We start from the raw sequence: 288358 nt of genomic DNA, 5'->3' as shown, positions 1-288358 counted from the left end.
AGCTTTCTGCGGCACTTGCGAACTTGCCACCGCCCTAAACACGCGTTTTTATGACATATGGCACTGCAAATGATACTTCCTAACACATTATTCGCAGTTGTTCCTTGTGGGTTCTAAATTTTCTTTCAGTTCCAAGGATCTTGATGATTCCAAAAGTTGTCCCAATGTGTGACTGATACATGGAGGTCGTCGTAGCACTATTTATGTTTCAGAAATATTTAACAAGTGGTATATGCAACGCAGAGGCATTGTGATCCACAAAATTTTTCGTCACTGTGGCATTTGAATGTAATAAGTCCCTTTAGCTTTGTAAATAAAGAACCTATCTCAACATTTCTATACTCGTTTGAGAAATGTGGGCCTCATCCTCCCCTTACAGCCCTCCTTCCCTCTCCGAATGAGCTCTCTGCGGCACTTACGACCTACGCAACCGCCCTAAACACGCCTTTTTATGACATATGCCACTGCAAATGATACTTCCTAACACATAATTCGCAGTTGTTCCTTGTGGGTTCTAAACTTTCTTTCAGTTCCAAGGATCTTGATGATTCCAAATGTTGTCGCAATGTGTGACTGATACATGGAGGTCGTCGTAGCACTATTTATGTTTCAGAAATATTTAACAAGTGGTATATGCAACGCAGAGGCATTGTGAGCCACAAATATTTTCGTCACTGTGGCATTTGAATGTAATAAGTCCCTTTAGCTTTGTAAATAAAGAACCTATCTCAACATTTCTATACTCCTTAGAGAAATGTGGGCCTCCTCCTCCCCTTACAGCCCTCCTTCCCTCACCGAATGAGCTCTCTGCGGCACTTACGACCTACGCAACCGTCCTAAACACGCGTTTTTATGACATATGCCACTGCAAATGATACTTCCTAACACATTATTCGCAGTTGGTCCTTGTGGGTTCTAAATTTTCTTTCAGTTCCAAGGATCTTGATGATTCCAAAAGTTGTCCCAATGTGTGACTGATACATGGAGGTCATCGTAGCACTATATATGTCTCAGAAATATTTAACAAGTGGTATATGCAATGCAGAGGCATTGTGAGCCACAAAATTTTTCGTCACTTTGGCATTTGAATGTAATAAGTCCCTTTAGCATTGTAAATAAAGAACCAATCACAACATTTCTATACTCGTTAGAGAAATGTGGGCCTCCTCCTCCCCTTACAGCCCTCCTTCCCTCTCCGAATGAGCTCTCTGCGGCACTTACGACCTACGCAACCGTCCTAAACACGCCTTTTTATGACATATGCCACTGCAAATGATACTTCCTAACACATTATTCGCAGTTGTTCCTTGTGGGTTCTAAATTTTCTTTCAGTTCCAAGGATCTTGATGATTCCAAAAGTTGTCGCAATGTGTGACTGACACATGGAGGTCGTCGTAGCACTATTTATGTTTCAGAAATATTTAACAAGTGGTATATGCAACGCAGAGGCATTGTGAGACACAAAATTCTTCGTCACTGTGGCATATGAATGTAATAAGTCCCTTTAGTTTCGTAAATAAAGAACCTATCTCATCATTTCTTTACTCGTTAGAGAAATGTGGGCCTCCTCCTCCCCTTACAGCCCTCCTTCCCTCTCCGAATGAGCCTTCTGCGGCACTTGCGAACTTGCCACCGCCCTAAACACGCGTTTTTATGACATATGCCACTGCAAATGATACTTCCTAACACATTATTCGCAGTTGTTCCTTGTGGGTTCTAAATTTTCTTTCAGTTCCAAGGATCTTGATGATTCCAAAAGTTGTCGCAATGTGTGACTGATACATGGAGGTCGTCGTAGCACTATTTATGTTTCAGAAATATTTAACAAGTGCTATATGCAACAAAGAGGCATTGTGAGCCACAAAATTTTTCGTCACTGTGGCATTTGAATGTAATAAGTCCCTTTAGCTTTCTAAATAAAGAACCTATCTCATCATTTCTATACTCGTTAGAGAAATGAAGGCCTCCTCCTCCCCTTACAGCCCTCCTTCACTCTCCGAATGAGCTCTCTGCGGCACCTACGACCTACGCAACCGTCCTAAACACGTCTTTGTATGACATATGCCACTGCAAATGATACTTCCGAACACATTATTCGCAGTTGATCCTTGTGGATTCTAAATTTTCTTTCAGTTCCAAGGATCTTGATGATTCCAAAAGTTATCGCAATGTGTGACTGATACATGGAGGTCGTCGTAACACTATTTATGTTTCAGAAATATTTAACAAGTGGTATATGCAACGCAGAGGCATTGTGTGCCACAAAATTTTTCGTCACTGTGGCATTTGAATGTAATAAGTCCCTGTAGCTTTGTAAATAAAGAACCTATCTCAAAATTTCTATACTCTTTAGAGAAATGTGGGCCTCCTCCTCCCCTTACAGCCCTCCTTCCCTCTCCGAATGAGCTCTCTGCGGCACTTACGACCTGCGCAACCGTGATAAATACGCCTTTTAATGACATATGCCACTGCAAATGATACTTCCTATCACATTATTCGCAAATGTTCCTTGTGGGTTCTAAATTTTCTTTCAGTTCCAAGGATCTTGATGATTCCAACAGTTGTCGCAATGTGTGACTGATACATGGAGGTCGTCGTAGCACTATTTATGTTTCAGAAATATTTAACAAGTGGTATATGCAACGCAGAGGCATTGTGAGCCACAAAATTTTTCGTCACTGTGGCATTTGAATGTAATAAGTCCCTTTAGCTTTGTAAATAAAGAACCTATCTCAACATTTCTATACGCGTTAGATAAATGTGGGCCTCATCCTCCCCTTACAGCCCTCCCTCCCTCTCCGAATGAGCCTTCTGCGGCAATTGCGAACTTGCTACCGTCCTAAACACGCGTTTCTATGACATATGCCACTGCAAATGATACTTCCTAACACATTATTCGCAGTTGTTCCTTGTGGGTTCTAAATTTTCTTTTAATTCCAAGGATCTTGATGATTCCACCAGTTGTCGCAATGTGTGACTGATACATGGAGGTCGTCGTAGCACTATTTATGTTTCTGAAATATTTAACAAGTGGTATATGCAACGCAGAGGCATTGTGAGCAAAAAAATTTTTCGTCACTGTGGCATTTGAATGTATTAAATCCCTTTAGCTTTGTAAATAAAGAACCTATCTCAACATTTCTATACTCGTTAGAGAAATGTGGGCCTCCCCCTACCCTTACAGCCCTCCTTTCCTCTCGGAATGAGCTCTCCGAGGCACTTACGAATTACGCAACCGTCCTAAAAACGCCTTTTTATGACATATGCAACTGCAAATGATCCTTCCTATTACATTATTCGCAATTGTTCCTTGTGGGTTCTAAATTTCCTTTCAGTTCCAAGGATCTTGATGATTCCAAAAGTTGTCGCAATGTGTGACTGATACATGGAGGTCGTCGTAGCACTATTTATGTTTCAGAAATATTTTACAAGTGGTATATGCAACGCAGAGGCATTGTGAGCCACAAAATTTTTCGTCACTGCGCATTTGAATGTAATAAGTGTCTTTGGCTTTGTAAATAAAAAACCTATCTCAACATTTCTATACTCGTTAGAGAAATGTGGGCCTCCTCCTACCCTTACAGCCCTCCTTTCCTCTCGGAATGAGCTCTCCGCGGCACTTACGAATTACGCAACCGTCCTAAACACGCCTTTTTATGACATATGCAACTGCAAATGATCCTTCCTATTACATTATTCGCAATTGTTCCTTGTGGGTTCTAAATTTCCTTTCAGTTCCAAGGATCTTGATGATTCCAAAAGTTGTCGCAATGTGTGACTGATACATGGAATGTCGTCGTAACACTATTTATGTTTCAGAAATATTTAACAAGTGGTATATGCAACGCGGAGGCATTTTGAGCCACAATATTTTTCGTCACTGTGGCATTTGAATGTAATAAGTCCCTTTAGCTTTGTAAATAAAGAACCTATCTCAACATTTCTATACTCGTTAGAGATATGTGGGCCTCCTCCTCCCCTTACAGCCCTCCTTCCCTCTCCGAATGGGGTCTCGGCGGCACTTACTACCTACGCAACCGTCCTAAACACGCCTTTTTATGACATATGCCACTGCAAATGATACTTCCTAACACATTATTCGCAAATGTGCCTTGTGAGATCTAAATTTTTTTTCAGTTCCAAAGATCTTGATGATTACAAAAAGTTGTCGCAATGTGTGACTGATACATGGAGGTCGTCGTAGCACTATTTATGTTCCAGAAATACTTAACAAGTGGTATATGCAACGCAGAGGCATTGTGAGCCACAAAATTTTTCGTCACTGTGGCATTTCAATGTAATAAGTCCCTTTAGCTTTGTAAATAAAGAACCTATCTCAACATTTCTATACTCGTTAGAGAAATGTGGGCCTCCTCCTCCCCTTACAGCCCTCCTTCCCTCTCCGAATGAGCTCTCTGCGGCACTTACGACCTCCGCAGCCGTCCTAAACACGCCTTTTTATGACATATGCCACTGCAAATGATACTTCCTAACACATTATTGGCAGTTGTTCCTTGTGGGTTCTAAATTTTCCTTCAGTTCCGAGAATCTTGATGATTCCAAAAGTTGTCGCAATGTGTGACTGATACATGGAGGTCGTCGTAGCACTATTTATTTTTCAGAAATATTTAACAAGTGGTATATGCAACGCAGAGGCATTGTGAGCCACAAAATTTTTCGTCACTGTGGCATTTGAATGTAATAAGTCCCTTTAGCTTTGTAAATAAAGAACCTATCTCAACATTTCTATACTCGTTAGAGAAATGTGGGCATCATCCTCCCCTCACAGCCCTCCTTCCCTCTCTGAATGAGACTTCTGCGGCAATTGCGAAATTGCCACCGTCCTAAACACGCCTTTTTATGACTTATGCCACTGCAAATGATACTTCCTAACACATTATTCGCAGTTGTTCCTTGTGGGTTCTAAATTTTTTACACTTCCAAGGATCTAGATGATTCGAAAAGTTGTCGCAATGTGTGACTGCTACATGGAGGTCGTCGTAGCACTATTTATGTTTCAGAAAAATTTAACAAGTGGTATATGCAACGCAGAGGCATTGTGGGCCACAAAATTTTTCGTCACTGTGGCAGTTGAATGTAATAAGTCCCTTTAGCTTTGTAAATAAAGAACCTATCTCAACATTTCTATACTCGTTAGAGAAATGTGGGCCTCCTCGTCCCCTTACAGCCCTCCTTCCCTCTCTGAATAAGCCTTCTGCGGCAATTGCGAACTTGCCACCGTCCTAAACACGCGTTCTTATGACATATGCCACTGCAAATGATACTTCCTAACACATTATTCGCCGTTGTTCCTTGTGGGTTCTAAATTTTCTTTCACTTCCAAGGATCTTGATGATTCGAAAAGTTGTCGCAATGTGTGACTGATACATGGAGGTCGTCGTAGCACTATTTATGTTTCTGAAATATTTAACAAGTGGTGTATGCAACGCAGAGGCATTGTGAGCCACAAAATTTTTTGTCACTGTGGCATTTGAAAGTAATAAGTCCCTTTAGCTTTGTAAATAAAGAACCTATCTCAACATTTCTATACTCGTTAGAGAAATGTTTGCTGCCTCCTCCCCTTACAGCCCTCCTTCCCTCTTCGAATGAGCTCTCTGCGGCACTTACGACCTACGCAACCGTCCTAAACACGTCTTTGTATGACATATGCCACTGCAAATGATACTTCCTAACACATTATTCGAAGTTGTTCCTTGTGGGTTCTAAATTTCCTTTCAATTCAAAGAATCTTGATGATTCCAAAAGTTGTCGCAATGTGTGACTGATAGATGGAGGTCGTCGTAGCACTATTTATGTTCCAGAAACATTTAGCAAGTTGTATATGCAACGCAGAGACATTATGAGCCACAAAATTTTTCGCCACTGTGGCATTTGAATGTAATAAGTCCCTTTAGCTTTGTAAATAAAGAACCTATCTCAACATTTCTACACTCGTTAGAGAAATGTGGGCCTCCTCCTTTCCTTACAGCCCTCCTTCCCTCTCCGAATGAGCTCTCGGCGGCACTTACGACCTACGCTACCGTCCTAAACACGCCTTATTATGACATATGCCACTGCAAATGATACTTCCTAACATATTATTCGCAAATGTCCCTTGTGGGATCTAAATTTTCTTTCAGTTCCAAGGATCTTGATGATTCCAACAGTTGTCGCAATGTGTGACTGATACATGGAGGTCGTTGTAGCACTATTTATGTTCCAGAAATATTTAACAAGTGGTATACGCAACGCAGAGGCATTGTGAGCCACAAAATTTTTCGTCACTGTGGCATTTGAATGTAATAAGTCCCTTTAGCTTTGTAAATAAAGAACCTATCTCAACATTTCTATACTCGTTATAGAAATGTGGGCCTCCTCCTCCCCTTACAGCCCTCCTTCCCTCTCCGAATGAGCTCTCTGCGGCACTTACGACCTCCGCAGCCGTCCTAAACACGCCTTTTTAAGACATATGTCACTGCAAATGGTACTTCCTAACACATTATTGGCAGTTGTTCCTTGTGGGTTCTAAATTTTCTTTCAGTTCCAAGGATCTTGATGATTCCAGAAGTAGTCGCAATGTGTGACTGATACATGGAGGTCGTCGTAGCACTATATATTTTTCAGAAATATTTAACAAGTGGTATATGCAACGCAGAGGCATTGTGAGCCACAAAATTTTTCGTCACTGTTGCATTTGAATGTAATAAGTCCCTTTATCTTTGTATATAAAGAACCTATCTCAACATTTCTAAACTCGTTAGAGAAATGTGGGCCTCCTCCTCCCCTTACAGCCCTCCTTCCCTCTTCGAATGAGCTCTCTGCGGCACTTACGACCTACGCAAACGTCCTAGACACGCCTTTTTATGACATATGCCACTGCAAATGATACTTCCTAACACATTATTCGCAGTTGTTCCTTGTGGTTTCTAAATTTTCTTTCAGTTCCAAGGATCTTGATGATTCCAAAAGTTATCGCAATGTGTGACTGATACATGGAGGTCGTCGTAGCACTATTTATGTTTCAGAAATATTTAACAAGTGGTATATGCAACGCAGAGGCATTGTGAGCCACAAAATTTTTCGTCACTGTGGCATTTGAATGTAATAAGTCCCTTTAGCTTTGTAAATAAAGAACGTATCTCAACATTTCTACACTCGTTAGAGAAATGTGGGCCTCCTCCTCCCCTTACAGCCCCCCTTCCTTCTCCGAATGAGCCTTCTGCGGCAATTGCGAACTTGCCACCGTCCTAAACACGCGTTTTTAAGACATATGCCACTGCAAATGATACTTCCTAACACATTATTCGCAGTTGTTCCTTGTGGGTTCTAAATTTTCTTTCAGTTGCAAGGATCTTGATGATTCCTAAAGTTGTCGCAATGTGTGACTGATACACGGAGGTCGTCGTAGCACTATTTATGTTTCAGAAATATTTAACAAGTGGTATATGCAACGCAGAGGCATTGTGAGCCACAAAATTTTTCGTCACTGTGGCATTTGAATGTAATAAGTGCCTTTAGCTTTGTAAATGAAGAACCTATCTCAACATTTCTAAACTCGTTAGAGAAATGTGGGCCTCCTCCTCCCCTTACAGCCCTCCTTCCCTCTTCGAATGAGCTCTCTGCGGCACTTACGACCTACGCAAACGTCCTAGACACGCCTTTTTATGACATATGCCACTGCAAATGATACTTCCTAACACATTATTCGCAGTTGTTCCTTGTGGTTTCTATATTTTCTTTCAGTTCCAAGGATCATGATGATTCCAAAACATGTCGCAATGTGTGACTGATACATGGTGGTCGTCTTACGACTATTTATGTTTCAGAAATATTTAACAAGTGGTATATGCAACGCAGAGGCATTGTGAGCCACAAATTTTTTCGTCACTGTGGCATTTGAATGTAATAAGTCCCTTTAGCTTTGTATATAAAGAACCTATCTCAACATTTCTATACTCGTTAGAGAAATGTGGGCCTCCTCCTCCCCTTACAGCCCTCCTTCCCTCGCCGAATGAGCTCTCTGTGGCACTTACGACCTACGCAACCGTCCTAGACACGCCTTTTTATGACATATGCCACTGCAAATGATACTTCCTAACACATTATTCGCAGTTGTTCCTTGTGGATTCTAAATTTTCTTTCAGTTCCAAGGATCTTGATGATTGCAAAAGTTGTCGCAATTTGTGACTGATACATGGAGGTCGTCGTAGCACTATTTATGTTCCAGAAATACTTAACAAGTGGTATATGCAACGCAGAGGCATTGTGAGCCACAAAATTTTTCGTCACTGTGGCATTTCAATGTAATAAGTCCCTTTAGCTTTGTAAATAAAGAACCTATCTCAACATTTCTATACTCGTTAGAGAAATGTGGGCCTCCTCCTCCCCTTACAGCCCTCCTTCCCTCTCCGAATGAGCTCTCTGCGGCACTTACGACCTCCGCAGCCGTCCTAAACACGCCTTTTTATGACATATGCCACTGCAAATGATACTTCCTAACACATTATTGGCAGTTGTTCCTTGTGGGTTCTAAATTTTCCTTCAGTTCCGAGAATCTTGATGATTCCAAAAGTTGTCGCAATGTGTGACTGATACATGGAGGTCGTCGTAGCACTATTTATTTTTCAGAAATATTTAACAAGTGGTATATGCAACGCAGAGGCATTGTGAGCCACAAAATTTTTCGTCACTGTGGCATTTGAATGTAATAAGTCCCTTTAGCTTTGTAAATAAAGAACCTATCTCAACATTTCTATACTCGTTAGAGAAATGTGGGCATCATCCTCCCCTCACAGCCCTCCTTCCCTCTCTGAATGAGACTTCTGCGGCAATTGCGAAATTGCCACCGTCCTAAACACGCCTTTTTATGACTTATGCCACTGCAAATGATACTTCCTAACACATTATTCGCAGTTGTTCCTTGTGGGTTCTAAATTTTTTACACTTCCAAGGATCTAGATGATTCGAAAAGTTGTCGCAATGTGTGACTGCTACATGGAGGTCGTCGTAGCACTATTTATGTTTCAGAAAAATTTAACAAGTGGTATATGCAACGCAGAGGCATTGTGGGCCACAAAATTTTTCGTCACTGTGGCAGTTGAATGTAATAAGTCCCTTTAGCTTTGTAAATAAAGAACCTATCTCAACATTTCTATACTCGTTAGAGAAATGTGGGCCTCCTCGTCCCCTTACAGCCCTCCTTCCCTCTCTGAATAAGCCTTCTGCGGCAATTGCGAACTTGCCACCGTCCTAAACACGCGTTCTTATGACATATGCCACTGCAAATGATACTTCCTAACACATTATTCGCCGTTGTTCCTTGTGGGTTCTAAATTTTCTTTCACTTCCAAGGATCTTGATGATTCGAAAAGTTGTCGCAATGTGTGACTGATACATGGAGGTCGTCGTAGCACTATTTATGTTTCTGAAATATTTAACAAGTGGTGTATGCAACGCAGAGGCATTGTGAGCCACAAAATTTTTTGTCACTGTGGCATTTGAAAGTAATAAGTCCCTTTAGCTTTGTAAATAAAGAACCTATCTCAACATTTCTATACTCGTTAGAGAAATGTTTGCTGCCTCCTCCCCTTACAGCCCTCCTTCCCTCTTCGAATGAGCTCTCTGCGGCACTTACGACCTACGCAACCGTCCTAAACACGTCTTTGTATGACATATGCCACTGCAAATGATACTTCCTAACACATTATTCGAAGTTGTTCCTTGTGGGTTCTAAATTTCCTTTCAATTCAAAGAATCTTGATGATTCCAAAAGTTGTCGCAATGTGTGACTGATAGATGGAGGTCGTCGTAGCACTATTTATGTTCCAGAAACATTTAGCAAGTTGTATATGCAACGCAGAGACATTGTGAGCCACAAAATTTTTCGCCACTGTGGCATTTGAATGTAATAAGTCCCTTTAGCTTTGTAAATAAAGAACCTATCTCAACATTTCTACACTCGTTAGAGAAATGTGGGCCTCCTCCTTTCCTTACAGCCCTCCTTCCCTCTCCGAATGAGCTCTCGGCGGCACTTACGACCTACGCTACCGTCCTAAACACGCCTTATTATGACATATGCCACTGCAAATGATACTTCCTAACATATTATTCGCAAATGTCCCTTGTGGGATCTAAATTTTCTTTCAGTTCCAAGGATCTTGATGATTCCAACAGTTGTCGCAATGTGTGACTGATACATGGAGGTCGTTGTAGCACTATTTATGTTCCAGAAATATTTAACAAGTGGTATACGCAACGCAGAGGCATTGTGAGCCACAAAATTTTTCGTCACTGTGGCATTTGAATGTAATAAGTCCCTTTAGCTTTGTAAATAAAGAACCTATCTCAACATTTCTATACTCGTTATAGAAATGTGGGCCTCCTCCTCCCCTTACAGCCCTCCTTCCCTCTCCGAATGAGCTCTCTGCGGCACTTACGACCTCCGCAGCCGTCCTAAACACGCCTTTTTAAGACATATGTCACTGCAAATGGTACTTCCTAACACATTATTGGCAGTTGTTCCTTGTGGGTTCTAAATTTTCTTTCAGTTCCAAGGATCTTGATGATTCCAGAAGTAGTCGCAATGTGTGACTGATACATGGAGGTCGTCGTAGCACTATATATTTTTCAGAAATATTTAACAAGTGGTATATGCAACGCAGAGGCATTGTGAGCCACAAAATTTTTCGTCACTGTTGCATTTGAATGTAATAAGTCCCTTTATCTTTGTATATAAAGAACCTATCTCAACATTTCTAAACTCGTTAGAGAAATGTGGGCCTCCTCCTCCCCTTACAGCCCTCCTTCCCTCTTCGAATGAGCTCTCTGCGGCACTTACGACCTACGCAAACGTCCTAGACACGCCTTTTTATGACATATGCCACTGCAAATGATACTTCCTAACACATTATTCGCAGTTGTTCCTTGTGGTTTCTAAATTTTCTTTCAGTTCCAAGGATCTTGATGATTCCAAAAGTTATCGCAATGTGTGACTGATACATGGAGGTCGTCGTAGCACTATTTATGTTTCAGAAATATTTAACAAGTGGTATATGCAACGCAGAGGCATTGTGAGCCACAAAATTTTTCGTCACTGTGGCATTTGAATGTAATAAGTCCCTTTAGCTTTGTAAATAAAGAACGTATCTCAACATTTCTACACTCGTTAGAGAAATGTGGGCCTCCTCCTCCCCTTACAGCCCCCCTTCCTTCTCCGAATGAGCCTTCTGCGGCAATTGCGAACTTGCCACCGTCCTAAACACGCGTTTTTAAGACATATGCCACTGCAAATGATACTTCCTAACACATTATTCGCAGTTGTTCCTTGTGAGTTCTAAATTTTCTTTCAGTTGCAAGGATCTTGATGATTCCTAAAGTTGTCGCAATGTGTGACTGATACACGGAGGTCGTCGTAGCACTATTTATGTTTCAGAAATATTTAACAAGTGGTATATGCAACGCAGAGGCATTGTGAGCCACAAAATTTTTCGACACTGTGGCATTTGAATGTAATAAGTGCCTTTAGCTTTGTAAATGAAGAACCTATCTCAACATTTCTAAACTCGTTAGAGAAATGTGGGCCTCCTCCTCCCCTTACAGCCCTCCTTCCCTCTTCGAATGAGCTCTCTGCGGCACTTACGACCTACGCAAACGTCCTAGACACGCCTTTTTATGACATATGCCACTGCAAATGATACTTCCTAACACATTATTCGCAGTTGTTCCTTGTGGTTTCTATATTTTCTTTCAGTTCCAAGGATCATGATGATTCCAAAACATGTCGCAATGTGTGACTGATACATGGTGGTCGTCTTACGACTATTTATGTTTCAGAAATATTTAACAAGTGGTATATGCAACGCAGAGGCATTGTGAGCCACAAATTTTTTCGTCACTGTGGCATTTGAATGTAATAAGTCCCTTTAGCTTTGTATATAAAGAACCTATCTCAACATTTCTATACTCGTTAGAGAAATGTGGGCCTCCTCCTCCCCTTACAGCCCTCCTTCCCTCGCCGAATGAGCTCTCTGTGGCACTTACGACCTACGCAACCGTCCTAGACACGCCTTTTTATGACATATGCCACTGCAAATGATACTTCCTAACACATTATTCGCAGTTGTTCCTTGTGGATTCTAAATTTTCTTTCAGTTCCAAGGATCTTGATGATTGCAAAAGTTGTCGCAATTTGTGACTGATACATGGAGGTCGTCGTAGCACTATTTATGTTTTAGAAACATTTAACAAGTGGTATATGCAACGCAGAGGCATTGTGAGCCACAAAATTTTTCGTCACTGTGGCATTTGAATGTAATAAGTCCCTTTAGCTTTGTAAATAAAGAACCTATCTCAACATTTCTATACTCGTTAGAGAAATGTGGGCCTCCTCCTCCCCTTACAGCCCTCCTTCCCTCTCCGAATGAGCCTTCTGCGGCAATTGCGTACTTGCCACCGTCCTAAACACGCGTTTTTAAGACATATGCCACTGCAAATGATACTTCCTAACACATTATTCGCAGTTGTTCCCTTGTGGGTTCTAAATTTTCTTTCAGTTCCAAGGATCTTGATGATTCCAAAAGTTGTCGCAATGTGTGACTGATACATGGAGGTCGACGTAGCACTATTTATGTTTCAGAAATATTTAACAAGTGGTATATGCAACGCAGAGGCATTGTGAGCCACAAAATTTTTCGTCACTGTGGCATTTGAACGTAATAAGTGCCTTTAGCTTTGTAAATGAAGAACCTATCTCAACATTTCTATACTCGTTTGAGAAATGTGGTCCTCCTCCTCCCCTTACAGCCCTCCTTCCCTCTCCGAATGACCTCTCTGCGGCACTTACGGCCTACACAACCGTCCTAAACACGCCTCTTTATGACATATGCCACTGCAAATGATACTTCCTAACACATTATTCGCAGTTGTTCCTTGTGGGTTCTTAAATTTGTTTCACTTCCAACGATCTTGATGATTCCAAAGGTTGTCGCAATGTGTGACTGATACATGGAGGTCGTCGTGGCACCATTTATTTTTCACAAATATTTAACAAGTGGTATATGCAACGCAGAGGCATTGTGAGCCACAAAATGTTTCGTCACTGTGGCATTTGAATGTAATAAGTCCCTGTAGCTTTGTAAATAAAGAACCTATCTCAAAATTTCTATACTCTTTAGAGAAATGTGGGCCTCCTCCTCCCCTTACAGCCCTCCTTCCCTCTCCGAATGAGCTCTCTGCGGCACTTACGACCTACGCAACCGTGATAAATACGCCTTTTAATGACATATGCCACTGCAAAAATACTTCCTAACACATTATTCGCAAATGTTCCTTCTGGGTTCTAAATTTTCTTTCAGTTCCAAGGATCTTGATGATTGCAAAAGTTGTCTCAATGTGTGACTGATACATGGAGGTCGTCGTAGCACTAATTATGTTTCAGAAATATTTAACAAGTGGTATATGCAACGCAGAGGCATTGTGAGCCACAAAATTTTTCGTCACTGTGGCATTTGAATGTAATAAGTCCCTTTAGCTTTGTAAATAAAGAACCTATCTCATCATTTCTATACTCGTTAGAGAAATGTGGGCCTCCTCCCCCCCTTACAGCCCTCCTTCCCTCTCCGAATGAGCCTTCTGCGGCAATTGCGAACTTGCCACCGTCCTAAACACGCGTTTTTAAGACATATGCCACTGCAAATGATACTTCCTATTTCATTAGTCGCAGTTGTTCCTTGTGGGTTATAAATTTTCTCTCAGTTCCAAGGATCTTGATGATTCCAAAAGTTGTCGCAATGTGTGACTGATACATGGAGGTCGTCGTAGCACTAATTATGTTTCAGAAATGTTTAACAAGCGGTATATGCAACGCAGAGGCATTGTGAGCCACAAAATATTTCGTCACTGTGGCATTTGAATGTAATAAGTCCCTTTAGCTTTGTATATAAAGAACCTATCTCAACATTTCTATACTCATTAGAGAAATGTGGGCCTCCTCCTCCCCTTACAGCCCTCCTTCCCTCTCCGAATGAGCTCTCTGCGGCACTTACGACCTACGCAACCGTCCTAGACACGCCTTTTTATGGCATATGCCACTGCAAATGATACTTCCTAACACATTATTCGCAGTTGTTCCTTGTGGTTTCTAAGTTTTCTTTCAGTTCCAAGGATCTTGATGATTGCAAAAGTTGTCGCAATGTGTGACTGTTACATGGAGGTCGTCGTAGCACTATTTATGTTTCAGAAATATTTAACAAGTGCTATATGCAACGCGGAGGCATTGTGAGCCACAAAATTTTTCGTCACTGTGGCATTTGAATGTAATAAGTCCCTTTAGCTTTGTAAATAAAGAACGTATCTCAACATTTCTATACTCGTTAGAGAAATGTGGGCCTCCTCCTCCCCTTACAGCCCTCCTTCCCTCTCCGAATGAGCCTTCTGCGGCAATTGCGTACTTGCCACCGTCCTAAACACGCGTTTTTAAGACATATGCCACTGCAAATGACACTTCCTAACACATTATTCGCAGTTGTTCCTTGTGAGTTCTAAATTTTCTTTCCGTTCCAAGGATCTTGATGATTCCAAAAGTTGTCGCAATGTGTGACTGATACATGGAGGTCGACGTAGCACTATTTATGTTTCAGAAATATTTAACAAGTGGTATATGCAACGCAGAGGCATTGTGAGCCACAAAATTTTTCGTCACTGTGGCATTTGAATGTAATAAGTTTTTTTAGCTTTGTAAATGAAGAACCTATCTCAACATTTCTATACTCGTTAGAGAAATGTGGGCCTCCTCCTCCCCTTACAGCCCTCCTTCCCTCTCCGAATGACCTCTCTGCGGCACTTACGGCCTACACAACCGTCCTAAACACGCCTCTTTATGACATATGCCACTGCAAATGATACTTCCTAACACATTATTCGCAGTTATTCCTTGTGGGTTCTAAAATTTCTTTCACTTTCAACGATCTTGATGATTCCAAAGGTTGTCGCAATGTGTGACTGATACATGGAGGTCGTCGTGGCACTATTTATTTTTCAGAAATATTTAACAAGTGGTATATGCAACGCAGAGGCATTGTGAGCCACAAAATGTTTCGTCACTGTGGCATTTGAATGTAATAAGTCCCTTTAGCTTTGTATATAAAGAACCTATCTCAACATTTCTATACTCGTTAGAGAAATGTGGGCCTCCTCCTCCCCTTACAGCCCTCCTTGCCTCGCCGAATGAGCTCTCTGCGGCACTTACGATCTACGCAACCGTCCTAGACACGCCCTTTTATGACATATGCCACTGCAAATGATACTTCCTAACACATTATTCGCAGTTGTTCCTTGTGGTTTCTAAATTTTCTATCAGTTCCAAGGATCTTGATGATTGCAAAAGTTGTCGCAATGTGTGACTGATACATGGAGGTCGTCGTAGCACTAATTATGTTTCAGAAATATTTAACAAGTGGTATATGCAACGCAGAGGCATTGAGAGCCACAAAATTTTTCGTCACTGTGGCATTTGAATGTAATAAGTCCCTTTAGCTTTGTAAATAAAGAACCTATCTCATCATTTCTATACTCGTTAGAGAAATGTGGGCCTCCTCCCCCCCTTACAGCCCTCCTTCCCTCTCCGAATGAGCCTTCTGCGGCAATTGCGAAATTGCCACCGTCCTAAACACGCGTTTTTAAGACATATGCCACTGCAAATGATACTTCCTAAGACATTATTCGCAGTTGTTCCTTGTGGGTTCTAAATTTTCTTTCAGTTCCAAGGATCTTGATGATTCCAAAAGTTGTCGCAATGTGTGACTGATACATGGAGGTCGTCGTAGCACTAATTATGTTTCAGAAATGTTTAACAAGCGGTATATGCAACGCAGAGGCATTGTGAGCCACAAAATATTTCGTCACTGTGGCATTTGAATGTAATAAGTCCCTTCAGCTTTGTAAATAAAGAACCTATCTCAACATTTCTATACTCGTTAGAGAAATGTGGGCCTCCTCCTCCCCTTACAGCCCTCCTTCCCTCGCCGAATGAGCTCTCTGCGGCACTTACGACCTACGCAACCGTCCTAGACACGCCTTTTTATGACATATGCCACTGCAAATGATACTTCCTAACACATTATTCGCAGTTGTTCCTTGTGGGTTCTAAATTTTCTTTCAGTTCCAAGGATCTTGATTATTCCAAAAGTTGTCGCAATGTGTGACTGATACATGGAGGTCGACGTAGCACTATTTATGTTTCAGAAATATTTAACAAGTGGTATATGCAACGCAGAGGCATTGTGAGCCACAAAATTTTTCGTCACTGTGGCATTTGAATGTAATAAGTGCTTTTAGCTTTGTAAATGAAGAACCTATCTCAACATTTCTATACTCGTTAGAGAAATGTGGGCCTCCTCCTCCCCTTACAGCCCTCCTTCCCTCTCCGAATGACCTTTCTGCGGCACTTACGGCCTACACAACCGTCCTAAACACGCCTCTTTGTGACATATGCCACTGCAAATGATACTTCCTAACACATTATTCGCAGTTGTTCCTTGTGGGTTCTAAAATTTCTTTCACTTCCAACGATCTTGATGATTCCAAAGGTTGTCGCAATGTGTGACTGATACATGGAGGTCGTCGTGGCACTATTTATTTTTCAGAAATATTTAACAAGTGGTATATGCAACGCAGAGGCATTGTGAGCCACAAAATGTTTCGTCACTGTGGCATTTGAATGTAATAAGTCCCTTTAGCTTTGTATATAAAGAACCTACCTCAACATTTCTATACTCGTTAGAGAAATGTGGGCCTCCTCCTCCCCTTACAGCCCTCCTTCCCTCGCCGAATGAGCTCTCTGCGGCACTTACGACCTACGCAACCGTCCTAGACAAGCCTTTTTATGACATATGCCACTGCAAATGATACTTCCTAACACATTATTCGCAGTTGTTCCTTGTGGGTTCTAAATTTTCTTTCAGTTCCAAGGATCTTGATGATTCCAAAAGTTGTCGCAATGTGTGACTGATACATGGAGGTTGTCGTAGCACTAATTATGTTTCAGAAATGTTTAACAAGCGGTATATGCAACGCAGAGGCATTGTGAGCCACAAAATATTTCGTCACTGTGGCATTTGAATGTAATAAGTCCCTTCAGCTTTGTAAATAAAGAACCTATCTCAACATTTCTATACTCGTTAGAGAAATGTGGGCCTCCTCCTCCCCTTACAGCCCTCCTTCCCTCTCCGAATGAGCCTTCTGCGGCAATTGCGTACATGCCACCGTCCTAAACACGCGTTTTTAAGACATATGCCACTGCAAATCATACTTCCTAACACATTATTCGCAGTTGTTCCTTGTGGGTTCTAAATTTTCTTTCAGTTCCAAGGATCTTGATGATTCCAAAAGTTGTCGCAATGTGTGACTGATACATGGAGGTCGTCGTAGCACTAATTATGTTTCAGAAATGTTTAACAAGCGGTATATGCAACGCAGAGGCATTGTGAGCCACAAAATATTTCGTCACTGTGGCATTTGAATGTAATAAGTCCCTTCAGCTTTGTAAATAAAGAACCTATCTCAACATTTCTATACTCGTTAGAGAAATGTGGGCCTCCTCCTCCCCTTACAGCCCTCCTTCCCTCTCCGAATGAGCCTTCTGCGGCAATTGCGTACATGCCACCGTCCTAAACACGCGTTTTTAAGACATATGCCACTGCAAATGATACTTCCTAACACATTATTCGCAGTTGTTCCTTGTGGGTTCTAAATTTTCTTTCAGTTCCAAGGATCTTGATGATTCCAAAAGTTGTCGCAATGTGTGACTGATACATGGAGGTCGTCGTAGCACTATTTACGTTTCAGAAATATTTATCAAGTGGTATATGCAACGCAGAGGCATTGTGAGCCACAAAATTTTTCGTCACTGTGGCATTTGAATGTAATAAGTCCCTTTAGCTTTGTAAATGAAGAACCTATCTCAACATTTCTATACTCGTTAGAGAAATGTGGGCCTCCTCCTCCCCTTACAGCCCTCCTTCCCTCTCCGAATGAGCTCTCTGCGGCACTTACGACCTACACAGCCGTCCTAAACACGCCTCTTTATGACATATGCCACTGCAAATGATACTTCCTAACACATTATTCGCAGTTGTTCCTTGTGGGTTCTAAATTTTCTTTTTGTTCCAAGGATCTTGATGATTCCAAAAGTTGTCGCAATGAGTGACTGATACATGGAGGTCGTCTTAGGACTATTTATGTTTCAGAAATATTTAACAAGTGGTATATGCAACGCAGAGGCATTGTGAGCCACAAAATTTTTCGTCACTGTGGCATTTGAATGTAATAAGTGCTTTTAGCTTTGTAAATGAAGAACCTATCTCAACATTTCTATACTCGTCAGAGAAATGTGGGCCTCCTCCTCCCCTTACAGCCCTCCTTCCCTCTCCGAATGACCTTTCTGCGGCACTTACGGCCTACACAACCGTCCTAAACACGCCTCTTTGTGACATATGCCACTGCAAATGATACTTCCTAACACATTATTCGCAGTTGTTCCTTGTGGGTTCTAAAATTTCTTTCACTTCCAACGATCTTGATGATTCCAAAGGTTGTCGCAATGTGTGACTGATACATGGAGGTCGTCGTGGCACTATTTATTTTTCAGAAATATTTAACAAGTGGTATATGCAACGCAGAGGCATTGTGAGCCACAAAATGTTTCGTCACTGTGGCATTTGAATGTAATAAGTCCCTTTAGCTTTGTATATAAAGAACCTACCTCAACATTTCTATACTCGTTAGAGAAATGTGGGCCTCCTCCTCCCCTTACAGCCCTCCTTCCCTCGCCGAATGAGCTCTCTGCGGCACTTACGACCTACGCAACCGTCCTAGACAAGCCTTTTTATGACATATGCCACTGCAAATGATACTTCCTAACACATTATTCGCAGTTGTTCCTTGTGGGTTCTAAATTTTCTTTCAGTTCCAAGGATCTTGATGATTCCAAAAGTTGTCGCAATGTGTGACTGATACATGGAGGTTGTCGTAGCACTAATTATGTTTCAGAAATGTTTAACAAGCGGTATATGCAACGCAGAGGCATTGTGAGCCACAAAATTTTTCGTCACTGTGGCATTTGAATGTAATAAGTCCCTTTAGCTTTGTAAATGAAGAACCTATCTCAACATTTCTATACTCGTTAGAGAAATGTGGGCCTCCTCCTCCCCTTACAGCCCTCCTTCCCTCTCCGAATGAGCCTTCTGCGGCAATTGCGTACATGCCACCGTCCTAAACACGCGTTTTTAAGACATATGCCACTGCAAATCATACTTCCTAACACATTATTCGCAGTTGTTCCTTGTGGGTTCTAAATTTTCTTTCAGTTCCAAGGATCTTGATGATTCCAAAAGTTGTCGCAATGTGTGACTGATACATGGAGGTCGTCGTAGCACTATTTACGTTTCAGAAATATTTATCAAGTGGTATATGCAACGCAGAGGCATTGTGAGCCACAAAATTTTTCGTCACTGTGGCATTTGAATGTAATAAGTCCCTTTAGCTTTGTAAATGAAGAACCTATCTCAACATTTCTATACTCGTTAGAGAAATGTGGGCCTCCTCCTCCCCTTACAGCCCTCCTTCCCTCGCCGAATGAGCTCTCTGCGGCACTTACGACCTACGCAACCGTCCTAGACACGCCTTTTTATGACAAATGCCACTGCAAATGATACTTCCTAACACATTATTCGCAGTTGTTCCTTGTGGGTTCTAAATTTTCTTTCAGTTCCAAGGATCTTGTTGATTCCAAAAGTTGTCGCAATGTGTGACTGATACATGGAGGTCGACGTAGCACTATTTATGTTTCAGAAATATTTATCAAGTGGTATATGCAACGCAGAGGCATTGTGAGCCACAAAATTTTTCGTCACTGTGGCATTTGAATGTAATAAGTCCCTTTAGCTTTGTAAATGAAGAACCTACCTCAACATTTCTATACTCGTTAGAGAAATGTGGGCCTCCTCCTCGCCTTACAGCCCTCCTTCCCTCGCCGAATGAGCTCTCTGCGGCACTTACGACCTACGCAACCGTCCTAGACAAGCCTTTTTATGACATATGCCACTGCAAATGATACTTCCTAACACATTATTCGCAGTTGTTCCTTGTGGTTTCTAAATTTTCTTTCAGTTCCAAGGATCTTGATGATTGCAAAAGTTGTCGCAATGTGTGACTGATACATGGAGGTCGTCGTAGCACTAATTATATTTCAGAAATATTTAACAAGTGGTATATGCAACGCAGAGGCTTTGTGAGCCACAAAATTTTTTGTCACTGTGGCATTTGAATGTAATAAGTCCCTTTAGCTTTGTAAATAAAGAACCTATCTCATCATTTCTATACTCGTTAGAGAAATGTGGGCCTCCTCCCCCCCTTACAGCCCTCCTTCCCTCTCCGAATGAGCCTTCTGCGGCAATTGCGAACTTGCCACCGTCCTAAACACGCGTTTTTAAGACATATGCCACTGCAAATGATACTTCCTAACACATTATTCGCAGTTGTTCCTTGTGCGTTCTAAATTTTCTTTCACTTCCAAGGATCTTGATGATTCCAAAAGTTGTCGCAATGTGTGACTGATACATGGAGGTCGTCGTAGCACTAATTATGTTTCAGAAATGTTTAACAAGCGGTATATGCAACGCAGAGGCATTGTGAGCCACAAAATATTTCGTCACTGTGGCATTTGAATGTAATAAGTCCCTTCAGCTTTGTAAATAAAGAACCTATCTCAACATTTCTATACTCGTTAGAGAAATGTGGGCCTCCTCCTCCCCTTACAGCCCTCCTTCCCTCTCCGAATGAGCCTTCTGCGGCAATTGCGTACATGCCACCGTCCTAAACACGCGTTTTTAAGACATATGCCACTGCAAATGATACTTCCTAACACATTATTCGCAGTTGTTCCTTGTGGGTTCTAAATTTTCTTTCAGTTCCAAGGATCTTGATGATTCCAAAAGATGTCGCAATGTGTGACTGATACATGGAGGTCGTCGTAGCACTATTTACGTTTCAGAAATATTTATCAAGTGGTATATGCAACGCAGAGGCATTGTGAGCCACAAAATTTTTCGTCACTGTGGCATTTGAATGTAATAAGTCCCTTTAGCTTTGTAAAGGAAGAACCTATCTCAACATTTCTATACTCGTTAGAGAAATGTGGGCCTCCTCCTCCCCTTACAGCCCTCCTTCCCTCTCCGAATGAGATCTCTGCGGCACTTACGACCTACACAGCCGTCCTAAACACGCCTCTTTATGACATATGCCACTGCAAATGATACTTCCTAACACATTATTCGCAGTTGTTCCTTGTGGGTTCTAAATTTTCTTTTTGTTCCAAGGATCTTGATGATTCCAAAAGTTGTCGCAATGAGTGACTGATACATGGAGGTCGTCGTAGCACTATTTATTTTTCAGAAATATTTAACAAGTGGTATATGCAACGCAGAGGCATTGTGAGCCACAAAATTTTTTCGTCACTGTGGCATTTGAATGTAATAAGTCCCTTTAGCTTTGTAAATAAAGAACCTATCTCAACATTTCTATACTCGTTAGAGAAATGTATACCTCTTCCTCCCCTTACAGCCCTCCTTCCTCTCCGAATGAGCTCTCTGCGGCACTTACGACCTACGCAACCGTCCTAAACACGCCTTTTTATGACATATGCCAATGCAAATGATACTTCCTAACACATTATTCGCAGTTGTTCCTTGTGGGTTCTAAATTTTCTTTCAGTTAAAAAGATCTTGATGATTGCAAAAGTTGTCGCAATATGTGACTGATACATGGAGGTCGTCGTAGCACTATTTATGTATCAGAAATTTTTAACAAATGGTATATGCAACGCAGAGGCATTGTGAGTCACAAAATTTTTCGTCACTGTGGCATTTTAATGTAATAAGTCCCTTTTCCTTTGTAAATAAAGAACCTATCTCAACATTTCTATACTCGTTAGAGAAATGTGGGCCTCCTCCTCCCCTTACAGCCCTCCTTCCCTCTCCGAATGAGCATTCTGCGGCACTTACGACCTACACAACCGTGCTAAACACGCCTTTTTATGACATATGCCACTGCAAATGATACTTCCTAACACATTATTCGCAGTTGTTCCTTGTGGGTTCTAAATTTTCTTTCAGTTAAAAGGATCTTGATGATTGCAAAAGTTGTCGCAATGTGTGACTGATACATGGAGGTCGTCGTAGCACTATTTATGTATCAGAAATATTTAACAAGTGGTATATGCAACGCAGAGGCATTGTGAGCCACAAAATTTTTCGTCACTGTGGCATTTGAATGTAATAAGTCCCTTTAGCTTTGTAAACAAAGAACCTATCTCAACATTTCTATACTCGTTAGAGAAATGTGGGCCTCCTCCTCCCCTTACAGCCCTCCTTCCCTCTCCGAATGATCTCTCTGCGGCAGTTACGACCTACGCAACCGTCCTAAACACGCCTCTTTATGACAAATGCCACTGCAAATGATACTTCCTAACACATTATTCGCAGTTGTTCCTTGTGGGTTCTAAATTTTCTTTCAGTTAAAAGGATCTTGATGATTGCAAAAGTTGTCGCACCGTGTGACTGATACATGGAGGTCGTCGTAGCACTATTTATTTTTCAGAAATATTTAACAAGTGGTATATGCAACGCAGAGGCATTATGAGCCACAAAATTTTTCGTCACTGTGGCATTTGAATGTAATAAGTCCCTTTAGCTTTGTATATAAAGAACCTATCTCAACATTTCTATACTCGTTAGAGAAATGTGGGCCTCCTCCTCCCCTTACAGCCCTCCTTCCCTCTCCGAATGAGCTTTCTGCGGCACTTACGACCTACGCAACCGTGCTAAACACGCCTTTTTATGACATATGCCACTGCAAATGATACTTCCTAACACATTATTCGCAGTTGTTCCTTGTGGGTTCTAAATTTTCTTTCAGTTAAAAGGATCTTGATGATTACAAAAGTTGTCGCAATGTGTGACTGATACATGGAGGTCGTCGTAGCACTATTTATGTATCAGATATATTTAACAAGTGGTATATGTAACGCAGAGGCATTGTGAGCCACAAATTTTTCAGTCACTGTGGCATTTGAATGTAATAAGTCCCTTTATCTTTGTAAATAAAGAACCTATCTCAACATTTCTATACTCGTTGCAGAAATGTGGGCCTCCTCCTCCCCTTACAGCCCTCCTTCCCTCTCCGAATGAGCCTTCTGCGGCAATTGCGTACATGCCACCGTCCTAAACACGCGTTTTTAAGACATATGCCACTGCAAATGATACTTCCTAACACATTATTCGCAGTTGTTCCTTGTGGGTTCTAAATTTTCTTTCAGTTCCAAGGATCTTGATGATTCCAAAAGTTGTCGCAATGTGTGACTGATACATGGAGGTCGTCGTAGCACTATTTACGTTTCAGAAATATTTATCAAGTGGTATATGCAACGCAGAGGCATTGTGAGCCACAAAATTTTTCGTCACTGTGGCATTTGAATGTAATAGGTCCCTTTAGCTTTGTAAATGAAGAACCTATCTCAACATTTCTATACTCGTTAGAGAAATGTGGGCCTCCTCCTCCCCTTACAGCCCTCCTTCCCTCTCCGAATGAGCTCTCTGCGGCACTTACGACCTACACAGCCGTCCTAAACACGCCTCTTTATGACATATGCCACTGCAAATGATACTTCCTAACACATTATTCGCAGTTGTTCCTTGTGGGTTCTAAATTTTCTTTTTGTTCCAAGGATCTTGATGATTCCAAAAGTTGTCGCAATGAGTGACTGATACATGGAGGTCGTCTTAGGACTATTTATGTTTCAGAAATATTTAACGAGTGGTATATGCAACGCAGAGGCATTGTGAGCCACAAAATTTTTCGTCACTGTGGCATTTGAATGTAATAAGCCCCTTTAGCTTTGTAAATAAAGAACCTATCTCATCATTTCTATACTCGTTAGAGAAATGTGGGCCTCCTCCTCCCCTTACAGCCCTCCTTCCCTCGCCGAATGAGCTCTCTGCGGCACTTACGACCTACGCAACCGTCCTAGACACGCCTTTTTATGACATATGCCACTGCAAATGATACTTCCTAACACATTATTCCCAGTTGTTCCTTGTGGGTTCTAAATTTTCTTTCAGTTCCAAGGATCTTGATGATTCCAAAAGTTGTCGCAATGTGTGACTGATACATGGAGGTCGACGTAGCACTATTTATGTTTCAGAAATATTTAACAAGTGGTATATGCAACGCAGAGGCATTGTGAGCCACAAAATTTTTCGTCACTGTGGCATTTGAATGTAATAAGTGCTTTTAGCTTTGTAAATGAAGAACCTATCTCAACATTTCTATACTCGTTAGAGAAATGTGGGCCTCCTCCTCCCCTTACAGCCCTCCTTCCCTCTCCGAATGACCTTTCTGCGGCACTTACGGCCTACACAACCGTCCTAAACACGCCTCTTTGTGACATAAGCCACTGCAAATGATACTTCCTAACACATTATTCGCAGTTGTTCCTTGTGGGTTCTAAAATTTCTTTCACTTCCAACGATCTTGATGATTCCAAAGGTTGTCGCAATGTGTGACTGATACATGGAGGTCGTCGTGGCACTATTTATTTTTCAGAAATATTTAACAAGTGGTATATGCAACGCAGAGGCATTGTGAGCCACAAAATGTTTCGTCACTGTGGCATTTGAATGTAATAAGTCCCTTTAGCTTTGTATATAAAGAACCTATCTCAACATTTCTATACTCGTTAGAGAAATGTGGGCCTCCTCCTCCCCTTACAGCCCTCCTTCCCTCGCCGAATGAGCTCTCTGCGGCACTTACGACCACCGCAACCGTCCTAGACAAGCCTTTTTATGACATATGCCACTGCAAATGATACTTCCTAACACATTATTCGCAGTTGTTCCTTGTGGTTTCTAAATTTTCTTTCAGTTCCAAGGATCTTGATGATTGCAAAAGTTGTCGCAATGTGTGACTGATACATGGAGGTCGTCGTAGCACTAATCATGTTTCAGAAATATTTAACAAGTGGTATATGCAACGCAGAGAAATTGTGAGCCACAAAATTTTTCGTCACTGTGGCATTTGAATGTAATAAGTCCCTTTAGCTTTGTAAATAAAGAACCTATCTCATCATTTCTATACTCGTTAGAGAAATGTGGGCCTCCTCATCCCCTTACAGCCCTCCTTCCCTCTCCGAATGAGGCTTCTGCGGCAATTGCGAACTTGCGACCGTCCTAAACACGCGTTTTTAAGACATATGCCACTGCAAATGATACTTCCTAACACATTATTCGCAGTTGTTCCTTGTGGGTTCTAAATTTTCTTTCAGTTCCAAGGATCTTGATGGTTCCAAAAGTTGTCGCAATGTGTGACTGATACATGGAGGTCGTCGTAGCACTAATTATGTTTCAGAAATGTTTAACAAGCGGTATATGCAACGCAGAGGCATTGTGAGCCACAAAATATTTCGTCACTGTGGCATTTGAATGTAATAAGTCCCTTCAGCTTTGTAAATAAAGAACCTATCTCAACATTTCTATACTCGTTAGAGAAATGTGGGCCTCCTCCTCCCCTTACAGCCCTCCTTCCCTCTCCGAATGAGCCTTCTGCGGCAATTGCGTACATGCCACCGTCCTAAACACGCGTTTTTAAGACATATGCCACTGCAAATGATACTTCCTAACACATTATTCGCAGTTGTTCCTTGTGGGTTCTAAATTTTCTTTCAGTTCCAAGGATCTTGGTGATTCCAAAAGATGTCGCAATGTGTGACTGATACATGGAGGTCGTCGTAGCTTTATTTACGTTTCAGATATATTTATCAAGTGGTATATGCAACGCAGAGGCATTGTGAGCCACAAAATTTTTCGTCACTGTGGCATTTGAATGTAATAAGTCCCTTTAGCTTTGTAAATGAAGAACCTATCTCAACATTTCTATTCTCGTTAGAGAAATGTGGGCCTCCTCCTCCCCTTACAGCCCTCCTTCCCTCTCCGAATGAGATCTCTGCGGCACTTACGACCTACACAGCCGTCCTAAACACGCCTCTTTATGACATATGCCACTGCAAATGATACTTCCTAACACATTATTCGCAGTTGTTCCTTGTGGGTTCTAAATTTTCTTTTTGTTCCAAGGATCTTGATGATTCCAAAAGTTGTCGCAATGAGTGACTGATACATGGAGGTCGTCGTAGCACTATTTATTTTTCAGAAATATTTAACAAGTGGTATATGCAACGCAGAGGCATTGTGAGCCACAAAATTTTTCGTCACTGTGGCATTTGAATGTAATAAGTCCCCTTAGCTTTGTATATAAGGAACCTATCTCAACATTTCTATACTCGTTAGAGAAATGTGGGCCTCCTCCTCCCCTTACAGCCCTCCTTCCCTCTCCGAATGAGCTTTCTGCGGCACTTACGACCTACGCAACCGTGCTAAACACGCCTTTTTATGACATATGCCACTGCAAATGATACTTCCTAACACATTATTCGCAGTTGTTCCTTGTGGGTTCTAAATTTTCTTTCAGTTAAAAGTATCTTGATGATTACAAAAGTTGTCGCAATGTGTGACTGATACATGGAGGTCGTCGTAGCACTATTTATGTATCAGATATATTTAACAAGTGGTACATGCAACGCAGAGGCATTGTGAGCCACAAAATTTTCGGTCACGGTGGCATTTGAATGTAATAAGTCCCTTTATCTTTGTAAATAAAGAACCTATCTCAACATTTCTATACTCGTTGGAGAAATGTGGGCCTCCTCCTCCCATTACAGCCCTCCTTCCCTCTCCGAATGAGCTCTCTGCGGCACTTACGACCTACGCAACCGTCCTAAACACGCCTTTTTATGACATATGAAAATGCAAATGATACTTCCTAACACATTATTCGCAGTTGTTCCTTGTGGGTTCTAAATTTTCTTTCAGTTAAAAGGATCTTGATGATTGCAAAAGTTGTCGCAATGTGTGACTGATACATGGAGGTCGTCGTAGCACTATTTATGTATCAGAAATATTTAACAAGTGGTACATGCAACGCAGAGGCATTGTGAGCCACAAAATTTTTCGTCACTGTGGCATTTGAAAGTAATAAGTCCCTTTAGCTTTGTAAACAAAGATCCTATCTCAAAATTTCTATACTCGTTAGAGAAATGTGGGCCTCCTCCTCCCCTTACAGCCCTCCTTCCCTCTCCGAATGAGCTCTCTGCGGCAGTTACGACCTACGCAACCGTCCTAAACACGCCTCTTTATGACATATGCCACTGCAAATGATACTTCCTAACACATTATTCGCAGTTGTTCCTTGTGGGTTCTAAATTTTCTTTCAGTTAAAAGGATCTTGATGATTGCAAAAGTTGTCGCAATGTGTGACTGATACATGGAGGTCGTCGTAGCACTATTTATGTATCAGAAATATTTAACAAGTGGTATATGCAACGCAGAGGCATTGTGAGCCACAAAATTTTTCGTCACTGTGGCATTTGAATGTAATAAGTCCCTTTAGCTTTGTAAACAAAGAACCTATCTCAACATTTCTATACTCGTTAGAGAAATGTGAGCCTCCTCCTCCCCTTACAGCCCTCCTTCCCTCTCCGAATGATCTCTCTGCGGCAGTTACGACCTACGCAACCGTCCTAAACACGCCTCTTTATGACAAATGCCACTGCAAATGGTACTTCCTAACACATTATTCGCAGTTGTTCCTTGTGGGTTCTAAATTTTCTTTCAGTTAAAAGGATCTTGATGATTGCAAAAGTTGTCGCAATGTGTGACTGATACATGGAGGTCGTCGTAGCACTATTTATTTTTCAGAAATATTTAACAAGTGGTATATGCAACGCAGAGGCATTATGAGCCACAAAATTTTTCGTCACTGTGGCATTTGAATGTAATAAGTCCCTTTAGCTTTGTATATAAAGAACCTATCTCAACATTTCTATACTCGTTAGAGAAATGTGGGCCTCCTCCTCCCCTTACAGCCCTCCTTCCCTCTCCGAATGAGCTCTCTGCGGCACTTACGACCTACGCAACCGTCCTAGACACGCCTTTTTATGACATATGCCACTGCAAATGATACTTCCTAACACATTATTCGCAGTTGTTCCTTGTGGTTTCTAAGTTTTCTTTCAGTTCCAAGGATCTTGATGATTGCAAAAGTTGTCGCAATGTGTGACTGTTACATGGAGGTCGTCGTAGCACTATTTATGTTTCAGAAATATTTAACAAGTGCTATATGCAACGCAGAGGCATTGTGAGCCACAAAACTATTCGTCACAGTGGCATTTGAATGTAATAAGTCCCTTTAGCTTTGTAAATAAAGAACGTATCTCAACATTTCTATACTCGTTAGAGAAATGTGGGCCTCCTCCTCACCTTACAGCCCTCCTTCCCACTCCGAATGAGCCTTCTGCGGCAATTGCGTACTTGCCACCGTCCTAAACACGCGTTTTTAAGACATATGCCACTGCAAATGACATTTCCTAACACATTATTCGCAGTTGTTCCTTGCGGGTTCTAAATTTTCTTTCCGTTCCAAGGATCTTGATGATTCCAAAAGTTGTCGCAATGTGTGACTGATACATGGAGGTCGTCGTAGCACTATTTATGTTTCAGAAATATTTAACAAGTGGTATATGCAACGCAGAGGCATTGTGAGCCACAAAATTTTTCGTCACTGTGGCATTTGAATGTAATAAGTCCCTTTAGCTTTGTAAATGAAGAACCTATCTCAACATTTCTATACTCGTTAGAGAAATATGGGCCTCCTCCTCCCCTTACAGCCCTCCTTCCCTCTCCGAATGAGCTCTCTGCGGCACTTACGGCCTACACAACCGTCCTAAACACGCCTCTTTATGACATATGCCACTGCAAATGATACTTCCTAACACATTATTCGCAGTTGTTCCTTGTGGGTTCTAAATTTTCTTTCAGTTCCAAGGATCTTGATGATTCCAAAAGTTGTCGCAATGTGTGACTGATACATGGAGGTCGACGTAGCACTGTTTATGTTTCAGAAATATTTAACAAGTGGTATATGCAACGCAGAGGCATTGTGAGCCACAAAATTTTTCGTCACTGTGGCATTTGAATGTAATAAGTGCCTTTAGCTTTGTAAATGAAGAACCTATCTCAACATTTCTATACTCGTTAGAGAAATGTGGGCCTCCTCCTCCCCTTACAGCCCTCCTTCCCTCTCCAAATGACCTCTCTGCGGCACTTACGGCCTACACAACCGTCCTAAACACGCCTCTTTATGACATATGCCACTGCAAATGATACTTCCTAACACACTATTCGCAGTTGTTCCTTGTGGGTTCTAAAATTTCTTTCACTTCCAAGGATCTTGATGATTCCAAAAGTTATCGCAATGTCTGACTGATACATGGAGGTCGTCGTGGCACTATTTATTTTTCAGAAATATTTAACAAGTGGTATATGCAACGCAGAGGCATTGTGAGCCACAATATATTTCGTCACTGTGGCATTTGAATGTAATAAGTCCCTTTAGCTTTGTAAATGAAGAACCTATCTCAACATTTCTATACTCGTTGGAGAAATGTGTTTCTCCTCCTCCCCTTACAGCCCTCCTTCCCTCTCCGAATGAGCTCTCTGCGGCACTTACGACCTACACAGCCGTCCTAAACACGCCTCTTTATGACATATGCCACTGCAAATGATACTTCCTAACACATTATTCGCAGTTGTTCCTTGTGGGTTCTAAATTTTCTTTCAGGTCCAAGGATCTTGATGATTCCAAAAGTTGTCGCAAAGTGTGACTGATACATGGAGGTCGTCGTAGCACTATTTATGTTTCAGAAATATTTAACAAGTGGTATATGCAACGCAGAGGCATTGTGAGCCACAAAATTTTTTCGTCACTGTGGCATTTGAATGTAATAAGTCCCTTTAGCTTTGTAAATAATGAACCTATCTCAACATTGCTATACTCGTTAGAGAAATGTATACCTCTTCCTCCTTTTACAGCCCTCCTTCCCTCTCCGAATGAGCTCTCTGCAGCAGTTACGACCTACGCAACCGTCCTAAACACGCCTTTTTATGACATATGCCAATGCAAATGATACTTCCTAACACATTATTCGCAGTTGTTCCTTGTGGATTCTAAATTTTCTTTCAGTTAAAAGGATCTTGATGATTGCAAAAGTTGTCGCAATGTGTGACTGATACATGGAGGTCGTCGTAGCACTATTGATGTATCAGAAATATTTAACAAGTGGTATATGCAACGCAGAAGCATTGTGAGTCACAAAATTTTTCGTCACTGTGGCATTTGAATGTAATAAGTCCCTTTTGCTTTGTAAATAAAGAACCTATCTCAACATTTCTACACTCGTTAGAGAAATGTGGGCCTCCTCCTCCCCTTACAGCCCTCCTTCCCTCTCCGAATGAGCTCTCTGCGGCACTTACGACCTACGCAACCGTCCTAAACACGCCTTTTTATGACATAAGCCACTGCAAATGATACTTCCTAACACATTATTCGCAGTTGTTCCTTGTGGGTTCTAAATTTTCTTTCAGTTAAAAGGATCTTGATGATTGCAAAAGTTGTCGCAATGTGTGACTGATACATGGAGGTCGTCGTAGCACTATTTATGTATCAGAAATATTTAACAAGTGGTATATGCAACGCAGAGGCATTGTGAGCCACAAAATTTTTCGTCACTGTGGCATTTGAATGTAATAAGTCCCTTTAGCTTTGTAAACAAAGACCCTATCTCAACATTTCTATACTCGTTAGAGAAATGTGGGCCTCCTCCTCCCCTTACAGCCCTCCTTCCCTCTCCGAATGATCTCTCTGCGGCAGTTACGACCTACGCAACCGTCCTAAACACGCCTCTCTATGACATATGCCACTGCAAATGATACTTCCTAACATATTATTCGCAGTTGTTCCTTGTGGGTTCTAAATTTTCTTTCAGTTAAAAGGATCTTGATGATTGCAAAAGTTGTCGCAACGTGTGACTGATACATGGAGGTCGTCGTAGCACTATTTATTTTCCAGAAATATTTAACAAGTGGTATATGCAACGCAGAGGCATTATGAGCCACAAAATTTTTCGTCACTGTGGCATTTGAATGTAATAAGTCCCTTTAGCTTTGTATATAAAGAACCTATCTAAACATTTCTATACTCGTTAGAGAAATGTGGGCCGCCTCCTCCCCTTACAGCCCTCCTTCCCTCTCCGAATGAGCTCTCTGCGGCACTTACGACCTACGCAACCGTCCTAGACACGCCTTTTTATGACATATGCCACTGCAAATGTTACTTCCTAACACATTATTCGCAGTTGTTCCTTGTGGTTTCTAAATTTTCTTTCAGTTCCAAGGATCTTGATGATTGCAAAAGTTGTCGCAATGTGTGACTGATACATGGAGGTCGTCGTAGAACTATTTATGTTTCAGAAATATTTAACAAGTGGTATATGCAACGCAGAGGCATTGTGAGCCACAAAATTTTTCGTCACTGTGGCATTTGAATGTAATAAGTCCCTTTAGCATTGTAAATAAAGAACGTATCTCAACATTTCTATACTCGTTAGAGAAATGTGGGCCTCCTCCTCCCCTTACAGCCCTCGTTCCCTCTCCGAATGAGCCTTCTGCGGCAATTGCGTACTTGCCACCGTCCTAAACACGCGTTTTTAAGACATATGCCACTGCAAATGCTACTTCCTAACACATTATTCGCAGTTGTTCCCTGTGGGTTCTAAATTTTCTTTCAGTTCCAAGGATCTTGATGATTCCAAAAGTTGTCGCAATGTGTGACTGATACATGGAGGTCGTCGTAGTACTATTTTTGGTTCAGAAATATTTAACAAGTGGTTGGTATATGAAACGCAGAGGCATTGTGAGCAAAAAAATTTTTCGTCACTGTGGCATTTGAATGTAATAAATCCCTTTAGCTTTGTAAATGAGGAACCTATCTCAACATTTCTATACTCGTTAGAGATATTTGGGCCTCCTCCTCCCCTTACAGCCCTCCTTCCCTCTCCGAATGAGCTCTCTGTGGCACGACCGACCTACCCAACCGACCTAAACACGCCTTTTTATGACATATGCCACTGCAAATAATACTTCCGAACACATTATTCGCAGTTGTTCCTTGTTGGTTCTAAATTTTCTTTCAGTTCCAAGGATCTTGATGATTCCAAAAGTTGTCGCAATGTGTGACTGATACATGGAGGTCGTCGTAGCACTATTTACGTTTCAGAAATATTTAACAAGTGGTATATTCAACGCAGAGGCATTGTGGGCCACAAAATTTTTCGTCACTGTGGCAGTTGAATGTAATAAGTCCCTTTAGCTTTGTAAATAAAGAACCTATCTCAACATTTCTATACTCGTTAGAGAAATGTGGGCCTCCTCGTCCCCTTACAGCCCTCCTTCCCTCTCTGAATAAGCCTTCTGCGGCAATTGCGAACTTGCCACCGTCCTAAACACGCGTTTTTAAGACATATGCCACTGCAAATGATACTTCCTAACACATTATTCGCAGTTGTTCCTTGTGGGTTCTAAATTTTCTTTCAGTTCCAAGGACATTGATGATTCCAAAAGTTGTCGCAATGTGTGACTGATACATGGAGGTCGTCGTAGCACTATTTATGTTTCAGAAATGTTTAACAAGCGGTATATGCAACGCAGAGGCATTGTGAGCCACAAAATATTTCGTCACTGGTGCATTTGAATGTAATAAGTCCCTTTAGCTTTGTAAATAAAGAACCTACCTCAACATTTCTATACTCGTTAGAGAAATGTTTGCTGCCTCCTCCCCTTACAGCCCTAATTTCCTCTTCGAATGAGCTCTCTGCGGCACTTACGACCTACGCAACCGTCCTAAACACGTCTTTGTATGACATATGCCACTGCAAATGATACTTCCTAACACATTATTCGAAGTTGTTCCTTGTGGGTTCTAAATTTCCTTTCAATTCAAAGGATCTTGATGATTCCAAAAGTTGTCGCAATGTGTGACTGATACATGGAGGTCGTCGTAGCACCATTTTTGGATCAGACATATTTAACAAGTGGTATATGAAACGCAGAGGCATTGTGAGCAAAAAAATTTTCCGCCACTGTGTCATTTGAATGTAATAAATCCCTTTAGCTTTGTAAATAAAGAGCCATTCTCAACATTTCTATACTCGTTAGAGATATGTGGGCCTCCTCCTCCCCTTACAGCCCTCCTTCCCTCTCCGAATGAGCTCTCTGTGGCACGACCGACCTACCCAACCGACCTAAACACGCCTTTTTATGACATATGCCACTGCAAATAATACTTCCTAACACATTATTCGCGGTTGTTCCTTGTTGGTTCTAAATTTTCTTTCAGTTCCAAGGATCTTGATGATTCCAAAAGTTGTCGCAATGTGTGACTGATACATGGAGGTCGTCGTAGCACTATTTATGTTTCAGAAATATTTTACAAGTGGTATATGCAACGCAGAGGCATTGTGAGCCACAAAATTTTTCGTCACTGTGCATTTTAATGTAATAAGTGTCTTTAGCTTTGTAAATAAAAAACCTATCTCAACATTTCTATACTCGTTAGAGAAATGTGGGCCTCCTCCTCCCCTTACGGCCCCCCTTTCCTCTCGGAATGAGCTCTCTGCGGCACTTACGACCTACCCAACCGACCTAAACACGCCTTTTTATGACATATGCCACTGCAAATAATACTTCCTAACACATTATTCGCAGTTGTTCCGTGTTGGTTCTAAATTTTCTTTCAGTTCCAAGGATCTTGATGATTCCAAAAGTTGTCGCAATGTGTGACTGATACATGGAGGTCGTCGTAGCACTATTTATGTTTCAGAAATATTTAACAAGTGGTATATGCAACGCAGAGGCATTGTGAGCCACAAAATTTTTCGTCACTGTGGCATTTGAATGTAATAAGTCCCTTTAGCTTTGTAAATAAAGAACCTATCTCAACATTTCTATACTCGTTAGAGATATGTGGGCCTCCTCCTCCCCTTACAGCCCTCCTTCCCTCTCCGAATGCGCTCTCGGCGGCACTTACGACCTACGCAACCGTCCTAAACACGCCTTTTTATGACATATGCCACTGCAAATGATACTTCCTAACACATTATTCGCAAATGTCCCATGTGGGATCTAAGTTTTTTTTCAGTTCCTAGGATGTTGATGATTCCAAAAGTTGTCGCAATGTGTGACTGATACATGGAGGTCGTCGTAGCACTATTTATGTTCCAGAAACATTTAGCAAGTGGTATATGCAACGTAGAGGCATTGTGAGCCGCAAAATTTTTCGCCACTGTGGCATTTGATTGTAATAAGTCCCTTTAGCTTTGTAAATAAAGAACCTATCTCAATATTTCTATACTCGTTAGAGAAATGTGGGCCTCCTCCTTTCCTTACAGCCCTCCTTCCCTCTCCGAATGGGCTCTCGGCGGCACTTACGACCTACGCTACCGTCCTAAACACGCCTTATTATGACATATGCCACTGCAAATGATACTTCCTAACATATTATTCGCAAATGTCCCTTGTGGGATCTAAATTTTCTTTCAGTTCCAAGGATCTTGATGATTCCAACAGTCGTCGCAAAGTGTGACTGATACATGGAGGTCGTTGTAGCACTATTTATGTTCCAGAAATATTTAACAAGTGGTATATGCAACGCAGAGGCATTGTGAGCCACAAAATTTTTCGTCACTGTGGCATTTGAATGTAATAAGTCCCTTTAGCTTTGTAAATAAAGAACCTATCCCAACATTTCTATACTCGTTAGAGAAATGTGGGCCTCCTCCTCCTCTTACAGCCCTCCTTCCCTCTCCGAATGAGCTCTCTGCGGTACTTACGACCTCCGCAGCCGTCCTAAACACGCCTTTTTATGACATATGCCACTGCAAATGCTACTTCCTAACACATTATTGGCAGTTGTTCCTCGTGGGTTCTAAATTTTCCTTCAGTTCCAAGGATCTTGATGATTCCAAAAGTTGTCGCAATGTGTGACTGATACATGGAGGTCGTCGTAGCACTATTTATTTTTCAGGAATATTTAACAAGTGGTATATGCAACGCAGAGGCGTTGTGAGCCACAAAATTTTTCGTCACTGTGGCATTTGAATGTAATAAGTCCCTTTAGCTTTGTATATAATGAACCTATCTCAACATTTCTAAACTCGTTAGTAAAATGTGGGCCTCCTCCTCCCCTTACAGCCCTCCCTCCCTCGTCGAATGAGCTCTCTGCGGCACTTACGACCTACGCAACCGTCCTAGACACGCCTTTTTATGACATATGCCACTGCAAATGATACTTCCTAACACATTATTCGCAGTTGTTCCTTGTGGTTTCTAAATTTTCTTTCAGTTCCAAGGATCTTGATGATTGCAAAAGTTATCGCAATATGTGACTGATACATGGAGGTCGTCGTAGCACTATTTATGTTTCAGAAATATTTAACAAGTGGTATATGCAACGCAGTGGCATTGTGAGACACAAAATGTTTCGTCACTGTGGCATTTGAATGTAATAAGTCCCTTTAGCTTTGTAAATAAAGAACCTATCTCAACATTTCTATACTCGTTAGAGAAATGTGGGCCTCCTCCTCCCCTTACAGCCCTCCTTCCCTCTCCGAATGAGCCTTCTGCGGCAATTGCGAACTTGCCACCGTCCTAAACACGCGTTATTTAGACATATGCCACTGCAAATGATACTTCCTAACACATTATTCGCAGTTGTTCCTTGTGGGTTCTAAATTTTCTTTCAGTTCCAAGGATCTTGATGATTCCAAAAGTTGTCGCAATGTGTGACTGATACACGGAGGTCGTCGTAGCACTATTTATGTTTCAGAAATATTTAACAAGTGGTATATGCAACGCAGAGGCATTGTGAGCCACAAAATGTTTCGTCACTGTGGCATTTGAATGTAATAAGTCCCTTTAGCTTTGTAAAAAAACAACCTATCTCAACATTTCTATACTCGTTAGAGAAAAGTGGGCCTCCTCCTCCCCTTACAACCCTCCTTCCCTCTCCGAATGAGCTCTCTGCGGCACTTACGACCTACGCAACCGTCCTAAACACGCGTTTTTATGACATATGCCACTGCAAATGATACTTCCTAACACATTATTCGCAGTTGTTCCTTGTGGGTTCTAAATTTTCTTTCAGTTAAAAGGATCTTGATGATTACAAGAGTTGTCGCAATATGTGACTGATACATGGAGGTCGTCGTAGCACTATTTATGTATCAGAAATATTTAACAAGTGGTATATGCAACGCAGAGGCATTGTGAGCCACAAAATTTTCGGTCACTGTGGCATTTGAATGTAGTAAGTCCCTTTATCTTTGTAAATAAAGAACCAATCTCAACATTTCTATACTCGTTAGAGAAATGTGGGCCTCCTCCTCCCATTACAGCCCTCCTTCCCTCTCCCAATGAGCTCTCTGCGGCACTTACGACCTACGCAACCGTCCTAAACACGCCTTTTTATGACATATGCCAATGCAAATGATACTTCCTAACACATTATTCGCAGTTGTTCCTTGTGGGTTCTAAATTTTCTTTCAGTTAAAAGGATCTTGATGATTGCAAAAGTTGTCGCAATGTGTGACTGATACATGGAGGTCGTCGTAGCACTATTTATGTATCAGAAATGTTTAACAAGTGGTATATGCAACGCAGAGGCACTGTGAGCCACAAAATTTTTCGTCACTGTGGCATTTGAATGTAATAAGTCCCTTTAGCTTTGTAAACAGAGAAACTATCTCAACATTTCTATACTCGTTAGAGAAATGTGGGCCTCCTCCTCCCCTTACAGCCCTCCTTCCCCCTCCGAATGAGCCTTCTGCGGCAATTGCGTACTTGCCACCGTCCTAAACACGCGTTTTTAAGACATATGCCACTGCAAATGACACTTCCTAACACATTATTCGCAGTTGTTCCTTGTGGGTAATAAATTTTTTTTCCGTTCCAAGGATCTTGATGATTCCAAAAGTTGTCGCAATGTGTGACTGATACATGGAGGTCGTCGTAGCACTATTTATGTTTCAGAAATAATTAACAAGTGGTATATGCAACGCAGAGGCATTGTGAGCCACAAAATTTTCGGTCACTGTGGCATTTGAATGTAATAAGTCCCTCTATCTTTGTAAATAAAGAACCTATCTCAACATTTCTATACTCGTTAGAGAAATGTGGGCCTCCTCCTCCCCTTACAGCCCTCCTTCCCTCTCCGAATGAGCTTTCTGCGGCAATTGCGAACTTGCCACCGTCCTGAACACGCGTTTTTAAGACATATGCCACTGCAAATGATACTTCCTAACACATTATTCGCAGTAGTTCCTTGTGGGTGCTAAATTTTCTTTCAGTTAAAAGGATCTTGATGAATCCAAGAGTTGTCGCAATGTGTGACTGATACATATAGGTCGTCATAGCACTATTTATGTTTCAGAAATATTTAACAAGTGGTATATGCAACGCAGAGGCATTGTGAGCCATATAATTTTTCGTCACTGTGGCATTTGAATGTAATAAGTCCCTTCAGCTTTGTAAATAAAGAACCTATCTCAACATTTCTATACTCGTTAGAGAAATGTGGGCCTCCTCCTCCCCTTACTCCCCTCCTTCCCTCGCCGAATGAGCTCTCTGCGGCACTTACGACCTACACAACCGTCCTAAACACGCCTCTTTATGGCATATGCCACTGCAAATGATACTTCCTAACACATTATTCGCAGTTGTTCCTTGTGGGTTCTAAATTTTCTTTCAGTTCCAAGGATCTTGATGATTCCAAATGTTGTCGCAGTGTGTGACTGATACATGGAGGTCGTCGTAGCGCTATTTATGTTTCAGAAATATTTAACAAGTGGTATATGCAACGCAGAGGCATTGTGAGCCACAAAATTTTTTCGTCACTCTGGCATTTGAATGTAATAAGTCCCTTTAGCTTTATAAATAAAGAACCTATCTCAACATTTCTATACTCGTTAGAGAAATGTGGGCCTCCTCCTCCCCTTACAGCCCTCCTTCCCTCTCCGAATGAGCTCTCTGCGGCAGTTACAACCTACGCAACCGTCCTAAACACGCCTTTTTATGACATATGCCAATGCAAATGATACTTCCTAACACATTATTCGCTGTTGTTCCTTGTGCGTTCTAAATTTTCTTTCAGTTAAAAGGATCTTGATGATTGCAAAAGTTGTCGCAATGTGTGACTGATACATGGAGGTCGTCGTTGCACTATTTATGTATCAGAAATATTTAACAAGTGGTATATGCAATGCAGAGGCATTGTGAGCCACAAAATTTTTCGTCACTGTGGCATTTGAATGTAATAAGTCCCTTTAGATTTGTAAATAAGGAACCTATCTCAACATTTCTATACTCGTTAGAGAAATGTGGGCCTCCTCCTCCCCTTACAACCCTCCTTCCCTCTCCGAATGAGCTCTCTGCGGCACTTACGACCTACGCGACCGTCCTAAACACGCCTTTTTATGAGATATGCCAATGCAAATGATACTTCCTAACACATTATTCGCAGTTGTTCCTTGTGGGTTCTTAATTTTCTTTCAGTTCAAAGTATCTTGATGATTACAACAGTTGTCGCAATGTGTGACTGGTATATGAAGGTCGTCGTAGCACTATTTATGTAGCAGAAATATATAACAAGTGGTATATGCAACGCAGAGGCATTGTGAGCCACAAAATTTTTCTTCACTGTGGCATTTGAATGTAATAAGTCCCTTTAGCTTTGTAAATAAAGAACGTATCTCAACATTTCTATACTCGTTAGAGAAATGTGGGCCTCCTCCTCCCCTTACAGCCCTCCTTCCCTCTCCGAATGAGCTCTCTGCCGCACTTTCGACCTACACAACCGTCCTAAAGACGCCTCTTTATGACATATGCCACTGCAAATGATACTTCCTTACACATTATTCGCAGTTGTTCCTTGTGGGTTCTAAATTTTCTTTCAGTTCCAAGGATCTTGATGATTCCAAAAGTTGCCGCAATGTGTGACTGATACATGGAGATCGTCGTAGCACTATTTATGTTTCAGAAATATTTAACAAGTGGTATATGCAACGCAGAGGAATTGTGAGCCACAAAATTTTACGTCACTGTGGCATTTGAATGTAATTAGTCCCTTTAGCTTTGTATATAAAGAACCTGTCTCAACATTTCTATACTCGTTAGAGAAATGTGGGCCTCCTCCTCCCCTCACACCCCTCCTTCCCTCTCCGAATGAGCTCTCTGCGGCACTTACGACCTACACAACCGTCCTCAACACGCCTCTTTATGACATATGCCACTGCAAATGATACTTCCTAACACATTATTCGCAGTTGTTCCTTGTGGGTTCTAAATTTTCTTTCAGTTCCAAGGATCTTGATGATTCCAAAAGTTGTCGCAATGTGTGACTGATACATGGAGGTCGTCGTAGCACTATTTATGTTTCAGAAATATTTAACAAGTGGTATATGCAACGCACAGGCATTGTGAGCCACAAAATTTTTTCGTCACTGTGGCATTTGAATGTACTAAGTCCCTTTAGCTTTGTATATAGAGAAGCTATTTCTAAATTTCTATACTCGTTAGAGAAATGTGGGCCTCCTCCTCCCCTTACAGCCCTCCTTCCCTCTCCGAATGAGCCTTCTGCGGCAATTGCGAACTTGCCACCGTCCTAAACACGCGTTTTTACGACATATGCCACTGCAAATGATACTTCCTAACACATTATTCGCAGTTGTTCCTTGTGGGTCCTAAATTTTCTTTCAGTTCCAAGGATCTTGATGATTCCAAAAGTTGTCGCAATGTGTGACTGATACATGGAGGTCGTCGTAGCGCTATTTATGTTTCAGAAATATTTAACAAGTGGTATATGCAACGCAGAGGCATTGTGAGCCACAAAATTTTTCGTCACTGTGGCATTTGAATGTAATAAGTCCCTTTAGCTTTGTAAATAAAGAACCTATCTCAACATTTCTATACTCGTTAGAGAAATGTGGGCCTCCTCCTCCCCTTACAGCCCTCCTTCCCTCTCCGAATGAGCTCTCAGCGGCACTTACGACCTACACAACCGTCCTAAACACGCCTCTTTACGACATATGCCACTACAAATGATACTTCCTAACACATTATTCGCAGTTGTTCCTTCTGGGTTCTAAATTTTCTTTCAGTTCCAAGGATCTTGATGATTCCAAAAGTTGTCCCAATGTGTGACTGATACATGGAGGTCGTCGTAGCACTATTTATGTTTCAGAAATATTTAACGAGTGGTATATACAACGCAGAGGCATTGTGAGCCACAAAATGTTTTCGTCACTGTGGCATTTGAATGTAATAAGTCCCTTTAGCTTTGTATATAAAGAACCTATCTCAACATTTCTATACTCGTTAGAGAAATGAGGGCCTCCTCCTCCCCTTACAGCCCTCCTTCCCTCTCCGAATGAGCCTTCTGCGGCAATTGCGAACTTGCCACCGTCCTAAACACGCGTTTTTATGACATATGCCACAGCAAATGATACTTCCTAACACATTATTGGCAGTTGTTCCTTGTGGGTTCTACATTTTCTTTCAGTTCCAAGCATCTTGATGATTCCAAAAGTTGTCGCAATGTGTGACTGATACATGGAGGTCGTCGTAGCACTATTTATGTTTCAGAAATATTTAACAAGTGGTATATGCCACGCAGAGGCATTGTGAGCCACAAAATTTTTCGCCACAGCGGCATTTGAATGTAATAAGTCCCTTTAGCTATGTAAATAATGAACCTATCTCAACATTTCTAAACTCGTTAGAGAAATGTGGGCCTCCTCCTCCCCTTACAGCCCTCCTTCCCTCTCCGAATGGGCTCTCTGCGGCACTTACGACGTACGCAACCGTCCTAAACACGCCATTTTATGACATAAACCTCTGCAAATTATACTTCCTAACACATTATTCGCAGTTGTTCCTTGTGGGTTCTAAATTTTCTTTCAGTTAAAAGGATCTTGATGATTATAAAAGTTGTCGCAATGTGTGACTGATACATGGAGGTCGTCGTAGCACTATTTATGTATCAGAAATATTTAACAAGTGGTATATGCAACGCAGAGGCATTGTGAGCCACAAAATTTTTCGTCACTGTGGCATTTGAATGTATTAAGTCCCTTTAGCTTTGTATATAAAGAACCTATCTCAACATTTCTATACTCGTTAGAGAAATGTGGGCCTCCTCATCCCCTTACAGCCCTCCTTCCCTCTCCGAATGAACCTTCTGCGGCAATTGGGAACTTGCCACCGTCCTAAACACGCGTTTTTATGACATATGCCACTGCTATTGATACTTCCTAACACATTATTCGCAGTTGTTCCTTGTGGGTTCTAAATTTTCTTTCAGTTCCACGGATCTTGATGATTACAACAGTTGTCGCATTGTGTGACTGATATATGGAGGTCGTCGTAGCACTATTTATGTTTCAGAAATATTTAACAAGTGGTATATGCAACGCTGACTCATTGTGAGCCACAAAATTTTTCGTCACTGTGGCATTTGAATGTAATAAGTCCCTTTAGCTTTGTAAATAAAGAACCTATCTCAACATTTCTATACTCGTTAGAGAAATGTGGGCCTTCTCATCCCCTTACAGCCCTCCTTCCCTCTCCGAATGAGCCTTCTGCGGCAATTGGGAACTTGCCACCGTCCTAAACACGCGTTTTTATGACATATGCCACTGCAACTGATACTTCCTAACACATTATTCGCAGTTGTTCCTTGTGGGTTCTAAATTTTCTTTCCGTTCCAAGGATCTTGATGATTCCAAAAGTTGTCGCAATGTGTGACTGATACATGGAGGTCGTCGTAGCACTATTTATGTTTCAGAAATATTTAACAAGAGGTATATGCAACGCAGAGGCATTGTGAGCCACAAAATTTTTTCGTCACTGTGGCATTTGAATGTAATAAGTCCCTTTAGCTTTGTATATAAAGAACCTATCTCAACATTTCTATACTCGTTAGAGAAATGTGGGCCTCCTCCTCCCCTTACAGCCCTCCTTCCCTCTCCGAATGAGCTCTCTGCGGCACTTACGACCTACGCAACCGTCCTAAACACGCCTTTTTATGACATATGCCACTGCAAATGATACTTCCTAACACTTTATTCGCAGTTGTTCCTTGTGGGTTCTAAATTTTCTTTCAGTTCCAAGGATCTTGATGATTCCAAAAGTTGTCGCAATGTGTGACTGATAAATGGAGGTCGTCGTAGCACTATTTATGTGTCAGAAATATTTAACAAGTGGTATATGCAACGCAGAGGCATTGTGAGCCACAAAGTTTTTCGTCACTGTGGCATTTGAATGTAATAAGTCCCTTTAGCTTTGTAAATAACGAACCTTACTCAACATTTCTATACTCGTTAGAGAAATGTGGGCCTCCTCCTCCCCTTACAGCCCTCCGTCCCTCTCCGAATGAGCCTTCTGCCGCAATTGCGAACTTGCCACCGTCCTAAACACGCGTTTTTATGACATATGCCACTGCAAATGATACTTCCTAGCACATTATTCGCAGTTGTTCCTTGTGGGTTCCAAATTTTCTTTCAGTTCCAAGGATCTTGATGATTCCAAAAGTAGTCGCAATGTGTGACTGATACATGGAGGTCGTCGTAGCACTATTTATGTTTCAGAAATATTTAACATGTGGTATATGCAACGCAGAGGTATTGTGAGCCACAAAATTTTTCGTCACTGTGGAATTTGAATGTAATAAGTCCCTTTAGCTTTGTAAATAAACAACCTATCTCAAAATTTCTATACTCGTTAGAGAAATGTGGGCCTCCTCCTCCCCTTACAGCCCTCCTTCCCACTCCGAATGAGCTGTCTGCGGCACTTACGACCTACACAACCGTCCTAAACACGACTCTTTATGACATATGCCACTGCAAATGATACTTCCTAACACATTATTCGCAGTTGTTCCTTGTGGGTTCTGAATTTTCTTTCAGTTCCAAGGATCTTGATGATTCCAAATGTTGTCGCAATGTGTGACTGATACATGGAGGTCGTCGTAGCACTATTTATGTTTCAGAAATATTTAACAAGTGGTATATGCAACGCAGAGGCATTGTGAGCCACAAATTTTTTCGTCACTGTGGCATTTGAATGTAATAAGTCCCTTTAGCTTTGTAAATAAAGAACCTATCTCAACATTTCTATACTCGTTAGAGAAATGTGGGCCTCCTCCTCCCCTTACAGCCCTCTTTCCCTCCCCGAATGTGCTCTCTGCGGCACTTACGACGTACGCAACCGTCCTAAACACGCCTCTTTATGACATATGCCACTGCAAATGATACTTCCTAACACATTATTCGCAGTTGTTCCTTGTGGGTTCTAAATTTTCTTTTAGTTCCAAGGATCTTGATGATTCTAAAAGTTGTCGCAATGTGTGACTGATACATGGAGGTCGTCGTAGCACTATTTATGCTTCAGAAATACTTAACAAATGGTATATGCAACGCAGAGGCATTGTGAGCCACAAAATTTTTCGTCACTCTGGCATTTGAATGTAATAAGTCCCTTTAGCTTTCTAAATAAAGAACCTATCTCAACATTTCTATACTCGTTAGAGAATTGTGGGCCGCCTCCTCCCCTTAAAGCCCTCCATCCCTCTCCGAATGAGCCTTCTGCCGCAATTGCGAACTTGCCACCGTCCTAAACACGCGTTTTTATGACATATGCCACTGCAAATGATTGTTCCTAACACATTATTCGCAGTTGTTCCTTGTGGGTTCTAAATTTTCTTTCAGTTCCAAGGATCTTGATGATTCCAAAAGTTGTCGCAATGTGTGACTGATACATGGAGGTCGTCGTAGCACTATTTATGTTTCAGAAATATTTAACAAATGGTATATGCAACGCAGAGGCATTGTGAGCCACAAAATTTTTTGCCACTGTGGTATTTGAATGTAATAAGTCCCTTTAGCTTTGTAAATAAAGAACCTATCTCATTATTTCTATACTCGTTAGAGAAATGTGGGCCTCCTCCTCCCCTTACAGCCCCCCATCCCTCTCCGAATGAGCTCTCTGCGGCACTTACGACCTACGCAACCGTCCTAAACACGCCTCTTTATGACTTATGCCACTGCAAATGATACTTCCTAACACATTATTAGCAGTTGTTCCTTGTGGGTTCTAAATTTTCTTTCAGTTCCAAGGATCTTGATGATTCCAAAAGTTGTCGCAATGTGTGACTGATACATGGAGGTCGTCGTAGCACTATTTATGTTTCAGAAATACTTAACAAATGGTATACGCAACGCAGAGGCATTGTGAGCCACAAAATTTTTCGTCACTGTGGCATTTGAATGTAATAAGTCCCTTTAGCTTTCTAAATAAAGGACCTATCTCAACATTTCTATACTCGTTAGAGAATTGTGGCCCGCCTCCTCCCCTTAAAGCCCTGCATCCCTCTCCGAATGAGCCTTCTGCCGCAATTGCGAACTTGCCACCGTCCTAAACACGCGTTTTAATGACATATGCCACTGCAAATGATTGTTCCTAACACATTATTCGCAGTTGTTCCTTGTGGGTTCTAAATATTCTTTCAGTTCCAAGGATCTTGATGATTCCAAAAGTTGTCGCAATGTGTGACTGATACATGGAGGTCGTCGTAGCACTATTTATGTTTCAGAAATATTTAACAAATGGTATATGCAACGCAGAGGCATTGTGAGCCACAAAATTTTTCGTCACTGTGGCATTTGAATGTAATAAGTCCCTTTAGCTTTGTAAATAAAGAACCTATCTCATTATTTTTATACTCGTTAGAGAAATGTGGGCCTCCTCCTCCCCTTACAGCCCTCCTTCCCTCTCCGAATGAGCTCTCTGCGGCACTTACGACCTACACAGCCGTCCTAAACACGCCTCTTTATGACATATGCCACTGCAAATGATACTTCCTAACACATTATTCGCTGTTGTTCCTTGTGGGTTCTAAATTTTCTTTCAGTTCCAAGGATCTTGATGATTCCAAAAGTTGTCGCAATGTGTGACTGATACGTGGAGGTCGTCGTAGCACTATTTATGTTTCAGAAATGTTTAACAATTGGTCTATGCAACGCAAAGGCATTGTGAGCCACAGAATTTTTTCGTCACTGTGGCATTTGAATGTAATAAGTCCCTTTAGCTTTGTAAATAAAGAACCTATCTCATTATTTCTATACTCGTTAGAGAAATGTGGGCCTCCTCCTCCTCCCCTTACAGCCCTCCTTCCCTCTCCGAATGAGCTCTCTGCGTCACTCACGACCTACGCAACCGTCCTAAACACGCCTTTTTATTACATATGCCAATGCAAATGATACTTCCTAACACATTATTCGCAGTTGTTCCTTGTGGGTTCTAAATTTTCTTTCAGTTCCAAGGATCTTGATGATTCCAAAAGTTGTCGCAATGTGTGACTGATACATGGAGGTCGTCGTAGCACTATTTATGTTTCAGAAATATTTAACAAGTGGTATATGCAACGCAGAGGCATTGTGAGCCACAAAATTTTTCGTCACTGTGGCATTTGAATGTAATAAGTCCCTTTAGCTTTGTAAATAAAGAACCTATCTCAACATTTCTATACTCGTTAGAGATATGTGGGCCTCCTCCTCCCCTTACAGCCCTCCTTCCCTCTCCGAATGCGCTCTCGGCGGCACTTACGACCTACGCAACCGTCCTAAACACGAATTTTTATGACATATGCCACTGCCAATGATACTTCCTAACACATTATTCGCAGTTGTTCCTTGTGGGTTCTAAATTTTCTTTCAGTTCCAAGGATCTTGATGATTCCAAAAGTTGTCGCAATGTGTGACTGATACATGGAGGTCGTCGTAGCACTATTTATGTTTCAGAAATACTTAACAAATGGTATACGCAACGCAGAGGCATTGTGAGCCACAAAATTTTTCGTCACTGTGGCATTTGAATGTAATAAGTCCCTTTAGCTTTCTAAATAAAGGACCTATCTCAACATTTCTATACTCGTTAGAGAATTGTGGGCCGCCTCCTCCCCTTAAAGCCCTCCATCCCTCTCCGAATGAGCCTTCTGCCGCAATTGCGAACTTGCCACCGTCATAAACACGCGTTTCTATGACATATGCCACTACAAATGATTGTTCCTAACACATTATTCGCAGTTGTTCCTTGTGGGTTCTAAATTTTCTTTCAGTTCCAAGGATCTTGATGATTCCAAAAGTTGTCGCAATGTGTGACTGATACATGGAGGTCGTCGTAGCACTATTTATGTTTCAGAAATATTTAACAAATGGTATATGCAACGCAGGGGCATTGTGAGCCACAAAATTTTTCGTCACTGTGGCATTTGAATGTAATAAGTCCCTTTAGCTTTGTAAATAAAGAACCTATCTCATTATTTTTATACTCGTTAGAGAAATGTGGGCCTCCTCCTCCCCTTACAGCCCTCCTTCCCTCTCCGAATGAGCTCTCTGCGGCACTTACGACCTACACAGCCGTCCTAAACACGCCTCTTTATGACATATGCCACTGCAAATGATACTTCCTAACACATTATTCGCTGTTGTTCCTTGTGGGTTCTAAATTTTCTTTCAGTTCCAAGGATCTTGATGATTCCAAAAGTTGTCGCAATGTGTGACTGATACATGGAGGTCGTCGTAGCACTATTTATGTTTCAGAAATATTTAACAAGTGGTATATGCAACGCAGAGGCATTGTGAGCCACAAAATTTTTTCGTCACTGTGGCATTTGAATGTAATAAGTCCCTTTAGCTTTGTAAATAAAGAACCTATCTCAACATTTCTATACTCGTTAGAGGAATGTGGGCCTCTTCCTCCCCTTACAGCACTCCTTCCCTCTCCGAATGAGCTCTCTGCGGCACTTACGACCTACGCAACCGTCCTAAACACGCCTTTTCATGACGTATGCCACTGCAAATGATACTTCCTATTACTTTATTCGCAGTTGTTCCTTGTGGGTTCTAAATTTTCTTTTAGTTCCAAGGATCCTGATGATTCCAAAAATTGTCACAATGCGTGACTGATACATGGAGGTCGTCGTATCACTATTTATGTTTCAGAAATGTTTAACAAGTGGTCTATGCAACGCAAAGGCATTGTGAGCCACAGAATTTTTTCGTCACTGTGGCATTTGAATGTAATAAGTCCCTTTAGCTTTGTAAATAAAGAACCTATCTCATTATTTCTATACTCGTTAGAGAAATGTGGGCCTCCTCCTCCTCCCCTTACAGCCCTCCTTCCCTCTCCGAATGAGCTCTCTGCGGCACTCACGACATACGCAACCGTCCTAAACACGCCTTTTTATTACATATGCCAATGCAAATGATACTTCCTAACACATTATTCGCAGTTGTTCCTTGTGGGTTCTAAATTTTCTTTCAGTTCCAAGGATCTTGATGATTCCAAAAGTTGTCGCAATGTGTGACTGATACATGGAGGTCGTCGTAGCACTATTTATGTTTCAGAAATATTTAACAAGTGGTATATGCAACGCAGAGGCATTGTGAGCCACAAAATTTTTCGTCACTGTGGCATTTGAATGTAATAAGTCCCTTTAGCTTTGTAAATAAAGAACCTATCTCAACATTTCTATACTCGTTAGAGATATGTGGGCCTCCTCCTCCCCATACAGCCCTCCTTCCCTCTCCGAATGCGCTCTCGGCGGCACTTACGACCTACGCAACCGTCCTAAACACGAATTTTTATGGCATATGCCACTGCAAATGATACTTCCTAACACATTATTCGCAGTTGTTCCTTGTGGGTTCTAAATTTTCTTTCAGTTCCAAGGATCTTGATGATTCCAAAAGTTGTCGCAATGTGTGACTGATACATGGAGGTCGTCGTAGCACTATTTATGTTTCAGAAATATTTAACAAGTGGTATATGCAACGCAGAAGCATTGTGAGCCACAAAATTTTTCGTCACTGTGGCATTTGAATGTAATAAGTCCCTTTAGCTTTCTAAATAAAGAACCTATCTCAACATTTCTATACTCATAATAGATTTGTGGGCCGCCTCCTCCCCTTAAAGCCCTCCATCCCTCTCCGAATGAGCCTTCTGCCGTAATTGCGAACTTCCCACCGTCCTAAACACGCGTTTTTATGACATATGCCACTGCAAATGATTGTTTCTAACACATTATTCGAAGTTGTTCCTTGTGGCTTCTAAATTTTCTTTCAGTTCCAAGGATCTTGATGATTCCAAAAGTTGTCGCAATGTGTGACTGATACATGGAGGTCGTCGTAGTACTATTTATGTTCAGAAATACTTAACAAATGGTATATGCAGCGCAGAGGCATTGTGAGCCACAAAATTTTTCGTCACTGTGGCATTTGAATGTAATAAGTCCCTTTAGCTTTCTAAATAAAGAACCTATCTCAACATTTCTGTACTCGTTAGAGAAATGTGGGCCTCCTCCTCCCCTTACAGCCCTCCTTCCCTCTCCGAATGCGCTCTCTGCTGCACTTTCGCCCTTCGCAACCGTCCTAAACACGCGTCTTTATGACATATGCCTATGCAAATGATACTTCCTAACACATTATTCGCAGTTGTTCCTTGTGGGTTCTGAATTTTCTTTCAGTTCCAAGGATCTTGATGATTCCAAAAGTTGTCGCAATGTGTGACTGATACATGGAGGTCGTCGTAGTACTATTTATGTTCAGAAATACTTAACAAATGGTATATGCAGCGCAGAGGCATTGTGAGCCACAAAATTTTTCGTCACTGTGGCATTTGAATGTAATAAGTCCCTTTAGCTTTCTAAATAAAGAACCTATCTCAACATTTCTATACTCATAATACATTTGTGGGCCGCCTCCTCCCCTTAAAGCCCTCCATCCCTCTCCGAATGAGCCTTCTGCCGCAATTGCGAACTTGCCACCGTCCTAAACACGCGTTTTTATGACATATGCCACTGCAAATGATTGTTCGTAACACATTATTCTCAGTTGTTCCTTGTGGGTTCTAAATATTCTTTCAGTTCCAAGGATCTTGATGATTCCAAAAGTTGTCGCAATGTGTGACTGATACATGGAGGTCGTCGTAGCACTATTTGTGTTTCAGAAATGTTTAACAAATGGTATATGCAATGCAGAGGCATTTTGAGCCACAAAATTTTTCGTCACTGTGGCATTTGAATGTAATAAGTCCCTTTAGCTTTGTATATAAAGACCTATCTCAACATTCATATACTCGTTAGAGAAATGTGGGCCTCCTCCACCCCTTACAGCCCTCTTTCCCTCTCCGAATGAGCTCTCTGCGGCACTTACGACGTACGCAACCGTCCTAAACACGCCTTTTTATGACATATGCCACTGCAAATGATACTTCCTAACACATTATTCGCAGTTGTTCCTTGTGGGTTCCAAATTTTCTTTCAGTTCCAAGGATCTGATGATTGCAAAAGTTGTCGCATTGTGTGACTGATACATGGAGGTCGTCGTAGCACTATTTATGTTTCAGAAATATTTAACAAGTGGTATATGCAACGCAGAGGCATTGTGAGCCACAAAATTTTTCGTCAATGTGGCACCTGAATGTAATAATTCCCTTTAGCTTTGTAAATAAAGAACCTATCTCAACATTTCTATACTCGTTAGAGAAATGTGGGCCTCCTCCTCCCCTTACAGCCCTCCTTCCCTCTCGGAATGTGCTCTCTGCGGCACTTACGACGTACGCAACCGTCCTAAACACGCCTTTTTATGACATATGCCACTGCAAATGATACTTCCTAACACATTATTCGCAGTTGTTCCTTGTGGGTTCTAAATTTTCTTTCAGTACCAAGGATCTTGATGATTCCAAATTTGTCGCAATGTGTGACTGATACATTTAGGTCGTCGTAGCACTATTTATGTTTCAGAAATATTTAACAAATGGTATATGCAACGCGGAGGCATTGTGAGCCACAAAAATTTTCGACACTGTGGCATTTGAATAGAGTAAGTCCCTTTAGCTTTGTATATAAAGAACCTATCTCAACATTTCTATACTCGTTAGAGAAATGTGGGCCTCCTCCTCCCCTTACAGCCCTCCTTTTCTCTCCGATTGAGCCTTCTGCGGCAATTGCGAACTTGCCGCCGTCCTAAACACGCATTTTATGACATATGCCACTGCAAATGATACTTCCTAACACATTATTCGCAGTTGTTCCTTGTGGGTTCTGAATTTTCTTTCAGTTCCAAGAATCTTGATGATTCCAAAAGTTGTCGCAATGTGTGACTGATACATGGATGTCGTCGTAGCACTATTTATGTTTCAGAAATATTTAACAAGTGGTATATGCAACGCAGAGGCATTGTAAGCCACAAAATTTTTCGTCACTGTGGCATTTGAATGTAATTATTCCCTTTAGCTTTGTAAATAAAGAACCTATCTCAACATTTCTATACTCGTTAGAGAAATGTGGGCCTCCTCCTCCCCTTACAGCCCTCCTTTTCTCTCCGATTGAGCCTTCTGCGGCAATTGCAAACTTGCCGCCGTCCTAAAGACGCGTTTTATGACATATGCCACTGCAAATGATACTTCCTAACACATTATTCGCAGTTGTTCCTTGTGGGTTCTAAATTTTCTTTCAGTTCCAAGGATCTTGATGATTCCAAAAGTTGTCGCAATGTGTGACTGATACATGGAGGTCGTCGTAGCACTATTAATGTTTCAGAAATATTTAACAAGTGGTATATGGAACGAAGAGGCATTGTGAAACACAAAATTTTTCGTCACTGTGGCATCTGAATGTAATAAGTCCCTTTAGCTTTGTAAATAAAGAACCAATCTCAACATTTCTATACTCGTTAGAGAAATGTGGGCCTCCTCCTCCCCTTACAGCCCTCCTTTTCTCTCCGATTGAGCCTTCTGCGGCAATTGCGAACTTGCCGCCGTCCTAAACACGCGTTTTATGACATATGCCACTGCAAATGATACTACCTAACACATTATTCGCAGTTGTTCCTTGTGAGTTTTGAATTTTCTTTCAGTTCCAAGGATCTTGATGATTCCAAAAGTTGTCGCAATGTGTGACTGATACACGGAGCTCGTCGTAGCACTATTTATGTTTCAGAAATATCTAACAAGTGGTATATGCTACGCAGAGGCATTGTGAGCCACAAAATTTTTCGTCACTGTGGCATTTGAATGTAATAAGTCCCTTTAGCTTTGTAAATAAAGAACCTATCTCAACATTATTGTACTCCTTAGAGAAATGTGGGCCTCCTCCTCGCCTTACAGCCCTCCTTCCCTCTCCGATTGAGCCTTCTGCGGCAATTGCGAACTTGCCACCGTCCTAAACACGCGTTTTATGACATATGCCACTGCAAATGATACTTCCTAACACATTATTCGCAGTTGTTCCTTGTGGGTTTTAAATTTACTTTCAGTTCCAAGGATCTTGATGATTCCAAAAGTTGTCGCAATGTGTGACTGATATATGGAGGTCGTCGTAGCACTATTTATGTTTCAGAAATATTTAACAAGTGGTATATGCAACGCAGAGGCATTGTGAGCCACAAAATTTTTCGTCACTGTGGCATTTGAATATAATAAGTCCCTTTAGCTTTGTAAATAAAGAACCTATCTCAACATTTCTATACTCGTTAGAGAAATGTGGGCCTCCTCCTCCCCTTACAGCCCTCCTTTTCTCTCCGATTGAGCCTTCTGCGGCAATTGCAAACTTGCCGCCGTCCTAAACACGCGTTTTATGACATATGCCACTGCAAATGATACTTCCTAACACATTATTCGCAGTTGTTCCTTGTGAGTTTTGAATTTTCTTTCAGTTCCAAGGATCTTGATGATTCCAAAAGTTGTCGCAATGTGTGACTGATACATGGAGGTCGTCGTAGCACTATTAATGTTTCAGAAATATTTAACAAGTGGTATATGCAACGAAGAGGCATTGTGAAACACAAAATTTTTCGTCACTGTGGCATCTGAATGTAATAAGTCCCTTTAGCTTTGTAAATAAAGAACCAATCTCAACATTTCTATACTCGTTAGAGAAATGTGGGCCTCCTCCTCCCCTTACAGCCCTCCTTTTCTCTCCGATTGAGCCTTCTGCGGCAATTGCGAACTTGCCGCCGTCCTAAACACGCGTTTTATGACATATGCCACTGCAAATGATACTACCTAACACATTATTCGCAGTTGTTCCTTGTGAGTTTTGAATTTTCTTTCAGTTCCAAGGATCTTGATGATTCCAAAAGTTGTCGCAATGTGTGACTGATACACGGAGCTCGTCGTAGCACTATTTATGTTTCAGAAATATCTAACAAGTGGTATATGCTACGCAGAGGCATTGTGAGCCACAAAATTTTTCGTCACTGTGGCATTTAATGTAATAAGTCCCTTTAGCTTTGTAAATAAAGAACCTATCTCAAAATTTCTATACTCGTTAGGGAAATGTGGGCCTCCTCCTCCCCTTACAGGCCTCCTTCCCTCTCCGAATGAGCTCTCTGCTACACTTACGACCTACGCAACCGTCCTAAACACGCCTTTTTATGACATATGCCACTGCAAATGATACTTCCTAACAGTTTTTTCGCAGTTGTTCCTTGTGGGTTCTAAATTTTATTTCAGTTCAAAGGATCTTGATGATTCCAACAGTTGTCGCAATGTGTGACTGATACATGGAGGTCGTCGTAGCACTATTTATGTTTCAGAAATATTTAACAAGTGGTATATGCAACGCAGAGGCATTGTGAGCCACAAAATTTTTCGTCACTGTGGCATTTGAATATAATAAGTCCCTTTAGCTTTGTAAATAAAGAACCAAGCTCAACATTTCTATACTCGTTAGAGAAGTGTGGGCCTCCTCCTCCCCTTACGGCCTTCCTTCTATCTCCGAATGAGCTCTCTGCGGCACTTACGACCTACGCAACCGTCCTAAACACGCCTTTTTGTGACATATGCCACTGCAAATTATACTTCCTAGCACATTATTCGCAGTTGTTCCTTGTGGGTTCTAAATTTTCTTTCAGTTCCAAGGATCTTGATGATTCCAACAGTTGTCGCAATGTGTGACTGATACATGGAGGGCGTCGTAGCTCTATTTATGTTTCAGAAATATTTAACAAGTGGTATATGCAACGCAGAGGCATTGTGAGCCTCAAAATTTTTCGTCACTGTGGCATTTGAATGTAATAAGTCCCTTTAGCTTTGTAAATAAGGAACCTATCCCAACATTTCTATACTCGTTAGAGAAATGTGGGCCTCCACTTCCCCTTACAGCCCTCCTTCCCTCTCCGAATGAGCTCTCTGCGGCACTTACGACCTACGCAACCGTCCTAAACACGCGTTTTTATGACATATGCCAATGCAAATGATACTTCCTAACACATTATTCGCAGTTGTTCCTTGTGGGTTCTAAATTTTCTTTCAGTTCCAAGGATCTTGATGATACCAAAACTTGTCGCAATGTGTGACTGATACATGGAGGTCGTCGTAGCACTATTTATGTTTCAGAAATATTTAACAAGTGGTATATGCAACGTAGAGGCATTGTGAGCCACAAAATTTTTTGTCACTGTGGCATTTGAATGTAATAAGTCCCGTTAGCTACGTAAATAACGAACCTATCTCAACATTTCTATACTCGTTAGAGAAAAGTGGGCCTCCTCCTCCCCTTACATCCCTCCTCCCCTCACCGAATGGTCTCTCTGCAGCACTTACGACCTGAGCAACCGTCCTAAACACGCCTTTTTATGACATATGCCGCTGCAAATGATACTTCCTAACACATTATTCGCAGTTGTTCCTTGTGGGTTCTAAATTTTCTTTCAGTTCCAAGGATCTTGATGATTCCAAAAGTTGTCGCAATGTGTGACTGATACATGGAGGTCGTCGTAGCACTATTTATGTTTCAGAAATATTTAACAAGTGGTATATGCAACGCAGAGGCTTTGTGAGCCACAAAATTTTTCGTCACTGTGGCATTTGAATGTAATAAGTCCCTTTAGCTTTGTAAATAAAGAACCTATCTCAACATTTCTATCCTCGTTAGAGAAATGTGGGCCTCCACTTCCCCTTACAGCCCTCCTTCCCTCTCCGAATGAGCTCTCTGCGGCACTTACGACCTACGCAACCGTCCTAAACACGCCTTTTTGTGACATATGCCACTGCAAATGATACTTCCTAGCACATTATTCGCAGTTGTTCCTTGTGGGTTATAATTTTCTTTCGGTTCCAAGAATCTTGATGATTCCAACAGTTGTCGCAATGTGTGACTGATACATGGAGGGCGTCGTAGCTCTATTTATGTTTCAGAAATATTTAACAAGTGGTATATGCAACGCAGAGGCATTGTGAGCCACAAAATTTTTCGTCACTGTGGCATTTGAATGTAATAAGTCCCGTTAGCTATGTAAATAACGAACCTATCTCAACGTTTCTATACTCGTTAGAGAAAAGTGGCCCTCCTGCTGCCCTTACAGCCCTCCTCCCCTCTCCAATGGACTCTCTGCAGCACTTACGACCTGAGCAACCGTCCTAAACACGCCTTTTTATGACATATGCCGCTGCAAATGATACTTCCTAACTCATTATTCGCAGTTGTTCCTTGTGGGTTCTAAATTTTCTTTCAGTTCCAAGTATCTTGATGATTCCAAAAGTTGTCGCAATGTGTGACTGATACATGGAGGTCGTCGTAGCACTATTTATGTTTCAGAAATATTTAACAAGTGGTATATGCAACCAAGAGCCATTGTGAGCCACAAAATTTTTCGTCAATGTGGCATTTGAATGTAATAAGTCCCTTTAGCTTTGTAAATAAAGAACCTATCTCTACATTTCTATACTCGTTAGAGAAATGTGGGCCTCCACATCCCCTTACAGCCCTCCTTCCCTCTCCGAATGAGCTCTCTGCGGCACTTACGACCTACGCAACCGTCATAAACACGCCTTTTTATGACATATGCCACTGCAAATTATACTTCCTAACACATTATTCGCAGTTGTTCCTTGTGGGTTCTAAATTTTCTTTCAGTTCCAAGGATCTTGATGATTGCAAAAGTTGTCGCAATGTGTGACTGATACATGGAGGTCGTCGTAGCTCTATTTATGTTTCAGAAATATTTAACAAGTGGTATATGCAACGCAGAGGCATTGTGAGCCACAAAATATTTCGTCAATGTGGCATTTGAATGTAATAAGTCCCGTTAGCTACGTAAATAACGAACCTATCTCAACATTTCTATACTCGTTAGAGAAAAGTGGGCCTCCTCCTCCCCTTACATCCCTCCTCCCCTCACCGAATGGTCTCTCTGCAGCACTTACGACCTGAGCAACCGTCCTAAACACGCCTTTTTATGACATATGCCGCTGCAAATGATACTTCCTAACACATTATTCGCAGTTGTTCCTTGTGGGTTCTAAATTTTCTTTCAGTTCCAAGGATCTTGATGATTCCAAAAGTTGTCGCAATGTGTGACTGATACATGGAGGTCGTCGTAGCACTATTTATGTTTCAGAAATATTTAACAAGTGGTATATGCAACGCAGAGGCTTTGTGAGCCACAAAATTTTTCGTCACTGTGGCATTTGAATGTAATAAGTCCCTTTAGCTTTGTAAATAAAGAACCTATCTCAACATTTCTATCCTCGTTAGAGAAATGTGGGCCTCCACTTCCCCTTACAGCCCCCCTTCCCTCTCCGAATGAGCTCTCTGCGGCACTTACGACCTACGCAACCGTCCTAAACACGCCTTTTTGTGACATATGCCACTGCAAATGATACTTCCTAGCACATTATTCGCAGTTGTTCCTTGTGGGTTATAATTTTCTTTCGGTTCCAAGAATCTTGATGATTCCAACAGTTGTCGCAATGTGTGACTGATACATGGAGGGCGTCGTAGCTCTATTTATGTTTCAGAAATATTTAACAAGTGGTATATGCAACGCAGAGGCATTGTGAGCCACAAAATTTTTCGTCACTGTGGCATTTGAAAGTAATAAGTCCCGTTAGCTATGTAAATAACGAACCTATCTCAACGTTTCTATACTCGTTAGAGAAAAGTGGCCCTCCTCCTGCCCTTACAGCCCTCCTCCCCTCTCCAATGGACTCTCTGCAGCACTTACGACCTGAGCAACCGTCCTAAACACGCCTTTTTATGACATATGCCGCTGCAAATGATACTTCCTAACTCATTATTCGCAGTTGTTCCTTGTGGGTTCTAAATTTTCTTTCAGTTCCAAGTATCTTGACGATTCCAAAAGTTGTCGCAATGTGTGACTGATACATGGAGGTCGTCGTAGCACTATTTATGTTTCAGAAATATTTAACAAGTGGTATATGCAACCAAGAGCCATTGTGAGCCACAAAATTTTTCGTCAATGTGGCATTTGAATGTAATAAGTCCCTTTAGCTTTGTAAATAAAGAACCTATCTCTACATTTCTATACTCGTTAGAGAAATGTGGGCCTCCACATCCCCTTACAGCCCTCCTTCCCTCTCCGAATGAGCTCTCTGCGGCACTTACGACCTACGCAACCGTCATAAACACGCCTTTTTATGACATATGCCACTGCAAATTATACTTCCTAACACATTATTCGCAGTTGTTCCTTGTGGGTTCTAAATTTTCTTTCAGTTCCAAGGATCTTGATGATTCCAAAACTTGTCGCAATGTGTGACTGATACATGGAGGTCGTCGTAGCACTATTTATGTTTCAGAAATATTTAACAAGTGGTATATGCAACGCAGAGGCATTGTGAGCCACAAAATTTTTCGTCACTGTGGCATTTGAATGTAATAAGTCCCTTTAGCTTTGTAAATAAAGAACCTATCTCAACATTTCTATACTCGTTAGGGATATGTGGGCCTCCTCCTCACCATACAGCCCTCCTTCCCTCTCCGAATGCGCTCTCGGCGGCACTTACGACCTACGCAACCGTCCTAAACACGAATTTTTATGACATATGCCACTGCAAATGATACTTCCTAACACATTTTTCGCAGTTGTTCCTTGTGGGTTCTAAATTTTCTTTCAGTTCCAAGGATCTTGATGATTCCAAAAGTTGTCGCAATGTGTGACTGATACATGGAGGTCGTCGTAGCACTATTTATGTTTCAGAAATATTTAACAAGTGGTATATGCAACGCAGAAGCATTGTGAGCCACAAAATTTTTCGTCACTGTGGCATTTGAATGTAATAAGTCCCTTTAGCTTTCTAAATAAAGAACCTATCTCAACATTTCTATACTCATAATAGATTTGTGGGCCGCCTCCTCCCCTTAAAGCCCTCCATCCCTCTCCGAATGAGCCTTCTGCCGCAATTGCGAACTTCCCACCGTCCTAAACACGCGTTTTTATGACATATGCCACTGCAAATGATTGTTTCTAACACATTATTCGAAGTTGTTCCTTGTGGCTTCTAAATTTTCTTTCAGTTCCAAGGATCTTGATGATTCCAAAAGTTGTCGCAATGTGTGACTGATACATGGAGGTCGTCGTAGTACTATTTATGTTCAGAAATACTTAACAAATGGTATATGCAGCGCTGAGGCATTGTGAGCCACAAAATTTTTCGTCACTGTGGCATTTGAATGTAATAAGTCCCTTTAGCTTTCTAAATAAAGAACCTATCTCAACATTTCTGTACTCGTTAGAGAAATGTGGGCCTCCTCCTCCCCTTACAGCCCTCCTTCCCTCTCCGAATGCGCTCTCTGCTGCACTTTCGCCCTTCGCAACCGTCCTAAACACGCGTCTTTATGACATATGCCTATGCAAATGATACTTCCTAAAACATTATTCGCAGTTGTTCCTTGTGGGTTCTGAATTTTCTTTCAGTTCCAAGGATCTTGATGATTCCAAAAGTTGTCGCAATGTGTGACTGATACATGGAGGTCGTCGTAGTACTATTTATGTTCAGAAATACTTAACAAATGGTATATGCAGCGCAGAGGCATTGTGAGCCACAAAATTTTTCGTCACTGTGGCATTTGAATGTAATAAGTCCCTTTAGCTTTCTAAATAAAGAACCTATCTCAACATTTCTATACTCATAATAGATTTGTGGGCCGCCTCCTCCCCTTAAAGCCCTCCATCCCTCTCCGAATGAGCCTTCTGCCGCAATTGCGAACTTGCCACCGTCCTAAACACGCGTTTTTATGACATATGCCACTGCAAATGATTGTTCCTAACACATTATTCGCAGTTGTTCCTTGTGGGTTCTAAATATTCTTTCAGTTCCAAGGATCTTGATGATTCCAAAAGTTGTCGCAATGTGTGACTGATACATGGAGGTCGTCGTAGCACTATTTGTGTTTCAGAAATGTTTAACAAATGGTATATGCAATGCAGAGGCATTTTGAGCCACAAAATTTTTCGTCACTGTGGCATTTGAATGTAATAAGTCCCTTTAGCTTTGTATATAAAGACCTATCTCAACATTCATATACTCGTTAGAGAAATGTGGGCCTCCTCCACCCCTTACAGCCCTCTTTCCCTCTCCGAATGAGCTCTCTGCGGCACTTACGACGTACGCAACCGTCCTAAACACGCCTTTTTATGACATATGCCACTGCAAATGATACTTCCTAACACATTATTCGCAGTTGTTCCTTGTGGGTTCCAAATTTTCTTTCAGTTCCAAAGATCTGATGATTGCAAAAGTTGTCGCATTGTGTGACTGATACATGGAGGTCGTCGTAGCACTATTTATGTTTCAGAAATATTTAACAAGTGGTATATGCAACGCAGAGGCATTGTGAGCCACAAAATTTTTCGTCAATGTGGCACCTGAATGTAATAATTCCCTTTAGCTTTGTAAATAAAGAACCTATCTCAACATTTCTATACTCGTTAGAGAAATGTGGGCCTCCTCCTCCCCTTACAGCCCTCCTTCCCTCTCCGAATGTGCTCTCTGCGGCACTTACGACGTACGCAACCGTCCTAACCACGCCTTTTTATGACATATGCCACTGCAAATGATACTTCCTAACACATTATTCGCAGTTGTTCCTTGTGGGTTCTAAATTTTCTTTCAGTACCAAGGATCTTGATGATTCCAAATTTGTCGCAATGTGTGACTGATACATTTAGGTCGTCGTAGCACTATTTATGTTTCAGAAATATTTAACAAATGGTATATGCAACGCGGAGGCATTGTGAGCCACAAAAATTTTCGACACTGTGGCATTTGAATAGAGTAAGTCCCTTTAGCTTTGTATATAAAGAACCTATCTCAACATTTCTATACTCGTTAGAGAAATGTGGGCCTCCTCCTCCCCTTACAGCCCTCCTTTTCTCTCCGATTGAGCCTTCTGCGGCAATTGCGAACTTGCCGCCGTCCTAAACACGCATTTTATGACATATGCCACTGCAAATGATACTTCCTAACACATTATTCGCAGTTGTTCCTTGTGGGTTCTGAATTTTCTTTCAGTTCCAAGAGTCTTGATGATTCCAAAAGTTGTCGCAATGTGTGACTGATACATGGATGTCGTCGTAGCACTATTTATGTTTCAGAAATATTTAACAAGTGGTATATGCAACGCAGAGGCATTGTGAGCCACAAAATTTTTCGTCACTGTGGCATTTGAATGTAATTATTCCCTTTAGCTTTGTAAATAAAGAACCTATCTCAACATTTCTATACTCGTTAGAGAAATGTGGGCCTCCTCCTCCCCTTACAGCCCTCCTTTTCTCTCCGATTGAGCCTTCTGCGGCAATTGCGAACTTGCCGCCGTCCTAAACACGCGTTTTATGACATATGCCACTGCAAATGATACTTCCTAACACATTATTCGCAGTTGTTCCTTGTGGGTTCTAAATTTTCTTTCAGTTCCAAGGATCTTGATGATTCCAAAAGTTGTCGCAATGTGTGACTGATACATGGAGGTCGTCGTAGCACTATTAATGTTTCAGAAATATTTAACAAGTGGTATATGCAACGAAGAGGCATTGTGAAACACAAAATTTTTCGTCACTGTGGCATCTGAATGTAATAAGTCCCTTTAGCTTTGTAAATAAAGAACCAATCTCAACATTTCTATACTCGTTAGAGAAATGTGGGCCTCCTCCTCCCCTTACAGCCCTCCTTTTCTCTCCGATTGAGCCTTCTGCGGCAATTGCGAACTTGCCGCCGTCCTAAACACGCGTTTTATGACATATGCCACTGCAAATGATACTACCTAACACATTATTCGCAGTTGTTCCTTGTGAGTTTTGAATTTTCTTTCAGTTCCAAGGATCTTGATGATTCCAAAAGTTGTCGCAATGTGTGACTGATACACGGAGCTCGTCGTAGCACTATTTATGTTTCAGAAATATCTAACAAGTGGTATATGCTACGCAGAGGCATTGTGAGCCACAAAATTTTTCGTCACTGTGGCATTTGAATGTAATAAGTCCCTTTAGCTTTGTAAATAAAGAACCTATCTCAACATTATTGCACTCCTTAGAGAAATGTGGGCCTCCTCCTCGCCTTACAGCCCTCCTTCCCTCTCCGATTGAGCCTTCTGCGGCAATTGCGAACTTGCCACCGTCCTAAACACGCGTTTTATGACATATGCCACTGCAAATGATACTTCCTAACACATTATTCGCAGTTGTTCCTTGTGGGTTCTAAATTTACTTTCAGTTCCAAGGATCTTGATGATTCCAAAAGTTGTCGCAATGTGTGACTGATATATGGAGGTCGTCGTAGCACTATTTATGTTTCAGAAATATTTAGCAAGTAGTAATGCAACGCAGAGGCATTGTGAGCCACAAAATTTTTCGTCACTGTGGCATTTAATGTAATAAGTCCCTTTAGCTTTGTAAATAAAGAACCTATCTCAAAATTTCTATACTCGTTAGGGAAATGTGGGCCTCCTCCTCCCCTTACAGCCCTCCTTCCCTCTCCGAATGAGCTCTCTGCGGCACTTACGACCTACGCAACCGTCCTAAACACGCCTTTTTATGACATATGCCACAGCAAATGATACTTCCTAACACATTATTCGCAGTTGTTCCTTGTGGGTTCTAAATTTTCTTTCAGTTCCAAGGATCTTGATGATTGCAAAAGTTGTCGCAATGTGTGACTGATACATGGAGGTCGTCGTAGCTCTATTTATGTTTCAGAAATATTTAACAAGTGGTATATGCAGCGCTGAGGCATTGTGAGCCACAAAATATTTCGTCAATGTGGCATTTGAATGTAATAAGTCCCTTTAGCTATGTAATTAAAGAACCTTTCTCAACATTTCTATACTCGTTAGAGAAATGTGGGCCTCCTCCTCCCCTTACAGCCCTCCTTCCCTCTCCGAATGAGCCTTCTGCAGCAATTGCGAACTTGCCACCGTCCTAAACACGCCGTTTTATGACATATGCCACTGAAAATGATACTTCCTAACACATTATTCGCAGTTGTTCCTTGTGGGTTCTAAATTTTCTTTCAGTTCCAAGGATCTTGATGATTGCAAAAGTTGTCGCAATGTGTGACTGATACATGGAGGTCGTCGTAGCTCTATTTATGTTTCAGAAATATTTAACAAGTGGTATATGCAACGCAGAGGCATTGTGAGCCACAAATTTTTTCGTCACTGTGGCATTTGAATGTAATAAGTCCCTTTAGCTTTGTAAATAAAGAACCTATCTCAACATTTCTATACTCGTTAGAGGAATGTGAGCCTCTTCCTCCCCTTACAGCCCTCCTTCCCTCTCCGAATGAGCTCTCTGCTACACTTACGACCTACGCAACCGTCCTAAACACGCCTTTTTATGACATATGCCACTGCAAATGATACTTCCTAACAGTTTTTTCGCAGTTGTTCCTTGTGGGTTCTAAATTTTATTTCAGTTCAAAGGATCTTGATGATTCCAACAGTTGTCGCAATGTGTGACTGATACATGGAGGTCGTCGTAGCACTATTTATGTTTCAGAAATATTTAACAAGTGGTATATGCAACGCAGAGGCATTGTGAGCCACAAAATTTTTCGTCACTGTGGCATTTGAATATAATAAGTCCCTTTAGCTTTGTAAATAAAGAACCAAGCTCAACATTTCTATACTCGTTAGAGAAGTGTGGGCCTCCTCCTCCCCTTACGGCCTTCCTTCTCTCTCCGAATGAGCTCTCTGCGGCACTTACGACCTACGCAACCGTCCTAAACACGCCTTTTTGTGACATATGCCACTGCAAATGATACTTCCTAGCACATTATTCGCAGTTGTTCCTTGTGGGTTCTAAATTTTCTTTCAGTTCCAAGGATCTTGATGATTCCAACAGTTGTCGCAATGTGTGACTGATACATGGAGGGCGTCGTAGCTCTATTTATGTTTCAGAAATATTTAACAAGTGGTATATGCAACGCAGAGGCATTGTGAGCCTCAAAATTTTTTGTCACTGTGGCATTTGAATGTAATAAGTCCCTTTAGCTTTGTAAATAAGGAACCTATCCCAACATTTCTATACACGTTAGAGAAATGTGGGCCTCCACTTCCCCTTACAGCCCTCCTTCCCTCTCCGAATGAGCTCTCTGCGGCACTTACGACCTACGCAACCGTCCTAAACACGCGTTTTTATGACATATGCCAATGCAAATGATACTTCCTAACACATTATTCGCAGTTGTTCCTTGTGGGTTCTAAATTTTCTTTCAGTTCCAAGGATCTTGATGATACCAAAACTTGTCGCAATGTGTGACTGATACATGGAGGTCGTCGTAGCACTATTTATGTTTCAGAAATATTTAACAAGTGGTATATGCAACGTAGAGGCATTGTGAGCCACAAAATTTTTTGTCACTGTGGCATTTGAATGTAATAAGTCCCGTTAGCTACGTAAATAACGAACCTATCTCAACATTTCTATACTCGTTAGAGAAAAGTGGGCCTCCTCCTCCCCTTACATCCCTCCTCCCCTCACCGAATGGTCTCTCTGCAGCACTTACGACCTGAGCAACCGTCCTAAACACGCCTTTTTATGACATATGCCGCTGCAAATGATACTTCCTAACACATTATTCGCAGTTGTTCCTTGTGGGTTCTAAATTTTCTTTCAGTTCCAAGGATCTTGATGATTCCAAAAGTTGTAGCAATGTGTGACTGATACATGGAGGTCGTCGTAGCACTATTTATGTTTCAGAAATATTTAACAAGTGGTATATGCAACGCAGAGGCTTTGTGAGCCACAAAATTTTTCGTCACTGTGGCATTTGAATGTAATAAGTCCCTTTAGCTTTGTAAATAAAGAACCTATCTCAACATTTCTATCCTCGTTAGAGAAATGTGGGCCTCCACTTCCCCTTACAGCCCTCCTTCCCTCTCCGAATGAGCTCTCTGCGGCACTTACGACCTACGCAACCGTCCTAAACACGCCTTTTTGTGACATATGCCACTGCAAATGATACTTCCTAGCACATTATTCGCAGTTGTTCCTTGTGGGTTATAATTTTCTTTCGGTTCCAAGAATCTTGATGATTCCAACAGTTGTCGCAATGTGTGACTGATACATGGAGGGCGTCGTAGCTCTATTTATGTTTCAGAAATATTTAACAAGTGGTATATGCAACGCAGAGGCATTGTGAGCCACAAAATTTTTCGTCACTGTGGCATTTGAATGTAATAAGTCCCGTTAGCTATGTAAATAACGAACCTATCTCAACGTTTCTATACTCGTTAGAGAAAAGTGGCCCTCCTCCTGCCCTTACAGCCCTCCTCCCCTCTCCAATGGACTCTCTGCAGCACTTACGACCTGAGCAACCGTCCTAAACACGCCTTTTTATGACATATGCCGCTGCAAATGATACTTCCTAACTCATTATTCGCAGTTGTTCCTTGTGGGTTCTAAATTTTCTTTCAGTTCCAAGTATCTTGATGATTCCAAAAGTTGTCGCAATGTGTGACTGATACATGGAGGTCGTCGTAGCACTATTTATGTTTCAGAAATATTTAACAAGTGGTATATGCAACCAAGAGCCATTGTGAGCCACAACATTTTTCGTCAATGTGGCATTTGAATGTAATAAGTCCCTTTAGCTTTGTAAATAAAGAACCTATCTCTACATTTCTATACTCGTTAGAGAAATGTGGGCCTCCACATCCCCTTACAGCCCTCCTTCCCTCTCCGAATGAGCTCTCTGCGGCACTTACGACCTACGCAACCGTCATAAACACGCCTTTTTATGACATATGCCACTGCAAATTATACTTCCTAACACATTATTCGCAGTTGTTCCTTGTGGGTTCTAAATTTTCTTTCAGTTCCAAGGATCTTGATGATTGCAAAAGTTGTCGCAATGTGTGACTGATACATGGAGGTCGTCGTAGCTCTATTTATGTTTCAGAAATATTTAACAAGTGGTATATGCAATGCAGAGGCATTGTGAGCCACAAAATATTTCGTCAATGTGGCATTTGAATGTAATAAGTCCCTTTAGCTATGTAATTAAAGAACCTATCTCAACATTTCTATACTCGTTAGAGAAATGTGGGCCTCCTCCTCCCCTTACAGCCCTCCTTCCCTCTCCGAATGAGCCTTCTGCAGCAATTGCGAACTTGCCACCGTCCTAAACACGCCTTTTTATGACATATGCCACTGAAAATGATACTTCCTAACACATTATTCGCAGTTGTTCCTTGTGGGATCTAAATTTTCTTTCAGTTCCAAGGATCTTGATGATTGCAAAAGTTGTCGCAATGTGTGACTGATACATGGAGGTCGTCGTAGCTCTATTTATGTTTCAGAAATATTTAACAAGTGGTATATGCAACGCAGAGGCATTGTGAGCCACAAATTTTTTCGTCACTGTGGCATTTGAATGTAATAAGTCCCTTTAGCTTTGTAAATAAAGAACCTATCTCAACATTTCTATACTCGTTAGAGGAATGTGAGCCTCTTCCTCCCCTTACAGCCCTCCTTCCCTCTCCGAATGAGCTCTCTGCTACACTTACGACCTACGCAACCGTCCTAAACACGCCTTTTTATGACATATGCCACTGCAAATGATACTTCCTAACAGTTTTTTCGCAGTTGTTCCTTGTGGGTTCTAAATTTTATTTCAGTTCAAAGGATCTTGATGATTCCAACAGTTGTCGCAATGTGTGACTGATACATGGAGGTCGTCGTAGCACTATTTATGTTTCAGAAATATTTAACAAGTGGTATATGCAACGCAGAGGCATTGTGAGCCACAAAATTTTTCGTCACTGTGGCATTTGAATATAATAAGTCCCTTTAGCTTTGTAAATAAAGAACCAAGCTCAACATTTCTATACTCGTTAGAGAAGTGTGGGCCTCCTCCTCCCCTTACGGCCTTCCTTCTCTCTCCGAATGAGCTCTCTGCGGCACTTACGACCTACGCAACCGTCCTAAACACGCCTTTTTGTGACATATGCCACTGCAAATGATACTTCCTAGCACATTATTCGCAGTTGTTCCTTGTGGGTTCTAAATTTTCTTTCAGTTCCAAGGATCTCGATGATTCCAACAGTTGTCGCAATGTGTGACTGATACATGGAGGGCGTCGTAGCTCTATTTATGTTTCAGAAATATTTAACAAGTGGTATATGCAACGCAGAGGCATTGTGAGCCTCAAAATTTTTCGTCACTGTGGCATTTGAATGTAATAAGTCCCTTTAGCTTTGTAAATAAGGAACCTATCCCAACATTTCTATACTCGTTAGAGAAATGTGGGCCTCCACTTCCCCTTACAGCCCTCCTTCCCTCTCCGAATGAGCTCTCTGCGGCACTTACGACCTACGCAACCGTCCTAAACACGCGTTTTTATGACATATGCCAATGCAAATGATACTTCCTAACACATTATTCGCAGTTGTTCCTTGTGGGTTCTACATTTTCTTTCAGTTCCAAGGATCTTGATGATACCAAAACTTGTCGCAATGTGTGACTGATACATGGAGGTCGTCGTAGCACTATTTATGTTTCAGAAATATTTAACAAGTGGTATATGCAACGTAGAGGCATTGTGAGCCACAAAATTTTTTGTCACTGTGGCATTTGAATGTAATAAGTCCCGTTAGCTACGTAAATAACGAACCTATCTCAACATTTCTATACTCGTTAGAGAAAAGTGGGCCTCCTCCTCCCCTTACATCCCTCCTCCCCTCACCGAATGGTCTCTCTGCAGCACTTACGACCTGAGCAACCGTCCTAAACACGCCTTTTTATGACATATGCCGCTGCAAATGATACTTCCTAACACATTATTCGCAGTTGTTCCTTGTGGGTTCTAAATTTTCTTTCAGTTCCAAGGATCTTGATGATTCCAAAAGTTGTCGCAATGTGTGACTGATACATGGAGGTCGTCGTAGCACTATTTATGTTTCAGAAATATTTAACAAGTGGTATATGCAACGCAGAGGCTTTGTGAGCCACAAAATTTTTCGTCACTGTGGCATTTGAATGTAATAAGTCCCTTTAGCTTTGTAAATAAAGAACCTATCTCAACATTTCAATCCTCGTTAGAGAAATGTGGGCCTCCACTTCCCCTTACAGCCCTCCTTCCCTCTCCGAATGAGCTCTCTGCGGCACTTACGACCTACGCAACCGTCCTAAACACGCCTTTTTGTGACATATGCCACTGCAAATGATACTTCCTAGCACATTATTCGCAGTTGTTCCTTGTGGGTTATAATTTTCTTTCGGTTCCAAGAATCTTGATGATTCCAACAGTTGTCGCAATGTGTGACTGATACATGGAGGTCGTCGTAGCACTATTTATGTTTCAGAAATATTTAACAAGTGGTATATGCAACCAAGAGCCATTGTGAGCCACAAAATTTTTCGTCAATGTGGCATTTGAATGTAATAAGTCCCTTTAGCTTTGTAAATAAAGAACCTATCTCTACATTTCTATACTCGTTAGAGAAATGTGGGCCTCCACATCCCCTTACAGCCCTCCTTCCCTCTCCGAATGAGCTCTCTGCGGCACTTACGACCTACGCAACCGTCATAAACACGCCTTTTTATGACATATGCCACTGCAAATTATACTTCCTAACACATTATTCGCAGTTGTTCCTTGTGGGTTCTAAATTTTCTTTCAGTTCCAAGGATCTTGATGATTCCAAAACTTGTCGCAATGTGTGACTGATACATGGAGGTCGTCGTAGCACTATTTATGTTTCAGAAATATTTAACAAGTGGTATATGCAACGCAGAGGCATTGTGAACCACAAAATTTTTCGTCACTGTGACATTTGAATGTAATAAGTCCCTTTAGCTTTGTAAATAAAGAACCTAACTCAACATTTCTATACTCGTTAGAGGAATGTGGGCCTCCTCCGCCCCTTACAGCCCTCCTTCCCTCTCCGAATGAGCTCTCTGCGGCACTTACGACCTACGCAACCATCCTAAACACGCGTTTTTATGACATATGCCACTGCAAATGATACTTCCTAACACATTATTCGCAGTTGTTCCTTGTGGGTTCTAAATTTTCTTTCAGTTCCAAGGATCTTGATGATTCCAAAACTTGTCGCAATGTGTGACTGATACATGGAGGTCGTCGTAGCACTATTTATGTTTCAGAAATATTTAACAAGTGGTATATGCAACGCAGAGGCGTTGTGAGCCACAAAATTTTTCGTCACTGTGGCATTTGAATGTAATAAGTCCCTTTAGCTTTGTAAATAAAGAACCTATCTCAACATTTCTATACTCGTTAGAGAAATGTGGGCCTCCTCCTCCCCTTACAGCCCTCCTTCCCCCTCCGAATCAGCCTTCTGCGGCAATTGCGAACTTGCCACCGGCCTAAACACGGGTTTTTATGACATATGCCATTGCAAATGTTACTTCCTAACACATTATTCGCAGTGGTTCCTTGTGGGTTCTAAATTTCCTTTCAGTTCCAAGGATCTTGATGATTCCAACAGTTGTCGCAATGTGTGACTGATACATGGAGGTCGTCGAGGCACTATTTATGTTTCAGAAATATTTAACAAGTGGTATATGCAACGCAGAGGCATTGTGAGCCACAAAATTTTTCGTCACTGTGGCATTTGAATGTAATAAGTCCCTTTAGCTTTGTAAATAAAGAACCTATCTCAACATTTCTATACTCGTTAGAGAAAAGTGGGCCTCCTCCTCCCCTTACAGCCCTCCTTCCCTCTCCGAATGGACTCTCTGCGGCACTTACGACCTACGCAACCGTCCTAAACACGCCTTTTTATGACATATGCCACTGCAAATGATACTTCCTAACACATTATTCGCAGTTGTTCCTTGTGGGTTCTAAATTTTCTTTCAGTTCCAAGGATCTTGATGATTCCAAAATTTGTCGCAATGTGTGACTGATACATGGAGGTCGTCGTAGCACAATTTATGTTTCAGTAATATTTAACAAGTGGTATATGCAACGCAGACGCATTGTGAGCCACAAAATTTTTCGTCACCGTAGCATTTGAATGTAATAAGTCCCTTTACCTTTGTAAATAAAGAACCTATCACAACATTTCTATACTCGTTAGAGAAAAGTGGGCCTCCTCCTCCCCTTACAGCCCTCCTTCCCTCCCCGAATGGACTCTCTGCGGCACTTACGACCTACGCAACCGTCCTAAACACGCCTTTTTATGACATATGCCACTGCAAATGATACTTCCTAACACATTATTCGCAGTTGTTCCTTGTGGGTTCTAAATTTTCTTTCAGTTCCAAGGATCTTGATGATTCCAAAACTTGTCGCAATGTGTGACTGATACATGGAGGTCGTCGTAGCACTATTTATGTTTCAGAAATATTTAACAAGTGGTATATGCAACGCAGAGGCATTGTTAGCCACAAAATTTTTCGTCACTGTGGCATTTGAATGTAATAAGTCCCTTTAGCTTTGTAAATAAAGAACCTATCTCAATATTTCTATACTCGTTAGAGAAATGTGGGCCTCCACTTCCCCTTACAGCCCTCCTTCCCTCTCCGAATGAGCTCTCTGCGGCACTTACGACCTACGCAACCGTCCTAAACACGCCTTGCTATGACATATGCCACTGCAAATGATACTTCCTAACACATTATTCGCAGTTGTTCCTTGTGGGTTCTAAATTTTCTTTCAGTTCCAAGGATCTTGATGATTCCAAAACTTGTCGCAATGTGTGACTGATACATGGAGGTCGTCGTAGCACTATTTATGTTTCAGAAATATTTAACAAGTGGTATTTGCAACGTAGAGGCATTGTGAGCCACAAAATTTTTTGTCACTGTGGCATTTGAATGTAATAAGTCCCGTTAGCTACGTAAATAACGAACCTATCTCAACATTTCTATACTCGTTAGAGAAAAGTGGGCCTCCTCCTCCCCTTACATCCCTCCTCCCCTCACCGAATGGTCTCTCTGCAGCACTTACGACCTGAGCAACCGTCCTAAACACGCCTTTTTATGACATATGCCGCTGCAAATGATACTTCATAACACATTATTCGCAGTTGTTCCTTGTGGGTTCTCAATTTTCTTTCAGTTCCAAGGATCTTGATGATTCCAAAAGTTGTCGCAATGTGTGACTGATACATGGAGGTCGTCGTAGCACTATTTATGTTTCAGAAATAGTATAGTGGTATATGCAACGCAGAGGCTTTGTGAGCCACAAAATTTTTCGTCACTGTGGCATTTGAATGTAATAAGTCCCTTTAGCTTTGTAAATAAAGAACCTATCTCAACATTTGTATCCTCGTTAGAGAAATGTGGGCCTCCACTTCCCCTTACAGCCCTCCTTCCCTCTCCGAATGAGCTCTCTGCGGCACTTACGACCTACGCAACCGTCCTAAACACGCCTTTTTGTGACATATGCCACTGCAAATGATACTTCCTAGCACATTATTCGCAGTTGTTCCTTGTGGGTTATAATTTTCTTTCGGTTCCAAGAATCTTGATGATTGCAACAGTTGTCGCAATGTGTGACTGATACATGGAGGGCGTCGTAGCTCTATTTATGTTTCAGAAATATTTAACAAGTGGTATATGCAACGCAGAGGCATTGTGAGCCACAAAATTTTTCGTCACTGTGGCATTTGAATGTAATAAGTCCCGTTAGCTATGTAAATAACGAACCTATCTCAACGTTTCTATACTCGTTAGAGAAAAGTGGCCCTCCTCCTCCCCTTACAGCCCTCCTCCCCTCTCCAATGAACTCTCTGCAGCACTTACGACCTGAGCAACCGTCCTAAACACGCCTTTTTATGACATATGCCGCTGCAAATGATACTTCCTAACACATTATTCGCAGTTGTTCCTTGTGGGTTCTAAATTTTCTTTCAGTTCCAAGGATCTTGATGATTCCAAAAGTTGTCGCAATGTGTGACTGATACATGGAGGTCGTCGTAGCACTATTTATGTTTCAGAAATATATAACAAGTGGTATATGCAACGCAGAGGCATTGTGAGCCACAAAATTTTTCGTCAATGTGGCATTTGAATGTAATAAGTCCCTTTAGCTTTGTAAATAAAGAACCTATCTCTACATTTCTATACTCGTTAGAGAAATGTGGGCCTCCACATCCCCTTACAGCCCTCCTTCCCTCTCCGAATGAGCTCTCTGCGGCACTTACGACCTACGCAACCGTCCTAAACACGCCTTTTTATGACATATGCCACTGCAAATTATACTTCCTAACACATTATTCGCAGTTGTTCCTTGTGGGTTCTAAATTTTCTTTCTGTTCCAAGGATCTTGATGATTCCAAAACTTGTCGCAATGTGTGACTGATACATGGAGGTCGTCGTAGCACTATTTATGTTTCAGAAATATTTAACAAGTGGTATATGCAACGCAGAGGCATTGTGAGCCACAAAATTTTTCGTCACTGTGACATTTGAATGTAATAAGTCCCTTTAGCTTTGTAAATAAAGAACCTAACTCAACATTTCTATACTCGTTAGAGAAATGTGGGCCTCCTCCGCCCCTTACAGCCCTCCTTCCCTCTCCGAATGAGCTCTCTGCGGCACTTACGACCTACGCAACCATCCTAAACACGCGTTTTTATGACATATGCCACTGCAAATGATACTTCCTAACACATTATTCGCAGTTGTTCCTTGTGGGTTCTAAATTTTCTTTCAGTTCCAAGGATCTTGATGATTCCAAAACTTGTCGCAATGTGTGACTGATACATGGAGGTCGTCGTAGCACTATTTATGTTTCAGAAATATTTAACAAGTTGTATATGCAACGCAGAGGCATTGTGAGCCACAAAATTTTTCGTCACTGTGGCATTTGAATGTAATAAGTCCCTTTAGCTTTGTAAATAAAGAACCTATCTCAACATTTCTATACTCGTTAGAGAAATGTGGGCCTCCACCTCCCCTTACAGCCCTCCTTCCCTCTCCGAATGAGCTCTCTGCGGCACTTACGACCTACGAACCCGTCCTAAACACGCCTTTTTATGACATATGCCACTGCAAATGAAACTTCCCAACACATTATTCGCAGTTGTTCCTTTTGGGTTCTAAAGTTTCTTTCAGTTCCAAGGATCTTGATGATTCCAAAACTTGTCGCAATGTGTGACTGATACATGGAGGTCGTCGTAGCACTATTTATGTTTCAGCAATATTTAACAAGTGGTATATGCAACGCAGAGGCATTGTGAGCCACAAAATTTTTCGTCACTGTGGCATTTGAATAGAGTAAGTCCCTTTAGCTTTGTAAATAAAGAACCTATCTCAACATTTCTATACTCGTTAGAGAAATGTGGGCCTCCACTTCCCCTTACAGCCCTCCTTCCCTCTCCGAATGAGCTCTCTGCGGCACTTACGACCTACGCAACAGTCCTAAACACGCCTTTTTATGACATATGCCACTGCAAATGATACTTCCTAACACATTATTCGCAGTTTCCTTGTGGGTTCTAAATTTTCTTTCAGTTCCAAGGATCTTGATGATTCCAAAACTTGTCGCAATGTGTGACTGATACATGGAGGTCGTCGTAGCACTATTTATGTTTCAGAAATATTTAACAAGTGGTATATGCAACGCAGAGGCATTGTGAGCCACAAAATTTTTCGTCACTGTGGCATTTGAATGTAATAAGTCCTTTTAGCTTTGTAAATAAAGAACCTATCTCAAGATTTCTATACTCGTTAGAGAAATGTGGGCCTCCACGTCCACTTACAGCCCTCCTTCCCTCTCCGAATGAGCTCTCTGCGGCACTTACGACCTACGCAACCGTCCTAAACACGCCTTTTTATGACATATGCCACTGCAAATGATACTTCCTAACACATTATTCGCAGTTGTTCCTTGTGGGTTCTACATTTTCTTTCACTTCCAAGGATCTTGATGATTCCAAAACTTGTCGCAATGTGTGACTGATACATGGAGGTCGTCGTAGCACTATTTATGTTTCAGAAATATTTAACAAGTGGTATATGCAACGCAGAGGCATTGTGAGCCACAAAATTTTTCGTCACTGTGGCATTTGAATGTTATAAGTCCCTTTAGCTTTGTAAATAAAGAACCTATCTCAACATTTCTATACTCGTTAGAGAAAAGTGGGCCTCGTCCTCCCCTTACAGCCCTCCTTCCCTCTCCGAATGGACTCTCTGCGGCACTTACGACCTACGCAACCGTCCTAAACACGCCTTTTTATGACATATGCCACTGCAAATGATACTTCCTAACACATTATTCGCAGTTGTTCCTTGTGGGTTCTAAATTTTCTTTCAGTTCCAAGGATCTTGATGATTCCAAAATTTGTCGCAATGTGTGACTGATACATGGAGGTCGTCGTAGCACAATTTATGTTTCAGAAATATTTAACAAGTGGTATATGCAACGCAGACGCATTGTGAGCCACAAAATTTTTCGTCACCGTAGCATTTGAATCCAATAAGTCCCTTTACCTTTGTAAATAAAGAACCTATCACAACATTTCTATACTCGTTAGAGAAAAGTGGGCCTCCTCCTCCCCTTACAGCCCTCCTTCCCTCCCCGAATGGACTCTCTGCGGCACTTACGACCTACGCAACCGTCCTAAACACGCCTTTTTATGACATATGCCACTGCAAATGATACTTCCTAACACATTATTCGCAGTTGTTCCTTGTGGGTTCTAAATTTTCTTTCAGTTCCAAGGATCTTGATGATTCCAAAACTTGTCGCAATGTGTGACTGATACATGGAGGTCGTCGTAGCACTATTTATGTTTCAGAAATATTTAACAAGTGGTATATGCAACGCAGAGGCATTGTTAGCCACAAAATTTTTCGTCACTGTGGCATTTGAATGTAATAAGTCCCTTTAGCTTTGTAAATAAAGAACCTATCTCAACATTTCTATACTCGTTAGAGAAATGTGGGCCTCCACTTCCCCTTACAGCCCTCCTTCCCTCTCCGAATGAGCTCTCTGCGGCACTTACGACCTACGCAACCGTCCTAAACACGCCTTTCTATGACATATGCCACTGCAAATGATACTTCCTAACACATTATTCGCAGTTGTTCCTTGTGGGTTCTAAATTTTCTTTCAGTTCCAAGGATCTTGATGATTCCAAAACTTGTCGCAATGTGTGACTGATACATGGAGGTCGTCGTAGCACTATTTATGTTTCAGAAATATTTAACAAGTGGTATATGCAACGCAGAGGCATTGTGAGCCACAAAATTTTTCGTCACTGTGACATTTGAATGTAATAAGTCCCTTTAGCTTTGTAAATAAAGAACCTAACTCAACATTTCTATACTCGTTAGAGAAATGTGGGCCTCCTCCGCCCCTTACAGCCCTCCTTCCCTCTCCGAATGAGCTCTCTGCGGCACTTACGACCTACGCAACCATCCTAAACACGCGTTTTTATGACATATGCCACTGCAAATGATACTTCCTAACACATTATTCGCAGTTGTTCCTTGTGGGTTCTAAATTTTCTTTCAGTTCCAAGGATCTTGATGATTCCAAAACTTGTCGCAATGTGTGACTGATACATGGAGGTCGTCGTAGCACTATTTATGTTTCAGAAATATTTAACAAGTGGTATATGCAACGCAGAGGCATTGTGAGCCACAAAATTTTTCGTCACTGTGGCATTTGAATGTAATAAGTCCCTTTAGCTTTGTAAAGAAAGAACTTATCTCAACATTTCTATACTCGTTAGAGAAATGTGGGCCTCCACCTCCCCTTACAGCCCTCCTTCCCTCTCCGAATGAGCTCTCTGCGGCACTTACGACCTACGAACCCGTCCTAAACACGCCTTTTTATGACATATGCCACTGCAAATGAAACTTCCTAACACATTATTCGCAGTTGTTCCTTTTGGGTTCTAAAGTTTCTTTCAGTTCCAAGGATCTTGATGATTCCAAAACTTGTCGCAATGTGTGACTGATACATGGAGGTCGCCGTAGCACTATTTATGTTTCAGAAATATTTAACAAGTGGTATATGCAACGCAGAGGCATTGTGAGCCACAAAATTTTTCGTCACTGTGGCATTTGAATGTAATAAGTCCCTTTAGCTTTGTAAATAAAGAACCTATCTCAACATTTCTATACTCGTTAGAGAAAAGTGGGCCTCCTCCTCCCCTTACAGCCCTCCTTCCCTCTCCGAATGGACTCTTTGCGGCACTTACGACCTACGCAACCGTTCTAAACACGCCTTTTTATGACATATGCCACTGCAAATGATACTTCCTAACACATTATTCGCAGTTGTTCCTTGTGGGTTCTAAATTTTCTTTCAGTTCCAAGGATCCTGATGATTCCAAAACTTGTCGCAATGTGTGACTGATACATGGAGGTCGTCGTAGCACTATTTATGTTTCAGCAATATTTAACAAGTGGTATATGCAACGCAGAGGCATTGTGAGCCACAAAATTTTTCGTCACTGTGGCATTTGAATAGAGTAAGTCCCTTTAGCTTTGTAAATAAAGAACCTATCTCAACATTTCTATACTCGTTAGAGAAATGTGGGCCTCCACTTCCCCTTACAGCCCTCCTTCCCTCTCCGAATGAGCTCTCTGCGGCACTTACGACCTACGCAACCGTCCTAAACACGCCTTTTTATGACATATGCCACTGCAAATGATACTTCCTAACACATTATTCGCAGTTGTTCCTTGTGGGTTCTAAATTTTCTTTCAGTTCCAAGGATCTTGATGATTCCAAAACTTGTCGCAATGTGTGACTGATACATGGAGGTCGTCGTAGCACTATTTATGTTTCAGAAATATTTAACAAGTGGTATATGCAACGCAGAGGCATTCTGAGCCACAAAATTTTTCGTCACTGTGGCATTTGAATGTAATAAGTCCTTTTAGCTTTGTAAATAAAGAACCTATCTCAAGATTTCTATACTCGTTAGAGAAATGTGGGCCTCCACTTCCCCTTACAGCCCTTCTTCCCTCTCCGAATGAGCTCTCTGCGGCACTTACGACCTACGCAACCGTCCTAAACACGCCTTTTTATGACATATGCCACTGCAAATGATACTTCCTAACACATTATTCTCAGTTGTTCCTTGTGGGTTCTACATTTTCTTTCACTTCCAAGGATCTTGATGATTCCAAAACTTGTCGCAATGTGTGACTGATACATGGAGGTCGTCGTAGCACAATTTATGTTTCAGAAATATTTAACAAGTGGTATATGCAACGCAGAGGCATTGTGAGCCACAAAATTTTTCGTCACCGTGGCATTTGAATGTAATAAGTCCCTTTACCTTTGTAAATAAAGAACCCATCACAACATTTCTATACTCGTTAGAGAAAAGTGGGCCTCCTCCTCCCCTTACACCCCTCCTTCCCTCCCCGAATGGACTCTCTGCGGCACTTACGACCTACGCAACCGTCCTAAACACGCCTTTCTATGACATATGCCACTGCAAATGATACTTCCTAACACATTATTCGCAGTTGTTCCTTGTGGGTTCTACATTTTCTTCCAGTTCCAAGGATTTTCATGATTCCAAAAGTTGTCGCAATGTGTGACTGATACATGGAGGTCGACGTAGCACTATTTATGTTTCAGAAATATTTAACAAGTGGTATATGCAACGCAGAGGCATTGTGAGCCACAAAATTTTTCCTCACTGTGCCATTTGAATGTAATAAGTCCCTTTAGCTTTGTAAATAAAGAACCTACTCAACATTTCTATACTCGTTAGAGAAAAGTGGGCCTCCTCCTCCCCTTACAGCCCTCCTTCCCTCCCCGAATGCACTCTCTGCGGCACTTACGACCTACGCAACCGTCCTAAACACGCCTTTTTATGACATATGCCACTGCAAATGATACTTCCTAACACATTATTCGCAGTTGTTCCTTGTGGGTTCTAAATTTTCTTCCAGTTCCAAGGATTTTCGTGATTCCAAAAGTTGTCGCAATGTGTGACTGATACATGGAGGTCGACGTAGCACTATTTATGTTTCAGAAATATTTAACAAGTGGTATATGCAACGCAGAGGCATTGTGAGCCACAAAATTTTTCCTCACTGTGCCATTTGAATGTAATAAGTCCCTTTAGCTTTGTAAATAAAGAACCTACTCAACATTTCTATACTCGTTAGAGAAATGTGGGCCTCCTCCTCCCCTTACAGCCCTCCTTCCCTCTCCGAATGAACTCTCTGCGGCACTTACAACCTATGCAACCGTTCTTAACACGCCTTTTTATGACATATGCCGCTGCAAATGATACTTCCCAACACATTATTCGCAGTTGTTCCTTGTGGGTTCTAAATTTTCTTTCAGTTCCAAGGATCTTGATGATTCCAAAGTTGTCGCAATGTGTGACTGATACATGGGGGTCGTCGTAGCACTATTTGTGTTTCAGAAATACTTAACAAGTGGTATATGCAACGCAGAGGCATTGTGAGCCACAAAATTTTTCGTCACTGTGGCATTTCAATGTAATAAGTCCATTTAGCTATGTATATAAAGAACCTATCTCAACATTTCTATACTCGTTAGAGAAATATGGGCCTCCTCCTCACCTTACAGCCCGCCTTTCCTCTCCGAATGAGCTCTATGCGGCACTTACGACCTACGCAACCGTCCTAAACACGCCTTTTTATGACATATGCCACTGCAAATGATACTTCCTAACACATTATTCGCAGTTGTTCCTTGTGGGTTCTAAATTTTCTTTCAGTTCCAAGGATCTTGATGATACCAAAACTTGTCGCAATGTGTGACTGATACATGGAGGTCGTCGTAGCACTATTTATGTTTCAGAAATATTTAACAAGTGGTATATGCAACGCAGAGGCATTGTGAGCCACAAAATTTTTCGTCACTGTGGCATTTGAATGTAATAAGTCCCGTTAGCTATGTAAATAACGAATCTATCTCAACATTTCTATACTCGTTAGAGAAAAGTGGGCCTCCTCCTCCCCTTACAGCCCTCCTCCCCTCTCCAATGGACTCTCTGCAGCACTTACGACCTGAGCAACCGTCCTAAACACGCCTTTTTATGACATATGCCGCTGCAAATGATACTTCCTAACACAATATTCGCAGGTGTTCCTTGTGGGTTCTAAATTTTCTTTCAGTTCCAAGGATCTTGATGATTCCAAAAGTTGTCGCAATGTGTGACTGATACATGGAGGTCGTCGTAGCACTATTTATGTTTCAGTAATATTTAACAAGTGGTATATGCAACGCAGACGCATTGTGAGCCACAAAATTTTTCGTCACCGTAGCATTTGAATGTAATAAGTCCCTTTACCTTTGTAAATAAAGAACCTATCACAACATTTCTATACTCGTTAGAGAAATGTGGGCCTCCACATCCCCTTACAGCCCTCCTTCCCTCTCCGAATGAGCTCTCTGCGGCACTTACGACCTACGCAACCGTCCTAAATACGCCTTTTTATGACATATGCCACTGCAAATGATACTTCCTAACACATTATTCGCAGTTGTTCCTTGTGGGTTCTAAATTTTCTTTCAGTTCCAAGGATCTTGATGATTCCAAAACTTGTCGCAATGTGTGACTGATACATGGAGGTCGTCGTAGCACTATTTATGTTTCAGAAATATTTAACAAGTGGTATATGCAACGCAGAGGCATTGTGAGCCACAAAATTTTTCGTCACTGTGGCATTTGAATGGAATAAGTCCCTTTAGCTTTGTAAATAAAGAACCTAACTCAACATTTCTATACTCGTTAGAGAAATGTGGGCCTCCTCCGCCCCTTACAGCCCTCCTTCCCTCTCCGAATGAGCTCTCTGCGGCACTTACGACCTACGCAACCATCCTAAACACGCGTTTTTATGACATATGCCACTGCAAATGATACTTCCTAACACATTATTCGCAGTTGTTCCTTGTGGGTTCTAAATTTTCTTTCAGTTCCAAGGATCTTGATGATTCCAAAACTTGTCGTAATGTGTGACTGATACATGGAGGTCGTCGTAGCACTATTTATGTTTCAGAAATATTTAACAAGTGGTATATGCAACGCAGAGGCATTGTGAGCCACAAAATTTTTCGTCACTGTGGCATTTGAATGTAATAAGTCCCTTTACCTTTGTAAATAAAGAACCTATCTCAACATTTCTATACTCGTTAGAGAAATGTGGGCCTCCACCTCCCCTTACAGCCCTCCTTCCCTCTCCGAATGAGCTCTCTGCGGCACTTACGACCTACGAACCCGTCCTAAACACGCCTTTTTATGACATATGCCACTGCAAATGATACTTCCTAACACATTATTCGCAGTTGTTCCTCTTGGGTTCTCAAGTTTCTTTCAGTTCCAAGGATCTTGATGATTCCAAAACTTGTCGCAATGTGTGACTGATACATGGAGGTCGACGTAGCACTATTTATGTTTCAGAAATATTTAACAAGTGGTATATGCAACGCAGAGGCATTGTGAGCCACAAAATTTTTCCTCACTGTGCCATTTGAATGTAATAAGTCCCTTTAGCTTTGTAAATAAAGAACCTACTCAACATTTCTATACTCGATAGAGAAATGTGGGCCTCCTCCTCCCCTTACAGCCCTCCTTCCCTCTCCGAATGAACTCTCTGCGGCACTTACAACCTATGCAACCGTCCTTAACACGCCTTTTTATGACATATGCCGCTGCAAATGATACTTCCCAACACATTATTCGCAGTTGTTCCTTGTGGGTTCTAAATTTTCTTTCAGTTCCAAGGATCTTGATGATTCCAAAGTTGTCGCAATGTGTGACTGATACATGGACGTCGTCGTAGCACTATTTGTGTTTCAGAAATATTTAACAAGTGGTATATGCAACGCAGAGGCATTGTGAGCCACAAAATTTTTCGTCACTGTGGCATTTCAGTGTAATAAGTCCATTTAGCTATGTATATAAAGAACCTATCTCAACATTTCTATACTCGTTAGAGAAATATGGGCCTCCTCCTCACCTTACAGCCCGCCTTCCCTCTCCGAATGAGCTCGATGCGGCACTTACGACCTACGCAACCGTCCTAAACACGCCTTTTTATGACATATGCCACTGCAAATGATACTTCCTAACACATTATTCGCAGTTGTTCCTTGTGGGTTCTAAATTTTCTTTCAGTTCCAAGGATCTTGATGATACCAAAACTTGTCGCAATGTGTGACTGATACATGGAGGTCGTCGTAGCACTATTTATGTTCCAGAAATATTTAACAAGTGGTATATGCAACGCAGAGGCATTGTGAGCCACAAAATTTTTCGTCACTGTGGCATTTGAATGTAATAAGTCCCGTTAGCTATGTAAATAACGAATCTATCTCAACATTTCTATACTCGTTAGAGAAAAGTGGGCCTCCTCCTCCGCTTACAGCCCTCCTCCCCTCTCCAATGGACTCTCTGCAGCACTTACGACCTGAGCAACCGTCCTAAACACGCCTTTTTTTGACATATGCCGCTGCAAATGATACTTCCTAACACATTATTCGCAGTTGTTCCTTGTGGGTTCTAAATTTTCTTTCAGTTCCGAGGATCTTGATGATTCCAAAAGTTGTCGCAATGTGTGACTGATACATGGAGGTCGTCGTAGCACTATTTATGTTTCAGAAATATTTAACAAGTGGTATATGCAACGCAGAGGCATTGTGAGCCACAAAATTTTTCGTCAATGTGGCATTTGAATGTAATAAGTCCCTTTAGCTTTGTAAATAAAGAACCTATCTCTACATTTCTATACTCGTTAGAGAAATGTGGGCCTCCACATCCCCTTACAGCCCTCCTTCCCTCTCCGAATGAGCTCTCTGCGGCACTTACGACCTACGCAACCGTCCTAAATACGCCTTTTTATGACATATGCCACTGCAAATGATACTTCCTAACACATTATTCGCAGTTGTTCCTTGTGGGTTCTAAATTTTCTTTCAGTTCCAAGGATCTTGATGATTCCAAAACTTGTCGCAATGTGTGACTGATACATGGAGGTCGTCGTAGCACTATTTATGTTTCAGAAATATTTAACAAGTGGTATATGCAACGCAGAGGCATTGTGAGCCACAAAATTTTTCGTCACTGTGGCATTTGAATGGAATAAGTCCCTTTAGCTTTGTAAATAAAGAACCTAACTCAACATTTCTATACTCGTTAGAGAAATGTGGGCCTCCTCCGCCCCTTACAGCCCTCCTTCCCTCTCCGAATGAGCTCTCTGCGGCACTTACGACCTACGCAACCATCCTAAACACGCGTTTTTATGACATATGCCACTGCAAATGATACTTCCTAACACATTATTCGCAGTTGTTCCTTGTGGGTTCTAAATTTTCTTTCAGTTCCAAGGATCTTGATGATTCCAAAAGTTGTCGCAATGTGTGACTGATACATGGAGGTCGTCGTAGCACTATTTATGTTTCAGAAATATTTAACAAGTGGTATATGCAACGCAGAGGCATTGTGAGCCACAAAATTTTTCGTCACTGTGGCATTTGAATGTAATAAGTCCCTTTACCTTTGTAAATAAAGAACCTATCTCAACATTTCTATACTCGTTAGAGAAATGTGGGCCTCCACCTCCCCTTACAGCCCTCCTTCCCTCTCCGAATGAGCTCTCTGCGGCACTTACGACCTACGAACCCGTCCTAAACACGCCTTTTTATGACATATGCCACTGCAAATGAAACTTCCTAACCCATTATTCGCAGTTGTTGCTTTTGGGTTCTCAAGTTTCTTTCAGTTCCAAGGATCTTGATGATTCCAAAACTTGTCGCAATGTGTGACTGATACATGGAGGTCGCCGTAGCACTATTTATGTTTCAGAAATATTTAACAAGTGGTATATGCAACGCAGAGGCATTGTGAGCCACATAATTTTTCGTCACTGTGGCATTTGAATGTAATAAGTCCCTTTAGCTTTGTAAATAAAGAACCTATCTCAACATTTCTATACTCGTTAGAGAAAAGTGGTCCTCCTCCTCCCCTTACAGCCCTCCTTCCCTCTCCGAATGGACTCTCTGCGGCACTTACGACCTACGCAACCGTCCTAAACACGCCTTTTTATGACATATGCCACTGCAAATGATACTTCCTAACACATTATTCGCAGTTGTTCCTTGTGGGTTCTAAATTTTCTTTCAGTTCCAAGGATCTTGATGATTCCAAAATTTGTCGCAATGTGTGACTGATACATGGAGGTCGTCGTAGCACTATTTATGTTTCAGAAATATTTAACAAGTGGTATATGCAACGCAGAGGCATTGTGAGCCACAAAATTTTTCGTCACTGTGGCATTTGAATGTAATAAGTCCCTTTAGCTTTGTAAATGAAGAACCTATCTCAACATTTCTATACTCGTTAGAGAAAAGTGGGCCTCCTCCTCCCCTTACAGCCCTCCTTCCCTCCCCGAATGGACTCTCTGCGGCACTTACGACCTACGCAACCGTCCTAAACACGCCTTTTTATGACATATGCCACTGCAAATGATACTTCCTAACACATTATTCGCAGTTGTTCCTTGTGGGTTCTAAATTATATAACAGTTCCAAGGATTTTCATGATTCCAAAAGTTGTCGCAATGTGTGACTGATACATGGAGGTCGACGTAGCACTATTTATGTTTCAGAAATATTTAACAAGTGGTATATGCAACGCAGAGGCATTGTGAGCCACAAAATTTTTCCTCACTGTGCCATTTGAATGTAATAAGTCCCTTTAGCTTTGTAAATAAAGAACCTACTCAACATTTCTATACTCGTTAGAGAAATGTGGGCCTCCTCCTCCCCTTACAGCCTTCCTTCCCTCTCCGAATGAACTCTCTGCGGCACTTACAACCTATGCAACCGTCCTTAACACGCCTTTTTATGACATATGCCACTGCAAATGATACTTCCTAACACATTATTCGCAGTTGTTCCTTGTGGGTTCTAAATTTTCTTTCAGTTCCAAGGGTCTTGATGATTCCAAAGTTGTCGCAATGTGTGACTGATACATGGAGGTCGTCGTAGCACTATTTATGTTTCAGAAATATTTAACAAGTGGTATATGCAACGCACAGGCATTGTGAGCCACAAAATTTTTCGTCACTGTGGCATTTCAATGTAATAAGTCCATTTAGCTATGTATATAAAGAACCTACCTCAACATTTCTATACTCGTTAGAGAAATATGGGCCTCCACCTCCCCTTACAGCCCGCCTTCCCTCTCCGAATGAGCTCTCTGCGGCACTTACGACCTACGCAACCGTCCTAAACACGCCTTTTTATGACATATGCCACTGCAAATGATACTTCCTAACACATTATTCGCAGTTGTTCCTTGTGGGATCTATATTTTCTTTCAGTTCCAAGGATCTTGATGATTCCAAAAGTTGTCGCAATGTGTGACTGGTACATGGAGGTCGTCGTAGCACTATTTATGTTTCAGAAATATTTAACAAGTGGTATATGCAACGCAGAGGCATTGTGAGCCACAAAATTTTTCGTCACTGTGGCATTTGAATACTATAAGTCCCTTTAGCTTTGTAAATAAAGAACCTATCTCAACATTTCTATACTCTTTAGAGAAATGTGGGCCTCCTCCTCCCCTTACAGCCCTCCTTCCCTCTCCGAATGAGCTCTCTGCGGCACTTACGACCTACGCAACCATCCTAAACCCGCGTCTTTATTACATATGCCACTGCAAATGATACTTCCTAACACATTATTCGCAGTTGTTCCTTGTGGGTTCTAAATTATCTTTCAGTTCCAAGGATCTTGATGATTCCAACAGTTGTCGCAATGTGTGACTGATACATGGAGATTGTCGTAGCACTATTTATGTTTCAGAAATATTTAACAAGTGGTATATGCAACGCAGAGGCATTGTGACTCACAAAATTTTTCGTCACTGTGGCGTTTGAATGTAATAAGTCCCTTTAGCTTTTAAATAAAGAACCTATCTCAACATTTCTATACTCGTTAGAGAAATGTGGGCCTCCTCCTCCCCTTACAGCCCTCCTTCCCTCACCGAATGAGCTCTCTGCGGCACTTACGACCTACGCAACCATCCTAAACACGCGTCTTTATGACATATGCCACTGCAAATGATACTTCCTAACACATTATTCGCAGTGGTTCCTTGTGGGTTCTAAATTATCTTTCAGTTCCCAGGATCTTGATGATTCCAACAGTTGTCGCAATGTGTGCCTTATACATGGAGGTTGTCGTAGCACTATTTATGTTTCAGAAATATTTAACAAGTGGTATATGCAACGCAGTGGCATTGTGACCCACAAAATTTTTCGTCACTGTGGCATTTGAATGTAATAAGTCCCTTTAGCTTTGTAAATAAAAAACCTATCTCAACATTTCTATACTCGTTAGAGAAATGTGGGCCTCCTCCTCCCCTTACAGCCATCCTTCCCTCTCCGAATGAGCTCTCTGCGGCACTTACGACCTACGCAACCATCCTAAACACGCGTCTTTATGACATATGCCACTGCAAATGATACTTCCTAACACATTATTCGCAGTTGTTCCTTGTGGGTTCTAAATTTTCTTTCAGTTCCAAGGATCTTGATGATTCCAAAGTTGTCGCAATGTGTGACTGATACATGGACGTCGTCGTAGCACTATTTGTGTTTCAGAAATATTTAACAAGTGGTATATGCAACGCAGAGGCATTGTGAGCCACAAAATTTTTCGTCACTGTGGCATTTCAGTGTAATAAGTCCATTTAGCTATGTATATAAAGAACCTATCTCAACATTTCTATACTCGTTAGAGAAATATGGGCCTCCTCCTCACCTTACAGCCCGCCTTCCCTCTCCGAATGAGCTCTATGCGGCACTTACGACCTACGCAACCGTCCTAAACACGCCTTTTTATGACATATGCCACTGCAAATGATACTTCCTAACACATTATTCGCAGTTGTTCCTTGTGGGTTCTAAATTTTCTTTCAGTTCCAAGGATCTTGATGATACCAAAACTTGTCGCAATGTGTGACTGATACATGGAGGTCGTCGTAGCACTATTTATGTTCCAGAAATATTTAACAAGTGGTATATGCAACGCAGAGGCATTGTGAGCCACAAAATTTTTCGTCACTGTGGCATTTGAATGTAATAAGTCCCGTTAGCTATGTAAATAACGAATCTATCTCAACATTTCTATACTCGTTAGAGAAAAGTGGGCCTCCTCCTCCGCTTACAGCCCTCCTCCCCTCTCCAATGGACTCTCTGCAGCACTTACGACCTGAGCAACCGTCCTAAACACGCCTTTTTTTGACATATGCCGCTGCAAATGATACTTCCTAACACATTATTCGCAGTTGTTCCTTGTGGGTTCTAAATTTTCTTTCAGTTCCGAGGATCTTGATGATTCCAAAAGTTGTCGCAATGTGTGACTGATACATGGAGGTCGTCGTAGCACTATTTATGTTTCAGAAATATTTAACAAGTGGTATATGCAACGCAGAGGCATTGTGAGCCACAAAATTTTTCGTCAATGTGGCATTTGAATGTAATAAGTCCCTTTAGCTTTGTAAATAAAGAACCTATCTCTACATTTCTATACTCGTTAGAGAAATGTGGGCCTCCACATCCCCTTACAGCCCTCCTTCCCTCTCCGAATGAGCTCTCTGCGGCACTTACGACCTACGCAACCGTCCTAAATACGCCTTTTTATGACATATGCCACTGCAAATGATACTTCCTAACACATTATTCGCAGTTGTTCCTTGTGGGTTCTAAATTTTCTTTCAGTTCCAAGGATCTTGATGATTCCAAAACTTGTCGCAATGTGTGACTGATACATGGAGGTCGTCGTAGCACTATTTATGTTTCAGAAATATTTAACAAGTGGTATATGCAACGCAGAGGCATTGTGAGCCACAAAATTTTTCGTCACTGTGGCATTTGAATGGAATAAGTCCCTTTAGCTTTGTAAATAAAGAACCTAACTCAACATTTCTATACTCGTTAGAGAAATGTGGGCCTCCTCCGCCCCTTACAGCCCTCCTTCCCTCTCCGAATGAGCTCTCTGCGGCACTTACGACCTACGCAACCATCCTAAACACGCGTTTTTATGACATATGCCACTGCAAATGATACTTCCTAACACATTATTCGCAGTTGTTCCTTGTGGGTTCTAAATTTTCTTTCAGTTCCAAGGATCTTGATGATTCCAAAAGTTGTCGCAATGTGTGACTGATACATGGAGGTCGTCGTAGCACTATTTATGTTTCAGAAATATTTAACAAGTGGTATATGCAACGCAGAGGCATTGTGAGCCACAAAATTTTTCGTCACTGTGGCATTTGAATGTAATAAGTCCCTTTACCTTTGTAAATAAAGAACCTATCTCAACATTTCTATACTCGTTAGAGAAATGTGGGCCTCCACCTCCCCTTACAGCCCTCCTTCCCTCTCCGAATGAGCTCTCTGCGGCACTTACGACCTACGAACCCGTCCTAAACACGCCTTTTTATGACATATGCCACTGCAAATGAAACTTCCTAACCCATTATTCGCAGTTGTTGCTTTTGGGTTCTCAAGTTTCTTTCAGTTCCAAGGATCTTGATGATTCCAAAACTTGTCGCAATGTGTGACTGATACATGGAGGTCGCCGTAGCACTATTTATGTTTCAGAAATATTTAACAAGTGGTATATGCAACGCAGAGGCATTGTGAGCCACAAAATTTTTCGTCACTGTGGCATTTGAATGTAATAAGTCCCTTTAGCTTTGTAAATAAAGAACCTATCTCAACATTTCTATACTCGTTAGAGAAAAGTGGTCCTCCTCCTCCCCTTACAGCCCTCCTTCCCTCTCCGAATGGACTCTCTGCGGCACTTACGACCTACGCAACCGTCCTAAACACGCCTTTTTATGACATATGCCACTGCAAATGATACTTCCTAACACATTATTCGCAGTTGTTCCTTGTGGGTTCTAAATTTTCTTTCAGTTCCAAGGATCTTGATGATTCCAAAATTTGTCGCAATGTGTGACTGATACATGGAGGTCGTCGTAGCACTATTTATGTTTCAGAAATATTTAACAAGTGGTATATGCAACGCAGAGGCATTGTGAGCCACAAAATTTTTCGTCACTGTGGCATTTGAATGTAATAAGTCCCTTTAGCTTTGTAAATGAAGAACCTATCTCAACATTTCTATACTCGTTAGAGAAAAGTGGGCCTCCTCCTCCCCTTACAGCCCTCCTTCCCTCCCCGAATGGACTCTCTGCGGCACTTACGACCTACGCAACCGTCCTAAACACGCCTTTTTATGACATATGCCACTGCAAATGATACTTCCTAACACATTATTCGCAGTTGTTCCTTGTGGGTTCTAAATTATATAACAGTTCCAAGGATTTTCATGATTCCAAAAGTTGTCGCAATGTGTGACTGATACATGGAGGTCGACGTAGCACTATTTATGTTTCAGAAATATTTAACAAGTGGTATATGCAACGCAGAGGCATTGTGAGCCACAAAATTTTTCCTCACTGTGCCATTTGAATGTAATAAGTCCCTTTAGCTTTGTAAATAAAGAACCTACTCAACATTTCTATACTCGTTAGAGAAATGTGGGCCTCCTCCTCCCCTTACAGCCTTCCTTCCCTCTCCGAATGAACTCTCTGCGGCACTTACAACCTATGCAACCGTCCTTAACACGCCTTTTTATGACATATGCCACTGCAAATGATACTTCCTAACACATTATTCGCAGTTGTTCCTTGTGGGTTCTAAATTTTCTTTCAGTTCCAAGGGTCTTGATGATTCCAAAGTTGTCGCAATGTGTGACTGATACATGGAGGTCGTCGTAGCACTATTTATGTTTCAGAAATATTTAACAAGTGGTATATGCAACGCAGAGGCATTGTGAGCCACAAAATTTTTCGTCACTGTGGCATTTCAATGTAATAAGTCCATTTAGCTATGTATATAAAGAACCTACCTCAACATTTCTATACTCGTTAGAGAAATATGGGCCTCCACCTCCCCTTACAGCCCGCCTTCCCTCTCCGAATGAGCTCTCTGCGGCACTTACGACCTACGCAACCGTCCTAAACACGCCTTTTTATGACATATGCCACTGCAAATGATACTTCCTAACACATTATTCGCAGTTGTTCCTTGTGGGATCTATATTTTCTTTCAGTTCCAAGGATCTTGATGATTCCAAAAGTTGTCGCAATGTGTGACTGGTACATGGAGGTCGTCGTAGCACTATTTATGTTTCAGAAATATTTAACAAGTGGTATATGCAACGCAGAGGCATTGTGAGCCACAAAATTTTTCGTCACTGTGGCATTTGAATACTATAAGTCCCTTTAGCTTTGTAAATAAAGAACCTATCTCAACATTTCTATACTCTTTAGAGAAATGTGGGCCTCCTCCTCCCCTTACAGCCCTCCTTCCCTCTCCGAATGAGCTCTCTGCGGCACTTACGACCTACGCAACCATCCTAAACCCGCGTCTTTATTACATATGCCACTGCAAATGATACTTCCTAACACATTATTCGCAGTTGTTCCTTGTGGGTTCTAAATTATCTTTCAGTTCCAAGGATCTTGATGATTCCAACAGTTGTCGCAATGTGTGACTGATACATGGAGATTGTCGTAGCACTATTTATGTTTCAGAAATATTTAACAAGTGGTATATGCAACGCAGAGGCATTGTGACTCACAAAATTTTTCGTCACTGTGGCGTTTGAATGTAATAAGTCCCTTTAGCTTTTAAATAAAGAACCTATCTCAACATTTCTATACTCGTTAGAGAAATGTGGGCCTCCTCCTCCCCTTACAGCCCTCCTTCCCTCACCGAATGAGCTCTCTGCGGCACTTACGACCTACGCAACCATCCTAAACACGCGTCTTTATGACATATGCCACTGCAAATGATACTTCCTAACACATTATTCGCAGTGGTTCCTTGTGGGTTCTAAATTTTCTTTCAGTTACAAGGATCTTGATGATTCCAAAAGTTGTCGCAAAGTGTGACTGGTACATGGAGGTCGTCGTAGCACTATTTATGTATCAGAAATATTTAACAAGTGGTATATGCAACGCAGAGGCATTGTGAGCCACAAAATTTTTCGTCACTGTGGCATTTGAATGTAATAAGTCCCTTTAGATTTGTAAATAAAGTACCTGTCTCAACATTTCTATACTCGTTAGAGAAATGTGGGCCTCCTCCTCCCCTTACAGCCCTCCTTCCCTCTACGAAAGAGCCTTCTGCGGCAATTGCGATCTTGCCACCGTCCTAAACACGCCTTTTTATGACATATGCCATTGCAAATGATACTTCCTAACACATTATTCGCAGTTGTTCCTTGTGGGTTCTAAATTTTCTTTCAGTTCCAAGGATCTTGATGATTCCAACAGTTGTCGCAATGTGTGACTGATACATGGAGGTTGTCGTAGCACTATTTATGTTTCAGAAATATTTAACAAGTGGTATATGCAACGCAGTGGCATTGTGACCCACAAAATTTTTCGTCACTGTGGCATTTGAATGTAATAAGTCCCTTTAGCCTTGTAAATAAAGAACCTATCTCAACATTTCTATACTCGTTAGAGAAATGTGGGCCTCCTCCTCCCCTTACAGCCCTCCTTCCCTCTCCGAATGAACTCTCTGCGGCACTTACGACCTACGCAACCGTCCTAAACACGCGCCTTTATGACATATGCCACTGCAAATGATACTTCCTAACACATTATTCGCAGTTGTTCCTTGTGGGATCTATATTTTCTTTCAGTTCCAAGGATCTTGATGATTCCAAAAGTTGTCGCAATGTGTGACTGGTACATGGAGGTCGTCGTAGCACTATTTATGTTTCAGATATATTTAACAAGTGGTATATGCAACGCAGAGGCATTGTGAGCCACAACATTTCTCGTCACTGTGGCATTTGAATACAATAAGTCCCTTTAGCTTTGTAAATAAAGAACCTATCTCAACACTTCTATACTCGTTAGAGAAATGTGGGCCTCCTCCTCCCCTTACAGCCCTCCTTCCCTCTCCGAATGAGCTCTCTGCGGCACTTACGACCTACGCAACCATCCTAAACCCGCGTCTTTATTACATATGCCACTGCAAATGATACTTTCTAACACATTATTCGCAGTTGTTCCTTGTGGGTTCTAAATTATCTTTTAGTTCCAAGGATCTTGATGATTCCAACAGTTGTCGCAATGTGTGACTGATACATGGAGGTTGTCGTAGCACTATTTATGTTTCAGAAATATTTAACAAGTGGTATATGCAACGCAGTGGCATTGTGACTCACAAAATTTTTCGTCACTGTGGCGTTTGAATGTAATAAGTCCCTTTAGATTCGTAAATAAAGTACCTGTCTCAACATTTCTATACTCGTTAGAGAAATGTGGGCCTCCTCCTCCCCTTACAGCCCTCCTTCCCGCTACGAATGAACCTTCTGCGGCAATTGCGAACTTGCCACCGTCCTAAACACGCCTTTTTATGACATATGCCATTGCAAATGATACTTCCTAACACATTATTCGCAGTTGTTCCTTGTGGGTTCTAAATTCTCTTTCAGTTCCAAGGATCTTGATGATTGCAAAGGTTGTCGCAATGTGTGACTGATACATGGAGGTCGACGTAGCACTATTTATGTTTCAGAAATATTTAACAAGTGGTATATGCAACGCAGAGGCATTGTGAGCCACAACATTTCTCGTCACTTTGGCATTTGAATACAATAAGTCCCTTTAGCTTTGTAAATAAAGAACCTATCTCAACATTTCTATACTCGTTAGAGAAATGTGGGCCTCCTCCTCCCCTTACAGCCCTCCTTCCCTCTCCGAATGAGCTCTCTGCGGCCCTTACGACCTACGCAACCGTCCTAAACACGCCTTTTTATGAAACATGCCACTGCAAATGATACTTCCTAACACATTTTTCGCAGTTGTTCCTTGTGGGTTCTAAATTTTCTTTCAGTTACAAGGATCTTGATGATTCCAAAAGTAGTCGCAATGTGTGACTGATACATGGAGGTCGTCGTAGCACAATTTATGTTTCAGAAATATTTAACAAGTGGTATATGCAACGCAGAGGCATTGTGAGCCACAAAATTTTTCGTCACTGTGGCATTTCAATGTAATAAGTCCCTTTAGCTATGTATATAAAGAACCTATCTCAACATTTCTATACTCGTTAGAGAAATGTGGGCGTCCTCCTCCCCTTACAGCCCGCCTTCCCTCTCCGAATGTGCTCTCTGCGGCACTTACGACCTACGCAACCGTCCTAAACACGCCTCTTTATGACATATGCCAATGCAAATGATACTTCCTAACACATTATTCGCAGTTGTTCCTTGTGGGTTCTAAATTTTCTTTCAGTTCCAAGGATCTTGATGATTCCAACAGTTGTCGCAATGTGTGACTGATGCATGGAGGTTGTCGTAGCACTATTTATGTTTCAGAAATATTTAACAAGTGGTATATGCAACGCAGTGGCATTGTGACCCACAAAATTTTTCGTCACTGTGGCAATTGAATGTAATAAGTCCCTTTAGCTTTGTAAATAAAGAACCTATCTCAACATTTCTATACTCGTTAGAGAAATGTGGGCCTCCTCCTCCCCTTACAGCCATCCTTCCCTCTCCGAATGAGCTCTCCGCGGCACTTACAACCTACGCAACCATCCTAAACACGCGTCTTTATGACATATGCCACTGCAAATGATACTTCCTAACACATTATTCGCAGTTGTTCCTTGTGGGTTCTAAATTATCTTTCAGTTCCAAGGATCTTGATGATTGCAAAAGTTGTCGCAATGTGTGACTGATACATGGAGGTCGACGTAGCACTATTTATGTTTGAGAAATATTTAACAAGTGGTATATGCAACGCAGAGGCATTGTGAGCCACAAAATTTTTCGTCACTGTGGCATTTGAATGTAATAAGTCCCTTTAGATTCGTAAATAAAGTACCTGTCTCAACATTTCTATACTCGTTAGAGAAATGTGGGCCTCCTCCTCCCCTTACAGCCCTCCTTCCCTCTACGAATGAGCCTTCTGCGGCAATTGCGAACTTGCCACCGTCCTAAACACGCCTTTTTATGACATATGCCATTGCAAATGATACTTCCTAACACATTATTCGCAGTTGTTCCTTGTGGGTTCTAAATTTTCTTTCAGTTCCAAGGATCTTGATGATTCCAACAGTTGTCGCAATGTGTGACTGATACATGGAGGTTGTCGTAGCACTATTTATGTTTCAGAAATATTTAACAAGTGGTATATGCAACGCAGTGGCATTGTGACCCACAAAATTTTTCGTCACTGTGGCATTTGAATGTAATAAGTCCCTTTAGCTTTGTAAATAAAGTACCTGTCTCAACATTTCTATACTCGTTAGAGAAATGTGGGCCTCCTCCTAACCTTACAGCCCTCCTTCCCTCTCCGAATGAGCCTTCTGCGGCAATTGCGAACTTGCCACCGTCCTAAACACGCCTTTTTATGACATATGCCATTGCAAATGATACTTCCTAACACATTATTCGCAGTTGTTCCTTGTGGGTTCTAAATTCTCTTTCAGTTCCAAGGATCTTGATGATTGCAAAGGTTGTCGCAATGTGTGACTGATACATGGAGGTCGTCGTAGCACTATTTATGTATCAGAAATATTTAACAAGTGGTATATGCAACGCAGAGGCATTGTGAGCCACAAAATTTTTCGTCATTGTGGCATTTCAATGTAATAAGTCCCATTAGCTATGTATATAAAGAACCTATCTCAACATTTCTATACTCGTTAGATAAGTATGGGCCTCCTCCTCCCCTTACAGCCCGCGTTCCCTCTCCGAATGAGCTCTCTGCGGCACTTACGACCTACGCAACCGTCCTAAACACGCCTTTTTATGACATATGCCACTGCAAAAGATACTTCTTAACACATTATTCGCAGTTGTTCCTTGTGGGTTCTATATTTTCTTTCAGTTCCAAGGATCTTGATGATTCCAAAAGTTGTCGCAATGTGTGACTGGTACATGGAGGTCGTCGTAGCACTATTTATGTTTCAGAAATACACTCCTGGAAATGGAAAAAAGAACACATTGACACCGGTGTGTCAGACCCACCATACTTGCTCCGGACACTGCGAGAGGGCTGTACAAGCAATGATCACACGCACGGCACAGCGGACACACCAGGAACCGCGGTGTTGGCCGTCGAATGGCGCTAGCTGCGCAGCATTTGTGCACCGCCGCCGTCAGTGTCAGCCAGTTTGCCGTGGCATACGGAGCTCCATCGCAGTCTTTAACACTGGTAGCATGCCGCGACAGCGTGGACGTGAACCGTATGTGCAGTTGACGGACTTTGCGCGAGGGCGTATAGTGGGCATGAGGGAGACCGGGTGGACGTACCGCCGAATTGCTCAACACGTGGGGCGTGAGGTCTCCACAGTACATCGATGTTGTCGCTAGTCGTCGGCGGAAGGTGCACGTGCCCGTCGACCTGGGACCGGACCGCAGCGACGCACGGATGCACGCCAAGACCGTAGGATCCTACGCAGTGCCGTAGGGGACCGCACCGCCACTTCCCAGCAAATTAGGGACACTGTTGCTCCTGGGGTATCGGCGAGGACCATTCGCAACCGTCTCCATGAAGCTGGGCTACGGTCCCGCACACCGTTAGGCCGTCTTCCGCTCACGCCCCAACATCGTGCAGCCAGCCTCCAGTGGTGTCGCGACAGGCGTGAATGGAGGGACGAATGGAGACGTGTCGTCTTCAGCGATGAGAGTCGCTTCTGCCTTGGTGCCAATGATGCTCGTATGCGTGTTTGGCGCCGTGCAGGTGAGCGCCACAATCAGGACTGCATACGACCGAGGCACACAGGGCCAACACCCGGCATCATGGTGTGGGGAGCGATCTCCTACACTGGCTGTACACCACTGGTGATCGTCGAGGGGACACTGAATAGTGCACGGTACATCCAAACCGTCATCGAACCCATCGTTCTACCATTCCTAGACCGGCAAGGGAACTTGCTGTTCCAACAGGACAATGCACGTCCGCATGTATCCCGTGCAACCAAACGTGCTCTAGAAGGTGTAAGTCAACTACCCTGGCCAGCAAGATCTCCGGATCTGTCCCCCATTGAGCATGTTTGGGACTGAATGAAGCGTCGTCTCACGCGGTCTGCACGTCCAGCACGAACGCTGGTCCAACTGAGGCGCCAGGTGGAAATGGCATGGCAAGCCGTTCCACAGGACTACATCCAGCATCTCTACGATCGTCTCCATGGGAGAATAGCAGCCTGCATTGCTGCGAAAGGTGGATATACACTGTACTAGTGCCGACATTGTGCATGCTCTGTTGCCTGTGTCTATGAGCCTGTGGTTCTGTCAGTGTGATCATGTGATGTATCTGACCCCAGGAATGTGTCAATAAAGTTTCCCCTTCCTGGGACAATGAATTCACGGTGTTCTTATTTCAATTTCCAGGAGTGTATTTAACAAGTGGTATATGCAACGCAGAGGCATTGTGAGCCACAAAATTTTTCGTCACTGTGGCATTTGAATGTAATAAGTCCCTTTAGCTTTGTAAATAAAGAACCTATCTCAACATTTCTATACTCGTTAGAGAAATGTGGGCCTCCTCCTCCCCTTACAGCCCTCCTTCCCTCTCCTAATGAGCTCTCTGCGGCACGTACGACCTACGCAACCATCCTAAACACGCGTCTTTATTATATATGCCACTGCAAATGATACTTCCTAACACATTATTCGCAGTTGTTCCTTGTGGGTTCTAAATTATCTTTCAGTTCCAAGGATCTTGATGATTGCAAAAGTTGTCGCAATGTGTGACTGATACATGGAGGTCGACGTAGCACTATTTATGTTTCAGAAATATTTAACAAGTGGTATATGCAACGCAGAGGAATTGTGAGCCACAAAATTTTTCGTCACTGTGGCATTTGAATGTAATAAGTCCCTTTAGCTTTGTAAATAAAGTACCTGTCTCAACATTTCTATACTCGTTAGAGAAATGTGGGCCTCCTCCTCCCCTTACAGCCCTCCTTCCCTCTCCGAATGAGCCTTCTGCGGCAATTGAGAACTTGCCACCTTCCTAAACACGCGTTTTTATGACATATGCCACTGTAAATGATACTTCCTAACACATTATTCGCAGTTGTCCCTTGTGGGTTCTAAATTTTCTTTCAGTTCCAAGGGTCTTGATGATTCCAAAGTTGTCGCAATGTGTGACTGATACATGGAGGTCGTCGTAGCACTATTTATGTTTCAGAAATATTTAACAAGTGGTATATGCAACGCACAGGCATTGTGAGCCACAAAATTTTTCGTCACTGTGGCATTTCAATGTAATAAGTCCATTTAGCTATGTATATAAAGAACCTACCTCAACATTTCTATACTCGTTAGAGAAATATGGGCCTCCACCTCCCCTTACAGCCCGCCTTCCCTCTCCGAATGAGCTCTCTGCGGCACTTACGACCTACGCAACCGTCCTAAACACGCCTTTTTATGACATATGCCACTGCAAATGATACTTCCTAACACATTATTCGCAGTTGTTCCTTGTGGGATCTATATTTTCTTTCAGTTCCAAGGATCTTGATGATTCCAAAAGTTGTCGCAATGTGTGACTCGTACATGGAGGTCGTCGTAGCACTATTTATGTTTCAGAAATATTTAACAAGTGGTATATGCAACGCAGAGGCATTGTGAGCCACAAAATTTTTCGTCACTGTGGCATTTGAATACTATAAGTCCCTTTAGCTTTGTAAATAAAGAACCTATCTCAACATTTCTATACTCTTTAGAGAAATGTGGGCCTCCTCCTCCCCTTACAGCCCTCCTTCCCTCTCCGAATGAGCTCTCTGCGGCACTTACGACCTACGCAACCATCCTAAACCCGCGTCTTTATTACATATGCCACTGCAAATGATACTTCCTAACACATTATTCGCAGTTGTTCCTTGTGGGTTCTAAATTATCTTTCAGTTCCAAGGATCTTGATGATTCCAACAGTTGTCGCAATGTGTGACTGATACATGGAGATTGTCGTAGCACTATTTATGTTTCAGAAATATTTAACAAGTGGTATATGCAACGCAGAGGCATTGTGACTCACAAAATTTTTCGTCACTGTGGCGTTTGAATGTAATAAGTCCCTTTAGCTTTTAAATAAAGAACCTATCTCAACATTTCTATACTCGTTAGAGAAATGTGGGCCTCCTCCTCCCCTTACAGCCCTCCTTCCCTCACCGAATGAGCTCTCTGCGGCACTTACGACCTACGCAACCATCCTAAACACGCGTCTTTATGACATATGCCACTGCAAATGATACTTCCTAACACATTATTCGCAGTGGTTCCTTGTGGGTTCTAAATTATCTTTCAGTTCCCAGGATCTTGATGATTCCAACAGTTGTCGCAATGTGTGCCTGATACATGGAGGTTGTCGTAGCACTATTTATGTTTCAGAAATATTTAACAAGTGGTATATGCAACGCAGTGGCATTGTGACCCACAAAATTTTTCGTCACTGTGGCATTTGAATGTAATAAGTCCCTTTAGCTTTGTAAATAAAAAACCTATCTCAACATTTCTATACTCGTTAGAGAAATGTGGGCCTCCTCCTCCCCTTACAGCCCTCCTTCCCTCTCCGAATGAGCTCTCTGCGGCACTTACGACCTACGCAACCATCCTAAACACGCGTCTTTATGACATATGCCACTGCAAATGATACTTCCTAACACATTATTCGCAGTTGTTCCTTGTGGGTTCTAAATTTTCTTTCAGTTCCAAGGATCTTGATGATTCCAACAGTTGTCGCAATGTGTGACTGATACATGGAGGTTGTCGTAGCACTATTTATGTTTCAGAAATACTTAACAAGTGGTATATGCAACGCAGTGGCATTGTGACCCACAAAATTTTTCGTCACTGTGTCATTTGAATGTAATAAGTCCCTCTAGCTTTGTAAATAAAGAACCTATCTCAACATTTCTATACTCGTTAGAGAAATGTGGGCCTCCTCCTCCCCTTACAGCCCTCCTTCCCTCTCCGAATGAGCCTTCTGCGGCAATTGCGAACTTGCCACCGTCCTAAACACGCCTTTTTATGACATATGCCATTGCAAATGATACTTCGTAACACATTATTCGCAGTTGTTCCTTGTGGGTTCTAAATTTTCTTTTAGTTCCAAGGATCTTGATGATTGCAAAGGTTGTCGCAATGTGTGACTGATACATGGAGGTTGTCGTAGCACTATTTATGTTTCAGAAATATTTAACAAGTGGTATATGCAACGCAGTGGCATTGTGACCCACAAAATTTTTCGTCACTGTGGCATTTGAATGTAATAAGTCCCTTTAGCCTTGTAAATAAAGAACCTATCTCAACATTTCTATACTCGTTAGAGAAATGTGGGCCTCCTCCTCCCCTTACAGCCCTCCTTCCCTCTCCGAATGAACTCTCTGCGGCACTTACGACCTACGCAACCGTCCTAAACACGCGCCTTTATGACATATGCCACTGCAAATGATACTTCCTAACACATTATTCGCAGTTGTTCCTTGTGGGATCTATATTTTCTTTCAGTTCCAAGGATCTTGATGATTCCGAAAGTTGTCGCAATGTGTGAGTGGTACATGGAGGTCGTCGTAGCACTATTTATGTTTCAGATATATTTAACAAGTGGTATATGCAACGCAGAGGCATTGTGAGCCACAACATTTCTCGTCACTGTGGCATTTGAATACAATAAGTCCCTTTAGCTTTGTAAATAAAGAACCTATCTCAACATTTCTATACTCGTTAGAGAAATGTGGGCCTCCTCCTCCCCTTACAGCCCTCCTTCCCTCTCCGAATGAGCTCTCTGCGGCACTTACGACCTACGCAACCATCCTAAACCCGCGTCTTTATTACATATGCCACTGCAAATGATACTTTCTAACACATTATTCGCAGTTGTTCCTTGTGGGTTCTAAATTATCTTTTAGTTCCAAGGATCTTGATGATTCCAACAGTTGTCGCAATGTGTGACTGATACATGGAGGTTGTCGTAGCACTATTTATGTTTCAGAAATATTTAACAAGTGGTATATGCAACGCAGTGGCATTGTGACTCACAAAATTTTTCGTCACTGTGGCGTTTGAATGTAATGAGTCCCTTTAGATTCGTAAATAAAGTACCTGTCTCAACATTTCTATACTCGTTAGAGAAATGTGGGCCTCCTCCTCCCCTTACAGCCCTCCTTCCCGCTACGAATGAACCTTCTGCGGCAATTGCGAACTTGCCACCGTCCTAAACACGCCTTTTTATGACATATGCCATTGCAAATGATACTTCCTAACACATTATTCGCAGTTGTTCCTTGTGGGTTCTAAATTCTCTTTCAGTTCCAAGGATCTTGATGATTGCAAAGGTTGTCGCAATGTGTGACTGATACATGGAGGTCGACGTAGCACTATTTATGTTTCAGAAATATTTAACAAGTGGTATATGCAACGCAGAGGCATTGTGAGCCACAACATTTCTCGTCACTTTGGCATTTGAATACAATAAGTCCCTTTAGCTTTGTAAATAAAGAACCTATCTCAACATTTCTATACTCGTTAGAGAAATGTGGGCCTCCTCCTCCCCTTACAGCCCTCCTTCCCTCTCCGAATGAGCTCTCTGCGGCCCTTACGACCTACGCAACCGTCCTAAACACGCCTTTTTATGAAACATGCCACTGCAAATGATACTTCCTAACACATTTTTCGCAGTTGTTCCTTGTGGGTTCTAAATTTTCTTTCAGTTACAAGGATCTTGATGATTCCAAAAGTAGTCGCAATGTGTGACTGATACATGGAGGTCGTCGTAGCACAATTTATGTTTCAGAAATATTTAACAAGTGGTATATGCAACGCAGAGGCATTGTGAGCCACAAAATTTTTCGTCACTGTGGCATTTCAATGTAATAAGTCCCTTTAGCTATGTATATAAAGAACCTATCTCAACATTTCTATACTCGTTAGAGAAATGTGGGCGTCCTCCTCCCCTTACAGCCCGCCTTCCCTCTCCGAATGTGCTCTCTGCGGCACTTACGACCTACGCAACCGTCCTAAACACGCCTCTTTATGACATATGCCAATGCAAATGATACTTCCTAACACATTATTCGCAGTTGTTCCTTGTGGGTTCTAAATTTTCTTTCAGTTCCAAGGATCTTGATGATTCCAACAGTTGTCGCAATGTGTGACTGATGCATGGAGGTTGTCGTAGCACTATTTATGTTTCAGAAATATTTAACAAGTGGTATATGCAACGCAGTGGCATTGTGACCCACAAAATTTTTCGTCACTGTGGCAATTGAATGTAATAAGTCCCTTTAGCTTTGTAAATAAAGAACCTATCTCAACATTTCTATACTCGTTAGAGAAATGTGGGCCTCCTCCTCCCCTTACAGCCATCCTTCCCTCTCCGAATGAGCTCTCCGCGGCACTTACAACCTACGCAACCATCCTAAACACGCGTCTTTGTGACATATGCCACTGCAAATGATACTTCCTAACACATTATTCGCAGTTGTTCCTTGTGGGTTCTAAATTATCTTTCAGTTCCAAGGATCTTGATGATTGCAAAAGTTGTCGCAATGTGTGACTGATACATGGAGGTCGACGTAGCACTATTTATGTTTGAGAAATATTTAACAAGTGGTATATGCAACGCAGAGGCATTGTGAGCCACAAAATTTTTCGTCACTGTGGCATTTGAATGTAATAAGTCCCTTTAGATTCGTAAATAAAGTACCTGTCTCAACATTTCTATACTCGTTAGAGAAATGTGGGCCTCCTCCTCCCCTTACAGCCCTCCTTCCCTCTACGAATGAGCCTTCTGCGGCAATTGCGAACTTGCCACCGTCCTAAACACGCCTTTTTATGACATATGCCATTGCAAATGATACTTCCTAACACATTATTCGCAGTTGTTCCTTGTGGGTTCTAAATTTTCTTTCAGTTCCAAGGATCTTGATGATTCCAACAGTTGTCGCAATGTGTGACTGATACATGGAGGTTGTCGTAGCACTATTTATGTTTCAGAAATATTTAACAAGTGGTATATGCAACGCAGTGGCATTGTGACCCACAAAATTTTTCGTCACTGTGGCATTTGAATGTAATAAGTCCCTTTAGCTTTGTAAATAAAGTACCTGTCTCAACATTTCTATACTCGTTAGAGAAATGTGGGCCTCCTCCTAACCTTACAGCCCTCCTTCCCTCTCCGAATGAGCCTTCTGCGGCAATTGCGAACTTGCCACCGTCCTAAACACGCCTTTTTATGACATATGCCATTGCAAATGATACTTCCTAACACATTATTCGCAGTTGTTCCTTGTGGGTTCTAAATTCTCTTTCAGTTCCAAGGATCTTGATGATTGCAAAGGTTGTCGCAATGTGTGACTGATACATGGAGGTCGTCGTAGCACTATTTATGTATCAGAAATATTTAACAAGTGGTATATGCAACGCAGAGGCATTGTGAGCCACAAAATTTTTCGTCACTGTGGCATTTCAATGTAATAAGTCCCATTAGCTATGTATATAAAGAACCTATCTCAACATTTCTATACTCGTTAGATAAGTATGGGCCTCCTCCTCCCCTTACAGCCCGCGTTCCCTCTCCGAATGAGCTCTCTGCGGCACTTACGACCTACGCAACCGTCCTAAACACGCCTTTTTATGACATATGCCACTGCAAAAGATACTTCTTAACACATTATTCGCAGTTGTTCCTTGTGGGTTCTATATTTTCTTTCAGTTCCAAGGATCTTGATGATTCCAAAAGTTGTCGCAATGTGTGACTGGTACATGGAGGTCGTCGTAGCACTATTTATGTTTCAGAAATACACTCCTGGAAATGGAAAAAAGAACACATTGACACCGGTGTGTCAGACCCACCATACTTGCTCCGGACACTGCGAGAGGGCTGTACAAGCAATGATCACACGCACGGCACAGCGGACACACCAGGAACCGCGGTGTTGGCCGTCGAATGGCGCTAGCTGCGCAGCATTTGTGCACCGCCGCCGTCAGTGTCAGCCAGTTTGCCGTGGCATACGGAGCTCCATCGCAGTCTTTAACACTGGTAGCATGCCGCGACAGCGTGGACGTGAACCGTATGTGCAGTTGACGGACTTTGCGCGAGGGCGTATAGTGGGCATGAGGGAGACCGGGTGGACGTACCGCCGAATTGCTCAACACGTGGGGCGTGAGGTCTCCACAGTACATCGATGTTGTCGCTAGTCGTCGGCGGAAGGTGCACGTGCCCGTCGACCTGGGACCGGACCGCAGCGACGCACGGATGCACGCCAAGACCGTAGGATCCTACGCAGTGCCGTAGGGGACCGCACCGCCACTTCCCAGCAAATTAGGGACACTGTTGCTCCTGGGGTATCGGCGAGGACCATTCGCAACCGTCTCCATGAAGCTGGGCTACGGTCCCGCACACCGTTAGGCCGTCTTCCGCTCACGCCCCAACATCGTGCAGCCAGCCTCCAGTGGTGTCGCGACAGGCGTGAATGGAGGGACGAATGGAGACGTGTCGTCTTCAGCGATGAGAGTCGCTTCTGCCTTGGTGCCAATGATGCTCGTATGCGTGTTTGGCGCCGTGCAGGTGAGCGCCACAATCAGGACTGCATACGACCGAGGCACACAGGGCCAACACCCGGCATCATGGTGTGGGGAGCGATCTCCTACACTGGCTGTACACCACTGGTGATCGTCGAGGGGACACTGAATAGTGCACGGTACATCCAAACCGTCATCGAACCCATCGTTCTACCATTCCTAGACCGGCAAGGGAACTTGCTGTTCCAACAGGACAATGCACGTCCGCATGTATCCCGTGCAACCAAACGTGCTCTAGAAGGTGTAAGTCAACTACCCTGGCCAGCAAGATCTCCGGATCTGTCCCCCATTGAGCATGTTTGGGACTGAATGAAGCGTCGTCTCACGCGGTCTGCACGTCCAGCACGAACGCTGGTCCAACTGAGGCGCCAGGTGGAAATGGCATGGCAAGCCGTTCCACAGGACTACATCCAGCATCTCTACGATCGTCTCCATGGGAGAATAGCAGCCTGCATTGCTGCGAAAGGTGGATATACACTGTACTAGTGCCGACATTGTGCATGCTCTGTTGCCTGTGTCTATGAGCCTGTGGTTCTGTCAGTGTGATCATGTGATGTATCTGACCCCAGGAATGTGTCAATAAAGTTTCCCCTTCCTGGGACAATGAATTCACGGTGTTCTTATTTCAATTTCCAGGAGTGTATTTAACAAGTGGTATATGCAACGCAGAGGCATTGTGAGCCACAAAATTTTTCGTCACTGTGGCATTTGAATGTAATAAGTCCCTTTAGCTTTGTAAATAAAGAACCTATCTCAACATTTCTATACTCGTTAGAGAAATGTGGGCCTCCTCCTCCCCTTACAGCCCTCCTTCCCTCTCCTAATGAGCTCTCTGCGGCACGTACGACCTACGCAACCATCCTAAACACGCGTCTTTATTATATATGCCACTGCAAATGATACTTCCTAACACATTATTCGCAGTTGTTCCTTGTGGGTTCTAAATTATCTTTCAGTTCCAAGGATCTTGATGATTGCAAAAGTTGTCGCAATGTGTGACTGATACATGGAGGTCGACGTAGCACTATTTATGTTTCAGAAATATTTAACAAGTGGTATATGCAACGCAGAGGAATTGTGAGCCACAAAATTTTTCGTCACTGTGGCATTTGAATGTAATAAGTCCCTTTAGCTTTGTAAATAAAGTACCTGTCTCAACATTTCTATACTCGTTAGAGAAATGTGGGCCTCCTCCTCCCCTTACAGCCCTCCTTCCCTCTCCGAATGAGCCTTCTGCGGCAATTGAGAACTTGCCACCTTCCTAAACACGCGTTTTTATGACATATGCCACTGTAAATGATACTTCCTAACACATTATTCGCAGTTGTCCCTTGTGGGTTCTAAATTTTCTTTCAGTTCCAAGGGTCTTGATGATTCCAAAGTTGTCGCAATGTGTGACTGATACATGGAGGTCGTCGTAGCACTATTTATGTTTCAGAAATATTTAACAAGTGGTATATGCAACGCACAGGCATTGTGAGCCACAAAATTTTTCGTCACTGTGGCATTTCAATGTAATAAGTCCATTTAGCTATGTATATAAAGAACCTACCTCAACATTTCTATACTCGTTAGAGAAATATGGGCCTCCACCTCCCCTTACAGCCCGCCTTCCCTCTCCGAATGAGCTCTCTGCGGCACTTACGACCTACGCAACCGTCCTAAACACGCCTTTTTATGACATATGCCACTGCAAATGATACTTCCTAACACATTATTCGCAGTTGTTCCTTGTGGGATCTATATTTTCTTTCAGTTCCAAGGATCTTGATGATTCCAAAAGTTGTCGCAATGTGTGACTGGTACATGGAGGTCGTCGTAGCACTATTTATGTTTCAGAAATATTTAACAAGTGGTATATGCAACGCAGAGGCATTGTGAGCCACAAAATTTTTCGTCACTGTGGCATTTGAATACTATAAGTCCCTTTAGCTTTGTAAATAAAGAACCTATCTCAACATTTCTATACTCTTTAGAGAAATGTGGGCCTCCTCCTCCCCTTACAGCCCTCCTTCCCTCTCCGAATGAGCTCTCTGCGGCACTTACGACCTACGCAACCATCCTAAACCCGCGTCTTTATTACATATGCCACTGCAAATGATACTTCCTAACACATTATTCGCAGTTGTTCCTTGTGGGTTCTAAATTCTCTTTCAGTTCCAACGATCTTGACGATTGCAAAGGTTGTCGCAATGTGTGACTGATACATGGAGATCGTCGTAGCACTATTTATGTATCAGAAATATTTAACAAGTGGTATATGCAACGCAGAGGCATGGTGAGCCACAAAATTTTTCGTCACTGTGGCATTTGAATGTAATAAGTCCCTTTAGCTTTGTCAATAAAGTACCTGTCTCAACATTTCTATACTCGTTAGAGAAATGTGGGCCTCCTCCTCCTTTTACAGCCCTCCTTCCCTCTCCGAATGAGCCTTCTGCGGCAATTGCGAACTTGCCACCGTCCTAAACACGCCTTTTTATAACATATGCCATTGGAAACGATACTTCCTAACACATTATTCGCAGTTGTTCCTTGTGGGTTCTAAATTTTCTTTCAGTTCCAAGGATCTTGATGATTCCAACAGTTGTCGCAATGTGTGACTGATACATGGAGGTTGTCGTAGCACTATTTATGTTTCAGAAATATTTAACAAGTGGTATATGCAACGCAGAATCATGGTGAGCCATAAAATTTTTCGTCACTGTGGCATTTGAATGTAATAAGTCCCTTTAGCCTTGTAAATAAAGAACCTATCTCAACATTTCCATAATCGTTAGAGAAATGTGGGCCTCCTCCTCCCCTTACAGCCCTCCTTCCCTCTCCGAATGACCTCTCTGCGGCACTTACGACCTACGTAACCGTCCTAAACACGCGCCTTTATGACATATGCCACTGCAAATGATACTTCCTAACACATTATTCGCAGTTGTTCCTTGTGGGTTCTAAATTATCTTTCAGTTCCAAGGATCTTGATGATTGCAAAAGTTGTCGCAATGTGTCACTGATACATGGAGGTCGACGTAGCACTATTTATGTTTCATAAATATTTAACAAGTGGTATATGCAACGCAGAGGCATTGTGAGCCACAAAATTTTTCGTCACTGTGGCATTTGAATGTAATAAGTCCCTAGAGCTTTGTAAATAATGGACCTATCTCAACATTTCTATACTCGTTAGACAAATGTGGGCCTCCTCCTCCCCTTACAACTCTCCTTCCCTCTCCGAATGAGCTCCCTGCGGCACTTACGACCTTCGCTACCGTCCTAAACACGCCTTTTTATGACATATGCCACTGCAAATGATACTTCCTAACACATTATTCGCAGTTGTTCCTTGTGGGTTCTACATTTTCTTTCAGTTATAAGCATCTTGATGATTCCAAAAGTTGTCGCAATGTGTGACTGATACATGGAGGTCGTCGTAGTACTATTTACGATTCAGAAATATTTAACAAGTGGTATATGCAACGCAGAGGCATTGTGAGCCACAAAATTTTTCGTCACTGTGGCATTTGAATGTAATCAGTCCCTCTAGCTTTGTAAATAAAGAACCTATCTCATCATTTCTATACTCGTTAGAGAAATGTGGGCCTCCTCCTCCCCTTACAGCCCTCCTTCCCTCTCCGAATGAGCTCTCTGCGGCACTTACGACCTACGCAACCGTCCTAAACACGCGTTTTTATGACATATGCCACTGCAAATGATACTTCCTAACACATTATTCGCAGTTGTTCCTTGTGGGTTCTAAATTTTCTTTCAGTTCCAAGGATCTTGATGATTCCAAAAGTTGTCGCAATGTGTGACTGATACATGGAGGTCGTCGTAGCACTATTTATGTTTCAGAAATATTTACCAAGTGGTATATGCAACGCAGAGGCATTGTGAGCCGCAAAATTTTTCGTCACTGTGGCATTTTAATGTAATAAGTCCCATTAGCTTCGTAAATAAAGAACCTATCTCAACATTTCTATACTCGTTAGAGAAATGTGGGCCTCCTCCTCCCCTTACAGCACTCCTTCCCTCTCCGAATGAGCCTTCTGCGGCAATTGCGAACTTGCCACCGTCCTAAACACGCCTTTTTATGACATATGCCACTGCAAATGATACTTCCTAACACATTATTCGCAGTTGTCCCTTGTGGGTTCTAAGTTTTCTTTCAGTTCCAAGGAACTTGATGATTCCAACAGTTGTCGCAATGTGTGACTGATACATGGAGGTCGTCGTAGCTCTATTTATGTTTCAGAAATATTTAACAAGTGGTATATGCAACGCAGAGGCATTGTGAGCCACTAAATATTTCGTCACTGTGGCATTTGAATGTAATAACTCCCTTTAGCTTTGTAAATAAAGAACCTATCTCAACATTTCTATACTCGTTAGAGAAATGTGGGCGTCCTCCTCCCCTTACAGCCCTCCTTCCCTCAACGAATGAGCCTACTGCGGCAATTGCGAACTTTCCACCGGCCTAAACACGCGTTTTTATGACATATGCCACTGCAAATGATACTTCCTAACACATTATTCCCAGTTGTATCTTGTGGGTTCTAAATTTTCTTTCAGTTCCAAGGATCTTGATGATTCCAACAGTTGCCGCAATGTGTGACTGATACATGGAGGTCGTCGTAGCACTATTTATGTTTCAGAAATATTTAACAAGTGGTATATGCAACGCAGAGGCATTGTGAGCCACAAAATTTGTCGTCACTGTGGCATTTGAATGTAATCAGTCCCTTTAGCTTTGTAAATAAAGAACCTATCTCAACATTTCTATACTCGTTAGAGAAATGTGGGCCTCCTCCTCCCCTTACAGCCCTCCTTCCCTCTCCGAATGAGCCTTCTGCGGCAATTGCGAACTTTCAACCGGCCTAAACACGCGTTTTTATGACACATGCCACTGCAAATGATACTTCCTAACACATTATTCCCAGTTGTATCTTGTGGGTTCTAAATTTTCTTTCAGTTCCAAGGATCTTGATGATTCCAACAGTTGCCGCAATGTGTGACTGATACATGGAGGTCGTCGTAGCACTATTTATGTTTCAGAAATATTTAACAAGTGGTATATGCAACGCAGAGGCATTGTGAGCCACAAAATTTTTCGTCACTGTGGCATTTTAATGTAATAAGTCCCATTAGCTTCGTAAATAAAGAACCTATCTCAACATTTCTATACACGTTAGAGAAATGTGGGCCTCCTCGTCCCCTTACAGCCCTCCTTCCCTCTCCGGATGAGCTCCCTGCGGCACTTACGACCTACGCAACCGTCCTAAACACGGCTTTTTATTACATATGCCACTGCAAATGACACTTCCTAACACATTTTTCGCAGTTGTTCCTTGTGGGTTCTAAGTTTTCTTTCAGTTCCAAGGATCTTGATGATTCCAACAGTTGTCGCAATGTGTGACTGATGCATGGAGGTCGTCGTAGCACTATTTATGTTTCGGAAATATTTAACAAGTGGTATATGCAACGCAGAGGCATGGTGAGCCACAAAATTTTTCGTCACTGTGGCATTTGAATGTAATAAGTCCCTTTAGCTTTGTCAATAAAGTACCTGTCTCAACATTTCTATACTCGTTAGAGAAATGTGGGCCTCCTCCTCCTTTTACAGCCCTCCTTCCCTCTCCGAATGAGCCTTCTGCGGCAATTGCGAACTTGCCACCGTCCTAAACACGCCTTTTTATAACATATGCCATTGGAAACGATACTTCCTAACACATTATTCGCAGTTGTTCCTTGTGGGTTCTAAATTTTCTTTCAGTTCCAAGGATCTTGATGATTCCAACAGTTGTCGCAATGTGTGACTGATACATGGAGGTTGTCGTAGCACTATTTATGTTTCAGAAATATTTAACAAGTGGTATATGCAACGCAGAATCATGGTGAGCCATAAAATTTTTCGTCACTGTGGCATTTGAATGTAATAAGTCCCTTTAGCCTTGTAAATAAAGAACCTATCTCAACATTTCCATAATCGTTAGAGAAATGTGGGCCTCCTCCTCCCCTTACAGCCCTCCTTCCCTCTCCGAATGACCTCTCTGCGGCACTTACGACCTACGTAACCGTCCTAAACACGCGCCTTTATGACATATGCCACTGCAAATGATACTTCCTAACACATTATTCGCAGTTGTTCCTTGTGGGTTCTAAATTATCTTTCAGTTCCAAGGATCTTGATGATTGCAAAAGTTGTCGCAATGTGTCACTGATACATGGAGGTCGACGTAGCACTATTTATGTTTCATAAATATTTAACAAGTGGTATATGCAACGCAGAGGCATTGTGAGCCACAAAATTTTTCGTCACTGTGGCATTTGAATGTAATAAGTCCCTAGAGCTTTGTAAATAATGGACCTATCTCAACATTTCTATACTCGTTAGACAAATGTGGGCCTCCTCCTCCCCTTACAACTCTCCTTCCCTCTCCGAATGAGCTCCCTGCGGCACTTACGACCTTCGCTACCGTCCTAAACACGCCTTTTTATGACATATGCCACTGCAAATGATACTTCCTAACACATTATTCGCAGTTGTTCCTTGTGGGTTCTACATTTTCTTTCAGTTATAAGCATCTTGATGATTCCAAAAGTTGTCGCAATGTGTGACTGATACATGGAGGTCGTCGTAGTACTATTTACGATTCAGAAATATTTAACAAGTGGTATATGCAACGCAGAGGCATTGTGAGCCACAAAATTTTTCGTCACTGTGGCATTTGAATGTAATCAGTCCCTCTAGCTTTGTAAATAAAGAACCTATCTCATCATTTCTATACTCGTTAGAGAAATGTGGGCCTCCTCCTCCCCTTACAGCCCTCCTTCCCTCTCCGAATGAGCTCTCTGCGGCACTTACGACCTACGCAACCGTCCTAAACACGCGTTTTTATGACATATGCCACTGCAAATGATACTTCCTAACACATTATTCGCAGTTGTTCCTTGTGGGTTCTAAATTTTCTTTCAGTTCCAAGGATCTTGATGATTCCAAAAGTTGTCGCAATGTGTGACTGATACATGGAGGTCGTCGTAGCACTATTTATGTTTCAGAAATATTTACCAAGTGGTATATGCAACGCAGAGGCATTGTGAGCCGCAAAATTTTTCGTCACTGTGGCATTTTAATGTAATAAGTCCCATTAGCTTCGTAAATAAAGAACCTATCTCAACATTTCTATACTCGTTAGAGAAATGTGGGCCTCCTCCTCCCCTTACAGCACTCCTTCCCTCTCCGAATGAGCCTTCTGCGGCAATTGCGAACTTGCCACCGTCCTAAACACGCCTTTTTATGACATATGCCACTGCAAATGATACTTCCTAACACATTATTCGCAGTTGTCCCTTGTGGGTTCTAAGTTTTCTTTCAGTTCCAAGGAACTTGATGATTCCAACAGTTGTCGCAATGTGTGACTGATACATGGAGGTCGTCGTAGCTCTATTTATGTTTCAGAAATATTTAACAAGTGGTATATGCAACGCAGAGGCATTGTGAGCCACTAAATATTTCGTCACTGTGGCATTTGAATGTAATAACTCCCTTTAGCTTTGTAAATAAAGAACCTATCTCAACATTTCTATACTCGTTAGAGAAATGTGGGCGTCCTCCTCCCCTTACAGCCCTCCTTCCCTCAACGAATGAGCCTACTGCGGCAATTGCGAACTTTCCACCGGCCTAAACACGCGTTTTTATGACATATGCCACTGCAAATGATACTTCCTAACACATTATTCCCAGTTGTATCTTGTGGGTTCTAAATTTTCTTTCAGTTCCAAGGATCTTGATGATTCCAACAGTTGCCGCAATGTGTGACTGATACATGGAGGTCGTCGTAGCACTATTTATGTTTCAGAAATATTTAACAAGTGGTATATGCAACGCAGAGGCATTGTGAGCCACAAAATTTGTCGTCACTGTGGCATTTGAATGTAATCAGTCCCTTTAGCTTTGTAAATAAAGAACCTATCTCAACATTTCTATACTCGTTAGAGAAATGTGGGCCTCCTCCTCCCCTTACAGCCCTCCTTCCCTCTCCGAATGAGCCTTCTGCGGCAATTGCGAACTTTCAACCGGCCTAAACACGCGTTTTTATGACACATGCCACTGCAAATGATACTTCCTAACACATTATTCCCAGTTGTATCTTGTGGGTTCTAAATTTTCTTTCAGTTCCAAGGATCTTGATGATTCCAACAGTTGCCGCAATGTGTGACTGATACATGGAGGTCGTCGTAGCACTATTTATGTTTCAGAAATATTTAACAAGTGGTATATGCAACGCAGAGGCATTGTGAGCCACAAAATTTTTCGTCACTGTGGCATTTTAATGTAATAAGTCCCATTAGCTTCGTAAATAAAGAACCTATCTCAACATTTCTATACACGTTAGAGAAATGTGGGCCTCCTCGTCCCCTTACAGCCCTCCTTCCCTCTCCGGATGAGCTCCCTGCGGCACTTACGACCTACGCAACCGTCCTAAACACGGCTTTTTATTACATATGCCACTGCAAATGACACTTCCTAACACATTTTTCGCAGTTGTTCCTTGTGGGTTCTAAGTTTTCTTTCAGTTCCAAGGATCTTGATGATTCCAACAGTTGTCGCAATGTGTGACTGATGCATGGAGGTCGTCGTAGCACTATTTATGTTTCGGAAATATTTAACAAGTGGTATATGCAGCGCAGAGGCATTGTGGGCCACAAAATTTTTCGTCACTGTGGCATTTGAATGTAATAAGTCCCTTTAGCTTTGTAAATAAAGAACCTATCGCAACATTTCTATACTCGTTAGAGAAATGTGAGCCTCTTCCTCCCCTTACAGCCCTCCTTCCCTCTTCGAATGAGCCTCCTGCGGCAATTGCGAACTTGCCACCGTCCTAAACACCCGTATTTATGACATATGCCACTGCAAATGATACTTCCTAACACATTATTCGCAGTTGTTCCTTGTGGGTTCTAAATTTTCTTTCAGTTCCAAGGATCTTCGTGATTCCAACAGTTGTCGCAATGTGTGACTGATACATGGAGGTCGTCGTAGCACTATTTATGTTTCAGAAATATTTAACAAGTGGTATATGCAACGCAGAGGCATTGTGAGCCACAAAATTTTTCGTCACTGTGGCATTTCAATGTAATAAGTCCCTTTAGCTATGTATATAAAGAACCTATCTCAACATTTCTATACTCGTTAGAGAAAAGTGGGCCTCCTCCTCCCCTTACAGCCCTCCTTCCCTCTCCGAATGGACTCTCTGCGGCACTTACGACCTACGCAACCGTCCTAAACACGCCTTTTTATGACATATGCCACTGCAAATGATACTTCCTAACACATTATTCGCAGTTGTTCCTTGTGGGTTCTAAATTTTCTTTCAGTTCCAAGGATCTTGATGATTCCAAAATTTGTCGCAATGTGTGACTGATACATGGAGGTCGTCGTAGCACTATTTATGTTTCAGAAATATTTAACAAGTGGTATATGCAACGCAGAGGCATTGTCAGCCACAAAATTTTTCGTCACTGTGGCATTTGAATGTAATAAGTCCCTTTAGCTTCGTAAATAAAGAACCTATCTCAACATTTCTATACTCGTTAGAGAAAAGTGGGCCTCCTCCTCCCCTTACAGCCCTCCTTCCCTCCCCGAATGGACTCTCTGCGGCACTTACGACCTACGCAACCGTCCTAAACACGCCTTTTTATGACATATGCCACTGCAAATGATACTTCCTAACACATTATTCGCAGTTGTCCCTTGCGGGTTCTAAATTTTCTTTCAGTTCCAAGGATCTTGGTGATTCCAACAGTTGTCGCAATGTGTGACTGATACATGGAGGTCGTCGTAGCAGTATTTATGTTTCAGTAATATTTAACAAGTGGTATATGCAACGCAGAGGCATTGTGAGCCACAAAATTTTTCGTCACTGTGGCATTTGAATGTAATAAGTCCCTTTAGCTTTGTAAATAAAGAACCTATCTCAAATATTTCTATACTCGTTAGAGAAATGTGGGCCTCCTCCTCCCCTTACAGCCCTCCTTCCCTCTCCGGATGAGCTCCCTGCGGAACTTACGACCTATGCAACCGTCCTAAACACTCCTTTTTATTACATATGCCACTGCAAATGACACTTCCTAACACATTTTTCGCAGTTGTTCCTTGTGGGTTCTAAGTTTTCTTTCAGTTCCAAGGATCTTGATGATTCCAACAGTTGTCGCAATGTGTGACTGATACATGGAGGTCGTCGTAGCACTATTTATGTTTCAGAAATATTTAACAAGTGGTATATGCAACGCAGAGGAATTGTGAGCCACAAAATTTGTCGTCACTGTGGCATTTGACTGTAATAAGTCCCTTTAGCTTTGTAAATAAAGAACCTATCTCAACATTTCTATACTCGTTAGTGAAATGTGGGCCTCCTCCTCCCCTTACAGCCCTCCTTCCCTCTCCGAATGAGCTCTCTGCGGCACTTACGACCTACGCAACCGACCTAAACACGCCTCTTTATGACATATGCTACTGCAAATGATACTTCCTAACACATTATTCGCAGTTGTTCCTAATGGGTTCAAAATTTTCCTTCAGTTCCAAGGATCTTGATGATTCCAACAGTTGTCGCAATGTGTGACATATACATGGAGGTCGTCGTAGCACTATTTATGTTTCAGAAATATTTAACAAGTGGTATATGCAACGCAGAGGAATTGTGAGCCACAAAATTTTTCGTCACTGTGGCATTTGAATGTAATAAGTCCCTTTGGCTTTGTAAATAAAGAACCTATCTCAACATTTCTATATCCGTTAGAGAAATGTGGGCCTCCTCCTCCCCTTACAGCCCTCCTTCCCTCTCCGAATGAGCTCTCTGCGGTACTTACGACCTACGCAACCGTCCTAAACACGCCTCTTTATTACATATGCTACTGCAAATGATACTTCCTAACACATTATTCGCAGTTGTTCCTTATGGGTTCAAAATTTTCCTTCAGTGCCAAGGATCTTGATTATTCCAACAGTTGTCGCAATGTGTGACTAATACATGGAGGTCGTCGTAGCACTATTTATGTTTCAGATATATTTAACAAGTGGTATATGCAACGCAGAGGAATTGTGAGCCACAAAATTTTCGTCACTGTGGCATTTGAATGTAATAAGTCCCTTTAGCTTTGTAAATAAAGAACCTATCTCAACATTTCTATACTCGTTAGAGAAATGTGGGCCTCCTCCTCCAGTTACAGCCCTCCTTCCCTCTCCGAATGAGCTCTCTGTGGCACTTACGACCTACGCAACCGTCCTAAACACGCCTATTTATGACATATGCTACAGCAAATGATACTTCCTAACACATTATTCGCAGTTGTTCCTTATGGGTTCAAAATTTTCCATCAGTTCCAAGGATCTTGATGATTCCAACAGTTGTCGCAATGTGTGACTGATACATGGAGGTCGTCGTAGCACTATTTATGTTTCAGAAATTTTTAACAAGTGGTATACGCAACGTAGAGGCATTGTGAGCCACAACATTTTTCTTCACTGTGGCATTTGAATGTAATAAGTCCCTTTAGCTTTGTAAATAAAGAACCTATCTCAACATTTCTATACTCGTTAGAGAAATGTGGGCCTCCTCCTCCCCTTACAGCCCTCCTTCCCTCTCCGAATGAGCTCTCTGCGGCACTTACGACCTACGCAACCGCCCTAAACACGCCTCTTTATAACATCAGCCTCTGCAAATGATACTTCCTAACACATTATTCGCAGTTGTTCCTTATGGGTTCTAAATTTTCTTTCAGTTCCAAGGATCTTGATGATTCCAACAGTTGTCGCAATGTGTGACTGATGCATGGAGGTAGTCGTAGCACTATTTATGTTTCAGAAATATTTAACAAGTGGTATAAGCAACGCAGAGGCATTGTGAGCCACAAAATTTTTCGTCACTGTGGCATTTGAATGTAATAAGTCCCTTTAGCTTTGTAAATAAAGAACCTATCTCAACATTTCTATACTCGTTAGAGAAATGTGGCCCTCCTCCTCCCCTCACAGCCCTCCTTCCCTCTCCGAATGAGCTCTCTGCGGCACTTACGACCTACGCAACCATCCTAAACACGCCTCTTTATGACATATGCTACTGCAAATGATACTGCCTAACAGATTATTCGCAGTTGTTCCCTATGGGTTCAAAATCTTCCTTCAGTTCCAAGGATCTTGATGATTCCGACAGTTGTCGCAATGTGTGACTGATACATGGTGGTCGTCGTAGCACTATTTATGTTTCAGAAATATTTAACAAGTGGTATATGCAACGCTGAGGAATTGTGAACCACAAAACTTTTCGTCACTGTGGCATTTGAATGTAATAAATCCCTTTAACTTTGTAAATAAAGAACCTATCTCAACATTTCTATATTCGTTAGACAAATGTGGGCCTCCTCCTCCCTTTACAGCCCTCCTTCCCTCTCCAAATGAGCTCTCTGCGGCACTTACGACCTACGCAACCGTCCTAAACACGCCTCTTTATGACATATGCCACTGCAAATGATACTTCCTAACACATTATTCGCAGTTGTTCCTTATGGGTCCGAAATTTCCTTTCACTTCCAAGGATCTTGATTATTCCAACAGTTGTCGCAATGTGTGACTGATACATGGAGGTCGTCGTAGCACTATTTATGTTTCAGAAATATTTAACAAGTGGTATATGCAACGCAGAGGCATTGTGAGCCACAAAATTTTTCGTCACTGTGGCATTTGAATGTAATAAGTCCCTTTAGCTTTGTAAATAAAGAACCTATCTCAACATTTCTATACTCGTTAGAAAAATGCGGGCCTCCTCCTCCCCTTACAGCCCTCCTTCCCTCTCCGAATGACCTCTCTGCGGCACTTACGACCTACGCAACCGTCCTAAACACGCCTCTTTATGACATATGCCACTGCAAATGATACTTCCTAACACATTATTCGCAGTTGTCCCTTGTGGGTTCTAAATATTCTTTCAGTTCCAAGGATCTTGATGATTCCAACAGTTGTCGCAATGTGTGACTGATGCATGGAGGTCGTCGTAGCACTATTTATGTTTCAGAAATATTTAACAAGTGGTATATGCAACGCAGAGGCATTGTGAGCCACAAAATTTTTCGTCACTGTGGAATTTGAATGTAATAAGTCCCTGTAGCTTTGTAAATAAAGAACCTATCTCAACATTTCTATACTCGTTAGAGAAATGTGGGCCTCCTCCTCCCCTTACAGCCCTCCTTCCCTCTCCGAATGAGCCTTCTGCGGCAATTGCGAACTTGCCACCGTCCTAAACACGCGTTTTTATGACATATGCCACTGCAAACGATACTTCCTAACACATTATTCGCAGTTGTCCCTTGTGGGTTCTAAATTTTCTTTCAGTTCCAAGGATCTTGATGATTCCAACAGTTGCCGCAATGTGTGACTGATACATGGAGGTCGTCGTAGCACTATTTATGTTTCAGAAATATTTAACAAGTGGTATATGCAACGCAGAGGCATTGTGAGCCACAAAATTTTTCGTCACTGTGGCATTTGAATGTAATAAGTCCCTTTAGCTTTGTAAATAAAGAACCTATCTCAACATTTCTATACTCGTTAGAGAAATGTGGGCCTCCTCCTCCCCTTACAGCCCTCCTTCCCTCTCCGAATGAGCCTTCTGCGGCAATTGCGAACTTGCCACCGTCCTAAACACGCGTTTTTATGACATATGCCACTGCAAATGATACTTCCTAACACATTATTCGCAGTTGTCCCTTGTGGGTTCTAAATTTTCTTTCAGTTCCAAGGATCTTGGTGATTCCAACAGTTGTCGCAATGTGTGACTGATACATGGAGGTCGTCGTAGCACTATTTATGTTTCAGTAATATTTAACAAGTGGTATATGCAACGCAGAGGCATTGTGAGCCACAAAATTTTTCGTCACTGTGGCACTTGAATGTAATAAGTCCCTTTAGCTTTGTAAATAAAGAACCTATCTCAACATTTCTATATTCGTTAGACAAATGTGGGCCTCCTCCTCCCTTTACAGCCCTCCTTCCCTCTCCAAATGAGCTCTCTGCGGCACTTACGACCTACGCAACCGTCCTAAACACGCCTCTTTATGACATCAGCCACTGCAAATGATACTTCCTAACACATTATTCGCAGTTGTTCCTTATGGGTTCGAAATTTCCTTTCACTTCCAAGGATCTTGATTATTCCAACAGTTGTCGCAATGTGTGACTGATACATGGAGGTCGTCGTAGCACTATTTATGTTTCAGAAATATTTAACAAGTGGTATATGCAACGCAGAGGCATTGTGAGCCACAAAATTTTTCGTCACTGTGGCATTTGAATGTAATAAGTCCCTTTAGCTTTGTAAATAAAGAACCTATCTCAACATTTCTATACTCGTTAGAGAAATGTGGGCCTCCTCCTCCCCTTACAGCCCTCCTTCCCTCTCCGAATGACCTCTCTGCGGCACTTACGACCTACGCAACCGTCCTAAACACGCCTCTTTATGACATATGCCACTGCAAATGATACTTCCTAACACATTATTCGCAGTTGTCCCTTGTGGGTTCTAAATTTTCTTTCAGTTCCAAGGATCTTGGTGATTCCAACAGTTGTCGCAATGTGTGACTGATACATGGAGGTCGTCGTAGCACTATTTATGTTTCAGAAATATTTAACAAGTGGTATATGCAACGCAGAGGTATTGTGAGCCACAAAATCTTTCGTCACTGTGGAATTTGAATGTAATAAGTCCCTGTAGCTTTGTAAATAAAGAACCTATCTCAACATTTCTATACTCGTTAGAGAAATGTGGGCCTCCTCCTCCCCTTACAGCCCTCCTTCCCTCTCCGAATGAGCCTTCTGCGGCAATTGCGAACTTGCCACCGTCCTAAACACGCGTTTTTATGACATATGCCACTGCAAATGATACTTCCTAACACATTATTCGCAGTTGTCCCTTGTGGGTTCTAAATTTTCTTTCAGTTCCAAGGATCTTGATGATTCCAACAGTTGCCGCAATGTGTGACTGATACATGGAGGTCGTCGTAGCACTATTTATGTTTCAGAAATATTTAACAAGTGGTATATGCAACGCAGAGGCATTGTGAGCCACAAAATTTTTCGTCACTGTGGCATTTGAATGTAATAAGTCCCTTTAGCTTTGTAACTAAAGAACCTATCTCAACATTTCTATACTCGTTAGAGAAATGTGGGCCTCCTCCTCCCCTTACAGCCCTCCTTCCCTCTCCGAATGAGCCTTCTGCGGCAATTGCGAACTTGCCACCGTCCTAAACACGCGTTTTTATGACATATGCCACTGCAAATGATACTTCCTAACACATTATTCGCAGTTGTCCCTTGTGGGTTCTAAATTTTCTTTCAGTTCCAAGGATCTTGGTGATTCCAACAGTTGTCGCAATGTGTGACTGATACATGGAGGTCGTCGTAGCACTATTTATGTTTCAGTAATATTTAACAAGTGGTATATGCAACGCAGAGGCACTGTGAGCCACAAAATTTTTCGTCACTGTGGCATTTGAATGTAATAAGTCCCTTTAGCTTTGTAAATAAAGAACCTATCTCAACATTTCTATACTCGTTAGAGAAATGTGGGCCTCCTCCTCCCCTTACAGCCCTCCTTCCCTCTCCGGATGAGCTCCCTGCGGCACTTACGACCTACGCAACCGTCCTAAACACTCCTCTTCATTACATATGCCACTGCAAATGACACTTCCTAACACATTTTTCGCAGTTGTTCCTTGTGGGTTCTAAATCTTCTTTCAGTTCCAAGGATCTTGATGATTCCAACAGTTGTCGCAATGTGTGACTGATGCATGGAGGTCGTCGTAGCACTATTTATGTTTCAGAAATATTTAACAAGTGGTATATGCAACGCAGAGGCATTGTGAGCCACAAAATTTTTCGTCACTGTGGAATTTGAATGTAATAAGTCCCTGTAGCTTTGTAAATAAAGAACCTATCTCAACATTTCTATACTCGTTAGAGAAATGTGGGCCTCCTCCTCCCCTTACAGCCCTCCTTCCCTCTCCGAATGAGCCTTCTGCGGCAATTGCGAACTTGCCACCGTCCTAAACACGCGTTTTTATGACATATGCCACTGCAAATGATACTTCCTAACACATTATTCGCAGTTGTCCCTTGTGGGTTCTAAATTTTCTTTCAGTTCCAAGGATCTTGATGATTCCAACAGTTGTCGCAATGTGTGACTGATACATGGAGGTCGTCGTAGCACTATTTATGTTTCAGAAATATTTAACAAGTGGTATATGCAACGCAGAGGCATTGTGAGCCACAAAATTTTTCGTCACTGTGGCATTTGAATGTAATAAGTCCCTTTAGCTTTGTAAATAAAGAACCTATCTCAACATTTCTATACTCGTTAGAGAAATGTGGGCCTCCTCCTCCCCTTACAGCCCTCCTTCCCTCTCCGAATGAGCCTTCTGCGGCAATTGCGAACTTGCCACCGTCCTAAACACGCGTTTTTATGACATATGCCACTGCAAATGATACTTCCTAACACATTATTCGCAGTTCTCCCTTGTGGGTTCTAAATTTTCTTTCAGTTCCAAGGATCTTGGTGATTCCAACAGTTGTCGCAATGTGTGACTGATACATGGAGGTCGTCGCAGCACTATTTATGTTTCAGAAATATTTAACAAGTTGTATATGCAACGCAGAGGCATTGTGAGCCACAAAATTTGTCGTCACTGTGGCATTTGAATGTAATAAGTCCCTTTAGCTTTGTAAATAAAGAACCTATCTCATCATTTCTATATTCGTTAGACAAATGTGGGCCTCCTCCTCCCTTTACAGCCCTCCTTCCCTCTCCAAATGAGCTCTCTGCGGCACTTACGACCTACGCAACCGTCCTAAACACGCCTCTTTATGACATATGCCACTGCAAATGATACTTCCTAACACATTATTCGCAGTTGTTCCTTATGGGTTCGAAATTTCCTTTCACTTCCAAGGATCTTGATTATTCCAACAGTTGTCGCAATGTGTGACTGATACATGGAGGTCGTCGTAGCACTATTTATGTTTCAGAAATATTTAACAAGTGGTATATGCAACGCAGAGGCATTGTGAGCCACAAAATTTTTCGTCACTGTGGCATTTGAATGTAATAAGTCCCTTTAGCTTTGTAAATAAAGAACCTATCTCAACATTTCTATACTCGTTAGAGAAATGTGGGCCTCCTCCACCCTTACAGCCCTCCTTCCCTCTCCGAATGACCTCTCTGCGGCACTTACGACCTACGCAACCGTCCTAAACACGCCTCTTTATGACATCAGCCACTGCAAATGATACTTCCTAACACATTATTCGCAGTTGTCCCTTGTGGGTTCTAAATATTCTTTCAGTTCCAAGGATCTTGATGATTCCAACAGTTGTCGCAATGTGTGACTGATGCATGGAGGTCGTCGTAGCACTATTTATGTTTCAGAAATATTTAACAAGTGGTATATGCAACGCAGAGGCATTGTGAGCCACAAAATTTTTCGTCACTGTGGAATTTGAATGTAATAAGTCCCTGTAGCTTTGTAAATAAAGAACCTATCTCAACATTTCTATACTCGTTAGAGAAATGTGGGCCTCCTCCTCCCCTTACAGCCCTCCTTCCCTCTCCGAATGAGCCTTCTGCGGCAATTGCGAACTTGCCACCGTCCTAAACACGCGTTTTTATGACATATGCCACTGCAAATGATACTTCCTAACACATTATTCGCAGTTGTCCCTTGTGGGTTCTAAATTTTCTTTCAGTTCCAAGGATCTTGATGATTCCAACAGTTGTCGCAATGTGTGACTGATACATGGAGGTCGTCGTAGCACTATTTATGTTTCAGAAATATTTAACAAGTGGTATATGCAACGCAGAGGCATTGTGAGCCACAAAATTTTTCGTCACTGTGGCATTTGAATGTAATAAGTCCCTTTAGCTTTGTAAATAAAGAACCTATCTCAACATTTCTATACTCGTTAGAGAAATGTGGGCCTCCTCCTCCCCTTACAGCCCTCCTTCCCTCTCCGAATGAGCCTTCTGCGGCAATTGCGAACTTGCCACCGTCCTAAACACGCGTTTTTATGACATATGCCACTGCAAATGATACTTCCTAACACATTATTCGCAGTTGTCCCTTGTGGGTTCTAAATTTTCTTTCAGTTCCAAGGATCTTGGTGATTCCAACAGTTGTCGCAATGTGTGACTGATACATGGAGGTCGTCGTAGCACTATTTATGTTTCAGTAATATTTAACAAGTGGTATATGCAACGCAGAGGCATTGTGAGCCACAAAATTTTTCGTCACTGTGGCATTTGAATGTAATAAGTCCCTTTAGCTTTGTAAATAAAGAACCTATCTCAACATTTCTATACTCGTTAGAGAAATGTGGGCCTCCTCCTCCCCTTACAGCCCTCCTTCCCTCTCCGGATGAGCTCCCTGCGGAACTTACGACCTACGCAACCGTCCTAAACACTCCTCTTTATTACATATGCCACTGCAAATGACACCTCCTAACACATTTTTCGCAGTTGTTCCTTGTGGGTTCTAAATTTTCTTTCAGTTCCAAGGATCTTGATGATTCCAACAGTTGTCGCAATGTGTGACTGATACATGGAGGTCGTCGTAGCACTATTTATGTTTCAGTAATATTTAACAAGTGGTATATGCAACGCAGAGGCATTGTGAGCCACAAAATTTTTCGTCACTGTGGCATTTGAATGTAATAAGTCCCTTTAGCTTTGTAAATAAAGAACCTATCTCAACATTTCTATACTCGTTAGAGAAATGTGGGCCTCCTCCTCCCCTTACAGCCCTCCTTCCCTCTCCGGATGAGCTCCCTGCGGAACTTACGACCTACGCAACCGTATTAAACAATCCTCTTTATTACATATGCCACTGCAAATGACACTTCCTAACACATTTTTCGCAGTTGTTCCTTGTGGGTTCTAAATTTTCTTTCAGTTCCAAGGATCTTGATGATTCCAACAGTTGTCGCAATGTGTGACTGATACATGGAGGTCGTCGTAGCACTATTTATGTTTCAGAAATATTTAACAAGTTGTATATGCAACGCAGAGGCATTGTGAGCCACAAAATTTGTCGCCACTGTGGCATTTGAATGTAATAAGTCCCTTTAGCTTTGTAAATAAAGAACCTATCTCAACATTTCTATACTCGTTAGAGAAATGTGGGCCTCCTCCTCCCCTTACAGCCCTCCTTCCCTCGCCGAATGAGCTCACTCCGGCAATTGCGAATTTGGCACCGTCCTAAACACGCGTTTTTATGACATATGCCACTGCAAATGATACTTCCTAACACATTATTCGCAGTGGTCCCTTGTGGGTTCTAAATTTTTTTTCAGTTCCAAGGATCTTGATGATTCCAACAGTTGTCGCAATGTGTGACTGATACATGGAGGTCGTCGTAGCACTATTTATGTTTCAGTAATATTTAACAAGTGGTATATGCAACGCAGAGGCATTGTGAGCCACAAAATTTTTCGTCACTGTGGCATTTGAATGTAATAAGTCCCTTTAGCTTTGTAAATAAAGAACCTATCTCAACATTTCTATACTCGTTCGAGAAATGTGGGCCTCCTCCTCCCCTTACAGCCCTCCTTCCCTCTCCGAATGAGCTCTCTGCGGCACTTACGACCTACGCAACCGTCCTAAACACGCCTCTTTATGACATATGCTACTGCAAATGATACTTCCTAACACATTATTCGCAGTTGTTCCTAATGGGTTCAAAATTTTCCTTCAGTTCCAAGGATCTTGATGATTCCAACAGTTGTCGCAATGTGTGACATATACATGGAGGTCATCGTAGCACTATTTATGTTTCAGAAACATTTAACAAGTGGTATATGCAACGCAGAGGAATTGTGAACAACAAAATTTTTCGTCACTGTGGCATTTGAATGTAATAAGTCCCTTTAGCTTTGTAAATAAAGAACCTATCTCAACATTTCTATATCCGTTAGAGAAATGTGGGCCTCCTCCTCCCCTTACAGCCCTCCTTCCCTCTCCGAATGAGCTCTCTGCGGCACTTACGACCTACGCAACCGTCCTAAACACGCCTCTTTATTACATATGCTATGCAAATGGTACTTCCTAACACATTATTCGCCGTTGTTCCTTATGGGTTCAAAATTTTCCTTCAGTGCCAAGGATCTTGATTATTCCAACAGTTGTCGCAATGTGTGACTAATACATGGAGGTCATCGTAGCACTATTCATGTTTCAGAAATATTTAACAAGTGGTATATGCAACGCAGAGGAATTGTGAGCCACAAAATTTTCGTCACTGTGGCATTTGAATGTAATAAGTCCCTTTAGCTTTGTAAATAAAGAACCTATCTCAACATTTCTATACTCGTTAGAGAAATGTGGGCCTCCTCCTCCCCTTACAGCCCTCCTTCCCTCTCCGAATGAGCTCTCTGCGGCACTTACGACCTACGCAACCGTCCTAAACACGCCTCTTTATGACATATGCTACAGCAAATGATACTTCCTAACACATTATTCGCAGTTGTTCCTTATGGGTTCAAAATTTTCCATCAGTTCCAAGGATCTTGATGATTCCAACAGTTGTCGCAATGTGTGACTGATACATGGAGGTCGTCGTAGCACTATTTATGTTTCAGAAATATTTAACAAGTGGTATGCGCAACGTAGAGGCATTGTGAGCCACAACATTTTTCTTCACTGTGGCATTTGAATGTAATAAGTCCCTTTAGCTTTGTAAATAAAGAACCTATCTCAACATTTCTATACTCGTTAGAGAAATGTGGGCCTCCTCCTCCCCTTACAGCCCTTCTTCCCTCTCCGAATGAGCTCTCTGCGGCACTTACGACCTACGCAACCGTCCTAAACACGCCTCTTTATGACATCAGCCACTGCAAATGATACTTCCTAACACATTATTCGCAGTTGTTCCTTATGGGTTCAAAATTTTCTTTCAGTTCCAAGGATCTTGATGATTCCAACAGTTGTCGCAATGTGTGACTGATACATGGAGGTCGTCGTAGCACTATTTATGTTTCAGAAATATTTAACAAGTGGTATATGCAACGCAGAGGAATTGTGAGCCACACAATTTGTCGTCACTGTGGAATTTGAATGTAATAAGTCCCTTTAGCTTTGTAAATAAAGAACCTATCACAAAATTTCTATACTCGTTAGAGAAATGTGGGCCTCCTCCTCCCCTTACAGCCCTCCTTCCCTCTCCGAATGAGCTCTCTGCGGCACTTACGACCTACGCAACAGTCCTAAACACGCCTCTTTATGACACATGCCACTGCAAATGATACTTCCTAACACATTATTCGCAGTTGTCCCTTGTGGGTTCTAAATATTCTTTCAGTTCCAAGGATCTTGATGATTCCAACAGTTGTCGCAATGTGTGACTGATGCATGGAGGTCGTCGTAGCACTATTTATGTTTCAGAAATATTTAACAAGTGGTATATGCAACGCAGAGTCATTGTGAGCCACAAAATTTTTCGTCACTGTGGAATTTGAATGTAATAAGTCCCTTTAGCTTTGTAAATAAAGAACCTATCTCAACATTTCTATACTCGTTAGAGAAATGTGGGCCTCCTCCTCCCCTTACAGCCCTCCTTCCCTCTCCGAATGAGCCTTCTGCGGCAATTGCGAACTTGCCACCGTCCTAAACACGCGTTTTTATGACATATGCCACTGCAAATGATACTTCCTAACACATTATTCGCAGTTGTCCCTTGTGGGTTCTAAATTTTCTTTCAGTTCCAAGGATCTTGGTGATTCCAACAGTTGTCGCAATGTGTGACTGATACATGGAGGTCGTCGTAGCACTATTTATGTTTCAGTAATATTTAACAAGTGGTATATGCAACGCAGAGGCATTGTGAGCCACAAAATTTTTCGTCACTGTGGCATTTGAATGTAATATGTCCCTTTAGCTTTCTAAATAAAGAACCTATCTCAACATTTCTATACTCGTTAGAGAAATGTGGGCCTCCTCCTCCTCTTACAGCCCTCCTTCCCTCTCCGAATGAGCCTTCTGCGGCAATTGCGAACTTGCCACCGTCCTAAACACGCGTTTTTATGACTTATGCCACTGCAAATGATACTTCCTAACACATTATTCGCAGTTGTCCCTTGTGGGTTCTAAATTTTTTTCAGTTCCAAGGATCTTGATGATTCCAACAGTTGTCGCAATGTGTGACTGATACATGGACGTCGTCGTAGCACTATTTATGTTTCAGAAATATTTAACAAGTGGTATATGCAACGCAGAGGAATTGTGAGCCACACAATTTGTCGTCACTGTGGCATTTGAATGTAATAAGTCCCTTTAGCTTTGTAAATAAAGAACCTATCTCAACATTTCTATACTCGTTAGAGAAATGTGGGCCTCCTCCTCCCGTTACAGCCCTCCTTCCCTCTCCGAATGAGCTCTCTGCGGCACTTACGACCTACGCAACCGTCCTAAACACGCCTCTTTATGACATATGCTACTGCAAATGATACTTCCTAACACATTATTCGCAGTTGTTCCCTATGGGTTCAAAATTTTCCTTCAGTTGCACGGATCTTGATGATTCCAACGGTTGTCGCAATGTGTGACTGATACACGGAGGTCGTCGTAGCACTATTTATGTTTCAGAAATATTTAACAAGTGGTATATGCAACGCAGAGGCATTGTGAGCCACAAAATTTTTCGTCACTGTGGCATTTGAATGTAATAAGTCCCTTTAGCTTTGTAAATAAAGATCCTATCTCAACATTTCTATACTCGTTAGACAAATGTGGGCCTCCTCCTCGCTTTACAGCCCTCCTTCCCTCTCCGAATGAGCTCTCTGCGGCACTTACGACCTACGCAACCGTCCTAAACACGCCTCTTTATGACATATGCCACTGCAAATGATACTGCCTAACACATTATTCGCAGTTGTTCCTTATGGGTTCAAAATTTTCCTTCAGTTCCAAGGATCTTGACGATTCCAACAGTTGTCGCAATGTGTGACTGATACATGGAGGTCGTCGTAGCACTATTTATGTTTCAGAAATATTTAAAAAGTGGTATTTGCAACGCAGAGGCATTGTGAGCCACAAAATTTTTCGTCACTGTGGCATTTGAATGTAATAAGTCCCTTTAGCTTTGTAAATAAAGAACCTATCTCAACATTTCTATACTCGTTCGAGAAATGTGGGCCTCCTCCTCCCCTTACAGCCCTCCTTCCCTCTCCGAATGAGCTCTCTGCGGCACTTACGACCTACGCAACCGTCCTAAACACGCCTCTTTATGACATATGCTACTGCAAATGATACTTCCTAACACATTATTCGCAGTTGTTCCTAATGGGTTCAAAATTTTCCTTCAGTTCCAAGGATCTTGATGATTCCAACAGTTGTCGCAATGTGTGACATATACATGGAGGTCATCGTAGCACTATTTATGTTTCAGAAACATTTAACAAGCGGTATATGCAACGCAGAGGAATTGTGAACAACAAAATTTTTCGTCACTGTGGCATTTGAATGTAATAAGTCCCTTTAGCTTTGTAAATAAAGAACCTATCTCAACATTTCTATATCCGTTAGAGAAATGTGGGCCTCCTCCTCCCCTTACAGCCCTCCTTCCCTCTCCGAATGAGCTCTCTGCGGCACTTACGACCTACGCAACCGTCCTAAACACGCCTCTTTATTACATATGCTATGCAAATGGTACTTCCTAACACATTATTCGCCGTTGTTCCTTATGGGTTCAAAATTTTCCTTCAGTGCCAAGGATCTTGATTATTCCAACAGTTGTCGCAATGTGTGACTAATACATGGAGGTCATCGTAGCACTATTCATGTTTCAGAAATATTTAACAAGTGGTATATGCAACGCAGAGGAATTGTGAGCCACAAAATTTTCGTCACTGTGGCATTTGAATGTAATAAGTCCCTTTAGCTTTGTAAATAAAGAACCTATCTCAACATTTCTATACTCGTTAGAGAAATGTGGGCCTCCTCCTCCCCTTACAGCCCTCCTTCCCTCTCCGAATGAGCTCTCTGCGGCACTTACGACCTACGCAACCGTCCTAAACACGCCTCTTTATGACATATGCTACAGCAAATGATACTTCCTAACACATTATTCGCAGTTGTTCCTTATGGGTTCAAAATTTTCCATCAGTTCCAAGGATCTTGATGATTCCAACAGTTGTCGCAATGTGTGACTGATACATGGAGGTCGTCGTAGCACTATTTATGTTTCAGAAATATTTAACAAGTGGTATGCGCAACGTAGAGGCATTGTGAGCCACAACATTTTTCTTCACTGTGGCATTTGAATGTAATAAGTCCCTTTAGCTTTGTAAATAAAGAACCTATCTCAACATTTCTATACTCGTTAGAGAAATGTGGGCCTCCTCCTCCCCTTACAGCCCTTCTTCCCTCTCCGAATGAGCTCTCTGCGGCACTTACGACCTACGCAACCGTCCTAAACACGCCTCTTTATGACATCAGCCACTGCAAATGATACTTCCTAACACATTATTCGCAGTTGTTCCTTATGGGTTCAAAATTTTCTTTCAGTTCCAAGGATCTTGATGATTCCAACAGTTGTCGCAATGTGTGACTGATACATGGAGGTCGTCGTAGCACTATTTATGTTTCAGAAATATTTAACAAGTGGTATATGCAACGCAGAGGAATTGTGAGCCACACAATTTGTCGTCACTGTGGCATTTGAATGTAATAAGTCCCTTTAGCTTTGTAAATAAAGAACCTATCACAAAATTTCTATACTCGTTAGAGAAATGTGGGCCTCCTCCTCCCCTTACAGCCCTCCTTCCCTCTCCGAATGAGCTCTCTGCGGCACTTACGACCTACGCAACAGTCCTAAACACGCCTCTTTATGACACATGCCACTGCAAATGATACTTCCTAACACATTATTCGCAGTTGTCCCTTGTGGGTTCTAAATATTCTTTCAGTTCCAAGGATCTTGATGATTCCAACAGTTGTCGCAATGTGTGACTGATGCATGGAGGTCGTCGTAGCACTATTTATGTTTCAGAAATATTTAACAAGTGGTATATGCAACGCAGAGGCATTGTGAGCCACAAAATTTTTCGTCACTGTGGAATTTGAATGTAATAAGTCCCTTTAGCTTTGTAAATAAAGAACCTATCTCAACATTTCTATACTCGTTAGAGAAATGTGGGCCTCCTCCTCCCCTTACAGCCCTCCTTCCCTCTCCGAATGAGCCTTCTGCGGCAATTGCGAACTTGCCACCGTCCTAAACACGCGTTTTTATGACATATGCCACTGCAAATGATACTTCCTAACACATTATTCGCAGTTGTCCCTTGTGGGTTCTAAATTTTCTTTCAGTTCCAAGGATCTTGGTGATTCCAACAGTTGTCGCAATGTGTGACTGATACATGGAGGTCGTCGTAGCACTATTTATGTTTCAGTAATATTTAACAAGTGGTATATGCAACGCAGAGGCATTGTGAGCCACAAAATTTTTCGTCACTGTGGCATTTGAATGTAATATGTCCCTTTAGCTTTCTAAATAAAGAACCTATCTCAACATTTCTATACTCGTTAGAGAAATGTGGGCCTCCTCCTCCTCTTACAGCCCTCCTTCCCTCTCCGAATGAGCCTTCTGCGGCAATTGCGAACTTGCCACCGTCCTAAACACGCGTTTTTATGACTTATGCCACTGCAAATGATACTTCCTAACACATTATTCGCAGTTGTCCCTTGTGGGTTCTAAATTTTTTTCAGTTCCAAGGATCTTGATGATTCCAACAGTTGTCGCAATGTGTGACTGATACATGGACGTCGTCGTAGCACTATTTATGTTTCAGAAATATTTAACAAGTGGTATATGCAACGCAGAGGAATTGTGAGCCACACAATTTGTCGTCACTGTGGCATTTGAATGTAATAAGTCCCTTTAGCTTTGTAAATAAAGAACCTATCTCAACATTTCTATACTCGTTAGAGAAATGTGGGCCTCCTCCTCCCGTTACAGCCCTCCTTCCCTCTCCGAATGAGCTCTCTGCGGCACTTACGACCTACGCAACCGTCCTAAACACGCCTCTTTATGACATATGCTACTGCAAATGATACTTCCTAACACATTATTCGCAGTTGTTCCCTATGGGTTCAAAATTTTCCTTCAGTTGCACGGATCTTGATGATTCCAACGGTTGTCGCAATGTGTGACTGATACACGGAGGTCGTCGTAGCACTATTTATGTTTCAGAAATATTTAACAAGTGGTATATGCAACGCAGAGGCATTGTGAGCCACAAAATTTTTCGTCACTGTGGCATTTGAATGTAATAAGTCCCTTTAGCTTTGTAAATAAAGATCCTATCTCAACATTTCTATACTCGTTAGACAAATGTGGGCCTCCTCCTCGCTTTACAGCCCTCCTTCCCTCTCCGAATGAGCTCTCTGCGGCACTTACGACCTACGCAACCGTCCTAAACACGCCTCTTTATGACATATGCCACTGCAAATGATACTGCCTAACACATTATTCGCAGTTGTTCCTTATGGGTTCAAAATTTTCCTTCAGTTCCAAGGATCTTGACGATTCCAACAGTTGTCGCAATGTGTGACTGATACATGGAGGTCGTCGTAGCACTATTTATGTTTCAGAAATATTTAAAAAGTGGTATTTGCAACGCAGAGGCATTGTGAGCCACAAAATTTTTCGTCACTGTGGCATTTGAATGTAATAAGTCCCTTTAGCTTTGTAAATAAAGAACCTATCTCAACATTTCTATACTCGTTAGACAAATGTGGGCCTCCTCCTCCCTTTACAGCCCTCCTTCCCTCTCCGAATGAGCTCTCTGCGGCACTTACGACCTACGCAACCGTCCTAAACACGCCTCTTTATGACATATGCCACTGCAAATGATACTGCCTAACACATTATTCGCAGTTGTTCCTTATGGGTTCAAAATTTTCCTTCAGTTCCAAGGATCTTGATGATTCCAACAGTTGTCGCAATGTGTGACTGATACATGGAGGTCGTCGTTGCACTATTTATGTTTCAGAAATATTTAACAAGTGGTATATGCAACGCAGAGGCATTGTGAGCCACAAAATTTGTCGTCACTGTGGCATTTGAATGTAATAAGTCCCTTTAGCTTTGTAAATAAAGAACCTATCTCAACATTTCTATACTCGTTAGACAAATGTGGGCCTCCTCCTCCCTTTACAGCCCTCCTTCCCTCTCCGAATGAGCTCTCTGTGGCACTTACGACCTACGAAACCGTCCTAAAGACGCCTCTTTATGACATATGCCACTGCAAATGATACTGCCTAACACATTATTCGCAGTTGTTCCTTATGGGTTCAAAATTTTCCTTCAGTTCCAAGGATCTTGATGATTCCAACAGTTGTCGCAATGTGTGACTGATACATGGAGGTCGTCGTAGCACTATTTATGTTTCAGAAATATTTAACAAGTGGTATATGCAACGCAGAAACATTGTGAGCCACAAAATTTTTCGTCACTGTGGCATTTGAATGTAATAAGTCCCTTTAGCTTTGTAAATAAAGAACCTATCTCAACATTTCTATACTCGTTAGACAAATGTGGGCCTCCTCCTCCCTTTACAGCCCTCCTTCCCTCTCCGAATGAGCTCTCTGCGGCACTTACGACCTACGCAACCGTTTTAACACGCCTCTTTATGACATATGTCACTGCAAATGATACTTCCTAACACATTATTAGCAGTTGTTCCTTATGGGTTCGAAATTTCCTTTCAGTTCCAAGGATCTTGATGAATCCAACAGTTGTCGCAATGTGTGACTGATACATGGAGGTCGTCGTAGCACTATTTATGTTCCAGAATTATTTAACAAGTGGTATATGCAACGCAGAGGCATTGTGAGCCACAAAATTTTTCGTCACTGTGGCATTTGAATGTAATAAGTCCCTTTAGCTTTGTAAATAAAGAACCTATCTCAATATTTCTATACTCGTTAGACAAATGTGGGCCTCCTCCTCCCTTTACAGCCCTCCTTCCCTCTCCGAATGAGCTCTCTGCGGCACTTACGACCTACGCAACCGTCCTAAACACGCCTCTTTATGACACATGCCACTGCAAATGATACTTCTTAACACATTATTCGCAGTTGTTCCTTATGGGTTCGAAATTTTCCTTCAGTTCCAAGGATCTTGATGATTCCAACAGTTGTCGCAATGTGTGACTGATACATGGAGGTCGTCGTAGCACTATTTTTGTTTCAGAAATATTTAACAAGTGGTATATGCAACGCACAGGCATTGTGAGCCACATAATTTTTCGTCACTGTGGCATTTGAATGTAATAAGTCCCTTTAGCTTTGTAAATAAAGAACCTATCTCAACATTTCTATACTCGTTAGACAAATGTGGGCCTCCTCCTCCCTTTACAGCCCTCCTTCCCTCTCCGAATGAGCTCTCTGCGGCACTTACGACCTACGCAACCGTCCTAAACACGCCTCTTTATGACATATGCCACTGCAAATGATACTGCCTAACACATTATTCGCAGTTGTTCCTTATGGGTTCAAAATTTTCCTTCAGTTCCAAGGATCTTGATGATTCCAACAGTTGTCGCAATGTGTGACTGATACATGGAGGTCGTCGTAGCACTATTTATGTTTCAGAAATATTTAACAAGTGGTATATGCAACGCAGAGGCATTGTGAGCCAGAAAATTGTTCGTCACTGTGGCATTTGAATGTAATAAGTCCCTTTAGCTTTGTAAATAAAGAACCTATCTCAACATTTCTATACTCGTTAGAAAATGTGGGCCTCCTCCTCCCCTTACAGCCCTCCTTCCCTCTCCGAATGAGCTCTCTGCGACACTTACGACCTACGCAACCGTCCTAAACACGCCTCTTTATGACATATGCTACTGCAAATCATACTTCCTAACACATTATTCGCAGTTGTTCCTTATGGGTTCAAAAATTTTCTTCAGTTCCAAGGATCTTGATGATTCCAACAGTTGTCGCAATGTGTGACTGATACATGGAGGTCGTCGTAGCACTATTTATGTTTCAGAAACATTTAACAAGTGGTGTATGCAACGCAGAGGCATTGTGAGCCACAAAATTTTTCGTCACTGTGGCATTTGAATGAAATAACTCCCTTTAGCTTTGTAAATAAAGAACCTATCTCAACATTTCGATACTCGTTAGAGAAATGTGGGCCTCCTCCTCCCCTTACAGCCCTCCTTCCCTCTCCGAATGAGCCTCCTGCGGCAATTGCGAACTTGCCACCGTCCTAAACACGCGTTTTTATGACATATGCCACTGTAAATGATACTTCCTAACACATTATTCGCAGTTGTCCCTTGTGGGTTGTAAATTTTCTTTCGGTTCCAAGGATCTTGATGATTCCAACAGTTGTCGCAATGTGTGACTGATACATGGAGGTCGTCGTAGGACTATTTATGTTTCAAAAATATTTAACAAGTGGTATATGCAACGCAGAGGCATTGTGAGCCACAAAATTTTTCGACACTTTGGCATTTGAATGTAATAACTCCCTTTAGCTTTGTAAATAAAGAACCTATCTCAACATTTCTATACTCGTTAGAGATATGTGGGCCCCCACCTCCCCTTACAGCACTCCTTCCCTCTCCGAATGAGCCTTCTGCGGCAATTGCGAACTTGCCACCGTCCTAAACACGCGTTTTTATGACATATGCCACTGTCAATGATACTTCCTATCACATTATTCGCAGTTGTCCCTTGTGGGTTCTAAATTTTCTTTCAGTTCCAAGGATCTTGATGTTTCCAACAACAGTTGTCGCAATGTGTGACTGATACATGGAGGTCGTCGTAGCACTATTTATGTTTCAGAAATATTTAACAAGTGGTATATGCAACGCAGAGGCATTGTGAGCCACAAAATATGTCGTCGCTGTGGCATTTGAATGTAATAAGTCCCTTTAGCTTTGTAAATAGAGAACCTATCTCAACATTTCTATACTAGTTAGAGAAATGTGGGCCTCCTCCTCCCCTTACAGCCCTCCTTCCCTCTCCGAATGAGCTCTCTGCGGCACTTACGACCTACGCAACCGTCCTAAACACGCCTCTTTATGACATATGCTACTGCAAATGATACTTCCTAACACATTATTCGCAGTTGTCCCTTGTGGGTTCTAAATTTTCTTTCAGTTCCAAGGATCTTGATGATTCCAACAGTTGTCGCAATGTGTGACTGATACATAGAGGTCATCGTAGCACTATTTATGTTTCAGAAATATTTAACAAGTGGTATATGCAACGCAGAGGCATTGTGAGCCACAAAATTTTTCGACACTGTGGCATTTGAAAGTAACAACTCCCCTTAGCTTTGTAAATAAAGAACCTATCTCAACATTTCTATACTCGTTAGAGAAATGTAGGCCTCCTCCTCCCCTTACAGCCCTCCTTCCCTCTCGGAGTGAGCCTTCTGCGGCAATTGCGAACTAGCCACCGTCCTAAACACGCGTTTTTATGACATATGCCACTGTAAATGATACTTCCTAACACATTATTCGCAGTTGTCCCTTGTGGGTTCTAAATTTTCATTCAGTTTCAAGGATCTTGATGATTCCTACAGTTGTCGCAATGTGTGACTGATACATGGAGGTCGTCGTAGCACTATTTATGTTTCAGAAATATTTAACAAGTGGTATACGCAACGTAGAGGCATTGTGAGCCACAAAAATTTTCGACACTGTGGCATTTGAATGAAATAACTCCCTTTAGCTTCGTAAACAAAGAACCTATCTCAACATTTCTATACTAGTTAGAGAAATGTGGGCCTCCTCCTCCCCTTACAGCCCTCCTTCCCTCTCCGAATGAGCCTTCTGCGGCAATTGCGAACTTGCCACCGTCCTAAACACGTGTTTTTATGACATATGCCACTGTAAATGATACTTCCTAACACATTATTCGCAGTTGTCCCTCGTGGGTTGTAAATTTTCTTTCGGTTCCAAGGATCTTGATGATTCCAACAGTTGTCGCAATGTGTGACTGATACATGGAGGTCGTCGTAGCACTATTTATGTTTCAGAAATATTTAACAAGTGGTATATGCAACGCAGAGGCATTGTGAGCCACAAAATTTTTCGACACTGTGGCATTTGAATGTAATAACTCCCTTTAGCTTTGTAAATAAAGAACCTATCTCAACATTTCTATACTCGTTAGAGAAATGTGGGCCCCCACCTCCCCTTACACCCCTCCTTCCCTCTCCGAATGAGCCTTCTGAGGCAATTGCGAACTTGCCACCGTCCTAAACACGCGTTTTTATGACATATGCCACTGCAAATGATACTTCCTAACACATTATTCGCAGTTGTCCCTTGTGGGTTCTAAATTTTCTTTCAGTTCCAAGGATCTTGATGATTCCAACAGTTGTCGCAATGTGTGACTGATACATGGGGGTCGTCGCAGCACTATCTATGTTTCAGAAATATTTAATAAGTGGTATATGCAACGCAGAGGCATTGTGAGCCACAAAATTTTTCGTCACTGTGGCATTTGAATGTAATAAGTCCCTTTAGCTTTGTAAATAAAGAACCTATCTCAACATTTCTATACTCGTTAGAGAAATGTGGGCCTCCTCCTCCCCTTACAGCCCTCCTTCCCTCTCCGAATGAGCTCTCTGCGGCACTTACGACCTACGCAACCGTCCTAAACACGCCTCTTTATGACATATGCTACTGCAAGTGATACTTCCTAACACATTTTTCGCAGTTGTTCCTTATGGATTCAAAATTTTCCTTCAGTTCCAGGGATCTTGATGATTCCAAACGTTGTCGCAATGTGTGACTGATGCATGGAGGTCGTCGTAGCACTATTTAAGTTTCAGAAATATTTAACAAGTGGTATATGCAACGCAGAGGAATTGTGAGCCACAAAATTTGTCGTCACTGTGGCATTTGAATGTAATAAGTCCCTTTAGCTTTGTTAATAAAGAACCTATCTCGACATTTCTATACTCGTTAGAGAAATGTGGGCCTCCTCCTCCCCTTACAGCCCTCCTTCCCTCTCCGAATGAGCTCTCTGCGGCACTTACGACCTACGCAACCGTCCTAAACACGCCTCTTTATGACATATGCCACTGCAAATGATACTGCCTAACACATTATTCGCAGTTGTTCCTTATGGGTTCAAAATTTTCCTTCAGTTCCAAGGATCTTGATGATTCCAACAGTTGTCGCAATGTGTGACTGATACATGGAGGTCGTCGTAGCACTATTTATGTTTCAGAAATATTTAACAAGTGGTATTTGCAACGCAGAGGCATTGTGAGCCACAAAATTTTTCGTCACTGTGGCATTTGAATGTAATAAGTCCCTTTAGCTTTGTAAATAAAGAACCTATCTCAACATTTCTATACTCGTTAGACAAATGTGGGCCTCCTCCTCCCTTTACAGCCCTCCTTCCCTCTCCGAATGAGCTCTCTGCGGCACTTACGACCTACGCAACCGTCCTAAACACGCCTCTTTATGACATATGCCACTGCAAATGATACTGCCTAACACATTATTCGCAGTTGTTCCTTATGGGTTCAAAATTTTCCTTCAGTTCCAAGGATCTTGATGATTCCAACAGTTGTCGCAATGTGTGACTGATACATGGAGGTCGTCGTAGCACTATTTATGTTTCAGAAATATTTAACAAGTGGTATATGCAACGCAGAGGCATTGTGAGCCACAAGATTTTTCGTCACTGTGGCATTTGAATGTAGTAAGTCCCTTTAGCTTTGTAAATAAAGAGCCTATCTCAACATTTCTATACTCGTTAGAGAAATGTGGGCCTCCTCCTCCCGTTACAGCCCTCCTTCCCTCTCCGAATGAGCTCTCTGCGGCACTTACGACCTACGCAACCGTCCTAAACACGCCTCTTTATGACATATGCTAATGCAAATGATACTTCCTAACACATTATTCGCAGTTGTTCCCTATGGGTTCAAAATTTTCCTTCAGTTGCACGGATCTTGATGATTCCAACGGTTGTCGCAATGTGTGACTGATACACGGAGGTCGTCGTAGCACTATTTATGTTTCAGAAATATTTAACAAGTGGTATATGCAACGCAGAGGCATTGTGAGCCACAAAATTTTTCGTCACTGTGGCATTTGAATGTAATAAGTCCCTTTACCTTTGTAAATAAAGATCCTATCTCAACATTTCTATACTCGTTAGACAAATGTGGGCCTCCTCCTCGCTTTACAGCCCTCCTTCCCTCTCCGAATGAGCTCTCTGCGGCACTTACGACCTACGCAACCGTCCTAAACACGCCTCTTTATGACATATGCCACTGCAAATGATACTGCCTAACACATTATTCGCAGTTGTTCCTTATGGGTTCAAAATTTTCCTTCAGTTCCAAGGATCTTGATGATTCCAACAGTTGTCGCAATGTGTGACTGATACATGGAGGTCGTCGTAGCACTATTTATGTTTCAGAAATATTTAACAAGTGGTATTTGCAACGCAGAGGCATTGTGAGCCACAAAATTTTTCGTCACTGTGGCATTTGAATGTAATAAGTCCCTTTAGCTTTGTAAATAAAGAACCTATCTCAACATTTCTATACTCGTTAGACAAATGTGGGCCTCCTCCTCCCTTTACAGCCCTCCTTCCCTCTCCGAATGAGCTCTCTGCGGCACTTACGACCTACGCAACCGTCCTAAACACGCCTCTTTATGACATATGCCACTGCAAATGATACTGCCTAACACATTATTCGCAGTTGTTCCTTATGGGTTCAAAATTTTCCTTCAGTTCCAAGGATCTTGATGATTCCAACAGTTGTCGCAATGTGTGACTGATACATGGAGGTCGTCGTTGCACTATTTATGTTTCAGAAATATTTAACAAGTGGTATATGCAACGCAGAGGCATTGTGAGCCACAAAATTTGTCGTCACTGTGGCATTTGAATGTAATAAGTCCCTTTAGCTTTGTAAATAAAGAACCTATCTCAACATTTCTATACTCGTTAGACAAATGTGGGCCTCCTCCTCCCTTTACAGCCCTCCTTCCCTCTCCGAATGAGCTCTCTGTGGCACTTACGACCTACGAAACCGTCCTAAAGACGCCTCTTTATGACATATGCCACTGCAAATGATACTGCCTAACACATTATTCGCAGTTGTTCCTTATGGGTTCAAAATTTTCCTTCAGTTCCAAGGATCTTGATGATTCCAACAGTTGTCGCAATGTGTGACTGATACATGGAGGTCGTCGTAGCACTATTTATGTTTCAGAAATATTTAACAAGTGGTATATGCAACGCAGAAACATTGTGAGCCACAAAATTTTTCGTCACTGTGGCATTTGAATGTAATAAGTCCCTTTAGCTTTGTAAATAAAGAACCTATCTCAACATTTCTATACTCGTTAGACAAATGTGGGCCTCCTCCTCCCTTTACAGCCCTCCTTCCCTCTCCGAATGAGCTCTCTGCGGCACTTACGACCTACGCAACCGTTTTAACACGCCTCTTTATGACATATGTCACTGCAAATGATACTTCCTAACACATTATTAGCAGTTGTTCCTTATGGGTTCGAAATTTCCTTTCAGTTCCAAGGATCTTGATGAATCCAACAGTTGTCGCAATGTGTGACTGATACATGGAGGTCGTCGTAGCACTATTTATGTTTCAGAATTATTTAACAAGTGGTATATGCAACGCAGAGGCATTGTGAGCCACATAATTTTTCGTCACTGTGGCATTTGAATGTAATAAGTCCCTTTAGCTTTGTAAATAAAGAACCTATCTCAACATTTCTATACTCGTTAGACAAATGTGGGCCTCCTCCTCCCTTTACAGCCCTCCTTCCCTCTCCGAATGAGCTCTCTGCGGCACTTACGACCTACGCAACCGTCCTAAACACGCCTCTTTATGACACATGCCACTGCAAATGATACTTCTTAACACATTATTCGCAGTTGTTCCTTATGGGTTCGAAATTTTCCTTCAGTTCCAAGGATCTTGATGATTCCAACAGTTGTCGCAATGTGTGACTGATACATGGAGGTCGTCGTAGCACTATTTTTGTTTCAGAAATATTTAACAAGTGGTATATGCAACGCACAGGCATTGTGAGCCACATAATTTTTCGTCACTGTGGCATTTGAATGTAATAAGTCCCTTTAGCTTTGTAAATAAAGAACCTATCTCAACATTTCGATACTCGTTAGAGAAATGTGGGCCTCCTCCTCCCCTTACAGCCCTCCTTCCCTCTCCGAATGAGCCTCCTGCGGCAATTGCGAACTTGCCACCGTCCTAAACACGCGTTTTTATGACATATGCCACTGTAAATGATACTTCCTAACACATTATTCGCAGTTGTCCCTTGTGGGTTGTAAATTTTCTTTCGGTTCCAAGGATCTTGATGATTCCAACAGTTGTCGCAATGTGTGACTGATACATGGAGGTCGTCGTAGGACTATTTATGTTTCAAAAATATTTAACAAGTGGTATATGCAACGCAGAGGCATTGTGAGCCACAAAATTTTTCGACACTTTGGCATTTGAATGTAATAACTCCCTTTAGCTTTGTAAATAAAGAACCTATCTCAACATTTCTATACTCGTTAGAGATATGTGGGCCCCCACCTCCCCTTACAGCACTCCTTCCCTCTCCGAATGAGCCTTCTGCGGCAATTGCGAACTTGCCACCGTCCTAAACACGCGTTTTTATGACATATGCCACTGCAAATGATACTACCTAACACATTATTCGCAGTTGTTCCTTGTGAGTTTTGAATTTTCTTTCAGTTCCAAGGATCTTGATGATTCCAAAAGTTGTCGCAATGTGTGACTGATACACGGAGCTCGTCGTAGCACTATTTATGTTTCAGAAATATCTAACAAGTGGTATATGCTACGCAGAGGCATTGTGAGCCACAAAATTTTTCGTCACTGTGGCATTTGAATGTAATAAGTCCCTTTAGCTTTGTAAATAAAGAACCTATCTCAACATTATTGTACTCCTTAGAGAAATGTGGGCCTCCTCCTCGCCTTACAGCCCTCCTTCCCTCTCCGATTGAGCCTTCTGCGGCAATTGCGAACTTGCCACCGTCCTAAACACGCGTTTTATGACATATGCCACTGCAAATGATACTTCCTAACACATTATTCGCAGTTGTTCCTTGTGGGTTCTAAATTTACTTTCAGTTCCAAGGATCTTGATGATTCCAAAAGTTGTCGCAATGTGTGACTGATATATGGAGGTCGTCGTAGCACTATTTATGTTTCAGAAATATTTAACAAGTGGTATATGCAACGCAGAGGCATTGTGAGCCACAAAATATGTCGTCGCTGTGGCATTTGAATGTAATAAGTCCCTTTAGCTTTGTAAATAGAGAACCTATCTCAACATTTCTATACTAGTTAGAGAAATGTGGGCCTCCTTCTCCCCTTACAGCCCTCCTTCCCTCTCCGAATGAGCTCTCTGCGGCACTTACGACCTACGCAACCGTCCTAAACACGCCTCTTTATGACACATGCTACTGCAAATGATACTTCCTAACACATTATTCGCAGTTGTCCCTTGTGGGTTCTAAATTTTCTTTCAGTTCCAAGGATCTTGATGATTCCAACAGTTGTCGCAATGTGTGACTGATACATAGAGGTCATCGTAGCACTATTTATGTTTCAGAAATATTTAACAAGTGGTATATGCAACGCAGAGGCATTGTGAGCCACAAAATTTTTCGACACTGTGGCATTTGAAAGTAACAACTCCCCTTAGCTTTGTAAATAAAGAACCTATCTCAACATTTCTATACTCGTTAGAGAAATGTAGGCCTCCTCCTCCCCTTACAGCCCTCCTTCCCTCTCGGAGTGAGCATTCTGCGGCAATTGCGAACTAGCCACCGTCCTAAACACGCGTTTTTATGACATATGCCACTGTAAATGATACTTCCTAACACATTATTCGCAGTTGTCCCTTGTGGGTTCTAAATTTTCATTCAGTTTCAAGGATCTTGATGATTCCTACAGTTGTCGCAAGGTGTGACTGATACATGGAGGTCGTCGTAGCACTATTTATGTTTCAGAAATATTTAACAAGCGGTATACGCAACGTAGAGGCATTGTGAGCCACAAAAATTTTCGACACTGTGGCATTTGAATGAAATAACTCCCTTTAGCTTCGTAAACAAAGAACCTATCTCAACATTTCTATACTAGTTAGAGAAATGTGGGCCTCCTCCTCCCCTTACAGCCCTCCTTCCCTCTCCGAATGAGCCTTCTGCGGCAATTGCGAACTTGCCACCGTCCTAAACACGTGTTTTTATGACATATGCCACTGTAAATGATACTTCCTAACACATTATTCGCAGTTGTCCCTCGTGGGTTGTAAATTTTCTTTCGGTTCCAAGGATCTTGATGATTCCAACAGTTGTCGCAATGTGTGACTGATACATGGGGGTCGTCGCAGCACTATCTATGTTTCAGAAATATTTAATAAGTGGTATATGCAACGCAGAGGCATTGTGAGCCACAAAATTTTTCGTCACTGTGGCATTTGAATGTAATAAGTCCCTCTAGCTTTGTAAATAAAGAACCTATCTCAACATTTCTATACTCGTTAGACAAATGTGGGCCTCCTCCTCCCCTTACAGCCCTCCTTCCCTCTCCGAATGAGCTCTCTGCGGCACTTACGACCTACGCAACCGTCCTAAACACGCCTCTTTATGACATATGCTACTGCAAATGATACTTCCTAACACATTTTTCGCAGTTGTTCCTTATGGATTCAAAATTTTCCTTCAGTTCCAGGGATCTTGATGATTCCAAACGTTGTCGCAATGTGTGACTGATGCATGGAGGTCGTCGTAGCACTATTTAAGTTTCAGAAATATTTAACAAGTGGTATATGCAACGCAGAGGAATTGTGAGCCACAAAATTTGTCGTCACTGTGGCATTTGAATGTAATAAGTCCCTTTAGCTTTGTTAATAAAGAACCTATCTCGACATTTCTATACTCGTTAGAGAAATGTGGGCCTCCTCCTCCCCTTACAGCCCTCCTTCCCTCTCCGAATGAGCTCTCTGCGGCACTTACGACCTACGCAACCGTCCTAAACTCGCCTCTATATGACATATGCTACTGCAAATGATACTTCCTAACACATTATTCGCAGTTGTTCCTTATGGGTTCAAAATTGTCCTTCAGTTCCAAGGATCTTGATTATTCCAACAGTTGTCGCAATGTGTGACTGATACATGGAGGTCGTCGTAGCACTATTTGTGTTTCAGAACTATTTAACAAGTGGTATATGCAACGCAGAGGCATTGTGAGCCACAAAATTTTTCGTCACTGTGGCATTTGAATGTAATAAGTCCCTTTAGCTTTGTAAATACAGAACCTATCTCAACATTTCTATACTCGTTAGAGAAATGTGGGCCTCCTCCTCCCCTTGCAGCCCTCCTTCCCTCTCCGAATGAGCTCTCTGCGGCACTTACGACCTACGCAACCGTCCTAAACTCGCCTCTTTATAACATATGCTACTGCAAATGATACTTCCTATCACATTATTCGCAGTTGTTCCTTATGGGTTCAAAAATTTCCTTAAGTTCCAGGGATCTTGATGATTCCAACAGTTGTCGCAATGTGTGACTGATACATGGAGGTCGTCGTAGCACTATTTATGTTTCAGAAATATTTAACAAGTGGTATATGCAACGCAGAGGCATTGTGAGCCACAAGATTTTTCGTCACTGTGGCATTTGAATGTAGTAAGTCCCTTTAGCTTTGTAAATAAAGAGCCTATCTCAACATTTCTATACTCGTTAGAGAAATGTGGGCCTCCTCCTCCCCTTACAGCCCTCCTTCCCTCTCCGAATGAGCTCTCTGCGGCACTTACGACCTAGGCAACCGTCCTAAACACGCCTCTTTATGACATATGCCACTGCAAATGATACTTCCTAACACATTATTAGCAGTTGTTCCTTATGGGTTCAAAATTTTCTTTCAGTTCCAAGGATCTTGATGATTCCAACAGTTGTCGCAATGTGTGACTGATACATGGAGGTCATCGTAGCACTATTTATGTTTCAGAAATATTTAACAAGTGGTATATGCAACGCAGAGGTATTGTGAGCCTCAAAATTTTTCGTCACTGTGGCATTTGAATAAAATAACTCCTTTTAGCTTTGAAAATAAAGAACCTATCTCAACATTTCTATACTCGTTAGAGAAATGTGGGCTTCCTCCTCCCCTTACAGCCCTCCTTCCCTCTCCGAATGAGCCTTCTGCGTCAATTGCGAACTTTCCACCGTCCTAAACACGCGTTTTTATGACATATGCCACTGTAAATGATACTTCCTAACACATTATTCGCAGTTGTCCCTTGTGGGTTCTAAATTTTCTTTCAGTTCCAAGGATCTTGATGATTCCAACAGTTGTCGCAATGTGTGACTGATACATGGAGGCCATCGTAGCACTATTTATGTTTCAGAAATATTTAACAAGTGGTATATGCAACGCACAGGCATTGTGAGCCACAAAATTTTTCGTCACTGTGGCATTTGAATGTAATAAGTCCCTTTAGCTTTGTAAATAAAGAACCTATCTCAACATTTCTATTCTCGTTCGAGAAATGTGGGCCTCCTCCTGCCCTTACAGCCCTCCTTACCTCTCCGAATGAGCCTTCTACGGCAATTGCGAACTTGATACCGTCCTAAACACGCGTTTTTATGACATATGCCACTGTAAATGATACTTCCTAACACATTATTCGCAGTTGTTCCTTGTGGGTTCTAAATTTTCTTTCAGTTCCAAGGATCTTGATGATTCCAACAGTTGTCGCAATGTGTGACTGATACATGGAGGTCGTCGTAGCACTATTTATGTTTCAGAAATATTTAACAAGTGGTATATGCAACGCAGAGGCATTGTGAGCCACAAAATTTTTCGTCACTGTGGCATTTGAATGTAATAACTCCATTTAGCTTTGTAAATAAAGAACCGATCTCAACATTTCTATACTAGTTAGAGAAATGTGGGCCTCCTCCTCCCCTTGCAGCCCTCCTTCCCTCTCCGAATGAGCCTTCTGCGGCAATTGCGAACTTGCCACCGTCCTAAACACGCGTTTTTATGACATATGCCACTGTAAATGATACTTCCTAACACATTATTCGCAGTTGTCCCTTGTGGGTTCTAAATTTTCTTTCAGTTCCAAGGATCTTGATGATTCCAACAGTTGTCGCAATGTGTGACTGATACATGGAGGACGTCGTTGCACTATTTATGTTTCAGAAATATTTAACAAGTGGTATATGCAACGCAGAGGCATTGTGAGGCACAAAATTTTTCGACACTGTGGCATTTGAATGTAATAACTCCCTTTAGCTTTGTAAATAAAGAACCTATCTCAACATTTCTATACTCGTTAGAGAAATGTGGGCCCCCACCTCCCCTTACAGCCCTCCTTCCCTCACCGAATGAGCCTTCTGCGGCAATTGCGAACTTGCCACCGTCCTAAACACGCGTTTTTATGACATATGCCACTGTAAATGATACTTCCTAACACATTATTCGCAGTTGTCCCTTGTGGGTTCTAAATTTTCTTTCAGTTCCAAGGATCTTGATGATTCCAACAGTTGTCGCAATGTGTGACTGATACATGGAGGTCGTCGTAGCACTATTTATGTTTCAGAAATATTTAACAAGTCGTATATGCAACGCAGAGGCATTGTGAGCCACAAAATTTTTCGTCACTGTGGCATTTGAATGTAATAACTCCCTTTAGCTTTGTAAATAAAGAACCTATCTCAACATTTCTATACTCGTTAGAGAAATGTGGGCCTCCTCCTCCCCTTACAGCGCTCCTTCCCTCTCCGAATGAGCCTTCTGCGGCAATTGCGAACTTGCCACCGTCCTAAACACGCGTTTTTATGACATATGCCACTGTAAATGATACTTCCTAACACATTATTCGCAGATGTCCCTTGTGGGTTCTAAATTTTCGTTCGGTTCCAAGGATCTTGATGATTCCAACAGTTGTCGCAATGTGTGACTGATACATGGAGGTCGTCGTAGCACTATTTATGTTTCAGAAATATTTAACAAGTGGTATATGCAACGCAGAGGCATTGTGAGCCACAAACTTTTTCGTCACTGTGGCATTTGAATGTAATAACTCCCTTTAGCTTTGTAAATAAAGAACCTATCTCAACATTTCTACACTCGTTAGAGAAATGTGGGTCTCCTCCTCCCCTTACAGCCCTCCATCCCTCTTCGAATGGGCTCTCAGCGACACTTACGATGGACGTGACCGTCCTAACCACGCCTTTTATTGACATATGCCACTGCAAATGATACTTCCTTACACATTATTCGCAGTTGTTCCTTGTGGGTTCTAAATTTTCTTTCCTTTCCAAGGATCTTGATGATTCCAAGAGTTGTCGCAATGTGTGACTGATACATGGAGGTCGACGTAGCACTATTTATGTATCAGAAATATTTAACAAGTGGTATATGCAACGCAGAGGCATTGTGAGCTACAAAATTTTTCGTCACTGTGGCATTTGAATGTAATAAGTCCCTTTTGCTTTGTAAACAAAGAACCTATCTCAACATTCCTATACTCGTTAGAGAAATGTGGGCCTCCTCCTCCCCTTACAGCCCTCCTTCCCTCTCCCAATGAGCTCTTTGCGGCACTTACGACATACGCAACCGTCCTAAACACGCCTTTTTATCACATATGCCACTCCAAATGATACTTCCTAACACATTATTAGCAGTTGTTCCTTATGGGTTCAAAATTTCCTTTCAGTTCCAAGGATCTTGATTATTCCAAAAGTTGTCGCAATGTGTGACTGATACATATAGATCGTCGTAGCACTATTTATGTTTCAGAAATATTTAACAAGTGGTATATGCAACGCAGAGGCATTGTGAGCTAAAAAATTTTTCGACACTGTGGCATTTGAATGAAATAACTCCCTTCAGCTTTGTAAATAAAGAACCTATCGCAACATTTCTATTCTCGTTCGAGAAATGTGGGCCTCCTCCTCCCCTTACAGCCCTCCTTCCCTCTCCGAGTGAGCCTTCTCCGGCAATTGCGAACTTGCCACCGTCCTAAACACGCCTTTTTATGACATATGCCACTGCAAATGATACTTGCTAACACATTATTCGCAGTTGTTCCTTGTGGGTGCTAAATTTTCTTTCAGTTCCTAGGATCTTGATGATTGCAAAAGTTGTCGTAATCTGTGACTGATACATGGAGGTCGTCATAGCACTATTTATGTTTCAGAAATATTTAACAATTGGTATATGCAACGCAGAGGCATTGTGGGCCACAAAATTATTCGTCACTGTAGCATTTGAATCTAATAAGTCCCTTTAGCTTTGTAAATAAAGAATCTATCTCAACATTTCTATACTCGTTAGAGAAATGTGGGCCTCCTCCTCCCCTTACAGCCCTCCTTCCCTCTCCGAATGAGCTCTCTGCGGCACTTACGACATACGCAACCGTCCCAAACACGCCTTTTTATGACATATGCCACTGCAAATGTACTTCCTAACACATTATTCGCAGTTGTCCCTTGTGGGTTCTAAATTTCTTTTCAGTTCCAAGGAACTTGATGATTCCAACAGTTGTCGCAATGTGTGACTGATACATGGAGGTCGTCGTAGCACTATTTATGTTTCAGAAATATTTAACAATTGGTATATGCAACGCAGAGGCATTGTGAGCCACAAAATTTTTCGTCACTGTGGCATTTGAATGTATTAAGGCCCTTTAGCTTTGTAAATAAAGATCCTGTCTCAACATTTCTATACTCGTTAGAGAAATGTGGGCCTCCTGCTCCCCTTACAGCCCTCCTTCCCTCTCTGAGTGAGCCTCCTCCGGCGATTGCGAACTTGCCACCGTCCTAAACACGCCTTTTTATGACATATGCCACTGCAAATGATACTTGCTAACACATTAATCGCAGTTGTTCCTTGTGGGTTCTAAATTTTCTTTCAGTTCCTAGGATCTTGATGATTGCAAAAGTTGTCGCAATGTGTGCCTGATACATGGAGGTCGTCGTAGCACTATTTATGTTTCAGAAATATTTAACAAGTGGTATATGCAACGCAGAGGCATTGTGAGCCACAAAATTTTTCGTCACTGTGGCATTTGAATGTATTAAGGCCCTTTAGCTTTGTAAATAAAGATCCTGTCTCAACATTTCTATACTCGTTAGAGAAATGTGGGCCTCCTCCTCCCCTTACAGCCCTCCTTCCCTCTCTGAGTGAGCCTCCTCCGGCGATTGCGAACTTGCCACCGTCCTAAACACGCCTTTTTATGACATATGCCACTGTAAATGATGCCTCCTAACACATTATTCGCAGTTGTCCCTTGTGGGTTCTAAATTTTCTTTCAGTTCCAAGGATCTTGATAGTTCCAACAGTTGTCGCAGTGTGTGACTGATACATGGAGGTCGTCGTAGCACTATTTATGTTTCAGAAATATTTAACAAGTGGTATATGCAACGCAGAGGCATTGTGAGCCACAAACTTTTTCGTCACTGTGGCATTTGAATGTAATAACTGCCTTTAGCTTTGTAAATAAAGAACCTATCTCAACATGTCTACACTCGTTAGAGAAATGTGGGCCTCCTCCTCCCCTTACAGCCCTCCTTCCCTCACCGAGTGAACCTTCTCCGGCAATTGCGAACTTGCCACCGACCTAAACACGCCTTTTTATGACATATGCCACTGTAAATGATACTTGCTAACACATTATTCGCCGTTGTTCCTTGTGGGTTCTAAATTTTCTTTCAGTTCCTAGGATCTTGATGATTGCAAAAGTTGTCGCAATGTGCGCCTGATACATGGAGGTCGTCGTAGCACTATTTATGTTTCAGAAATATTTAACAAGTGGTATATGCAACGCAGTGGCATTGTGAGCCACAAAATTTTTCGTCACTGTGGCATTTGAATGTAATAAGGCCCTTTACCTTTGTAAATAAAGATCCTATCTCAACATATCTATACTCGTTAGAGAAATGTGGGCCTCCTCCTCCCCTTACAGCCCTCCTTCCCTCTCTGAGTGAGCCTTCTCCGGCAATTGCGAACTTGCCACCGTCCTAAACACGCCTTTTTATGACATATGCCACTGCAAATGATACTTGCTAACACATTATTCGCAGTTGTTCCTTGTGGGTGCTAAATTTTCTTTCAGTTCCTAGGATCTTGATGATTGCAAAAGTTGTCGTAATCTGTGACTGATACATGGAGGTCGTCATAGCACTATTTATGTTTCAGAAATATTTAACAGTTGGTATATGCAACGCAGAGGCATTGTGGGCCACAAAATTATTCGTCACTGTGGCATTTGAATCTAATAAGTCCCTTTAGCATTGTAAATAATGAACCTATCTCAACATTTCTATACTCGTTAGAGAAATGTGGGCCTCCTCCTCCCCTTACAGCCCTCCTTCCCTCTCCCAATGAGCTCTCTGCGGCACTTACGACATACGCAACCGTCCCAAACACGCCTTTTTATGACATATGCCACTGCAAATGTACTTCCTAACACATTATTCGCAGTTGTCCCTTGTGGGTTCTAAATTTCTTTTCAGTTCCAAGGAACATGATGATTCCAACAGTTGTCGCAATGTGTGACTGATACATGGAGGTCGTCGTAGCAGTATTTATGTTTCAGAAATATTAAACAAGTGGTATATGCAACGCAGAGGCATTGTGAGACACAAAATTTTTCGTCACTGTGGCATTTGAATGTAATAAGTCCCTTTAGCTTTGTAAATAAAGAACCTATCTCAACATTCCTATACTCGTTAGAGAAATGTGGGCCTTCTCCCCTTACAGCCCTACTTCCCTCTCCGAATGAGCTCTCTGGGGCAATTGCGACCTACGCAACCGTCCCAAACACGCCTTTTTGTGACATATGCCACTGCAATTGATACTTACTAACACATTATTCGCAGTTGTTCCTCGCGGGTTCTAAATTTTCTTTCAGTTCCAAGGATCTTGATGATTCCAAAAGAGTTCGCAATGTGTGACTGATACATGGAGATCGTCGTATCACTATTTATGTTTCAGAAATATTTAACAAGTGGTAAATGCAACGGAGAGGCATTTTGAGCCACAAAATTTTTCGTCACTGTGGCATTTGAATGTAATAAGTGCCTATATCTTTGTAAATACAGAACCTATCTCTACATTTCTATACTCGTTGGAGAAATGTGGTTCTCCTCCTCAACTTACAGCCCTCCTTCCCTCTCCGAATGAGCTCTCTGCGGCAATTGCGACCTACGCAACCGTCCTAAACACGCCTTTTTATGACATATCAAACTGCAAATGGTACTTCCTCACACATTATTCGCAGTTGTTCCTTGTGGGTTCTAAATATCCTATCAGTTCCATGAATCTTGATGATTCCAAAAGTTGTCGCAATGTGTGACTGATACATGGAGGTCGTCGTAGCTCTATTTATGTTTCAGAAATATTTAACAAGTGGTATATGCAACGCAGAGGCATAGTGAGTCACAAAATTTTTCGTCACTGTGGCATTTGAATGTAATAAGTCCCTTTAGCTTTGTAAATAAAGAACCTATCTCAACATTTCTATACTCGTTAGAGAAATGTGGGCCTCCTCCTCCCCTTACTGCATCCTTCCCTCTCCGAATGAGCTCTCTGTGGCACTTACGACCTACGCAACCGTCCTAAACACGCCTTTTTATGACATATGCCACTGCAAATGATACTTGCTAACACATTATTCGCGGTTGTTCCTTGTGGGTTCTAAATTTTCTATCAGTTCCAAGGATCTTGATGATTCCAAATGTTGTCGCAATGTGTGACTGATACATGGAGGTCGTCGTAGCACTATTTATGTTTCAGAAATATTTAACAAGTGGTATATGCAACGCAGAGGCATTGTGAGCAACAAAATTTTTCGTCACTGTGGCATTTGAATGTAATATGTCCATTAGCATTGTAAATAAAGAACCTATCTCAACATTTCTATACTCGTTAGAGAAATGTGGGCATCCTCCTCCCCTTGCAGCCCTCCTTCCCTCTCCGAATGAGCTCTCTGCGGCATTTACGACCTACGCAACCGTCCTAAACACGCCTTTTTATGACATATGCCACTGCAAATGATACTTCCTAACACATTATTCGCAGTTGTTCCTTGTAGGTTCTAAATTTTCTTTCAGTTCCAAGGATGTTGACTATTCCAAAAGTTGTCGCAATGTGTGACTGATACATGGAGGTCACCGTAGAACTATTTATGTTTCAGAAATATTTAACAAGTGGTACATGCAACGCAGAGGCATTGTGAGCCACAAAATTTTTCGTCACTGTGGCATTTGAATGTAATATGTCCATTAGCTTTGTAAATAAAGAAACTATCTCAACATTTCTATACTCGTTAGAGAAATGTGGGCCTCCTCCTCCCCTTGCAGCCCTCCTTCCCTCTCCGAATGAGCTCTCTGGGGCAATTGCGACCTACGCAACCGTCCCAAACACGCCTTTTTGTGACATATGCCACTGCAAATGATACTTCCTAACACATTATTCGCAGTTGTTCCTCGTGGGTTCTAAATTTTCTTACAGTTCCAAGGATCTTGATGATTCCAAAAGAGTTCGCAATGTGTGACTGATACATGGAGATCGTCGTATCACTATTTATGTTTCAGAAATATTTAACAAGTGGTAAATGCAACGGAGAGGCATTTTGAGCCACAAAATTTTTCGTCACTGTGGCATTTGAATGTAATAAGTCCCTATATCTTTGTAAATACAGAACCTATCTCAACATTTCTATACTCGTTAGAGAAATGTGGGCCTCCTCCTCAACTTACAGCCCTCCTTCCCTCTCCGAATGAGCTCTCTGCCGCAATTGCGACCTACGCAACCGTCCTAAACACGCCTTTTTATGACATGTCAAACTGCAAATGGTACTTCATAACACATTATTCGCAGTTGTTCCTTGTGGGTTCTAAATATCCTATCAGTTCCATGAATCTTGATGATTCCAAAAGTTGTCGCAATGCGTGACTGATACATGGAGGTCGTCGTAGCTCTATTTATGTTTCAGAAATATTTAACAAGCGGTATATGCAACGCAGAGGCATTGTGAGTCACAAAATTTTTCGTCACTGTGGCATTTGAATGTAATAAGTCCCTTTAGCTTTGTAAATAAAGAACCTATCTCAACATTTCTATACTCGTTAGAGAAATGTGGGCCTCCTCCTCCCCTTACTGCATCCTTCCCTCTCCGAATGAGCTCTCTGCGGCACTTACGACCTACGCAACCGTCCTAAACACGCCTTTTTATGACATATGCCACTGCAAATGATACTTGCTAACACATTATTCGCGGTTGTTCCTTGTGGGTTCTAAATTTTCTTTCAGTTCCAAGGATCTTGATGATTCCAAATGTTGTCGCAATGTGTGACTGATACATGGAGGTCGTCGTAACACTATTTATGTTTCAGAAATATTTAACAAGTGGTATATGCAACGCAGAGCATTGTGAGCCACAAAATTTTTAGTCACTGTGGCATTTGAATGTAATAAGTCCCTTTAGCTCTATAAATAAAGAACCTATCTCAACATTTCTATACTCGTTAGAGAAATGTGGGCTTCCTCCTCCCCTTACAGCCTTCCTTCCCTCTCCGAATGAGCCTTCTGCGGCAATTGCGAACTTGCCACCGTCTTAAACACGCGTTTTTATGATATATGCCACTGCAAATGATAGTTCCTAACACATTATTCGCAGTTGTTCCTTGTGAGATCTAAATTTTATTTCAGTTCCAAGGATCTTGATGATTCCAAAAGTTGTCGCAAAGTGTGACTGATACATGGAGGTCGTCGTAGCACTATTTAAGTTTCAGAAATATTTAACAAGTGGTATATGCAACGCAGAGGCATTGTGAGCCACAAAATGTTTCGTCACTGTGGCATTTGAATGTAATAACTCCCTTTAGCTTTGTATATAAAGAACCTATCTCAACATTTCTATACTCGTTAGAGAAATGTGGGCCTCCTCCTCCCCTTACAGCCCGCCATCCCTCTCCGAATGAGCTCTCTGCGGCACTTACGACCTACGCAACCGTCCTAAACACGCCTTTTTATGACGTATGCCACTGCAAATGAGACATCCTAACACATTATTCGCAGTTGTTCCTTGTGGGTTCTAAATTTTCTTTCACTTCCAAGGATCTTGATGACTCCAAAAGTTGTCGCAATGTGTGACTGATACATGGAGGTCGTCGTAGCACTATTTATGTTTCAGAAATATTTAACAAGTGGTATATGCAACGCAGAGGCACTGTGAGCCTCAAAATTTTTCGTCACTGTCGCATTTGAATGTAATATGTCCATTAGCTTTGTAAATAAAGAACCTATCCCAACATTTCTATACTCGTTAGAGAAATGTGGGCCACCTCCTCCCCTTACAGCCCTCCTTCCCTCTCGGAATGAGCCTTCTGCGGCAACTGCGAACTTGCCACCGTCCTAAACACGCGTTTTTATGGCATATGGCACTACAAATGATACTTCCTAACACATTATTCGCAGTTGTTCCTTGTGGGTTCTAATTTTATTTCAGTTCCAAGGATCTTGATGATTCCAAAAGTTGTCGCAATGTGTGACTGATACATGGAGGTCGTCGTAGCACTATTTATGTTTCAGATATATTTAACAAGTGGTATATGCAACGCAGAGGCATTGTGAGCCACAAAATTTTTCGTCACTGTGGCATTTGAATGTAATAAGTCCCTTTAGCTTTGTAAATAAAGAACCTATCCCAACATTTCTATACTCGTTAGAGAAATGTGGGCCTCCTCCTCCCCTTACAGCCCTCCTTCCCTCTCCGAATGAGCCTTCTGCGGCAACTGCGAACTTGCCACCGTCCTAAACACGCGTTTTTATGGCATATGCCACTGCAAATGATACTTCCTAACACATTATTCGCAGTTGTTCCTTGTGGGTTCTAAATTTTATTTCAGTTCCAAGGATCTTGATGATTCCAAAAGTTGTCGCAATGTGTGACTGATACATGGAGGTCGTCGTAGCACTATTTATGTTTCAGAAATATTTAACAAGTCGTATATGCAACGCAGAGGCATTGTGAGCCACAAAATTTTTGTCACTGTGTTATTTGAATGTAAAAAGTCCCTTTCGCTTTGTAAATAAAGAACCTATCTCAGCTTTTCTATACTCGTTAGAGAAATGTGGGCCTCCTCCTCCCCTTACAGCCTTCCTTCCCTCTCCGAATGAGCTCTCTGCGGCACTTACGACCTACGCAACCGTCCTAAACACGCCTTTTTATGACATATGCCATTCCAAATGATACTTCCTAACACATTATTCGCGGTTGTTCCTTGTGGGTTCTATATTTTCTTTCAGTTCCAAGGATCTTGATGATTCCAAATGTTGTCGCAATGTGTGACTGATACATGGAGGTCGTCGTAGCACTATTTATGTTTCAGAAATATTTAACAAGTGGTATATGCAACGCAGAGGCATTGTGAGCCACAAAATTTTTCGTCACTGTGGCATTTGAATGTAATATGTCCATTAGCATTGTAAATAAAGAACCTATCTCAACATTTCTATACTCGTTAGAGAAATGTGGGCATCCTCCTCCCCTTGCAGCCCTCCTTCCCTCTCCGAATGAGCTCTCTGCGGCATTTACGACCTACGCAACCGTCCTAAACACGCCTTTTTATGACATATGCCACTGCAAATGATACTTCCTAACACATTATTCGCAGTTGTTCCTTGTAGGTTCTAAATTTTCTTTCAGTTCCAAGGATGTTGACTATTCCAAAAGTTGTCGCAATGTGTGACTGATACATGGAGGTCACCGTAGCACTATTTATGTTTCAGAAATATTTAACAAGTCGTATATGCAACGCAGAGGCATTGTGAGCCACAAAATTTTTCGTCACTGTGGCATTTGAATGTAATATGTCCATTAGCTTTGTAAATAAAGAACCTATCTCAACATTTCTATACTCGTTAGAGAAATGTGGGCCTCCTCCTCCCCTTGCAGCCCTCCTTCCCTCTCCGAATGAGCTCTCTGGGGCAATTGCGACCTACGCAACCGTCCCAAACACGCCTTTTTGTGACATATGCCACTGCAAATGATACTTCCTAACACATTATTCGCAGTTGTTCCTCGTGGGTTCTAAATTTTCTTTCAGTTCCAAGGATCTTGATGATTCCAAAAGAGTTCGCAATGTGTGACTGATACATGGAGATCGTCGTATCACTATTTATGTTTCAGAAATATTTAACAAGTGGTAAATGCAACGGAGAGGCATTTTGAGCCACAAAATTTTTCGTCACTGTGGCATTTGAATGTAATAAGTCCCTATATCTTTGTAAATACAGAACCTACCTCAACATTTCTATACTCGTTAGAGAAATGTGGGCCTCCTCCTCAACTTACAGCCCTCCTTCCCTCTCCGAATGAGCTCTCTGCCGCAATTGCGACCTACGCAACCGTCCTAAACACGCCTTTTTATGACATGTCAAACTGCAAATGGTACTTCCTAACACATTATTCGCAGTTGTTCCTTGTGGGTTCTAGATATCCTATCAGTTCCATGAATCTTGATGATTCCAAAAGTTGTCGCAATGTGTGACTGATACATGGAGGTCGTCGTAGCTCTATTTATGTTTCAGAAATATTTAACAAGTGGTATATGCAACGCAGAGGCAATGTGAGACACAAAATTTTTCGTCACTGTGGCATTTGAATGTAATAAGTCCCTTTAGCTTTGTAAATAAAGAACCTATCTCAACATTTCTATACTCGTTAGAGAAATGTGGGCCTCCTCCTCCCCTTACTGCATCCTTCCCTCTCCGAATGAGCTCTCTGCGGCACTTACGACCTACGCAACCGTCCTAAACACGCATTTTTATGACATGTCAAACTGCAAATGGTACTTCCTAACACATTATTCGCAGTTGTTCCTTGTGGGTTCTAGATATCCTATCAGTTCCATGAATCTTGATGATTCCAAAAGTTGTCGCAATGTGTGACTGATACATGGAGGTCGTCGTAGCTCTATTTATGTTTCAGAAATATTTAACAAGTGGTATATGCAACGCAGAGCATTGTGAGCCACAAAATTTTTAGTCACTGTGGCATTTGAATGTAATAAGTCCCTTTAGCTTTGTAAATAAAGAACCTATCTCAACATTTCTATACTCGTTAGAGAAATGTGGGCTTCCTCCTCCCCTTACAGCCTTCCTTCCCTCTCCGAATGAGCCTTCTGCGGAAATTGCGAACTTGCCACCGTCTTAAACACGCGTTTTTATGATATATGCCACTGCAAATGATAGTTCCTAACACATTATTCGCAGTTGTTCCTTGTGGGATCTAAATTTTATTTCAGTTCCAAGGATCTTGATGATTCCAAAAGTTGTCGCAAAGTGTGACTGATACATGGAGGTCGTCGTAGCACTATTTAAGTTTCAGAAATATTTAACAAGTGGTACATGCAACGCAGAGGCATTGTGAGCCACAAAATTTTTCGTCACTGTGGCATTTGAATGTAATAACTCCCTTTAGCTTTGTATATAAAGAACCTATCTCAACATTTCTATACTCGTTAGAGAAATGTGGGCCTCCTCCTCCCCTTACAGCCCGCCTTCCCTCTCCGAATGAGCTCTCTGCGGCACTTACGACCTACGCAACCGTCCTAAACACGCCTTTTTATGACGTATGCCACTGCAAATGAGACATCCTAACACATTATTCGCAGTTGTTCCTTGTGGGTTCTAAATTTTCTTTCACTTCCAAGGATCTTGATGACTCCAAAAGTTGTCGCAATGTGTGACTGACACATGGAGGTCGTCGTAGCACTATTTATGTTTCAGAAATATTTAACAAGTGGTATATGCAACGCAGAGGCACTGTGAGCCACAAAATTTTTCGTCACTGTCGCATTTGAATGTAATATGTCCATTAGCTTTGTAAATAAAGAACCTATCTCAACATTTCTATACTCGTTAGAGAAATGTGGGCCTTCTCCTCCCCTTGCAGCCCTCCTTCCCTCTCCGAATGAGCTCTCTGCGGCACTTACGACCTACGCAACTGTCCTAAACACGCCTTTTTATGACATAAGCCACTGCAAATGATACTTCCTAACACATTATTCGCAGTTGTTCCTTGTGGGTTCTATATTTTCTTTCAGTTCCAAGGATCTTGATGATTCCAAATGTTGTCGCAATGTGTGACTGATACATGGAGGTCGTCGTAGCACTATTTATGTTTCAGAAATATTTAACAAGTGGTATATGCAACGCAGAGGCATTGTGAGCCACAAAATTTTTCGTCACTGTGGCATTTGAATGTAATATGTCCATTAGCATTGTAAATAAAGAACCTATCTCAACATTTCTATACTCGTTAGAGAAATGTGGGCATCCTCCTCCCCTTGCAGCCCTCCTTCCCTCTCCGAATGAGCTCTCTGCGGCATTTACGACCTACGCAACCGTCCTAAACACGCCTTTTTATGACATATGCCACTGCAAATGATACTTCCTAACACATTATTCGCAGTTGTTCCTTGTAGGTTCTAAATTTTCTTTCAGTTCCAAGGATGTTGACTATTCCAAAAGTTGTCGCAATGTGTGACTGATACATGGAGGTCACCGTAGCACTATTTATGTTTCAGAAATATTTAACAAGTCGTATATGCAACGCAGAGGCATTGTGAGCCACAAAATTTTTCGTCACTGTGGCATTTGAATGTAATATGTCCATTAGCTTTGTAAATAAAGAACCTATCTCAACATTTCTATACTCGTTAGAGAAATGTGGGCCTCCTCCTCCCCTTGCAGCCCTCCTTCCCTCTCCGAATGAGCTCTCTGGGGCAATTGCGACCTACGCAACCGTCCCAAACACGCCTTTTTGTGACATATGCCACTGCAAATGATACTTCCTAACACATTATTCGCAGTTGTTCCTCGTGGGTTCTAAATTTTCTTTCAGTTCCAAGGATCTTGATGATTCCAAAAGAGTTCGCAATGTGTGACTGATACATGGAGATCGTCGTATCACTATTTATGTTTCAGAAATATTTAACAAGTGGTAAATGCAACGGAGAGGCATTTTGAGCCACAAAATTTTTCGTCACTGTGGCATTTGAATGTAATAAGTCCCTATATCTTTGTAAATACAGAACCTACCTCAACATTTCTATACTCGTTAGAGAAATGTGGGCCTCCTCCTCAACTTACAGCCCTCCTTCCCTCTCCGAATGAGCTCTCTGCCGCAATTGCGACCTACGCAACCGTCCTAAACACGCCTTTTTATGACATGTCAAACTGCAAATGGTACTTCCTAACACATTATTCGCAGTTGTTCCTTGTGGGTTCTAGATATCCTATCAGTTCCATGAATCTTGATGATTCCAAAAGTTGTCGCAATGTGTGACTGATACATGGAGGTCGTCGTAGCTCTATTTATGTTTCAGAAATATTTAACAAGTGGTATATGCAACGCAGAGGCAATGTGAGACACAAAATTTTTCGTCACTGTGGCATTTGAATGTAATAAGTCCCTTTAGCTTTGTAAATAAAGAACCTATCTCAACATTTCTATACTCGTTAGAGAAATGTGGGCCTCCTCCTCCCCTTACTGCATCCTTCCCTCTCCGAATGAGCTCTCTGCGGCACTTACGACCTACGCAACCGTCCTAAACACGCATTTTTATGACATGTCAAACTGCAAATGGTACTTCCTAACACATTATTCGCAGTTGTTCCTTGTGGGTTCTAGATATCCTATCAGTTCCATGAATCTTGATGATTCCAAAAGTTGTCGCAATGTGTGACTGATACATGGAGGTCGTCGTAGCTCTATTTATGTTTCAGAAATATTTAACAAGTGGTATATGCAACGCAGAGCATTGTGAGCCACAAAATTTTTAGTCACTGTGGCATTTGAATGTAATAAGTCCCTTTAGCTTTGTAAATAAAGAACCTATCTCAACATTTCTATACTCGTTAGAGAAATGTGGGCTTCCTCCTCCCCTTACAGCCTTCCTTCCCTCTCCGAATGAGCCTTCTGCGGAAATTGCGAACTTGCCACCGTCTTAAACACGCGTTTTTATGATATATGCCACTGCAAATGATAGTTCCTAACACATTATTCGCAGTTGTTCCTTGTGGGATCTAAATTTTATTTCAGTTCCAAGGATCTTGATGATTCCAAAAGTTGTCGCAAAGTGTGACTGATACATGGAGGTCGTCGTAGCACTATTTAAGTTTCAGAAATATTTAACAAGTGGTACATGCAACGCAGAGGCATTGTGAGCCACAAAATTTTTCGTCACTGTGGCATTTGAATGTAATAACTCCCTTTAGCTTTGTATATAAAGAACCTATCTCAACATTTCTATACTCGTTAGAGAAATGTGGGCCTCCTCCTCCCCTTACAGCCCGCCTTCCCTCTCCGAATGAGCTCTCTGCGGCACTTACGACCTACGCAACCGTCCTAAACACGCCTTTTTATGACGTATGCCACTGCAAATGAGACATCCTAACACATTATTCGCAGTTGTTCCTTGTGGGTTCTAAATTTTCTTTCACTTCCAAGGATCTTGATGACTCCAAAAGTTGTCGCAATGTGTGACTGACACATGGAGGTCGTCGTAGCACTATTTATGTTTCAGAAATATTTAACAAGTGGTATATGCAACGCAGAGGCACTGTGAGCCACAAAATTTTTCGTCACTGTCGCATTTGAATGTAATATGTCCATTAGCTTTGTAAATAAAGAACCTATCTCAACATTTCTATACTCGTTAGAGAAATGTGGGCCTTCTCCTCCCCTTGCAGCCCTCCTTCCCTCTCCGAATGAGCTCTCTGCGGCACTTACGACCTACGCAACTGTCCTAAACACGCCTTTTTATGACATAAGCCACTGCAAATGATACTTCCTAACACATTATTCGCAGTTGTTCCTTGTGGGTTCTAAATTTTCTTTCAGTTCCAAGGATCTTGACTATTCCAAAAGTTGTCGCAATGTGTGACTGATACATGGAGGTCGTCGTAGCACTATTTATGTTTGAGAAATATTTAACAAGTGGTGTATGCAACGCATAGGCATTGTGAGCCACAAAATTTTTCGTCACTGTGGCATTTGAATGTAATAAGTCCCTTTAGCTTTGTAAATAAAGAACCTATCCCAACATTTCTATACTCGTTAGAGAAATGTGGGCCTCCTCCTCCCCTTACAGCCCTCCTTCCCTCTCCGAATGAGCCTTCTGCGGCAACTGCGAACTTGCCACCGTCCTAAACACGCGTTTTTATGGCATATGCCACTACAAATGATACTTCCTAACACATTATTCGCAGTTGTTCCTTGTGGGTTCTAAATTTTATTTCAGTTCCAAGGATTTGATGATTCCAAAAGTTGTCGCAATGTGTGACTGATACATGGAGGTCGTCGTAGCACTATTTATGTTTCAGATATATTTAACAAGTGGTATATGCAACGCAGAGGCATTGTGAGCCACAAAATTTTTCGTCACTGTGGCATTTGAATGTAATAAGTCCCTTTAGCTTTGTAAATAAAGAACCTATCCCAACATTTCTATACTCGTTAGAGAAATGTGGGCCTCCTCCTCCCCTTACAGCCCTCCTTCCCTCTCCGAATGAGCCTTCTGCGGCAACTGCGAACTTGCCACCGTCCTAAACACGCGTTTTTATGGCATATGCCACTGCAAATGATACTTCCTAACACATTATTCGCAGTTGTTCCTTGTGGGTTCTAAATTTTATTTCAGTTCCAAGGATCTTGATGATTCCAAAAGTTGTCGCAATGTGTGACTGATACATGGAGGTCGTCGTAGCACTATTTATGTTTCAGAAATATTTAACAAGTCGTATATGCAACGCAGAGGCATTGTGAGCCACAAAATTTTTGTCACTGTGTTATTTGAATGTAAAAAGTCCCTTTCGCTTTGTAAATAAAGAACCTATCTCAGCTTTTCTATACTCGTTAGAGAAATGTGGGCCTCCTCCTCCCCTTACAGCCTTCCTTCCCTCTCCGAATGAGCTCTCTGCGGCACTTACGACCTACGCAACCGTCCTAAACACGCCTTTTTATGACATATGCCATTCCAAATGATACTTCCTAACACATTATTCGCGGTTGTTCCTTGTGGGTTCTAAATTTTCTTTCAGTTCCAAGGATCTTGATGATTCCAAATGTTGTCGCAATGTGTGACTGATACATGGAGGTCGTCGTAGCACTATTTATGTTTCAGAAATATTTAACAAGTGGTATATGCAACGCAGAGGCATTGTGAGCCACAAAATTTTTCGTCACTGTGGCATTTGAATGTAATATGTCCATTAGCATTGTAAATAAAGAACCTATCTCAACATTTCTATACTCGTTAGAGAAATGTGGGCATCCTCCTCCCCTTGCAGCCCTCCTTCCCTCTCCGAATGAGCTCTCTGCGGCATTTACGACCTACGCAACCGTCCTAAACACGCCTTTTTATGACATATGCCACTGCAAATGATACTTCCTAACACATTATTCGCAGTTGTTCCTTGTAGGTTCTAAATTTTCTTTCAGTTCCAAGGATGTTGACTATTCCAAAAGTTGTCGCAATGTGTGACTGATACATGGAGGTCACCGTAGCACTATTTATGTTTCAGAAATATTTAACAAGTCGTATATGCAACGCAGAGGCATTGTGAGCCACAAAATTTTTCGTCACTGTGGCATTTGAATGTAATATGTCCATTAGCTTTGTAAATAAAGAACCTATCTCAACATTTCTATACTCGTTAGAGAAATGTGGGCCTCCTCCTCCCCTTGCAGCCCTCCTTCCCTCTCCGAATGAGCTCTCTGGGGCAATTGCGACCTACGCAACCGTCCCAAACACGCCTTTTTGTGACATATGCCACTGCAAATGATACTTCCTAACACATTATTCGCAGTTGTTCCTCGTGGGTTCTAAATTTTCTTTCAGTTCCAAGGATCTTGATGATTCCAAAAGAGTTCGCAATGTGTGACTGATACATGGAGATCGTCGTATCACTATTTATGTTTCAGAAATATTTAACAAGTGGTAAATGCAACGGAGAGGCATTTTGAGCCACAAAATTTTTCGTCACTGTGGCATTTGAATGTAATAAGTCCCTATATCTTTGTAAATACAGAACCTACCTCAACATTTCTATACTCGTTAGAGAAATGTGGGCCTCCTCCTCAACTTACAGCCCTCCTTCCCTCTCCGAATGAGCTCTCTGCCGCAATTGCGACCTACGCAACCGTCCTAAACACGCCTTTTTATGACATGTCAAACTGCAAATGGTACTTCCTAACACATTATTCGCAGTTGTTCCTTGTGGGTTCTAGATATCCTATCAGTTCCATGAATCTTGATGATTCCAAAAGTTGTCGCAATGTGTGACTGATACATGGAGGTCGTCGTAGCTCTATTTATGTTTCAGAAATATTTAACAAGTGGTATATGCAACGCAGAGGCAATGTGAGACACAAAATTTTTCGTCACTGTGGCATTTGAATGTAATAAGTCCCTTTAGCTTTGTAAATAAAGAACCTATCTCAACATTTCTATACTCGTTAGAGAAATGTGGGCCTCCTCCTCCCCTTACTGCATCCTTCCCTCTCCGAATGAGCTCTCTGCGGCACTTACGACCTACGCAACCGTCCTAAACACGCATTTTTATGACATATGCCACTGCAAATGATACTTGCTAACACATTATTCGCGGTTGTTCCTTGTGGGTTCTAAATTTTCCTTCAGTTCCAAGGATCTTGATGATTCCAAATGTTGTCGCAATGTGTGACTGATACATGGAGGTCGTCGTAACACTATTTATGTTTCAGAAATATTTAACAAGTGGTATATGCAACGCAGAGCATTGTGAGCCACAAAATTTTTAGTCACTGTGGCATTTGAATGTAATAAGTCCCTTTAGCTTTGTAAATAAAGAACCTATCTCAACATTTCTATACTCGTTAGAGAAATGTGGGCTTCCTCCTCCCCTTACAGCCTTCCTTCCCTCTCCGAATGAGCCTTCTGCGGAAATTGCGAACTTGCCACCGTCTTAAACACGCGTTTTTATGATATATGCCACTGCAAATGATAGTTCCTAACACATTATTCGCAGTTGTTCCTTGTGGGATCTAAATTTTATTTCAGTTCCAAGGATCTTGATGATTCCAAAAGTTGTCGCAAAGTGTGACTGATACATGGAGGTCGTCGTAGCACTATTTAAGTTTCAGAAATATTTAACAAGTGGTACATGCAACGCAGAGGCATTGTGAGCCACAAAATTTTTCGTCACTGTGGCATTTGAATGTAATAACTCCCTTTAGCTTTGTATATAAAGAACCTATCTCAACATTTCTATACTCGTTAGAGAAATGTGGGCCTCCTCCTCCCCTTACAGCCCGCCTTCCCTCTCCGAATGAGCTCTCTGCGGCACTTACGACCTACGCAACCGTCCTAAACACGCCTTTTTATGACGTATGCCACTGCAAATGAGACATCCTAACACATTATTCGCAGTTGTTCCTTGTGGGTTCTAAATTTTCTTTCACTTCCAAGGATCTTGATGACTCCAAAAGTTGTCGCAATGTGTGACTGACACATGGAGGTCGTCGTAGCACTATTTATGTTTCAGAAATATTTAACAAGTGGTATATGCAACGCAGAGGCACTGTGAGCCACAAAATTTTTCGTCACTGTCGCATTTGAATGTAATATGTCCATTAGCTTTGTAAATAAAGAACCTATCTCAACATTTCTATACTCGTTAGAGAAATGTGGGCCTTCTCCTCCCCTTGCAGCCCTCCTTCCCTCTCCGAATGAGCTCTCTGCGGCACTTACGACCTACGCAACTGTCCTAAACACGCCTTTTTATGACATAAGCCACTGCAAATGATACTTCCTAACACATTATTCGCAGTTGTTCCTTGTGGGTTCTAAATTTTCTTTCAGTTCCAAGGATCTTGACTATTCCAAAAGTTGTCGCAATGTGTGACTGATACATGGAGGTCGTCGTAGCACTATTTATGTTTGAGAAATATTTAACAAGTGGTGTATGCAACGCATAGGCATTGTGAGCCACAAAATTTTTCGTCACTGTGGCATTTGAATGTAATAAGTCCCTTTAGCTTTGTAAATAAAGAACCTATCCCAACATTTCTATACTCGTTAGAGAAATGTGGGCCTCCTCCTCCCCTTACAGCCCTCCTTCCCTCTCCGAATGAGCCTTCTGCGGCAACTGCGAACTTGCCACCGTCCTAAACACGCGTTTTTATGGCATATGCCACTACAAATGATACTTCCTAACACATTATTCGCAGTTGTTCCTTGTGGGTTCTAAATTTTATTTCAGTTCCAAGGATTTGATGATTCCAAAAGTTGTCGCAATGTGTGACTGATACATGGAGGTCGTCGTAGCACTATTTATGTTTCAGATATATTTAACAAGTGGTATATGCAACGCAGAGGCATTGTGAGCCACAAAATTTTTCGTCACTGTGGCATTTGAATGTAATAAGTCCCGTTAGCTTTGTAAATAAAGAACCTATCCCAACATTTCTATACTCGTTAGAGAAATGTGGGCCTCCTCCTCCCCTTACAGCCCTCCTTCCCTCTCCGAATGAGCCTTCTGCGGCAACTGCGAACTTGCCACCGTCCTAAACACGCGTTTTTATGGCATATGCCACTGCAAATGATACTTCCTAACACATTATTCGCAGTTGTTCCTTGTGGGTTCTAAATTTTATTTCAGTTCCAAGGATCTTGATGATTCCAAATGTTGTCGCAATGTGTGACTGATACATGGAGGTCGTCGTAGCACTATTTATGTTTCAGATATATTTAACAAGTGGTATATGCAACGCAGAGGCATTGTGAGCCACAAAATTTTTGTCACTGTGTTATTTGAATGTAAAAAGTCCCTTTCGCTTTGTAAATAAAGAACCTATCTCAGCATTTCTATACTCGTTAGAGAAATGTGGGCCTCCTCCTCCCCTTACAGCCTTCCTTCCCTCTCCGAATGAGCCTTCTGCGGCAATTGCGAACTTGCCACCGTCCCAAACACGCGTTTTTATGACATACGCCACTGCAAATGATACTTCCTAACTCATTATTCGCAGTTGTTCCTTGTGGGTTCTAAATTTTCTTTCAGTTCCAAGGATCTTGATGATTCCAAAAGTTGTCGCAATGTGTGACTGATACATGGAGGTCGTCGTAGCACTATTTAAGTTTCAGAAATATTTAACAAGTGGTATATGCAACGCAGAGGCATTGTGAGCCACAAAATTTTTAGTCACTGTGGCATTTGAATGTAATAAGTCCCTTTAGCTTTGTAAATAAAGAACCCATCTCAGCATTTCTATACTCGTTAGAGAAATGGGGGCCTCCTCCTCCCCTTACAGCCCTCCTTCCCTCGCCGAATGAACCTTCTGCGGCAATTGCGAACTTGCCACCGTCCTAAACAAGCGTTTTTAAGACATATTCCACTGAAAATGATACTTCCTAACATATTATTCGCAGTTGTTCCTTGTGGGTTCTAAATTTTCTTTCAGTTCCAAGGATCTTGATGATTCCAAAAGTTGGCGCAATGTGTGACTGATACATGGAGGTCGTCGTAGCACTATTTAAGTTTCAGAAATATTTAACAAGTGGTATATGCAGCGCAGAGGCATTGTGAGCCACAAAATTTTTCGCCACTGTGGCATTTGAATGTAATAAGTCCCTTTAGATTTGTATATAAAGAACCTATCTCAACATTTCTATACTCGTTAGAGAAATGCGGGCCTCCTCCTCCCCTTACAGCCCTCCTTCCCTCTCCGAATGAGCTCTCTGGGGCAATTGCGACATACGCAACCGTCCTAAACACGCCTTTTTATGACATATGCCATTGCAAATGATACTTCCTAACACATTATTCACAGTAGTTCCTTGTGGGTTCTAAATTTCCTTTCAGTTCCAAGGATCTTGATGATTCCAAAAGATGTCGCAATGTGTGACTGACACATGGAGCTCATCGTAGCACTATTTATGTTTCAGAAATATTTAACAAGTGGTATATGCAACGAAGAGGCGTTGTGAGCCACAAATTTTTTCGTCACTGTGGGATTTGAATGTAATAAGTCCCTTTAGCTTTGTAAATAAAGAACCTATCTCAGCATTTCTATACTCGTTAGAGAAATGGGGGCCTCCCCCTCCCCTTACAGCCCTCCTTCCCTCTCCGAATGAGCCTTCTGCGACAATTGCGAACTTGCCACCGTCCTAAACACGCGTTTTTAAGACATATTCCACTGAAAATGATACTTCCTAACATATTATTCTCAGTTGTTCCTTGTGGGTTCTAAATTTTCTTTCAGTTCCAAGGATCTTGATGATTCCAAAAGTTGGCGCAATGTGTGACTGATACATGGAGGTCGTCGAAGCACTATTTATGTTTCAGAAATATTTAACAAGTGGTATATGCAACGCAGAGGCGTTGTGAGCCACAAATTATTTCGTCACTGTGGCATTTGAATGTAATAAGTCCCATTAGCTTTGTAAATAAAGAACCTATCTTAACATTTCTATGCTCGTTAGAGAAATGTGGGCCTCCTCCTCCCCTTACAGCCCTCCTTCCCTCTCCGATTGAGCTCTCTGCGGCCCTTACGACCTACGCAATCGTCCTAAACACGCATTTTTACGACATATGCCATTGCAAATGATACTTCCTAACACATTATTCGCAGTTGTTCCTTGTGGCTTCTAAATTTCCTTTCAGTTCCAAGGATCTTGATGATTCCAAAATTTGTCGCAATGTGTGACTGATACATGGAGGTCGTCGTAGCACTATTTATGTTTCAGAAACATTTAACAAGTGGTATATGCAACGCAGATGCATTGTGAGCCACAAAATTTTTCGTCACTGTGGCATTTTAATGTAATAAGTCCAATTAGCTTTGTAAATAAAGAACCTATCTCAAGATTTCTATACTCGTTAGAGAAATGTGGGCCTCCTCCTCCCCTTACAGCCCTCCTTCCCTCTCCGAATGAGCTCTCTGCAGCTCTTACGACCTAGGCAACCGTCCTAAACACGCCTTTTTATGACATATGCCACTGCAAATGATACTTGCTAACACATTAATCGCAGTTGTTCCTTGTGGGTTCTAAATTTCCTTTCAGTTCCAAGGATCTTGATGATTCCAACAGTTGTCGCAATGTGTGACTGATACATGGAGGTCGTCGAAGCACTATTTATGTTTCAGAAATATTTAACAAGTGGTATATGCAACGCAGAGGCATTGTGAGCCACAAAACGTTTCGTCACTGTGGCATTTGAATGTAATAAGTCCTTTTAGCTTTGTAAATAAAGAACCTATCCCAACATTTCTATACTCGTTAGAGAAATATGGACCTCCTCCTCCCCTTACAGCCCTCCTTCCCTCTCCGAATGAGCTCTCTGCGGCACTGACGACCTACGCAACCGTCCTAAACACGCCTTTTTATGACATATGCCATTGCAAATGATACTTCCTAACACATTATTCACAGTAGTTCCTTGTGGGTTCTAAATTTCCTTTCAGTTCCAAGGATCTTGATGATTCCAAAAGATGTCGCAATGTGTGACTGACACATGGAGCTCATCGTAGCACTATTTATGTTTCAGAAATATTTAACAAGTGGTATATGCAACGAAGAGGCGTTGTGAGCCACAAATTTTTTCGTCACTGTGGGATTTGAATGTAATAAGTCCCTTTAGCTTTGTAAATAAAGAACCTATCTCAGCATTTCTATACTCGTTAGAGAAATGGGGGCCTCCCCCTCCCCTTACAGCCCTCCTTCCCTCTCCGAATGAGCCTTCTGCGACAATTGCGAACTTGCCACCGTCCTAAACACGCGTTTTTAAGACATATTCCACTGAAAATGATACTTCCTAACATATTATTCTCAGTTGTTCCTTGTGGGTTCTAAATTTTCTTTCAGTTCCAAGGATCTTGATGATTCCAAAAGTTGGCGCAATGTGTGACTGATACATGGAGGTCGTCGAAGCACTATTTATGTTTCAGAAATATTTAACAAGTGGTATATGCAACGCAGAGGCGTTGTGAGCCGCAAATTTTTTCGTCACTGTGGCATTTGAATGTAATAAGTCCCATTAGCTTTGTAAATAAAGAACCTATCTTAACATTTCTATGCTCGTTAGAGAAATGTGGGCCTCCTCCTCCCCTTACAGCCCTCCTTCCCTCTCCGATTGAGCTCTCTGCGGCACTTACGACCTACGCAATCGTCCTAAACACGCATTTTTACGACATATGCCATTGCAAATGATACTTCCTAACACATTATTCGCAGTTGTTCCTTGTGGCTTCTAAATTTCCTTTCAGTTCCAAGGATCTTGATGATTCCAAAATTTGTCGCAATGTGTGACTGATACATGGAGGTCGTCGTAGCACTATTTATGTTTCAGAAACATTTAACAAGTGGTATATGCAACGCAGATGCATTGTGAGCCACAAAATTTTTCGTCACTGTGGCATTTTAATGTAATAAGTCCAATTAGCTTTGTAAATAAAGAACCTATCTCAAGATTTCTATACTCGTTAGAGAAATGTGGGCCTCCTCCTCCCCTTACAGCCCTCCTTCCCTCTCCGAATGAGCTCTCTGCAGCTCTTACGACCTAGGCAACCGTCCTAAACACGCCTTTTTATGACATATGCCACTGCAAATGATACTTGCTAACACATTAATCGCAGTTGTTCCTTGTGGGTTCTAAATTTCCTTTCAGTTCCAAGGATCTTGATGATTCCAACAGTTGTCGCAATGTGTGACTGATACATGGAGGTCGTCGAAGCACTATTTATGTTTCAGAAATATTTAACAAGTGGTATATGCAACGCAGAGGCATTGTGAGCCACAAAACGTTTCGTCACTGTGGCATTTGAATGTAATAAGTCCTTTTAGCTTTGTAAATAAAGAACCTATCCCAACATTTCTATACTCGTTAGAGAAATATGGACCTCCTCCTCCCCTTACAGCCCTCCTTCCCTCTCCGAATGAGCTCTCTGCGGCACTGACGACCTACGCAACCGTCCTAAACACGCCTTTTTATGACATATGCCATTGCAAATGATACTTCCTATTACATTATTCGCAGTTGTTCCTTGTGGGTTCTAAATTTCCTTTCAGTTCCAAGGATCTTGATGATTCCAAAAGTTGTCGCAATGTGTGACTGACACATGGAGGTCATCGTAGCACTATTTATGTTTCAGAAATATTTAACAAGTGGTATATGCAACGCAGAGGCGTTGTGAGCCACAAATTTTTTCGTCACTGTGGCATTTGAATGTAATAAGTCCCTTTAGCTTTGTAGATAAAGAACCTATCTCAACATTTCTATACTCGTTAGAGAAATGTGGGCCTCCTCCTCCCCTTACAGCCCTCCTTCCCCCTCCGAATCAGCCTTCTGCGGCAATTGCGAACTTGCCACCCGCCTAAACACGGGTTTTTATGACATATCCCACTCCAAATGGTACTTCCTAACACTTTATTCGCAGTTGTTCCTTGTGGGTTCTAAATTTCCTTTCAGTTCCAAGGATCTTGATGATTCCAAAAGTTGTCGCAATGTGTGACTGATACATGGAGGTCGTCGTAGCACTATTTATGTTTCAGAAATATTTAACAAGTGGTATATGCAACGCAGAGGCATTGTCAGCCACAAAATTTTTCGTCACTGTGGCATTTGAATGTAATAAGTCCCATTAGCTTTGTAAATAAAGAACCTATTTCAACATTTCTATACTCGTTAGAGAAATGTGGGCCTCCTCCTCCCCTTACAGCCCTCCTTCCCTCTCCGAATGAGCTCTCTGCAGCTCTTACGACCTAGGCAACCGTCCTAAACACGCCTTTTTATGACACATGCCACTGCAAATGATACTTCCTAACACATTATTCGCAGTGGTTCCCTATGGGTTCTAAATTTCCTTTCAGTTCAAAGGATCTTGATGATTCCAACAGTTGTCGCAATGTGTGACTGATATATGGAGGTCGTCGAAGCACTATTTATGTTTCAGAAATATTTAACAAGTGGTATATGCAACGCAGAGGCATTGTGAGCCACAAAATTTTTCGTCACTGTGGCATTTGAATGTAATAAGTCCCTTTAGCTTTGTAAATAAAGAACCTATCTCAACATTTCTATACTCGTTAGAGAAATGTGGGCCTCCTCCTCCCCTTACAGCCCTCCTTCCCTCTCCGAATGAGCTCTCTGCGGCACTTACGACCTACGCAATCGTCCTAAACACGCCTTTTTATGACATATGCCACTGCAAATGATACTTCCTAACACATTATTCGCAGTTGTTCCTTGTAGGTACTAAATTTTCTTTCAGTTCCAAGGATCTTGACTATTACAAAAGTTGTCGCAATGTGTGACTGATACATGGAGGTCACCGTAGCACTATTTATGTTTCAGAAATATTTAACAAGTGGTATATGCAACGCAGAGGCATTGTGAGCCACAAAATTTTTCGTCACTGTGGCATTTGAATGTAATATGTCCATTAGCTTTGTAAATAAAGAACCTATCTCAACATTTCTATACTCGTTAGAGAAATGTGGGCCTCCTCCTCCCCTTGCAGCCCTCCTTCCCTCTCCGAATGAGCTCTCTGGGGCAATTGCGACCTACGCAACCGTCCCAAACACGCCTTTTTGTGACATATGCCACTGCAAATGATACTTCCTAACACATTATTCGCAGTTGTTCCTCGTGGGTTCTAAATTTTCTTTCAGTTGCAAGGATCTTGATGATTCCAAAAGAGTTCGCAATGTGTGACTGATACATGGAGGTCGTCGTATCACTATTTATGTTTCAGAAATATTTAACAAGTGGTAAATGCAACGGAGAGGCATTTTGAGCCACAAAATTTTTCGTCACTGTGGCATTTGAATGTAATAAGTCCCTATATCTTTGTAAATACAGAACCTATCTCAACATTTCTATACTCGTTAGAGAAATGTGGGCCTCCTCCTCAACTTACAGCCCTCCTTCCCTCTCCGAATGAGCTCTCTGCGGCAATTGCGACCTACGCAACCGTCCTAAACACGCCTTTTTATGACATATCAAACTGCAAATGGTACTTCCTAACACATTATTCGCAGTTGTTCCTTGTGGGTTCTAAATATCCTATCAGTTCCATGAATCTTGATGATTCCAAAAGTTGTCGCAATGTGTGACTGATACATGGAGGTCGTCGTAGCTCTATTTATGTTTCAGAAATATTTAACAAGTGCTATATGGAACGCAGAGGCATTGTGAGTCACAAAATCTCTCGTCACTGTGGCATTTGAATGTAATAAGTCCGTTTAGCTTTGTAAATAAAGAACCTATCTCAACATTTCTATACTCGTTAGAGAAATGTGGGCCTCCTCCTCCCCTTACTGCATCCTTCCCTCTCCGAATGAGCTCTCTGCGGCACTTACGACCTACGCAACCGTCCTAAACACGCCTTTTTATGACATATGCCACTGCAAATGATACTTGCTAACACATTATTCGCGGTTGTTCCTTGTGGGTTCTAAATTTTCTTTCAGTTCCAAGGATCTTGATGATTCCAAATGTTGTCGCAATGTGTGACTGATACATGGAGGTCGTCGAAGCACTATTTATGTTTCAGAAATATTTAACAAGTGGTATATGCAACGCAGAGGCATTGTGAGCCACAAAATTTTTCGTCACTGTGGCATTTGAATGTAATAAGTCCCATTAGCTTTGTAAATAAAGAACCTATTTCAACATTTCTATACTCGTTAGAGAAATGTGGGCCTCCTCCTCCCCTTACAGCCCTCCTTCCCTCTCCGTATGAGCTCTCTGCAGCTCTTACGACCTGGGCAACCGTCCTAAACACGCCTTTTTATGACATATGCCACTGCAAATGATACTTCCTAACACATTATTCGCAGTTGTTCCCTATGGGTTCTAAATTTCCTTTCAGTTCCAAGGATCTTGATGATTCCAACAGTTGTCGCAATGTGTGACTGATACATGGAGGTCGTCGAAGCACTATTTATGTTTCAGAAATATTTAACAAGTGGTATATACAACGCAGAGGCATTGTGAGCCACAAAATTTTTCGTCACTGTGGCATTTGAATGTAATAAGTCCCTTTAGCTTTGTAAATAAAGAACCTATCTCAACATTTCTATACTCGTTAGAGAAATGTGGGCCTCCTCCTCCCCTTACAGCCCTCCTTCCCTCTCCGAATGAGCCTTCTGCGGCAATTGCGAACTTTCCACCGTCCCAAACACGCGTTTTTAAGACATATTCCACTGAAAATGATACTTCCTAACATATTATTCGCAGTTGTTCCTTGTGGGTTCTAAATTCTCTTTCAGTTCCAAGGATCTTGATGATTCCGAAAGTTGGCGCAATGTGTGACTGATACATGGAGGTCGTCGTAGCACTATTTAAGTTTCAGAAATATTTAACAAGTGGTATATGCAGCGCAGAGGCATTGTGAGCCACAAAATTTTTCGTCACTGTGGCATTTGAATGTAATAAGTCCCTTTAGATTTGTATATAAAGAACCTGTCTCAAAATTTCTATACTCGTTAGAGAAATGCGGGCCTCCTCCTCCCCTTACAGTCCTCCTTCCCTCTCCGAATGAGCTCTCTGGGGCAATTGCGACATACGCAACCGTCCTAAACACGCCTTTTTATGACATATGCCATTGCAAATGATACTTCCTAACACATTATTCGCAGTTGTTCCTTGTGGCTTCTAAATTTCCTTTCAGTTCCGAGGATCTTGATGATTCCAAAAGATATCGCAATGTGTGACTGACACATGGAGGTCATCGTAGCACTATTTTTGTTTCAGAAATATTTAACAAGTGGTATATGCAACGAAGAGGCGTTGTGAGCCACAAATTTTTTCGTCACTGTGGCATTTGAATGTAATAATTCCATTTAGCTTTGTAAATAAAGAACCTATCTTAACATTTCTATGCTCGTTAGAGAAATGTGGGCCTCCTCCTCCCCTTACAGCCCTCCTTCCCTCTCCGAATGAGCTCTCTGCGGCACTTACGACCTACGCAATCGTCCTAAACACGCCTTTTTACGACATATGCCATTGCAAATGATACTTCCTAACACATTATTCGAAGTTGTTCCTTGTGGGTTCTAAATTTCTTTTCAGTTCCAAGGATCTTGATGATTCCAAAAGTTGTCGCAATGTGTGACTGACACATGGAGGTCGTCGAAGCACTATTTATGTTTCAGAAATATTTAACAAGTGGTATATGCAGCGCAGAGGCATTGTGAGCCACAAAATTTTTCGTCACTGTGGCATTTTAATGTAATAATTCCATTTAGCTTTGTAAATAAAGAACCTATCTTAACATTTCTATGCTCGTTAGAGAAATGTGGGCCTCCTCCTCCCCTTACAGCCCTCCTTCCCTCTCCGAATGAGCTCTCTGCGGCACTTACGACCTACGCAATCGTCCTAAACACGCCTTTTTACGACATATGCCATTGCAAATGATACTTCCTAACACATTATTCGCAGTTGTTCCTTGTGGGTTCTAAATTTCTTTTCAGTTCCAAGGATCTTGATGATTCCAAAAGTTGTCGCAATGTGTGACTGACACATGGAGGTCATCGTAGCACTATTTATGTTTCAGAAATATTTAACAAGTGGTATATGCAGCGCAGAGGCATTGTGAGCCACAAAATTTTTCGTCACTGTGGCATTTTAATGTAATAAGTCCCATTAGCTTTGTAAATAAAGAACCTATCTCAACATTTCTATACTCGTTAGAGAAATGTGGGCCTCCTCCTCCCCTTACAGCCCTCCTTCCCTCTCCGAATGAGCTCTCTGCGGCACTTACGACCTACGCAATCGTCCTAAACACGCCTTTTTACGACATATGCCATTGCAAATGATACTTCCTAACACATTATTCGCAGTTGTTCCTTGTGGGTTCTAAATTTCCTTTCAGTTCCAAGGATCTTGATGATTCCAAAAGTTGTCGCAATGTGTGACTGATACATGGAGGTCGTCGTAGCACTATTTATGTTTCAGAAACATTTAACAAGTGGTATATGCAACGCAGAGGCATTGTGAGCCACAAAATTTTTCGTCACTGTGGCATTTTAATGTAATAAGTCCCATTAGCTTTGTAAGTAAAGAACCTATCTCAACATTTCTATACTCGTTAGAGAAATGTGGGCCTCCTCCTCCCCTTACAGCCCTCCTTCCCTCTCCGAATGAGCTCTCTGCAGCTCTTACGACCTAGGCAACCGTCCTAAACACGCCTTTTTATGACATATGCCACTGCAAATGATACTTCCTAACACATTATTCGCAGTTGTTCCTTGTGGGTTCTAAATTTTCTTTCAGTTCCAAGGATCTTGATGATTCCAACAGTTGTCGCAATGTGTGACTGATACATGGAGGTCGTCGAAGCACTATTTATGTTTCAGAAATATTTAACAAGTGGTATATGCAACGCAGAGGCATTGTGAGCCACAAAATGTTTCGTCACTGTGGCATTTGAATGTAATAAGTCCCTTTAGCTTTGTAAATAAAGTACCTATCTCAACATTTCTATACTCGTTAGAGAAATGTTGGCCTCCTCCTCCCCTTACAGCCCTCCTTCCCTCTCCGAATGAGCTCTCTGCGGCACTTACGACCTACGCAACCGTCCTAAACCCGCCTTTTTATGACATATGCCATTGCAAATGATACTTCCTATTACATTATTCGCAGTTGTTCCTTGTGGGTTCTAAATTTCCTTTCAGTTCCAAGGATCTTGATGATTCCAAAAGTTGTCGCAATGTGTGACTGACACATGGAGGTCATCGTAGCACTATTTATGTTTCAGAAATATTTAACAAGTGGTATATGCAACGCAGAGGCGTTGCGAGCCACAAATTTTTTCGTCACTGTGGCATTTGAATGTAATAAGACCCTTTAGCTTTGTAAATAAAGAACCTATCTCAGCATTTCTATACTCGTTAGAGAAATGTGGGCCTCCTCCTCCCCTTACAGCCTTCCTTCCCTCTCCGAATGAGCTCTCTGCGGCAATTGCGAACTTGCCACCGTCCCAAACACGCGTTTTTATGACATATGCCACTGCAAATGATACTTCCTAACACATTATTCGCAGTTGTTCCTTGTGGGTTCTAAATTTTCTTTCAGTTCCAAGGATCTTGATGATTCCAAAAGTTGTCGCAATGTGTGACTGATACATGGAGGTCGTCGTAGCACTATTTAAGTTTCAGAAATATTTAACAAGTGGTATATGCAACGCAGAGGCATTGTGAGCCATAAAATTTTTAGTCACTGTGGCATTTGAATGTAATAAGTCCCTTTAGCTTTCTAAATAAAGAACCTATCTCAGCATTTCTATACTCGTTAGAGAAATGGGGGCCTCCCCCTCCCCTTACAGCCCTCCTTCCCTCTCCGAATGAGCCTTCTGCGGCAATTGCGAACTTGCCACCGTCCTAAACACGCGTTTTTAAGACATATTCCACTGAAAATGATACTTCCTAACATATTATTCGCAGTTGTTCCTTGTGGGTTCTAAATTTTCTTTCAGTTCCAAGGATCTTGATGATTCCAAAAGTTGGCGCAATGTGTGACTGATACATGGAGGTCGTCGTAGCACTATTTAAGTTTCAGAAATATTTAACAAGTGGTATATGCAGCGCAGAGGCATTGTGAGCCACACAATTTTTCGTCACTGTGGCATTTGAATGTAATAAGTCCCTTTAGATTTGTATATAAGGAACCTATCTCAAAATTTCTATACTCGTTAGAGACATGCGGGCCTCCTCCTCCCATTACAGCCCTCCTTCCCTCTCCGAATGAGCTCTCTGGGGCAATTGCGACATACGCAACCGTCCTAAACACGCTTTTTTATGACATATGCCATTGCAAATGATACTTCCTAACACATTATTCGCAGTTGTTCCTTGTGGGTTCTAAATTTCTTTTCAGTTCCAAGGATCTTGATGATTCCAAAAGTTGTCGCAATGTGTGACTGACACATGGAGGTCATCGTAGCACTATTTATGTTTCAGAAATATTTAACAAGTGGTATATGCAACGCAGAGGCATTGTGAGCCACAAAATTTTTCGTCACTGTGGCATTTTAATGTAATAAGTCCCATTAGCTTTGTAAATAAAGAACCTATCTCAACATTTCTATACTCGTTAGAGAAATGTGGGCCTCCTCCTCCCCTTACAGCCCTCCTTCCCTCTCCGAATGAGCTCTCTGCGGCACTTACGACCTACGCAATCGTCCTAAACACGCCTTTTTACGACATATGCCATTGCAAATGATACTTCCTAACACATTATTCGCAGTTGTTCCTTGTGGGTTCTAAATTTCCTTTCAGTTCCAAGGATCTTGATGATTCCAAAAGTTGTCGCAATGTGTGACTGATACATGGAGGTCGTCGTAGCACTATTTATGTTTCAGAAACATTTAACAAGTGGTATATGCAACGCAGAGGCATTGTGAGCCACAAAATTTTTCGTCACTGTGGCATTTTAATGTAATAGGTCCCATTAGCTTTGTAAGTAAAGAACCTATCTCAACATTTCTATACTCGTTAGAGAAATGTGGGCCTCCTCCTCCCCTTACAGCCCTCCTTCCCTCTCCGAATGAGCTCTCTGCAGCTCTTACGACCTAGGCAACCGTCCTAAACACGCCTTTTTATGACATATGAGACTGCAAATGATACTTCCTAACACATTATTCGCAGTTGTTCCTTGTGGGTTCTAAATTTCCTTTCAGTTCCAAGGATCTTGATGATTCCAACAGTTGTCGCAATGTGTGACTGATACATGGAGGTCGTCGAAGCACTATTTATGTTTCAGAAATATTTAACAAGTGGTATATGCAACGCAGAGGCATTGTGAGCCACAAAATGTTTCGTCACTGTGGCATTTGAATGTAATAAGTCCCTTTAGCTTTGTAAATAAAGAACCTATCTCAACATTTCTATACTCGTTAGAGAAATGTGGGCCTCCTCCTCCCCTTACAGCCCTCCTTCCCTCTCCGAATGAGCTCTCTGCGGCACTTACGACCTACGCAACCGTCCTAAACCGGCCTTTTTATGACATATGCCATTGCAAATGATACTTCCTATTACATTATTCGCAGTTGTTCCTTGTGGGTTCTAAATTTCCTTTCAGTTCCAAGGATCTTGATGATTCCAAAAGTTGTCGCAATGTGTGACTGACACATGGAGGTCATCGTAGCACTAATTATGTTTCAGAAATATTTAACAAGTGGTATATGCAACGCAGAGGCGTTGTGAGCCACAAATTTTTTCGTCACTGTGGCATTTGAATGTAATAAGTCCCTTTAGCTTTGTAAATAAAGAAACTATCTCAACATTTCTATACTCGTTAGAGAAATGTGGGCCTCCTCCTCCCCTTACAGCCCTCCTTTCCCCTCCGAATCAGCCTTCTGCGGCAATTGCGAACTTGCCACCCGCCTAAACACGGGTTTTTATGACATATCCCACTCCAAATGGTACTTCCTAACACTTTATTCGCAGTTGCTCTATGTGGGTTCTAAATTTCCTTTCAGTTCCAAGGATCTTGATGATTCCAAAAGTTGTCGCAATGTGTGACTGATACATGGAGGTCGTCGTAGCACTATTTATGTTTCAGAAATATTTAACAAGTGGTATATGCAACGCAGAGGCATTGTGAGCCACAAAATTTTTCGTCACTGTGGCATTTGAATGTAATAAGTCCCATTAGCTTTGTAAATAAAGAACCTATTTCAACATTTCTATACTCGTTAGAGAAATGTGGGCCTCCTCCTCCCCTTACAGCCCTCCTTCCCTCTCCGAATGAGCTCTCTGCAGCTCTTACGACCTAGGCAACCGTCCTAAACACGCCTTTTTATGACATATGCCACTGCAAATGATACTTCCTAACACATTATTCGCAGTTGTTCCCTATGGGTTCTAAATTTCCTTTAAGTTCCAAGGATCTTGATGATTCCAACAGTTGTCGCAATGTGTGACTGATACATGGAGGTCGTCGAAGCACTATTTATGTTTCAGAAATATTTAACAAGTGGTATATGCAACGCAGAGGCATTGTGAGCCACAAAATTTTTCGTCACTGTGGCATTTGAATGTAATAAGTCCCTTTAGCTTTGTAAATAAAGAACCTATCTCAACATTTCTATACTCGTTAGAGAAATGTGGGCCTCCTCCTCCCCTTACAGCCCTCCTTCCCTCTCCGAATGAGCTCTCTGCGGCACTTACGACCTACGCAATCGTCCTAAACACGCCTTTTTATGACATATGCCATTGCAAATGATACTTCCTAACACATTATTCGCAGTTGTTCCTTGTGGGTTCTAAATTTCCTTTCAGTTCCAAGGATCTTGATGATTCCAATAGTTGTCGCAATGTGTGACTGATACATGGAGGTCGTCGTAGCACTATTTATGTTTCAGAAATATTTAACAAGTGGTATATGCAACGCAGAGGCATTGTGAGCCACAAAATATTTCGTCACTGTGGCATTTTAATGTAATAAGTCCCATTAACTTTGTAAATAAAGAACCTATCTCAACATTTCTATACTCGTTAGAGAAATGTGGGCCTCCTCCTCCCCTTACAGTCCTCCTTCCCTCTCCGAATGAGCTCTCTGCAGCTCTTACGACCTAGGCAACCGTCCTAAACACGCCTTTTTATGACATATGCCACTGCAAATGATACTTCCTAACACATTATGCGCAGTTGTTCCCTATGGTTTCTAAATTTCCTTTCAGTTCCAAGGATCTTGATGATTCCAACAGTTGTCGCAATGTGTGACTTATACATGGAGGTCGTCGAAGCACTATTTATATTTCAGAAATATTTAACAAGTGGTATATGCAACGCAGAGGCATTGTGAGCCACAAAATTTTTCGTCACTGTGGCATTTGAATGTAATAAGTCCCTTTAGCTTTGTAAATAAAGAACCTATCTCAACATTTCTATACTCGATAGAGAAATGTGGGCCTCCTCCTCCCCTTACAGCCCTCCTTCCCTCTCCGAGTGAGCTCTCTGCGGCACTTACGACCTACGCAACCGTCCTAAACACGCCTTTTTATTAAATATGCCATTGCAAATGATACTTCCTATTACATTATTCGCAGTTGTTCCTTGTGGGTTCTAAATTTCCTTTCAGTTCCAAGGATCTTGATGATTCCAAAAGTTGTCGCAATGTGTGACTGACACATGGAGGTCATCGTAACACTATGTATGTTTCAGAAATATTTAACAAGTGGTATATGCAACGCAGAGGCGTTGTGAGCCACAAATTTTTTCGTCACTGTGGCATTTGAATGTAATAAGACCCTTTAGCTTTGTAAATAAAGAACCTATCTCAACATTTCTATACTCGTTAGAGAAATGTGTGCCTCCTCCTCCCCTTACAGCCCTCCTTCCCCCTCCGAATCAGCCTTCTGCGGCAATTGCGAACTTGCCACCGGCCTAAACACGGGTTTTTATGACATATGCCATTGCAAATGATACTTCCTAACACATTATTCGCAGTGGTTCCTTGTGGGTTCTAAATTTCCTTTCAGTTCCAAGGATCTTGATGATTCCAAATGTTGTCGCAGTGTGTGACTGATACATGGAGGTCGTCGTAGCACTATTTATGTTTCAGAAATATTTAACAAGTGGTATATGCAACGCAGAGGCATTGTGAGCCACAAAATTTTTCGTCACTGTGGCATTTGAATGTAATAAGTCCTTTTAGCTTTGTAAATAAAAAACCTATCTCAACATTTCTATACTCGTTAGAGAAATGTGGGCCTCGTCCTCCCCTTACAGCCTTCCTTCCCTCTCCGAATGAGCATTCTGCGGCAATTGCGAACTTGCCACCGTCCTAAACACGCGTTTTTATGACATATGCCACTGCAAATGATACTTCCTAACACATTATTCGCAGTTGTTCCTTGTGGGTTCTAAATTTTCTTTCAGTTCCAAGGATCTTGATGATTCCAAAAGTTGTCGCAATGTGTGACTGATACATGGAGGTCGTCGTAGCACTATTTAAGTTTCAGAAATATTTAACAAGTGGTATATGCAACGGAGAGGCATTGTGAGCCACAAAATTTTTCGTCACTGTGGCATTTGAATGTAATAAGTCCCTATATCTTTGTAAATACAGAACCTATCTCAACATTTCTATACTCGTTAGAGAAATGTGGGCCTCCTCCTCAACTTACAGCCCTCCTTCCCTCTCCGAATGAGCTCTCTGCGGCAATTGCGACCTACGCAACCGTCCTAAACACGCCTTTTTATGACATATCCCACTGCAAATGGTACTTCCTAACACATTATTCGCAGTTGTTCCTTGTGGGTTCTAAATTTCTAATCAGTTCCATGACTCTTGATGATTCCAAAAGTTGTCGCAATGTGTGACTGATACAAGGAGGTCGTCGTAGCTCTATTTATGTTTCAGAAATATTTAACAAGTGGTATATGAAACGCAGAGGCATTGTGAGCCACAAAATTTTTCGTAACTGTCTCATTTTAATGTAATAAGTCCCTTTAGCTTTGTAAATAAAGAACCTATCTCAACATTTCTATACTCGTTATAGAAATGTGGGCCTCCTCCTCCCCTTACAGCCCTCCTTCCCTAACCGAATGAGCTCTCTGCGGCACTTACGACCTACGCAACCGTCCTAAACACGCCTTTTTATGACATATGCCACTGCAAATGATACTTGCTAACACATTATTCGCGGTTGTTCCTTGTGGGTTCTAAATTTCCTTTCAGTTCCAAGGATCTTGATGATTCCAAATGTTGTCGCAATGTGTGACTGATACTTGGAGGTCGTCGTAGCACTATTTATGTTTCAGAAATATTTAGCAAGTGGTATATGCAACGCAGAGGCATTGTGAGCCACAAAATTTTTCGTCACTGTGGCATTTTAATGTAATAAGTCCCATTAACTTTGTAAATAAAGAACCTATCTCAACATTTCTATACTCGTTAGAGAATTGTGGGCCTCCTCCTCCCCTTACAACCCTCCTTCCCTCTCCGAATGAGCTCTCTGCAGCTCTTACGACCTAGGCAACCGTCCTAAACACGCCTTTTTATGACATATGCCACTGCAAATGATACTTCCTAACACATTATTCGCAGTTGTTCCCTATGGGTTCTAAATTTCCTTTCAGTTCCAAGGATCTTGATGATTCCAACAGTTGTCGCAATGTGTGACTGATACATGGAGGTCGTCGAGGCACTATTTATGTTTCAGAAATATTTAACAAGTGGTATATGTAACGCAGAGGCATTGTGAGCCACAAAATTTTTCGTCACTGTGGCATTTGAATGTAATAAGTCCCTTTAGCTTTGTAAATAAAGAACCTATCTCAACATTTCTATACTCGTTAGAGAAATGTGGGCCTCCTCCTCCTCCCCTTACAGCCCTCCTTCCCCCTCCGAATCAGCCTTCTGCGGCAATTGCGAACTTGCCACCGGCCTAAACACGGGTTTTTATGACAAATGCCATTGCAAATGTTACTTCCTAACACATTATTCGCAGTGGCTCCTTGTGGGTTCTAAATTTCCTTTCAGTTCCAAGGATCTTGATGATTCCAAAAGTTGTCGCAGTGTGTGACTGATACATGGAGGTCGTCGTAGCACTATTTATGTTTCAGAAATATTTAACAAGTGGTATATGTAACGCAGAGGCATTGTGAGCCACAAAATTTTTTGTCACTGTGGCATTTGAATGTAATAAGTCCCTATATCTTTGTAAATACAGAACCTATCTAAACATTTCTATACTCGTTAGAGAAATGTGGGCCTCCTCCTCAACTTACAGCCCTCCTTCCCTCTCCGAATGAGCTCTCTGCGGCAATTGCGACCTACGCAACCGTCCTAAACACGCCTTTTTATGACATATCCCACTGCAAATGGTACTTCCTAACACATTATTCGCAGTTGTTCCTTGTGGGTTCTAAATTTCCAATCAGTTCCATGACTCTTGATGATTCCAAAAGTTGTCGCAATGTGTGACTGATACATGGAAGTCATCGTAGCTCTATTTATGTTTCAGAAATATTTAACAAATGGTATATGAAACGCAGAGGCATTGTGAGCCACAAAATTTTTCGTAACTGTGGCATTTGAATGTAATAAGTCCCTTTAGCTGTGTAAATAAAGAACCTATCTCAACATTTCTATACTCGTTATAGAAATGTGGGCCTCCTCCTCCCCTTACAGCCCTCCTTCCCTCTCCGAATGAGCTCTCTGCGGCACTTACGACCTACGCAACCGTCCTAAACACGCCTTTTTATGACATATGCCACTGCAAGTGATACTTGCTAACACATTATTCGCGGTTGTTCCTTGTGGGTTCTAAATTTTCTTTCAGTTCCAAGGATCTTGATGATTCCAAAAGTTGTCGCAATGTGTGACTGATACATGGAGGTCGTCGTAGCTCTATTTATGTTTCAGAAATATTTAACAAGTGGTAAATGCAACGGAGAGGCATTGTGAGCCACAAAATTTTTCGTCACTGTGGCATTTTAATGTAATAAGTCCCATTAGCTTTGTAAATAAAGAACCTATCTAAACATTTCTATACTCGTTAGAAAAATGTGGGCCTCCTCCTCCCCTTACAGCCCTCCTTCCCTCTCCGAATAAGCTCTCTGCAGCTCTTACGACCTAGGCAACCGTCCTAGACACGCATTTTTATGACATATGCCACTGCAAATGATACTTCCTAACACATTATTCGCAGTTGTTCCCAATGGGTTCCAAATTTCCTTTCAGTTCCAAGGATCTTGATGATTCCAACAGTTGTCGCAATGTGTGACTGATACATGGAGGTCGTCGAAGCACTATTTATGTTTCAGAAATATTTAACAAGTGGTATATGCAACGCAGAGGCATTGTGAGCCACAAAATTTTTCGTCACTGTGGCATTTGAATGTAATAAGTCCCTTTAGCTTTGTAAATAAAGAACCCATCTAAACATTTCTATACTCGTTAGAGAAATGTGGACCTCCTCCTCCCCTTACAGCCCTCCTTCCCTCTCCCAATGAGCTCTCTGCGGCACTTACGACCTACGCAACCGTCCTAAACACGCCTTTTTATGACATATGCCATTGCAAATGATACTTCCTATTACATTATTCGCAGTTGTTCCTTCTCGGTTCTAAATTTCCTTTCAGTTCCAAGGATCTTGATGATTCCAAAAGTTGTCGCAATGTGTGACTGACACATGGAGGTCATCGTAGCACTATTTATGTTTCAGAAATATTTAACAAGTGGTATATGCAACGCAGAGGCGTTGTGAGCCACAAATTTTTTCGTCACTGTGGCATTTGAATGTAATAAGTCCCTTTAGTTTTGTAAATAAGGAACCTATCTTAACATTTCTAAGCTCGTTAGAGAAATGTGGGCCTCCTCCTCCCCTTACAGCCCTCCTTCCCTCTCCGAATGAGCTCTCTGCGGCACTTACGACCTACGCAACCGTCCTAAACACGCCCTTTTATGACATATGCCATTGCAAATGATACTTCCTAACACATTATTCGCAGTTGTTCCTTGTGGGTTCTAAATTTCCTTTCAGTTCCAATTATCTTGATGATTCCAAAAGTTGTCGCAATGTGTGACTGATACATGGAGGTCGTCGTAGCACTATTTATGTTTCAGAAACATTTAACATGTGGTATATGCAACGCAGAGGCGTTGTAAGCCACAAATTTTTTCGTCACTGTGGCATTTGAATTCTATAAGTCCCTTTAGCTTTGTAAATAAAGAACCTATCTCAACATTTCTATACACGTTAGAGAAATGTGGACCTCCTCCTCCCCTTACAGCTCTCCTTCCCCCTCCGAATCAGCCTTCTGCGGCAATTGCGAACTTGCCACCGGCCTAAACACGGGTTTTTATGACATATGCCAATGCAAATGATACTTCCTAACACATTATTCGCAGTGGTTCCTTGTGGGTTCTAAATTTTTTTTCAGTTCCAAGGATCTTGATGATTCCAAAAGTTATCGCAATGTGTGACTGATACATGGAGGTCGTCGTAGCACTATTTATGTTTCAGAAATATTTAACAAGTGGTATATGCAACGCAGAGGCATTGTGAGCCACAAAGTTTTTCGTCACTGTTTCATTTGAATGTAATAAGTCCCTTTAGCTTTGTAAATTAAGAACCTATCTCAACATTCCTATACTCGTTAGAGAAAGGTGGGCCTCCTCCTCCCCTTACAGAACTCCTTCCCTCTCCGAATGAGCTCTCTGCGGCACTTACGCCCTACGCAACCGTCCTAAACACGCCTTTTTATGACATATGCCACTGCAAATGATACTTCCTAACACATTATTCGCAGTTGTTCCTTGTGGGTTCTAAGTTCCTTTCAGTTCCAATGATCTTGATGATTCCAAAGTTGTCGCAATGTGTGACTGATACATGGAGGTCGTCGTAGCACTATTTATTTCAGAAATATTTAACAAGTGGTATATGCATCGCAGAGGCATTGTGAGCCACAAAATTTTTCGTCACTGTTTCATTTGAATGTAATAAGACCCTTTAGCTTTGTAAATTAAGAACCTATCTCAACATTTCTATACTCGTTCGAGAAATGTGGGCCTCCTCCTCCCCTTACAGCCCTCCTTCCCTCCCGAATAAGCTCTCTGCGGCACTTACGACCTACGCAACCGTCCTAAACACGCCTCTTTATGACATATGCCACTGCAAATGATACTACCTAACACATTATTCGCAGTTGTTCCTTGTGGGTTCTAAATTTCCTATCAGTTCCATGAATCTTGATGATTCCAAAAGTTGTCGCAATGTGTTACTGATACATGGAGGTCGTCGTAGCTCTATTTATGTTTCAGAATAAATTAACACGTCGTATATGCAACGCAGAGGCATTGTGAGCCACAAAATTTTTCGTAACTGTGGCATCTGAATGTAATAAGTCCCTTTAGCTTTGTAAATAAAGAACCTATCTCATCATTTCTATACTCGTTAGAGAAATGTGGGCCTCCTCCTCCCCTTACAGCCCTCCTTCCCTCTCCGAATGAGCTCTCTGCGGCACTTACGACCTACGCAATCGTCCTAAACACGCCTTTTTATGACATATGCCATTGCAAATGATACTTCCTAACACATTATTCGCAGTTGTTCCTTGTGGGTTCTAAATTTCCTTTCAGTTCCAAGGATCTTGATGATTCCAAAGGTTGTCGCAATTTGTGACTGACACATGGAGGTCATCGGAGCACTATTTATGTTTCAGAAATATTTAACAAGTGCTATATGCAACGCAGAGGCATTGTGAGCCACAAAATTTTTCGTCACTGTGGCATTTTAATGTAATAAGTCCCATTAGCTTTGTAAATAAAGAACCTATCTCAACATTTCTATACTCGTTAGAGAAATGTGGGCCTCCTCCTCCCCTTACAGGCCTCCTTCCCTCTCCGAATGAGCTCTGTGCAGCTCTTACGACCTAGGCAACCGTCCTAAACACGCCTTTTTATGACATATGCCACTGCAAATGATACTTCCTAACACATTATTCGCAGGTTTTCCCTATGGGTTCTAAATTTCCTTTCAGTTCCAAGGATCTTGATGATTCCAACAGTTGTCGCAATGTGTGACTGATACATGGAGGCCGTCGAAGCACTATTTATGTTTCAGAAATATTTAACAAGTGGTATATGCAACGCAGAGGCGTTGTGGGCCACAAATTTTTTCGTCACTGTGGCATTTGAATGTAATAAGTCCCTTTAGCTTTGTAAATAAAGAACCTATCTCAACATTTCTATACTCGTGAGAGAAATGTGGGCCTCCTCCTCCCCTTACAGCCCTCCTTCCAACTCCGAATCAGCCTTCTGCGGCAATTGCGAACTTGCAACCGGCCTAAACACGGGTTTTTATGACATATGCCACTGCAAATGATACTTCCTAACACATTATTCGCAGTGGTTCCTTGTGGGTTCTAAATTTTCTTTCAGTTCCAAGGATCTTGATGATTCCAAAAGTTGTCGCAATGTGTGACTGATACATGGAGGTCGTCGTAGCACTATTTATGTTTCAGAAATATTTAACAAGTGGTATATGCATCGCAGAGGCATTGTGAGCCACAAAATTTTTCTTCACTGTGGCATTTGAATCTAATAAGTCCCTTTAGCTTTGTAAATTAAGAACCTATCTCAACATTTCTATACTCGTTCGAGAAATGTGGGCCTCCTCCTCCCCTTACAGCCCTCCTTCCCTCTCCGAATAAGCTCTCTGCGGCACTTACGACCTACGCAACCGTCCTAAACATGCCTTTTTATGACATATGCAACTGCAAATGATACTTCCTAACACATTATTCGCAGTTGTTCCTTGTGGGTTCTAAATTTCCTATCAGTTCCATGAATCTTGATGATTCCAAAAGTTGTCGCAATGTGTGACTGATACATGGAGGTCGTCGTAGCTCTATTTATGTTTCAGAAATAATTAACAAGTGGTATATGCAACGCAGAGGCATTGTGAGCCACAAAATTTTTCGTAACTGTAGCATTTGAATGTAATAAGTCCATTTAGCTTTGTAAATAAAGAACCTATCTCAACATTTCTATACTCGTTAGAGAAAAGTGGGCCTCCTCCTCCCCTTACAGCCTTCCTTTCCGTCTCCGAATAAGCTCTCTGCGGCACTTACGACATACGCAACCGTCCTAAACACGCCTTTTTATGACATATGCCACTGCAAATGATACTTCCTAACACATTATTCGCAGTTGTTCCTTGTGGGTTCTAAATTTCCTTTCAGTTCCAAAGATCTTGATGATTCCAAATGTTGTCGCAATGTGTGACTGATACATGGAGGTCATCGTAGCACTATTTATGTTTCAGATATATTTAACAAGTGGTATATGCAACGCAGAGGCATTGTGAGCCACAAAATTTTTCGTCACTGTGGTATTTGAATGTATTAAGTCCCTCCAGCTTTGTAAATAAAGAACCTATCTCATCATTTCTATACTCGTTAGAGAAATGTGGGCCTCCTCCTCCCCTTACAGCCCTCCTTCCCACTCCGAATGAGCTCTCTGCGGCACTTATGACCTACGCAATCGTCCTAAACACGCCTTTTTATGACATATGCCATTGCAAATGATACTTCCTAACACATTATTCGCAGTTGTTCCTTGTGGGTTCTAAATTTCCTTTCAGTTCCAAGGATCTTGATGATTCCAAAAGTTGTCGCAATGTGTGACTGACACATGGAGGTCATCGTAGCACTATTTATGTTTCAGAAATATTTAACAAGTGGTATATGCAACGCAGAGGCGTTGTGAGCCACAAATTTTTTCGTCACTGTGGCATTTGAATGTAATAAGTCCCTTTAGCTTTGTAAATAAAGAACCTATCTCAACATTTCTATACTCGTTAGAGAAATGTGGGCCTCCTCCTCCCCTTACAGCCCTCCTTCCCTCTCCGAATGAGTTCTCTGCAGCTCTTACGACTCAGACAACCGTCCTAAACACGACTTTCTATGACATATGCCACTGCAAATGGTACTTCCTATCACATTATTCGCAGTTGTTCCCTATGGGTTCTAAATTTCCTTTCAGTTCCAAGGATCTTGATGATTCCAACAGTTGTCGCAATGTGTGACTGATACATAGAGGTCGTCGTAGCACTATTTATGTTTCAGAAATATTTAACAAGTGGTATATGCAACCCAGAGGCGTTGTGAGCCACAAATTTTTTCGTCACTGTGGCATTTGAATGTAATAAGTCCCTTTAGCTTTGTAAATAAAGAACCTATCTAAACATTTCTATACTCGTTAGAGAAATGTGGGCCTCCTCCTCCCCTTACAGCCCTCCTTCCCACTCCGAATCAACCTTCTCCGGGAATTGCGAACTTGCCACCGGCCTAAACACGGGTTTTTATGACATATGCCACTGCAAATGATACTTCATAACACATTATTCGCAGTGGTTCCTTGTGGGTTCTAAATTTTCTTTCAGTTCCAAGGATCTTGATGATTCCAAAAGTTGTCGCAATGTGTGACTGATACATGGAGGTCGTCGTAGCACTATTTATGTTTCAGAAATATTTAACAAGTGGTATATGCAACGCAGAGGCATTGTGAGCCACAAAATTTTTCGTCACTGTGGCATTTGAATGTAAAAAGTCCCTTTAGCTTTGTGAATAAAGAACCTATCTCAACATTTCTATACTCGTTAGAGAAATGTGGGCCTCCTCCTCCCCTTACAGCCCTCCTTCCCTCTCCGAATGAGCTCTCTGCGGCACTTACGACCTACGCAACCGTCCTAAACACGCCTTTTTATGACATATGCCATTGCAAATGATACTTCCTATTACATTATTCGCAGTTGTTCCTTGTGGGTTCTAAATTTCCTTTCAGTTCCAAGGATCTTGATGATTCCAAAAGTTGTCGCAATGTGTGACTGACACATGGAGGTCATCGTAGCACTATTTATGTTTCAGAAATATTTAACAAGTGGTATATGCAACGCAGAGGCGTTGTGAGCCACAAATTTTTTCGTCACTGTGGCATTTGAATGTAATAAGTCCCTTTAGCTTTGTAAATAAAGAACCTATCTAAACATTTCTATACTCGTTAGAGAAATGTGGGCCTCCTCCTCCCCTTACAGCCCTCCTTCCCACTCCGAATCAACCTTCTCCGGCAATTGCGAACTTGCCACCGGCCTAAACACGGGTTTTTATGACATATGCCACTGCAAATGATACTTCATAACACATTATTCGCAGTGGTTCCTTGTGGGTTCTAAATTTTCTTTCAGTTCCAAGGATCTTGATGATTCCAAAAGTTGTCGCAATGTGTGACTGATACATGGAGGTCGTCGTAGCACTATTTATGTTTCAGAAATATTTAACAAGTGGTATATGCAACCCAGAGGCATTGTCAGCCACAAAATTTTTCTTCACTGTGGCATCTGAATGTAATAAGCCCCTTTAGCTTTATAAATTAAGAACCTATGTCAACATTTCTATACTCGTTAGAGAAAGGTGGGCCTCCTCCTCCCCTTACAGCCCTCCTTCCCTCTCCGAATGAGCTCTCTGCGGCACTTACGCCCTACGCAAGCGTCCTAAACACGCCTTTTTATGACATATGCCACTGCAAATGATACTTCCTAACACATTATTCGCAGTTGTTCTTTGTGGGTTCTAAGTTCCTTTCAGTTCCAAGGATCTTGATGGTTCCAAAAAATGTCGCAATGTGTGACTGATACATGGAGGTCGTCGTAGCACTATTTATGTTTCAGAAATATTTAACAAGTGGTATATGCAACGCAGAGGCATTGTGAGCCACAAAATTTTTCGTCACTGTGGCATTTGAATGTCATAAGTCCCTTTAGCTTTGTAAATAAAGAACCTATCTCAAAATTTCCAAACTCGTTAGAGAAATGTGGGCCTCCTCCTCCCCTTACAGCCCTCCTCCCCTCTCCGAATGAGCTCTCTGCGGCCCTTACGACCTACGCATTCGTCCTAAACACGCCATTTTATTACATATGCCACTGCAAATGATACTTCCTAACACATTATTCGCAGTTCTTCCATGTGGGTTCTAAATTTCCTTTCAGTTCCAAGGATCTTGATGATTCCAACAGTTGTCGCAATGTGTGACTGACACATGGAGGTCATCGTAGCACTATTTATGTTTCAGAAATATTTAACAAGTGGTATATGCAACGCAGAGGCGTTGTGAGCCACAAATTTTTTCGTCACTGTGGCATTTGAATGTAATAAGTCCCTTTAGCTTTGTAAATAAAGAACCTATCTTAACATTTCTATGCACGTTAGAGAAATGTGGGCCTCCTCATCCCCTTACAGCCCTCCTTCCCTCTCCGAATCAGCCTTCTGCGGAAATTGCGAAATTGCCACCGGCCTACACACGCGATTTTATGACATAGCCACTGCAAATGATACTTCCTAACACATTATTCGCAGTTGTTCCTTGTCGGTTCTAAATTTCCTTTCAGTTCCAAGGATCGTGATGATTCCAAAAGTTGTCGCAATGTGTGACTGACACATGGAGGTTATCGTAGCACTATTTATGTTTCAGAAATAATTAACAAGTGGTATATGCAACGCAGAGGCGTTGTGAGCCACAAATTTTTTCGTCATTGTGGCATTTGAATGTAATAAGTCCCTTTAGCTTTGTAAATAAAGAACCTATCTTAACATTTCTATGCTCGTTAGAGAAATGTGGGCCTCCTCCTCCCCTTACAGCCCTCCTTCCCTCTCCGAATGAGCTATCTGCAGCTCTTACGACCTACGCAACCGTCCTAAACACGACTTTTTATGACATATGCCACTGCAAATGATACTTCCTAACACATTATTCGCAGTTGTTCCCCATGGGTTCTAAATTTCCTTTCAGTTCCAAGGATCTTGATGATTCCAACAGTTGTCGCAGTGTGTGACTGATACATGGAGGTCGTCGAAGCACTATTTATGTTTCAGAAATATTTATCAAGTGGTATATGCAACGCAGAGGCATTGTGAGCCACAAAATTTTTCGTCACTGTGGCATTTGAATGTAATAAGTCCCTTTAGCTTTGTAAATAAAGAACCTATCTCAACATTTCTATACTCGTTAGAGAAATGTGGGCCTCCTCCTCCCCTTACAGCCCTCCTTCCCTCTCCGATGAGCTCTCTGCGGCACTTACGACCTACGCAACCGTCCTAAACACGCCTTTTTATGACATATGCCATTGCAAATGATACTTCCTATTACATTATTCGCAGTTGTTCCTTGTGGGTTCTAAATTTCCTTTCAGTTCCAAGGATCTTGATGATTCCAAAAGTTGTCGCAATGTGTGACTGACACATGGAGGTCATCGTAGCACTATTTATGTTTCAGAAATATTTAACAAGTGGTATATGCAACGCAGAGGCGTTGTGAGCCACAAATTTTTTCGTCACTATGGCATTTGAATTTTATAAGTCCCTTTAGCTTTGTAAGTAAAGAACCTATCTCAACATTTCTATACTCGTTAGAGAAATGTGGACCTCCTCCTCCCCTTACAGCCCTCCTTCCCCCTCCGAATCAGCCATCTGCGGCAATTGCGAACTTGCCACCGGCCTAAACACGGGCTTTTATGACATATGCCACTGCAAATGATACTTCCTAACACATTATTCGCAGTGGTTCCTTGTGGGTTCTAAATTTTCTTTCAGTTCCAAGGATCTTGATGATTCCAAAAGTTATCGCAATGTGTGACTGATACATGGAGGTCGTCGTAGCACTATTTATGTTTCAGAAATATTTAACAAGTGGTATATGCAACGCAGAGGCATTGTGAGCCACAAAGTTTTTCGTCACTGTTTCATTTGAATGTAATAAGTCCCTTTAGCTTTGTAAATTAAGAACCTATCTCAACATTCCTATACTCGTTAGAGAAAGGTGGGCGTCCTCCTCCCCTTACAGAACTCCTTCCCTCTCCGAATGAGTTCTCTGCGGCACTTACGCCCTACGCAACCGTCCTAAACACGCCTTTTTATGACATATGCCACTGCAAATGATACTTCCTAACACATTATTCGCAGTTGTTCCTCGTGGGTTCTAAGTTCCTTTAAGTTCCAAGGATCTTGATGATTCCAAAGTTGTCGCAATGTGTGACTGATACATGGAGGTCGTCGTAGCACTATTTATTTCAGAAATATTTAACAAGTGGTATATGCATCGCTGAGGCATTGTGAGCCACAAAATTTTTCGTCACTGTTTCATTTGAATGTAATAACACCCTTTAGCTTTGTAAATTAAGAACCTATCTCAACATTTCTATACTCGTTCGAGTAATGTGGGCCTCCTCCTCCCCTTACAGCCCTCCTTCCCTCCCGAATAAGCTCTCTGCGGCACTTACGACCTACGCAACCGTCCTAAACACGCCTCTTTATGACATATGCCACTGCAAATGATACTACCTAACACATTATTCGCAGTTGTTCCTTGTGGGTTCTAAATTTCCTATCAGTTCCATGAATCTTGATGATTCCAAAAGTTGTCGCAATGTGTGACTGATACATGGAGGTCGTCGTAGCTCTATTTATGTTTCAGAAATAATTAACACGTCGTATATGCAACGCAGAGGCATTGTGAGCCACAAAATTTTTCGTAACTGTGGCATTTGAATGTAATAAGTCCCTTTAGCTTTGTAAATAAAGAACCTATCTCATCATTTCTATACCCGTTAGAGAAATGTGGGCCTCCTCCTCCCCTTACAGCCCTCCTTCCCTCTCCGAATGAGCTCTCTGCGGCACTTACGACCTACGCAATCGTCCTAAACACGCCTTTTTATGACATATGCCACTGCAAATGATACTTCCTAACACATTATTCGCAGTTTTTCCCTATGGGTTCTAAATTTCCTTTCAGTTCCAAGGATCTTGATGATTCCAACAGTTGTCGCAATGTGTGACTGATACATGGAGGTCGTCGAAGCACTATTTATGTTTCAGAAATATTTAACAAGTGGTATATGCAACGCAGAGGCGTTGTGGGCCACAAATTTTTTCGTCACTGTGGCATTTGAATCTAATAAGTCCCTTTAGCTTTGTAAATAAAGAACCTATCTCAACATTTCTATACTCGTTAGAGAAATGTGGGCCTCCTCCTCCCCTTACAGCCCTCCATCCCCCTCCGAATCAGCCTTCTGCGGCAATTACGAACTTGCAACCTGCCTAAACACGGGTTTTTATGACATATGCCACTGCAAATGATACTTCCTAACACATTATTCGCAGTTGTTCCTTGTGGGTTCTAAGTTCCTTTCAGTTCCAAGGATCTTGATGATTCCAAAAGTTGTCGCAATGTGTGACTGATACATGGAGGTCGTCGTAGCACTATTTATGTTTCAGAAATATTTAACAAGTGGTATATGCATCGCAGAGGCATTGTGAGCCACAAAATTTTTCGTCACTGTGGCATTTGAATGTAATAAGTCCCTTTAGCTTTGTAAATTAAGAACCTATCTCAACATTTCTATACTCGTTCGAGAAATGTGGGCCTCCTCCTCCCCTTACAGCCCTCCTTCCCTCTCCGAATAAGCTCTCTGCGGCACTTACGACCTACGCAACCGTCCTAAACACGCCTTTTTATGACATATGCAACTGCAAATGATACTTCCTAACACATTATTCGCAGTTGTTCCTTGTGGGTTCTAAATTTCCTATCAGTTCCATGAATCTTGATGATTCCAAAAGTTGTCGCAATGTGTGACTGATACGTGGAGGTCGTCGTAGCTCTATTTATGTTTCAGAAATAATTAACAAGTGGTATATGCAACGCAGAGGCATTGTGAGCCACAAAATTTTTCGTAACTGTAGCATTTGAATGTAATAAGTCCATTTAGCTTTGTAAATAAAGAACCTATCTCAACATTTCTATACTCGTTAGAGAAAAGTGGGCCTCCTCCTCCCCTTACAGCCTTCCTTTCCGTCTCCGAATAAGCTCTCTGCGGCACTTACGACCTACGCAACCGTCCTAAACACGCCTTTTTATGACATATGCCACTGCAAATGATACTTCCTAACACATTATTCGCAGTTGTTCCTTGTGGGTTCTAAATTTCCTTTCAGTTCCAAAGATCTTGATGATTCCAAATGTTGTCGCAATGTGTGACTGATACATGGAGGTCATCGTAGCACTATTTATGTTTCAGATATATTTAACAAGTGGTATATGCAACGCAGAGGCATTGTGAGCCACAAAATTTTTCGTCACTGTGGTATTTGAATGTAATAAGTCCCTCCAGCTTTGTAAATAAAGAACCTATCTCATCATTTCTATACTCGTTAGAGAAATGTGGGCCTCCTCCTCCCCTTACAGCCCTCCTTCCCTCTCCGAATGAGCTCTCTGCGGCACTTACGACCTACGCAATCGTCCTAAACACGCCTTTTTATGACATATGCAATTGAAAATGATACTTCCTAACACATTATTCGCAGTTGTTCCTTGTGGGTTCTAAATTTCCTTTCAGTTCCAAGGATCTTGATGATTCCAAAAGTTGTCGCAATGTGTGACTGATACATGGAGGTCGTCGTAGCACTATTTATGTTTCAGAAACATTTAACATGTGGTATATGCAACGCAGAGGCATTGTGAGCCACAAAATTTTTCGTCACTGTGGCATTTTAATGTAATAAGTCCCATTAGCTTTGTAAATAAAGAACCTATCTAAACTTTTCTATACTCGGTAGAAAAATGTGGGCCTCCTCCTCCCCTTACAGCCCTCCTTCCCTCTCCGAATAAGCTCTCTGCAGCTCTTACGACCTAGGCAACCGTCCTAGACACGCATTTTTATGACAAATGCCACTGCAAATGATACTTCCTTACACATTATTCGCAGTTGTTCCCTATGGGTTCTAAATTTCCTTTCAGTTCCAAGGATCTTGATGATTCCAACAGTTGTCGCAATGTGTGACTGATACATGGAGGTCGTCGAAGCACTATTTATGTTACAGAAATATTTAACAAGTGGTATATGCAACGCAGAGGCATTGTGAGCCACAAAAGTTTTCGTCACTGTGGCATTTGAATGTAATAAGTCCCTTTAGCTTTGTAAATAAAGAACCTATCTCAACATTTCTATACTCGTTAGAGAAATGTGGGCCTCCTCCTCCCGTTACAGCCCTCCTTCCCTCTCCGAATGAGCTCTCTGCGGCACTTACGACCTACGCAACCGTCCTAAACACGCCTTTTTATGACATATGCCATTGCAAATGATACTTCCTATTACATTATTCGCAGTTGTTCATTGTGGGTTCTAAATTTCCTTTCAGTTCCAAGGATCTTGATGATTCCAAAAGTTGTCGCAATGTGTGACTGACACATGGAGGTCATCGTAGCACTATTTATGTTTCAGAAATATTTAACAAGTGGTATATGCAACGCAGAGGCGTTGTGAGCCACAAATTTTTTCGTCACTGTGGCATTTGAATTTTATAAGTCCCTTTAGCTTTGTAAATAAAGAACCTATCTCAACATTTCTATACTCGTTAGAGAAATGTGGACCTCCTCCTCCCCTTAAAGCCCTCCTTCCCCCTCCGAATCAGCCTTCTGCGGCAATTGCGAACTTGCCACCGGCCTAAACACGGGTTTTTATGACATATGCCACTGCAAATGATACTTCCTAACACATTATTCGCAGTGGTTCCTTGTGGGTTCTAAATTTTTTTTCAGTTCCAAGGATCTTGATGATTCCAAAAGTTATCGCAATGTGTGACTGATACATGGAGGTCGTCGTAGCACTATTTACGTTTCAGAAATATTTAACAAGTGGTATATGCAACGCAGAGGCATTGTGAGCCACAAAGTTTTTCGTCACTGTTTCATTTGAATGTAATAAGTCCCTTTAGCTTTGTAAATTAAGAACCTATCTCAACATTCCTATACTCGTTAGAGAAAGGTGGGCCTCCTCCTCCCCTTACAGAACTCCTTCCCTCACCGAATGAGCTCTCTGCGGCACTTACGCCCTACGCAACCGTCCTAAACTCGCCTTTTTATGACATATGCCACTGCAAATGATACTTCCTAACACATTATTCGCAGTTGTTCCTTGTGGGTTCTAAGTTCCTTTCAGTTCCAATGATCTTGATGATTCCAAAGTTGTCGCAATGTGTGACTGATACATGGAGGTCGTCGTAGCACTATTTATTTCAGAAATATTTAACAAGTGGTATATGCATCGCAGAGGCATTGTGAGCCACAAAATTTTTCGTCACTGTTCCATTTGAATGTAATAAGACCCTTTAGCTTTGTAAATTAAGAACCTATCTCAACATTTCTATACTCGTTCGAGAAATGTGGGCCTCCTCCTCCCCTTACAGCCCTCCTTCCCTCCCGAATAAGCTCTCTGCGGCACTTACGACCTACGCAACCGTCCTAAACACGCCTCTTTACGACATATGCCACTGCAAATGATACTACCTAACACATTATTCGCAGTTGTTCCTTGTGGGTTCTAAATTTCCTATCAGTTCCATGAATCTTGATGATTCCAAAAGTTGTCGCAATGTGTTACTGATACATGGAGGTCGTCGTAGCTCTATTTATGTTTCAGAAATAATTAACACGTCGTATATGCAACGCAGAGGCATTGTGAGCCACAAAATTTTTCGTCACTGTGGTATTTGAATGTAATAAGTCCCTCCAGCTTTGTAAATAAAGAACCTATCTCAACATTTCTATACTCGTTAGAGAAATGTGGGCCTCCTCCTCCCCTTACAGCCCTCCTTCCCCCTCCGAATCAGCCTTCTGCGGCAGTTGCGAACTTGCAACCGGCCTAAACACGGGTTTTTATGACATATGCCACTGCAAATGATACTTCCTAACACATTATTCGCAGTGGTTCCTTGTGGGTTCTAAATTTTCTTTCAGTTCCAAGGATCTTGATGATTCCAAAAGTTGTCGCAATGTGTGACTGATACATGGAGGTCGTCGTAGCACTATTTATGTTTCAGAAATATTTAACAAGTGGTATATGCATCGCAGAGGCATTGTGAGCCACAAAATTTTTCGTCACTGTGGCATTTGAATGTAATAAGTCCCTTTAGCTTTGTAAATTAAGAACCTATCTCAACATTTCTATACTCGTTCGAGAAATGTGGGCCTCCTCCTCCCCTTACAGCCCTCCTTCCCTCTCCGAATAAGCTCTCTGCGGCACTTACGACCTACGCAACCGTCCTAAACACGCCTTTTTATGACATATGCAACTGCAAATGATACTTCCTAACACATAATTCGCAGTTGTTCCTTGTGGGTTCTAAATTTCCTATCAGTTCCATGAATCTTGATGATTCCAAAAGTTGTCGCAATGTGTGACTGATACATGGAGGACGTCGTAGCTCTATTTATGTTTCAGAAATAATTAACAAGTGGTATATGCAACGCAGAGGCATTGTGAGCCACAAAATTTTTCGTAACTGTAGCATTTGAATGTAATAAGTCCATTTAGCTTTGTAAATAAAGGACCTATCTCAACATTTCTATACTCGTTAGAGAAAAGTGGGCCTCCTCCTCCCCTTACAGCCTTCCTTTCCGTCTCCGAATAAGCTCTCTGCGGCACTTACGACATACGCAACCGTCCTAAACACGCCTTTTTATGACATATGCCACTGCAAATGATACTTCCTAACACATTATTCGCAGTTGTTCCTTGTGGGTTCTAAATTTCCTTTCAGTTCCAAAGATCTTGATGATTCCAAATGTTGTCGCAATGTGTGACTGATACATGGAGGTCATCGTAGCACTATTTATGTTTCAGATATATTTAACAAGTGGTATATGCAACGCAGAGGCATTGTGAGCCACAAAATTTTTCGTCACTGTGGTATTTGAATGTAATAAGTCCCTCCAGCTTTGTAAATAAAGAACCTATCTCATCATTTCTATACTCGTTAGAGAAATGTGGGCCTCCTCCTCCCCTTACAGCCCTCCTTCCCTCTCCGAATGAGCTCTCTGCGGCACTTACGACCTACGCAATCGTCCTAAACACGCCTTTTTATGACATATGCAATTGAAAATGATACTTCCTAACACATTATTCGCAGTTGTTCCTTGTGGGTTCTAAATTTCCTTTCAGTTCCAAGGATCTTGATGATTCCAAAAGTTGTCGCAATGTGTGACTGATACATGGAGGTCGTCGTAGCACTATTTATGTTTCAGAAACATTTAACATGTGGTATATGCAACGCAGAGGCATTGTGAGCCACAAAATTTTTCGTCACTGTGGCATTTTAATGTAATAAGTCCCATTAGCTTTGTAAATAAAGAACCTATCTAAACTTTTCTATACTCGGTAGAAAAATGTGGGCCTCCTCCTCCCCTTACAGCCCTCCTTCCCTCTCCGAATAAGCTCTCTGCAGCTCTTACGACCTAGGCAACCGTCCTAGACACGCATTTTTATGACAAATGCCACTGCAAATGATACTTCCTTACACATTATTCGCAGTTGTTCCCTATGGGTTCTAAATTTCCTTTCAGTTCCAAGGATCTTGATGATTCCAACAGTTGTCGCAATGTGTGACTGATACATGGAGGTCGTCGAAGCACTATTTATGTTACAGAAATATTTAACAAGTGGTATATGCAACGCAGAGGCATTGTGAGCCACAAAATTTTTCGTCACTGTGGCATTTGAATGTAATAAGTCCCTTTAGCTTTGTAAATAAAGAACCTATCTCAACATTTCTATACTCGTTAGAGAAATGTGGGCCTCCTCCTCCCGTTACAGCCCTCCTTCCCTCTCCGAATGAGCTCTCTGCGGCACTTACGACCTACGCAACCGTCCTAAACACGCCTTTTTATGACATATGCCATTGCAAATGATACTTCCTATTACATTATTCGCAGTTGTTCATTGTGGGTTCTAAATTTCCTTTCAGTTCCAAGGATCTTGATGATTCCAAAAGTTGTCGCAATGTGTGACTGACACATGGAGGTCATCGTAGCACTATTTATGTTTCAGAAATATTTAACAAGTGGTATATGCAACGCAGAGGCGTTGTGAGCCACAAATTTTTTCGTCACTGTGGCATTTGAATTTTATAAGTCCCTTTAGCTTTGTAAATAAAGAACCTATCTCAACATTTCTATACTCGTTAGAGAAATGTGGACCTCCTCCTCCCCTTAAAGCCCTCCTTCCCCCTCCGAATCAGCCTTCTGCGGCAATTGCGAACTTGCCACCGGCCTAAACACGGGTTTTTATGACATATGCCACTGCAAATGATACTTCCTAACACATTATTCGCAGTGGTTCCTTGTGGGTTCTAAATTTTTTTTCAGTTCCAAGGATCTTGATGATTCCAAAAGTTATCGCAATGTGTGACTGATACATGGAGGTCGTCGTAGCACTATTTACGTTTCAGAAATATTTAACAAGTGGTATATGCAACGCAGAGGCATTGTGAGCCACAAAGTTTTTCGTCACTGTTTCATTTGAATGTAATAAGTCCCTTTAGCTTTGTAAATTAAGAACCTATCTCAACATTCCTATACTCGTTAGAGAAAGGTGGGCCTCCTCCTCCCCTTACAGAACTCCTTCCCTCACCGAATGAGCTCTCTGCGGCACTTACGCCCTACGCAACCGTCCTAAACTCGCCTTTTTATGACATATGCCACTGCAAATGATACTTCCTAACACATTATTCGCAGTTGTTCCTTGTGGGTTCTAAGTTCCTTTCAGTTCCAATGATCTTGATGATTCCAAAGTTGTCGCAATGTGTGACTGATACATGGAGGTCGTCGTAGCACTATTTATTTCAGAAATATTTAACAAGTGGTATATGCATCGCAGAGGCATTGTGAGCCACAAAATTTTTCGTCACTGTTCCATTTGAATGTAATAAGACCCTTTAGCTTTGTAAATTAAGAACCTATCTCAACATTTCTATACTCGTTCGAGAAATGTGGGCCTCCTCCTCCCCTTACAGCCCTCCTTCCCTCCCGAATAAGCTCTCTGCGGCACTTACGACCTACGCAACCGTCCTAAACACGCCTCTTTACGACATATGCCACTGCAAATGATACTACCTAACACATTATTCGCAGTTGTTCCTTGTGGGTTCTAAATTTCCTATCAGTTCCATGAATCTTGATGATTCCAAAAGTTGTCGCAATGTGTTACTGATACATGGAGATCGTCGTAGCTCTATTTATGTTTCAGAAATAATTAACACGTCGTATATGCAACGCAGAGGCATTGTGAGCCACAAAATTTTTCGTCACTGTGGTATTTGAATGTAATAAGTCCCTCCAGCTTTGTAAATAAAGAACCTATCTCAACATTTCTATACTCGTTAGAGAAATGTGGGCCTCCTCCTCCCCTTACAGCCCTCCTTCCCCCTCCGAATCAGCCTTCTGCGGCAATTGCGAACTTGCAACCGGCCTAAACACGGGTTTTTATGACATATGCCACTGCAAATGATACTTCCTAACACATTATTCGCAGTGGTTCCTTGTGGGTTCTAAATTTTCTTTCAGTTCCAAGGATCTTGATGATTCCAAAAGTTGTCGCAATGTGTGACTGATACATGGAGGTCGTCGTAGCACTATTTATGTTTCAGAAATATTTAACAAGTGGTATATGCATCGCAGAGGCATTGTGAGCCACAAAATTTTTCGTCACTGTGGCATTTGAATGTAATAAGTCCCTTTAGCTTTGTAAATTAAGAACCTATCTCAACATTTCTATACTCGTTCGAGAAATGTGGGCCTCCTCCTCCCCTTACAGCCCTCCTTCCCTCTCCGAATAAGCTCTCTGCGGCACTTACGACCTACGCAACCGTCCTAAACACGCCTTTTTATGACATATGCAACTGCAAATGATACTTCCTAACACATTATTCGCAGTTGTTCCTTGTGGGTTCTAAATTTCCTATCAGTTCCATGAATCTTGATGATTCCAAAAGTTGTCGCAATGTGTGACTGATACATGGAGGTCGTCGTAGCTCTATTTATGTTTCAGAAATAATTAACAAGTGGTATATGCAACGCAGAGGCATTGTGAGCCACAAAATTTTTCGTAACTGTAGCATTTGAATTTAATAAGTCCATTTAGCTTTGTAAATAAAGGACCTATCTCAACATTTCTATACTCGTTAGAGAAAAGTGGGCCTCCTCCTCCCCTTACAGCCTTCCTTTCCGTCTCCGAATAAGCTCTCTGCGGCACTTACGACTTACGCAACCGTCCTAAACACGCCTTTTTATGACATATGCCACTGCAAATGATATTTCCTAACACAATATTCGCAGTTGTTCCTTGTGGGTTCTAAATTTCCTTTCAGTTCCAAAGATCTTGATGATTCCAAATGTTGTCGCAATGTGTGACTGATACATGGAGGTCATCGTAGCACTATTTATGTTTCAGATATATTTAACAAGTGGTATATGCAACGCAGAGGCATTGTGAGCCACAAAATTTTTCGTAACTGTGGCATTTGAATGTAATAAGTCCCTTTAGCTTTGTAAATAAAGAACCTATATCATCATTTCTATACCCGTTAGAGAAATGTGGGCCTCCTCCTCCCCTTACAGCCCTCCTTCCCTCTCCGAATGAGCTCTCTGCGGCACTTACGACCTACGCAATCGTCCTAAATACGCCTTTTTATGACATATGCCATTGCAAATGATACTTCCTAACACATTATTCGCAGTTGTTCCTTGTGGGTTCTAAATTTCCTTTCAGTTCCAAGGATCTTGATGATTCCAAAGGTTGTCGCAATGTGTGACTGACACATGGAGGTCATCGGAACACTATTTATGTTTCAGAAATATTTAACAAGTGGTATATGCAACGCAGAGGCATTGTGAGCCACAAAATTTTTCGTCACTGTGGCATTTGAATGTAATAAGTCCCTTTAGCTTTGTAAATAAAGAACCTATATCAACATTTCTATACTCGTTAGAGAAATGTGGGCCTCCTCCTCCCCTTACAGGCCTCCTTCCCTCTCCGAATGAGCTCTGTGCAGCTCTTACGACCTAGGCAACCGTCCTAAACACGCCTTTTTATGACATATGCCACTGCAAATGATACTTCCTAACACATTATTCGCAGTTTTTCCCTATGGGTTCTAAATTTCCTTTCAGTTCCAAGGATCTTGATGATTCCAACAGTTGTCGCAATGTGTGACTGATACATGGAGGTCGTCGAAGCACTATTTATGTTTCAGAAATATTTAACAAGTGGTATATGCAACGCAGAGGCGTTGTGGGCCACAAATTTTTTCGTCACTGTGGCATTTGAATCTAATAAGTCCCTTTAGCTTTGTAAATAAAGAACCTATCTCAACATTTCTATACTCGTTAGAGAAATGTGGGCCTCCTCCTCCCTTACAGCCCTCCATCCCCCTCCGAATCAGCCTTCTGCGGCATTTGCGAACTTGCAACCTGCCTAAACACGGGTTTTTATGACATATGCCACTGCAAATGATACTTCCTAACACATTATTCGCAGTTGTTCCTTGTGGGTTCTAAGTTCCTTTCAGTTCCAAGGATCTTGATGATTCCAAAAGTTGTCGCAATGTGTGACTGATACATGGAGGTCGTCGTAGCACTATTTATATTTCAGAAATATTTAAAAAGTGGTATATGCATCGCAGAGGCATTGTGAGCCACAAAATTTTTCGTCACTGTGGCATTTGAATGTAATAAGTCCCTTTAGCTTTGTAAATAAAGAACCTATCTCAACATTTCTATACTCGTTAGAGAAATGTGGGCCTCCTCATCCCCTTACAGCCCTCCTTCCCTATCCGAATCAGCCTTCTGCGGAAATTCCGAACTTGCCACCGGCCTACACACGCGATTTTATGACATATGCCACTGCAAATGATACTTCCTAACACATTATTCGCAGTTGTTCCTTGTCGGTTGTAAATTTCCTTTCAGTTCCAAGGATCGTGATAATTCCAAAAGTTGTCGCAATGTGTGACTGACACATGGAGGTCATCGTAGCACTATTTATGTTTCAGAAATATTTAACAAGTGGTATATGCAACGCAGAGGCGTTGTGAGCCACAAATTTTTTCGTCACTGTGGCATTTGAATGTAATAAGTCCCTTTAGCTTTGTAAATAAAGAACCTATCTTAACATTTCTATGCTCGTTAAAAAAATGTGGGCCTCCTCCTCCCCTTACAGCCCTCCTTCCCTCTCCGAATGAGTTCTCTGCAGCTCTTACGACTCAGACAACCGTCCTAAACACGACTTTCTATGACATATGCCACTGCAAATGGTACTTCCTAACACATTATTCGCAGTTGTTCCCTATGGGTTCTAAATTTCCTTTCAATTCCAAGGATCTTGATGAATCCAACAGTTGTCGCAATGTGTGACTGATACATGGAGGTCGTCGTAGCACTATTTATGTTTCAGAAATATTTAACAAGTGGTATATGCAACGCAGAGGCATTGTGAGCCACAAAATTTTTCGTCACTGTGGCATTTGAATGTAAAAAGTCCCTTTAGCTTTGTAAATAAAGAACCTATCTCAAGATTTCTATACTCGTTAGAGAAATGTGTGCCTTCTCCTCCCCTTACAGCCCTCCTTCCCTCTCCGAATGAGCTCTCTGCGGCATTTACGACCTACGCAACCGTCCTAAACACGCCTTTTTATGACATATGCCATTGCAAATGATACTTCCTATTACATTATTCGCAGTTGCTCCTTGTGGGTTCTAAATTTCCTTTCAGTTCCAAGGATCTTGATGATTCCAAAAGTTGTCGCAATGTGTGACTGATACATGGAGGTCGTCGAAGCACTATTTATGTTTCGGAAATATTTAACAAGTGGTATATGCAACGCAGAGGCGTTGTGGGCCACAAATTTTTTCGTCACTGTGGCATTTGAATCTAATAAGTCCCTTTAGCTTTGTAAATAAAGAACCTATCTCAACATTTCTATACTCGTTAGAGAAATGTGGGCCTCCTCCTCCCCTTACAGCCCTCCATCCCCCTCCGAATCAGCCTTCTGCGGCAATTGCGAACTTGCAACCTGCCTAAACACGGGTTTTTATGACATATGCCACTGCAAATGATACTTCCTAACACATTATTCGCAGTTGTTCCTTGTGGGTTCTAAGTTCCTTTCAGTTCCAAGGATCTTGATGATTCCAAAAGTTGTCGCAATGTGTGACTGATACATGGAGGTCGTCGTAGCACTATTTATGTTTCAGAAATATTTAAAAAGTGGTATATGCATCGCAGAGGCATTGTGAGCCACAAAATTTTTCGTCACTGTGGCATTTGAATGTAATAAGTCCCTTTAGCTTTGTAAATAAAGAACCTATCTCAACATTTCTATACTCGTTAGAGAAATGTGGGCCTCCTCATCCCCTTACAGCCCTCCTTCCCTATCCGAATCAGCCTTCTGCGGAAATTCCGAACTTGCCACCGGCCTACACACGCGATTTTATGACATATGCCACTGCAAATGATACTTCCTAACACATTATTCGCAGTTGTTCCTTGTCGGTTGTAAATTTCCTTTCAGTTCCAAGGATCGTGATAATTCCAAAAGTTGTCGCAATGTGTGACTGACACATGGAGGTCATCGTAGCACTATTTATGTTTCAGAAATATTTAACAAGTGGTATATGCAACGCAGAGGCGTTGTGAGCCACAAATTTTTTCGTCACTGTGGCATTTGAATGTAATAAGTCCCTTTAGCTTTGTAAATAAAGAACCTATCTTAACATTTCTATGCTCGTTAAAAAAATGTGGGCCTCCTCCTCCCCTTACAGCCCTCCTTCCCTCTCCGAATGAGTTCTCTGCAGCTCTTACGACTCAGACAACCGTCCAAAACACGACTTTCTATGACATATGCCACTGCAAATGGTACTTCCTAACACATTATTCGCAGTTGTTCCCTATGGGTTCTAAATTTCCTTTCAGTTCCAAGGATCTTGATGACTCCAATAGTTGTCGCAATGTGTGACTGATACATGGAGGTCGTCGTAGCACTATTTATGTTTCAGAAATATTTAACAAGTGGTATATGCAACGCAGAGGCGTTGTGAGCCACAAATTTTTTCGTCACTGTGGCATTTGAATGTAATAAGTCCCTTTAGCTTTGTAAATAAAGAACCTATCTAAACATTTCTATACTCGTTAGAGAAATGTGGGCCTCCTCCTCCCCTTACAGCCCTCCTTCCCACTCCGAATCAGACTTCTCCGGCAATTGCGAACTTGCCACCGGCCTAAACACGGGTTTTTATGACATATAACACTGCAAATGATACTTCATAACACATTATTCGCAGTGGTTCCTTGTGGGTTCTAATTTTTCTTTCAGTTCCAAGGATCTTCATGATTCCAAAAGTTGTCGCAATGTGTGACTGATACATGGAGGTCGTCGTAGCACTATTTATGTTTCAGAAATATTTAACAAGTGGTGTATGCAACCCAGAGGCATTGTCAGCCACAAAATTTTTCTTCACTGTGGCATCTGAATGTAATAAGCCCCTTTAGCTTTATAAATTAAGAACCTATGTCAACATTTCTATACTCGTTAGAGAAAGGTGGGCCTCCTCCTCCCCTTACAGCCCTCCTTCCCTCTCCGAATGAGCTCTCTGCGGCACTTACGCCCTACGCAACCGTCCTAAACACGCCTTTTTATGACATATGCCACTGCAAATGATACTTCCTAACACATTATTCGCAGTTGTTCTTTGTGGGTTCTAAGTTCCTTTCAGTTCCAAGGATCTTGATGATTCCAAAAAATGTCGCAATGTGTGACTGATACATGGAGGTCGTCGTAGCACTATTTATGTTTCAGAAATATTTAACAAGTGGTATATGCAACGCAGAGGCATTGTGAGCCACAAAATTTTTCGTCACTGTGGCATTTGAATGTCATAAGTCCCCTTAGCTTTGTAAATAAAGAACCTATCTCTACATTTCGAAACTCGTTAGAGAAAAGTGGGCCTCCTCCTCCCCTTACAGCCCTCCTCCCCTCTCCGAATGAGCTCTCTGCGGCACTTACGACATACGCAACCGTCCTAAACACGCCATTTTATGACATACGCCACTGCAAATGATACTTCCTAACACATTATTCGCAGTTGTTCCTTGTGGGTGCGAAATCTCCTTTCAGTTCCAAAGATCTTGATGGTTCCAAAAGTTGTCGCAATGTGTGACTGATACATGGAAGTCGTCGTAGCACTATTTATGTTTCAGAAATATTTAATAAGTGGTATAAGCAACGCAGAGGCATTGTGAGCCACAAAATTTTTCGTCACTGTGGCATTTGAATATAATAAGTCCCTTTAGCTTTGTAAATAAAGAACCTATCTCAACATTTCTATACTCGATAGAGAAATGTGGGCCTCCTCTTCCCCTTACAGCCCTCCTTCACTCTCCGAATGAGCTCTCTGCATCACTTACGACCTACGCAACCGTCCTAAACACGCCTTTTTATGACATATGCCACTGCAAATGATACTTCCTGACACATTATTCGCAGTTGTTCCTTGTGGGTTCTAAATTTCCTTTCAGTTCCAAGGATCTTGATGATTCCAACAGTTGTCGCAATGTGTGACTGATACATGGAGGTTGTCGTAGCACTATTTATGTTTCAGAAATATCTAACAAGTGGTATATGCAACGCAGAGGTTTTGTGAGCCACGAAATTTTTCGTCACTGTGGCATTTGAATGTAATAAGTCCCTTTAGCTTTGTAAATAAAGAACCTATCTCAACATTTCTATACTCGTTACAAAAATGTGGGCCTCCTCCTCCCCTTACAGCCCTCCTTCCCTCTCCGAATGAGCTCTCTGCGGCACTTAAGACCTACGCATTCGTCCTAAACACGCCATTTTATTACATATGCAACTGCAAATAATACTTCCTAACACATTATTCGCAGTTCTTCCATGTGGGTTCTAAATTTCCTTTCAGTTCCAAGGATCTTGATGATTCCAACAGTTGTCGCAATGTCTGACCGATACATGGAGGTCGTCGTAGCACTATTTATGTTTCAGAGATATCTAACAAGTGGTATATGCAACGCAGAGGTTTTGTGAGCCACAAAATTTTTCGTCACTGTGGCATTTGAATGTAATAAGTCCCTTTAGCTTTGTAAATAAAGAACCTATCTCAACATTTCTATACTCGTTAGAAAAATGTGGGCCTCCTCCTCCCCTTACAGCCCTCCTTCCCTCTCCGAATGAGCTCTCTGCGGCACTTACGACCTACGCAACCGTCCTAAACACGCCATTTTATTACATATGCCCCTGCAATTATACTTCCTAACACATTATTCGCAGTTGTTCCTTGTGCGTTCTAAATTTTCTTTCACTTCCAAGGATCTTGATGATTCCAACAGTTGCCGCAATGTGTGACTGATACATGGAGGTCGTCGTAGCACTATTTATGTTTCAGATATATTTACCAAGTGGAATATGCAACGCAGAGGCATTGTGAGTCACAAAATTTTTCGTCACTGTGGCATTTGGATGTAATAAGTCCCTTTAGCTTTGTAAATAAAGAACCTATCTCAACATTTCTATACTCGTTAGAGAAATGTGGGCCTACTCCTCCCCTTACAGCCCACCTTCCCTCTCCGAATGAGCTCTCTGCGGCACTTACGGCCTACGCAACCGTCCTAAACACGCCTTTTTATGACATATGCCACTGCAAATGATACTTCCTAACACATTATTCGCAGTTGTTTCTTGTGCGTTCTAAGTTTTATTTCAGTTCCAAGGATCTTGATGATTCCAAGAGTTGTCGCAATGTGTGACTGATACATGGAGGTTGTCGTAGCGCTATTTATGCTTCAGAAATATTTAACAAGTGGTATATGCAACGCAGAGGCATTGTGAGCCACAAAATTTTTCGTCACTGTGGCATTTGAATGTCATAAGCCCCTTTAGCTTTGTAAATAAAGAACCTATCTCAACATTTCTATACTCGTTAGAGAAATGTGGGCCTACTCCTCCCCTTACAGCCCACCTTCCCTCTCCGAATGAGCTCTCTGCGGCACTTACGGCCTACGCAACCGTCCTAAACACGCCTTTTTATTACATATGCCACTGCAAATGATACTTCCTAACACATTATTCGCAGTTCTTCCATGTGGGTTCTAAATTTCCTTTCAGTTCCAAGGATCTTGATGATTCCAACAGTTGTCGCAATGTGTGACTGACACATGGAGGTCATCGTAGCACTATTTATGTTTCAGAAATATTTAACAAGTGGTATATGCAACGCAGAGGCGTTGTGAGCCACAAATTTTTTCGTCACTGTGGCATTTGAATGTAATAAGTCCCTTTAGCTTTGTAAATAAAGAACCTATCTTAACATTTCTATGCACGTTAGAGAAATGTGGGCCTCCTCATCCCCTTACAGCCCTCCTTCCCTCTCCGAATCAGCCTTCTGCGGAAATTGCGAAATTGCCACCGGCCTACACACGCGATTTTATGACATAGCCACTGCAAATGATACTTCCTAACACATTATTCGCAGTTGTTCCTTGTCGGTTCTAAATTTCCTTTCAGTTCCAAGGATCGTGATGATTCCAAAAGTTGTCGCAATGTGTGACTGACACATGGAGGTTATCGTAGCACTATTTATGTTTCAGAAATAATTAACAAGTGGTATATGCAACGCAGAGGCGTTGTGAGCCACAAATTTTTTCGTCATTGTGGCATTTGAATGTAATAAGTCCCTTTAGCTTTGTAAATAAAGAACCTATCTTAACATTTCTATGCTCGTTAGAGAAATGTGGGCCTCCTCCTCCCCTTCCAGCCCTCCTTCCCTCTCCGAATGAGCTATCTGCAGCTCTTACGACCTATGCAACCGTCCTAAACACGACTTTTTATGACATATGCCACTGCAAATGATACTTCCTAACACATTATTCGCAGTTGTTCCCCATGGGTTCTAAATTTCCTTTCAGTTCCAAGGATCTTGATGATTCCAACAGTTGTCGCAGTGTGTGACTGATACATGGAGGTCGTCGAAGCACTATTTACGTTTCAGAAATATTTATCAAGTGGTATATGCAACGCAGAGGCATTGTGAGCCACAAAATTTTTCGTCACTGTGGCATTTGAATGTAATAAGTCCCTTTAGCTTTGTAAATAAAGAACCTATCTCAACATTTCTATACTCGTTAGAGAAATGTGGGCCTCCTCCTCCCCTTACAGCCCTCCTTCCCTCTCCGATGAGCTCTCTGCGGCACTTACGACCTACGCAACCGTCCTAAACACGCCTTTTTATGACATATGCCATTGCAAATGATACTTCCTATTACATTATTCGCAGTTGTTCCTTCTGGGTTCTAAATTTCCTTTCAGTTCCAAGGATCTTGATGATTCCAAAAGTTGTCGCAATGTGTGACTGACACATGGAGGTCATCGTAGCACTATTTATGTTTCAGAAATATTTAACAAGTGGTATATGCAACGCAGAGGCGTTGTGAGCCACAAATTTTTTCGTCACTGTGGCATTTGAATTTTATAAGTCCCTTTAGCTTTGTAAGTAAAGAACCTATCTCAACATTTCTATACTCGTTAGAGAAATGTGGACCTCCTCCTCCCCTTACAGCCCTCCTTCCCCCTCCGAATCAGCCTTCTGCGGCAATTGCGAACTTGCCACCGGCCTAAACACGGGTTTTTATGACATATGCCACTGCAAATGATACTTCCTAACACATTATTCGCAGTGGTTCCTTGTGGGTTCTAAATTTTCTTTCAGTTCCAAGGATCTTGATGATTCCAAAAGTTATCGCAATGTGTGACTGATACATGGAGGTCGTCGTAGCACTATTTATGTTTCAGAAATATTTAACAAGTGGTATATGCAACGCAGAGGCATTGTGAGCCACAAAGTTTTTCGTCACTGTTTCATTTGAATGTAATAAGTCCCTTTAGCTTTGTAAATTAAGAACCTATCTCAACATTCCTATACTCGTTAGAGAAAGGTGGGCCTCCTCCTCCCCTTACAGAACTCCTTCCCTCTCCGAATGAGCTCTCTGCGGCACTTACGCCCTACGCAACCGTCCTAAACACGCCTTTTTATGACATATGCCACTGCAAATGATACTTCCTAACACATTATTCGCAGTTGTTCCTCGTGGGTTCTAAGTTCCTTAAAGTTCCAAGGATCTTGATGATTCCAAAGTTGTCGCAATGTGTGACTGATACATGGAGGTCGTCGTAGCACTATTTATTTCAGAAATATTTAACAAGTGGTATATGCATCGCTGAGGCATTGTGAGCCACAAAATTTTTCGTCACTGTTTCATTTGAATGTAATAAGACCCTTTAGCTTTGTAAATTAAGAACCTATCTCAACATTTCTATACTCGTTCGAGAAATGTGGGCCTCCTCCTCCCCTTACAGCCCTCCTTCCCTCCCGAATAAGCTCTCTGCGGCACTTACGACCTACGCAACCGTCCTAAACACGCCTCTTTATGACATATGCCACTGCAAATGATACTACCTAACACATTATTCGCAGTTGTTCCTTGTGGGTTCTAAATTTCCTATCAGTTCCATGAATCTTGATGATTCCAAAAGTTGTCGCAATGTGTGACTGATACATGGAGGTCGTCGTAGCTCTATTTATGTTTCAGAAATAATTAACACGTCGTATATGCAACGCAGAGGCATTGTGAGCCACAAAATTTTTCGTAACTGTGGCATTTGAATGTAATAAGTCCCTTTAGCTTTGTAAATAAAGAACCTATCTCATCATTTCTATACCCGTTAGAGAAATGTGGGCCTCCTCCTCCCCTTACAGCCCTCCTTCCCTCTCCGAATGAGCTCTCTGCGGCACTTACGACCTACGCAATCGTCCTAAACACGCCTTTTTATGACATATGCCATTGCAAATGATACTTCCTAACACATTATTCGCAGTTGTTCCTTGTGGGTTCTAAATTTCCTCTCAGTTCCAAGGATCTTGATGATTCCAAAGGTTGTCGCAATGTGTGACTGACACATGGAGGTCATCGGAGCACTATTTATGTTTCAGAAATATTTAACAAGTGGTATATGCAACGCAGAGGCATTGTGAGCCACAAAATTTTTCGTCACTGTGGCATTTGAATGTAATAAGTCCCTTTAGCTTTGTAAATAAAGAACCTATCTCAACATTTCTATACTCGTTAGAGAAATGTGGGCCTCCTCCTCCCCTTACAGGCCTCCTTCCCTCTCCGAATGAGCTCTGTGCAGCTCTTACGACCTAGGCAACCGTCCTAAACATGCCTTTTTATGACATATGCCACTGCAAATGATACTTCCTAACACATTATTCGCAGTTTTTCCCTATGGGTTCTAAATTTCCTTTCAGTTCCAAGGATCTTGATGATTCCAACAGTTGTCGCAATGTGTGACTGATACATGGAGGTCGTCGAAGCACTATTTATGTTTCAGAAATATTTAACAAGTGGTATATGCAACGCAGAGGCGTTGTGGGCCACAAATTTTTTCGTCACTGTGGCATTTGAATCTAATAAGTCCCTTTAGCTTTGTAAATAAAGAACCTATCTCAACATTTCTATACTCGTTAGAGAAATGTGGGCCTCGTCCTCCCCTTACAGCCCTCCATCCCCCTCCGAATCAGCCTTCTGCGGCAATTACGAACTTGCAACCTGCCTAAACACGGGTTTTTATGACATATGCCACTGCAAATGATACTTCCTAACACATTATTCGCAGTTGTTCCTTGTGGGTTCTAAGTTCCTTTCAGTTCCAAGGATCTTGATGATTCCAAAAGTTGTCGCAATGTGTGACTGATACATGGAGGTCGTCGTAGCACAATTTATGTTTCAGAAATATTTAACAAGTGGTATATGCATCGCAGAGGCATTGTGAGCCACAAAATTTTTCGTCACTGTGGCATTTGAATGTAATAAGTCCCTTTAGCTTTGTAAATTAAGAACCTATCTCAACATTTCTATACTCGTTCGAGAAATGTGGGCCTTCTCCTCCCCTTACAGCCCTCCTTCCCTCTCCGAATAAGCTCTCTGCGGCACTTACGACCTACGCAACCGTCCTAAACACGCCTTTTTATGACATATGCAACTGCAAATGATACTTCCTAACACATTATTCGCAGTTGTTCCTTGTGGGTTCTAAATTTCCTATCAGTTCCATGAATCTTGATGATTCCAAAAGTTGTCGCAATGTGTGACTGATACGTGGAGGTCGTCGTAGCTCTATTTATGTTTCAGAAATATTTAACAAGTGGTATATGCAACGCAGAGGCATTGTGAGCCACAAAATTTTTCGTAACTGTAGCATTTGAATGTAATAAGTCCATTTAGCTTTGTAAATAAAGAACCTATCTCAACATTTCTATACTCGTTAGAGAAAAGTGGGCCTCCTCCTCCCCTTACAGCCTTCCTTTCCGTCTCCGAATAAGCTCTCTGCGGCACTTACGACCTACGCAACCGTCCTAAACACGCCTTTTTATGACATATGCCACTGCAAATGATACTTCCTAACACATTATTCGCAGTTGTTCCTTGTGGGTTCTAAATTTCCTTTCAGTTCCAAAGATCTTGATGATTCCAAATGTTGTCGCAATGTGTGACTGATACATGGAGGTCATCGTAGCACCATTTATGTTTCAGATATATTTAACAAGTGGTATATGCAACGCAGAGGCATTGTGAGCCACAAAATTTTTCGTCACTGTGGTATTTGAATGTAATAAGTCCCTCCAGCTTTGTAAATAAAGAACCTATCTCATCATTTCTATACTCGTTAGAGAAATGTGGGCCTCCTCCTCCCCTTACAGCCCTCCTTCCCTCTCCGAATGAGCTCTCTGCGGCACTTACGACCTACGCAATCGTCCTAAACACGCCTTTTTATGACATATGCAATTGAAAATGATACTTCCTAACACATTATTCGCAGTTGTTCCTTGTGGGTTCTAAATTTCCTTTCAGTTCCAAGGATCTTGATGATTCCAAAAGTTGTCGCAATGTGTGACTGATACATGGAGGTCGTCGTAGCACTATTTATGTTTCAGAAACATTTAACATGTGGTATATGCAACGCAGAGGCATTGTGAGCCACAAAATTTTTCGTCACTGTGGCATTTTAATGTAATAAGTCCCATTAGCTTTGTAAATAAAGAACCTATCTAAACATTTCTATACTCGGTAGAAAAATGTGGGCCTCCTCCTCCCCTTACAGCCCTCCTTCCCTCTCCGAATAAGCTCTCTGCAGCTCTTACGACCTAGGCAACCGTCCTAGACACGCATTTTTATGACAAATGCCACTGCAAATGATACTTCCTAACACATTATTCGCAGTTGTTCCCTATGGGTTCTAAATTTCCTTTCAGTTCCAAGGATCTTGATGATTCCAACAGTTGTCGCAGTGTGTGACTGATACATGGAGGTCGTCGAAGCACTATTTATGTTACAGAAATATTTAACTAGTGGTATATGCAACGCAGAGGCATTGTGAGCCACAAAATTTTTCGTCACTGTGGCATTTGAATGTAATAAGTCCCTTTAGCTTTGTAAATAAAGAACCTATCTCAACATTTCTATACTCGTTAGAGAAATGTGGGCCTCCTCCTCCCGTTACAGCCCTCCTTCCCTCTCCGAATGAGCTCTCTGCGGCACTTACGACCTACGCAACCGTCCTAAACACGCCTTTTTATGACATATGCCATTGCAAATGATACTTCCTATTACATTATTCGCAGTTGTTCCTTGTGGGTTCTAAATTTCCTTTCAGTTCCAAGGATCTTGATGATTCCAAAAGTTGTCGCAATGTGTGACTGACACATGGAGGTCATCGTAGCACTATTTATGTTTCAGAAATATTTAACAAGTGGTATATGCAACGCAGAGGCGTTGTGAGCCACAAATTTTTTCGTCACTGTGGCATTTGAATTTTATAAGTCCCTTTAGCTTTGTAAATAAAGAACCTATCTCAACATTTCTATACTCGTTAGAGAAATGTGGACCTCCTCCTCCCCTTACAGCCCTCCTTCCCCCTCCGAATCAGCCTTCTGCGGCAATTGCGAACTTGCCACCGGCCTAAACACGGGTTTTTATGACATATGCCACTGCAAATGATACTTCCTAACACATTATTCGCAGTGGTTCCTTGTGGGTTCTAAATTTTTTTTCAGTTCCAAGGATCTTGATGATTCCAAAAGTTATCGCAATGTGTGACTGATACATGGAGGTCGTCGTAGCACTATTTACGTTTCAGAAATATTTAACAAGTGGTATATGCAACGCAGAGGCATTGTGAGCCACAAAGTTTTTCGTCACTGTTTCATTTGAATGTAATAAGTCCCTTTAGCTTTGTAAATTAAGAACCTATCTCAACATTCCTATACTCGTTAGAGAAAGGTGGGCCTCCTCCTCCCCTTACAGAACTCCTTCCCTCACCGAATGAGCTCTCTGCGGCACTTACGCCCTACGCAACCGTCCTAAACTCGCCTTTTTATGACATATGCCACTGCAAATGATACTTCCTAACACATTATTCGCAGTTGTTCCTTGTGGGTTCTAAGTTCCTTTCAGTTCCAATGATCTTGATGATTCCAAAGTTGTCGCAATGTGTGACTGATACATGGAGGTCGTCGTAGCACTATTTATTTCAGAAATATTTAACAAGTGGTATATGCATCGCAGAGGCATTGTGAGCCACAAAATTTTTCGTCACTGTTTCATTTGAATGTAATAAGACCCTTTAGCTTTGTAAATTAAGAACCTATCTCAACATTTCTATACTCGTTCGAGAAATGTGGGCCTCCTCCTCCCCTTACAGCCCTCCTTCCCTCCCGAATAAGCTCTCTGCGGCACTTACGACCTACGCAACCGTCCTAAACACGCCTCTTTACGACATATGCCACTGCAAATGATACTACCTAACACATTATTCGCAGTTGTTCCTTGTGGGTTCTAAATTTCCTATCAGTTCCATGAATCTTGATGGTTCCAAAAGTTGTCGCAATGTGTTACTGATACATGGAGGTCGTCGTAGCTCTATTTATGTTTCAGAAATAATTAACACGTCGTATATGCAACGCAGAGGCATTGTGAGCCACAAAATTTTTCGTCACTGTGGTATTTGAATGTAATAAGTCCCTCCAGCTTTGTAAATAAAGAACCTATCTCATCATTTCTATACTCGTTAGAGAAATGTGGGCCTCCTCCTCCCCTTACAGCCCTCCTTCCCTCTCCGAATGAGCTCTCTGCGGCACTTACGACCTACGCAATCGTCCTAAACACGCCTTTTTATGACATATGCCATTGCAAATGATACTTCCTAACACATTATTCGCAGTTGTTCCTTGTGGGTTCTAAATTTCCTTTCAGTTCCAAGGATCTTGATGATTCCAAAGGTTGTCGCAATTTGTGACTGACACATGGAGGTCATCGGAGCACTATTTATGTTTCAGAAATATTTAACAAGTGGTATATGCAACGCAGAGGCATTGTGAGCCACAAAATTTTTCGTCACTGTGGCATTTTAATGTAATAAGTCCCATTAGCTTTGTAAATAAAGAACCTATCTCAACATTTCTATACTCGTTAGAGAAATGTGGGCCTCCTCCTCCCCTTACAGGCCTCCTTCCCTCTCCGAATGAGCTCTGTGCAGCTCTTACGACCTAGGCAACCGTCCTAAACACGCCTTTTTATGACATATGCCACTGCAAATGATACTTCCTAACACATTATTCGCAGGTTTTCCCTATGGGTTCTAAATTTCCTTTCAGTTCCAAGGATCTTGATGATTCCAACAGTTGTCGCAATGTGTGACTGATACATGGAGGTCGTCGAAGCACTATTTATGTTTCAGAAATATTTAACAAGTGGTATATGCAACGCAGAGGCGTTGTGGGCCACAAATTTTTTCGTCACTGTGGCATTTGAATCTAATAAGTCCCTTTAGCTTTGTAAATAAAGAACCTATCTCAACATTTCTATACTCGTTAGAGAAATGTGGGCCTCCTCCTCCCCTTACAGCCCTCCTTCCCCCTCCGAGTCAGCCTTCTGCGGCAATTGCGAACTTGCAACCGGCCTAAACACGGGTTTTTATGACATATGCCACTGCAAATGATACTTCGTAACACATTATTCGCAGTGGTTCCTTGTGGGTTCTAAATTTTCTTTCAGTTCCAAGGATCTTGATGTTTCCAAAGTTGTGGCAATGTGTGACTGATACATGGAGGTCGTCGTAGCACTATTTATGTTTCAGAAATATTTAACAAGTGGTATATGCATCGCAGAGGCATTGTGAGCCACAAAATTTTTCGTCACTGTGGCATTTGAATGTAATAAGTCCCTTTAGCTTTGTAAATTAAGAACCTATCTCAACATTTCTATACTCGTTCGAGAAATGTGGGCCTCCTCCTCCCCTTACAGCCCTCCTTCCCTCTCCGAATAAGCTCTCTGCGGCACTTACGACCTACGCAACCGTCCTAAACACGCCTTTTTATGACATATGCAACTGCAAATGATACTTCCTAACACATTATTCGCAGTTGTTCCTTGTGGGTTCTAAATTTCCTATCAGTTCCATGAATCTTGATGATTCCAAAAGTTGTCGCAATGTGTGACTGATACATGGAGGTCGTCGTAGCTCTATTTATGTTTCAGAAATAATTAACAAGTGGTATATGCAACGCAGAGGCATTGTGAGCCACAAAATTTTTCGTAACTGTAGCATTTGAATGTAATAAGTCCATTTAGCTTTGTAAATAAAGAACCTATCTCAACATTTCTATACTCGTTAGAGAAAAGTGGGCCTCCTCCTCCCCTTACAGCCTTCCTTTCCGTCTCCGAATAAGCTCTCTGCGGCACTTACGACCTACGCAATCGTCCTAAACACGCCTTTTTATGACATATGCCACTGCAAATGATATTTCCTAACACATTATTCGCAGTTGTTCCTTGTGGGTTCTAAATTTCCTTTCAGTTCCAAAGATCTTGATGATTCCAAATGTTGTCGCAATGTGTGACTGATACATGGAGGTCATCGTAGCACTATTTATGTTTCAGATATATTTAACAAGTGGTATATGCAACGCAGAGGCATTGTGAGCCACAAAATTTTTCGTAACTGTGGCATTTGAATGTAATAAGTCCCTTTAGCTTTGTAAATAAAGAACCTATATCATCATTTCTATACCCGTTAGAGAAATGTGGGCCTCCTCCTCCCCTTACAGCCCTCCTTCCCTCTCCGAATGAGCTCTCTGCGGCACTTACGACCTACGCAATCGTCCTAAACACGCCTTTTTATGACATATGCCATTGCAAATGATACTTCCTAACACATTATTCGCAGTTGTTCCTTGTGGGTTCTAAATTTCCTTTCAGTTCCAAGGATCTTGATGATTCCAACGGTTGTCGCAATGTGTGACTGACACATGGAGGTCATCGGAGCACTATTTATGTTTCAGAAATATTTAACAAGTGGTATATGCAACGCAGAGGCATTGTGAGCCACAAAATTTTTCGTCACTGTGGCATTTGAATGTAATAAGTCCCTTTAGCTTTGTAAATAAAGAACCTATCTCAACATTTCTATACTCGTTAGAGAAATGTGGGCCTCCTCCTCCCCTTACAGGCCTCCTTCCCTCTCCGAATGAGCTCTGTGCAGCTCTTACGACCTAGGCAACCGTCCTAAACACGCCTTTTCATGACATATGCCACTGCAAATGATACTTCCTAACACATTATTCGCAGTTTTTCCCTATGGGTTCTAAATTTCCTTTCAGTTCCAAGGATCTTGATGATTCCAACAGTTGTCGCAATGTGTGACTGATACATGGAGGTCGTCGAAGCACTATTTATGTTTCAGAAATATTTAACAAGTGGTATATGCAACGCAGAGGCGTTGTGGGCCACAAATTTTTTCGTCACTGTGGCATTTGAATCTAATAAGTCCCTTTAGCTTTGTAAATAAAGAACCTATCTCAACATTTCTATACTCGTTAGAGAAATGTGGGCCTCCTCCTCCCCTTACAGCCCTCCATCCCCCTCCGAATCAGCCTTCTGCGGCAATTGCGAACTTGCAACCTGCCTAAACACGGGTTTTTATGACATATGCCACTGCAAATGATACTTCCTAACACATTATTCGCAGTTGTTCCTTGTGGGTTCTAAGTTCCTTTCAGTTCCAAGGATCTTGATGATTCCAAAAGTTGTCGCAATGTGTGACTGATACATGGAGGTCGTCGTAGCACTATTTATGTTTCAGAAATATTTAAAAAGTGGTATATGCATCGCAGAGGCATTGTGAGCCACAAAATTTTTCGTCACTGTGGCATTTGAATGTAATAAGTCCCTTTAGCTTTGTAAATAAAGAACCTATCTCAACTTTTCTATACTCGTTAGAGAAATGTGGGCCTCCTCATCCCCTTACAGCCCTCCTTCCCTATCCGAATCAGCCTTCTGCGGAAATTCCGAACTTGCCACCGGCCTACACACGCGATTTTATGACATATGCCACTGCAAATGATACTTCCTAACACATTATTCGCAGTTGTTCCTTGTCGGTTGTAAATTTCCTTTCAGTTCCAAGGATCGTGATAATTCCAAAAGTTGTCGCAATGTGTGACTGACACATGGAGGTCATCGTAGCACTATTTATGTTTCAGAAATATTTAACAAGTGGTATATGCAACGCAGAGGCGTTGTGAGCCACAAATTTTTTCGTCACTGTGGCATTTGAATGTAATAAGTCCCTTTAGCTTTGTAAATAAAGAACCTATCTTAACATTTCTATGCTCGTTAAAAAAATGTGGGCCTCCTCCTCCCCTTACAGCCCTCCTTCCCTCTCCGAATGAGTTCTCTGCAGCTCTTACGACTCAGACAACCGTCCTAAACACGACTTTCTATGACATATGCCACTGCAAATGGTACTTCCTAACACATTATTCGCAGTTGTTCCCTATGGGTTCTAAATTTCCTTTCAGTTCCAAGGATCTTGATGAATCCAACAGTTGTCGCAATGTGTGACTGATACATGGAGGTCGTCGTAGCACTATTTATGTTTCAGAAATATTTAACAAGTGGTATATGCAACGCAGAGGCGTTTTGAGCCACAAATTTTTTCGTCACTGTGGCATTTGAATGTAATAAGTCCCTTTAGCTTTGTAAATAAAGAACCTATCTAAACATTTCTATACTCGTTAGAGAAATGTGGGCCTCCTCCTCCCCTTACAGCCCTCCTTCCCACTCCGAATCAGACTTCTCCGGCAATTGCGAACTTGCCACCGGCCTAAACACGGGTTTTTATGACATATAACACTGCAAATGATACTTCATAACACATTATTCGCAGTGGTTCCTTGTGGGTTCTAAATTTTCTTTCAGTTCCAAGGATCTTGATGATTCCAAATGTTGTCGCAATGTGTGACTGATACATGGAGGTCGTCGTAGCACTATTTATGTTTCAGAAATATTTAACAAGTGGTGTATGCAACCCAGAGGCATTGTCAGCCAAAAATTTTTCTTCACTGTGGCATCTGAATGTAATAAGCCCCTTTAGCTTTATAAATTAAGAACCTATGTCAACATTTCTATACTCGTTAGAGAAAGGTGGGCCTCCTCCTCCCCTTACAGCCCTCCTTCCCTCTCCGAATGAGCTCTCTGCGGCACTTACGCCCTACGCAACCGTCCTAAACACGCCTTTTTATGACATATGCCACTGCAAATGATACTTCCTAACACATTATTCGCAGTTGTTCTTTGTGGGTTCTAAGTTCCTTTCAGTTCCAAGGATCTTGATGATTCCAAAAAACGTCGCAATGTGTGACTGATACATGGAGGTCGTCGTAGCACTATTTATGTTTCAGAAATATTTAACAAGTGGTATATGCAACGCAGAGGCATTGTGAGCCACAAAATTTTTCGTCACTGTGGCATTTGAATGTCATAAGTCCCTTTAGCTTTGTAAATAAAGAACCTATCTCTACATTTCGAAACTCGTTAGAGAAATGTGGGCCTCCTCCTCCCCTTACAGCCCTCCTCCCCTCTCCGAATGAGCTCTCTGCGGCACTTACGACATACGCAACCGTCCTAAACACGCCATTTTATGACATACGCCACTGCAAATGATACTTCCTAACACATTATTCGCAGTTGTTCCTTGTGGGTGCGAAATCTCCTTTCAGTTCCAAAGATCTTGATGGTTCCAAAAGTTGTCGCAATGTGTGACTGATACATGGAAGTCGTCGTAGCACTATTTATGTTTCAGAAATATTTAATAAGTGGTATATGCAACGCAGAGGCATTGTGAGCCACAAAATTTTTCGTCACTGTGGCATTTGAATATAATAAGTCCCTTTAGCTTTGTAAATAAAGAACCTATCTCAACATTTCTATACTCGATAGAGAAATGTGGGCCTCCTCTTCCCCTTACAGCCCTCCTTCACTCTCCGAATGAGCTCTCTGCATCACTTACGACTTACGCAACCGTCCTAAACACGCCTTTTTATGACATATGCCACTGCAAATGATACTTCCTGACACATTATTCGCAGTTGTTCCTTGTGGGTTCTAAATTTCCTTTCAGTTCCAAGGATCTTGATGATTCCAACAGTTGTCGCAATGTGTGACTGATACATGGAGGTTGTCGTAGCACTATTTATGTTTCAGAAATATCTAACAAGTGGTATATGCAACGCAGAGGTTTTGTGAGCCACAAAATTTTTCGTCACTGTGGCATTTGAATGTAATAAGTCCCTTTAGCTTTGTAAATAAAGAACCTATCTCAACATTTCTATACTCGTTACAAAAATGTGGGCCTCCTCCTCCCCTTACAGCCCTCATTCCCTCTCCGAATGAGCTCTCTGCGGCACTTAAGACCTACGCATTCGTCCTAAACACGCCATTTTATTACATATGCAACTGCAAATGATACTTCCTAACACATTATTCGCAGTTCTTCCATGTGGGTTCTAAATTTCCTTTCAGTTCCAAGGATCTTGATGATTCCAACAGTTGTCGCAATGTCTGACCGATACATGGAGGTCGTCGTAGCACTATTTATGTTTCAGAGATATCTAACAAGTGGTATATGCAACGCAGAGGTTTCGTGAGCCACAAAATTTTTCGTCACTGTGGCATTTGAATGTAATAAGTCCCTTTAGCTTTGTAAATAAAGAACCTATCTCAACATTTCTATACTCGTTAGAAAAATGTGGGCCTCCTCCTCCCCTTACAGCCCTCCTTCCCTCTCCGAATGAGCTCTCTGCGGCACTTACGACCTACGCAACCGTCCTAAACACGCCATTTTATTACATATGCCCCTGCAATTATACTTCCTAACACATTATTCGCAGTTGTTCCTTGTGCGTTCTAAACTTTCTTTCACTTCCAAGGATCTTGATGATTCCAACAGTTGCCGCAGTGTGTGACTGATACATGGAGGTCGTCGTAGCACTATTTATGTTTCAGATATATTTACCAAGTGGTATATGCAACGCAGAGGCATTGTGAGTCACAAAATTTTTCGTCACTGTGGCATTTGGATGTAATAAGTCCCTTTAGCTTTGTAAATAAAGAACCTATCTCAACATTTCTATACTCGTTAAAGAAATGTGGGCCTACTCCTCCCCTTACAGCCCACCTTCCCTCTCCGAATGAGCTCTCTGCGGCACTTACGGCCTACGCAACCGTCCTAAACACGCCTTTTTATGACATATGCCACTGCAAATGATACTTCCTAACACATTATTCGCAGTTGTTTCTTGTGCGTTCTAAGTTTTATTTCAGTTCCAAGGATCTTGATGATTCCAAGAGTTGTCGCAATGTGTGACTGATACATGGAGGTTGTCGTAGCGCTATTTATGCTTCAGAAATATTTAGCAAGTGGTATATGCAACGCAGAGGCATTGTGAGCCACAAAATTTTTCGTCACTGTGGCATTTGAATGTCGTAAGTCCCTTTAGCTTTGTAAATAAAGCACCTATCTCAACATTTCTATACTCGTTAGAGAAATGTGGGCCTACTCCTCCCCTTACAGCCCACCTTCCCTCTCCGAATGAGCTCTCTGCGGCACTTACGGCCTACGCAACCGTCCTAAACACGCCTTTTTATGACATATGCCACTGCAAATGATACTTCCTAACACATTATTCGCAGTTGTTCCTTGTGGGTTCTAAATTTCCTTTCAGTTCCAAGGATCTTGATGATTCCAACAGTTGTCACAATGTGTGACTGATACATGGAGGTCGTCGTAGCACTATTTATGTTTCAGAAATATTTAACAAGTGATATACGCAGCGCAGAGGCATTGTCAGCCACAAATTTTTTCGTCACTGTGGCATTTGAATGTAATAAGTCCCTTTAGCTTTGTAAATAAGGAACCTATCTCAACATTTCTATACTCGTTAGTGAAATGTTTGCCTCCTCCTCCCCTTACAGCCCTCCTTCCCTCTCCGAATGAGCCTTCTGCGGCAATTGCGAACTTGCCAGCGGCCTAAACACGCGTTTTTATGACATATGCCACTGCAAATGATACTTCCTTACACATTATTCGCAGTGGTTCCTTGTGGGTTCTAAATTTTCTTTCAGTTCCAAGGATCTTGATGATTCCAAAAGTTGTCGCAATGTGTGACTGATACATGGAGGTCGTCGTAGCACTATTTATGTTTCAGAAATATTTAACAAGTGGTATATGCAACGCAGAGGCATTCTGAGCCACAAAATTTTTCGTCACTGTGGCATTTGAATGTAATATGTCCCTTTAGCTTTATAAATAAAGAACCTATCTCAACATTTCTATACTCGTTAGAGAAATGTGGGCCACCTCCTCCCCTTACAGCCCTCCTTCCCTCTTTGAATGAGCTCTCTGCGGCACTTACGACCTACGCAACCATCCTAAACACGCCTTTTTATGACATATGCCACTGCAAATGATACTTCCTAACACATTATTCGACTTGATGATTCCAAAAGTTGTCGCAATGTGTGACTGATACATGGAGGTCGTCGTAGCACTATTTATGTTAGAGAAATATTTAACAAGTGGTATATGCAACGCAGAGGCGTTGTGAGCCACAAATTTTTTCGTCACTGTGGCATTTGAATGTAATAAGTCCCTTTAGCTTTGTAAATAAAGAACCTATCTTAACATTTCTATGCTCCTTAAAAAATTGTGGGCCTCCTCCTCCCCTTACAGCCCTCCTGCCCTCTCCGAATGAGCTCTCTGCGGCACTTACGACCTACGCAACCGTCCTAAACATGCCCTTTTATGACATATGCCATTGCAAATGATACTTCCTAACACATTATTCGCAGTTGTTCCTTGTGGGTTCTAAATTTCCTTTTAGTTCCAAAGATCTTGATGATTCCAAAAGTTGTCGCAATGTGTGACTGATACATGGAGGTCGTCGTAGCACTATTTATGTTTCAGAAATATTTAACAAGTGCTATATGCAACGCAGAGGCATTGTGAGCCACAAAATTTTTCGTCACTGTGGCATTTGAATGTAATAAGTCCCTTTAGCTTTGTAAATAAACAACCTATCTCAACATTTCTATACTCGTTAGAGAAAGGTGGGCATCCTCCTCCCCTTACAGCCCTCCTTCCCTCTCCGAATGAGCTCTCTGCGGCACTTACGCCCTACGCAACCGTCCTAAACACGCCTTTTTATGACATACGCCACTGCAAATGATACTTCCTAACACATTATTCGCAGTTTATCCTTGTGGGTGCGAAATCTCCTTTCAGTTCCAAAGATCTTGATGGTTCCAAAAGTTGTCGCAATGTGTGACTGATACATGGAAGTCGTCGTAGCACTATTTATGTTTCAGAAATATTTAACAAGTGGTATATGCAACGCAGAGGCATTGTGAGCCACAAAATTTTTCGTCACTGTGGCATTTGAATGTAATAAGTCCCTTTAGCTTTGTAAATAAAGAACCTATCTTAACATTTCTATACTCGTTAGAGAAATGTGGGCCTCCTCTTCCCCTTACAGCCCTCCTTCACTCTCCGAATGAGCTCTCTGCGGCACTTACGACCTACGCAACCGTCCTAAACACGCCTTTTTATGACATATGCCACTGCAAACGATACTTCCTGACACATTATTCGCAGTTGTTCCTTGTGGGTTCTAAATTTCCTTTCAGTTCCAAGGATCTTGATGATTCCAACAGTTGTCGCAATGTGTGACTGATACATGGAGGTTGTCGTAGCACTATTTATGTTTCAGAAATATCTAACAAGTGGTATATGCAACGCAGAGGTTTTGTGAGCCACAAAATTTTTCGTCACTGTGGCATTTGAATGTAATAAGTCCCTTTAGCTTTGTAAATAAAGAACCTATCTCAACATTTCTATACTCGTTACAAAAATGTGGGCCTCCTCCTCCCCTTACAGCCCTCCTTCCCTCTCCGAATGAGCTCTCTGCGGCACTTACGACCTACGAATTCGTCCTAAACACGCCATTTTATTACATATGCCACTGCAAATGATACTTCCTAACACATTATTCGCAGTTCTTCCATGTGGGTTCTAAATTTCCTTTCAGTTCCAAGGATCTTCATGATTCCAACAGTTGTCGCAATGTCTGACTGATACATGGAGGTCGTCGTAGCACTATTTATGTTTCAGAAATATCTAACAAGTGGTATATGCAACGCAGAGGTTTTGTGAGCCACAAAATTTTTCGTCACTGTGGCATTTGAATGTAATAAGTCCCTTTAGCTTTGTAAATAAAGAATCTATCTCAACATTTCTATACTCGTTAAAAAAATGTGGGCCTCCTCCTCCCCTTACAGCCCTCCTTCCCTCTCCGAATCAGCTCTCTGCGGCACTTACGACCTACGCAACCGTCCTAAACACGCCATTTTATTACATATGCCACTGCAAATGATACTTCCTAACACATTATTCGCAGTTGTTCCTTGTGCGTTCTAAATTTTCTTTCACTTCCAAGGATCTTGATGATTCCAACAGTTGCCGCAATGTGTGACTGATACATGGAGGTCGTCGTAGCACTATTTATGTTGCAGATATATTTAACAAGTGGTATATGCAACGCAGAGGCATTGTGAGCCACAAAATTTTTCGTCACTGTGGCATTTGGATGTAATAAGTCCCTTTCGCTTTGTAAATAAAGAACCTATCTCAACATTTCTATACTCGTTAGAGAAATGTGGGCCTACTCCTCCCCTTACAGCCCACCTTACCTCTCCGAATGAGCTCTCTGCGGCACTTACGACCTACGCAACCGTCCTAAACACGCCTTTTTATGACATACGCCACTGCAAATGATACTTCCTAACACATTATTCGCAGTTGTTCCTTGTGGGTGCGAAATCTCCTTTCAGTTCCAAAGATCTTGATGGTTCCAAAAGTTGTCGCAATGTGTGACTGATACATGGAAGTCGTCGTAGCACTATTTATGTTTCAGAAATATTTAATAAGTGGTATATGCAACGCAGAGGCATTGTGAGCCACAAAATTTTTCGTCACTGTGGCATTTGAATATAATAAGTCCCTTTAGCTTTGTAAATAAAGAACCTATCTCAACATTTCTATACTCGATAGAGAAATGTGGGCCTCCTCTTCCCCTTACAGCCCTCCTTCACTCTCCGAATGAGCTCTCTGCATCACTTACGACCTACGCAACCGTCCTAAACACGCCTTTTTATGACATATGCCACTGCAAATGATACTACCTGACACATTATTCGCAGTTGTTCCTTGTGGGTTCTAAATTTCCTTTCAGTTCCAAGGATCTTGATGATTCCAACAGTTGTCGCAATGTGTGACTGATACATGGAGGTTGTCGTAGCACTATTTATGTTTCAGAAATATCTAACAAGTGGTATATGCAACGCAGAGGTTTTGTGAGCCACAAAATTTTTCGTCACTGTGGCATTTGAATGTAATAAGTCCCTTTAGCTTTGTAAATAAAGAACCTATCTCAACATTTCTATACTCGTTACAAAAATGTGGGCCTCCTCCTCCCCTTACAGCCCTCATTCCCTCTCCGAATGAGCTCTCTGCGGCACTTAAGACCTACGCATTCGTCCTAAACACGCCATTTTATTACATATGCAACTGCAAATGATACTTCCTAACACATTATTCGCAGTTCTTCCATGTGGGTTCTAAATTTCCTTTCAGTTCCAAGGATCTTGATGATTCCAACAGTTGTCGCAATGTCTGACCGATACATGGAGGTCGTCGTAGCACTATTTATGTTTCAGAGATATCTAACAAGTGGTATATGCAACGCAGAGGTTTTGTGAGCCACAAAATTTTTCGTCACTGTGGCATTTGAATGTAATAAGTCCCTTTAGCTTTGTAAATAAAGAACCTATCTCAACATTTCTATACTCGTTAGAAAAATGTGGGCCTCCTCCTCCCCTTACAGCCCTCCTTCCCTCTCCGAATGAGCTCTCTGCGGCACTTACGACCTACGCAACCGTCCTAAACACGCCATTTTATTACATATGCCCCTGCAATTATACTTCCTAAGACATTATTCGCAGTTGTTCCTTGTGCGTTCTAAATTTTCTTTCACTTCCAAGGATCTTGATGATTCCAACAGTTGCCGCAGTGTGTGACTGATACATGGAGGTCGTCGTAGCACTATTTATGTTTCAGATATATTTACCAAGTGGTATATGCAACGCAGAGGCATTGTGAGTCACAAAATTTTTCGTCACTGTGGCATTTGGATGTAATAAGTCCCTTTAGCTTTGTAAATAAAGAACCTATCTCAACATTTCTATACTCGTTAAAGAAATGTGGGCCTACTCCTCCCCTTACAGCCCACCTTCCCTCTCCGAATGAGCTCTCTGCGGCACTTACGGCCTACGCAACCGTCCTAAACACGCCTTTTTATGACATATGCCACTGCAAATGATACTTCCTAACACATTATTCGCAGTTGTTTCTTGTGCGTTCTAAGTTTTATTTCAGTTCCAAGGATCTTGATGATTCCAAGAGTTGTCGCAATGTGTGGCTGATACATGGAGGTTGTCGTAGCGCTATTTATGCTTCAGAAATATTTAGCAAGTGGTATATGCAACGCAGAGGCATTGTGAGCCACAAAATTTTTCGTCACTGTGGCATTTGAATGTCGTAAGTCCCTTTAGCTTTGTAAATAAAGCACCTATCTCAACATTTCTATACTCGTTAGAGAAATGTGGGCCTACTCCTCCCCTTACAGCCCACCTTCCCTCTCCGAATGAGCTCTCTGCGGCACTTACGGCCTACGCAACCGTCCTAAACACGCCTTTTTATGACATATGCCACTGCAAATGATACTTCCTAACACATTATTCGCAGTTGTTCCTTGTGGGTTCTAAATTTCCTTTCAGTTCCAAGGATCTTGATGATTCCAACAGTTGTCACAATGTGTGACTGATACATGGAGGTCGTCGTAGCACTATTTATGTTTCAGAAATATTTAACAAGTGATATACGCAGCGCAGAGGCATTGTCAGCCACAAATTTTTTCGTCACTGTGGCATTTGAATGTAATAAGTCCCTTTAGCTTTGTAAATAAGGAACCTATCTCAACATTTCTATACTCGTTAGTGAAATGTGGGCCTCCTCCTCCCCTTACAGCCCTCCTTCCCTCTCCGAATGAGCCTTCTGCGGCAATTGCGAACTTGCCAGCGGCCTAAACACGCGTTTTTATGACATATGCCACTGCAAATGATACTTCCTTACACATTATTCGCAGTGGTTCCTTGTGGGTTCTAAATTTTCTTTCAGTTCCAAGGATCTTGATGATTCCAAAAGTTGTCGCAATGTGTGACTGATACATGGAGGTCGTCGTAGCACTATTTATGTTTCAGAAATATTTAACAAGTGGTATATGCAACGCAGAGGCATTCTGAGCCACAAAATTTTTCGTCACTGTGGCATTTGAATGTAATATGTCCCTTTAGCTTTATAAATAAAGAACCTATCTCAACATTTCTATACTCGTTAGAGAAATGTGGGCCTCCTCCTCCCCTTACAGCCCTCCTTCCCTCTTTGAATGAGCTCTCTGCGGCACTTACGACCTACGCAACCATCCTAAACACGCCTTTTTATGACATATGCCACTGCAAATGATACTTCCTAACACATTATTCGACTTGATGATTCCAAAAGTTGTCGCAATGTGTGACTGATACATGGAGGTCGTCGTAGCACTATTTATGTTAGAGAAATATTTAACAAGTGGTATATGCAACGCAGAGGCGTTGTGAGCCACAAATTTTTTCGTCACTGTGGCATTTGAATGTAATAAGTCCCTTTAGCTTTGTAAATAAAGAACCTATCTTAACATTTCTATGCTCCTTAAAAAATTGTGGGCCTCCTCCTCCCCTTACAGCCCTCCTGCCCTCTCCGAATGAGCTCTCTGCGGCACTTACGACCTACGCAACCGTCCTAAACATGCCCTTTTATGACATATGCCATTGCAAATGATACTTCCTAACACATTATTCGCAGTTGTTCCTTGTGGGTTCTAAATTTCCTTTTAGTTCCAAAGATCTTGATGATTCCAAAAGTTGTCGCAATGTGTGACTGATACATGGAGGTCGTCGTAGCACTATTTATGTTTCAGAAATATTTAACAAGTGCTATATGCAACGCAGAGGCATTGTGAGCCACAAAATTTTTCGTCACTGTGGCATTTGAATGTAATAAGTCCCTTTAGCTTTGTAAATAAACAACCTATCTCAACATTTCTATACTCGTTAGAGAAAGGTGGGCATCCTCCTCCCCTTACAGCCCTCCTTCCCTCTCCGAATGAGCTCTCTGCGGCACTTACGCCCTACGCAACCGTCCGAAACACGCCTTTTTATGACATACGCCACTGCAAATGATACTTCCTAACACATTATTCGCAGTTTATCCTTGTGGGTGCGAAATCTCCTTTCAGTTCCAAAGATCTTGATGGTTCCAAAAGTTGTCGCAATGTGTGACTGATACATGGAAGTCGTCGTAGCACTATTTATGTTTCAGAAATATTTAACAAGTGGTATATGCAACGCAGAGGCATTGTGAGCCACAAAATTTTTCGTCACTGTGGCATTTGAATGTAATAAGTCCCTTTAGCTTTGTAAATAAAGAACCTATCTCAACATTTCTATACTCGTTACAAAAATGTGGGCCTCCTCCTCCCCTTACAGCCCTCCTTCCCTCTCCGAATGAGCTCTCTGCGGCACTTACGACCTACGAATTCGTCCTAAACACGCCATTTTATTACATATGCCACTGCAAATGATACTTCCTAACACATTATTCGCAGTTCTTCCATGTGGGTTCTAAATTTCCTTTCAGTTCCAAGGATCTTCATGATTCCAACAGTTGTCGCAATGTCTGACTGATACATGGAGGTCGTCGTAGCACTATTTATGTTTCAGAAATATCTAACAAGTGGTATATGCAACGCAGAGGTTTTGTGAGCCACAAAATTTTTCGTCACTGTGGCATTTGAATGTAATAAGTCCCTTTAGCTTTGTAAATAAAGAACCTATCTCAACATTTCTATACTCGTTAGAAAAATGTGGGCCTCCTCCTCCCCTTACAGCCCTCCTTCCCTCTCCGAATCAGCTCTCTGCGGCACTTACGACCTACGCAACCGTCCTAAACACGCCATTTTATTACATATGCCACTGCAAATGATACTTCCTAACACATTATTCGCAGTTGTTCCTTGTGCGTTCTAAATTTTCTTTCACTTCCAAGGATCTTGATGATTCCAACAGTTGCCGCAATGTGTGACTGATACATGGAGGTCGTCGTAGCACTATTTATGTTGCAGATATATTTAACAAGTGGTATATGCAACGCAGAGGCATTGTGAGCCACAAAATTTTTCGTCACTGTGGCATTTGGATGTAATAAGTCCCTTTCGCTTTGTAAATAAAGAACCTATCTCAACATTTCTATACTCGTTAGAGAAATGTGGGCCTACTCCTCCCCTTACAGCCCACCTTACCTCTCCGAATGAGCTCTCTGCGGCACTTACGACCTACGCAACCGTCCTAAACACGCCTTTTTATGACATACGCCACTGCAAATGATACTTCCTAACACATTATTCGCAGTTGTTCCTTGTGGGTTCGAAATCTCCTTTCAGTTCCAAGGATCTTGATGATTCCAAAAGTTGTCGCAATGTGTGACTGATACATGGAGGTCGTCGTAGCACTATTTATGTTTCAGAAATATTTAACAAGTGGTATATGCAACGCAGAGGCATTCTGAGCCACAAAATTTTTCGTCACTGTGGCATTTGAATGTAATATGTCCCTTTAGCTTTATAAATAAAGAACCTATCTCAACATTTCTATACTCGTTAGAGAAATGTGGGCCTCCTCCTCCCCTTACAGCCCTCCTTCCCTCTTTGAATGAGCTCTCTGCGGCACTTACGACCTACGCAACCATCCTAAACACGCCTTTTTATGACATATGCCACTGCAAATGATACTTCCTAACACATTATTCGACTTGATGATTCCAAAAGTTGTCGCAATGTGTGACTGATACATGGAGGTCGTCGTAGCACTATTTATGTTTCAGAAATATTTAACAAGTGCTATATGCAACGCAGAGGCATTGTGAGCCACAAAATTTTTCGTCACTGTGGCATTTGAATGTAATAAGTCCCTTTAGCTTTGTAAATAAACAACCTATCTCAACATTTCTATACTCGTTAGAGAAAGGTGGGCATCCTCCTCCCCTTACAGCCCTCCTTCCCTCTCCGAATGAGCTCTCTGCGGCACTTACGCCCTACGCAACCGTCCTAAACACGCCTTTTTATGACATACGCCACTGCAAATGATACTTCCTAACACATTATTCGCAGTTTATCCTTGTGGGTGCGAAATCTCCTTTCAGTTCCAAAGATCTTGATGGTTCCAAAAGTTGTCGCAATGTGTGACTGATACATGGAAGTCGTCGTAGCACTATTTATGTTTCAGAAATATTTAACAAGTGGTATATGCAACGCAGAGGCATTGTGAGCCACAAAATTTTTCGTCACTGTGGCATTTGAATGTAATAAGTCCCTTTAGCTTTGTAAATAAAGAACCTATCTTAACATTTCTATACTCGTTAGAGAAATGTGGGCCTCCTCTTCCCCTTACAGCCCTCCTTCACTCTCCGAATGAGCTCTCTGCGGCACTTACGACCTACGCAACCGTCCTAAACACGCCTTTTTATGACATATGCCACTGCAAACGATACTTCCTGACACATTATTCGCAGTTGTTCCTTGTGGGTTCTAAATTTCCTTTCAGTTCCAAGGATCTTGATGATTCCAACAGTTGTCGCAATGTGTGACTGATACATGGAGGTTGTCGTAGCACTATTTATGTTTCAGAAATATCTAACAAGTGGTATATGCAACGCAGAGGTTTTGTGAGCCACAAAATTTTTCGTCACTGTGGCATTTGAATGTAATAAGTCCCTTTAGCTTTGTAAATAAAGAACCTATCTCAACATTTCTATACTCGTTACAAAAATGTGGGCCTCCTCCTCCCCTTACAGCCCTCCTTCCCTCTCCGAATGAGCTCTCTGCGGCACTTACGACCTACGAATTCGTCCTAAACACGCCATTTTACTACATATGCCACTGCAAATGATACTTCCTAACACATTATTCGCAGTTCTTCCATGTGGGTTCTAAATTTCCTTTCAGTTCCAAGGATCTTCATGATTCCAACAGTTGTCGCAATGTCTGACTGATACATGGAGGTCGTCGTAGCACTATTTATGTTTCAGAAATATCTAACAAGTGGTATATGCAACGCAGAGGTTTTGTGAGCCACAAAATTTTTCGTCACTGTGGCATTTGAATGTAATAAGTCCCTTTAGCTTTGTAAATAAAGAACCTATCTCAACATTTCCATACTCGTTAGAAAAATGTGGGCCTCCTCCTCCCCTTACAGCCCTCCTTCCCTCTCCGAATGAGCTCTCTGCGGCACTTACGACCTACGCAACCGTCCTAAACACGCCATTTTATTACATATGCCACTGCAAATGATACTTCCTAACACATTATTCGCAGTTGTTCCTTGTGCGTTCTAAATTTTCTTTCACTTCCAAGGATCTTGATGATTCCAACAGTTGCCGCAATGTGTGACTGATACATGGAGGTCGTCGTAGCACTATTTATGTTGCAGATATATTTAACAAGTGGTATATGCAACGCAGAGGCATTGTGAGCCACAAAATTTTTCGTCACTGTGGCATTTGGATGTAATAAGTCCCTTTCGCTTTGTAAATAAAGAACCTATCTCAACATTTCTATACTCGTTAGAGAAATGTGGGCCTACTCCTCCCCTTACAGCCCACCTTACCTCTCCGAATGAGCTCTCTGCGGCACTTACGACCTACGCAACCGTCCTAAACACGCCTTTTTATGACATACGCCACTGCAAATGATACTTCCTAACACATTATTCGCAGTTGTTCCTTGTGGGTTCGAAATCTCCTTTCAGTTCCAAGGATCTTGATGATTCCAAAAGTTGTCGCAATATGTGACTGATGCATGGAAGTCGTCGTAGCACTATTTATGTTTCAGAAATATTTACCAAGTGGTATATGCAACGCAGAGGCATTGTGAGCCACAAAATTTTTCGTCACTGTGGCATTTGAATGTAATAAGTCCCTTTAGCTTTGTAAATAAAGAACCTATCTCAACATTTCTATACTCGTTAGAGAAATGTGGGCCTCCTCCTACCCCTTACAGCCCTCCTTCCCTCTTCGAATGAGCTCTGTGCGGCTCTTACGACCTACGCAACCGTCCTAAACTCGCTGTTTTATGACATATGCCACTGCAAATGATACTTCCTAACACATTATTCGCAGTTGTTCCTTGTGGGTTCTAAATTTACTTTCAGTTCCAAGTATCTTGATGATTCCAAATGTTGTCGCAATGTGTGACTGATACATGGAGGTCATCGTAGCTGTATTTATGTTTCAGAAATATTTAACAAGTGGTATATGGAACGCATTGGCATTGTGAGCCACAATATTTTTCGTCACTGTGGCATTTGAATGTAATAAGTCCCTTTAGCTTTGTAAAAAAAGAACCTATCTCAACATTTCTATACTCGTTAGTGAAATGTGGGTTCCCTCCTCCCCTTACAGCCCTCCTTCCCTCTCCGAATGAGCTCTCTGCGGCACTTACGACCTACGCAACCGGCCTAAATACGCCTTTTTATGACGTATGCCACCGCAAATGATACTGCCTAACACATTATTCGCAGTTGTTCCTTGCGGGTTCTAAATTTTCTTTCAATTCCAAGGATCTTGATGATTCCAACAGTTGTCGCAATGTGTGACTGATACATGGTGGTTGTCGTAGCACTATTCATGTTTTAGAAATATTTAACAAGTGGTATATGCATCGCAGAGGCATTGTGAGCCACAACATTTTTCGTCACTGTGGCATTTGAATGTAATAAGTCCCTTTAGCTTTGTAAAAAAAGAACCTATCTCAACATTTCTATACTCGTTAGAGAAATGTGGGCCTCCTCCTCCCCTTACAGCCCTCCTTCCCTCTCCGAATCAGCCTTCTGCGGCAATTGCGAACTTGCCACCGGTCTAAACACGGGTTTTTATGACATATGCCACTGCAAATGATACTTAATAACACATTATTCGCAGTGGTTCCTTGTGGATTCCAAATTTTCTTTCAGTTCCAAGGATCTTGATGATTCCAAAAGTTGTCGCAATGTCTGACTGATACATGGAGGTCGTCGTAGCACTATTTATGTTTGAGAAATATTTAACAAGTGGTATATGCAACGCAGAGGCATTGTGAGCCACAAAATTTTTCGTCACTGTGGCATTTGAATGTAATATGTCCCTTTAGCTTTGTAAATTAAGAACCTATCTCAACATTTCTATACTCGTTAGAGAAATGTGGGCCTCCTCCTCCCCTTACAGCCCTCCTTCACTCTCCGAATGAGCTCTCTGCGGCACTTACGACCTACGCAACCGTCCTAAACACGCCATTTTATTACATATGCCACTGCAAATGATACTTCCTAACACATTATTTGCAGTGGTTCCTTGTGGGTTCTAAATTTTCTTTCAGTTCCAAGAATCTTGATGATTCCAAAAGTTGTCGCAATGTGTGACTGATACATGGTGGTCGTCGTAGCACTATTTATGTTTGAGAAATATTCATCAAGTGGCATATGCAACGCAGAGGCCTTGTGAGCCACAGACTTTTTCGTCACTGTGGCATTTGAATGTAATATGTCCCTTTAGCTCTGTAAATAAAGAACCTATCTCAACATTTCTATACTCGTTAGAGAAAGGTGGGCCTCCTCCTCCCCTTACAGCCCTCCTTCCCTCTCCGAATGAGCTCTCTGCGGCACTTACGCCCTACGCAACCGTCCTAAACACGCCTTTTTATGACATATGCCACTGCAAATGATACTTCCTAACACATTATTCGCAGTTGTTCCTTGTGGGTTCTACGTTCCTTTCAGTTCCAAGGATCTTGATGATTCCAAAAGTTGTCGCAATGTGTGACTGATACATGGAGGTCGTCGTAGCACTATTTATGTTTGAGAAATATTTAACAAGTGGTATATGCAACGCAGAGGCGTTGTGAGCCACAAAATTTTTCGTCACTGTGGCATTTGAATGTCATAAGTCCCTTTAGCTTTGTAAATAAAGAACCTATCTCAACATTTCCAAACTCGTTAGTGAAATGTGGGCCTCCTCCTCCCCTTACAGCCCTCCTCCCCTCTCCGAATGAGCTCTCTGCGGCACTTACGACCTACGCAACCGTCCTAAACACGCCTTTTTATGACATATGCCACTGCAAATGATACTTCCTGACATATTATTCGCAGTTGTTCCTTGTGGGTTCTAAATTTCCTTTCAGTTCCAAGGATCTTGGTGATTCCAACAGTTGTCGCAATGTGTGACTGATACATGGAGGTTGTCGTAGCACTATTTATGTTTCAGAAATATCTAGCAAGTGGTATATGCAACGCAGAGGTTTTGTGAGCCACAAAATTTTTCGTCACTGTGGCATTTGAATGTAATAAGTCCCTTTAGCTTTGTAAATATAGAACCTATCTCAACATTTCTATACTCGTTACAAAAATGTGGGCCTCCTCCTCCCCTTACAGCCCTCCTTCCCTCTCCGAATGAGCTCTCTGCGGCACTTACAACCTACGCATTCGTCCTAAACACGCCATTTTATTACATATGCCACTGCAAATGATACTTCCTAACACATTATTCGCAGTTCTTCCATGTGGGTTCTAAATTTCCTTTCAGTTCCAAGGATCTTGATGATTCCAACAGTTGTCGCAATGTCTGACTGATACATGGAGGTCGTCGTAGCACTATTTATGTTTCAGAAATATCTAACAAGTGGTATATGCAACGCAGAGGTTTTGTGAGCCACAAAATTTTTCGTCACTGTGTCATTTGAATGTAATAAGTCCATTTAGCTTTGTAAATTAAGAACCTATATCAACATTTCTATACTCGTTAGAAAAATGTGTGCCTCCTCCTCCCCTTACAGCCCTCCTTCCCTCTCCGAATGAGCTCTCTGCGGCACTTACGACCTACGCAACCGTCCTAAACACGCCATTTTATTACATATGCCACTGCAAATGATACTTCCTAACATATTATTCGCAGTTGTTCCTTGTGCGTTCTAAATTTTCTTTCACTTCCAAGGATCTTGATGATTCCAGCAGTTGCCGCAATGTGTGACTGATACATGGAGGTCGTCGTAGCACTATTTATGTTTCAGATATATTTAACAAGTGGTATATGCAACGCAGAGGCATTGTGAGCCACAAAATTTTTCGTCACTGTGGCATTTGGGTGTAATAGAGTCCCTTTAGCTTTGTAAATAAAGAACCTATCTCAACATTTCTATACTCGTTAGAGAAATGTGGGCCTACTCCTCCCCTTACAGCCCACCTTCCCTCTCCGAATGAGCTCTCTGCGGCACTTACGGCCTACGCAACCGTCCTAAACACGCCTTTTTATGACATATGCCACTGCAAATGATACTTCCTAACACATTATTCGCAGTTGTTTCTTGTGGGTTCTAAGTTTTATTTCAGTTCCAAGGATCTTGATGATTCCATGAGTTGTCGCAATGTGTGACTGATACATGGAGGTTGTCGTAGCACTATTTATGTTTCAGAAATATTTAACAAGTGGTATATGCAACGCAGAGGCATTGGGAGCCACAAAATTTTTCGTCACTGTGGCATTTGAATGTCATCAGTCCCTTTAGCTTTGTAAATAAAGAACCTATCTCAATATTTCTAAACTCGTTAGAGAAATGTGGGCCTCCTCCTCCCCTTACAGCCCTCCTCCCCTCTCCGAATGAGCTCTCTGCGGCACTTACGACCTACGCAACCGTCCTAAACACGCCTTTTTATGACATACGCCACTGCAAATGATACTTCCTAACACATTATTCGCAGTTGTTCCTTGTGGGTTCGAAATCTCCTTTCAGTTCCAAGGATCTTGATGATTCCAAAAGTTGTCGCAATATGTGACTGATACATGGAAGTCGTCGTAGCACTATTTATGTTTCAGAAATATTTACTAAGTGGTATATGCAACGCAGATTCATTGTGAGCCACAAAATTTTTCGTCACTGTGGCATTTGAATGTAATAAGTCCCTTTAGCTTTGTAAATAAAGAACCTATCTCAACATTTCTATACTCGTTAGGGAAATGTGGGCCTCCTCCTCCCCTTACAGCCCTCCTTCCCTCTCCGAATGAGCTCTCTGCGGCACTTACGACCTACGCAACCGTCCTAAACACGCCTTTTTATGACATATGCCACTGCAAATGATACTTCCTAACACATTATTCGCAGTGGTTCCTTGTGGGTTCTAAATTTTCTTTCAGTTCCAAGGATCTTGATGATTCCAAAAGTTGTCGCAATGTGTGACTGATACATGGTGGTCGTCGTAGCACTATTTATGTTTGAGAAATATTCAACAAGTGGTATATGCAACGCAGAGGCCTTGTGAGCCACAAAATTTTTCGTCACTGTGGCATTTGAATGTAATAAGTCCCATTAGCTTTGTAAATAAAGAACCTATCTCAACATTTCTATACTCGTTAGGGAAATGTGGGCCTCCTCCTCCCCTTACAGCCCTCCTTCCCTCTCCGAATGAGCTCTCTGCGGCACTTACGACCTACGCAACCGTCCTAAACACGCCTTTTTATGACATATGCCACTGCAAATGATACTTCCTAACACATTATTCGCAGTGGTTCCTTGTGGGTTCTAAATTTTCTTTCAGTTCCAAGGATCTTGATGATTCCAAAAGTTGTCGCAATGTGTGACTGATACATGGAGGTCGTCGTAGCACTATTTATGTTTGAGAAATATTCAACAAGTGGTATATGCAACGCAGAGGCCTTGTGAGCCACAAAATTTTTCGTCACTGTGGCATTTGAATGTAATAAGTCCCTTTAACTTTGTAAATAAAGAACCTATCTCAACATTTCTATACTCGTTAGGGAAATGTGGGCCTCCTCCTCCCCTTACAGCCCTCCTTCCCTCTCCGAATGAGCTCTCTGCGGCACTTACGACCTACGCAACCGTCCTAAACACGCCTTTTTATGACATATGCCACTGCAAATGATACTTCCTAACACATTATTCGCAGTGGTTCCTTGTGGGTTCTAAATTTTCTTTCAGTTCCAAGGATCTTGATGATTCCAAAAGTTGTCGCAATGTGTGACTGATACATGGTGGTCGTCGTAGCACTATTTATGTTTGAGAAATATTCAACAAGTGGTATATGCAACGCAGAGGCCTTGTGAGCCACAAAATTTTTCGTCACTGTGGCATTTGAATGTAATAAGTCCCTTTAACTTTGTAAATAAAGAACCTATCTCAACATTTCTATACTCGTTAGGGAAATGTGGGCCTCCTCCTCCCCTTACAGCCCTCCTTCCCTCTCCGAATGAGCTCTCTGCGGCACTTACGACCTACGCAACCGTCCTAAACACGCCTTTTTATGACATACGCCACTGCAAATGATACTTCCTAACACATTATTCGCAGTTGTTCCTTGTGGGTTCGAAATCTCCTTTCAGTTCCAAGGATCTTGATGATTCCAAAAGTTGTCGCAATATGTGACTGATACATGGAAGTCGTCGTAGCACTATTTATGTTTCAGAAATATTTACTAAGTGGTATATGCAACGCAGATTCATTGTGAGCCACAAAATTTTTCGTCACTGTGGCATTTGAATGTAATAAGTCCCTTTAGCTTTGTAAATAAAGAACCTATCTCAACATTTCTATACTCGTTAGGGAAATGTGGGCCTCCTCCTCCCCTTACAGCCCTCCTTCCCTCTCCGAATGAGCTCTCTGCGGCACTTACGACCTACGCAACCGTCCTAAACACGCCTTTTTATGACATATGCCACTGCAAATGATACTTCCTAACACATTATTCGCAGTGGTTCCTTGTGGGTTCTAAATTTTCTTTCAGTTCCAAGGATCTTGATGATTCCAAAAGTTGTCGCAATGTGTGACTGATACATGGAGGTCGTCGTAGCACTATTTATGTTTGAGAAATATTCAACAAGTGGTATATGCAACGCAGAGGCCTTGTGAGCCACAAAATTTTTCGTCACTGTGGCATTTGAATGTAATAAGTCCCTTTAACTTTGTAAATAAAGAACCTATCTCAACATTTCTATACTCGTTAGGGAAATGTGGGCCTCCTCCTCCCCTTACAGCCCTCCTTCCCTCTCCGAATGAGCTCTCTGCGGCACTTACGACCTACGCAACCGTCCTAAACACGCCTTTTTATGACATATGCCACTGCAAATGATACTTCCTAACACATTATTCGCAGTGGTTCCTTGTGGGTTCTAAATTTTCTTTCAGTTCCAAGGATCTTGATGATTCCAAAAGTTGTCGCAATGTGTGACTGATACATGGTGGTCGTCGTAGCACTATTTATGTTTGAGAAATATTCAACAAGTGGTATATGCAACGCAGAGGCCTTGTGAGCCACAAAATTTTTCGTCACTGTGGCATTTGAATGTAATAAGTCCCTTTAACTTTGTAAATAAAGAACCTATCTCAACATTTCTATACTCGTTAGGGAAATGTGGGCCTCCTCCTCCCCTTACAGCCCTCCTTCCCTCTCCGAATGAGCTCTCTGCGGCACTTACGACCTACGCAACCGTCCTAAACACGCCTTTTTATGACATATGCCACTGCAAATGATACTTCCTAACACATTATTCGCAGTGGTTCCTTGTGGGTTCTAAAGTTTCTTTCAGTTCCAAGGATCTTGATGATTCCAAAAGTTGTCGCAATGTGTGACTGATACATGTTGGTCGTCGTAGCACTATTTATGTTTGAGAAATATTCAACAAGTGGTATATGCAACGCAGAGGCCTTGTGAGCCACAAAATTTTTCGTCACTGTGGCATTTGAATGTAATAAGTCCCTTTAGCTTTGTAAATAAAGAACCTATCTCAACATTTCTATACTCGTTAGGGAAATATGGCCTCCTCCTCCCCTTACAGCCCTCCTTCCCTCTCCGAATGAGCTCTCTGCGGCACTTACGACCTACGCAAGCGTCCTAAACACGCCTTTTTATGACATATGCCACTGCAAATGATACTTCCTAACACATTATTCGCAGTTGTTCCTTGTGGGTTCTAAGTTCCATTCAGTTCCAAGGATCTTGAGGATTCCAAAAGTTGTCGCAATGTGTGACTGATACATGGAGGTCGTAGTTGCACTATTTATGTTTGAGAAATATTTAACAAGTGGTATATGCAACGCAGAGCATTGTGAGCCACAAAATTTTTCGTCACTGTGGAATTTGAATGTAATAAGTCCCTTTGGCTTTGTAAGTAAAGAACATATCTCAACATTTCTATACTCGTTAGAGAAATGTGGGTTCCTTCCTCCCCTTACAGCCCTCCTTCCCTCACCGAATGAACTCTCTGCGGCACTTACGACCTACGCAACCGGCCTAAATACGCCTTTTTATGACATATGCCACTGCAAATGATACTGCCTAACACATTATTCGCAGTTGTTCCTTGTGGGTTCTAAATTTTCTTTCAATTCCAAGGATCTTGATGATTCCAACAGTTGTCGCAATGTGTGACTGATACATGGAGGTTGTCGTAGCACTATTTATGTTTTAGAAATATTTAACAAGTGGTATATGCATCGCAGAGGCATTGTGAGCCACAACATTTTTCGTCACTGTGGCATTTGAATGTAATAAGTCCCTTTAGCTTTGTAAGTAAAGAACCTATCTCAACATTTCTATACTCGTTAGAGAAATGTGGGCCTCCTCCTCCCCTTACAGCCCTCCTTCCCTCTCCGAATGAGCTCTCTGCGGCACTTACGACCTACGCAACCGTCCTAAACACGCCTTTTTATGACATATGCCACTGCAAATGATACTTCCTAACACATTATTCGCAGTGGTTCCTTGTGGGTTCTAAATTTTCTTTCAGTTCCAAGGATCTTGATGATTCCAAAAGTTGTCGCAATGTGTGACTGATACATGGTGGTCGTCGTAGCACTATTTATGTTTGAGAAATATTCAACAAGTGGTATATGCAACGCAGAGGCCTTGTGAGCCACAAAATTTTTCGTCACTGTGGCATTTGAATGTAATAAGTCCCTTTAGCTTTGTAAATAAAGAACCTACCTCAACATTTCTATACTCGTTAGGGAAATGTGGGCCTCCTCCTCCCCTTACACCCCTCCTTCCCTCTCCGAATGAGCTCTCTGCGGCACTTACGACCTACGCAACCGTCCTAAACACGCCTTTTTATGACATATGCCACTGCAAATGATACTTCCTAACACGTTATTCGTCTTGATGATTCCAAAAGTTGTCGTAATGTGTGACTGATACATGGAGGTCATCATAGCACTATTTATGTTTCAGAAATATTTAACAAGTGGTATATGCAACGCAGAGGCATTGTGAGCCACAAAATTTTTCGACACTGTGGCATTTGAATTTAATGAGTCCCTTTAGCTTTGTAAATAAAGAACCTATCTCAACATTTCTATACTCGTTAGAGAAATGTGGGCCTCCTCCTACCCCTTACAGCCCTCCTTCCCTCTCCGAATGAGCTCCGTGCGGTTCTTACGACCTACGCAACCGTCCTAAACACGCGGTTTTGTGACATATGCCACTGCAAATGATACTTCCTAACACATTATTCGCAGTTGTTCCTTGAGGGTTCTAAATTTACTTTCAGTTCCAAGTATCTTGATGATTCCAAAAGTTGTCGCAATGTATGACTGATACATGGAGGTCGTCGTAGCTCTATTTATGTTTCAGAAATATTTAACAAGTGGTATATGGAACGCATTGGCATTGTGAGCCACAAAATTTTTCGTCACTGCGGCATTTGAATGTAATAAGTCCCTTTAGCTTTGTAAATAAAGAACCTATCTCAACATCTCTATACTCGTTAGAGAAATGTGGGCCTCCTCCACCCCTTACAGCCCTCCTTCCCTCTCCGGATGAGCTCTCTGCGGCACTTACGACCTACGCAACCGTCCTAAACACGCCTTTTTATTACATATGAAACTGCAAATGATACTTCCTGACACATCATTCGCAGTTGTTCCTTGTGGGTTCTAAATTTCCTTTCAGTTCCAAGGATCTTGATGATTCCAACAGTTGTCGGAATGTGTGACTGATACATGGAGGTCGTCGTAGCACTATTTATTTTTCAGAAATATTTAACAAGTGATATACGCAACGCAGAGGCATTGTGAGCCACAAATTTTTTCGTCACTGTGGCATTTGAATGTAATAAGTCCCTTTAGCTTTGTAAATAAAGAACCTATCTCAACATTTCTATACTCGTTAGAGAAATGTGGGCCTCCTCCTCCCCTTACAGCCCTCCTTCCCCCTCCGAATGAGCCTTCTGCGGCAATTGCGAACTTGCCACCGGCCTAAACACGCGTTTTTATGACATATGCCATTGCAAATGATACTTCCTAACACATTATTCGCAATGGTTCCTTGTGGGTTCTAAATTTTCCTTCAGTTCCAAGGATCTTGATGATTCCAAAAGTTGTCGCAATGTGTGACTGATACATGGAGGTCGTCGTAGCACTATTTATGTTTCAGAAATAGTTAACAAGTGGTATATGCAACGCAGAGGCATTGTGAGCCACAAAATCTTTCGTCACTGTGGCATTTGAATGTATTATGTCCCTTTAGCTTCATTAATAAAGAACCTATCTTAACATTTCTATACTCGTTAGAGAAATGTGGGCCTCCTCCTCCCCTTACAGCCCTCCTTCCCTCTCAGAATGAGCTCTCTGCGGCACTTACGACCTACGCAACCGTCCTAAACACGCCATTTTATTACATATGCTACTGCAAATGATACTTCCTGACACATCATTCGCAGTTGTTCCTCTTGGGTTCTAAATTTCCTTTCAGTTCCAAGGATCTTGATGATTCCAACAGTTGTCGGAATGTGTGACTGATACATGGAGGTCGTCGTAGCACTATTTATGTTTCAGAAATATTTAACAAGTGATATACGCAACGCAGAGGCATTGTGAGCCACAAATTTTTTCGTCACTGTGGCATTTGAATGTAATAAGTCCCTTTAGCTTTGTAAATAAAGAACCTATCTCAACATTTCTATACTCGTTAGAGAAATGTGGGCCTCCTCCTCCCCTTACAGCCCTCCCTCCCTCTCCGAATGAGCCTTCTGCGGCAATTGCGAACTTGCCACCGGCCTAAACTCGCGTTTTTATGACATATGCCACTGCAAATGATACTTCCTAACACATTATTCGCAGTGGTTCCTTGTGGGTTTTAAATTTTCTTTCAGTTCCAAGGATCGTGATGATTCCAAAAGTTGTCGCAATGTGTGACTGATACATGGAGGTTGTCGTAGCACTATTTATGTTTCAGAAATAGTTAACAAGTGGTATATGCAACGCAGAGGCATTGTGAGCCACAAAATCTTTCGTCACTGTGGCATTTGAATGTAATATGCCCCTTTAGCTTTATAAATAAAGAACCTACCTCAACATTTCTATACTCGTTAGAGAAATGTGGGCCTCCTCCTACCCCTTACAGCCCTCCTTCCCTCACCGAATGAGCTCTCTCTGCGGCTCTTACGACCTACGCAACCGTCCTAAACACGCGGTTTTATGACATATGCCACTGCAAACGATACTTCCTGACACATCATTCGCAGTTGTTCCTTGTGGGTTCTAAATTTTCTTTCAGTTCCAAGGATCTTGATGATTCCAAAAGTTGTCGCAATGTGTGACTGATACATGGAGGTCGTCGTAGCACTATTTATGTTTCAGAAATATTTAACAAGTGATATACGCAACGCAGAGGCATTGTGAGCAACAAATTTTTTCGTCACTGTGGCATTTGAATGTAATAAGTCCCTTTAGCTTTGTAAATAAAGAACCTATCTCAACATTTCTATACTCGTTAGAGAAATGTGGGCCTCCTCCTCCCCTTACAGCCCTCCTTCCCTCTACGAATGAGCCTTCTGCGGCAATTGCGAACATGCCACCGGCCTAAACACGCGTTTTTATGACATATGCCACTGCAAATGATACTTCCTAACACATTATTCGCAGTGGTTCCTTGTGGGTTCTAAATTTGCTTTCAGTTCCAAGGATCTTGATGATTCCAAAAGTTGTCGCAATGTGTGACTGATACATGGATTTCGTCGTAGCACTATTTATGTTTCAGAAATATTTAACAAGTGGTATATGCAACGCAGAGGCATTGTGAGCCACAATATTTTTCGTCACTGTGGCATTTGAATGTAATATGTCCCTTTAGCTTTATAAATAAAGAACCTATCTCAACATTTCTATACTCGTTAGAGAAATGTGGGTTCCTTCCTCCCCTTACAGCCCTCCTTCCCTCACCGAATGAACTCTCTGCGGCACTTACGACCTACGCAACCGGCCTAAATACGCCTTTTTATGACATATGCCACTGCAAATGATACTTCCTAACACATTATTCGCAGTGGTTCCTTGTGGGTTCTAAATTTTCTTTCAGTTCCAAGGATCTTGATGATTCCAAAAGTTGTCGCAATGTGTGACTGATACATGGAGGTCGTCGTAGCACTATTTATGTTTCAGAAATATTTAACAAGTGGTATATGCAACGCAGAGGCGTTGTGAGCCACAAATTTTTTCGTCACTGTGGAATTTGAATGTAATAAGTCCCTTTAGCTTTGTAAATAAAGAACCTATCTCAACATTTCTATACTCGTTAGAGAAATGTGGGCCTCCTCCTCCCCTTACAGCCCTCCTTCCCTCCCCGAATGAGCCTTCTGCAGCAATTGCGAACTTGCCACCGGCCTAAACACGCGTTTTTATGACATATGCCACTGCAAATGATACTTCCTAACAAATTATTCGCAGTTGTTCCTTGTGGGTTCTAAGTTCCTTTCAGTTCCAAGGAACTTGAGGATTCCAAAAGTTGTCCCGATGTGTGACTGATACATGGAGGTCGTCGTTGCACTATTTATGTTTGAGAAATACTTAACAAGTGGTATATGCAACGCAGAGGCATTGTGAGCCACAAAATTTTTCGTCACTGTGGCATTTAAATGTAATAAGTCCCTTTAGCTTTGTAAATAAAGAACCTATCTCAACATTTCTATACTCGTTAGAGAAATATGGTTTCCCTCCTCCCCTTACAGCCCTCCTTCCCTCTCCGAATGAGCTCTCTGCGGCACTTACCACCTACGCAACCGGCCTAAATACGCCTTTTTATGACATTTGCCACTGCAAATGATACTGCCTAACACATTATTCGCAGTTGTTCCTTGTGGGTTCTAAATTTTCTTTCAATTCCAAGGATCTTGATGATTCCAACAGTTGTCGCAATGTGTGACTGCTACATGGAGGTTGTCGTAGCACTATTTATGTTTCAGAAATATTTAACAAGTGGTATATGCATCGCAGAGGCATTGTGAGCCACAACATTTTTCGTCACTGTGGCATTTGAATGTAATAAGTCCCTTTAGCTTTGTAAATAAAGAACCTATCTCAACATTTCTATACTCGTTAGAGAAATGGGGGCCTCCTTTTCCCCTTACAGCCCTCCTTCCCTCTCAGGATGAGCTCTCTGCGGCACTTACAACCTACGCACCCGTCCTAAACACGCCTTTTTATGACATATGCCACTGCAAATGATACTTCCTAACACATTATTCGCAGTTGTGCCTTGTGGCTCCTAAATTTCCTTTCAGTTCCAAGGATCTTCATGATTCCAACAGATGTCGCAATGTGTGACTAATACATGGAGGTCCTCGTAGCACTATTTATGTTTCAGAAATATTTAACAAGTGGTATATGGAACGCATTGGCATTGTGAGCCACAAAATTTTTCGTCACTGTGGCATTTGAATGTAATAAGTCCCTTTAGCTTTGTAAATAAAGAACCTATCTTAACATTTCTATACTCGTTAGAGAAATGTGGGCCTCCTCCTCCCCTTACAGCCCTCCTTGACTCTCCGGATGAGCTCTCTGCGGCACTTACGACCTACGCAACCGTCCTAAACACGCCTTTTTATGACAAATGCCACTGCAAATGATACTTCCTAACACATTATTCGCAGTTGTTCCTTGTGGGTTCTAAATTTCCTTTCAGTTCCAAGGATCTTGATGATTCCAACAGTTGTCGCAATGTGTGACTGATACATGGAGGTCCTCGTAGCACTATTTATGTTTCAGAAATATTTGACAAGTGGTATATGGAACGCATTGGCATTGTGAGCCACAAAATTTTTCGTCACTGTGGCATTTGAATGTAATAAGTCCCTTTAGCTTTGTAAATAAAAAAACCTATCTCAACATTTCTATACTCGTTAGAGAAATGTGGGCCTCCTCCTCCCCTTACAGCCCTCCTTCCCTCTCCGGATGAGCTCTTTGCGGCACTTACGACCTACGCAACCGTCCTAAACACGCCTTTTTATGACATATGCCACTGCAAATGATACTTCCTAACACATTATTGGCAGTTGTTCCTTGTGGGTTCTACATTCTCTTTCAGTTCCAAGGATCTTGATGATTCCAACAGTTGTCGCAATGTGTGACTGACACACGGAGGTCATCGTAGCACTATTTATGTTACAGAAATATTTAACAAGTGGTATATGCAACGCAGAGGCGTTGTGAGCCACAAAATTTTTCGTCACTGTGGCATTTGAATGTAATAAGTAACCTTTAGCTTTGTAAATAAAGAACCTATCTCAACATTTCTATACTCGTTAGAGAAATGTGGGCCTCCTCCTCCCCTTACAGCCCTCCTTCCCTCTCCGAATGAGCCCTCTGCGGCAATTGCGAACTTGCCACCGGCCTAAACACGCGTTTTTATGACATATGCCACTGCAAATGATACATCCTATCACATTATTCGCAGTGGTTCGTTGTGGGTTCTAAATTTTCTTTCAGTTCCAGGGATCTTGATGTTTCCAAAAGTTGTCGCAATGTGTGACTGATACATGGAGGTCGTCGTAGCACTATTTATGTTTCAGTAATATTTAACAAGTGGTATATGCAACGCAGAGGTTTTGTGAGCCACAAAATTTCCCGTCACTGTGGCATTTGAATGTAATAAGTCCCTTTAGCTTTGTAAATAAAGAACCTATCTCAACATTTCTATACCCGTTAGAGAAATGTGGGCCCCCTCCTACCCCTTACAGCCCTCCTTTCCTTTTCGAATGAGCTCTCTGCGGCTCTTACGACCTACGCAACCGTCCTAAACACGCGTTTTTATGACATATGCCACTGCAAATGATACTTCCTAACACATTATCCGCAGTTGTTCCTTGTGGGTTCTAAATTTCCTTTCAGTTAAAAGGATCTTGACGATTCCAGCAATTGTCGCTATGTGTGACCGATACATGGAGGTCGTCGTAAAACTATTTATGTTTCAAAAAAATTTAACAAGTGGTACATGCAACGCAGAGGCATTGTGAGCTACAAAATTTTTCGTCACTGTGGCATTTGAATGTAATAAGTCCCTTTAGCTTTGTAAATAAAGAACCTATCTCAACATTTCTATACTCGTTAGAGAAATGTGGGCCTCCTCCTCCCCTTACAGCCCTCCTTCCCTCTCCGAATGAGCTCTCTGCGGCACTTTCGACCTACGCAACCGTCCTAAGCAAGCCTTTTTATGACATATGCCACTGCAAATGACACTTCCTAACACATTATTCGCAGTTGTTCCTTGTGGGTTCTAAATTTTCTTTCAGTTCCAAGGATCTTGATGATTCCAACAGTTGTCGCTATGTGTGACTGAAACATGGAGGTCGTCTTAGGACTATTTATGTTTCAGAAATTTTTAACAAGTGGTATATGGAACGCATTGGCATTGTGAGCCACAAAATTTTTCGTCACTGTGGCATTTGAATGTATTAAGTCCCTTTAGCTTTGTAATTAAAGAACCTATCTAAACATTTCTATACTCGTTAGAGAAATGGGGGCCTCCTCCTCCCATTACAGCCCTCTTCCCTCTCCGGATGAGCTCTCTGCGGCACTTACGACCTACGCAAACGTCCTAAACACGCCTTTTTATGACATATGCCGCTGCAAATGATACTTCCTAACACATAATTCGCAGTTGTTCCTTGTGGGTTCTAAATTTCCTATCAGTTCCAAGGATCTTGATGATTCCAACAGTTATCGCAATGTGTGACTAATACATGGAGGTCCTCGTAGCACTATTTATGTTTCAGAAATATTTAACAAGTGGTATATGGAACGCATTGGCATTGTGAGCCACAAAATTTTTCGTCACTGTGGCATTTGAATGTAATAAGTCCCTTTAGCTTTGTAAATAAAGAACCTATCTCAACATTTCTATACTCGTTAGAGAAATGTGGGCCTCCTCCTCCCCTTACAGCCCTCCTTCCCTCTCCGGATGAGCTCTCTGCGGCACTTACGACCTACGCAACCGTCCTAAACACGCCTTTTTATGACATATGCCACTGCAAATGATACTTCCTAACACATTATTCGCAGTTGTTCATTGTGGGTTCTAAATTTCCTTTCGGTTCCAACGATCTTGATGATTCCAACAGTTGTCGCAATGTGTGACTGATACATGGAGGTCCTCGTAGCACTATTTATGTCTCAGAAATATTTAACAAGTGGTATATGGAACGCATTGGCATTGTGAGACACAAAATTTTTCGTCACTGTGGCATTTGATTGTAATAAGTCCCTTTAGCTTTGTAAATAAAGAACTTATATCAACATTTCTATACTCGTTAGAGAAATGTGGGCCTCCTCCTCCCCTTACAGACCTCCTTCCCTCTCCGGATGAGCTCTTTGCGGCACTTACGACGTACGCAACCGTCCTAAACACGCCTTTTTATGACATATGCCACTGCAAATGATACTTCCTAACACATTATTCGCAGTTGTTCTTTGTGGGTTCTAAAATTCCTTTCAGTTCCAAGGATCTTGATGATTCCAACAGTTGTCGCAATGTGTGACTGATACATGGAGGTCCTCGTAGCTGTATTTATGTTTCAGAAATATTTAACAAGTGGTATATGCAACGCAGAGGCATTGTGAGCCACAAAATTTTTCGTCACTGTGGCATTTGAATGTAATAAGTCCCTTTAGCTTTGTAAATAAAGAACCTATCTCAACATTTCTGTACTCGTTAGAGAAATGTGGGCCTCCTCCTCCCCTTACAGCCCTCCTCCTTTCTCCGAATGAGCTCTCTGCGGCACTTACGACCTACGCAACCGTCCTAAACACGCCTTTTTATGACATATGCCACTGCAAATGATACTTCCTAACACGTTATTCGTCTTGATGATTCCAAAAGTTGTCGTAATGTGTGACTGATACATGGAGGTCATCATAGCACTATTTATGTTTCAGAAATATTTAACAAGTGGTATATGCAACGCAGAGGCATTGTGAGCCACAAAATTTTTCGACACTGTGGCATTTGAATTTAATGAGTCCCTTTAGCTTTGTAAATAAAGAACCTATCTCAACATTTCTATACTCGTTAGAGAAATGTGGGCCTCCTCCTACCCCTTACAGCCCTCCTTCCCTCTCCGAATGAGCTCCGTGCGGTTCTTACGACCTACGCAACCGTCCTAAACACGCGGTTTTGTGACATATGCCACTGCAAATGATACTTCCTAACACATTATTCGCAGTTGTTCCTTGAGGGTTCTAAATTTACTTTCAGTTCCAAGTATCTTGATGATTCCAAAAGTTGTCGCAATGTATGACTGATACATGGAGGTCGTCGTAGCTCTATTTATGTTTCAGAAATATTTAACAAGTGGTATATGGAACGCATTGGCATTGTGAGCCACAAAATTTTTCGTCACTGCGGCATTTGAATGTAATAAGTCCCTTTAGCTTTGTAAATAAAGAACCTATCTCAACATCTCTATACTCGTTAGAGAAATGTGGGCCTCCTCCTCCCCTTACAGCCCTCCTTCCCTCTCCGGATGAGCTCTCTGCGGCACTTACGACCTACGCAACCGTCCTAAACACGCCTTTTTATTACATATGAAACTGCAAATGATACTTCCTGACACATCATTCGCAGTTGTTCCTTGTGGGTTCTAAATTTCCTTTCAGTTCCAAGGATCTTGATGATTCCAACAGTTGTCGGAATGTGTGACTGATACATGGAGGTCGTCGTAGCACTATTTATTTTTCAGAAATATTTAACAAGTGATATACGCAACGCAGAGGCATTGTGAGCCACAAATTTTTTCGTCACTGTGGCATTTGAATGTAATAAGTCCCTTTAGCTTTGTAAATAAAGAACCTATCTCAACATTTCTATACTCGTTAGAGAAATGTGGGCCTCCTCCTCCCCTTACAGCCCTCCTTCCCCCTCCGAATGAGCCTTCTGCGGCAATTGCGAACTTGCCACCGGCCTAAACACGCGTTTTTATGACATATGCCATTGCAAATGATACTTCCTAACACATTATTCGCAGTGGTTCCTTGTGGGTTCTAAATTTTCCTTCAGTTCCAAGGATCTTGATGATTCCAAAAGTTGTCGCAATGTGTGACTGATACATGGAGGTCGTCGTAGCACTATTTATGTTTCAGAAATAGTTAACAAGTGGTATATGCAACGCAGAGGCATTGTGAGCCACAAAATCTTTCGTCACTGTGGCATTTGAATGTATTATGTCCCTTTAGCTTCATTAATAAAGAACATATCTTAACATTTCTATACTCGTTAGAGAAATGTGGGCCTCCTCCTCCCCTTACAGCCCTCCTTCCCTCTCAGAATGAGCTCTCTGCGGCACTTACGACCTACGCAACCGTCCTAAACACGCCATTTTATTACATATGCTACTGCAAATGATACTTCCTGACACATCATTCGCAGTTGTTCCTCTTGGGTTCTAAATTTCCTTTCAGTTCCAAGGATCTTGATGATTCCAACAGTTGTCGGAATGTGTGACTGATACATGGAGGTCGTCGTAGCACTATTTATGTTTCAGAAATATTTAACAAGTGATATACGCAACGCAGAGGCATTGTGAGCCACAAATTTTTTCGTCACTGTGGCATTTGAATGTAATAAGTCCCTTTAGCTTTGTAAATAAAGAACCTATCTCAACATTTCTATACTCGTTAGAGAAATGTGGGCCTCCTCCTCCCCTTACAGCCCTCCCTCCCTCTCCGAATGAGCCTTCTGCGGCAATTGCGAACTTGCCACCGGCCTAAACTCGCGTTTTTATGACATATGCCACTGCAAATGATACTTCCTAACACATTATTCGCAGTGGTTCCTTGTGGGTTTTAAATTTTCTTTCAGTTCCAAGGATCGTGATGATTCCAAAAGTTGTCGCAATGTGTGACTGATACATGGAGGTTGTCGTAGCACTATTTATGTTTCAGAAATAGTTAACAAGTGGTATATGCAACGCAGAGGCATTGTGAGCCACAAAATCTTTCGTCACTGTGGCATTTGAATGTAATATGCCCCTTTAGCTTTATAAATAAAGAACCTACCTCAACATTTCTATACTCGTTAGAGAAATGTGGGCCTCCTCCTACCCCTTACAGCCCTCCTTCCCTCACCGAATGAGCTCTCTCTGCGGCTCTTACGACCTACGCAACCGTCCTAAACACGCGGTTTTATGACATATGCCACTGCAAACGATACTTCCTGACACATCATTCGCAGTTGTTCCTTGTGGGTTCTAAATTTTCTTTCAGTTCCAAGGATCTTGATGATTCCAAAAGTTGTCGCAATGTGTGACTGATACATGGAGGTCGTCGTAGCACTATTTATGTTTCAGAAATATTTAACAAGTGATATACGCAACGCAGAGGCATTGTGAGCAACAAATTTTTTCGTCACTGTGGCATTTGAATGTAATAAGTCCCTTTAGCTTTGTAAATAAAGAACCTATCTCAACATTTCTATACTCGTTAGAGAAATGTGGGCCTCCTCCTCCCCTTACAGCCCTCCTTCCCTCTACGAATGAGCCTTCTGCGGCAATTGCGAACATGCCACCGGCCTAAACACGCGTTTTTATGACATATGCCACTGCAAATGATACTTCCTAACACATTATTCGCAGTGGTTCCTTGTGGGTTCTAAATTTGCTTTCAGTTCCAAGGATCTTGATGATTCCAAAAGTTGTCGCAATGTGTGACTGATACATGGATTTCGTCGTAGCACTATTTATGTTTCAGAAATATTTAACAAGTGGTATATGCAACGCAGAGGCATTGTGAGCCACAATATTTTTCGTCACTGTGGCATTTGAATGTAATATGTCCCTTTAGCTATATAAATAAAGAACCTATCTCAACATTTCTATACTCGTTAGAGAAATGTGGGTTCCTTCCTCCCCTTACAGCCCTCCTTCCCTCACCGAATGAACTCTCTGCGGCACTTACGACCTACGCAACCGGCCTAAATACGCCTTTTTATGACATATGCCACTGCAAATGATACTTCCTAACACATTATTCGCAGTGGTTCCTTGTGGGTTCTAAATTTTCTTTCAGTTCCAAGGATCTTGATGATTCCAAAAGTTGTCGCAATGTGTGACTGATACATGGAGGTCGTCGTAGCACTATTTATGTTTCAGAAATATTTAACAAGTGGTATATGCAACGCAGAGGCGTTGTGAGCCACAAATTTTTTCGTCACTGTGGAATTTGAATGTAATAAGTCCCTTTAGCTTTGTAAATAAAGAACCTATCTCAACATTTCTATACTCGTTAGAGAAATGTGGGCCTCCTCCTCCCCTTACAGCCCTCCTTCCCTCCCCGAATGAGCCTTCTGCAGCAATTGCGAACTTGCCACCGGCCTAAACACGCGTTTTTATGACATATGCCACTGCAAATGATACTTCCTAACAAATTATTCGCAGTTGTTCCTTGTGGGTTCTAAGTTCCTTTCAGTTCCAAGGAACTTGAGGATTCCAAAAGTTGTCCCGATGTGTGACTGATACATGGAGGTCGTCGTTGCACTATTTATGTTTGAGAAATACTTAACAAGTGGTATATGCAACGCAGAGGCATTGTGAGCCACAAAATTTTTCGTCACTGTGGCATTTAAATGTAATAAGTCCCTTTAGCTTTGTAAATAAAGAACCTATCTCAACATTTCTATACTCGTTAGAGAAATATGGTTTCCCTCCTCCCCTTACAGCCCTCCTTCCCTCTCCGAATGAGCTCTCTGCGGCACTTACCACCTACGCAACCGGCCTAAATACGCCTTTTTATGACATTTGCCACTGCAAATGATACTGCCTAACACATTATTCGCAGTTGTTCCTTGTGGGTTCTAAATTTTCTTTCAATTCCAAGGATCTTGATGATTCCAACAGTTGTCGCAATGTGTGACTGCTACATGGAGGTTGTCGTAGCACTATTTATGTTTCAGAAATATTTAACAAGTGGTATATGCATCGCAGAGGCATTGTGAGCCACAACATTTTTCGTCACTGTGGCATTTGAATGTAATAAGTCCCTTTAGCTTTGTAAATAAAGAACCTATCTCAACATTTCTATACTCGTTAGAGAAATGGGGGCCTCCTTTTCCCCTTACAGCCCTCCTTCCCTCTCAGGATGAGCTCTCTGCGGCACTTACGACCTACGCAACCGTCCTAAACACGCCTTTTTATGACAAATGCCACTGCAAATGATACTTCCTAACACATTATTCGCAGTTGTTCCTTGTGGGTTCTAAATTTCCTTTCAGTTCCAAGGATCTTGATGATTCCAACAGTTGTCGCAATGTGTGACTGATACATGGAGGTCCTCGTAGCACTATTTATGTTTCAGAAATATTTGACAAGTGGTATATGGAACGCATTGGCATTGTGAGCCACAAAATTTTTCGTCACTGTGGCATTTGAATGTAATAAGTCCCTTTAACTTTGTAAATAAAAAAACCTATCTCAACATTTCTATACTCGTTAGAGAAATGTGGGCCTCCTCCTCCCCTTACAGCCCTCCTTCCCTCTCCGGATGAGCTCTTTGCGGCACTTACGACCTACGCAACCGTCCTAAACACGCCTTTTTATGACATATGCCACTGCAAATGATACTTCCTAACACATTATTGGCAGTTGTTCCTTGTGGGTTCTACATTCTCTTTCAGTTCCAAGGATCTTGATGATTCCAACAGTTGTCGCAATGTGTGACTGACACACGGAGGTCATCGTAGCACTATTTATGTTACAGAAATATTTAACAAGTGGTATATGCAACGCAGAGGCGTTGTGAGCCACAATATTTTTCGTCACTGTGGCATTTGAATGTAATAAGTAACCTTTAGCTTTGTAAATAAAGAACCTATCTCAACATTTCTATACTCGTTAGAGAAATGTGGGCCTCCTCCTCCCCTTACAGCCCTCCTTCCCTCTCCGAATGAGCCCTCTGCGGCAATTGCGAACTTGCCACCGGCCTAAACACGCGTTTTTATGACATATGCCACTGCAAATGATACATCCTATCACATTATTCGCAGTGGTTCGTTGTGGGTTCTAAATTTTCTTTCAGTTCCAGGGATCTTGATGTTTCCAAAAGTTGTCGCAATGTGTGACTGATACATGGAGGTCGTCGTAGCACTATTTATGTTTCAGTAATATTTAACAAGTGGTATATGCAACGCAGAGGTTTTGTGAGCCACAATATTTCCCGTCACTGTGGCATTTGAATGTAATAAGTCCCTTTAGCTTTGTAAATAAAGAACCTATCTCAACATTTCTATACCCGTTAGAGAAATGTGGGCCCCCTCCTACCCCTTACAGCCCTCCTTTCCTTTTCGAATGAGCTCTCTGCGGCTCTTACGACCTACGCAACCGTCCTAAACACGCGTTTTTATGACATATGCCACTGCAAATGATACTTCCTAACACATTATCCGCAGTTGTTCCTTGTGGGTTCTAAATTTCCTTTCAGTTAAAAGGATCTTGACGATTCCAGCAATTGTCGCTATGTGTGACCGATACATGGAGGTCGTCGTAAAACTATTTATGTTTCAAAAAAATTTAACAAGTGGTACATGCAACGCAGAGGCATTGTGAGCTACAAAATTTTTCGTCACTGTGGCATTTGAATGTAATAAGTCCCTTTAGCTTTGTAAATAAAGAACCTATCTCAACATTTCTATACTCGTTAGAGAAACGTGGGCCTCCTCCTCCCCTTACAGCCCTCCTTCCCTCTCCGAATGAGCTCTCTGCGGCACTTTCGACCTACGCAACCGTCCTAAGCAAGCCTTTTTATGACATATGCCACTGCAAATGACACTTCCTAACACATTATTCGCAGTTGTTCCTTGTGGGTTCTAAATTTTCTTTCAGTTCCAAGGATCTTGATGATTCCAACAGTTGTCGCTATGTGTGACTGAAACATGGAGGTCGTCTTAGGACTATTTATGTTTCAGAAATTTTTAACAAGTGGTATATGGAACGCATTGGCATTGTGAGCCACAAAATTTTTCGTCACTGTGGCATTTGAATGTATTAAGTCCCTTTAGCTTTGTAATTAAAGAACCTATCTAAACATTTCTATACTCGTTAGAGAAATGGGGGCCTCCTCCTCCCATTACAGCCCTCTTCCCTCTCCGGATGAGCTCTCTGCGGCACTTACGACCTACGCAAACGTCCTAAACACGCCTTTTTATGACATATGCCGCTGCAAATGATACTTCCTAACACATAATTCGCAGTTGTTCCTTGTGGGTTCTAAATTTCCTATCAGTTCCAAGGATCTTGATGATTCCAACAGTTATCGCAATGTGTGACTAATACATGGAGGTCCTCGTAGCACTATTTATGTTTCAGAAATATTTAACAAGTGGTATATGGAACGCATTGGCATTGTGAGCCACAAAATTTTTCGTCACTGTGGCATTTGAATGTAATAAGTCCCTTTAGCTTTGTAAATAAAGAACCTATCTCAACATTTCTATACTCGTTAGAGAAATGTGGGCCTCCTCCTCCCCTTACAGCCCTCCTTCCCTCTCCGGATGAGCTCTCTGCGGCACTTACGACCTACGCAACCGTCCTAAACACGCCTTTTTATGACATATGCCACTGCAAATGATACTTCCTAACACATTATTCGCAGTTGTTCATTGTGGGTTCTAAATTTCCTTTCGGTTCCAACGATCTTGATGATTCCAACAGTTGTCGCAATGTGTGACTGATACATGGAGGTCCTCGTAGCACTATTTATGTCTCAGAAATATTTAACAAGTGGTATATGGAACGCATTGGCATTGTGAGACACAAAATTTTTCGTCACTGTGGCATTTGATTGTAATAAGTCCCTTTAGCTTTGTAAATAAAGAACTTATATCAACATTTCTATACTCGTTAGAGAAATGTGGGCCTCCTCCTCCCCTTACAGCCCTCCTTCCCTCTCCGGATGAGCTCTTTGCGGCACTTACGACGTACGCAACCGTCCTAAACACGCCTTTTTATGACATATGCCACTGCAAATGATACTTCCTAACACATTATTCGCAGTTGTTCTTTGTGGGTTCTAAAATTCCTTTCAGTTCCAAGGATCTTGATGATTCCAACAGTTGTCGCAATGTGTGACTGATACATGGAGGTCCTCGTAGCTGTATTTATGTTTCAGAAATATTTAACAAGTGGTATATGCAACGCAGAGGCATTGTGAGCCACAAAATTTTTCGTCACTGTGGCATTTGAATGTAATAAGTCCCTTTAGCTTTGTAAATAAAGAACCTATCTCAACATTTCTGTACTCGTTAGAGAAATGTGGGCCTCCTCCTCCCCTTACAGCCCTCCTCCTTTCTCCGAATGAGCTCTCTGCGGCACTTACGACCTACGCAACCGTCCTAAACACGCCTTTTTATGACATATGCCACTGCAAATGATACTTCCTGACACATTATTGGCAGTTGTTCCTTGTGGGTTCCACATTTCCTTTCAGTTCCAAGGATCTTGATGATTCCAACAGTTGTCGCAATATGTGACTGACACATGGAGGTCATCGTAGCACTATTTATGTTTCAGAAATATTTATCAAGTGGTACATGCAACGCAGAGGTATTGTGAGCCACAAAATTTTTCTTCACTGTGGCATCTGAATGTAATAAGTACCTTTAGCTTTATAAATAAAGAACCTATCTCAACATTTCTATACACGTTAGAGAAATGTGGGCCTCCTCCTCAACTTACAGACCTCCTTCCCTCTCCGAATGAGCTCTCTGCGGCAATTGCGACCTACGCAACCGTCCTAAACACGCCTTTTTATGACATATGCCACTGCAAATGATACTTCCTAACACATTTTTCGCCGTTGTTCCTTGTGGGTTCTAAATTTCCTTTCAGTTCCAAAAATCTTGATGATTCCAACAGTTGTCGCAATGTGTGACTGATTCATGGAGGTCCTCGTAGCTGTATTTACGTTTCAGAAATATTTAACAAGTGGTATATGCAACGCAGAGGCATTGTAAGCCACAAAATTTTTCGTCACTGTGGCATTTGAATGTAATAAGTCCCTTTAGCTTTGTAAATAAAGAACCTATCTCAACATTTCTGTACTCGTTAGAAAAATGTGGGCCTCCTCCTCCCCTTACAGCCCTCCTTACCTCTCCGAATGAGCTCTCTGCGGCACTTACGACCTACGCAACCGTCCTAAGCACGCCTTTTTATGACATATGCCACTGCAAATGATACTTCCTGACACATTATTCGCAGTTGTTCATCGTGGGTTCTACATTTCCTTTCAGTTCCAAGGATCTTGATGATTCCAACAGTTGTCGCAATGTGTGACTGACACATGGAGGTCATCGTAGCACTATTTATGTTTCAGAAATATTTAACAAGTGGTACATGCAACGCAGAGGCATTGTGAGCCACAAAATTTTTCGTCACTGTGGCATCTGAATGAAATAAGTCCCTTTAGCTTTGTAAATAAAGAACCTATCTCAACATTTCTATACTCGTTAGAGAAATGTGGGCCTCCTCCTCCCCTTACAGCCCTCCTTCCGTCTCCGAATGAGCTCTCTGCGGCACTTACGACCTACGCAACCGTCCTAAACACGCCTTTTTATGACATATGCCACTGCAAATGGTACTTCCTAACAAATTTTTCGCAGTTGTTCCTTGTTGGTTCTGAATTTTTTTTCAGTTCCAAGGATCTTGATGATTCCAACAGTTGTCGCAATGAGTGACTGATACATGGAGGTCGTCGTAGCACTATTTATGTTTCTGAAATATTTAACAAGTGGTATATGCAACGCAGAGGCATTGTGAGCCACAAAAGCTTTCGTCACAGTGGCATTTGAATGAAATAAGTACGTTTAGCTTTGTAAATAAAGAACCTATCTCAACATTTCTATACTCGTCAGAGAAGTGTGGGCCTCCTCCTCCCCTTACAGCCCTCCTTCCCTCTCCGAATGAGCTCTCTGCGGCACTTACGAATTTCGCAACCGTCCTAAACTCGCGTTTTTATGACATATGCCACTGCAAATGATACTTCCTAACACATTATTCGCAGTTGTTCCTTGTAGGTTCTAAATTCTCTTTCAGTTCCAAGTATCTTGATGATTCCAAAAGTTGTCGCAATGTGTGACTGATACATGGAGGTCGTCGTAGCACTATTTATGTTTCCGAAATATTTAACAAGTGGTATATGCAACGCAGAGGCATTGTGAGCCTCAAAATTTTTCGTCACTGTGGCATTTGAATGAAATAAGTCCCTTTAGCTTTGTAAATAAAGAACCTATCTCAACATTTCTATACTCGTTAGAGAAATGTGGGCCTCCTCCTCCCCTTACAGCCCTCCTTCCCTCTCCGAATGAGCTCTCTGCGGCACTTACGGCCTACGCAACCGTCCTAAACACGCCTTTTTATGACATATGCCACCTCAAATGACACTTCCTAACACATTATTCGCAGTTGTTCCTTGTGGGTTCTAAATTTTCTTTCAGTTCCAAGGATCTTGATGATTCCAACAGTTGTCGCAATGTGTGACTGGTACATGGAGGTCGTCGTAGCACTATTTATGTTTCAGAAATATTTGACAAGTGGTATATGGAGCGCAGAGGCATTGTGAGCCACAAAATTTTTCGTCACTGTGGCATTTGAATGAAATAAGTCCCTTTAGCTTTGTAGATAAAGAACCTATCTCAACATTTCTATACTCGTTAGAGAAATGTGGGCCTCCTCCTCCCCTTACAGCCCTCCTTCCCTCTCCGAATGAGCTCTCTGCGGCACTTACGACCTACGCAACCGTCCTAAACTCGCGTTTTTATGACATATGCCACTGCAAATGATACTTCCTAACACATTATTCGCAGTTGTTCCTTGTGGGTTCTAAATTTTCTTTCAGTTCCAAGGATCTTGATGATTCCAAAAGTTGTCGCAATGTTTGACTGATACATGGAGGTCGTCGTAGCACTATTTATGTTTCAGAAATATTTGACAAGTGGTATATGGAGCGCAGAGGCATTGTGAGCCACAAAATTTTTCGTCACTGTGGCATTTGAATGAAATAAGTCCCTTTAGCTTTGTAAATAAAGAACCTATCTCAACATTTCTATACTCGTTAGAGAAATGTGGGCCTCCTCCTCCCCTTACAGCCCTCCTTCCCTCTCCGAATGAGCTCTCTGCGGCACTTACGACCTACGCAACCGTCCTAAACTCGCGTTTTTATGACATATGCCACTGCAAACTATACTTCCTAACACATTATTCGCAGTTGTTCCTTGTGGGTTCTAAATTCTCTTTCAGTTCCAAGTATCTTGATGATTCCAACAGTTGTCGCAATGTGTGACTGGTACATGGAGGTCGTCGTAGCACTATTTATGTTTCAGAAATATTTAACAAGTGGTATATGCAACGCAGAGGCATTGTGAGCCACAAAATTTTTCGTCACTGTGGCATTTGAATGTAATAAGTCCCTTTAGCTTTGTAAATAAAGAACCTATCTCAACATTTCTATACTCGTTAGAGAAGTGTGGGTTCCCTCCTCCCCTTACAGCCCTCCTTCCCTCTCCGAATGAGCTCTCTGCGGCACTTACGACCTACGCAACCGTCCTAAACACGCCTTTTTATGACATATGAATCTGCAAGTGATACTGCCTAACACATTATTCGCAGTTGTTCCTTGTGGGTTCTAAATTTTCTTTCAATTCCAAGGATCTTGATGATTCCAACAGTTGTCGCAATGTGTGACTGATACATGGAGGTGGTCGTAGCACTATTTATGTTTCAGAAATATTTAGCAAGTGGTATATGCAACGCAGAGGCATTGGGAGCCACAACATTTTTCGTCATTGTGGCATTTGAATGTAATAAGTCCCTTTAGCTTTGTAAATAAAGAACCTATCTCAACATTTCTATACTCGTTAGAGAAATGTGGGCCTCCTGCTCCCCTTACAGCCCTCCTTCCCTCTCCGAATGAGCTCTCTGCGGCACTTACGACCTACGCAACCGTCCTAAGCACGCCTTTTTATGACATATGCCACTGCAAATGACACTTCCTAACACATTATTCGCAGTTGTTCCTTGTGGGTTCTAAATTTTCTTTCAGTTCCAAGGATCTTGATGATTCCAACAGTTGTCGCAATGTGTGACTGAAACATGGAGGTCGTCTTAGGACTATTTATATTTCAGAAATATTTAACAAGTGGTATATGGAACGCATTGGCATTGTGAGCCACAAAATTTTTTGTCACTGTGGCATTTGAATGTAATAAGGCCTTTTAGCTTTGTAATTAAAGAACCTATCTCAACATTTCTATACTCGTTAGAGAAAAGGGGGCCTCCTCCTCCCCTTACAGCCCTCCTTCCCTCTCCGGATGAGCTCTCTGCGGCACTTACGACCTACGCAACCGTCGTAAACACGCCTTTTTATGACATATGCCACTGCAAATGATACTTCCTAACACATTATTCGCAGTTGTTCCTTGTGGGTTCTAAATTTCCTATCAGTTCCAAGGATCTTGATGATTCCAACAGTTGTCGCAATGAGTGACTAATACATGGAGGTCCTCGTAGCACTATTTATGTTTCAGAAATATTTAACAAGTGGTATATGGAACGCATTGGCATTGTGAGCCACAAAATTTTTCGTCACTGTGGCATTTGAATGTAATAAGTCCCTTTAGCTTTGTAAATAGAGAACCTATCTCAACATTTCTATACTCGTTAGAGAAATGTGGGCCTCCTCCTCCCCTTACAGCCCTCCTTCCCTCTCCGGATGAGCTCTCTGCGGCACTTACGACCTACGCAACCGTCCTAAACACGCCTTTTTATGACAAATGCCACTGCAAATGATACTTCCTAACACATTATTCGCAGTTGTTCATTGTGGGTTCTAAATTTCCTTTCAGATCCAACGATCTTGATGATTCCAACAGTTGTCGCAATGTGTGACTGATACATGGAGGTCCTCGTAGCACTATTTATCTTTTAGAAATATTTAACAAGTGGTATATGGAAAGCATTGGCATTGTGAGCCACAAAATTTTTCGTCACTGTGGCATTTGAATGTAATAAGTCCCTTTAGCTTTGTAAATAAAGAACCTATCTCAACATTTCTATACTCGTTAGAGAAATGTGGTCCTCCTCTTCCCCTTACAGCCCTCCTTCCCTCTCCGGATGAGCTCTTTGCGGCACTTACGACGTACGCAACCGTCCTAAACACGCCTTTTTATGACATATGCCACTGCAAATGATACTTCGTAACACATTATTCGCAGTTGTTCCTTGTGGGTTCTAAATTTCCTTTCAGTTCCAAGGATCTTGATGATTCCAACAGTTGTCGCAATGTGTGACTGATACATGGAGGTCCTCGTAGCTGTATTTATGTTTCAGAAATATTTAACAAGTGGTATATGCAACGCAGAGGCATTGTGAGCCACAAAATTTTTCGTCACTGTGGCATTTGAATGTAATAACTCCCTTTAGCTTTGTAAATAAAGAACCTATCTCAACATTTCTGTACTCGTTAGAGAAATGTGGGCCTCCTCCTCCCCTTACAGCCCTCCTTCTTTCTCCGAATGAGCTCTCTGCGGCACTTACGACCTACGCAACCGTCCTAAACACGCCTTTTTATGACATATGCCACTGCAAATGGTACTCCCTGACACATTATTGGCAGTTGTTCCTTGTGGGTTCCACATTTCCTCTCAGTTCCAAGGATCTTGATGATTCCAACAGTTGTCGCAATGTGTGACTGATACATGGAGGTCGTCGTAGCACTATTTATGTTTCCGAAATATTTAACAAGTGGTATATGCAACGCAGAGGCATTGTGAGCCACAAAAGCTTTCGTCACTGTGGCATTTGAATGAAATAAATACCTTTACCTTTGTAAATAAAGAACCTATCTCAACATTTCTATACTCGTTAGGGAAATGTGGGCCTCCTCCTCCCCTTACAGCCCTCCTTCCCTCTCCGAATGAGCCTTCTGCGGCAATTGCGAACTTGCCACCGGCCTAACACGCGTTTTTATGACATATGCCACTGCAAATGATACTTCCTAACACATTATTCGCAGTTGTTCCTTGTGGGATCTAAATTTTCTTTCAGTTCCAAGGATCTTGATGATTCCAAAAGTTGTCACAATGTTTGACTGATACATGGAGGTCGTCGTAGCACTATTTATGTTTGAGAAATATTTGACAAGTGGTATATGGAGCGCAGAGGCATTGTGAGCCACAAAATTTTCCGTCACTGTGGCATTTGAATGTAATAAGTCCCTTTAGCTTTGTAAATAAAGAACCTATCTCAACATTTCTATACTCGTTAGAGAAATGTGGGCCTCCTCCTCCCCTTACAGCCCTCCTTCCCTCTCCGAATGAGCTCTCTGCGGCACTTACGGCCTACGCAACCGTCCTAAACACGCCTTTTTATGACATATGCCACTGCAAATGAAACTTCCTAACACATTATTCGCAGTTGTTCCTTATGGGTTCTAAATTTTCTTTCAGTTCCAAGGATCTTGATGATTCCAAAAGTTGTCGCAATGTTTGACTGATACATGGAGGTCGTCGTAGCACTATTTATGTTTCAGAAATATTTGACAAGTGGTATATGGAGCGCAGAGGAATTGTGAGCCACAAAATTTTTCGTCACTGTGGCATTTGAATGAAATAAGTCCCTTTAGCTTTGTAAATAAAGAACCTATCTCAACATTTCTATACTCGTTAGAGAAATGTGGGCCTCCTCCTCCCCTTACAGGCCTCCTTCCCTCTCCGAATGAGCTCTCTGCGGCACTTACGACCTACGCAACCGTCATATACACGCCTTTTTATCACATATGCCACTGCAAATGATACTTCCTAACACATTTTTCGCAGTTGTTCCTTGTGGGTTCTAAATTTCCTTTCAGTTCCAAGGATCTTGATGATTCCAACAGTTGTCGCAATGTGTGACTGATACATGGAGGTCGTCGTAGCACTATTTATGTTTCCGAAATATTTAACAAGTGGTATATGCAAAGCAGAGGCATTGTGAGCCACAAAAATTATCGTCACTGTGGCATTTGAATGTAATAAGTCCCTTTAGCTTTGTAAATAAAGAACCTATCTCAACATTTAGATACTCGTTAGAGAAATGTGGGCCTCCTCCTCCCCTTACAGCCCCCCTTCCCCCTCCGAATGAGCTCTCTGCGGCACTTACGGCCTACGCAACCGTCCTAAACACGCCTTTTTATGTTATATGCCACTGCAAATGATACTTCCTAACACATTATTCGCAGTTGTTCCTTGTGGGTTCTAAATTCTCTTTCAGTTCCAAGTATCTTGATGATTCCAACAGTTGTCGCAATGTGTGACTGATACATGGAGGTCGTCGTAGCACCATTTATGTTTCCGAAATATTTAACAAGTGGTATATGCAACGCAGAGGCATTGTGAGCCACAAAATTTTTCGTCACTGTGGCATTTAAATGAAATAAGTCCCTTTAGCTTTGTAAATAAAGAACCTATCTCAACATTTCTATACTCGTTAGAGAAATGTGGGCCTCCTCCTCCCCTTACAGCCCTCCTTTCCTCTCCGAATGAGCTCTCTGCGGCACTTACGACCTACGCAACCGTCCTAAACACGCGTTTTTATGACATATGCCCTTGCTAATGATACTTCCTAACACATTATTCGCAGTTGTTCCTTGTGGGTTCTAAATTTCCTTTCAGTTCCAAGGATCTTGATGATTCCAACTGTTGTCGCAATGTGTGCCTGATACATGGAGGTCGTCGTAGCACTATTTATGTTTCAGAAATATTTAACAAGTGGTAGATGCAACGCAGAGGCACTGTACGCCACAAAATTTTTCGTCACTGTGGCATTTGAATGTAATAAGTCTCTTTAGCTTAGTAAATAAAGAACCTATCTTAACACTTCTATACTCGTTAGAGAAATGTGTGCCTCCTCCTCCCCTTACAGCCCTCCTTCCCTCTCCGAATGAGTTCTCTGCGGCACATACGACATACGCAACCGTCCTAAACACGCCTTTTTATGACATATGCCACTGCAAATGATACTTCCTAACACATTATTCGCAGTTGTTCCTTGTGGGTTCTAAATTTCCTTTCAGTTCCAAGGATCTTCATAATTCCAAATGTTGTCGCAATGTGTGACGGATACATGGAGGTCGTCGTAGCACTATTTATGTTTCAGAAATATTTAACAAGTGGTATATGCAAGCAGAGGAATTGTGAGCCACAAAATTTTTCGTCACTGTGGCATTTGAATGTAATAAGTCCCTTTAGCTTTGTAAATAAAGAACCTATCTCAACATTTCTATACTCATTAGAGAAATGTGGGCCTCCTCCTTCCCTTACAGCCCTCCTTCCCTCTCCGAATGAGCTCTCTGCGGCACTTACGACCTACGCAACCGTCCTAAACACGCCTTTTTATGACATATGCCACTGCAAATGAAACTTCCTAACACATTATTCGCAGTTGTTCCTTTTGGGTTCTAAATTTCCTATCAGTTCCAAGGATCTTGATGATTCCAACAGTTGTCGCAATGTGTTACTAATACATGGAGGTCCTCGTAGCACTATTTATGTTTCAGAAATATTTAACAAGTGGTATATGGAACGCATTGGCATTGTGAGCCTCAAAATTTTTCGTCACTGTGGCATTTGAATGTAATAAGTCACTTTAGCTTTGTAAATAAAGAACCTATCTCAACATTTCTATACTCGTTAGAGAAATGTGGGCCTCCTCCTCCCCTTACAGCCCTCCTTCGCTCTCCGGATGAGCTCTCTGCGGCACTTACGACCTACGCAACCGTCCTAAACACGCCTTTTTATGACAAATGCCACTGCAAATGATACTTCCTAACACATTATTCGCAGTTGTTCATTGTGGGTTCTAAATTTCCTTTCAGTTCCAACGATCTTGATGATTCCAACAGTTGTCGCAATGTGTGACTGATACATGGAGGTCCTCGTAGCACTATTTATCTTTTAGAAATATTTAACAAGTGGTATATGGAACGCATTGGCATTGTGAGCCACAAAATTTTTCGTCACTGTGGCATTTGAATGAAATAAGTCCCTTTAGCTTTGTAAATAAAGAACCTATCTCAACATTTCTATACTCGTTAGAGAAATGTGGTCCTCCTCCTCCCCTTACAGCCCTCCTTCCCTCTCCGGATGAGCTCTTTGCGGCACTTACGACGTACGCAACCGTCCTAAACACGCCTTTTTATGACATATGCCACTGCAAATGATACTTCCTAACACATTATTCGCAGTTGTTCCTTGTGGGTTCTAAATTTCCTTTCAGTTCCAAGGATCTTGATGATTCCAACAGTTGTCGCAATGTGTGACTGATACATGGAGGTCCTCGTAGCTGTATTTATGTTTCAGAAATATTTAACAAGTGGTATATGCAACGCAGAGGCATTGTGAGCCACAAAATTTTTCGTCACTGTGGCATTTGAATGTAATAACTCCCTTTAGCTTTGTAAATAAAGAACCTATCTCAACATTTCTGTACTCGTTAGAGAAATGTGGGCCTCCTCCTCCCCTTACAGACTCCTTCTTTCTCCGAATGAGCTCTCTGCGGCACTTACGACCTACGCAACCGTCCTAAACACGCCTTTTTATGACATATGCCACTGCAAATGATACTTCCTAACACATTATTTGCAGTTGTTCCTTGTGGGTTCTAAATTTCCTTTCAGTTCCAAGGATCTTCATAATTCCAAATGTTGTCGCAATGTGTGACGGATACATGGAGGTCGTCGTAGCACTATTTATGTTTCAGAAATATTTAACAAGTGGTATATGCAAGCAGAGGAATTGTGAGCCACAAAATTTTTCGTCACTGTGGCATTTGAATGTAATAAGTCCCTTTAGCTTTGTAAATAAAGAACCTATCTCAACATTTCTATACTCATTAGAGAAATGTGGGCCTCCTCCTTCCCTTACAGCCCTCCTTCCCTCTCCGAATGAGCTCTCTGCGGCACTTACGACCTACGCAACCGTCCTAAACACGCCTTTTTATGACATATGCCACTGCAAATGAAACTTCGTAACACATTATTCGCAGTTGTTCCTTATGGGTTCTAAATTTTCTTTCAGTTCCAAGGATCTTGATGATTCCAAAAGTTGTCGCAATGTTTGACTGATACATGGAGGTCGTCGTAGCACTATTTATGTTTCAGAAATATTTGACAAGTGGTATATGGAGCGCAGAGGCATTGTGAGCCACAAAATTTTTCGTCACTGTGGCATTTGAATGAAATAAGTCCCTTTAGCTTTGTAAATAAAGCACCTATCTCAACATTTCTATACTCGTTAGAGAAATGTGGGCCTCCTCCTCCCCTTACAGGCCTCCTTCCCTCTCCAAATGAGCTCTCTGCGGCACTTACGACCTACGCAACCGTCATATACACGCCTTTTTATCACATATGCCACTGCAAATGATACTTCCTAACACATTTTTCGCAGTTGTTCCTTGTGGGTTCTAAATTTCCTTTCAGTTCCAAGGATCTTGATGATTCCAACAGTTGTCGCAATGTGTGACTGATACATGGAGGTCGTCGTAGCACTATTTATGTTTCCGAAATATTTAACAAGTGGTATATGCAAAGCAGAGGCATTGTGAGCCACAAAAATTATCGTCACTGTGGCATTTGAATGTAATAAGTCCCTTTAGCTTTGTAAATAAAGAACCTATCTCAACATTTCTATACTCATTAGAGAAATGTGGGCCTCCTCCTTCCCTTACAGCCCTCCTTCCCCCTCCGAATGAGCTCTCTGCGGCACTTACGGCCAACGCAACCGTCCTAAACACGCCTTTTTATGACATATGCCACTGCAAATGATACTTCCTAACACATTATTCGCAGTTGTTCCTTGTGGGTTCTAAATTTTCTTTCAGTTCCAAGGATCTTGATGATTCCAAAAGTTGTCGCAATGTTTGACTGATACATGGAGGTCGTAGTAGCACTATTTATGTTTCAGAAATATTTGACAAGTGGTATATGGAGCGCAGAGGCATTGTGAGCCACAAGATTTTTCGTCACTGTGGCATTTGAATGTAATAAGTCCCTTTAGCTTTGTAAATAAAGAACCTATCTCAACATTTGTATACTCGTTAGAGGAATGTGGGCCTCCTCCTCCCCTTACAGCCCTCCTTCCCTCTCCGAATGAGCTCTCTGCGGCACTTACGACCTACGCATTCGTCCTACACACGCCTTTTCATGACATATGCCACTGCAAATAATACTTCCTAACACATTATTCGCAGTTGTTCCTTGTGGGTTCTAAATTCTCTTTCAGTTCCAAGTATCTTGATGATTCCAACAGTTGTCGCAATGTGTGACTGATACATGGAGGTCGTCGTAGCACCATTTATGTTTCCGAAATATTTAACAAGTGGTATATGCAACGCAGAGGCATTGTGAGCCACAAAATTTTTCGTCACTGTGGCATTTGAATGAAATAAGTCCCTTTAGCTTTGTAAATAAAGAACCTATCTCAACATTTCTATACTCGTTAGAGAAATGTGGGCCTCCTCCTCCCCTTACAGCCCTCCTTTCCTCTCCGAATGAGATCTCTGCGGCACTTACGACCTACGCAACCGTCCTAAACACGCGTTTTTATGACATATGCCCTTGCTAATGATACTTCCTAACACATTATTCGCACTTGTTCCTTGTGGGTTCTAAATTTCCTTTCAGTTCCAAGGATCTTGATGATTCCAACTGTTGTCGCAATGTGTGCCTGATACATGGAGGTCGTCGTAGCACTATTTATGTTTCAGAAATATTTAACAAGTGGTAGATGCAACGCAGAGGCACTGTAGGCCACAAAATTTTTCGTCACTGTGGCATTTGAATGTAATAAGTCCCTTTAGCTTTGTAAATAAAGTACCTATCTCAACATTTCTATACTCATTAGAGAAATGTGGGCCTCCTCCTTCCCTTACAGCCCTAATTCCCTCTCCGAATGAGCTCTCTGCGGCACTTACGACCTACGCAACCGTCCTAAAAAGCGCCTTTTTATGACATACGCCACTGCAAATGATACTTCCTAACACATTATTCGCAGTTGTTCCTTGTGGGTTCTAAATTTCCTTTCAGTTCCAAGAATCTTGATGATTCCAACAGTTGTCGCAATGTGTGACTGATACACGGAGGTCGTCGTAGCACTATTTATGTTTCAGAAATATTTAACAAGTGGTATATGCAACGCAGAGGCATTGTGAGCAACAAAATTTTTCGTCACTGTGGCATTTGAATGTAATAAATCTCTTTAGCTTTGGAAATAAAGGACCTATCTCAACATTTCTATACTCGTTAGAGAAATGTAGGCCTCCTCCTCCCCTTACAGCCCTCCTTCCCTCTCCGAATGAGCTCTCTGCGGCACTTACGACCTACGCAACCGTCCTAAACACGCGTTTTTATGACATATGCCACTGCAAATGATACATCCTAACACATTATTCGCAGTTGTTCCTTGTGGGTTCTAAATTTCCTTTCAGTTCCAACAAACTTGATGATTCCAACAGTTGTCGCAATGTGTGACGGATACATGGAGGTCGTCGTAGCACTATTTATGTTTCAGAAATATTTAACAAGTGGTATATGCAAGCAGAGGAATTGTGAGCCACAAAATTTTTCGTCACTGTGGCATTTCAATGTAATACGTCCCTTTAGCTTTGTAAATAAAGAACCTATCTCAACATTTCTATACTCGTTAGAGAAATGTGGGCCTCCTCCTCCCCTTACAGCCCTCCTTCCCTCTCCGAATGAGCTCTCCGCGGCACTTACGACCTACGCAACTATCCTAAACACGCTTTTTTATGACATATGCCATTGCAACTGATACTTCCTAACACATTATTCGCAGTTGTTCCTTGTGGGTTCTAAATTTCCCTTCAGTTCCAAGGAACTTGATGATTCCAACAGTTGTCGCAATGTGAGACTGATACATGGAGGTCGTCGTAGCACTATTTATGTTTCAGAAATATTTCACAAGCGGTATATGCAAGCAGAGGAATTGTGAGCCACAAAATTTTTCGTCTCTGTGGCATTTGAATGTAATAAGTCCCTTTCGCTTTGTAAATAAAGAACCTAAATCAACATTTCTATACTCGTTAGAGAAATGTGGGCCTCCTCCGCCCCTTACAGCCCTCCTTCCCTCTCCGAATGAGCTCTCTGCGGCACTAACGACCAACGCAACCATCCTAAACACGCGTTTTTATGACATATGCCACTGCAAATGATACTTCCTAACACATTATTCGCAGTTGTTCCTTGTGGGTTCTAAATTTCCTTTCAGTTCCAAGGATCTTCATGATTCCAAAAGTTGTCGCAATGTGTGACGGATGCATGGAGGTCGTCGTAGCACTATTTATGTTTCAGAAATATTTAACAAGTGGTATATGCAATTAGAGGAATTGTGAGCCACAAAATTTTTCGTCACTGTGGCATTTGAATGTAATACGCCCCTTTACCTTTGTAAATAAAGAACCTATCTCAACATTTCTATACTCGTTAGAGAAATGTGGGCCTCCTCCTCCCCTTACAGCCCTCCTTCCCTCTCCGAATGAGCACTCTGCGGCACTTACGACCTACGCAACTATCCTAAACACGCTTTTTTATGACATATGCCATTGCAAATGATACTTCCTAACACATTATTCGCAGTTGTTCCTTGTGGGTTCTAAATTTCCCTTCAGTTCCAAGGAACTTGATGATTCCAACAGTTGTCGCAATGTGTGACTGATACATGGAGGACGTCGTAGCACTATTTATGTTTCAGAAATATTTCACAAGCGATATATGCATTCAGAGGAATTGTGAGCCACAAAATTTTTCGTCTCTGTGGCATTTGAATGTAATAAGTCCCTTTAGCTTTGTAAATAAAGAACTTAACTCAACATTTCTATACTCGTTAGAGAAATGTGGGCCTCCTCCGCCCCTTACAGCCCTCCTTCCCTCTCCGAATGAGCTCTCTGCGGCACTTACGACCTGCGCAACCGTCCTAAACACGCGTTTTTATGGCATATACCACTGCAAATGATACATCCTAACACATTATTCGCAGTTGTTCCTTGTGGGTTCTAAATTTCCTTTCAGTTCCAAGAATCTTGATGATTCCAACAGTTGTCGCTATGTGTGACTGATACCTGGAGGTCGTCGTAGCACTATTTATGTTTCAGAAATATTTAAAAAGTGGTATATGCAACGCAGAGGCATTGTGAGCCACAAAATTTTTCGTCGCTGTGGCATTTGAATGTAATATGTCCCTTTAGCTATGTAAATAAAGAACCTATCTCAACATTTCTATACTCGTTAGAGAAATGTGGGCCTCCTCCTCCAATTACAGCCCTCCTACCCTCTCCGAATGAGCTCTCTGCGGCACTTACGACCTACGCAACCGTCCTAAACACGCTTTTTTATGACATATGCCACTGCAAATGATACTTCCTAACACATTATTCGCAGTTGTTCCTTGTGGGTTCTAAATTTCCTTTCAGTTCCAAGAATCTTGATGATTCCAACAGTTGTCGCAATGTGTGACTGATACATGGAGTCGTCGTAGCACTATTTATGTTTCAGAAATATTTAACAAGTGGTATATGCAACGCAGAGGCATTGTAAGCCACAAAATTGTTCGTCGCTGTGGCATTTGAATGTAATATGTCCCTTTAGCTATGTAAATAAAGAACCTATCTCAACATTTCTATACTCGTTAGAGAAATGTGGGCCTCCTCCGCCCCTTACAGCCCTCCTTCCCTCTCCGAATGAGCTCTCTGCGGCACTTACGACCTACGCAACCGTCCTAAACACGCGTTTTTATGACATATGCCACTGCAAATGATACATCCTAACACATTATTCGCAGTTGTTCCTTGTGGGTTCTGTATTTCCTTTCAGTTCCAAGAATCTTGATGATTCCAACAGTTGTCGCAATGTGTGACTGATACACGGAGGTCGTCGTAGCACTATTTATGTTTCAGAAATATTTAACAAGTGGTATTTGCAACGCAGAGGCATTGTGAGCCACAAAATTTTTCGTCACTGTGACATTTGAATGTAATAAATCACTTTATCTTTGGAAATAAAGGACCTATCTCAACATTTCTATACTCGTTAGAGAAGTGTGGGTTCCCTCCTCCCCTTACAGCCCTCCTTCCCTCTCCGAATGAGCTCTCTGCGGCACTTACGACCTACGCAACCGTCCTAAACACGCCTTTTTATCACATATGCCACTGCAAATGATACTTCCTAACACATTATTCGCAGTTGTTCCTCATGGGTTCTAAATTTCCTTTCAGTTCCAAGGATCTTGATGATTCCAATAGTTGTCGCAATGTGTGACTGATACATGGAGGTCGTGGTAGCACTATTTATGTTTCAGAAATATTTAACATGTGGTATATGCAACGCAGAGGCATTGTGAGGCACAAATTTTTTCGTCACTGTGGCATTTGAATGTATAAGTCCCTTTAGCTATGTAAATAAAGAACCCATCTCAACATTTCTATACTCGTTAGAGAAATGTGGGCCTCCTCCGCCCCTTACAGCCCTCCTTCCCTCTCCGAATGAGCTCTCTGCGGCACTTACGACCTACGCAACCATCCTAAACACGCGTTTTTATGACATATGCCACTGCAAATGATACTTCCTAACACATTATCCGCAGTTGTTCCTTGTGGGTTCTAAATTTCCCTTCAGTTCCAAGGAACTTGATGATTCCAACAGTTGTCGCAATGTGTGACTGATACATGGAGGTCGTCGTAGAGCTATTTATGTTTCAGAAATATTTAACAAGTGGTATATGCAAGCAGAGGAATTGTGAGCCACAAAATTTTTCGTCTCTGTGGCATTTGAATGTAATAAGTCCCTTTAGCTTTGTAAATAAAGAACCTAACTCAACATTTCTATACTCGTTAGAGAAATGTGGGCCTCTTCCGCCCCTTACAGCCCTCCTTCCCTCTCCGAATGAGCTCTCTGCGGCACTTACGACCTACGCAACCGTCCTAAACACGCGGTTTTATGACATATGCCACTGCAAATGATACATCCTAACACATTATTCGCAGTTGTTCCTTGTGGGTTCTAAATTTCCTTTCAGTTCCAAGAATCTTGATGATTCCAACAGTTGTCGCAATGTGTGACTGATACACGGAGGTCGTCGTAGCACTATTTATGTTTCAGAAATATTTAACAAGTGGTATTTGCAACGCAGAGGCATTGTGAGCCACAAAATTTTTCGTTACTGTGGCATTTGAATGTAATAAATCTCTTTAGCTTTGGAAATAAAGGACCTATCTCAACATTTCTATACTCGTTAGAGAAATGTGGGCCTCCTCCTCCCCTTACAGCCCTCCTTCCCTCTCCGAATGAGCTCTCTGCGGCACTTACGACCTACGCAACCGCCCTAAACACGCGGTTTTATGACATATGCCACTGCAAATGATACTTCCTTACACATTATTCGCAGTTGTTCCTTGTGGGTTCTAAATTTCCTTTCGGTTCCAAGGATCTTCATGATTCCAAAAGTTGTCGCAATGTGTGACGGATACATGGAGGTCGTCGTAGCACTATTTATGTTTCAGAAATATTTAACAAGTGGTATATGCAAGCAGAGGAACTGTGAGCTACAAAATTTTTCGTCTCTGTGGCATTTGAATGTAATAAGTCCCTTTAGCTTTGTAAATAAAGAACAAAACTCAACATTTCTATACTCGTTAGAGAAATGTGGGCCTCCTCCGCCCCTTACAGCCCTACTTCCCTCTCCGAATGAGCTCTCTGCGGCACTTACGACCTACGCAACCATCCTAAACACGCGTTTTTATGACATATGCCACTGCAAATGATACTTCCTAACACATTATTCGCAGTTGTTCCTTGTGGGTTCTAAATTCCTTTCAGTTGCAACGATCTTCATGATTCCAAAAGTTGACGCAACGTGTGACGGATACATGGAGGTCGTCGTAGCACTATTTATGTTTCAGAAATATTTAACAAGTGGTATATGCAAGCAGAGGAATTGTGAGCCACAAAATTTTTCGTCTCTGTGGCATTTGAATGTAATAAGTCCCTTTAGCTTTGTAAATAAAGAACCTAACTCAACATTTCTACACTCGTTAGAGAAATGTGGGACTCCTCCGCCCCTTACAGCCCTCCTTCCCTCTCCGAATGAGCTCTCTGCGGCACTTACGACCTACGCAACCATCCTAAACACGCGTTTTTATGACATATGCAACTGCAAATGGTACTTCCTAACACATTATTCGCAGTTGTTATTTGTGGGTTCTAAATTTCCTTTCAGTTCCAAGGATCTTCATGATTCCAAAAGTTGTCGCAATGTGTGACGGATACATGGAGGTCGTCGTAGCACTATTTATGTTTCAGAAATATTTAACAAGTGGTATATGCAAGCAGAGGAATTGTGAGCCACAAAACTTTTCGTCACTGTGGCATTTGAATGTAATACGTCCCTTTAGCTTTGTAACTAAAGAACCTATCTCAACATTTCTATACTCGTTAGAGAAATGTGGGCCTCCTCCTCCCCTTACAGCCCTCCTTCCCTCTCCGAATGAGCTCTCTGCGGCACTTACGACCCACGCAAATATCCTAAACACGCTTTTTTATGACATATGCCATTGCAAATGATACTTCCTAACACATTATTCGCAGTTGTTCCTTGTGGGTTCTAAATTTCCCTTCAGTTCCAAGGAACTTGATGATTCCAACAGTTGTCGCAATGTGTGACTGATACATGGAGGTCGTCGTAGCACTATTTATGTTTCAGAAATATTTCACAAGCGGTATATGCAAGCAGAGGAATTGTGAGCCACAAAATTTTTCGTCTCTGTGGCATTTGAATGTAATAAGTCCCTTTCGCTTTGTAAATAAAGAACCTAAATCAACATTTCTATACTCGTTAGAGAAATGTGGGCCTCCTCCGCCCCTTACAGCCCTCCTTCCCTCTCCGAATGAGCTCTCTGCGGCACTAACGACCAACGCAACCATCCTAAACACGCGTTTTTATGACATATGCCACTGCAAATGATACTTCCTAACACATTATTCGCAGTTGTTCCTTGTGGGTTCTAAATTTCCTTTCAGTTCCAAGGATCTTCATGATTCCAAAAGTTGTCGCAATGTGTGACGGATGCATGGAGGTCGTCGTAGCACTATTTATGTTTCAGAAATATTTAACAAGTGGTATATGCAATTAGAGGAATTGTGAGCCACAAAATTTTTCGTCACTGTGGCATTTGAATGTAATACGCCCCTTTACCTTTGTAAATAAAGAACCTATCTCAACATTTCTATACTCGTTAGAGAAATGTGGGCCTCCTCCTCCCCTTACAGCCCTCCTTCCCTCTCCGAATGAGCACTCTGCGGCACTTACGACCTACGCAACTATCCTAAACACGCTTTTTTATGACATATGCCATTGCAAATGATACTTCCTAACACATTATTCGCAGTTGTTCCTTGTGGGTTCTAAATTTCCCTTCAGTTCCAAGGAACTTGATGATTCCAACAGTTGTCGCAATGTGTGACTGATACATGGAGGACGTCGTAGCACTATTTATGTTTCAGAAATATTTCACAAGCGATATATGCATTCAGAGGAATTGTGAGCCACAAAATTTTTCGTCTCTGTGGCATTTGAATGTAATAAGTCCCTTTAGCTTTGTAAATAAAGAACTTAACTCAACATTTCTATACTCGTTAGAGAAATGTGGGCCTCCTCCGCCCCTTACAGCCCTCCTTCCCTCTCCGAATGAGCTCTCTGCGGCACTTACGACCTGCGCAACCGTCCTAAACACGCGTTTTTATGGCATATACCACTGCAAATGATACATCCTAACACATTATTCGCAGTTGTTCCTTGTGGGTTCTAAATTTCCTTTCAGTTCCAAGAATCTTGATGATTCCAACAGTTGTCGCTATGTGTGACTGATACCTGGAGGTCGTCGTAGCACTATTTATGTTTCAGAAATATTTAAAAAGTGGTATATGCAACGCAGAGGCATTGTGAGCCACAAAATTTTTCGTCGCTGTGGCATTTGAATGTAATATGTCCCTTTAGCTATGTAAATAAAGAACCTATCTCAACATTTCTATACTCGTTAGAGAAATGTGGGCCTCCTCCTCCAATTACAGCCCTCCTACCCTCTCCGAATGAGCTCTCTGCGGCACTTACGACCTACGCAACCGTCCTAAACACGCTTTTTTATGACATATGCCACTGCAAATGATACTTCCTAACACATTATTCGCAGTTGTTCCTTGTGGGTTCTAAATTTCCTTTCAGTTCCAAGAATCTTGATGATTCCAACAGTTGTCGCAATGTGTGACTGATACATGGAGTCGTCGTAGCACTATTTATGTTTCAGAAATATTTAACAAGTGGTATATGCAACGCAGAGGCATTGTAAGCCACAAAATTGTTCGTCGCTGTGGCATTTGAATGTAATATGTCCCTTTAGCTATGTAAATAAAGAACCTATCTCAACATTTCTATACTCGTTAGAGAAATGTGGGCCTCCTCCGCCCCTTACAGCCCTCCTTCCCTCTCCGAATGAGCTCTCTGCGGCACTTACGACCTACGCAACCGTCCTAAACACGCGTTTTTATGACATATGCCACTGCAAATGATACATCCTAACACATTATTCGCAGTTGTTCCTTGTGGGTTCTGTATTTCCTTTCAGTTCCAAGAATCTTGATGATTCCAACAGTTGTCGCAATGTGTGACTGATACACGGAGGTCGTCGTAGCACTATTTATGTTTCAGAAATATTTAACAAGTGGTATTTGCAACGCAGAGGCATTGTGAGCCACAAAATTTTTCGTCACTGTGACATTTGAATGTAATAAATCACTTTATCTTTGGAAATAAAGGACCTATCTCAACATTTCTATACTCGTTAGAGAAGTGTGGGTTCCCTCCTCCCCTTACAGCCCTCCTTCCCTCTCCGAATGAGCTCTCTGCGGCACTTACGACCTACGCAACCGTCCTAAACACGCCTTTTTATCACATATGCCACTGCAAATGATACTTCCTAACACATTATTCGCAGTTGTTCCTCATGGGTTCTAAATTTCCTTTCAGTTCCAAGGATCTTGATGATTCCAATAGTTGTCGCAATGTGTGACTGATACATGGAGGTCGTGGTAGCACTATTTATGTTTCAGAAATATTTAACATGTGGTATATGCAACGCAGAGGCATTGTGAGGCACAAATTTTTTCGTCACTGTGGCATTTGAATGTATAAGTCCCTTTAGCTATGTAAATAAAGAACCCATCTCAACATTTCTATACTCGTTAGAGAAATTTGGGCCTCCTCCGCCCCTTACAGCCCTCCTTCCCTCTCCGAATGAGCTCTCTGCGGCACTTACGACCTACGCAACCATCCTAAACACGCGTTTTTATGACATATGCCACTGCAAATGATACTTCCTAACACATTATCCGCAGTTGTTCCTTGTGGGTTCTAAATTTCCCTTCAGTTCCAAGGAACTTGATGATTCCAACAGTTGTCGCAATGTGTGACTGATACATGGAGGTCGTCGTAGAGCTATTTATGTTTCAGAAATATTTAACAAGTGGTATATGCAAGCAGAGGAATTGTGAGCCACAAAATTTTTCGTCTCTGTGGCATTTGAATGTAATAAGTCCCTTTAGCTTTGTAAATAAAGAACCTAACTCAACATTTCTATACTCGTTAGAGAAATGTGGGCCTCCTCCGCCCCTTACAGCCCTCCTTCCCTCTCCGAATGAGCTCTCTGCGGCACTTACGACCTACGCAACCGTCCTAAACACGCGGTTTTATGACATATGCCACTGCAAATGATACATCCTAACACATTATTCGCAGTTGTTCCTTGTGGGTTCTAAATTTCCTTTCAGTTCCAAGAATCTTGATGATTCCAACAGTTGTCGCAATGTGTGACTGATACACGGAGGTCGTCGTAGCACTATTTATGTTTCAGAAATATTTAACAAGTGGTATTTGCAACGCAGAGGCATTGTGAGCCACAAAATTTTTCGTTACTGTGGCATTTGAATGTAATAAATCTCTTTAGCTTTGGAAATAAAGGACCTATCTCAACATTTCTATACTCGTTAGAGAAATGTGGGCCTCCTCCTCCCCTTACAGCCCTCCTTCCCTCTCCGAATGAGCTCTCTGCGGCACTTACGACCTACGCAACCGCCCTAAACACGCGGTTTTATGACATATGCCACTGCAAATGATACTTCCTTACACATTATTCGCAGTTGTTCCTTGTGGGTTCTAAATTTCCTTTCGGTTCCAAGGATCTTCATGATTCCAAAAGTTGTCGCAATGTGTGACGGATACATGGAGGTCGTCGTAGCACTATTTATGTTTCAGAAATATTTAACAAGTGGTATATGCAAGCAGAGGAACTGTGAGCTACAAAATTTTTCGTCTCTGTGGCATTTGAATGTAATAAGTCCCTTTAGCTTTGTAAATAAAGAACAAAACTCAACATTTCTATACTCGTTAGAGAAATGTGGGCCTCCTCCGCCCCTTACAGCCCTACTTCCCTCTCCGAATGAGCTCTCTGCGGCACTTACGACCTACGCAACCATCCTAAACACGCGTTTTTATGACATATGCCACTGCAAATGATACTTCCTAACACATTATTCGCAGTTGTTCCTTGTGGGTTCTAAATTCCTTTCAGTTGCAACGATCTTCATGATTCCAAAAGTTGACGCAACGTGTGACGGATACATGGAGGTCGTCGTAGCACTATTTATGTTTCAGAAATATTTAACAAGTGGTATATGCAAGCAGAGGAATTGTGAGCCACAAAATTTTTCGTCTCTGTGGCATTTGAATGTAATAAGTCCCTTTAGCTTTGTAAATAAAGAACCTAACTCAACATTTCTACACTCGTTAGAGAAATGTGGGACTCCTCCGCCCCTTACAGCCCTCCTTCCCTCTCCGAATGAGCTCTCTGCGGCACTTACGACCTACGCAACCATCCTAAACACGCGTTTTTATGACATATGCAACTGCAAATGGTACTTCCTAACACATTATTCGCAGTTGTTATTTGTGGGTTCTAAATTTCCTTTCAGTTCCAAGGATCTTCATGATTCCAAAAGTTGTCGCAATGTGTGACGGATACATGGAGGTCGTCGTAGCACTATTTATGTTTCAGAAATATTTAACAAGTGGTATATGCAAGCAGAGGAATTGTGAGCCACAAAACTTTTCGTCACTGTGGCATTTGAATGTAATACGTCCCTTTAGCTTTGTAACTAAAGAACCTATCTCAACATTTCTATACTCGTTAGAGAAATGTGGGCCTCCTCCTCCCCTTACAGCCCTCCTTCCCTCTCCGAATGAGCTCTCTGCGGCACTTACGACCCACGCAAATATCCTAAACACGCTTTTTTATGACATATGCCATTGCAAATGATACTTCCTAACACATTATTCGCAGTTGTTCCTTGTGGGTTCTAAATTTCCCTTCAGTTCCAAGGAACTTGATGATTCCAACAGTTGTCGCAATGTGTGACTGATACATGGAGGTCGTCGTAGCACTATTTATGTTTCAGAAATATTTCACAAGCGGTATATGCAAGCAGAGGAATTGTGAGCCACAAAATTTTTCGTCTCTGTGGCATTTGAATGTAATATGTCCCTTTAGCTATGTAAATAAAGAACCTATCTCAACATTTCTATACTCGTTAGAGAAATGTGGGCCTCCTCTTCCAATTACAGCCCTCCTACCCTCTCCGAATGAGCTCTCTGCGGCACTTGCGACCTACGCAACCGTCCTAAACACGCTTTTTTATGACATATGCCACTGCAAATGATACTTCCTAACACATTATTCGCAGTTGTTCCTTGTGGGTTCTAAATTTCCTTTCAGTTCCAAGAATCTTGATGATTCCAACAGTTGTCGCAATGTGTGACTGATACATGGAGGTCGTCGTATCACTATTTATGTTTCAGAAATATTTAACAAGTGGTATATGCAACGCAGAGGCATTGTAAGCCACAAGATTTTTCGTCGCTGTGGCATTTGAATGTAATATGTCCCTTTCGCTATGTAAATAAAGAACCTATCTCAAAATTTCTATACTCGTTAGAGAAATGTGGGCCTCCTCCTCCCCTTGCAGCCCTCCTTCCCTCTCCGAATGAGCTCTCTGCGGCACTTACGACCTACGCAACCGTCCTAAACACGCCTTTTTATCACATATGCCACTGCAAATGATACTTCCTAACACATTATTCGCAGTTGTTCCTTATGGGTTCTAAATTTCCTTTCAGTTCCAAGGATCTTGATGATTCCAAAAGTTGTCGCAATGTGTGACTGATACATGGAGGTCGTGGTAGCACTATTTATGTTTCAGAAATATTAAAATGTGGTATATGCAACGCAGAGGCATTGTGAGGCCCAAATTTTTTCGTCACTGTGGCATTTGAATGTATAAGTCCCTTTAGCTATGTAAATAAAGAACCCATCTCAACATTTCTATACTCGTTAGAGAAATGTGGGCCTCCTCCGCCCCTTACAGCCCTCCTTCCCTCTCCGAATGTGCTCTCTGCGGCACTTACGACCTACGCAACCATCCTAAACACGCGTTTTTATGACATATGCCACTGTAAATGATACTTCCTAACACATAATTCGCAGTTGTTCCTTGTGGGTTGTAAATTTCCCTTCAGTTCCAAGGAACTTGATGATTCCAACAGTTGTCGCAATGTGTGACTGATACATGGAGGTCGTTGTAGAGCTATTTATGTTTCAGAAATATTTAACAAGTGGTATATGCAAGCAGAGGAATTGTGAGCCACAAAATTTTTCGTCTCTGTGGCATTTGAATGTAATACGTCCCTTTAGCTTTGTAAATAAAGAACCTAACTCAATATTTCTATACTCGTTAGAGAAATGTGGGCCTCCTCCGCCCCTTACAGCCCGCCTTCCCTCTCCGAATGAGCTCTCTGCGGTACTTACGACCTACGCAACCGTCCTAAACACGCGTTTTTATGACAAATGCCACTGCAAATGATACATCCTAACACATTATTCGCAGTTGTTCCTTGTGGGTTCTAAATTTCCTTTCAGTTCCAAGAATCTTGATGATTCCAGCAGTTGTCGCAATGTGTGACTGATACATGGAGTTCGTCGAAGCACTATTTATGTTTCAGAAATATTTAACAAGTGGTATATGCAAGCAGAGGAATTGTGAGCCACAAAATTTTTCGTCTCTGTGGCATTTGAATGAAATAAGTCCATTTAGCTTTGTAAATAAAGAACCTAAATCAACATTTCTATACTCGTTAGAGAAATGTGGGCCTCCTCCGCCCCTTACAGCCCTCCTTCCCTCTCCGAATGAGCTCTCTGCGGCACTAACGACCAACGCAACCATCCTAAACACGCGTTTTTATGACATATGCCACTGCAAATGATACTTCCTAACACATTATTCGCAGTTGTTCCTTGTGGGTTCTAAATTTCCTTTCAGTTCCAAGGATCTTCATGATTCCAAAAGTTGTCGCAATGTGTGACGGATGCATGGAGGTCGTCGTAGCACTATTTATGTTTCAGAAATATTTAACAAGTGGTATATGCAAGTAGAGGAATTGTGAGCCACGAAATTTTTCGTCACTGTGGCATTTGAATGTAATACGCCCCTTTACCTTTGTAAATAAAGAACCTATCTCAACATTTCTATACTCGTTAGAGAAATGTGGGCCTCCTCCTCCCCTTACAGCCCTCCTTCCCTCTCCGAATGAGCACTCTGCGGCACTTACGACCTACGCAACTATCCTAAACACGCTTTTTTATGACATATGCCATTGCAAATGATACTTCCTAACACATTATTCGCAGTTGTTCCTTGTGGGTTCTAAATTTCCCTTCAGTTCCAAGGAACTTGATGATTCCAACAGTTGTCGCAATGTGTGACTGATACATGGAGGACGTCGTAGCACTATTTATGTTTCAGAAATATTTCACAAGCGATATATGCATTCAGAGGAATTGTGAGCCACAAAATTTTTCGTCTCTGTGGCATTTGAATGTAATAAGTCCCTTTAGCTTTGTAAATAAAGAACTTAACTCAACATTTCTATACTCGTTAGAGAAATGTGGGCCTCCTCCGCCCCTTACAGCCCTCCTTCCCTCTCCGAATGAGCTCTCTGCGGCACTTACGACCTACGCAACCGTCCTAAACACGCGTTTTTATGGCATATACCACTGCAAATGATACATCCTAACACATTATTCGCAGTTGTTCCTTGTGGGTTCTAAATTTCCTTTCAGTTCCAAGAATCTTGATGATTCCAACAGTTGTCGCTATGTGTGACTGATACCTGGAGGTCGTCGTAGCACTATTTATGTTTCAGAAATATTTAAAAAGTGGTATATGCAACGCAGAGGCATTGTGAGCCACAAAATTTTTCGTCGCTGTGGCATTTGAATGTAATATGTCCTTTAGCTATGTAAATAAAGAATCTATCTCAACATTTCTATACTCGTTAGAGAAATGTGGGCCTCCTCCGCCCCTTACAGCCCTCCTTCCCTCTCCGAATGAGCTCTCTGCGGCACTTACGACCTACGCAACCGTCCTAAACACGCGTTTTTATGACATATGCCACTGCAAATGATACATCCTAACACATTATTCGCAGTTGTTCCTTGTGGGTTCTAAATTTCCTTTCAGTTCCAAGAATCTTGATGATTCCAACAGTTGTCGCAATGTGTGACTGATACACGGAGGTCGTCGTAGCATTATTTATGTTTCAGAAATATTTAACAAGTGGTATTTGCAACGCAGAGGCATTCTGAGCCACAAAATTTTTCGTCACTGTGGCATTTGAATGTAATAAATCACTTTAGCTTTGGAAATAAAGGACCTATCTCAACATTTCTATACTCGTTAGAGAAGTGTGGGTTCCCTCCTCCCCTTACATACCTCCTTCCCTCTCCGAATGAGCTCTCTGCGGCACTTACGACCTACGCAACCGTCCTAAACACGCCTTTTTATCACATATGCCACTGCAAATGATACTTCCTAACACATTATTCGCAGTTGTTCCTCATGGGTTCTAAATTTCCTTTCCGTTCCAAGGATCTTGATGATTCCAATAGTTGTCGCAATGTGTGACTGATACATGGAGGTCGTGGTAGCACTATTTATGTTTCAGAAATATTTAACATGTGGTATATGCAACGCAGAGGCATTGTGAGGCACAAATTTTTTCGTCACTGTGGCATTTGAATGTATAAGTCCCTTTAGCTATGTAAATAAAGAACCCATCTCAACATTTCTATACTCGTTAGAGAAATGTGGGCCTCCTCCGCCCCTTACAGCCCTCCTTCCCTCTCCGAATGAGCTCTCTGCGGCACTTACGACCTACGCAACCATCCTAAACACGCGTTTTTATGACATATGCCACTGCAAATGATACTTCCTAACACATTATTCGCAGTTGTTCCTTGTGGGTTCTAAATTTCCCTTCAGTTCCAAGGAACTTGACGATTCCAACAGTTGTCGCAATGTGTGACTGATACATGGAGGTCGTCGTAGAGCTATTTATGTTTCAGAAATATTTAACAAGTGGTATATGCAAGCAGAGGAATTGCGAGCCACAAAATTTTTCGTCTCTGTGGCATTTGAATGTAATAAGTCCCTTTAGCTTTGTAAATAAAGAACCTAACTCAACATTTCTATACTCGTTAGAGAAATGTGGGCCTCCTCCGCCCCTTACAGCCCTCCTTCCCTCTCCGAATGAGCTCTCTGCGGCACTTACGACCTACGCAACCGTCCTAAACACGCGGTTTTATGACATATGCCACTGCAAATGATACATCCTAACACATTATTCGCAGTTGTTCCTTGTGGGTTCTAAATTTCCTTTCAGTTCCAAGAATCTTGATGATTCCAACAGTTGTCGCAATGTGTGACTGATACACGGAGGTCGTCGTAGCACTATTTATGTTTCAGAAATATTTAACAAGTGGTATTCGCAACGCAGAGGCATTGTGAGCCACAAAATTTTTCGTTACTGTGGCATTTTAATGTAATAAATCTCTTTAGCTTTGGAAATAAAGGACCTATCTCAACATTTCTATACTCGTTAGAGAAATGTGGGCCTCCTCCTCCCCTTACAGCCCTCCTTCCCTCTCCGAATGAGCTCTCTGCGGCACTTACGACCTACGCAACCGTCCTAAACACGCGGTTTTATGACATATGCCACTGCAAATGATACTTCCTAACACATTATTCGCAGTTGTTCCTTGTGGGTTCTAAATTTCCTTTCGGTTCCAAGGATCTTCATGATTCCAAAAGTTGTCGCAATGTGTGACGGATACATGGAGGTCGTCGTAGCACTATTTATGTTTCAGAAATATTTAACAAGTGGTATATGCAAGCAGAGGAACTGTGAGCTACAAAATTTTTCGTCTCTGTGGCATTTGAATGTAATAAGTCCCTTTAGCTTTGTAAATAAAGAAACTAACTCAACATTTCTATACTCGTTAGAGAAATGTGGGCCTCCTCCGCCCCTTACAGCCCTCCTTCCCTCTCCGAATGAGCTCTCTGCGGCACTTACGACCTACGCAACCATCCTAAACACGCGTTTTTATGACATATGCAACTGCAAATGATACTTCCTAACACATTATTCGCAGTTGTTCCTTGTGGGTTCTAAATTTCCTTTCAGTTCCAAGGATCTTCATGATTCCAAAAGTTGTCGCAATGTGTGACGGATACATGGAGGTCGTCGTAGCACTATTTATGTTTCAGAAATATTTAACAAGTGGTATATGCAAGCAGAGGAATTGTGAGCCACAAAACTTTTCGTCACTGTGGCATTTGAATGTAATATGTCCCTTTAGCTTTGTAACTAAAGAACCTATCTCAACATTTCTATACTCGTTAGAGAAATGTGGGCCTCCTCCTCCCCTTACAGCCCTCCTTCCCTCTCCGAATGAGCTCTCTGCGGCACTTACGACCCACGCAAATATCCTAAACACGCTTTTTTATGACATATGCCATTGCAAATGATACTTCCTAACACATTATTCGCAGTTGTTCCTTGTGGGTTCTAAATTTCCCTTCAGTTCCAAGGAACTTGATGATTCCAACAGTTGTCGCAATGTGTGACTGATACATGGAGGTCGTCGTAGCACTATTTATGTTTCAGAAATATTTCACAAGCGGTATATGCAAGCAGAGGAATTGTGAGCCACAAAATTTTTCGTCTCTGTGGCATTTGAATGTAATATGACCCTTTAGCTATGTAAATAAAGAACCTATCTCAACATTTCTATACTCGTTAGAGAAATGTGGGCCTCCTCCTCCAATTACAGCCCTCCTACCCTCTCCGAATGAGCTCTCTGTGGCACTTGCGACCTACGCAACCGTCCTAAACACGCTTTTTTATGACATATGCCACTGCAAATGATACTTCCTAACACATTATTCGCAGTTGTTCCTTGTGGGTTCTAAATTTCCTTTCAGTTCCAAGAATCTTGATGATTCCAACAGTTGTCGCAATGTGTGACTGATACATGGAGGTCGTCGTATCACTATTTATGTTTCAGAAATATTTAACAAGTGGTATATGCAACGCAGAGGCATTGTAAGCCACAAGATTTTTCGTCGCTGTGGCATTTGAATGTAATATGTCCCTTTCGCTATGTAAATAAAGAACCTATCTCAAAATTTCTATACTCGTTAGAGAAATGTGGGCCTCCTCCTCCCCTTGCAGCCCTCCTTCCCTCTCCGAATGAGCTCTCTGCGGCACTTACGACCTACGCAACCGTCCTAAACACGCCTTTTTATCACATATGCCACTGCAAATGATACTTCCTAACACATTATTCGCAGTTGTTCCTTATGGGTTCTAAATTTCCTTTCAGTTCCAAGGATCTTGATGATTCCAATAGTTGTCGCAATGTGTGACTGATACATGGAGGTCGTGGTAGCACTATTTATGTTTCAGAAATATTAAAATGTGGTATATGCAACGCAGAGGCATTGTGAGGCCCAAATTTTTTCGTCACTGTGGCATTTGAATGTATAGGTCCCTTTAGCTATGTAAATAAAGAACCCATCCCAACATTTCTATACTCGTTAGAGAAATGTGGGCCTCCTCCGCCCCTTACAGCCCTCCTTCCCTCTCCGAATGTGCTCTCTGCGGTACTTACGACCTACGCAACCGTCCTAAACACGCGTTTTTATGACAAATGCCACTGCAAATGATACATCCTAACACATTATTCGCAGTTGTTCCTTGTGGGTTCTAAATTTCCTTTCAGTTCCAAGAATCTTGATGATTCCAACAGTTGTCGCAATGTGTGACTGATACATGGAGTTCGTCGAAGCACTATTTATGTTTCAGAAATATTTAACAAGTGGTATATGCAAGCAGAGGAATTGTGAGCCACAAAATTTTTCGTCTCTGTGGCATTTGAATGAAATAAGTCCCTTTAGCTTTGTAAATAAAGAACCTAACTCAACATTTCTATACTCGTTAGTGAAATGTGGGCCTCCTCGGCCCCTTACAGCCCTCCTTCCCTCTCCGAATGAGCTCTCTGCGGCACTTACGACCTACGCAACCATCCTAAACACGCGTTTTTATGATATATGCCACTGCAAATGATACTTCCTAACACATTATTCGCAGTTGTTCCTTGTGGGTTCTAAATTTCCTTTCAGTTCCAAGGATCTTCATGATTCCAAAAGTTGTCGCAATGTGTGACGGATACATGGAGGTCGTCGTAGCACTATTTATGTTTCAGAAATATGTAACAAGTGGTATATGCAAGCAGAGGAACTGTGAGCCACAAAATTTTTCGTCACTGTGGCATTTGAATGTAATACGTCCCTTTAGCTTTGTAAATAAAGAACCTATCTCAACATTTCTATACTCGTTAGAGAAATGTGGGCCTCCTCCTCCCCTTACAGCCCTCCTTCCCTCTCCGAATGAGCTCTCTGCGGCACTTACGACCTACGCAACTATCCTAAACACGCTTTTTTATGACACATGCCATTGCAAATGATACTTCCTAACACATTATTCGCAGTTGTTCCTTGTGGGTTCTAAATTTCCCTTCAGTTCCAAGGAACTTGATGATTCCAACAGTTGTCGCAATGTGTGACTGATACATGGAGGTCGTCGTAGCACTATTTATGTTTCAGAAATATTTAAAAAGTGGTAGATGCAACGCAGAAGCATTGTGAGCCACAAAATTTTTCGTCGCTGTGGCATTTGAATGTAATATGTCCCTTTAGCTATGTAAATAAAGAACCTATCTCAACATTTCTATACTCGTTAGAGAAATGTGGGCCTCCTACTCCAATTACAGCCCTCCTACCCTCTCCGAATGAGCTCTCTGCGGCACTTACGACCTACGCAACCGTCCTAAACACGCTTTTTTATGACATATGCCACTGCAAATGATACTTCCTAACACATTATTCGCAGTTGTTCCTTGTGGGTTCTAAATTTCCTTTCAGTTCCAAGAATCTTGATGATTCCAACAGTTGTCGCAATGTGTGACTGATACATGGAGGTCGTCGTAGCACTATTTATGTTTCAGAAATATTTAACAAGTGGCATATGCAACGCAGAGGCATTGTGAGCCACAAAATTTTTCCTCGCTGTGGCATTTGAATGTAATATGTCCCTTTAGCTATGTAAATAAAGAACCTATCTCAACATTTCTATACTCGTTAGAGAAATGTGGGCCTCCTCCTCCCCTTGCAGCCCTCCTTCCCTCTCCGAATGAGCTCTCTGCGGCACTTACGACCTACGCAACCGTCCTAAACACGCCTTTTTATCACATATGCCACTGCAAATGATACTTCCTAACACATTATTCGCAGTTGTTCCTTATGGGTTCTAAATTTCCTTTCAGTTCCAAGGATCATGATGATTCCAATAGTTGTCGCAATGTGTGACTGATACATGGAGGTCGTGGTAGCACTATTTATGTTTCAGAAATATTTAACATGTGGTATATGCAACGCAGAGGCATTGTGCGGCACAAATTTTTTCGTCACTGTGGCATTTGAATGTATAAGTCCCTTTAGCTTTGTAAATGAAGAACCTATCTCAACATTTCTATACTCGTTAGAGAAATGTAGGCCTCCTCCTCCAATTACAGCCCTCCTACCCTCTCCGAATGAGCTCTCTGCGGCACTTACGACCTACGCAACCGTCCTAAACACGCTTTTTTATGACATATGCCACTGCAAATGATACTTCCTAACACATTATTCGCAGTTGTTCCTTGTGGGTTCTAAATTTCCTTTCAGTTCCAAGAATCTTGATGATTCCAACAGTTGTCGCAATGTGTGACTGATACATGGAGGTCGTCGTAGCACTATTTATGTTTCAGAAATATTTAACAAGTGGTATATGCAACGCAGAGGCATTGTGAGCCACAAAATTTTTCGTCACTGTGGCATTTGAATGTAATAAGTCCCTTTAGCTTTGTAAATAAAGAACCTATCTCAACATTTCTATACTCGTTAGAGAAATGTGGGCCTCCTCCTCCCCTTACAGCCCTCCTTCCCTCTCTGAATGAGCTCTCTGCGGCACGTACGACCTACGCAACCGTCCTAAACACCCGTTTTTATGACATGTGCCACTGCAAATGATACTTCCTAACACATTATTCGCAGTTGTTCCTTGTGGGTTCTAAATTTCCTTTCAGTTCCAAGAATCTTGATGATTCCAACAGTTGCTCAATGTGTGACTGATACATGGAGGTCGTCGTAGCACTATTTATGTTTCAGAAATATTTAACAAGTGGTATATGCAACGCAGAGGCATTGTGAGCCACAAAATTTTTCGTCACTGTGGCATTTGAATGTAATAACTCCCTTTAGCTTTGTAAATAAAGAACCTATCTCAACATTTCTATACTCGTTAGAGAAATCTGGGCCTCCTCCTCCCCTTACAGCCCTCCTTCCCTCTCCGAATGAGCTCTCTGCGGCACTTACGACCTACGCAACTATCCTAAACACGCGTTTTTATGACATATGCCACTGCAAATGATACTTCCTAACACATTATTCGCAGTTGTTCCTTGTGGGTTCTAAATTTCCCTTCAGTTCCAAGGTACTTGATGATTCCAACAGGTGTCGCAATGTGTGACAGATACATGGAGGTCGTCGTAGCACTATTTATGTTTCAGAAATATTTAACAAGTGGTATATGCAACGCAGAGGCATTGTGAGCCGCAATATTTATCGTCGCTGTGGCATTAGAATGTAATAAGTCCCTTTAGCTTTGTAAATATAGTACCTATCTAAAAGTTTCTCCACTAGTCGGATAAATGTAGGTCTCCTCCTCGCCTTACAGCAATACTTCCCTCTCCGAATGACCCTTCTGCGGCAATTGCGAACTTGCCACCGACCTAAACACGCGTTTTTAAGACATATGCCACTGCAAATGATACTTCCTAACACATTATTCGCAGTTATTCCTTATGGGTTCTAAATTTCCTTTCAGTTCCAAGGATCTTGATGATTCCAATAGTTGTCGCAATGTGTGACTGATACATGGAGGTCGTGGTAGCACTATTTATGTTTCAGAAATATTTAACAAGTGGTATATGCAAGCAGAGGAATTGTGAGCCACAAAATTTTTCGTCTCTGTGGCATTTGAATGTAATAAGTCCCTTTAGCTTTGTAAATAAAGAACCTAACTCAACATTTCTATTCTCGTTAGAGAAATGTGTGCCTCCTCCGCCCCTTACAGCCCTCCTTCCCTCTCCGAATGAGCTCTCTGCGGCACTTACGACCTACGCAACCATCCTAAACACGCGTTTTTATGACGTATGCCACTGCAAATGATACTTCCTAACACATTATTCGCAGTTGTTCCTTGTGGGTTCTAAATTTCCTTTCAGATCCAAGGATCTTCATGATTTTAAAAGTTGTCGCAATGTGTGACGGATACATGGAGGTCGTCGTAGCACTATTTATGTTTCAGAAATATTTAACAAGTGGTATATGCAAGCAGAGGAATTGTGAGCCACAAAATTTTTCCTCACTGTGGCATTTGAATGTAATAAGTCCCTTTAGCTTTGTAAATAAAGAACCTATCTCAACATTTCTATACTCATTAGAGAAATGTGGGCCTCCTCCTTCCCTTACAGCCCTCCTTCCCTCTCCGAATGAGCTCTCTGCGGCACTTACGACCTACGCAACCGTCCTAAACACGCCTTTTTATGACATATGCCACTGCAAATGATACTTCCTAACACATTATTCGCAGTTGTTCCTCGTGGGTTCTAAATTTCCTTTCAGTTCCAAGAATCTTGATGATTCCAACAGTTGTCGCAATGTGTGACTGATACACGGAGGTCGTCGTAGCACTATTTATGTTTCAGAAATATTTAACAAGTGGTATATGCAACGCAGAGGCATTGTGAGCAACAAAATTTTTCGTCACTGTGGCATTTGAATGTAATAAATTTCTTTAGCTTTGGAAATAAGCGACCTATCTCAACATTTCTATACTCGTTAGAGAAATGTAGGCCTCCTCCTCCCCTTACAGCCCTCCTTCCCTCTCCGAATGAGCTCTCTGAGGCACTTACGACCTACGCAACCGTCCTAAACACGCGTTTTTATGACATATGCCACTGCAAATGATACTTCCTAACACATTATTCGCAGTTGTTCTTTGTGGGTTCTAAATTTCCTTTCAGTTCCAAGGATCTTCATGATTCCAAAAGTTGTCGCAATGTGTGACGGATACATGGAGGTCGTCGTAGCACTATTTATGTTTCAGAAATATTTAACAAGTGGTATATGCAAGTAGAGGAATTGTGAGCCACAAAATTTTTCGTCACTGTGGCATTTGAATGTAATACGCCCCTTTACCTTTGTAAATAAAGAACCTATCTCAACATTTCTATACTCGTTAGAGAAATGTGGGCCTCCTCCTCCCCTTACAGCCCTCCTTCCCTCTCCGAATGAGCTCTCTGCGGCACTTACGACCTACGCAACCGTCCTAAACACGCTTTTTTATGACATATGCCATTGCAAATGATACTTCCTAACACATTATTCGCAGTTGTTCCTTGTGGGTTCTAAATTTCCCTTCAGTTCCAAGGAACTTGATGATTCCAACAGTTGTCGCAATGTGTGACTGATACATGGAGGACGTCGTAGCACTATTTATGTTTCAGAAATATTTCACAAGCGGTATATGCAAGCAGAGGAATTGTGAGCCACAAAATTTTTCGTCTCTGTGGCATTTGAATGTAATAAGTCCCTTTAGCTTTGTAAATAAAGAACTTAACTCAACATTTCTATACTCGTTAGAGAAATGTGGGCCTCCTCCGCCCCTTACAGCCCTCCTTCCCTCTCCGAATGAGCTCTCTGCGGCACTTACGACCTACGCAACCGTCCTAAACACGCGTTTTTATGACATATACCACTGCAAATGATACATCCTAACACATTATTCGCAGTTGTTCCTTGTGGGTTCTAAATTTCCTTTCAGTTCCAAGAATCTTGATGATTCCAACAGTTGTCGCAATGTGTGACTGATACATGGAGGTCGTCGTAGCACTATTTATGTTTCAGAAATATTTAAAAAGTGGTATATGCAACGCAGAGGCATTATGAGCCACAAAATTTTTCGTCGCTGTGGCATTTGAATGTAATATGTCCCTTTAGCTATGTAAATAAAGAACCTATCTCAACATTTCTATACTCGTTAGAGAAATGTGGGACTCCTCCTCCAATTACAGCCCTCCTACCCTCTCCGAATGAGCTCTCTGCGGCACTTACGACCTACGCAACCGTCCTAAACACGCCTTTTTATCACATATGCCACATTATTCGCAGTTGTTCCTCATGGGTTCTAAATTTCCTTTCAGTTCCAAGGATCTTGATGATTCCAATAGTTGTAGCAATGTGTGACTGATACATGGAGGTCGTGGTAGCACTATTTATGTTTCAGAAATATTTAACATGTGGTATATGCAACGCAGAGGCATTGTGAGGCACGAATTTTTTCGTCACTGTGGCATTTGAATGTATAAGTCCCTTTAGCTATGTAAATAAAGAACCCATCTCAACATTTCTATACTCGTTAGAGAAATGTGGGCCTCCTCCGCCCCTTACAGCCCTCCTTCCCTCTCCGAATGAGCTCTCTGCGGCACTTACGACCTACACAACCATCCTAAACACGCGTTTTTATGACATATGCCACTGCAAATGATACTTCCTAACACATTATTCGCAGTTGTTCCTTGTGGGTTCTAAATTTCCCTTCAGTTCCAAGGAACTTGATGATTCCAACAGTTGTCGCAATGTGTGACTGATACATGGAGGTCGTCGTAGAGCTATTTATGTTTCAGAAATATTTAACAAGTGGTATATGCAAGCAGAGGAATTGTGAGCCACAAAATTTTTCGTCTCTGTGGCATTTGAATGTAATAAGTCCCTTTAGCTTTGTAAATAAAGAACCTAACTCAACATTTCTATACTCGTTAGAGAAATGTGGGCCTCCTCCGCCCCTTACAGCCCTCCTTCCCTCTCCGAATGAGCTCTCTGCGGCACTTACGACCTACGCAACCATCCTAAACACGCGTTTTTATGACATATGCCACTGCAAATGATACTTCCTAACACATTATTCGCAGTTGTTCCTTGTGGGTTCTAAATTCCTTTCAGTTGCAACGATCTTCATGATTCCAAAAGTTGTCGCAATGTGTGACGGATACATGGAGGTCGTCGTAGCACTATTTATGTTTCAGAAATATTTAACAAGTGGTATATGCAAGCAGAGGAATTGTGAGCCACAAAATTTTTCGTCTCTGTGGCATTTGAATGTAATAAGTCCCTTTAGCTTTGTAAATAAAGAACCTAACTCAACATTTCTACACTCGTTAGAGAAATGTGGGCCTCCCCCGCCCCTTACAGCCCTCTTTTCCTCTCCGAATGAGCTCTCTGCGGCACTTACGACCTACGCAACCGTCCTAAACACGCGTTTTTATGACATATGCCACCGCAAATGATACTTCCTAACACATTATTCGCAGTTGTTCCTTGTGGGTTCCAAATTTCCTTTCAGTTCCAAGAGTCTTGATGATTCCAACAGTAGTCGCAATGTGTGACTGATACATGGAGGTCGTCGTAGCACTATTTATGTTTCAGAAATATTTAACAAGTGGTATATGCAAGCAGAGGAATTGTGAGCCACAAAATTTTTCGTCTCTGTGGCATTTGAATGTAATAAGTCCCTTTAGCTTTGTAAATAAAGAACCTAACTCAACATTTCTATACTCGTTAGAGAAATGTGGGCCTCCTCCGCCCCTTACAGCCCTCCTTCCCTCTCCGAATGATCTCTCTCCGGCACTTACGACCTACGCAACCATCCTAAACACGCGTTTTTATGACATATGCCACTGCAAATGATACTTCCTAACACATTATTCGCAGTTGTTCCTTGTGGGTTCTAAATTTCCTTTCAGTTCCAAGGAACTTGATGATTCCAACAGTTGTCGCAATGTGTGACTGATACATGGAGGTCGTCGTAGCACTATTTATGTTTCAGAAATTTTTCACAAGCGGAATATGCAAGCAGAGGAATTGTGAGCCACAAAATTTTTCGTCTCTGTGGCATTTGAATGTAATATGTCCCTTTAGCTATGTAAATAAAGAACCTATCTCAAAATTTCTATACTCGTTAGAGAAATGTGGGCCTCCTCCTCCCCTTGCAGCCCTCCTTCCCTCTCCAAATGAGCTCTTTGCGGCACTTACGACCTACGCAACCGTCCTAAACACGCCTTTTTATCACATATGCCACTGCAAATGATACTTCCTAACACATTATTCGCAGTTGTTCCTTATGGGTTCTAAATTTCCTTTCAGTTCCATGGATCTTGATGATTCCAATAGTTGTCGCAATGT

Source organism: Schistocerca serialis, chromosome 2 (assembly GCF_023864345.2).
Source record: "Schistocerca serialis cubense isolate TAMUIC-IGC-003099 chromosome 2, iqSchSeri2.2, whole genome shotgun sequence".
Taxonomy (NCBI): Eukaryota; Metazoa; Arthropoda; class Insecta; order Orthoptera; family Acrididae; genus Schistocerca; species Schistocerca serialis.
The sequence above is the reverse complement of the archived record's forward strand: the minus strand, read 5'-3'. Positions refer to the sequence as shown.